This window comes from the organism of the source record quoted next, unplaced genomic scaffold (assembly GCF_019419815.1).
Source record: "Pyrus x bretschneideri cultivar Hongxiangsu unplaced genomic scaffold, Pyrus_bretschneideri_v1 Contig5, whole genome shotgun sequence".
NCBI classification, from domain to species: domain Eukaryota; kingdom Viridiplantae; phylum Streptophyta; class Magnoliopsida; order Rosales; family Rosaceae; genus Pyrus; species Pyrus x bretschneideri.
The window spans coordinates 7,805,648-8,033,877 of NW_025999787.1; the positions used below are offsets into that span (position 1 = coordinate 7,805,648).

Sequence of the window (228,230 nt, forward strand, 5' to 3'; positions counted from 1 at the left end):
CTTGAGTTGTTATATTACAACAACCTTGTACTCTTGCAAGTATTTTTAAGTGTTTTTATCCCTACTTTTGCAAGTGGTAAAAATCCTATCAAGATCTAAATTCGAATTGTCACATCCCGGCCCGGGTGGAACCACTTCCCGGGCCCGCTCCACCACCATAGCACGATATTGTTCGCTTTGGGCTTACCATTCCCTCACGGTTTTATTTTTGGGAACTCACGAGCAACTTCCCAGAGGGTCACCCATCCTGGGAGTGCTCTAGCCCTCTTCTCGCTTAACTTCGGAGTTCCTACGGAACCCGAAGCCAATGAGCTCCCAAAAGGCCTCGTGCTAGGTAAGGATGGGAATATACATTTAAGGATCACTTCCCTGGGCGATGTGGGATGTCACAATCCACCCCCCTTAGGGGCCCGACGTCCTCGTCGGCACATTTCCGGCCGGGGATAGGCTTTGATACCAAATTGTCACATCCCGGCCCGGGTGGAACCACTTCCCGGGCCCGCTCCACCACCGTAGCACGATATTGTCCGCTTTGGGCTTACCATTCCCTCACGGTTTTGTTTTTGGGAACTCACGAGCAACTTCCCAAAGGGTCACCCATCCTGGGAGTGCTCTAGCCCTCTTCTCGCTTAACTTCGGAGTTCCTACGGAACCCGAAGCCAGTGAGCTCCCAAAAGGCCTCGTGCTAGGTAAGGATAGGAATATACATTTAAGGATCACTTCCCTGGACGATGTGGGATGTCACACGAATCCCCCAACCCATTGATCAAATTACTCCTTATGACACGCCCACAAATTCAACGGAATTCTTAAAAGCGACTTGGGGCAAAATGGGTTTCATGACATCTTTCAAGGGGATCTCAGTTGTAAAAATTATTTACCACATTTGTATACAGCGCCTATCATACGATAATCCCCTTACATGTTAGTCAAGTGACCAATTAATCGTGAGGGGCGTTGTAGGCGCTGTATTGTATGCCAACTCGGGATAGGACCCTGGCAATTGTAACGAAACATAAATGTAGAAACAAGCACTCACACCATATACAAGAGACACTGCAACACAACACATAAAACCCTATATTGCCATGAAAATCTTGCTCCGTATGATATACAACCATCAATTCAAGCAGCATAGTTTTTAAACCTAAATCGGATACCATGCCGATTGCATTCATACAATAAGAAGAAACAGGACCAGGCGCCGAACCAGACAAAAGAAAACATTACAATAACCAAACTCAAACATGCTCAATCCTTTTTTATAAGCCATTTCTGATTGGGAAGTGTTATTAGCACTCCAAAAATCTCATTCTACACTCCTTACAAATGTATTTTTCTTTCTAAATATAAAAATTTTGCTGTCGAATGAGAAATTTGAAGTGCCAATAACAATTCCATTCCGATTTTGCAGTTCCGAGATATTATTCTAGTTTCAGTGCACAAGGGAGGATGCTACAGTGGATCATCATAACAAACTGATTTAAAAAAAAAAATACACTACCTTGTCTAACAAAAAATTGTACCGATGGACGATAGAACTGAGTAACTGAAAAAGAACATCCAAGTATAACAGATCAGGCTAAATTCCCTAAAATTGGAGGAAACCGTATCAAGCTGCTTGAACTTCAGCTGCTGGAGCACTTTCCGTAGGTTTAGTCATACTTGGAACAATTTCAGTCTTCGAGTTTGGAATGTACCTCCAACCACGCTTGTGGACTCCGCTTATTTTCTTGGGGGCATCTGCCGCTGGCAAGCCTGAAACAAATTCAATTATATTCATTTTCATGTAAGAGAGTAACTTAAAATCGACAAACCTAACACAGAAAATGCTCAAACATTATTTTAACAGTTCTTCATTAGTGTTACAACTACAAATCTGACTCAGAACTCTAAAGAATTAGTCATTACTAAACAAAAGTGACAAACAATTAGAGAATCGAGACTAACAAAAAGGAAGCCTTACATGATCCATGCAAGTGCACAGGTATTGCATATGTATATGTACGCGCATAGTGGAGGTGTAAAGAGTGTCAATGCCCCTAATATACTTCTCACTTGTAACTTATAACTGAAACTAGGATGCATGTTCACTGTCACAGATAAAAATACCATGACAAGGGGAGCGCTCAATAGAAAAACTCGATAATGCATTATTTCCCAACCATTCAGGATGTTTCACTTGCAAACGAACATGACGAGTATAATTCTTACCAGATATCACAAGTGGAATATACAAATGCAACCAAAATCATGAAAGCTGAACAAAAAAGTTACACGTTTTGGATCGCCGGAGTACATAACAACGATATCAAACAACTTTGAGAACGCAAATATCAATCAGATCAGGGTTCTATGACTTTTGGGCTATCGAAAACAATCACAATTATCTATCATTTATCATTTGTGCTAGCAATGTCATAAAATCCTTATACTGCCAATACAAATGAAACTCAAACAAGAAAAAATTCAAATTCAAGGAAATGTAAAGGTTAACTGACCTTCCTTATGAACGATTCCCCATGCCTTGCCATGTCTACCATCCTGAAAAATTAAAAACCGCATAAACCCTAAACCATTAAACCCCTAATAACAGTAACAATAAAAAGGGAAAGTGGATGAAATCCCCACAACTAATAACAGTAACAGTTCGAGGCGAAAGATCCCAACTTTGTAATCATTTTTCCACATTTTCCCAGTAGCCAAACAGAGCAAAACCCCCAACAAAATCTGGGAAAATTTGGTAGCAACCAATACCTTGTAAAGATTGATTTTTGTAATCTGGTAAGAGACGCCCACCCAGTGGGTCTTAGCCATTTGGTACCCCAATCCCCAGTTGGGCAGAAACTGGGCCACCTCGAACAGGTTCTTCTTCTTCTTCCGCTTGGGTTTCTTTGACGCCGAAGGCGAAGTGGCGCCGGCGGGTGGGTTTTGGGAAGCGGTGCTGAAGCTTCGAAGGAAGCTCGATGTAAGCCTCCAGAGGCTTCCGGTTCGATCCGTTAATGCTCTGCTTGCGAGACTGCTCGCCATTTTCCGGTTCGGCTTTCTCACTCTCTCCTTTCTCTCTGTAACGAGCTTCGTTTGTGTAAATTGTGTTTTTGCGGGGAGGCGGAACTCGTTTGAGAGGTTTGTGTTATTTACGGAATGACCTCGTGAGTTTTCTTGAATTGGTAAATGACCCCTGCTCCTTGAAATTATTACTTATGAGATTTTTATTTTTGAAGAAGATTGGTCCCTTCTCAGTCAATTCTGCCATTCTGGTACCACAGGAGGCATCATCATCATATTTGTGGTCCTCGGGTTAACTTGTACACCAAAGTAGAGCCGCTGATCCTAATAAATGCAATCATAGGAGTTCAAACTTGGGTTTCAGTTTCAAACTTTTTGTCTCTTTGCACTAAATCAACCCCTTGAGATCAAACATTTTAAGACACAATTGATCGCACCTTTGGCATTGCAGTAAATTCTTACTAAAGGAGTGTTTAGTGTAGACAATGTTCTATCTTACAGTAATCAGTCATGTGAGAAGATATAAAGTATACAAAATGTTGCTTTTTGCGTTTCAGTTTCAAACTTTTTGTCTCTTTGCACTAAATCAACCGCTTGAGATCAAACATTTTAAGATACAATTGATCGCACATTTGGCATTACAGGTAAATTCTTACACTAAAGGAGTGTTTAGTGTAGACAATGTTCTATCTTACAGTAATCAGTCATGTGAGAAGATATAAAGTATACAAAATGTTGCTTTTTGCAACAGTGGTAAAGTGACTAGCATATGAGGGGATACTTTGAAAAGGGTAAGAATTTTAGTTCCATTGAATTCAAATAAGTATTAAAATGCAATTTTTTAGGACAACAGTACTTGAGATATTAATAAATTCCGAAATTAATAAAATGCTAAAAAATCTTGTGCAACTCAAGTTTTGATATTTTGGAGATCAATGGCTCGTAAATGAGAAAAGGCCGTCGATATGCCTTGCGAGCTCAACGTAAAAGAGGGTAAATTCGAACTTTGAACCTCTTCTAACATCGGCAACTCAACTTATTCGACGATGCTCAACATAGAGAAAGGGAACCGAAAGTAGGGATAACCGGAAGTTCGATAACGCTACCGAGAACAGAAAGTAGATAGACAATAAAAAGATCAATGATAGAAAGCAAACGAATATTTCACTACTGCAAATACATAATGTCGAAAATAAGCAAAGTTACAGCACAAAGCAGCAACTGGAAGTTGATATTAAAACTTGTCCCTTGATCCCTCTCCCAACCGGAAATTCATTCATTCACATGCTACACAAACGCACTAAACTGGAAAGTCGATATTAAAAGAAGCGAGATACTGCTTTGACGATAGAATTACATTTCCTCCTCATACTCTTGCTGCTCATCCTCATACTCATCCTCATCGGCTGTTGCATCTTGGTACTGCTGGTACTCAGAAACCAGATCGTTCATGTTGCTCTCGGCTTCAGTGAACTCCATCTCGTCCATGCCTTCACCGGTGTACCAATGCAAGAAAGCCTTCCTCCTGAACATGGCAGTGAACTGCTCACTCACTCTCCTGAACATCTCCTGGATGGATGTAGAGTTCCCGATGAAGGTCGATGCCATCTTAAGCCCAGTTGGTGGGATGTCACAGACAGTTGACTTGACATTGTTGGGGATCCACTCAACAAAGTAGGAAGAGTTCTTGTTCTGCACATTCATCATCTGGTCATCAACTTCCTTCGTGCTCATCTTACCACGGAACATGGCTGATGCTGTTAGGTAACGTCCATGTCGGGGATCAGCAGCACACATCATGTTCTTGGAGTCCCACATTTGCTGAGTGAGCTCTGGAACAGTCAGGGCCCGGTACTGCTGAGAGCCACGTGAAGTAAGAGGAGCAAAGCCCACCATGAAAAAGTGGAGACGGGGGAAGGGGATCAGGTTAACAGCAAGCTTGCGCAGATCAGAGTTGAGCTGACCAGGGAACCTCAGGCAGCAAGTAACTCCAGACATTGTTGCAGAGATCAAATGATTCAAATCACCAACTGTAAGCATAAAAGAAGAAACAGAGACATCATCAGCAATCATAGTCCTATGAGGAAGCAGAAATCAATCAAGGAGCATAGTAGCTCAACTTAGTATATGTTTCATCGCAACCACACATAATCAACAAATCACGCCTTCAAACCCCAACAGTAAAAAATAAACAAGTACAGAAAAATCAATCATCCATTGCTCACCAAACCTCATTTCCCAAGAAATCAATTCATGCTTTTGGAAAGCAACAGTATAAAAGATAGTACAAGCAAAGAACATTCAATAATTCATTGCTAGCCAAAACGTTTTTCGACTTCCAAATCAAATGACACCTCATTTACTTTCACAGTAATTACCATAACTCACCACAAAACGTAACATCAGAACTAAACATAGACATTCAAACTTTCATTCATTGCCAAAACTTACTTTTCTAAAGAAATGAATGGCAACCAACTCAACAATCATAAGAAAAACACCGAACACTTCACATGACTGACAAACTCAAAAGCGAAACACGATGGACATTCAAATCACGTAATAATTAATCATCCAACAGAGAGTAATTAACATGGTCAAACAACTTGATATTTAGATTAAGAGTAAATCAAGATCTATAAACATACAAACACTTGCACAAAATTGATTCAACCAAACAACAAAGAAGATAGATCTGAGCAAACTTACAGCTGGGGGTGGTGAGCTTAAGTGTGCGGAAGCAAATATCATAGAGGGCCTCATTGTCCAGAACCATGCACTCATCAGCATTCTCCACAAGCTGATGAACCGAAAGAGTAGCATTGTAAGGCTCCACAACAGTATCTGAAACCTTGGGAGATGGGAACACAGAGAACGTCATCATCATCCGATCTGGGTACTCCTCCCTGATCTTCGAGATCAGAAGCGTTCCCATCCCAGATCCAGTACCACCTCCCAACGAATGGCACACCTGAAACCCTGCACCACCAAATCACAAGCCAATATTAGGGTTTAACCGATCCAGAAATGTAAACCCCCTAATCTCAGAATCTCACAAAATACAGTTAGGGTTTCGTCATTTCAGTAAACTAGGGTTTAATCGACACAGAAATGAAATACCCAATCTCAAAATCTCACAAATTACAATTAGGATTTCGTCCGAGTTCACACATACCTTGCAAGCAGTCGCAATTCTCCGCCTCCTTGCGAACCACATCGAGAACGGAATCGATCAACTCTGCACCCTCAGTGTAATGACCCTTGGCCCAGTTGTTCCCAGCACCCGATTGACCGAAAACAAAGTTGTCAGGGCGGAAGATCTGGCCGTAAGGCCCAGATCTGATGCTGTCCATGGTACCAGGCTCCAGATCCATGAGCACGGCGCGAGGAACATAGCGGCCACCGCTGGCCTCATTGTAGTAGACATTAACCCTCTCAAGCTGGAGCTCGGAGTCACCGTGGTAGCGTCCGGTGGAGTCGATGCCGTGCTCGGCGCACACCACCTCCCAGAACTTGGCCCCGATCTGGTTGCCGCATTGGCCTCCCTGGATGTGAAGGATCTCACGCATTTTCGGTTCTAGGGTTGAGTCGCTGAGATCTAGGGGGAGAAAGAACGAGAGAGAAAGATGAAGTTTTGGAGAGAGAAAGAGGGGGAACGGCGAGGATGAGGGGCAGCGAGGGAGTGAGAGGGCGGATATATAGAGGGAGTGAGCTGTAACCCTACAACGGCTCTTTACTAATTTATTTAATTATTTAATTTTCGGATTTTTCATTGGCTGTTTAAATCAACTGGGATAGGGAGAATCAACGGCTGGATTTGCGCCACCTAATTTGATGGGTGCAGAAACGGTTTTAAATTTTTAGAGCCTAAACGAAGATTTTGAATTTTAGAATTAGGGATACAGCTGGATACGGTGTGGCCCACTGGTTTATTTACGATTCCAGGATCCCTGAAATTTGAAAATGACGGAATTGCCCCTCTCCGATCTGGTGCCGGTTCGATGTCACGTGATGTGAGGCTGTACAGCCTCGAGCTCCGTGGGGTAAAAAGGTTATTCGTGATCTGGCATTGCTTGCGGTCGAATCCTGACCCCAATTTTTAAACCACTGATAAAAACCATTTTTGGCTTGGTAAAGATATTTTAAGCAACTAAGAAATATCAACTTATAAATTTAACATTACGATCTAATGATATTCTTTTTTATTTGTAAGTAAGATATTTTATGTTTTAAAGTCTTTCACATATGTCAAAATGTTTTGAGTTTGATTACTATGAAGAAGCTTTACTTTTACATCTGAAATATATCTGGATAGCGAGAAAAACTTATAAGGATTCAGCGTTACATGATGTATAAGGATTCAGCGTTACATGATGTTCTGGTCCAATAATACAATATCGCGTGAAGAGAAACTTACATATAAATTATAACATTATATTATTTAACCAAAAGGCCACAACAGCATACGCAAAGCAAACAGATTGGACCAAACTGTGCCCACCCATAATAATACACACTTTAAATATTTTCTCTCGTTATGTATAGAAGTAAATCGGAACATAACGTCTTTTATTTCGTCAGTTCTTTTTTTTCTTTAACAAGAAAACATATATAAAATATTATTAATCTTCAGCCGGTCTTAAAAGGACAACGAAAAGAAGTAAATAGAAGTGATATTCACTAAACGTCTCTCGTAAATATTAGCCTACCCAATCATTCGTTTACAACCATGCATACCCAAAATTGCAAAACATAACGCAGTTAAACAAAGGCCTCGAAAGGCATTAAGTTGGCAAGGTAAGGAGCCTCCATCGCCGAATAACCTTCCGATCTACAGCTTCGCGAGACCCACAGACACGCTTTGAGAATAAGGTAGCACTAGGAGAAACAATAAGCAAAGCAACCATCCTACATTGTCTCACTGTGCAATCATGCTATCAGTCCCTGCACCACACTGCAATCTTTATCAAACACTTTACTTCGTTAGCAATTTTCTCCGAAAAAACATCCAAGCGTTCGCCTTACTATGTTGTATTCTTTTTTCTTCGAACTGGAACCCTGCGTTATTCTTGTTCCTTCGTCAGCCTACATTATGGATTTTTGAACAAATACGCGTATTTCCGAGACTAGTATTAGTTCAAACGCGATTATATTCAAAACACACTAAAACAATCAAATTCAAATATTTCAGAACTTGGTTCATGTAAAAGGCTAAAACATCTATAGCAAGGAGAGTTTAAAAACAAGGATAAATTTCCTAAGCGACGAAAACTTCTCAGGTTGTGCATTAATATTTAAGTTGCTCAAGGGATGCTTTAGCACACGCCAGATATCACTAGATGCAATTTTATAAAGAATTTTCATGGCATGAATCATGTCCAGAGTTATCCATAGAAATTATGGTAATACTGTTGAACAAAACTAAGATTTGGTGTACTGCATTCACAATCGAAAGAACGCCACTTCTTCCCTTCCTAAACCACCAAAGAGAAATAATAAGGGAACTCTCTCAAAGATGGACTCTCTAACACCTCAGTGTTTAACGTCAATTTCCATGCCAATATTATTAAACATTATGCTAAAAATATGAGATGGCAGAGAGTCCATAGAGAGATCTACTTTTGAGAGTTCCCTTAGCATTTCTCACGACCAAAACTCTGATGGAAAACAAGAAAACCGGTTTTTTCCCTTCCTCGACCACCCGAACTTTTCTAAAGAAAATTACAGTAGTAGGTGATGGTGAAAGGATGTGTTTTGTGTGCGTGTGTGTGAGTGAGAGAGAGAGAGAGAGAGAGAGAGAGAGAGAGAGCGACTTACCAGCTGTTGAAATAGATAAAAATATTGCTACCAAAATATTTATAAAAAAAAAAAAAAAAAATAGAGTTCAACCGGCAAGGCTGCCTCAAAACATCAACATGAACCCGAATCTATGCACATGGAAATTTGATAGGAAGTGATTGCTATACTTGAAGCAGAGTGAGTAATTGCAAAATTCATTCAAAAGTCAGCATACAAACAAAATTGAATTTGTTGTTACAGAACGCATATGACAAAGCATTAAGGATGTGGTGTGCTTGGGGTGCTGCCCACCCATGTTGAGGGCGGCAAGGGCGATGGCCACAACCGCAACCACCATGGGCGGTGATAATATAAAAAATAAATAAATAAATAAATAAAACTAGCCATCAAACTGTCCTAGATAAATCATGATCCCTAACCATAAAAATCCAAGTAGACATCTTAAAATGTAAGCCCCATGGCCCCTTAAGGTTCGTATCTAATATATACCTAGTGGATGGAAGGTAATCAAGACTACATGTCTCCTAAGGTTTCCTAAGATTTATCCTAGCGCTTCAAAAGATGTAAATATACTCTTCGTAAAAATGTAGAAGCAGATGAATCCCGACATGTAAGCAGGTCATATAATCAACACTAAGAAGCTAATTTTGCCACAACTAAATAAAATCTGTACATTGAACACAACCTTACCACATCAAAAACAGATGACAGAGTAAACCTTTTTCCGCTAAACTTTCAGTCCATATGGAGTCTTCTTGCCAAAAAATGACGGGTCGAATTGAAAAGATCTAGAATAGAAAAAGAGAAATTCCACCAAAAAGAAAAATCAACAACAAATCGACCTTAGGAGCTAAAAATAACATGACAGTGTTAGAATAAAATCATCAAGTCCGTAGTAAAACAAATGGCAATAAAGATAAAAACCAAACTTATGAAATGGTTCAAGCCTTTCCCCGTATGTAAAACTAACAAGAGAAGATCTACAAGGCTTTCCAAGATTAAAAGGCTAGCCACCTTGGTTTAGGTATTCAGATTACCTTTTATTTGACTTGTTTAATCTTTATGTCTTATGTTGCTTTGTAGATGATAGTATTGCTTCTACTCCTAGTTGTTTTATTTTTTTATATATTTATAGTCAGATGATAGTTTTGCGTGTTTGTAAGTAACTTATGGAGGCCTAATTGAATAGTTATTGAAGTAATCAAGGCTAGGATGCTAAGGATGTAACCCTAGTATATATGTCATTACGAGACTTTTTATGCAGGTCTGTTATTCCAGAAAATTAGATACTGGACTCTTTCTTTTTAAGAATTTCATTGTTCTCTCTTGTTTTAATGTTGTTTCCTGCAGGATAAACAAACATACAGTAGCTTCCGCTTCTGTGCTACACCAATTAGCACAAGACCAATCAGATGACGACCGAGCTGCAGAATATACAGCTGAATTGTGGAGACTAAGTTGTTCAATTAGGTTCACAACATTCCAACCCATACAGCCAGTACACCTAATATTGGTCTCATTTGTTTAATTTATCAGTAAAACAAAATACCCTTCAAGTATATGTCAATTTGCAAGCCATCAAAACAGATAACAATATAATAGATGCTGCAGTCCAACAAGCAAAATCATGAAGCCGTCTCTGCTAGCTACTAAAAGCTACTAAAAAGGAAAAGTCTAGGATTTATGATTTCATGGTCTCTAAGCTACCTAATTCCTTAAACTCTCTCACTTTTTCTTAAGAGTCAGTGTGCAAAATTCTGTGTAATCTATATTAATATGTACTCCAGTGACTGCCTTCTATAAGCCTATACACCTCAAATATTTAGTTTTGAAGCCTACTGTGGTACTAGTGATTGACAATTATTTCTCACAAAGTTCATTCGTTTTGCAGAAATCCTCATCTTTTAGAACACACTACTTTAACACTTCCAACTAATTGGGTAAAATTCCGATGAAATGTTAGTTATAACTAATCTGCTTAATGTGGTCAGTCCAATCTCTACCAACTGAAGGCCAAGGATCAGGTTGATTACATAAAATTATCTCTGCCTAAAATAGAAATGATGAAGCAAGTCAGACAGCAGCAGTCTCCCTACATTTAAAAACAGATATTCTTGTCGACCGTAGTGACAAAATTGACGATAATGTAAAATTCACAAAGTTACATACAGCATAAAGGAAAATGCTTATAGCTTCAACATTCAAAGTAAATGTCCATGTTTAGCAATGATATATTTTATAACCATAAATACATATCTGAGAGCAGTAAAACTAAACTTAATACATTGCTGATCACCATAATTTTCTGGAAGCAGTTGAATAAACTTAATAAATAAGATTAAAAGAGTCAAGCATACATTCGAAAATGCTATAAACCAATGCCATCTCAATAGTACCAAATGCAAAAGGAAGTGATAGCAATATACCACTTTTGAACCGATAATGACAATGCCAACGAAAAACAATCCTAGTGAAAGTAGAAAACTTGAGAATCAAAAACAACAAACTTAACTGCCATTGAACTCCAGTTCCAAATACCATCTCCATTAACATGGCAGCAACCTGAAATGACAAAACTAGCATAAACCACCCCGAATCTAGAAAAAGAGGCATGGAAGGGTGCATCACCTATATTGCTAACGCAATAATACCAAATAAACAATTAGACCCCAAGTGAAATGCAACCAAAGAGATCCACATTGCAGCACACAATCATCCATCAATGCTTTTCTCCCCGGGCTTCAAAGCTGGATTTTTTGACTTATTTTCATCCTCTACCACGGACTGATCACCAGAGGTTCTACAAAATGAAGAAAAAAGAACAGAAGGAAGCATCAGACTTTTTAAGACAGTTTGAAAATAATGATAATGATTTTGGTCAATAGCCAATTAGTAACTATGTGCTCAGAGAACTTACAGTTTCTGCTTTTTGGCATTTTGCTTGATGGTTCGCACCATATCCATAGCCATCTTCTGGTGTTCCCTTGTTTGTGAATGCAAGTCCAAACCTTCAACTGTTTCACAATCAACTTTACATATCCGGCACCATCCCATACTAGCTGGTTTCCTTTTCCTTGAGTGATCAAAAGACTCTAGATCTCCCTGAAGATATCAACAGCATCAAAAATTGAACTAAAAATCAAATACAATAGAATATCAGAATGGAAGCTGTAGTAATATGAGAACAGAAGAGCATCACTTAACACACACAGATACTTGAAGTAATACTTAACTGTGTAAGCTCCATCAGTTGGAAATCTCTGAAGTGAAAAGCTGCTCCTAAATCCAGGCTCACCAAGACGTGGACGGCTTGTCCTCTTGCCTCGAAATGATTCAAAGTTCCCAGGCCCAGTCATGTCTCCAAACCGTGGATGACGATCACCAAAACCCATAGGTTCTCGCAAATGCAAATGATTATGCACATTCTGAGGACCCAAATGATCTCCCCTCCGAAGATGACCAGGGTGCCCATCAACAATTCGCATATTACCAGGACCCTCAAACTCACCCCGTCGAAAATGACCAGGAAAATTAGAAAGCCTACCCTCGTGGAATGAATTTCCATGTGGATCACCAAATCGATGAAAGTCTCTTCTATCAAAATCATCAGGGCCATAGCCTCTAAACCCATGAGATGGGATAGCAGGGTAATCTCTAACTGGGCTTCGGGGAGCCAAAACATCCACATGGCGTCGTCCAACAAAATCTGGATGACCGTGAGAAGGCTCCATTCTCCCACTATCTCCAGCAGCAGGATCTGTATTCAGACCCATATCATACTTGAGCCCATGAGGTCCCTTATCAAAGGGCCTTGATGAATAATTCCCAAATTTAGAAACAGGATCAGAATCCAGATACGAAGGCCTAGGGAATTGCTTGAGATCGTCTTCAAACGCTACCCGGTCAATTCCACGATAAGTTGGATCTACTGGGAAGGGATTCATTTGTTCGTCCGGAAAAGCCTTGAACCTTTCATCCCTCAACCCATGAACTGATGAGGAGTCAAGGCCTGGAGTTCCATTCATTCTCAACATATTTGGGGGGATACCAGATGGCTGTCCAATTGCTCCTTGATCAATCTGAAAGGCAGGCCGCTGGTAACTCCTATGACCTTCAGGGCCACATGGTGCCACCATTCCACTAAATGGAGGGCCTCCAACAGGTTCACCTTGCATCCTGGGAGCCCCTGTATGGGAAGGAGGTGGTACACCTTGAGGACCATACTGACCTCCCCTTCCAGAGGATGGTCCAAAACCCGGGTTGGGACCAGGTGGTTGCAAATGCTCAGATGGATGAAAAGGCTGTCCAGGTACATGTGCAGGTCCCTGAGGTCTTAAATGAGCCAAGGGGTGCCCAGGCCCCTGTGTATGATGCGGAGGTGCACCAGGCCTTTGGGAGAGTAGGGTAGGTCCATGATGTATTGGTCCAAGATGTGAAGGTTGTGTAGAGCCACCAGCTTGTACTTGAACGGTTGGAACTGAAGTAGATACAGCTTGAGAACCCCCGCCAGCTTGTACTTGTACATTGGAAGGCTGCAGAATGCCACTAGCATTCTTCTGCAACCTTCGACCCTGTTCTTCATGAAGTTGAGCTTCTTCCGATGGGATTTCTTGTGCGCCCTCAGCTACTTCACCCAATTTACCGTTACTTGAGTGCTCCATAGCACTATCCACACCCTCTTCCTTCAACATTGGGATATTTACAGAGTCTCCATTATCAAGTGCATGTAAATCTGGATCTGGCCCCGGCAAGCCCCTAGACTCTGGAATCTCCTTGAAAGATGTATCCCCCTGATTAGGTTTAACTTCACCAGTAGGTTTATGCTCATCATCAACGGACTTCATACCCATCTCAGATTTCACAGATTTAAATTCGGCATCATGTGCAACATTCTGACCTGATGACTCAGATTCTTTCTCCGCTTGCCTCTCAGACATAGTTGGTCTCGAGTTTGCTCCAGATTGCACTGGGTTGTTTGATCTGACCATATTATTCTGATTTGTAGATGGATGGTTTACAGAAGAATGTATTGGCCTCACCTGAACAGCAGTTTGTCCGTAAGGCTGAGGTTGTACTCCATGACTTGGCATCATAGGTCTTCCGACAAGATTAGACTGAGTATGTTGAATGCCCTGAGACAATGCAATGTTCTGCTGAGACTGTGTAGAGGCATGAATATGTTGAGGGAATGGATGAGATTGGCTCTGGGGACGTAACTGTGTAGATGGTTGCTGCTGTACATATGGCTGATGGTGGAAATACTGCTGAGGCATCGGTTGTTGAACTGCTTGCATAATAGGGCGCTGGTAGACTGAATTTCCAGGTTGCTGAGCATAAGAGGGAACTGGCTGCTGCTGTGCAGGATTGATATTTTGGACTTGACCGGCTGAAGGCAACAAAGCTGGCTGCTGCTGGTTTGGAATTGTTGTATGAGATGAAGGCGGACGCATGAGTGGGGGTTGTTGAGGGAACTGATTCTGCATTTGAACAGGAGTCTGCAACTGAGAGTGAGGCACACCTTGAGATTGCACGTACATATTGTGTTGCACTGGTTGGTGAAGGTGAGGTTGAGGATATGAGTTATTGCCAGACACAGGATGAGATGGTGGATGCTGTGCCTGAGGCTGGACAGCAACATTCATGGGCTGAGAAGGGTGAAGTTGGGGATGGTGTTGAACCTGTGCCTGTTGCTGAGTTTGTGACTGAGATTGGGGTTGAGAAAGGGGATGGTGCTGCGGTTGAAGATGGGCCTGGGTATGTTGCTGAATTTGGGGCTGCTGATACGGAAGCACTTGCACCTGTTGAGAATGAGGCTGTGACTGAGATGGAGCTTGGAAATATGGCTGTGTCTGCCCATGAGCTGCTGGGTAAGTCTGCACTGTCGGGTGGAGTTGCTGCTGTTGGTTGGCTTGTACGTGATTTTGCGTTTGAGCCACAACAGGAGCCTGGCCATTTGGAAGCTGAATTTGGGGTTGAGTTTGAGCTTGAGAAATTTGGGGCTGTAGCATAGGTTGAGTTTGGGGCTGTGGCAGAGGTTGAGTTTGGGGCTGTGGCGGAGGTTGAGTTTGGGGCTGAGGTTGCAAGTATGTCTGAGGTTGATTCTGGATGGTCCCATATGGTGGCTGAGCCTGCTGTTGTAGTGGAACTGCTGGCTGTTGATAGGGATAGTAGTTCTGATATTGCTGTTGATATGGGTCATATCCAGGGTACTGCTGGTAGTACTGTTGATATTGTTGCTGCTGCTGGTACCATTGATCAGCAGTCGGCACGGCCACTTGAGCTTGAGAACTTGAGTTTGCTTTCTGATTTGGATCAGATCCAGGTGCAGTGGCACTTATAGTTTGAGAAACCGGGGCCTGAGATGTAGTTGTTCCTGTTTGAATTGCAGCCTGGGTTTGATCAGCAGTAGCTGCTGATGTGCCAGAAGCTGAAGTGTGTAGAGCACCCTCTGCCTGCTGCGCTTGAGGCTGCACACCCTGTTATTGAAAGATAACCATAAAAACCAACTAAGTCTGATAGTCAAAGGATTGAAAATTAAAACAAAAAAACAAACGAAAATACTTACGGGACATGTTTGTGCATGTTCCTGCACGTGACGATGCACAATTTGGACTCCACACCGGTTGCATACTACAGGAGAATTGCCAAAGGCACATCCAGAACAATGAGGTGTGCACTCAGATAATGGTCCTTGCCATGTGCATCCGCTCCTGTGAAATAAGCAATGAACTAGTATTTTGCCAATGGTATCAGAGAGGGCCTTATTTGACTCCGTGAGTGGCTGCATTAATTAGTGTCAAGGTTTATCAATAAATAGACAGCAAGGAATAAAGGTTTTGCTACAACCAAGGTTGTATAAGGAAGGACCTTGGCATCTGCTTCTGTCACTAAGTAGCCGTCATATGGGCAAGCCTGGGTGGTGCTCACAACGTATGTCAAACATGGCTTGCAATACAGATGAGTACATTGCGACTGTAGTGCTTCATTTGGGTAAACAAGCAGACGACAAACCGGACAAAAGTACTCTCCGGCAAGAGACTGGATGTTCAATATGCACTCATTATCAAATCCCATGCTGCCCTATCAATTCAGCTTCAAGTCCTAGTGCATCAATGCTATCAACCCAAATGAGCAAAAAAATTGAGCCCTTGGTGAAGATAAAGAACCATTCATTTTTCCATCAGCATTACTTGGTTCAAAATTATAAAACAAATCATAATAAACTGACCAAACTCATTAAAGCAATTTGCCATTTTTACAAAACAGGGAACACAGCCAGTGATATGCAAGTGGATACATGAAAATCCAAAATGTACCCATCAGTCGATTAGCATTTGGTAATAACCAGAAAATCACATTAAAACAAAGACAACGAGAATCCCAAACCTTCCGATGCGAAGAACAAGGCAGGCTTATAATATAATCAAATCAAGTTTTTCGTTCGTTTTCAGATTCAGATGAGTGCGGTTTCAACTTTCCCAAGTCCAAACTGATTAAATACAACAATTATATCAAAAGATTTAAACTTTTCCTTCCCAAATTTCTATTCCCAAACTTTCTCAGCAGCCAAACATGTTAAAGTAAGAGAATTTCGGTACCTTGGAGATTCTCTACGGTCTGCCAATCCGATTCGCGACCCTAAAACCCTAGCCCAGCTTAAACCTGTAAAAAAATGGAAAAATTGAATAAATCTTAGGGCTTTCATGAACGAAATTGTTGCGCGTGACGAGTAAATCGAGTGTGAAAAAGTTACAGTTGGCGCGGATTGGTAGAGAAACGCAAAAAGTCTCTCGGCACAAGAGAGATGCTAATGGCGAACGGAAGACCGGCGCAAGAAGACCACGGTGCTTATAAAACAAGTGTGTAATTTTTTTTTTTTTCTGTCAAAAAACAAGTGTATGCTTGAGTACTTGTTTGAGGCCATGTTATATTCCTTTTATTTATATTTTTTCTTTTGTTCTCTAAATTTTTATTTTTATTTTATTTTGCTAAAATCAAATCTCAATTAATGAATTCATCCGAGTCAAATTTCGGCTATCGAACAAATTTCTATGAAATAACAAGGATATATCAGTCGATAAAAATAAAAAAACAACGATATGTTTAGTACTTTACTTGAATCTTAATTTTAAATTCAAAAATAATTTTCAAGTTTTAGGTTTTAAGAAGTTGTTTGATATAGTTATTTTCAAAAACTAAACTCAAGATTAACTAAAAAAATATAATATATTCTCTAAAAATATAAAAAGTGAGTTTTTAAACTTAAAATCACTCCTTTCTTTTTTCTCTCTCCTCCCCTCTCACTCCAAAACTATCTCTCTTTTCTTCTTTCTCTCTCCTCTTTTTTTTTTTTTTACCTTTTTCGTCTTTCCTCCAATCCGCTCTTTTCATTCTCTCGGTTATTTCTCTTACTCATCTTCCTCTCTATCTCGTTTGATCCTCTCTTATTTCTCTTTCATTCAATCAACCTTACTTTCTTTCCGCCTCTCTCTTCTTTCTCCCTCTCTTGCAACCATTTCTTTTTAGATCTCTCTGTTTAAAGTCGTAAGATTTAAAAATTTTAAATTGTAAACCAATTAAGTTTTTTAGTTTTAAAGAAAATTATTTTCAAGAAAAATTTTGAGAAATGATAAAAAACTTTCAAATAGGATACCAAACATGCCCGAAACTGATCAGTTAAGCAATTATGAGCTGAAATTAAATTATTTCAGCCAAAAGGCCTTATTTTTACATATATTTTATTACGAGAATGTGGCATGTGTAGCGCTTTTTTTTTTTTCTTTTCGATTGTTTTGACACACATCACTAGTGTAACAACGCCGAGAGTGTTGGAGATCAAGGTCGGGTCAGGAGGAGGATTCTCTCCTCTTCCCTTCTCTCCTATAGTTACGGTGAAATCACGGTAATATTTTATGTAATTTTTTTTATAGAGACAATAAAACAAAAAATAATGTGCAAGACGAGGTAGACAAAGGGAGTTGGAATAGGAGAGTAGAAAATTCTACTCTGTTGGGCCACGAAGGCAGAGGGAGTAATTGATGTTTAATTCGGGAAATGGCATGTTAAACATGTGGCAGGGGAGAATTTTTTTTAAATTTACTCTTCAGCTTCTTGGCTCTTCTATTTGGTCTGCTAGTTAAACATGCGAAGGATACTTCTTTCCGGGGTGCATTCATCAGTTATATTTCGACTACTGATAAGTCCCTCATCCCTTCGAATGCAGTGAAGCCTATATCTCAGAGGTTTTCGAGAGGATCTTCAGTATTCATGGTAACTGACGAACTGATCAGCCACAAAGCCTATATCTCCTGTCTTTGGCCTTTATGTTTTGAAAAAATTGAAGGTTCCCTCGAACGACATAAAGGAGGAAACTGTTCAGGTTGGCAAAAAGGAGGTGAGTTATCGTACTTTTTGTTGTCTTTCTGATTCTGGCCATCGGATGCGATCTAGTCTTGCCACTTTCACTGCACCTTTGTCCATTTCAATGGTGATGATTCTCGTGTTGTTCCTTATTGCAGGCTTTGCATCTTTTGGTGGCTTCTTTTCTTGGCGATTCTGCTCTAACCGATGCCTTCATCAGGCAGGCGCCAATTAGCAATAAAGTCTACAAAGATAGTTTTGTTATCTAGTGCTTCTTCTGTCTCCATTTCCTTATGTTAGTGATATGGATATCAATGCTAGTAGTAGCTTAATTAGAAATCATGGGTTCAATATCTAGAAGAGGTTGAACTTTCCTTGTATGTATAATACATATTTAATGAACGTTTGTTCGTTATTAACTTTCTATATCTAATGCAGGTTTCTTCTTCTTTTTTTTCAATTGTATTTTTCGTAATTCAGTAGACCTTGTCAGCTGTAGTCACAGTCAGCTATCAAATGCATCAATATCTCTTTACATACCCAATTTAACCAAAATTTGGTTGCCTTCGATGTCTCCTTTGGAGATTCTGTTAACACCTGATTAGCTGGAGGTTAAAGACATAATGCTATACTTAATTTTATAGTTTCGAATCTGCAGGTCCGATGAAACCATAAATTTCTTCCTAGTCAAGTAATGAATACTTCTTTTCAAAAGCTAAAGATGCTGGCCCTTTGTATGCACTCCCCCTCAAGTGATCCTCACTTTAATTACGGTCTTTCCAGAGTCGTGACCATTTTCTGCTTATAGTACTTTCAGCATACCCTTTTCTTAAGTCTGTTTTCATTACCCTCGTCCTTTCTTTGGCAATTTTGCCGAAAAAGGTTTGTACAATGACTTCCATGCTTTATTTTTTGTTCTAATGTAATTTGGAATTGAGCTGTTGCACTGTGTTTTATGCGTACTCTGCTTGATATTTAATATATTCATCTGAAAATTAATTGTTACTCATCTTTGTATTGTACATATTTCATCACACGTATCGGTAGTAATTCGAAAATTATATGCTGGAACGTACCTTAAGGGTGTAATTATTGAATGATTTATTCTGTAACCTTTAATCTTTCACCGTATGTAGCTTATTTGTTCCAGTTGCTTACTGCCATTGTACCAAGAAAGGTTAAAAAAGACGAGAGTATATATCCTTTCTTACAATCCATGGCTGATGAAACTGCAAGGAATATCATAAGCTTGAAGGCATTGGTGGACAAGGAGAGGAACAATGTTATCTTCATAGAGTCTGACAATGATTTTATCGACGTTCTATTTAGTTTCTTAACAATACCAATGGGAACAATTGTCAGAAATACCAGAAAGCATTCCGTACCAATGGAAATAGGTTGCATGAGCAATTTGTACGCCAGTGTTGAAAAAATTGATGTTCAGCATCTCCAAACTGAAGCATGTAGAAGGATGTTGCTATGTCCCCACAGTGGGGTTGAACATCATTGCGAAAATCTCAAACTGAAGATTGATGATGATGAGCCGACGGGGTACTTTCTGTGTGACAGTTGGCAATGCACCTTTGACAATAAGTTATTAAGTCACTACAAAGGTGTCCGTTGTCAGTGTGGAGCATACATGAATGTGAAGTGCAGACTTTCAGGTTCATCCACTTGTGAGAAAAATGGGGGCATCTTTGTCAACGAATTCGGTGGTCTCATAGTAACTGATGGTTTACATGTGATATCCCCATTATCTGTAGCAAGCAATCCCTTGTTTATGGAGCTCGGAGTCTTGAGTGAGAATAGTACTACCGAAGAACTGACTTTGAATGTAGGAGTTAATGAGGTAATTGAGCGTTGTTGGCACTTATTTTATTTTTGTTATACCTGTAGTTTTGTGTTTCTCACCTCATGTCTTTTTCTCCAGGTTCTGAATTTGATTAAGCGCTCATTCGTATCAAAGAAACCATTGACAGAAACTCTATTGGGTCACAATCCCAAACAAGAGTTATTAAGTAATGCAAATCTTAATCAACGAATACGTAGTGAATCTCTAATGCTTGGAGGAGAGATGATCCTGATTGAGGAAGAAGAAAAAAGGATTTCTGTTAAGTTAACAGTTAGCAGGTCAAGAAATATTGTTTGTTATGCAGAAGCAGAAGAGGATTTTGTCAATTTACTCTTCGGTTTCTTGACTGTTCCACTTGGATTTGTAGTCAAATACATGAGAGAAGCCTCTTCAAAGGGGTGCATTGATCAGCTGTACAAGAGCGTCCAAGATCTTGATGAGCAGTACTTGAAGTCAAATTACCACAAGGATATTCTGTTAGACAAACAAAGTTAGGTTGGAATCCTTGTGTAAAAATGCATGAAATAAACATGTTGGAATAATGGTAGGCTAGTCAATTTTCTTGTTCAAAGTTAGGCAAGTTAGGTTAGTCAAGTTAGGCAAGTTAGGCAAGTTAGGCAAAATTAGGTTTATGTTCTTTTTCTTTCCTATATATATGTTTCATCTTGTAATTGTTCAATCAAGCAAATATACATCAAATTCTACATGGTATACAGAGCAGGTTTATAACCCTAGCCCTAATTTTTTTTTTTTTTCGGCAGCTTTCTCTGCCGTTCCCATGGCTGTTCGTGGCCCGTCCCGTCCCTCCTCTGCTCGTCCTCCCCTCCACTGCACCTACTGCAATTTTGATTATCATACCCGAGACACCTGCCATAAACTTCATGGCTATCCCGTTGGCCATCCCCTCCATGGCCAACCGTGGCGACCACCGCGCCGTGCCACTGCTTCCAGTTCTTCCCGCAGCCATGCACCTTCCAGTCCTCCCCAGCAGCCACGGTTTTCTGCTTCCCGGCCCCATAATTTCACCCAGGCCCATCACGTGCAAGGCACCCAGGCCCCCGCCTCCTCTTCTACTCCAGCGACCCACCAAGTGCACGGGACCCAGCCCACTTTACATGACTTGCAGCTTGCCATGCCTGACCTCTCTGCCGAGCAGCACTCCCGTGTTCTAGCTGCTCTACGTGACACCACCACCTCTCCTCAGGCCAATGCCGTACTCACTACTGATTTTTCCCAGGGTTTGTTACCTGTCACCTCTCGTCATGGTCAATGGATTCTTGACAGTGGTGCTACGGATCATATTACTTCTTCCGCTTCATGTTTGGTTAATCGTTCTCCTTCACATTTGCCGCCTGTTTCTTTGCCTAGTGGTGCTTCCGCTCCCATTACTTTTACCGGCACTCTTCCTTTAAATTCCTCAGTTACTTTGAAGGATGTTTTATGTGTCCCTAATTTCCGAGTGGACCTTTTATCGGTTGGTAAACTTACAGATGGATTATCGTGTTCCATAACCTTCTTTCCTTCTTGGTGTGTTTTGCAGGACTTGGTTTCGAAGGCGATGATTGGTGTGGGTAAGCGACGTGGCGATCTGTATTACCTTGTGGCCCTTACCTCTTCTCTCCCCACCCGTCAACCTCTCTGCAACATCATTACCATCCCCTCCTCCCTCTGGCATAGGCGTCTAGGTCACCCCTCCTCCACTCGTTTGCAAGCTTTAGCATCTAGCTCTCTTAATTGCACTTTTGATTCTAGTCATATTTGTGATGTTTGTCCGTTGGCAAAACAAACTCGTCAACCTTTTCCTTTGAGTTCAATTTCATCAACTTCCCCTTTTGCTTTAATTCATTGTGATATTTGGGGCCCGAATCGTCAATCTTCTCTTTCTGGTGCTAATTATTTCTTATCCATTGTGGATGATTTTTCTCGCTTTACGTGGGTCTTCCTCATGAAACATAAATCCGACACTCAACAATTAATTAAGGATTTTTTTGCCTATGTCACTACCCAATTCCGCACTACCATCCAATGCATTCGTACTGACAATGGTGGTGAATTTTTATCTCTTCGTAGTTTTTTCTCTGATCATGGGGTGCTTTTACAAACTTCTTGTGTTTATACCCCCCAACAAAATGGCGTTGTTGAAAGAAAACATCGTCATCTTCTTGAAACCGCTCGCGCCCTTCGTTTTCAATCCCATCTTCCTATCAAGTTTTGGGGGGAATGTGTTCTTACCGCTACTTATCTCATCAATCGTCTCCCTACCCGTCTTCTCCATCATAAATCCCCATTTGAGGTTCTCTTTTCGAAAACCCCATCTTATGACCACTTCCGCGTCTTTGGTTGTCTGGCATATGCCACCTCTGTCACTCCCACCACCAAATTTTCCCCTCGGGCTCATCGTTGCATTTTTCTCGGTTATCCTCATGGACAAAAGGCTTATACCCTTTACGATCTCGACAATCACCGCATTTTCACTAGTCGAGACGTCATCTTTCACGAAAGTACTTTCCCTTATGCCGTTTCTCACCCTCCTATCCCATCCTCTTCGCCTACCCTACCCATCCCACCTCCTCTGGACTTTACATATAACCCACCCCTTCCTGCCCCGACGCCTCACCCTCCTCCACCTTCCTCCCCTTCCACGCCTCCCATAGATTCCCTTGCTGCCCCATTACCTGTTCCTCCCCATGCCCCTGCCCTCTCGGCATCCCCTCCTTCCCCCCCCACTACTTCCTTACCTCTCACCCTTTTACCCACGGACATCCCTACCCCCCCACTACCTACCAATCCTCCCCTTCCCCGCACCTCTTCCCGTGCCCATAAACCTCCATCCTATTTAAAAGACTACGTTTGCTCGCAGGTGATTCTGCCATCCCACCCATCTTCGACTTCGCAACCCGGTTCTACACAAGGTACGCGATATCCACTTTGTAATTTTCTCTCTTATCACCGTTACTCTCCCAGACATTTTTCTTACATTAACTCTGTCAGTCGGACTGTGGAGCCTTCCTCATTTGCCGAGGCTGCCACTGACCCCAATTGGCAACGTGCTATGACTGAGGAGCTTCAAGCTTTACATGCTAATGGTACTTGGACTTTAACTTCCTTGCCCCCTGGCAAAATTCCCATTGGTTGTAAGTGGGTGTACAAACTCAAGCACAAATCCGACGGCTCTATTGACCGCTACAAAGCTCGTTTGGTTGCTAAAGGCTTCACTCAGGCTGAAGGTATTGATTATCATGACACTTTTTCTCCTACTGCTAAGATGATTACGGTGCGTTGTCTTCTTGCTCTTGCTGCTAGTCAGTCTTGGTCTCTTCATCAGCTTGATGTTAATAATGCTTTCTTACATGGTGACTTACATGAAGAAATCTATATGTCTCCTCCTCCTGGTCTTCGGCGACAGGGGGAGAATCTTGTGTGTCGCCTTCACAAGTCACTTTATGGTCTTAAGCAGGCTTCTCGCCAATGGTTTGCCAAATTCACTAGTGCCATCATTTCTGCCGGTTTTCAACAATCCAAAGCTGACTATTCATTGTTCACTAAAAAGTCTGGTATTTCTTTCACAGCTTTGCTTATTTATGTGGATGATATTGTGATTACAGGCAATGATGCTAGTGCCATTAATTCTCTGAAGTCTTTTCTCCGTGATCATTTTCGGATAAAAGACCTTGGTGATTTAAAATATTTTTTGGGTATTGAGGTTTCTCGTTCCAAACAAGGGATTTATATTTCTCAACGCAAGTATGCATTAGAGATTCTCAAGGACTATGGTTTTTTGGGAGCACGACCCATTGCTTTTCCTATGGATGACACAAAATTATCTGATAAAGGAGAACTTCTCAAGGATCCTGAAAAGTATCGACGATTAGTAGGTCGGTTAATATATCTCACTATCACTCGGCCGGATATCACTTATTCTGTGCATGTTCTAAGCCGTTTTATGCACGAGCCAAGGATATCTCATATGGATGCTGCGCTTCGTATTGTTCGTTATTTGAAGGCTACTCCAGGTCAAGGTTTATTATTTCGTTCTGACAACCAGACCAAGTTAACTGCGTTTTGTGATTCTGATTGGGCAGGTTGCCCTATCACTCGCCGTTCGACTACTGGGTATTGTGTATTCTTGGGCGGTTCTTTGATTTCTTGGCGGACGAAACGACAGAAAACCGTTTCGCTCTCTTCAGCAGAGGCGGAATATAGGGCCATGGCAGGTGCTTGTTGCGAGATAGTTTGGCTTCGTTTTTTGTTGAAGGATTTGAACATTCCTTTGGATGGTCCTTCCATTTTATTTTGTGATAATCAAGCAGCGTTACATATAGCTGCCAATCCTGTTTTTCATGAACGAACTCGTCACATTGAGATGGATTGTCATTTTATACGAGATAAGATTGTAGATGGCACAATAGAGACCAAGCATGTGGGTACGGCACAACAGTTGGCAGACTTGTTTACCAAACCTCTTGGGAAAGAAAAGTTTTCGGGTATGTTACGCAAGTTGGGAGTTCTTGACATCCACTCTCCAACTTGAGGGGGAGTGTTAGACAAACAAAGTTAGGTTGGAATCCTTGTGTAAAAATGCATGAAATAAACATGTTGGAATAATGGTAGGCTAGTCAATTTTCTTGTTCAAAGTTAGGCAAGTTAGGTTAGTCAAGTTAGGCAAGTTAGGCAAGTTAGGCAAAATTAGGTTTATGTTCTTTTTCTTTCCTATATATATGTTTCATCTTGTAATTGTTCAATCAAGCAAATATACATCAAATTCTACATATTCTACTAAATCCCAAGCTTTATCCTGGTTTTTGCTACGAGAACTATCTTTTGGGAGTCGAGGATGGCTCAGTAGCCTCATATTATTATGCATTTTGGAATGAAGAGGGACATTTGCGGGATATATTAACAACAGATAAAAAACTAATCCCTTCCATTGCAGTGACGGTTCCACTCAAATTGCTGGACAGTAAAAATCCTCATGGGTATTTGAAAGGATCGACAGTGTTCATGATAACTGACAAGCTGATCATAAGGCCTATATCCCCTCTCTTTGGCTTTTCGGTTTTGAACGAGTTAACTGTACCCTTGACTGACATTAAGGAGGAAAGTGTTCTGGTTGGCAAGAAAGAGGTGAGTTAATGATTCAAATTTTGGCCATTACTTATTGACAAAGGTACCTTAATTCGTCAATTTTAATGGGTGTCGATTCTTATGTTGTTCCTTGTTACAGGCTTTGCATCTTTTGGTGGCTTCTTTTCTAGGCGAATCTGCTCTAACTGACGTCTTTCTTAGGCAGCCAAAGAACGATTAATCATATACAATGTGTATAATTAAACAGAGCTTGGTTATCTAATGCATGATGGTGATGCTTCTTCTGTTTCTATAAACTGGAACTGGATGGATAGTACAGCGTCTGCACTTCTTTATGTCGGTGTGCTATGTATATTAATGGCACCATACTAATACTAGTTGCTTAAAGATATTACTTAAGGATATTTTAGTGAAGGTTTGTTTGATTATTGACTCTCGGTATCTAATGCGGGTTTTATTTATTTATACGGATTGTATTATTCATTTGTTTGACCGATCTTATCAGTTTGTTGTTCAATTAGAAGGTCACTGTGATGCTCCATTCTGCAATTTCATCACTGCGAGATCAATGGTCCTTTTTTTAATTGAGCATCAGTGACGCGATCAACCTAATGGTGGTGAAAATGCAAGGACTTTTTGAATTTTCATCACTGTGAGCGTGAGATCGGTTAATTGAGAATCAGTGACCGCGTAGAAGTGTAATCCTTGTTTTATTCTGGACGGGTATTTTTTTTAACAGTAGAAGCCACGAACTTTTCTGGTCCACACTGATTAGAGGCACAGTCAGTGAAAATTTACGATGATGCTGAGTAATTTTTCGCTGGTACCATCACACTTTCACGTTTTATTATCAATTCACTCGTATTATAACATGTTGATTAATAACACAACATAGTAGTGTCACTATAAAACTTCCGTGAGGGCGAGGCAGACAAGTTCTCGCCTTTGATATCTTGTTTAGAGTTGCTATCAACACCTCGTTAGCTGGAATTGGAAGTAATTAATCTTATATTAAGTTTAGAGATGCTATTAACACTCGAGTAATTCTCTTTTTCAAAAGCAAAAGGCTAAAATGCTGGGCCATAACATGCACCTCTTGCCCCCAAACTTCAGTAATCGCCGCTTTACTGTCTCTCTACGCATTCTACGCTAATAATGTGTTTCCGCTTGTGTATTACTTTAAGCTGAGCTTGTTTTATAAGTATTTGTCTTCTCATTACCTTCACCCATTACTTCAGATTCACAGTTTTACACAAAAAGGTTGATATTTGAATTCCATGTTTTTAACTTTTAATTGTACTTGTAATGTTGATCTGTCTGGACTGATTCAATCTGCTTGATACGTATTATGTTAATACCAACCTGGAATTTAGTACAGTCTCTGTCATAACTGCTTCTAGAAATCGTATTATTTTTGTTCTACGTTCCAATTCATCACTTATCAGTTGTAGGAGGTGGAGTTTACAATTAATTGCTGCATTCAGGTTGTTTAGATATGAATCATGTTTGTTATCCGCGTAACCTCTGCCTACTTATGAAACTTAATACCGCAAATTTTTATTTCTCATTAGCTCCTGTCGTGTTCAGCAGGAAATAGCTTCTGCCACTTTACTTACTGAAATTCTTCAGAGAAGGGATTAAAAAAAAAAAAAGAAAAAAAAGCAACCTCTTAACAATTCATAGCTAGTCCAACCATGGAGAACAAGATAAACTTGAAGGCTTTGGTGGATAAGCGGAGCAACAAAGTTATCTTCATAGAGTCCGACCATGCTTTTGTCGATGTTCTCCTAAGTTTCTTGACAATCCCCTTGGGAACAATAATCAAGCTTGGTCGTGAGCATTCAGTACCAGTGGAAATCGGCTGCATTAACAATTTGTATTCAAGTGTGGAGGAAATTGACGCACGTGAGTTGCGGTCAGATGCATGTAGAGAAATGTTGTTACTTCCCCGCAACGCGGCTGAATCTCATTGCAAGAACCTTGTATTGCAAATTGATCACAATGCCAAGCCAACACAGTACTTTGTATGCTCTCGTTATTGCCTGGACACAGCCACAAGTAAGTTCTTTAGTTACTACCCAGGTCTCTTGTGTGTAGGGTGCATGGATACCAGGCATCGGGAGATTTCACTTTCGGTGGATGATGCAAGCGCCTTTGTAAAAGAGCGAGCCAGGCTTCTAATTACCGATGATTTACAACTGATCTCCCCTTTTTGCACATCAATCGTTTCTTTATTTACCAAGCTTGGAGTCACCAATAGGAATACTACGGAGGAGTTGAATTTGAATATTGGAGTTGATGAGGTTCTCAGTTGTTGATTTATGCGTACCTTAATTAACTTTTCGTTAAAATTACAATCGCAATTTCTGAAGCGATTTTTTTTCCCAGGTTATGAATTTGCTTATAAGCTCCTTGGTATCAAAGACGCCATTGACCGAAACTCTACTGAATCATAAACCTGTGGCCGAACTGAACCATGACAACAATTATCAAGTTGTACACATTGATCCGCAAACAGAAGGAGAGACGGTGCTGTTGGAAGAAGACAACATTTCTATTAAGCTTATAATTAGCAAATCTAAGAACATTGTTTGCTACGCAGAAGCCGGGGAGGATTTTGTTAATTTACTCTTCAGTTTTCTAACTCTGCCACTTGGGTTTGTAACAAAGCAGATAAAGGATGGGTCTCTGAAGGGATGCATTGATCAGTTGTACCGGAGTGTCCAAGATCTCGATGCACAATACTTGAAGTCAAATCATCACAAGGAAATGCTACTCAATCCGAAGCTTGTTCCTGGTTTTTGCTACAACAGTCTTTTAGGAATTGAGGAAGCCTCATATTATTATCTTGGCAGTGGGCTAACTACTGATAGTTCCCTTATCCATTCTAATAGGTCATCGGAGTCATTTAAAATCGAACCCACAGATCACAACTCCAGTGCTCAAGGATTTTTAAAAGGACCGGCGATTTTCACAGTAACTGACAATCTGGTCATAAGACCGATATCTACAATCTTTGAGCTGTCTGTTCTTGACGAATTGAATGTACCTTTCACTGACATTGAAGAAAGAGTTGTGCTTATGGGCAAGAAGTTGGTGAGTTATCAGTTATATTTTTCAATTACCTCTACCAACAGAATTCTGGGTTTTAATTAGCATGATCTTTTAAGCACTTTAGGCCATTTGGCAAAGACAGTTGATTTATTCTAATCAAAGTTTTAATGAATTTCGGAAACTAATTAAAAAGCTTGCTAAAGACTCCTGAAACATTCCTTATTTGTTTGCAGGCTCCGAGTCTTTTGGTAGCTTCTTTTGCTTCTGACTCTGCCCTAACGAATGCCTTCATTAGCGAGCCATATCAAGAATAACCAGAGCTTGGTTACATTTGATGAAGAGGATACGATGATTTTGTTTCAAAACAGGACCGTAATGTTTTCATGATTATGCAGACTTGAGATTGGTGTTTGCGTGTGTGTGTGCAAGTTCGAATGTACTAGTTTCATCTTAATACCATCAGTTGGTATTTAATCCACGTGTTATAACATGAAGTGAACACTAATTTTATACTTTGGAAAATAGTATTTAATCCAGGTAGTGGTTTCGGTGTTTAGGTCATACCCAAATTTTTTTCCACGTGGGGAGCGTGCAGATACTAGTTCTTGTCCATTTAGATTGTTGGTAATGCTGATGCTCGTCACTTTCAAACTGAAGCATGTAGAGAGATGTTGCTACATCCCTGCAATGGGGCCGAGTCTCATTGCAAGAATCTCAAGGTGATTTAAGTGCTCAAGGATCTTTAAATGGACCGATGATTTTCAACATAACTGATGGTCTTATCGTAAGGCCTATATCTCCTTTCTTTGGAATTTCTGTTTTGAACGAAATGAAGGTGCAAAATTATAAGGTTGGCAGGGAGGAGGTAACCTTGAGTCCTCAACATTTGGTTACACTTCCATTTAACTGCTCTTGCATCTTCCATGCTTTTTTTTTTAAAGCTTCAGTTTATATGTCTCGTCGTTTTAACTGTTGTCTCCTGTTTTGTTACTTGCTGCAGGCCTTACGTCTTTTGGTGACATCTCTTCGATTTGGTTCTGCTCTCACTCGTGTATTCCTTAGCCATCAACGAAAGAATGTCATTAAGTACCGGCAATCTGCAACTTGAACGGATGAGCCAATTCCAATTTCAAACACTAACGGGATAACACTTGGTAGTGAACAGATAAGGCCACAACTACATTTCAAATAATTACAAGCCTATGCACCATGGTGCGGGTTGTATCAGTCGAATTGCTCGGTTTGCTAATATGATGTGGCGATGCTTCTGTCGCTAGACTTGCTACAAACTTGAACCAAAGCCAATATGTTAATTGGTGCGTAGTATTAAGAATAGCTTGCTCATATGAAGTTGTCAAACACAAGCATTCCAAACCATGGATATATTTCAGTAGATCGGACCAGAATATGTGATTCCATTGCCGGCTTTCTATAGTGGCTTCTTTCGTTTGAGGCTCTGCTATAATTAAGCATCCAACCCTTACCTTCGTTAGGGATCGAGGATGCATTTGTTGCTTTGTTCCTTGGTTCTGGTTCTTTTCTTTTTATTTCCCTTGTTTCTGTTGTTTGGGTTATTATCTGTTGGGGTAATTGCAAGAACAACTTTAATAGCTCGGTACATTGATACCATGACTTTATATGTTAATGATATAATGTTATGTGTAAGTTTCTCATAGTATATTAGATGAATGTATATTAAAATATCAAGCAGAGCACTCGGACCGGATCAGTCCGAACAGATCAACAGTACAAGGACAATATACATTTCAGAAAGAAAAAAAAAAAATTATGGAAGTTCAAACCTTTTTGTGTGAACCAGAAATCAGGTTCAACTTAAAGTAATACACAAACATAAGAAGATTATGAGTCTAGAGGTGCATGTTATGAAAAGATTTTTCAGTGTGCTTAGAATATAGAGCGGAACATCGCATTTCGTTGTACAATTGGAGAGGCACTTCAAAAAAACATTCCTCCAATATATAAAAGCATGTAGTATTTCGTTTCATGTTCTAGGCACACTAAAAAAATCTATTCATGTTCGAGCACTTCCACTCCTTACAAATGTGTCATCCCAAAGCCTATTTTTAAGGCCAGTCCTCCCAAAAACCCCTTCCACCCCACCCAATAGGCTGGCCCAAAGTGGAGGCCAGCTTTGAGCCCAGCACATAATGGACTGAGCAAAAGATCGGCCTACATGACGCCAGGTTGACGTCAGCTGCGTGAAATCTTTTTTTTGCACCAGGCGCATGGAAAACACACGCGCGTGGGCGCGAGTTGCCGACAGTGTTTCAGAGGTGGGGCCCACTGTGTAGGTGGGACTCTGGCGTAGGGATAAGTGGTGCCTCTGTGTCCGTTGGATTTCCAACTGTAAAAAAAAATTGAAATTCAAAATAATGGCTATTGAATGGAGTCAATTATTATTCATTTAAGTGGATTAAATGGACTTTGGACCAGCTCATTTTTTTAAGGGTGAAGTTGCTCTTATAGGTCAACATTTTAGCTTTAGCTTTTTGGACAGAGATCCTCATCTTTTCCAAGACTATTGGATTAAATGATCTAAGCCTTTGAAATTTCATCTAATAATCCATCTGTTTTGATCTCTTAAAATATATAATAATTTTTTATCGGTAAATGAAATTTGAAAGGTCCAGATCACGCTGGAGAAGATCTCTTTCCTAGCTTTTCATTCAAGGGCATTACTTTCTTCGAAAATGATGGGGCCACACTCGCTTTACTTTCTCTCCACCAAACTCGATGATGTGTTTTTATTGATTTCATCCATTTACTTTGGCTCGCAAGTTCTACCCAGAAAGGTTTGATCTTCAAACTTCTTTTTTTTTTTTTTTTTTTATGGTCAAGTGTACTTGAGATGATGAGGACTTTAGGATTCTGATTTTGTTTCTTGGTAAATATTCAGATTTTGCATGTTGGAAGGTTGAAGGAGTTTTTGCATCTAATTAAGGTAATTAAAACCCTTTTATTTATTGTTTTATTTACTTTTTAACTTGTTGGATCATATGTTTCTTGGTAATCAAGCACAAAATGGTTCACTCTATTAGGAAAGTTGACACTTCAAAATTTTATATTACATAGAATGAAAAAAAGAAAATAACAACGTGATATTGCGGGCCATTTGGTTTGGTGTTGGGTTTTGATTTTCGTTTTTGTGCATGAGACACGAGGAAAGTATATGACTGAGTGTTGGGAAGAAAAAATGAAAATGAAATCTTGAAGGTGAAAATGAAATGATTTTCGTTCCGACACTTTTCCAGTGAATATCTCCACTATCGTTAACTAAAACTGAAATGGTTATCAAACGGACACAACTTCAAAAAAGATTACTGCAAATATTATGGAAAAATTTTTTATTGCTTTTTTTTTTTTTTAAGTTTCTTTTTGCCGCAAGATTTTCTCTTTCCTAGTAGTTGATTTGTATTTTGAAGCTTCTCTCATGTTTAAGGAGGGAAACAACTTCACATCAGCACGGACTACACAGGCTTTATTTCGGTTATCATTATCCTACAACAAATATTTGTGACAATTGCTTACTGAATTTGTTCAACAACAGGATAGCAAGCCAACCTTATACTTTCTTTCAATCATGGCTGAAAAAAAGCGTGCGAAGAATCGCAAAAATGTAAGCTTGAAGGCCTTGATAGACACGGGAAGCAACAAAATTATCTTCGTTGAGTCCAACAGTGATTTTATTGATGTTCTCTTCAGTTTCTTGACAATGCCAATGGGAAGGATTGTCAGGCTTGCCTGTGCATCTTCAGTACCGATGGAAATAGGTTGTATGAGAAATTTGTATCAGAGTATTAAGGAATTTGATGTGCATGACTTCCGGTCAAATGCATGTAGAGATATGTTGTTACTTCCCTGCAATGCTGCTGATTGTCAATGCAAGAACCTCAAGTTGAAAATTGACAATGGTAGGCCGACACGGTACTTTCTGTGCTATGACAAATGCTTCTTAAGCTATTATGGAGATATCCTCTGTCCTTCCTGTACTTGTCCCTTGACAAGGGAGATACATTTTCCGGTGGATAATACTCAAGCTGGAGGAGTCTTTGTGAAAGGGCGATCCAGGCTGATAATTACCGATGATTTACAGGTCATATCCCCAGTAAGTGCAGCAAGCATTTGTTTGTTTTCGAAGCTAGGGGTCACGGATTCTAAAACTACAGAGGAGTTGACTTTCAATATGGGAGTTCCGGAGGTATTTCTTTCTCGTGCCTTCAATTATTTTTTTTTCATCAACAACAATAGAAGTGGTGTTTAACTTGATTTATATTTTCCAGGTTTTGAATTTGCTTATGCTTTCGTTTGTATCAAAGACACCTTTGACTGAAACTCTTCTGAAGAACAAACCAATACCGGATTTGGGAGATGTACATTCCAGTCAAGGAACATCGATTGATTCTCAAATGCATGGCGACACAATCAATGAGGAAGAGAAAAACATTTCTCTTAAGCTTGTAGTTAGCAAGTCTAAAAAGATTGTTTGTTATGCAGAAGCACAAGAGGATTTTGTTAATCTACTCTGCAGTTTCTTGACTCTCCCACTTGGGTTTATATTAACAAAGATGCGGAATGTTTCGTGGAAAGGCTGTCTTGATCAATTGTACAAGAGTGTCCAAGATCTTGATGAGCAATACTTGAAGTCAAATTACCACAAGGAATTGTTGGTCAATCCAAAACTTGCACCCGGTTTTCGATGCGAGAACCCTCTGTTAGGAATCGAGGAGACCTCGTTTTATTATGCGGACAAGAAGTTAACTACTGACAAATCCTGTATTCCTGATAATAGTTCAGCGGAGTTGGTTAAAGTTGATGTTGTGGATCCCAAATCTCATGAAGATAAAGATAAAAGTGCTCAAGGATTTCTGAGAGGACCTGCTATCTTCACAGTGACTGACAATCTAGTTGTAAGACCGATATCTCCAATCCTTGAAATCTCTGTTCTTCAGGAATTGAAGGTACCTTTCACTGACATCGAGGATCATACCGTGCATGTGGGCAAGAGGGAGGTGAGTTGTCATTTATAATGGTTGGTTAACCTTACTGAAAGAATCAGTTGGTTTCAGATTTGCAAGTTCTTTTAACAATTTAGGCCATTGGTTTATCATAAAATCGAGAGCATACATTCAATTTAGAAAATGTCAACAGAATATCAGGTTGGTGAAATGATCCCTATTGAAAAATCGTAGATTTGACTCGAGACAGGTAAACTAGCTAGTACAGGCAGTTGATGTTCAGCCACTTATGTTATGCTTTATTAGTTTATGTGGAATCTCTGTTACCAGATTACATGTCCCTTGGGATTTCCTTAGTCAATCCATACGTTGACCTTCAAAGTTGAAGCCTTGGAGGTTGAAGACATCCCATTTTGTGGACATCAAAGATTAGTCATCTGTTTAAATTCTTTTAACGTTAGAGTTTGTTACTCTTTTTGCAGGCGTTGCTTCTTTTGGCGGCCTCATTTATCGGTGATTCTGCTCTTACCAATACCTTCATTTCAGAGCTTAGGGAGCCAAAGCAAGAACAATAAGGAGGGATTGGTTACACAAAGAAGAGCTTGCTTTTGTTGTTACTGCATAGGAATCCACAGTATTCCTGTTTGTCTGAGACTAATTTTTATTTACATATGGTAACATTTGGGTTTGAGATCTATTTGCGAAGGGCTTTTGGACCTGGTTGGCTTTAGGCCAGTTCCGGTTAGTTTCTGTCGAATAAGTATTGTGATAAAGATCGGTTGTATCTAGTCGAACTTCGTGATATTGTTTAGCTCTATACTTGTGGATCCTACTTTTATTAGAGAAATAATTTAAATGTGATCTACAAAATATGGTCTCCTTGCATCATCCTTGACAATTCCTGTACCTCGCATGGCATTGAACAAAATAGAGATTAAGGACTTCATCTTTTCCATCTTCCTCCACCACTTTCTTTCACACCCACCCCATCTCCTTCTCTGACAGCTACCACCGCCTCCACACCCACACACACCCCACCTATTGTGCTTATTTCCCTTCCCTCATCCCTCAGATTTCAACTCCTAAATATAATAGCACGGATACATTGTTGTTGTGATGTTCTGTGTCGACAATATAATGATATAAGTTAAGTGTAAGTTTTCCAGACTAAATTTGATGAATGTATATTAACATATCGAGCAGAATACTCAGATTGAATCTGTACAAACACATCAACAGAACAAGGGCAAATAAGAAAAAAAAAAACATGAAATTAAAGATCAAACCTTTTTGTGCCTGTTACGGGTCACCATTTTGGTCCATTTTAGCTTCAGCTTTTCAAAAAGGGCACCAGTCATTGAATGTCAATATATATTTTTAGGCTAAATTACATAAAATTACCTTAATTATGGATCAAACCACAATCTTATACCTCGTATTCTAAGCATTGCAATGTCATATCTCAACTTATGAATTCGTTGCAATGTCAGACTTCCGTTAACTTTTTTGTCAATTTAATTGTTAAATGATGACGTGGCAGGAGTAAGGCCCACTCCTTTGCCAACTGGAATAAAAAATTAATTAATTATAAATAAATTATGAATTCTTTCTGCCGGAGAGTTCTCACCAACAACAAAGCCTGCACACCCAGATTTCATTTCATCAAAATCATCCCCAAAAGTAAATAAAATCATACAAACTTTTAAATTAAGAGTTTTTTTTTTTAAATTAAGTTTAATTGTTAAATAAAAAAAGTAATAATTTATTATTAATTAATTAATTTTTTATTCTAATTGGCAAAGGAGAGGGCCCTGCTCTGGTCACGTTATCATTTAACAGCCAAATTGATAGAAAAGTTAACAGATGTCTGACATTGCAACGAATTCATAAGTTCATGTATCACTTTACAATGTTTAAAACACGAGGTATGAGATTGTGGTTCAACCCATAACTGAGATAGTTTTTTTGTAATTTACCATTTTTATTAACACGAGTGCTTTGTCACCTAAAACATCCTGCCTAAAAGTATCAATCTTATTCCTTAACTAGGAAGAAATTAGTGAGCTGGATTCCAACGCTTTGAAATTTAATATAAAATTGTATTACTTCTGCTTTAGAAGAGATTTTTTAGTGTATTGAAAACACGATTTAGTACACAAAATATCATAACAAGTGGTTGGAGCCTTAAACAAAAATTTTTAACTATAACACTTGGTGTATTAAACCATATTTTCGGCATACTAAAAAATTTCTCTGCTTTCAAGTAACATCTATTCTGGTGGAAAGAAAAATTGGTGAGGCCTCCCTAATTTTACTTTATTTTTTTTAATTAAACAATAATGTCAAACTCAATAGTGGAAAGAAAATGTTGTGAAACAAAGCGATCACTTTACATTTTAACACTTAACTCTCTCCGAACTATTCGCAAGATTTTTCGGATAAAATTAGGGTTTGCCAGTTTCAGATAATCTATTTGTGACAAGTGCTCACTGACCTGGTTCTCATATGGATGATATCATTTTTACATTGTGTTTTTGAAAAACTTGTTCGTTTGTGATAATAGATGAGTTTCCTTGCTATTTCTGTTATTATCTGCGCTTAAAATCATCTAAATTCCAAATGAAGGCAAATGTGATTTTGTTGAGAAGCCAAATGCGATATAATTGTAACGATTGATAGCATTTAATTTTCATTGCTGTGGAGTACATAACTTAGTACCAAAGTTTTCTTGTTTGGACGAGAAACTTTAACACAAGTGATATTCTACAATAATCTACACTAAAGAGAAGGGGAACCGGCGCCGTAGTGGGTTGAAGAGGAAAACCCTAACTACCAAGGCAATTCACCGCTTGCGGATGAGGAACTTCAGCTAAATTTCGTAGGAATGCTCTACAAAATTTTGATGCAGGGAATTCAAAATTGACTAGAGGCTATACTTTTGAGATAACTTTAAAATGACACCTTGAGTAGTAGCTTGGTTAAAATGACAACTTTAAGATGAACTTGAAAGTACATTGGTTAGTGTCTTTGTAATACATTTTTTATTGTTTGAGTTGTTCATTGCTAGAGTCCCAAAGTTTTATGTACTTCTTTTCTTGTAGTTGATAATTTGTATTTTGAAGCTCTTTCCTTGTTTAACCAGGTAAACAACTTACCCCATGGGCCCTAATCGGAACCGTTCACTTTGCAACAAATATACGTCCTGCGGCTCAAACAAAAGGCAAAGTCAAAGCCGAAATTGTTCTCTGCGACAATCCATGGCTAATACATCTTCGAACACTATAAGCTTGAAGGCCTTGGTGAACAATGTGATGAACAAAGTTATTTACATACAAGCTGTAATGATTTTGTTGATGTTCTCTTCAGTTTCTTGACAATTCCAGTGGGGACAATTATCAGGCTTTCCAATCGTCATTCTTTTCCATTGGGAATTGGTTGCTTGAAAAACTTATATGAAAGTTGAAACTTCCACTTTTAGGTAGCTTCTTTCATGGCGACTCTGCTATAATTAAGCATCATCCCTTACCATCGTTAGGGATCGAGGATGCATTTGTTGTTAAATTTAAACTTTGGACTTTGTTCCTTGGTTTTGGGTTTTTTCTTTTAATTTCCCCTGTTTCTGTTGTTTGGGTTATTTTCTGTTGAGGTAATGGCTATAACAACTTTAAAAACACGAGTACACAATTATCGCGGCGTTCTGTGTCAACGCTATAATAATATGTGTAGTTTCTCAGACTAAATTAAATCATATCAAGCAAAATACTCAGTCTGAATCAGTCCAAACAGATCAACAGTACAAGAATATACATTTTAAAAAGGGAAAAACATGAATTTAAAAATCTAACCTTTTTGTGTCTGTTATGGGCCACCATTTTAAAGAAAAAAAAACCCATGAGTCTAGAGGTGCATGTTATGGGCCACCATTTTAGCTATAGCTTTTTAAAAAGGGCACTAGTCATTCAATGTCTGCATATACTTTTTTTGGGGTATTATCAAATATCAACAGTTATTTCTATTTTTCCCATACTCTTCTTAATTTTTAGCAATTCAATTGAATAAATTGAAGAAATCAACAGATAAAAGTTAACAATAGTGTACTAGACATAAAAAGAAGTGTTTAAATAGACCTACTTTTTTTTTAATACGAGTGCTACGCCACATAATAAACAATCAAACTTGCGTTAACAAAAATCTAACTTAAAACATCTCCCTAAAAGTATCAATCTCAATCCTTAACTAGGAAGAAAATTGTGAGTGGGATTCCAACACTTTGAAATTTTAAATATAAAAGTTTCTTACTTCCATTCTTAAGTAACATCTCCTTGTCAAAAGCTAGGGAGAATATCTCAAAAGTGGGAGTCTATGAAGAGTCTGCTATCTTATATTTTATAATATTAACACATAAATTGATGTCGATCTCACTTCAAAAGTCTCCTTGATATTTCTCCTTTTTTTTAATTAAACAATATGTTAATGTGTTGTGTAGATACTAATTTAGTATTGTGACATCTCACATCGCCCAGGGGAGTGATCCTTAAATGTATATTCTCATCCCTACCTAGCACGAGGCCTTTTGGGAGCTCACTGGCTTCGGGTTCCGTAGGAACTCCGAAGTTAAGCGAGAAGGGGGCTAGAGCAATCCCATGATGGGTGATCCACTGGGAAGTTGCTCGTGACTTCCCAAAAACAAAACCGTGAGGGAATGGTAAGCCCAAAGCGGACAATATCGTGCTACGGTAGTGGAGCGGGCCCGAGAAGTGATCCGTCCCGGCCGGAGATGTGACAAGTAAGATGCTTTTCATTCGATTATTAATGGAAATCAAATATATTTTCTTAATGGGAATGGACGGGTTGAGTTTGGGTCGTATCATATTATCAATTCATTGACACAACACGATCCATTAAGATATCATGTATGTCACAAAAACAACACGAATATGACAAATACAACACGATTGCCAAGTCTAATTTTAGCCTTAGCTTTTCAAAAAGGGCACTTGTTATGCAATGTCAATATATTTTTTCTGTGTGGTGCAATCCACATATCCATTTTTACTTCTCACGCACTTCTCTTAATTTTAGGTCGTCGAATAAAATAAATTAAATAAGATCAATAGATAAAAACTAACAAAAATGTGTGCAAAGTAAAAATGAGTGTGTGAAAAGCACTACTTTTTTTTAATACGAGTGCTATGCCACATATTAAACAATCAAACTCGTCATTAACAAAAATCTAATCTAAAACATCCCACTTAAAAGTATCAATCTCAATCCTTAACTATGAAGAAACTAGGGAGTTGGATTCCAACGCTTTGAAATTTTAAATATAAAATTTTATTACTTTTAGGTAACATCTCCTTATGGAAAGTTAATGAGATTTTTTCAAAAGTATGACTATTTACAAATTTTGTGTCATCTTATATTTTATTTGCAAATTTTTATAAACTTGGCATGATAATTGACGTTAAGCTGTGAACTGATAGAGTTTATGAAGAGTCCCTTTATTATTTTTTTTTCTATAGGGTGCAGAATTTTAATTTGAGAGAGTCTATTTAGCACTTGGTTTTTAATTAACCAATAATGTCAAATCTACTGTAGCATTCCTGTTATGAAAGATAATATTGTGAAACAAAGCAATCACTTTAAGTTTCCAAAAAAAAAAACGAAGCATTTCCTCTCACTTGACTTTTTAGCACTATTTTGTCTCTCCAAACTCGATGATCTTCCTTGTGTGCTTTCGTATATTTCATCCATTACTTCGGCTAGCCAATTCAACCCAGAAAGGCTTGTTCTTCAAGTTTCATGTTTTTTTTTTAATTTCCTGGTACGGTTAAGTGTATTTGAGATGTTGAGTTAGGATTCTCATTAATGTTTGTGGGTAACATATTCAGATTTTGCATGTTGGAAGGTTGAAGGAGTTTTTGAACCAAGGTAATTAAGAACCTCTTATTTGTTGTCTTATTTACTTTTTAACATGTTGGATCCTATATTAGTACTACGTATACCATTTCTTGTGATCAATCCAAGCTTTTCTACGCAAAATGGTTCCCTTTATCAGGAAGGTTGACACTTAAAAGTTTATATTACATAAAATGAAAAAGAAAAAGAAAATAACGTCATGTTGCGGGCCCTTTGGTTTGGTTTTTAGGTCTTGATTTTCATTTTTGTGCTTGAGACACGAGGAAAATATATAGGGAAAGTGACGCGAGAGGGTTAGAAATAAGGAAGAAAAAATGAAAACAAAATCTTCAAAGTGAAAATGAAACGATTTTCATTTCAACTCTCCACCAGCATGGACTAGACAGGCTTTATTTCGGTTGTCATTATCCTACAACAAATATTTGTGACAAATGACAATTGCTTACTGAATTTGTTCAACAACAGGATAGCAATCCGACTTCATACTTTCTTTCAATCATGGCTGAAAAAAAGCCTGTGTTGAATGAGGATCTCAAAAATGTTATTACTTTGAAGGCCTTGGTGGACCGGGGAAGCAACAAAGTTATCTTCGTAGAGTCCGACGATTTTATTGATGTTCTCTTCAGTTTCTTGACAATGCCCATGGGAAGAATTGTCAGGCTTGCTGAAGATTCAGTACCAGTGAAAATAGGTTGTATGAGAAATTTGATTCAAAGTGTTGAGAAATTTGATGTGCATAACTTCCGATCAAATGCTTGTAGAGATATGTTGTCACTTCCCTGCAATTCTGCGGATCTTGAATGCAAGAACCTCAAGTTGAAAATTGACAATGATAGGCCAACACGGTACTTTCGGTGTGTTAGATGCTTTTTAAGCTATTATAAAAGTGGCAGCTGTCCTTCCTGTGGTTATTCCTTTTGTTTTGAGATTCCAGTGGATAATACTCAACTTGGAGGCGTCTTTGTGAAAGGGCGACCCAGGCTGATAATTACCGATGATTTACAGGTCATTTCCCCAGTAGGTGCAGCAAACATTTGTTTGTTTTCGAAGCTAGGGGTCACAGATTTTAAAACTACGGAGGAGTTGACTTTCAATATGGGAGTTCAGGAGGTATTTCTTCTTTCCTGTGGGGTGCGCCTTCAAAATTTTTTTTTTCATCGACAACAACAGAAGCGGTTTCTAACTAGATTGATGTCTTCTTTTTTTTCCAGGCTTTGAATTTGCTTATGCATTCGTTTGTATCAAAGACACCGTTGACTGAAATTCTTCTGAAAAATGAACCAATACCAAGTTTGGGAGACGTACATTCCAGTCAAGGAATATCGATTGATTCTCAAATGCATGGGGACACAATCAATGAGGAAGAGAAAAACATTTGTCTTAAGCTTGTAGTTAGCAAGTCTAAGAAGATTGTTTGTTATGCAGAGGCACAAGAGGATTTTGTTAATCTACTCTGCAGTTTCTTGACTCTCCCACTTGGGTTCATATTAGAAAAGATGCGGAATGTTTCATGGAAAGGCTGTCTCGATCAGTTGTACAAGAGTGTCGAAGATCTTGATCAGCAGTACTTGAAGTCAAATTTCCACAAGGAATTGTTGGTCAATCCAAAGCTTGCACCTGGTTTTCGATATGAGAACCCTCTGTTAGGAATCAAGGAGGCTTCGTTTTATTATGTTAAGTCTAAGTTAACTACTGATAAGTCCTGTATTCCTGATTATGCTTCAGCGGAGTCAGTTAAACTTAATGTTTTTTATCCCAAATCTCATGAAGATAGAGATAAAAGTGCTCAGGGATTTCTGAAAGGACCTGCTACCTTCACAGTGACTGACAATCTAGTTGTAAGACCGTTATCTCTAATCCTTGAAATGTCTGTTCTTCAAGAATTGAAGGTACCTTTCACCGACATCGAGAACCATATTGTGCATGTGGGCAAGAGGGAGGTGAGTTGTCATTTATAATGTTTGATGTTCATCCACTAATGTTATGCTCTATTAGTTTACGTTGAATCTTTGTTTACCAGATTTCATGTCCCTCTGAGATTTCCTTATGAATCGTAGGCAACACATATCACCTTGACTGATTCGTCATCTTATCCAACATCTCTAATCTGTCAGTAGACTTCCCTTGTTACGGTTGTTGATTTGCATCAGTCCACAATGTTATGTTATTGATTGCTGCTCTAACCAACAAGGGTAGTCAATTGTTGGAAAATGATACCATAAACCCAAACAAGTAATCGAATAATTACTTGAGTCAATCCGTATGTCCACCTTCAAAGTTGAAGGGTCCCATGTTGTGGACATGTAACATTAGTCATCTGTTTAAATTTCTTTTAACTTCAAAGTTTGTTACTTTTTGCAGGCGTTGCTTCTTTTAGTGGCCTCGTTTGTTGGTGATTCTGCTCTTACCAATACCTTCATTGAGAGCTTAGGGAGCCAAAGCAAGAACAATAAGGAAGGATTGGTCACACAAAGAAGAGCTTGCTTTTGTTGTTATTGCATAAAAACTCCACAGTATTCCTATTTGTGAGATTAATTTTTATTTACATGGTAACATTTGGGTTTGCGATAAAGTAAAAATTTTGAGATCTGGTTGCGAAGTGTTTGGACCTGGTTGGCTTTAGCCAGTTTCGGTTAGTTTCTGTCGAATTTGTATGGTTTGGTTTGGTAAAAGGCTGCCGAACTATTAGGATAAAAATCGGTTGTATCTAGCCAAACCTTGTGATATTGTTCAGCTCTGTCTTTATAGGGGGCGTTTGTTTGCCCTCACTAAGTTGGACTGGACTGGACTGGACTAGCTATTAGTCCAATAATGTGTTTGTTCCATGCTGGGACTAACATTAATGAGACTAAAGGGGACTAGCATGGACAAAACCCTTCACTAAGAGGTCTGAGCGAGACTCCCCAATAATCATGGGACTAGCTAAGACTATCCTCTCTTTCTCGTCCTCGTCATGCTCAACGACCACTCCCGACAGACTCCTCATCATCTCCGGTCACCTAGACCAATCATTAACTTTCCGACTCTCTTTCATATCCATTTCACAACCAACTTTCATATAAAATATACCAAATTGAAGCTGGGAGTGACAAGATTACAATTTTACCTGAATTGAGGCCAAAATGTGGTCGAATGTGGCCGGAAAATGGCCTGGAAGTCTCGGCCTGTTTGGGCTTCTTCAAATCCATGACATATTCGAGCATTCAAAGCTAAGATCTCGATCTAGGGATGGTGATGAATTTTTTGGCGGTGCTAACTTCATCCAATTTAACGAGGGTTGGCCGGAAAACACATCGGGAAACCTGCAACTCGTCGGGAAAATTGGAGCCGTGAGGTTCCATTCGAACAACGCATTGCTAGAGAGGGAGGGAGGACAGAGAAATAGAGATTGGAATCAATAAGGAGTTTGACCAGGAATGAGAAAGAGACATGAATTGAGAGGTCTAAGAGGAAAAAAGAGGGAGAGGGTGGGACGATGAGAGAAGAGGAAAAGAGTGGGACGGAAATGGTAGGAAAAGATGAAGAAAAAGATAAGATCATAATAAAATATTAATAATTTATATATTAAATAATATAATATTAGAATTTGTTATTATCCAGCTTCTTAGTCCAATACTGCACCAAACGCTTCACTAAGTTAGTCCAATTTAGTCTAGTCTAAGCCAGTCCAGCTTAGTCCTTGAAGCTAATCCAGTCCGAGATAGTCCGGCGCAACAAACGCCCCCATAGGGTGCGTTTGTTTGACTTTGTTAAGTCTCACTGGACTGGATTGGATTAAAAGCTAGTGAAGTCCCATGTTTGTTATTGGAAGGGACTAGTTTTAATGGGCTTAGTTCTCACTCGCTCCGACTACCGACCTCTCTAAATGGTCTTAGCTAGTCCTGGGATTGCTAAGACCACATCTCTCGCATCCTCGTCTTCTCTCTCGCGTCCTTCATCTCTGACTGACAACTCATATCACGTCCTCGTCATCTTCGGCTCCTCAATTTGCAAAGATGGCCAACTCGATCGTAAGCCACAGCAGCTGCAAAACAAAAACCAAATTGCAGCTGCAGGGAGCTCCGACTGTGGTGAAAACCTTAGAGGAAGATCCTATTCTGGCTGCAATCGATTTACCTTCAAGCTCGCCCGGGCCGACGACGATCTGCACGACCCAACCTCGAGAAGGTGAGATTTTTTACTAGTCAGTCTTGGTTCACGACCTAGACTCAAGTCAGGACCGGAATCAGAGTGTCGTTGTTGGATATACAAGGAACGTAGCTGCGATTTCGATTGAAATTGAAGTTGAAATTTTTATTGTTTGTGTTTTGGGAGCTTTATTGATTCAAATGGATGAGAAAGATGTGGTTGCAAGTAGTGAAATTTGGACGGAGAGCTTTATCAATTGAAATGAAGGAAAAGCTATGATTGGAATGTATGTAGTTTGGACGGAAAATAAAAAAAGCAGAGGGAAGAGAGGTTTTAGGAGTGTTCTAGAACAGGAAAAAGAAATAGAAAAAGAAAAAAGAAGAATTACTTTTATTATTTTTATTATCCTATTTCTTAGTTCGATACTGCATTAAACGTTCACTAAATTAGTTTGGCTTAGTTTAGTCCAAGCCAGTCGAGCTTAATTCCTGAAACTAATCAAGTTCGAGATAGTTCAGTGCAACAAATACATCCATATTGTATTGTAGATCGTACATTTATTAGAGAGGTAATTAGTGTATCGAGACGTTAACGCTTGTATACCAAGAATTGTTCGCTAAAGAATTTCTCCTATTGGAGATGCTGTCAGAGCTTTGAAAAGTCTTCAAGTCATCGTTGGGGTTTGCAATTTCCTCTTAAACGACTTCCTTTTCAAAATTCGACGTTTACGATGGTAAATATATTTATTTGGTTCACCTGATGCTTCGTCTTCCAACATGATTCAAATGATCTACAATAAATCAAGAGAACTTATTGAAATCACCTTTAAACTTTTCATCTGCCAAAGAAACCTATTGTTTTATAAATAGACTCCATTTTCGTTTAGCCAACATTCGTTATGTGTCAACGTTATAATAATGTGTAAGTTTCTTAGACTAAATTAAATCATATCAAGCGAGTACTCAGACTGAATCAGTTCAAACAGATCAACAGCACAATAATATACAATTCAGAAAGGGAAAAACCATGAAATTAAAGATCAAACCTTTTTGTACCTGTTATGGGCCACCATTTTAAAGAAAAAAAACCATCAGTCCAGAGGTGCATGTTACGGGCCATCATTTTAGCTACAGCTTTTCAAAAAGGGCACCAGTCATTCAATGTCAAGTATATTTTCTTTTGGGTATTATCCACACTTACTTTTATCTTTTACATACTCTTCCTAATATTTAGTAGTTGAACCGAATGAATTGAAGAAATCAACGAATGAATTGAAGAAATCAACGAATAAATAGCCCTACTTTTTTTTAATACGAGTAACATGCCAAATAATAAACAAACAAACTCGTGGTTAACAAAAATCTAACTTAAAACACGCCCCTAAAAGTATCAATCTCAATCCTTAACTAGGAAGAAATTTGTGAGTGCGATTCCAATGCTTTGAAATTTAAAATATAAAATTTTCTTACTTCCACTCTTAGGTAACATCTCCTTGTCAAAAGCTAGGGAGAATATCTCAAAAGTGGGAGTTTACGAAGAGTCTGCTATCTTATATTTTATAATATTAACACATAAATTGACGTCGTGAGATGGCAAAGAATCTACGAAGAGTCTCACTTTAAAAGTGTCATTGACATATCTCTGTTTTTTTTTTTTTTTTTTAATATTAACACATAATTTAGTGTGACGTTTTTCATTCGATTATTAATGAAAGTCAAATATATTTTCTTAATGGGAACGGATCGGGTGATATTGCTCATTAATTTTAACCGGTCGAGTTTGGGTCATATTATATTATCATTCATTTTAACGGATTTGACACAATATGATCCATTAAGATATCATGTATATCACGAAAACGACACGAACACGACAAATACGCCACAATTGCCAAGTCTAATTTTAGCTTTAGCTTTTCAAAAAGGGCACTTGTCATGCAATGTCAATATATTTTTTCTGTGTGGTGCAATCCACATACCCATTTTTACTTCTCACACAGTCCTCTTAATTTTTGGTCGTCGGATCAAATAAATTAAATAAGATCAATAGATAAAATCTAGCAAAAATGTGTGCGAGGTAAAATGTGTAAGATCCCACATCGTCCAGGGGAGTGATTCTTATATGTATATTCTCATCCCTACCTAGCACGAGGCCTATTGAGAGCTCACTGGCTTCAGGTTCCATGGGAATTTCGAAGTTAAGCGAGTAGCGCGCGAGAGCACTCCCATGATGGATGACCTACTGGGAAGTTCTTGTGTGAGTTCCTAGAAGCAAAACCGTGAGGCGTAGTCGAGCTAGCCCGGGATGTGACAAAATGAGTGTGTGAAGAGCACTACTTTTTTTTTAATATGAGCACTATGCCACATATTAAACAATCAAACTTGTCGTTAACAAAAATCTAACCTAAAACATCTCACTTAAAAGTAACAATCTCAATCCTTAACTAGGAAGAAACTAGTGAGTTGGATTCCAATGCTTTAAAATTTTAAATATAAATTTTTATTACTTTTAGGTAACATCTCCTTATGCAAAGTTTATGAGATTTTTTCAAAAGTGGGATTATTTATAAATTATGTGTCATCTCATATTTTATTTGCAAATTTTTATAAACTTGGCATAATAATTGACGTTAAGTTGTAAACTAATAGGGAGTCTATGGAAAATTCCATTTTTTATTTTATAAGATAAAGAATTCCAATTTAAGAGAGTCTATTTAGCATTGTTTTTTTAATTAACCAATAATTTCAAATCTACTGCAGCATTCCTGTTATGAAAAGATAATGTTGTGAAACAAAGCAATCACTTTACTTCCTCTCACTTTACTTTTTATCACTATATTGTCTCTCCAAATCGATGATCTTCCTTGTGTGCTTTCGTATATTTCATCCATTACTTCAGCCCAATTCAACCCAGAAAGGTTTGTTCTTCAAGTTTCATGTTTTTTTTTTTTTTTTTTTCCTGGTACGGTTAAGTGTACTTGAGATGTTGAGTTAGGACTCTCATTCATGTTTGTGGGTTACATATTCAGAATTTGCATTTTGGAGGTTGAAGGAGTTTTTGAACTAAGGTAATTAATAACCTCTTATTTGTTGTCTTATTTACTTTTTAACATGTTGGATCCTATATTACTAGTACTTATACCGTTTCTTGTGATCAATCCAAGCTTTTCTACTCAAAATTGTTCCCTTTATCAGGAAGGTTGATACTTCAAATTTCATATTACATAAAATGAAAAAGAAAATAACAACGTCATATTGCGGGCCCTTTGGTTTGGTTTTTAGGTCTTGATTTCCATTTTTGTGCTTGAGACACGAGGAAAATATATAGGGAAAGTGACGCGAGAGGGGAAGAAATAAGAAAGAATAGATGAAAACAAAATCTTCAAAATGAAAATGAAATGATTTTTGTTTCAACTCTCCCGAAATATATCCTCTCTATCACTAACTGAAACCAAAAACCAAAAATAACATGGTTATCAAACGGTCACAATTCTAAAAAAGATTATTGGAAATCTTCTGAGAAGGATTTATGATTTTTTTTTTTAAATTTTTTTTTTTCCAGAGAATTCAATAAGATGGTTATTTTTTTTCAATCTTTTAGTATCATATTTGTTATCTGCTAGAAGATTTTCAGATAAAAATACGGTCTGCCGGTTTTCGATAATCTGTTTCCTATAGCTTAAGCTATTTTTTCCGCAAGATTTTATCTCTTTCCCAGTAGTTGATTTGTATTTTGAAGCTTCTTTCGTGTTTGAGGAGGGAAATAAATTAACATCGGCACGGACTACACAGGCTTTATTTCGGTTGTCATTATCCTACAACAAATATTTGTGACAATTGCTTACCGAATTTGTTCAACAACAGGATAGCAAGCCGACTTTATGCTTTCTTTCAATCATGGCTGAAAAAAAGGCTGCGTTGAATGAGGATCTCGAAAATGTTATTACCTTGAAGGCCTTGGTGGACATGGGAAATAACAAAGTTATCTTCGTAGAGTCCGACGGTGATTTTATTGATGTTATCTTCAGTTTCTTGACAATGCCCATGGGAAGAATTGTCAGGCTTGCCTGTAAATCTTCAGTACCGGTGGAAATAGGTTGTATGAGAAATTTGTATCAGAGTACTGTGAAATTTAATAAGAATAAGTTCCGGTCAATGGAATGTATACTTATGTTGTTACTTCCCTGCAATGCTGCTGATTGTCAGTGCAAGAACCTCAAGTTGAAAATTGACAATGATCCGACACAGTACCTTTTGTGCGCTAATGATTGCTTCTTAAGTTATTATACACGTATCCGTTGTCCTTCCTGTGGATGTCTTTTTAGTCGGGGCACAGATCTTCCAGTGGATGATACTCAAGTTGGAGGCGTCTTTGTGAAAGGGCAACCCCGGCTGATAATTACCGATGATTTACAGGTCATATCCCCAGTAAGTGCATTAAGCATTTGTTTGTTTTCGAAGCTAGGGGTCACAGATTCTAAATTTACGGAGGAGTTGACGTTCAATATGGGAGTTCAGGAGGTATTTCTTTCTTGTGGGGTGTGCCTTCAATATTTTTTTTTTTTTATCAACAACAATATAAGTGGTTTCTAACTAGCTTGATGTTTTTTTTCCAGGCTTTGAATTTGCTTATGCATTCGTTTGCATCAAAGACACCGTTGACTGAAATTCTTCTGAAAAACGAACAAATACCAAGTTTGGGAGATGTACATTCCAGTCAAGGAATATCGATTCATTCTCAAATGCATGGCGACACAATCGATGAGGAAGAGAAAAACATTTCTCTTAAGCTTGTAGTTAGCAAGTCTAAAAAGATTGTTTGTTATGCAGAAGCACAAGAGGATTTTGTTAATCTACTCTTCAGTTTCTTGACTCTCCCACTTGGGTTCATATTAGAAAAGATGCAGAATGTTTCATGGAAGGGCTGTCTCGGTCAGTTGTACAAGAGTGTCGAAGATTTTGATGAGCAATACTTGAAGTCAAATTTCCACAAGGAATTGTTGGTTAATCCAATGCTTGCACCTGGTTTTCGATACGAGAAAACTCTGTTAGGAATCGAGGAGACGTCCTTTTATTATGTCGGCAGGAAGTTAACTACTGATAAGTCCTGTATTCCTGACAATACTCCAGCGGAGTCAGTTAAACTTAATGTTGTGGATCCCAAATCTCATGAAGATAGAGATGAAAGTGCTCAGGGATTTCTGAAAGGACCTGCTACCTTCACAGTGACTGACAATCTAGTTGTAAGACCGTTATCTCTAATCCTTGAAATGTCTGTTCTTCAAGAATTGAAGGTACCTTTCACCGACATCGAGGACCATATCGTGCATGTGGGCAAGAGGGAGGTGAGTTGTCATTTATAATGTTTGATGTTCATCCACTAATGTTATGCTTTATTAGTTTATGTGGAATCTTTGTTACCAGATTTCATGTCCCTCTGAGATTTCTTTATGAATAATCGGCAACACAGATCACCTTGACTGATTCGTCATCTTATCCAACATCTCTAATCTGTCAGTAGACTTCCCTTGTTACGGTTGTTGATTTGCATCAGTCCACAATGTTATGTTATTGATTGCTCTAACCAACAAGGGTAGTCAATTGTTGGAAAATGACACCATAATCCCAAACAAGTAATCGAATACTTACTTGAGTCAATCCGTATGTCCACCTTCAAAATTGAAGGCATCCCATTTTGTGGACATGTAACATTAGTCATCTGTTTAAATTTCTTTTAACTTCAAAGTTTGTTACTTTTTGCAGGCGTTGCTTCTTTTGGTGGCCTCGTTTGTAGGTGATTCTGCTCTTACCAATACCTTCATTAGAGGGCTTAGGGAGCCAAAGCAAGAACAATAAGGAAGGATTGGTCACACAAAGAAGAGCTTGCTTTTGTTGTTACTGCATAAGAACTCCACAGTATTCCTATTTGTGAGATTAATTTTTATTTACATGGTAACATTTGGGTTTGAGATTTTGAGATCTGGTTGCGAAGGGTGTTTGGACCTGGTTGGCTTTAGTCGGTTTGTTTCTGTCGAATTTGTATGGTTTTGTTTGGTAAAAGGCTGCCGAACTATTATGATAAAGATCAGTTGTATCTAGGCGAACCTTGTGATAATGTTCAGCTCTGTACTAATATTGTATGTATTGTAGATCCTACTTTTATTAGAGAGATAGTTAGTGTATCGGGACGTTGACGCTTGTGTACCAAGACTTGTTCTCAGTGTGCTGAAGAATTTCTCCTATTGGAGATGCTGTCAGAGCTTTGAAAAGTCTTCAAGTCATCGTTGGGGTTTGCAATTTCTACCCAAACGACTTCCTTTTCAAAATTCCACATTTACGATGGTAAATGTATTTATTTGGTTCACCTGATGCTTCGTCTTCCAACAGGATTCAAATGATCTACAATAAATCAAGAGAACTTAATGAAATCACCTATAAACTTTTCATCTGCCAAAGAAACCTATTGTTTTATAAATAGACTCCATTTTCGTTTAGCCAACATTCGTTGTAGGTCTTATCCTTAGAATCCATGGCTACTAATCCTACTATTTGCGTGAAGGCCTTGGTGGACAAGGGAAGTAACGAGGTTATTTTCGTAGAGTCTGGTAATGATTTGGTTGAGACTCTCTTCAGTTACCTGATAATCCCCATGAGAACAGTTATCGAGCTTGCTCGTATACGTTCAGATCCAGCGGTCATTGGCTGCATGAAAAACTTGTACGCAAGTGTTGAGAGTATTGGGGAAGAGGAAATTTTGGGTAACATATTTAAGGACTTGTACATTCATAATGTTAGGCCGCTGCGCTACTACGTGTTTTGATTCCGGACCATGCAAGTTCTTGAGTTATGAATCGGGTGTCAAGTGCCATCGTTATTTCCTCCATAATCAACCAATCATGTACCGGGAGAAGAGTCTTTCAGTGGGGGCTTCAATTGTTCACTACGACTTATGTTTACGCTACTGATTTTATCACTATTCGGTTAGAGTGTATATGAAGGGAAGAGGAGTGTCAAAATTGCTAGCTGTTTTTTGTGGTTGTTTCTGACTTGGTTTTTCTTTTCCAGATTTTGAACTTGCTTATGACCTCTTTAGTATCAAAAGCACCTTTGATTGAAACCCTTCTAAAGCATAAACAAGAACCAAAACTGAGCAGTAGCATTCCCAATCAAGCAATACCTATTGAATCTCAAATTTTATTTGGTGACACGAAGTGGTATGAACTAGGCAAGGTTTCTGTTAAGCTTGCCATCAGCAAATCAAAGATGACTCTGTGTTACGCAGAAGCAGGGGAAGATTTTGTTGATTTACTGTTCAGTTTCCTAACTCTGCCGCTTGCGTTTATAGTAAAAAACATGAAAGAGGGCTCCTTGAACGGTTGCATTGGTCGGTTGTACAAATCTATCCATGATTTTGATGTTCGGTACATGAACTCAATTTACCACAAGGAAATGCTGCTCTATCCCAAACTTGTTCCTGGTTTTTGCTTGGATGACAGTATTTTAGGAACTGAGGAGATCTCTTTTTCCTATGTGGATGACAAGTTGATTAATAATAGATCCCTTCTACGTTCTAATTGTTCATCACCGGAGTCATATAAACTCACAGTTGTTAATCCGAAACCCTATTTCAATCAGAATCGAAGTAGTGATCATGGATTTTTGAAGGGACCTGCAGTGTTTTTAGTAACTGACAATCTAGTTGTAAGGCCAAAATCTCGGATCTTTCTACTGCATGTTCTTAAATCTTCTAATGTGCCTCTGACAGTATCAAACTGTGCATGTTGGTACGAAGGAGGTGAGTTATCATATCGTTCATTCTACTAAAGCAATTATTGGTTTTAAAATGTCGGTTTAATCACTTAGGTTCAATCACGTCTTCTAAGAAACTCCTTTTAGCTTCATATATTGTTGAATGAATGGTTTTCCTGTTGTGTTTGGCTCATATACTTATGAGTTGTCCACAATTTTGATAGTGTAACTTTCTGAGTGCTACAGGGAAATGGCAGCAGCCACTTTGTGTTTGGCTTTCGGTTGTGGCATGGAAGTCTTGTTTCAAGAGAAGACATGGTGACTGCCACAAGCAAAGTTGGAAGCAAGCAAGTCTTGACTTTGTGTTGGCTTGCACGCAATTGTGCATGTTTTATTTTCTATGCATTAAATGGCAAATGGAGAAAAAGTTGTACTCTATAGGCTAGGTATAGGAAAGGGTGTTGCCGTTTGAGCTTAAGATTTTCTTGGTCTTGGTTGTTCGCATAATTGTCAGTGCATGACTATATGTAAGGGAAATAGTTATGCATTGAGTGAGCATCCGGAGGAGAACACAAAGGATGGAAAACAGAGAGTGAGAGTGAGAAACTCTTGAGGTGGAGTGAGGCTCTGGGGAAAATTCTGTGAGTGTACAAGGGATTGGGTTTTGGGTTATGTCGATTTAACTCAAACTGTATCTTGTACTAGGTATTCTCATAGTGAAGAGTAATATCACGCCGAGAACGTACGCAGGATTTTTGCTGAACCTCGTAATTCTCTCGGTATCTAAATTTCTTGTATTTTAAACTGTTCAACTGTGGGTTTATAGTTTGGTGAGATAATCTAAATTTGGTTTTGCACTGACCGGCCAAAGCACAACATTTTCATCTTGAAACATTCAACTCTAATCCTCTATTGACTGTCCTTAGCTGAACTGCATGCATATAATATCTGTGTGTCTATTAGTTCTTAAGTTTCAAGTCATTTGTTGATCGTCTCTTGAATTTGTTTCTTGTTGCAGGCTTTATCTCTTTTGGTAGCATCTTTTGTTGGTGAATCTACTCTATCCAATGTCTTCCTGAGGAATCGTGGGGAGCCGAAGCAAGAACATTGAGAAGGGATTTTGGTTATACGAATAAAAGTTTGATTTTGTTGTAGAATTAAGGTTGAATTTCCAACTAAAAGATGTCCTGTGATCTGTGAACCCATATGGTGATGGTCCTTTTGAGTTTTCTGTAGAAAACCCTAATGTTTTGAGTTTTCTGTTAAAAAAAAAACATCGTTTTCAATATCCTAAATTCAAATGCGTACGTGACTAGCGATCAAATGCATATAGAGACATATTGTTGCTTCCTGCAATGCCTTTGAATGTCATTACAAACCTCAAATTTAAAATTGACAATGATGAGCCGACACGGTACAATGAACAACAAGATGATCTTGAACAATTAAATGATAACGAAGATGTTGATATTCAGCCTCAAAGAACATGAAACAAGTCATGTTCATAAGGGGTGAGGGAATGAATGAGCTAGCCATAATAATAGGTAATTGAATCCTACCGCGCCACCGATAACTTCATAATTTCCCTATTATCTATCAATTAGCTAAATACACATGTCTGGGTTCAGCCAAATTGACTAGAGCACGATGCTCCCAAAAGTACCATTTCACGTAGTTTAAATGAATTCAGTGTGATTGTTTTATTTTCTGTCAAAATAGAAAGTATATGCATAAAAAAGTTGAAATCTATGTGGATGATATGATCGCCAAGTCACCTGAATAATCTTTTTTACCCTAATACAACACAAGTGACACAACAACCCTTTATACAGAATCATGCAAACAGATTTATGTGACTACTTTCAATTCCTTAAGAGAATCAACCAAGATTATTATTTACCGGTGCGTGTTTTGCCAAAATGGTTTACACGGTTACACTATATTATGTGGCTTTTACAGCAAGCAATGAAAAATGACTTGATTAAGTATTAAGAGTACTTGCATTCAGATTCTCTTTAAATCTCGCAGTTTGGAGGCAACGGACCGAGAAAATCATTCAAGAGAGGGAGAGAGAACCGAGCCCTTGATTTTGTGAGGTGTGCCAGTGTGATAGGCTAATGAGAACCGTAGGATTTCAAATGAATGACCAGAATTTCTTGGTCTGTAAACTCCAGACTGCGAGATCCAAAGAGGATCTTAATTCTGGGTTTATGTCCTAGTGTGATACCTTTATCTTCGAGATGGCCCTACGGGAATTTCAACGATCATTCGTCGTGCTAGTACATTTTTGGCATAATCTAGGGTTAGCTTTACAAGTTTGAAATGAAGTGGACTGGCTTCTGACGTGCCTTAGTGGGCGTGATGAATGATGCACGTATGAAACAGAAAGTTTGTACGTAGGTATATATCACGATCACCAGCAAAACATGGAAGTTTCCATGTTCTTTCCCACACGTGGATGTGAGGGTTTTCTTTGTGCACATTGACATATTATCTATCAATGTTATCGACGTATAAGCGATATTATATCGACACTCCCTTTTAATCAGGTGACCTGCTCAAAGAGAATCGTTCACAGGTAAAAACCAAACTCATTTTTGCGATATTAAAATTGAGTATTTTGTCGATTTTTCTCTTGAACTTGTACTCCGTATACCCCTTGGAACTTTTATTTGGATTAAGTTTTCTCTTGAACTATTATAAATGCATTTACCTCTACATCGTCTTTTTCCACATTTCATATAACTTAATCTTCATTAAAAATGTCATATATCAAGAAGGAAAAAAAAAAAACATATAACATTAAGAAAAGACAATAGAAAATAATATTTGGTGACAAGCTTGTGACTTTTATTGACGGAAAATTAGATGAAATATGGTAAATGATTTACCGTAAATATGAGGATAGAAGTGCAAAATTAGCCATTTGTAATATTTAAGAAAAGAAATTGACCAAAATAAAAGCTTATGAATCAAATTGGCAATAGAGTACAAATTCAAGTCGAAAATCGATGAAATACTCATCAAAATACACATTTTCTCTCCTATGCAGCGGGTCGTCTGTGCATGAATGGTCCATGGCCAGGTCCTCAATATAATGATGCCATAAGGACACTCCAATAACAACAATCTATCATACCATAACGACATCATAATAATATTCTAACAATTCAACGATATTGTAACGACACTGCCATACGCGTGACCTGTTGTTACAATGTCATTATGACGTCAAATTGTAGTTTTAATGTTGTTATAACGTCATTACATTTAACCTAGATCATGCACAACCCATGCGCACAAAATTCGTCCTCGTGAGAGAAAATCTGCATTAAAATATACCTACATGGTTAAAGTTGAAAGACTTGAATCAGAAAATCAACAGCCCTCATGCCCCGGAGAAGACCCGAGATCCAAGCCCATCAAAATCGATCCAGTCAAATACTTCACACGATCCACAACAATCCAATGATCCGTTGCACGGAGATTCCATGCACCCAAAAGGAACGCTCCCGCAACGTCAAATAAAAAATATTATAAAAAGTTGCTGAAAACTCCAAGCTAAAAATCTATATTTAAGCATCCGTGTCTTCCCTTCCCCGCTACCAGCACCTTCCTTCGCTTTGACTCCATTACAAAACTGCAGGTTTGCTCCCAAGCGCTCTCTCTCTCTCTCTCCCTCTCTCTCTCTCATCACTGAGAGCTCCATCAGTAAAAAATAGAACTGGGTTTGTTTTCAATTCTCTAATTTCGTTGAATTTTCGTCGCTAAAAGTTGATTTTTTTGTGTCTTTCTTCAACGGAAGGAGATGATCGAGCTGTAATCGGTTCTTTTGAGGAGAGAGCAGCAATGGAGATTTTGGGTATCGCCAATTCCAAGGTTACGGGAAAGTACAGAGGTTTGTGGGCTAAATTCGTAATTTTGATCCTTCTGTGTAGTAGCGGAGGAGCAGTCTCCGGTTCAGAGTATTTGATCGGTCTCGGGAGCTACGACATCACGGGGCCGGCCGCCGATGTCAACATGATGGGGTACGCGAACACGGAGCAGGTCGCTGCCGGAGTCCACTTCCGGTTGCGGGCTCGGACGTTCATTGTGGCGGAGCCGCAAGGGAACCGGGTGGCGTTTGTGAATCTCGATGCTTGCATGGCATCGCAACTTGTGAAATTGAAGGTGGTCGAGAGGTTGAAAGCAAGGTAAGCCATTTATATGACTAATTTTGGAGCTGAGCTGCAGCTGTTCAGAGTGTATTAAATTTTATAGTTAGAATTAATTTGATGGGTAATTTTATAATTCATGTTATTTGATATGTTGCTAATCTCTCATAAAATCTTTTGCAATTTGTTAATTGGTATCAAGTGTATGCAGTTTGTTTCGAGGGCGATTCATCTTTTTCGGGTATGTGATGGAAATGATACTGGGTTTTTGTTTGGCAGGTATGGGGATTTATACACCGAAAAGAATGTAGCTATTAGTGGAATTCACACCCACGCTGGCCCGGGTGGTTATCTTCAATATGTGGTGTATATTGTGACATCTCTTGGATTCGTGCGTCAGTCGTTTGATGTTCTTGTTGATGGAATTGAAAAAAGTATTACTCAAGCTCATGAAAATCTCGCGCCGGGATCAATTTTTGTTAATAAGGGTAAGTTGGAGAGTCCTGGTCATTTTTTCTGGTTCTTTTTTAAATCCTAGTGACTGAATTCTAATGTACGTTTTGGTTCCTTACAGGGGAAATTTTGGACGCTGGTGCAAATCGCAGTCCCAGTGCTTATCTCAGTAACCCTGAAGCAGAGCGCAGTAAATACAAGTATGATGTCGATAAAGATATGACTCTTCTAAAGTTTGTTGATGATCAATGGGGTCCAGTGGGCAGCTTTAATTGGTTTGCGACTCATGGAACTTCCATGAGCCGTAGTAACTCATTGATTAGTGGGGATAACAAGGGTGCTGCTGCACGATTTATGGAAGACTGGTTTGAAGAGAATGGTGCTAAAAGTGCATACTCTCATGAATTTGCTGCCGATGGAATCCCTCGAAGAGTCTCAAACTTATTTTTTGACCGTCATGACAATCGTGAGTTATTCCTCAGTTGCATTTAATTACCTCATATTAACATAAAATTGGTTTTTGGTTATTCTGAAATAGCCGAATTGAACTATACATGCCAACACCCTCTTTAATGTGTCATGATATTTGTTTGGGATGTTAATATTGATTTTCACGTGCGTGATTTTTAAGCTAACTGTTTTACATGCTGATGTTTGGTTGATGCTTCCTATACATATATGATGCACATGGTACTGAAAACTAAGCATGGTTGACTTGTCCAGTTGCCTGTGGATGTTTCCCTTTATAATTGAGGAGAACCAATGAACTGAAATTGTGTTATAAGAAGATTTTTCAAAACAAACCAAGTATGCAAGAGGAGTTGCTCTCAAAATCATAGATATCATTTGACGTGTTAATAGGATCCCTTCCCTTTCAACTTTCTACCTTAAATATTTTTTATCTGTGCTTGTTATAAACATATTTCACATAGTTTGAAGGAGACTTTGACGCATTTATATGTCATATGTTTGGTTTCACTGTACATTCAGAACTATGGTGAAACTTGCTACCAAAGGTGTAGAAGTAAGATTGTGTTGAGTCATCATATTACTTTGGTCATGAGAACAATAAGAAAGGGAGTAGAAATTGCTTATTTGTTTTTCTTTCTGATTCAGACCATGAGTTACTAGAGCTTGCTGCGTCCTTTCAGTCTCGTCCTGGTAAGCCAGCAACCAGGACCTTGAGTGTTGCAAGACGTGTCAGGGGTGCACTAAGGCAGGCGGACAAGCCTCAATTTGTTTCTGCATTTTGTCAATCGAACTGTGGTGATGTAAGCCCCAATGTTCTAGGCGCTTTCTGTACAGACACTGGGTTACCTTGTGAATTTAATCACAGTACCTGTGGTGGGAAGAATGAGTTGTGCTATGGCCGTGGACCAGGGTATTTCTTCCTCTGCGCACATATATCTTTAGTTACCGACATGCATACATATGGTTATGGTTTATGACGCCTGTGCGAATGCTAAATTGCATCTTGTACATGACATTACAGCTACCCAGATGAATTTGAAAGTACACGTATAATTGGTGAGAGGCAACTCAAAAAAGCTGTGGATCTTTTCAACAAGGCATCTGAGAAGTTGAAGGGGAAAGTTGACTATCGTCATACTTATGTAGACTTCTCCCAACTTGAAGTAACGCTTCCCAAAAAGGGAGGAGGTTCAGAGGTGGTAAAAACATGTCCTGCTGCAATGGGGTTTGGATTTGCTGCTGGAACCACTGATGGACCTGGGGCTTTTGATTTCACGCAAGGCGATGATAAGGTAACATGTAAATGCAATATTTCATATTTAGTGCATGTTCTATTCTCCCATTATAATTTCAAAGTAACTAATTTCCATGGTTATTATGTTATATCAGGGAAATCCATTCTGGAGGTTGGTGCGCAATGTACTTAAAAAGCCAGGCAAGGAACAAGTGGAATGTCAGAGTCCAAAGCCAATCTTGCTTGATACTGGTGAAATGAAGGAACCATATGACTGGGCGGTAGGTTGCAATTTCTGTGGACATACTTCTTTGGACAAAGATGTTGCATTATATGAAAACTCCGTAATGGTTGGATCGTATAGTATCTCATTAAAACCTCTTAGAACGCTCCGTAGCTGTGTAGTTCACCTGTTATATTAGATAGTTGAGGTCCGTATCTTATGCAAGATCATATCTGATTCATGTTATATTTAAGATAGGAAATAGCAGTTCCTGTTTTATCTGTTTGGATTATCTGCATAGCCAAGATAAATCCAAATTATCTTTAATGTATAGGCGCATTTGAGTTGTATTCTGTATGAGTTACAAAACTATGCTTGGTAGATATCTTCTGGATGATATTTGCCATGAGAGATTAATGATTTAACGCATTCAAATAACTCTTTCTCCCTGGTTTATGCAGCCTTCAATACTTCCAATTCAGATCATCCGAGTAGGACAGCTTGTCATTCTCAGTGTACCTGGAGGTAGTATCTTGTCCATCTTTTTATAAAACAAACACTAGGAATTAGTATTTAACGTTTTCAACTGAGGTTCATGCCTAAATACCTTCATTTTTTAATGTGTTGTCTGAGTTTTCTGCTTTAATAATTAAAACCAACCTATGAATACCCTATATTTCAGAAAATAGTAGAGGGGCTAAACAATGCTGTTGCAGTAATTTTCTAAGCACCACATTATGCATTCACTGTCCTCGTTCATTTATTCTTTCCTTGTTCATAAGTTAAAGTTGCTTCTGGACAAACTAAAGTTCCTCTCTTTCCTTCAACTGGTCAACTTTTTATATGGCTCCTAAAGTTTCTGATGGTTTTGTTTTAGAATTTACAACAATGGCCGGTAGGCGCCTCCGTGATGCTGTGAAGTCAGTACTGACTAGTGGTAATGGCGAAAATGTTCACGTTGTTATAGCTGGATTGACTAATACATATTCACAGTATATCACTACCTTTGAAGAGTATCAGGTGCAGAGATACGAGGTCAGTTCCTATTTTCTTGAAATGATGAATTGCTAATACATTCTAAAAAGAGTAACTGAGAAAATATCACGGATAGATTAAATAAAATGAGCAATGAACTCATACTCTAAACGTTTTTCTAGTAACCAGAATTCCGAAAACAATTTGATTTCACCTTTTTCTCGTTAACTTTGTTTTTTTATAACTTCTATTGTAGCGTTATGAATCAAAATTCATAAATTGCTGTATTTGTGTTGGGAATGTCGTACTGTAATATATGTTCACTATTTAACCTGTTGTGCTTCCCAGGGTGCCTCCACTCTGTATGGGCCACACACGCTCAGTGCCTACATTCAGGAGTTCAAGAAGCTTGCTACCGCTCTCACCAGTGGCAAATCCATTGCAGAAGGTCCACAACCCCCAGATCTCCTTGATAAACAAATAAGCTTACTTACACCAGTTGTGATGGATGCAACCCCTCGTGGTGTTAGTTTTGGGGACTGCAGCTCCGATGTTCCTCAAAACTCCACCTTCAAGAGAGGCCATGACATGGTGACAGTTACCTTCTGGTCTGCTTGTCCTCGGAATGACCTTATGACTGAAGGTACATTCGCCCTTGTGGAAATTCTCCATGGAGAAGATACTTGGGTTCCAGCTTATGACGACGATGATTTCTGCCTGCGGTTTAAGTGGTCAAGACCCGCCAAACTTAGTACCAGAAGTCAGGCAACCATAGAATGGAGAATTCCCCAGTCTGCGACTCCCGGTGTATACAGAATTAGACATTTTGGTGCCTCAAAGAGTTTAGTGGGATCCATTCGCCATTTTACAGGTTCATCTAGTGCCTTTGTGGTAGCATAAGATGACGTATATTATCTGTAACTTCATACGCGAATACTTGGTATTATTTTATGCTGATTATACGACCGAGTAGTTACCATGGACTCTTTATCTCTTGCGTGTACAGAGAGCATCTTGTATTCCTTCCTTTGTAGTTTGTACTATGTTGCTGTGTAATGACGACGTTGTTTGTGCAACATAAATTTTATACTACTTTCTTGCTGTTTGCTAAATCTGGAAATTTGGTATGCAAATGTGAAATGCCGTTTGAGAATCCAACAATTTTAATTCTCTTTGTGGGAACGTGTGGGATGCGGGATTCTCGCTGGATCTTCTTTGTAGGAATTTTAGGGATGCTTATATCATGGCAGTAAATTTTACAACGTACGAGTAATATTTGTGTTTAATTTTAAATAAAAAAATTTAAAATGATTTCTGATCGCACGATTACGATAAACGGTTAAGATGTGAAGATGCTTGAATCCAAATCCGGAACGTGTGGCCTTTCTATTCCTGTCTTCGGCGCAAAACAGAAATAAAACCAAAACGGCAAAGAAAGATGGATAAACGGCATGCTATTTGGATTTGAAGTCGAACAAGGCTATATAAACGCATTTAGCAGCTCATTTCTCCAAATTTTCAAATTCTAGCCGTTTGAGAGCTCTTCCTCTCTCTAGAGTCCTCACCTCCCTCATTTCTCTCCCATTTCTTCCAAGCAAACCCTAAAACCGCAGCTCCTCTCTCCACATTTTCTCAAACCCTAACCTCCGTCTCTGCAAACCAAACCTTAATCTTCCATCATCAACCCCATAAGACCTCGCAGCCATGGATTTGCTGCAACACCAGAAGGGTAGCAGCACCGATCTTGGTGCCGATGCACTCAGAGGTAAACTTCTCGCCCTCCCTTGTCGATTTATGCACTCAGGTTCACCGATTGAAATATACCATACAAGAAAAATCTTAAAATCCTAATGCTAATGTTGTTTCTTTTGCATGGACCTGAGATCCGTAAAAAAAAAAAAAAGCGACGATGGAACACTGGAAATCGCAGATCCATCATTTTTGAAAGGTACAAAACGTGAATCCCTGCACTGAGTAAAGTTTGATCTGTGTCTCTGTCTTGAATGTGCAATCTGTAGAGCCCTAAGAACCCCAAACTTGAATTCTTGAATAAATTGAATCTGTGAAGTTTGCATCTCATGTGCCATGTTTGTGTTTGCAAGCCCATGGTATATTCGGATCCAGCAGGCATCAAGGGCAAACGGGCCTGAGTTGTGAGGCTCAGCTCCACTGCATGGAAGGTATATAAATTTTCACTGTCCTTCACTGTAAATAACTCATCTGTAAATGTATGAATCTTGCTGGTGATTTTTTTTTTTTTTTTTTTTTAATTTTTTTAACTCTGAGGTTAATTTATGTGCTTGTTTCCAGTAAGAGAAAAATGGAAATGAACTCTTGGACCAAACTGGATTAAGCAATGTGGACCCTTCTGCACTCGGACCCGAACTTTAGAAAATGTATTAGGAATTTCGAAATGGTATGTAATTAATTCATGGGGTGGGAGTGAGTGGATCTGAGTGCAGAAGCTTCATCAGAATCGCCATGGTATGATCTCTGAAAACCCCGCTTGTTAACTGATGTCTGCTTTGACTGCTTAGAAACATGCTTAGGGTTATATCTGTTAGATGTGCATGATTAGGGATGGCCAGAAACTTAGTCATGCAATGATAGGTTAGGACCTCATATCTGCTCGTCTGCTTTGGATTTTCGCCTTTAATTTCTGCCATATGATAGTACTAGAACTGTTGTGGTTGATGTCAATGTAGAATTGCTGCTGGATGCAGGATCCAGCCTATATTATCCATCCGGGGCAATCTCGTTTGCCTTGCATGTTTTGAAATCAACCTGCATATTCACCAATTTTTGCATCAGAAGCATGTTTCACAAACCCTTTTCCAATCAAGATTTATTTTCTGCAAGCAAAATATGTAGGTTAAAAATTGTAACACAAAGATTTTGAGATCTACAAGTAAAACATGCAAGAGAAATTTAAAAAATAATAATAATAAAAAACAAAATGTTTTTGGATTTTTCAAATATTCACTTTTTTCGTTAAGAGTCACGGTCGAGGTGACAGGATCCAACCAAACAGACCCGAGGTCGGCGCAAACGGAAAGAGTTTGACATGGTCCTAGTTGAGGTGATTGAATACAATTAGACAGACCCAGTTCAACTAAATGAGGTCGGTATAACAATTGAACGGGATCGGTCCAACAATCGAACGGGGTTGACGCAAATGGAAAGAGTTTGACGTGGTCCTAATCAAGGTGATCGAATACAGCCAAACAAACACGGTCTAATTGAACAAGGTTGGTCTAACAATCGAATGGGGTTGGTCCAACGAATGATAGTCAAGGCGATTGGATGCAGCCAGACAGACTTGATCAAAATGAACGGGGTTATAACAACCGAACAGGACTGGTTTAACAACCACATAGGGTCGGTCCAACAATCGAACGTGGTTGGTTGTGGTTGGTTTAACAATTGAATGGGGTTCGTTTAACAACGTAACAAGGTCAGTCCAACAACCGAATAGGTTCGTTCCAACAATCGAACAGAGTCCAACCTACATAAACGGAAAGAGGTTAACCTGGTCCCAGTCGAGGCGATCGGACATAGCGAAGCAGACTTGATCTAACAATTGAACGAGGTGATCCAACAATCGAACAGGGTTAGTCCACAATCGAATGAAGTTGGTCTACATTGAACAAGGCTAGTCCAACAATTGAATGGAGTTGGCTTAACAACCGAACAGGGTTGGCTTAACAACTGAACAGGGCTTTAATTGCAAAAAGGCTACCCTTGCCCCAGCCAAGGCGATCTAATATAGCCAAACAAATCTAGTCTAACAATTGAAAGGGGGTCGGTTCAATAACCGAACAAGGTAGATCCAATAATTGAAGGAGGTTGGTCCAACAATCGAATTGGACCAAATGATTGAACGGGGCCTGTGCAAACCGAAAGAGGCTAACTTGGTCCCAGTTGAGGCGGTCGAATACAACCAAGCAGACTCGGGGTCGGCATAAGTAGAAAGAGTTAGATGTGGTCCCAGTTGAGGTGATTTGATACAGCTAGACAAATCTAGTTCAACTGAACGAGGTCGGTATAACAACTGAACGAGGTTGGTCCAACAATCGAACGGGGCTAGTCTAACAACTAAATGGGGATTGATCAAACGAAAACAGTTTAACGCGATCCTAGTCGAGGCGATCGGATATAGCCAGACAGACTAGGTCAAATTGAATGGGGTCGGTTTAACAACTGAACAGGGTTGGTTTAACAACCAAACTCAGTCGGTCAAACAATTGAATGTGGTTGGTCTAACAATCTAACGGGGTCGATTCATCAATTGAACAAGGTCGGTCCAACAACTGAACGAATCTGGTCCAACAATTGAACAGGGTCGGTTTAACAACCCAATGAGGTCGATCCAACAATCGAATGAGGTTCCAACAACCAAATAGAGCTGGTTCAACAATCGAATAGAATTAAACCTGCGCAAACAAAAAGAGCCTAACCTAGTCCCAATTGAGGCGATCGGACACAGTAAAGCAAACTTGATCTAACAATTGAACGGGGTCGGTCCAATAACCGAACAAGGTCGGTCCAATAATCGAACAGGGTCGGTCCACAATTGAACAAGGTTGATCCACAATTGAACAGGGCTGGTTTAACAATCGAAATGAGTTGGCTTGCTAAACGAACGAGGTTGGCCCAATAACTAAACGGGTCATGCACAAACATAAAGAGGTTGCTACGCTTGTCCTAACCAAGGTGATCGGATACAGCCAAACAAACCTAGTCCAACAATCGAACAAGGGTTGGTTCAACAATCGAACAAGGTCAGTCCATAATCAAATAGGGTTGGTCTAATAATCGAACGAGGTTGGTCTAACAACTGAACGGGGCCGGTCCAACAACCCAACGGGGTTAACTTAACAACCAAATGGGGTTGGCCCAACAACTGAACGGGGTCTGCGCAAACGCAAAGAGGCTACCCTTGTCCCAGCCAAAGCGATTAGATATAGCCAAATAGACCCGATCTAACAATCGAATGGGGGTCGATCCAACAACTAAACAAGGTCGGTCCAATAATCGAACGGGGTTAGTCCAACAACTGAACAGAGCCAGTTCAACAATCGTACCGGTTTGGCCCAACAATTAAATGAGGCCTGCACAAACCGAAATAGGCTAACTTGGTCCTAGCTGAGGCAATCGGATACAACCAAACAAACCCAGGGTCGGCGCAAATGAAAAAAGCTTGACGTGGTCCTAGTTGAAGCGATTGGATATAGCTAGACAGACCTAGTTCAACTGAACGAGGCCGATATAATAACTAAATGGGGTCGATCCAACAATCAAACGGGGTAGACGCAAACTGAAAGAGTTTGACGTGGTCCCAGTTAAGGCGATCGGATACTGCCAAACAAGCCCCGTCTAATTAAACGAGGTCGGTTTAACAATCGAACGAAGTTGGTCTAACAATTGAATGAGGGTTCATGCAAACGGAAAGAGTTTAACGCAATCTCAGCCAAGGTGATCGGACATAACCAGACATACTTAGTCAAACTGAACGGGGTCAGTCTGACAACCGAACAAGGCTAGTCTAACAATCAAACAGGGTTGGTCCAACAATCAAACGTGGTTGGTCCAATAGTCGAACATGACCGATCCGACAATCAAATGGAGTCGATCCAACAACTGAACAAGGTTGGTGAGACAATCGAACAGGGTTGGTCTAACAACCCAACAAGGTTGGTTTAATAACCCAACGAGGTCAGTCCAACAACCGAACAAGGTCGTTCTAACAACCTAATGAGGCTGGTCCAACAACCAAATAGAGTTCAACCTGCGTAAACGAAAAGAGGCTAACCTGGTCCCAATTAAGGCAATTGGACACAGCGAAGCAGACCCGATCTAACAATTGAACGGGGTCGATCCAACAACCGAATCTAACAACCAAACAGGGTTGGCTCAACAACTAAACGGAGCATGCGCAAACACAAAAAGGCTACCCTTGTCCCAGGCGAGGTGATCAGATACAACTAAACATTCCTGGTCTAACATTCGAACGGGGTAGGTCCACAATTGAACGTGGCTGGTTCAACAATTAAACAAGGTTGGACTAATCAGACTTGGTCTAACCCAACTAGCTCTAGCCAGCCTAATCGTGGTTCGACCCAGCCCAACAGGGTTCGGCCAAACCCAATCGGGTTTCAACCAAACCCAATGGTCTTCGGCCCAAACCCAACAACATCCGGCCCCAACGAAACCGAGTCCGGTCCAATGGAATTGGCTTTAGGGTTTTAGGGTTTCTTTCCACAATTTTTTTGAGTACAACCTACTTAAAAAAAATTGTTCAACGAGACGTTTGTTTGTAGAGTTTCCTTCCAAATAATGAGGAAGTTTGGAAGATATATTTTAGTTCTACTCGTTATGTGTGGAAAATCATATTGATTGATGTAGCAATATAAACTTTATTAAGAAAACCTCCTACATAACAATTGTTGAATTAGTCCAGTTTTCGTAACTTTCCAAAACAAAAATAAGTGTGGTTGGTTGTGAATCCTAGAACGTCGTTGTGCTTGATTTTTTCAAAATGGAGTTTTCCTATTTTATCAACTTTAATAAAATTTATTAATTTCGTATGTCTACTCTATTTTTAATTTGATTTAATCATGATATGTGTATACCATAAACTAGGGGTGGGTTCAAAAAACCGAAAACCGAAAAAAAAACCGAAAACCAAACCGAACCGAGGCCGAAAAAAACCGAACCGAAACTACCAAACCGAACCGAATTTGGTTGGTTCGGTTTCGGTTTTTGAGGTTTGGAAACCGAACCGAATTGAACCGAACCGAAAAAAAAAATCATATATAAATACTAAAAAATACATGTTGCCGTCTGGGTTTGAACCCTTTCCCTACAGGTTGGGTTGGTTGTTGCAAGCCAACTTGACTGTAGGCTTTGTGTTGTTATAATTGTACCAGTAATTTATTTATAGGTTTCTTATGTTTAATAAAATTTCTTAACTTTACAAACCCTAGCTGTCTCACTCCCATTTCATTTCAGATCTCAAACACCTCTCTGTTCCGTCTGCTGCTTCCTCTTTGCCTTTGCTTCCTCTCTTTCTCTCTCTCTCTCCCTCCCTCTCTCTCTCCTTCCTCTCTTCCTCCAAATCACTCCCTGTCCTCCTCGCGGATTCCTTCTTCCAAACCATGATTTTCCCTCGCCCTTTTCTAGATCCGACAAAAAGAGGAATTGAAAGAGCTTGCGACGATCATGGCTATATCGCTGCAACAAAGGTTGTGGTTTTATTTATTTGTCAGTTCATAAGTTTTTAATTGTATGGTTACCCATTTGAAATTTATGTAATTTAAGGTGAAAAAGTTTGTATTTTTCTCTAAATATGTTTTGGAATTTTCTAGATCTATTGTGGACTTGACTATGAATTTGAATGTGGGCACTGGGCACGCGTAAGTCCGATTATGGTATTTAGAAGAACCCAATTGCTTTTTTTTTTTTCAATTTGCATCGATCAGTTAATTTGTTGAGTTATTTCATGATTTTGTAAATTTTAAAGTTTTTGAATTTTGAATCCTGGCGATGTACATTTCCTTGAAGAATATATGTTTATGTATTTGCTTAACTTTTGAAAATTTGAATTCGTTCTGCTTGATCACAAGTAGTTGAATTACTTGAATATATTCAGGATTTTGAGGCTCTCAATTCTCTGATATATGAGAACTGAGAGGTTGATAGGTAGGTTCCTTCCATTTACATCATTTAAAAATAAAAATAAAAAACCGAAAAAAACCGAAACCGAACCGGAAAAAACCGAAACCGAAAAAAACCGAACCGAAAAAAAAATGAACCGAACCGAACCGAAATTTCGGTTTGGTTTCGGTTTTGGCAAAAAACCGAACCGTTTTGAACCGAACCCATCCCTACCATAAACTATTAAATATCTATTCCATAAATTATTAAAATACATTTAACATGTGATAATGGGTTAATTTTAGTTTACTGCCATCAAGTTTCTTAATTTTCAATATTTGGTACATCAAGGATTTTTTATCCCGAAGTGGCACTTGAAGTCAAAATTTTGAGACATGTATTCGTTAAGATTGTTGTTAAGTCAGCCATTAACTGGTGACATAGCACTCACGTGAACGATGACTGGGCGCTACGTATTAATATGGGCCCATTTGGATATTAAAAATTAAAAAAAAAATTGAAATTGAAAATTAAAAAAAAAAACTTATCTGTTAAAAGTTAAAATTTATAAAATTAAAAAAAATTAAAAATTAAGAAAAACTAAAACCCTAAGATTGTTTTGCATATTCCATGATCTGCTTTCCGAACCCCCAACCTTTAATTCCTCCCTATGGTCTCTCTCGCTCATTCCCTCCTCCACCCTCGTCCCAAAACTCTCCCAACCCCTAATTCCCTCTTCGACCCCTACCCAAAACCCACCCTCTCACTTCTCTCCAACACCAAATCAAATTCTTGTAACTCTCGCCCAGAATCTCCTCGGCGATGGCGGTGTGCAAAGATAACAAAGGGTTAATGGCGATCAACGAACACTTCGAGCGGGAGAATTGGGTCTGGTAACCAACAAACCTATATGACTCAATTTCAAATACCAAACATCAAAACCAACAAACTTTAAACCTTCAAGAGCTAGTAAACTTAGTCATGACTTTGGTCCCTTCCAAAACGGCGTGCTTGGCGAGCTTACCGGGAAGCATGAGCCTCACCACAGATTGGATTTCCTGGCAAGTGATCGTTGGCTTCTTGTTGTACCTCGCAAGCCTCAACGAATCTTGGGGGAGCTTGTTGAAGATGTCGTTGATGAAGCTATTCATGATTCTCATGGCCTTACTGGAGATCTTGATGTGGGACGTGTTTCAATTTCTTCTTAGATTGAGCGTTGCGATACTGGGCCAACGGTGGTGTCTTTGGCGATTTGGATATACAAATTTTAGGTGTGGTGGGTGAAAATAAATGGTTTGATTTCTGAGTGGGTTCTCGGTGTGGTGTGTTGGTGAAAATGGCGGTTTAGGGGAGTTTGGGAGTGGATTGTCGAGATGAGAAATGGGTGTGGTTGGGATATAGTTGGTCGGAGAAGATAGAGGGGTCAAGGTCGGTACTTCGGAGAAGATGGATGTGTGTGAGACATGGAAGAGGGAAGGGAGGAGATCGAATTCTTGCTCTGGGACGACAGTTTGGACCCAGATTTTTAAATTCTTTTAATTTTTAATTTTTTTTAATATCCACGTGGGCCCATATTGACATGTGTCGTCCAGTCATTATCTACATGGGTGCCACATCACCAGTTAATGGCTTACTTAACAGCACCACTCTAGGATGAACAAAACTTGATGGACCAAATGTTGAACCAAGAAACTTAAAAGTAATAAATTGAGATTCCCAAAATTAATTATTCATCACAATTTAGTAAAATATAAACCTATAAATAAAGGACGGTATTCATTACAGTTTAGTAAAAAGATAATAAAAAAATGATGATGTGGACAATTAGAGAATGGACTTAACCAAATAAAATGAACTAAAACTTAATAACGACTCGCAAAATTAGATCTATATCAAATTTAGTCTTTATTTTTCTTTTACTATGGTTGTTTTACACCTCCACTAATGAGGCAAGGAAAGGATTGCAATAGCAGAGGATTCTCGCAACGGATGTGCTTCTTCGTCAAAAAAGGGCTTCGCGCTTTCTGTTACAAATAGTCATTTGCGACGACCTTAAGAATTGTTTTTTTCTTTCTTGCTGCGGTTGGTGGAAATATTTTCTGGTGGTTTGGTATGTTTATGTCCTAAACAAAAGGAGGGAATAGTGTGGCTTGTACCAAACCAGTTTGCTCAATCACCGCAATTTTGTTTTGGGTAATGCTTGACTTCACTGAACCAACACTACTATTTGTCAGCTCCCAACTATTTGTCAGCTCCCACCACTCGTCCCTCGTCTGCTCGTCGAGTGCGTCTGTGGCCCTTGTTCGTCTCTAGTAATAGATTGAGTTTCTTCACCCTTCTCCCGCTTTTTGATTATGACAAGCCACTCAAGTCCCTCTGTCGAGATGAACTAACGAGCGTGAGGAAGATTGGATTAATTATTATTAACTGTAAAGCTTTCAAGGAGGAGCCAAAAGTTTATCTACACATTCATTTTTGTCCTTCACACACCTCTTTTAATTTTTGGTCATCCAATCAAATGAATTGAAAATCAATGGTAAAAAAATTAGCAAGGATGTGTGAGATGTAAAAATGAGTATGTGAACATCATTAACCCTTATTTTTTTACCCACGAATTGAATAAATGATGTCAAAAGTATAAGAATAAATTCATGCAAATAAAAAGTAAATGATAAATTAAAAGCATATAATAAATCACAACATTTTTCTTCTCATACAATTCTTATTATATTTTTTTCATGTAATCAAATAAATTAAATAAAAATAATAGACAAGATTAAACCAAATCAAACTAAACTGCATAAAGGAAGTAAAAAAAGGGGCCATAACTAAAATCATTACCACAATAATTATTAAAATTTAGCATCAAATCAGACCCAATTAAAATTGTTGTAATAAAGCATGAGAGAACCAGAAGCCACTTGAAATTAACACACGGAAACGCTGCGTTTTGCTACACTCTCCGCGGCTGACATCCAAGAGCCGGGGACCTGAAGGCTTGGAGAAGCCTCCGCCTTCGGACCTAAACCCTAAACCGGAACACAACGCACTCAAAATTTTAAAAAGAATATTCGGCACCAGTCACGAGCATCTCTCAGTCGTTGTTCTCACTGTGCGTGAAGCTCTGAATCAATTAGAGATCGCTCCGCCTCTCTCCGCCGAGCTTGAATCTGAAAACCGCCGGTGTTTTGGTCAGCGACCGAAATCAATAAGAAGAAGAAATGTCGGTGCAAGATTACTTGGATAACCACATGCTCTCTCGGAAAATCGAAGACGCCGTCAATGCCGCCGTTAGGGCTAAGGCCTCCGATCCCGTCCTCTTCATCGTAAATCTCTGCTTTCTCTCCCTCTCTCTCGTCTGTGATTCTGTTTGGTTACTCGGAAAATGAAAGTGCAGGAAAGTTTGTGGAAAGAGAAGGAAATTGTAGTTTCTTGATTAGTTTTGTCTGAGCTGTGAAATGATTTTGTTGTATGTCTTTGTTTTTGAATTGAATTACGCAGTCGAATCATATGAAGAAAGCGGTTCCTTCAGTGATAACAAAGGTCAAAGCTCGGCAGATCCTCGATAGCAGAGGAATTCCAACCGTCGAAGTCGACCTCCACACTAACAAAGGAACGTTTCGTGCTTCAGCTCCTAGCTCTGATGTTTCCGGAATGTAAGCTCTCTCTCTCTCTCTGTTGTTTGGCTGCCGAGAATTGTATTTGTATAGACCTTTCGTTTCATATTGAATTGCATATTTCTTCTTTGCGTGTGGAAATGCTTTGTATGATTCAGAAATTGATTTGTTATTGCATTTGTCAAGAGCATTGCTATTAAGTAACTGTGTATTATGCCTCTTGTATACAATTCTATTTCAGCTCGATCATGTTCAAAATTATAAATTCTGAGATTAATTATCAAGGAGGTGTTTGGTGAAACCAGGTATGAGGCTGTTGAACTGCGAGATGGGGACAAGGGATTATATCTTGGAAATAGTGTGACTAAAGCTGTTAAGAATGTCAATGAGAAAATATCTGAAGCATTGGTAGGCATGGATCCTACGCTTCAGTCGCAGATTGATCAGGCAATGATAGACCTCGATAAAACAGAAAAGAAGGTAATATTTTTCGTTTTTCAATGCAGCTTGATGTAAATGATCTGTTTGAGAATTTGTTACTACTATATATTGGTGCTTTCATGCTATGACTCTCCTTGTCCGGCTATAAAAAATTATAAATAATAGACATCGGTCATAATTTTATATTGTCTGCGTAAATTTAACTGCGAAGGATAACTCTATTAAGCATTTGTAATATTACTTTTTATTTATGATTCTGGATTAATGATTATTCTCAAATATACTTTCAGAGTGAACTTGGAGTAAATGCCATATTGGCCGTGTCAATCGCTGCTTGCAAAGCTGGAGCTGCTCAAAAGGAGGCATGACTGTTTCTCTGTTACTGCTTACTAAGTATTGGTATTGCTAAAATTTGTATACTTTTTTCTCGAAAATGTCTGAGTCAAGATTAATATCAGGTTCCACTGTACAAATATATTGCCGACCTTTCTGGAAAAGGCCACCTGACCCTGCCTGTCCCTGCTTTTACTGTTATTAGTGGAGGAAAGCATGCTGGGAATAATCTGGCCATTCAGGTATGCTCTGGTAAGCTTGAGTCTATAGATATGTACTTACCAAATCTTTTATTTTCGTTTTAATGTATGTAGGGAGAGGGGTTTCAATATTTAGACCATTTATTAATGTGGGTACGTATTGACATCATGAAAGTACGGCATTTTACCTTAAAATGAAGTTAAAATTTTAAATATTTGAAATTGGCTTGTGGGAAACTACAGTGGAGCTCACTGGTCAAACACTTCTACATGAATTTGAGTGTGTCAGTAACGACTGCTTAATGCTCTCCTTGGTTCTTCCTATAACATTGTTTATATGCCTGCTGAAGTTGCTTTATAGATTTCAATACAATTTTTTTTGGCATGGACGCTTCAAGCTTTTGTGTGGCATGTCCTTCTAATTAAACTTGACTTGAAATTTTTAGGAAATTATGATTCTCCCAATTGGAGCTAGCAAGTTTGAGGAGGCATTGCAAATGGGATCTGAAACCTATCATCACCTGAAGGTACTTTTCATCTCAACTGTTGACTTTGGAGATTACATTCTGTGTATTGCCTTTACTGATGTGAAAAAAATATTTTTCCATTTTACGAGACCTGATGAGTTGCTCATTCGTACACGCAATCACCTTATTTTATGTGGTAAAGAATATAGCCCATTTTGTGTATTAAACTGCAATGGACCTGAATGCAACTTTTTTCACTTTGCATTTTAGTAAGTATTCATTTGACCACGTGTTCTTTTGTCATCAAAGTCTTTGACCACGTTTGATAACCTATCAAGATCACATCTTAGGATAAAAAATTTCTTTACAAAAAATTGTTTCAATTAAAGCTTTATTTAGTGCCAAATTTTTCAACAAATATTCAGCTCGATTAATGACAATGAAAATTAGCTCTGAAAAGGAAAATTCATCTAAATATTAAGTGACTTGTGCCTGTCCAAATCTTAAATATCAGAGTATGGACTGATTTCAGCTTTCTCATGCCATTATGCTAATCCTTGTGGCTCTTCATAGCTGCTCTTAAGTGGCCAATCTATGATTATGCATGTAATTTATTTGGCTTAAATAATAAAGTCAATAGCTCAGCATCACATGTGTGTAAGAAATTGGAAAAGGACTTTTCTATGTACATGTGAACAAGGCGATGCCATTATGTCCCATTTTGTTTTGATAGTTTTGTCTCTCATTTTTATTGATAGCTATTATTGTTCACAAAAAGAGCAGGCTGTTATTACAGAAAAATATGGCGCACATGGATGTAATGTTGGTGAAGATGGTGGTTTTGCTCCCAACATCTCAAGGCAAGTATTTATTGTGTGATGTGTAGTGTTCTTTAAGTTCTTTGCCTCATTAATCCCCCTGAAAGAAGTCTTTGGAAGAGAACAATCATCTTAGATGCTCCTAAAATGCATAAACACATTGTTTTAGGTTTTTCTGAACTGTTTACTATGGTTGTTTTGTGCCTTATGAGAAACCTCTGAACTAATTAGATGATGTGCCAATTATTTTAATTATTTTCTATATCTCTTGGCAGCGTTAGAGAAGTCTTGGATCTTGTAAAAGAGGCGATCAGTAGAACAGGTTATAATGAGCGAATCAAACTAGCAATTGATTTTGCTGCTACTGACTTTTGCATAGGTGATGGATCTTTCTTGAGAATTGGTTGTATCTGTAACATGGCAGTTTGGGAAAATAATTGCATTTTACGTTATTTTGATGGAAATCCAAGGCTAAATTATCAATCATGTAGTAATGATTAAAATTTATCTTCTTTTTAGAAATAGAACATGAATGCATGTATACCTTAATGACAATATTTTCCTTTTGATTTTCCCCATGATACAGGTACAAAGTATGACCTGGATTACAAATCAGTGGATAAGGGACAAAATTTCAAGTCGGCTGATGATATGATCGAGATGTATAAAGAACTTTGTAGTGGTACATGAGTCTCTCCTTTTCTGTTTCTCAATGTATTTGATTTGCAATTTTGCACTGTGACTTACCTTTTCTGCCTTCCTTCCCTGTGTTTGGGATGTCAGAGTACCCAATTGTGTCAATTGAAGATCCGTTTGATAAAGAGGACTGGGAACACACTAAACGCTTTTCTAGTCTTGGAATTTGTCAGGTGTGTTTACTTTTCTTTTGTTGGCGGTGCTTTCATTCTTTGCCGAATTAGCCTTGACCAGAAAAGGGATTGATAGTTTTTGTTTTGTCCCTCCATAGTATACGGAAAACTATGTAGCAAGTAACTAGATAGATATGGGCCTTCAACTGTTTTTGTTTAACATCCTTGTGAATGTTGTCCCTCCATAGTATACGGAAAACTATGTAGCAAGTAACTAGATAGATATGGGCCTTCAACTGTTTTTGTTTAACATCCTTGTGAATGTTTAAGGCCGTAGTACACTGCAAATTCTATTAGATATTATCGTAAATATCTGACCTCGTCTTTCAGTAACTTATAAGAATAATTCGGTTGGTGGTCGCTGAGCAATTTAGAATCCTGCCTGTATAAATTAGTTAGTCTGTTATCGGATGCCTCAAGGTTTTCTCCTTTAGAAGACCTGAGATATGGTGAGATGTCTTAACTTAAAGGCTGTATGGTTTTTCAGGTAGTTGGAGATGACTTGATAACGTCAAGTCTAAAGCGTATTAAGAGAGCTATAGAGGAGTCCACCTGCAATGCTCTACTCGTAAAGGTATTTAGCTATATTTGGATGATATGTGATGTTTTTAATTTAGTTGTTTAGTCTGTTTTTGTTCTACGGTTTTGAGATACTTTGAATACTATATTACTGTTATGCTTTTTTTTTTTTTTGGATGAGAGATAAGATAGAGGCAACTGATAATTTTACAATTCAAAATCAGATAAACCAGATTGGAACAGTGACCGAGGCCATTGAAGTCATGAAGCTGGCGAAGGATGCCCACTGGGGAGTGGTCATGTCTCATAGATGTGGTGAAACTGAAGATTCCTTCATTGCCGACTTAGCTGTTGGTCTCTCAACTGGTCAGATCAAAGCTGGTGCTCCTTGCAGAGGCGAACGGCTGGCCAAGTACAACCAGGTAAACTTTTATACTCAGTTACCATGTCCACCATTCTTGTGTTACCAGCTGCTTAACAAGTTCTTGGTATCGGATATTATGGTGCAATTCTGCATGGAAAGTACTTCTTCTTTGCAGTTCCATATTTGATATTCCATCCCCATGCGGAGTTCCCTTTTTCATAGCTTATGTTATAGAGACAAGTAATTGCAATTGGAATCGTCCAAGGACAAGTGTTGGTGCAACAGAATTATGTCTGCATTACATATAACTCAAACGAATACATGATTTGAAACTGATGGGCGTCCGTAATAAATAAAGGAAGTTTTCTTTTTATGGTCTTCCATGCTTTTATTTTCTCAATTTCTCTTATGCGACCATATGTCCGTGTACAAATGAATACATGATTCGAAACTGATGGGCCAAATTTTCTTGCAGTTACTTCGAATTGAGGAAGAACTTGGGGATGATGCATTTTATGCTGGTGAAGATTGGAGGCAACCATCCTGATCATTTTTCTCAGGTTTCCCCACAGTTCTCTTTTTATATTCTTCATCTAATGTCCGGGGCTCGCCGATCCTTCTGCTTCATTGCTTTTGTTATCAGAGTGTTTTCTTTGTTTTCTTAATATGATGTGTAATTAAGTTTGTTTAAGGTGTTCCAGACATTGGCGGATTGCGTAACGAAATTTTCAGATACACATTGCAGAAAGGAAAAACACTTTTTGAGTAAATTTTCGGAACTTGTAGCTTGCCCTAAGGATTTTGGAAGATAAAAAAGAACTGGCTCCGACGCATGTCTTTGTACTTGCCTCGTCAAAATGCCTTTGTATGCGGTTGATATAAGACTACTATGAGGAGTTACTGATGTATTTGGGAAGGCCCAATAAATCGCTTTCAGACGCGCTTCAATCAAGTCTAGGCAAGTTTTTGCTTACTCCCACTAGGTAGAAGCGTTATCACTCCAGCTTGGCCTCCAAAGCCTGCCTAGGCGTGCCTCGGGGCATGTTTTTTGGAACACTGGAAAAATGTGAGCAGAACCCTAGCTCAAAATTACTCAAATGTCAGCCAGTCAACTTGAGACTTGTAAATGAATGCATTTAATAAAAACGGTTTTTTGTTCAAAAGTGCTTTCACCTTGATCTCATGTGACTAAGGTTAGGGGTGGGCATAAAAACCGCCAAACCGCAAAACCGCATCGAACCGTAAGAAAAAAACCAAAAAAAACCGTGTTGACCGGAAAAGTCAACTTTGAGTGAAAAACCGAACTGAACCGTTCAAATCGGTTCCGGTTCCGGTTTCGAATGACCAAGAACCGGCCGAACCGAACCAACCGAACCGTTTTATTAATAATCAATAAATAAATTATATATACACACTCATGTCATGGTATAATAGATTGAAAAATAGGTTAAAAAATTGTGTACAGGAGCTGCTGCTTCTTGCTTGCTCTCTGAAGTCTGAAAACCTGCAATTTGCTTCATCATTTTTTTGTTTGTTGACTGATTGACCAGTGCATATGTATTTTAGTTGTCTCTTTTTGTTGACTTGGTGCCACTAATAAAGACATTTGCATTAAAAAAGACGTGTTGTATGCAACTTTATGTAATCAATTTTAGAAGATGTATTTGAATGCATAATGATTTGGTGTTCAAATAATTTATTATTAGGAACCGTAAACCGGCAAGAACCGAATCGGAACCTGTGTAGATCGAACCGTAATGTTCTAGTAATAAATTTAAGTGAAACCGCACCGAATCGAACCGTTAATATATTTCGGTTTCGGTTCCAATTTAAGGGTGGAACCGCACCGAACCGCACCGTGCCCACCCCTAACTAAGGTGAAATGAATCAAAATTAAGAATGTCATTGACAAAACAACCCTCGTAGGGTCGGGTGAAATAAAATAACAGAAAATGCACAACATTAATTGATTTGCAATTGCCTGTTATCAAAAATTAATGGGAGTTTTAACGAAAAGCTCACAGTACTGTTCACTTTAACAAAAAATCACATTTTTACACTAAAAAGTCAATCATGGTACTATTTATTTTACCCTTTATTTTATCCTTATCATTAAAACTCAAAGTTTTCAAACATTTTTCATTAGTTTTCCTAAAATCAATTGTACTCCACATTTTTAACATGAAATAAATCTTGCAAGCAGTAGTTTTCACTCACGTGGACGAATAACAACCATTGATTAATCTGCAATTTGCATTATCATGCTAACATTCCTCGTACTATAATTAGGCCTAGCAAACGAGCTGTGTTTATCATGTCATATCTGTTATCTTAATGTGTTTTATACAGGTTACCCAATAATGACCCAATTCGTTAATAAATCGTGTCATTTCGTATCGAGTTAACGGGTCATGCAAAAGTTGTCATGCTAAGTTTAGATCTGGCAAACGATATTTTATCAGGTTATCAACGGAGTGATCCGAGAACAACCCAACTCATTAATGGGTGACATGATAACAATCTGATTCGTTAACAGGTTGATCCGAAACCTGTTATTGTTGTATTGTTTTGAGTTGGGTTACCGGGTCGTGCAAAAAATTGATATGCCTAATGATGTGAATTTAAACTAACCTAATAAATAGATTAATTCAACCCAAATTTACTCGCAAGTGCACGAATTAGTTGTAGTAGAAATATGTAAATATGAGATCGAATCCACCGGAGTTGATTTAACAATTTAATCCTATAACTATTACTTAACAAATTGTAGATTGGGTTTGTATCGAAGAGTAATTAAAATTAACAATGATTAAATAGAAATATGATTGAGAACAAATGTAAGAAAACACTAAGGCTTTGATTCCACCACTAATTGTCATACCTTAGTATCCAATTGTCAACTCATGAATTATCAAATTAATGAAAACAACTTCCGTACATATATTTGTGGTCAAGTACACTTGCTAATAATTTCCCAAAGAGATGTGAATTTTACCATGGTCAGGCTTAAACTCAACTATTTCTACAGTCTTTATATCCATGGTCCGGTATACACAAACATGTAGAAATCCAATTAAGCGTAGTGAGAAACAAATTAACCACTTATCAACTTGGTCACGTCAAACAAATAGCTAATTTTCTAGGAAGCCGCACAAACCAATATTCGTCTACGGTCGGATCAAAATATAAGTTCATGATTCTCATTCACAAAGCATTGATAAAATCCAATTCATGGTCAGAAATAAATTCATATGCAAATAATTTCAATATCAAAATCCTAGGCTATGGTTCAAAATTGTAATTCCACTAGTGAATGAAAACTAATCATCAATCTGAAATTCACAAAATAAACAATCAAATAACTAAAATAATCATAATTAGGGCTTCCTCTAGCCTTAACTTAAGACTTTAGAACCCCATGAACAAATAATTCATAGTAGTTCTAAGAAGGAAATTTTGCATAAAATAAAACTAGAGAAAAAGAACCAAATTGTCGCCGCTCTGTCGCTGCTCTCTCTGTTTCACGCCGGAAGACCAAGAATACCCAATCTTTGCTGCTGCTTTGTCCTTTTATAGGTTGCACACCGTGAGAATTCATAAGAATCTTTGCTAAACTCCCAACTGGAATAGGAAAGCAAAAACATCTTCCAACACGTCAAAACTATTTCCTTTTCCGTCTCACTTTAATCCTCCTATTTTCTTTTGACTAAGACTCCAGACGTGGCATGAAGAAATTGCATCAACTCTCACCGCTTAATAAAATAATAATTGATTAAATGGATGAAGCCGACGTGATTAGGAAGACTAAAACATATAGAACGTGTTAAGGCCATGTTAAATTCCACTTTTATCAATAAGCATCCTAATCCTTAAAAATTACAAAATTAAAGTAATTTATTCAAAATAGTCTGAATGAGGAACTAACAAACATAAATAATAGGGTAACAATTGTAATAAATACATGTCTATCACCAAATTGCAATTATTTCAAAGATAACATCCCACTCATTTACACAAAATTATAATCCAAAACAAAAATTAAAACATTGGAACAACGTAAATTAAGAAACAAAAGAAACCTCCGAATTTAAAGCTCGAAATCTACGTTCCAGATTTCTTTCCATCTCCTTCCCCAGATCCATTACATGATCTCCTCCATCACTCCAACCCACCATCCCCCATTTCCAATCAAATCTTTGTCTCTCCGACATCCTTCAACAATTCAAAAACAACCTCAACAAATCCATGCACTCCACCTTCCCCTTCACAAAATTTAACAAATCCGAAACCCCGAAAACATGTCGATGTTCGTCACGGTCGGATTAATAACGGCATGGTACTCGTCGAACATCGGAGTTTTGTTGTTGAACAAGTTTCTCCTGAGCAATTACGGGTTCAAGTACCCGATTTTCTTGACCCTTTGCCACATGCTCGCGTGCTCCCTCCTCAGCTACGTAGCCATTTCGTGGATGAAGGTCGTTCCCATGCAGAGCATCAAGTCACGCGTCCAGTTCTTCAAGATATCGTCCCTCGGTCTCATCTTCTGCTTGTCTGTCGTTGGCGGGAACATCTCGCTCCGGTACCTCGCCGTGTCGTTTAACCAGGCCATCGGCGCCACCACGCCGTTCTTCACGGCTGTGTTTGCGTATATTATGACTCTCAAGAAGGAGGGCTGGGTCACGTATGTTACTCTTATTCCGGTTGTCACCGGCGTTATCATTGCCAGCGGGGTAAGACCGTAATATCAAGCTCTTTATTTTTTAGGCATTTGTCGATTTTTCCATCGAACTTGTAAAGTGCTGCTAATTTCTCCTCCTAAAACTTTTATATTTGACAATTTCTCCCCTGAACTTAATTTTGGCCATTATCGTCTGACCTTTTATATTCTTTGATAATTAATTTTTAATTTTTGTTTTTGGGATTGGGCATTGGTTTCACTCTTCTAAATATTTGGTTTACCTGATTTGAAATGTAAAACATATTTTACCAAACCTTAATTTGATCTTGGCTATTTTCAACTGTTCGTATCATCGTACACAATTTTTTTCTTACCACAATCATAAAGTACATTTTCGTAGCATTTTTGCAGCACCATAAACTTCTGAAAATGCATGCAAGGTATTCTGGTCGAAAGAACTTTGTACTAGCTAAAATTTTTAAGGGTTTCTCATTGTATGCTCTTTATCAATGTCAAAAACATTAAGAGAAGGATTTGATCAATATAACTTTTCATGTTATTTTCTTTGGAGGAAATATGAGAGAAGTTATTCATATTCTTCTTCTTTTTTTAATTGAATGAAGGGAGAACCAAGTTTTCATCTGTTTGGATTTATAATGTGTATTGGTGCTACAGCAGCAAGGGCACTCAAGTCAGTGCTTCAAGGGATACTCCTCTCTTCTGAAGGGTAACCCTCTCCATAAATATTTAACATCTAATTACCAACTAATTAAACAAAATTATGAGTTAATTAAGTGAGATTGTAATTCCAGTTTAATTTCCCAGGGAAAAGCTTAATTCCATGAACCTGCTCATGTACATGGCTCCTGTAGCTGTGGCAATCCTTCTCCCTGCAGCTCTTTTGATGGAAGAGGACGTAGTTGGAATAACAATTGCACTTGCAAGAGATGACGTGTCAATTGTCTGGTACCTGGTGTTCAACTCTGCTCTTGCATATTTTGTCAATTTGACCAACTTCGTGGTAACCAAACACACCAGTGCCTTAACTCTCCAGGTAATTAAATATTTTTTTGAACATATTGAGATGATGTCGACACAGTCGAACTATCTTATACGGTAATAGTGTTATCTGAGAACATTGCTACAATTATGAGTTCTACCCATGGAAACAATCTCTTTGCAAAACAAGATTGCATACGATAGACGTTCTCTTCCCTGATCCTCACAAGGCACGGAGCCTTGTTGGCTTGGGTTGCCCTATAATCTAGTATATTGTTATGTTCCTTCCAAACCCTTTCTCCATGTGAATTTATCCAAACAAGCCTTAACGTGGGACAAATGCAAACTCATTTGCCAATAAATCAATATGATCATCTAGGTGTAGCGACGCTTAATTTCCTCTATGTTAAAAAAATGTTTGAATACAATTACCATCCTGTCTCTTTCAGGTGTTGGGAAATGCAAAAGGAGCGGTTGCAGTGGTGGTTTCAATTTTGATATTCAGAAATCCGGTATCAGTGACCGGAATGCTCGGTTACGGTCTCACAGTAACAGGAGTCATCCTCTACGGCGAAGCCAAGAAACGAGGGAGGTAGATTAAGTATTTTTATGGGTATATATATATATGTGAGCAGATTTCCTGAGCTGCACTCTCCATTTTTTGTGCAAAGGAGAGGAACAAGGGGCTTTTGTCTGCCCAAATCAGAGAGGACAGCTCAAGCAACAACGTGGTCTGTCATTTGCCTTGTAACCTTGCGCCCCGATGTGCTTAGCTCAAAATTTTTCTGTTCGATTTAGGGAGTTCGAATTTTGTGTATTATTGTTTGATTTCGCTGATAATGAAAGATAACGTGATGATTTCGCTACACATAACCCAGAAATCAATCAAGAACCCATGAAGAGAAAAGAAATGGGAGAATGAAAGATAACATTGTCTTCAATCGAAAACCTACAACATCTTTACCTAATGGATTCAAAAACTCCTAAACTACAGATTTGCTAACTCATTGTCACAGAGAAAGCGAGAAAAAACCCGTATTACAAATCCTCTGCCTGGATTTTTAAACAGAGCAGTTTACATCAGCAAAAGAGTATGCTGATGATGATGTGGCATAACACTCAAGCTTCAGGCTTTGTTTCGTCTTCGTCATCTTCTATCTTGGGAGCCAAGTAGAACCTAATGTAGCCCATCTCTGCAATCTTGTACTCAACCACAACTGGAAGTTCAGAAGACAAGCTGATTGTGACCGTGTTCGACAATGTGGTAGCCTTTGTGAACGAGTTCATGTACCTCAGAGCAAATGTCAACGACACTGGCTCGCTCATATTTATGACAGTTGCTTCATCAGGCTGCAATTCCCGAAAATCAGCAAAATAAAGTTAGGCATCGGATTGCAGTAGCTAAAAACCTTACAGACAATGTTTTCACAAGGACAGTATACCTTGTCGACGGTAGTGTTCTGCCGACAGACAATGTTAGCAGTGCCAATATCCCCTCTTGTAGAGAACTTCACTCCTTCCTTGGTCACAGATATCACAACTGCAAACAACATCAAACCATTACTCACATATCCACAAGACAAATACACGAAATTTGGATAAAGCGGAATCATGTAAAGGGATAAAGAGTAAAAAGTACCAGTATCACCAATGCCACTGAGGTCTTTACATATTCTAGCAAACTCAGCAGAGGGCATTGTCACAATAGACTGGTATTCTGCCTCCGGAATTCCAAGGTGCTCGCTATCAATATCCATCAGCTTCATCTCAAAATCAGAAATTTTATCTTGTGCTGTGATCAGTCACCCATAGAAAACACCGAAAATCAAAACAACAAACAAATACACCAACTACAACACTAACATTGAAGCATGGTAATAAACTATCACATAACCAAAACCTTGTTTCCAAAACTTCCACTTAACATATACAACTATCGGATACAATATCTCCCTATAATTTTAATCACTGTCAGTACAACTTTCGTCACTTAGAATTCAATTTCTCACAATATCAGCATTTCTACATATTTCCATACAGAATAAGAGCCACTGCAGGATCATATAAATGAATCTCTACGGTAGAACCTCAATGCGGTACAAAGTAATCAACATCGGCAAACACAGAATTATCAGATAAAACCCCATTTCTGCTTAAATTCTACTAACAAATTTGCAGGTCATAACCAAATAAGAGAAAAATGACTATCAAATCCAGTATCAATTTCAAATTCATAAAAATAAATTTAAAAGATTGTTTCTTTTTGCTTTCCTACAATTTCTTGCATGCAAGAGAAGCAATTACAAAAAGCAATAATAAAGAAAGAAAATTAATGGCCAGTAATCAAAATTAATAGCAAAAAAGAAACCCAAATTAACGAAATCCCAAATGAATCAAATTGTTTAGGGAAAAAAAACCTTAATATAAAAAAAAAAGGGGGGGGGGGGGGGCGGGGGGGGGGGGGGGGGAGGAAAGAAAGAACATACTGGGGCTTTCGAACATGAAGGTGACGGTATCGCTGCCGTCGTCAGCCTTGATGGTGATGATGTCATCATTTCCGGCGCACCTGAGCATCTTGGACATGTTGCCGAGGTTCATGCCCATGGAGATGTTGCGGTCGCAGCGGTAGTGCTCGAAGCCCTCGGATCTGAGGAGGAGGGCGACGAGTGCCACGTGGCTGGAGTCCATGGCCTGGAGGGAGAAGCCGGAGGAGGAGCAGTCGAAGTTGGCGTCGTTCACCAGGTCCTTGATGGACTCCAGCACCTTCTTCAGCAGCGAGCCCTGGACCAGTCGGAGCTCCAACATCGTTTCCGGGTCGTCGGAGGCGTGCGGGTTGTTCGATTTGGAGATATTGAGGGGGAGATTTGGAGGGTTTGAGCGAGGGAGTGGGGGTTAGGGTTTATATAGTGGGGGAAATGGGAAGCGTACTTGGGAATTTTGGGGTTTGATTGGCGGGATTTGGTGGGTTCGTGTTCCCGCGCAGGACTTTGACGGGGAGGGATTGGCTGCAGTGAGGGTACGGAGTAATTATTCCTGCACCTTCAGTTGTTTGGACTTATTTCTGATCCAGAAACTGAATTAAATTAAAGGCCCATGACCGGGTGGCCCATGAAGAAAAAACTAACACCACCAAAGCCTTTTTTTTTAAGGAAAACTAATGAAAAAAACTTTAAAACTTTGAGTTTTAATGATAACGACAAAATAAATGGTAAAGTGAAAAGTATCATGTTTGACTTTTTAGTATAAAAATGTAATTTTTCGTTAAAGTAAACAGTAGTATGGGCTTTTCGTTAAAATTTCCTTTTTTTATGGCTTTTTTTTTAATGTACAAGTGATAACGGAGGAAGGAAGAATCAAATGCAGGACCTCAAGATGGGTTAAATCAAATACTCTTAACCGCTTGATTGGCATGCCTCTCATCTAAGTTAAAGAAAAACAACATTAATTTCTACAATTGGGTTTGTCACTCAGTTATACACTAACAGTATGTTAAAGTTGATGGCAGTGAAACAAATTAGACCGTGTAAGTTAAAGTATCTTTGTAATATGTCTTTATAATTTTTCTAGTAAATTTTTAACCAAAGTTTGTTCACAACTCTTGTTTGAAGTGATGTCATGGTAGCACAAAGTATAAAGAAGTCAAACATAAGCTGAAATTTTATATGGTGAATGGATTATGTTTTATCTCATTTGCCGCCTCTTTTACTCACAATATATTGCAAGATTTTCTCGTTATAATTTGTAACAATTAATTTTCTTTTGCATACCAATTAATTTTCTTCTATCTTTAGAGTTAAATATCTATGATTCAATTGAAACCTCTTTTTGGGAATATTTGGTGTCAAACTTTTTGCATTTAGTATTGACACCAAACCCTTCTCCCACCACATTTTATTTGGTTGATGAACTTCAATCAATCCCTTTTAGACAGAAAATAACATATCATAGTGAATTATTTTCTCTTTTAATTGCATTTTATCATCTAACTAAACGTCGAAAAATCAACAAATACGCATTTTTAAATAAAATGCTAAGAGTGAAATTCTTGTAAAATGTAAGTTAAGCAAATAAAGCTAAAAATAGAAGCCATATTTCCTTTCACTCCTCAAATCACAAGTGTTCATCATCGAGCTTAGCAACACGAGGATAAGTCATGTCGTTGAGAAAATAATTGTCACATGTTGTTTAGATTCAATTAAACACGCACTGAGATGATTAGTAGAGTCCCCATCCACACTAATTGAGTTGCAAATAATGCGATTTTTTATTGAATAATAAGCGTTGTGAGTTTTCTAACAGACAATGTTTTCACAAGCGATAACGGAGGAAGGAAGAATCAAATGCAAGACCTCAAGGTGGGTTAAATCAAATACTCTTAAACACTTGATTGGCATGCCTCTCGTCTAAGTTAAAGAAAAACAACACTAATTTCTACGCTTGGGTTTGTCACTCAGTTATACACTTACAATACTGTTAAAGTTGATGACACTTGAACAAATTAGACCGTGCAAGTTAAAGTAGCTTCGTAATTCTAGTGAATTTTTAGCCAAAGTTTGTTCACAACTCTTGTTTGAAGTAATGGCATGGTAGCACAAAGTATAAAGAAGTCAAACATAAGCTGAAATTTTATATGGTGAATGGATTATGCTCAATCTCATTTGTTGCCTCTTTTATCTCACGATACATCACAATATTTTCTCGTTAGAATTTGTAACAATTAATTTTCTTTTCCATACTAATTAATTTTCTTTTATGTTTAGAGTTAACATCTATGATTCAATTGAAACCTCTTTTTGGGAATATTTGGTGTCAAACTTTTTGCATTTAGTATTGACACCGAACCCTTCTCCCACCACATTTTTTTTCTGTTGATGAACTTCAATCAATCCCTTTTAGACAGAAAATAACATATCATAGTGAATTATTTTCTCTTTTAAATGCATTTTATCATCAAACTAAACGTCGAAAAATCAACAAATACTCCTTTTTAAATAAAATGCTAAGAGTGAAAATCTTGTAAAATGTAAGTTAAGCAAATAAAGCTAAAAATAGAAGTCATATTTCCTTTCACTCCTCAAATCACAAGTGTTCGTCATCGAGCTTAGCAGCACAAGGATAAGTTATGTTGCTGAGAAAATCATCGTCACATGTTGTTTAGATCCAATTAAACACGCATTGAGATGATTAGTAGAGTTTTCATCCACACTAGTTGAATTACAGATAACATGATTTGTTATACGAGTTGAGAGGCTGTAACTTTCAAAATCACAATGCCAACAAATCAAATTAAGCAGCAAATCCCAATTTAACTAATACAAGTCCACCTAACCTAACCCCCCAAAACTAAAACAATTAAAAACGACGACGACGTCGACGTCGACAACCGACAAGAAATGGCAAAGTTGTGATAAAAAGGCGATTGCGATTGCAAATGCTTCCTTCTTCTTGATCTTTTTCCATGTACCTTTCCTTCGTAACTAATCATTAACCACCTTCTTTATATAACCTTAATCCCCCCATTCCCTCTGAATTTCCCTCCCCATTTCCCCAAATTCCTTGCTTTTGAAGCTTTCGTTTTGCGCCTTCCAATGGCAGATCTCAGCCCCAGGTCTGAGATCTCCTTCTTGCAAACTTTCATCTGCAGTGCTTTCGCCGCCTGCTTCGCTGAGGTAATCGATGATACTTCACCTGTTTGTGTTCATGCTCTAAATTTCAGCGTAAATGATAGTTTTTTACTGCTTAGTTGTGAAATTTAGTTTACTGGGTCGGTGGATTTGATCATAATTTAGCTTTAATTTCTGTGTTTTTAGCTTAATTAGTGTAATTTCTTGCTTGGGTTTTGTGAGTTTCTGATTGAGTTCAGTGCTGAATTTTGATCTCCTGTTTGTGGGAATGAATGTGGATATATGAAGTTGAAATTTGAAGGTAGCTGCTGCTCTTTTGTGCTTGACAGTTGGTCCTGGTATGATGGTTCAGAGATTTGCATAATGTGGCTTAATGTGAACAAACTGATAGGTTAGGATCGAAAATTGGAGCAAATTAGGTTAAATGGCGAATGCTAGGCTAAAGTCGAGACGGTTTAATTATTTTATCTTGGTGTTGAACAATTTGAGCACTTGAATTATGATTTGACGGTCTTACAACTACAAGGTCTCAACTTCATGTGTGTGTTTGTGTGCGTGTGCATAAAAATCGAAGCTTGGTGTATAATGGTGTATGCATGAATATTCTGCAGTTCTGTACCATTCCTTTAGACACTGCTAAAGTCAGGCTTCAGCTCCAAAAGAAAGCAGTCGCGGGGGATGATGCTGGTGCACCAAAATATAGGGGCCTATTGGGTACTATGGCTACAATCGCTAGGGAAGAAGGTTTAGCAGCACTTTGGAATGGCATAATTCCAGGATTACAACGCCAATGTATTTACGGAGGCTTGAGAATTGGATTATATGATCCTGTGAGTTCTAAATACGTTTTCTTTCATAAATAAAATTATGAATTACCTATTTAATGCTTTCTTTGTGACACATTCTGCATATCTATAAACTGAATGTTGAACAGGTCAAAATTTTCCTTGTTGGCAGTGCTATTGTTGGAGATATTCCTCTATTCCACAAAATACTTGCAGCTCTATTCACTGGTAAGTGTACTTGGCAACTATATTGCGAGACTAGATTTATGCAACTTGTGCTGTTCGCTAACATATTTTATCATCTGAAGGCGCCGAAACTATTGCCATTATCTTCCCTGCCCTTTGATCTAAAAAAGTAAATTTAACAGCATACTCTTTTGTTAACTTCTATGTTGACAGGTGCTCTGGCAATCATAGTGGCTAATCCAACTGACCTTGTGAAGGTTCGACTTCAATCTGAAGGAAAGTTGCCAGCTGGAGTTCCTAGGCGATATGCTGGAGCCTTAGATGCTTATTCCACTATAGTAAGACAGGTTAGCTTTTTTTCAAAGTAGAGCAGTGTTTTTCTTTGTTCTGCGTTCCTAAATATTGTTTGCAGACCAGCTTAGTTGTTGAATATTTGTTAACACTTAGGAAGGATTAGGGGCCCTATGGACTGGGCTGGTGCCAAATGTAGCACGGAATGCTATTGTAAATGCTGCCGAACTGGCCAGTTATGATCAAGTGAAGGAGGTAATCTCATAACATTCCTTCTCGGAAGTGCAGTTATCTTTCTAATTTGAAAGTTAATATAATCTGCTATAACTAGGATAATTATCCCAGTGATTCCTGATTCTTCATACTTATGCAGACAATTTTGAAAATTCCAGGGTCCACGGACAATATTTTAACTCATATCCTAGCTGGTCTGGGTGCCGGTTTCTTTGCAGTTTCGATTGGCTCTCCTGTTGACATGGTATGCACTCTGTAACCTTTTAGTTGTGGCATTAAGTTCCGTGGTTTTCTAGGTTGCATGCTTGCAACATATGGAAACTACAACAGATCTGTAAACATTAAACAAAATTTAAAGAAAAGTGATCATATGATAACCATATGCCTTCTCGGTGCGCTATATTCCAACCTAAGAAAGTAAAACAGAAATGATAAGTGCTTGCTATATTTGTTCACCAATTTTAATCATCATTGAATGCTGGTTTTGTGATGGTAGCACCGACCTGCATTGCATATTATTCGTTTCAGGCTGTAACAACGGTGTGCCAGTGAAAGATTGTGATGACATTTTCTAATTGTACAAAACAATTTTATTTAGTTTTTGAGTGGATGAGTTAGTAAGGGAAATGTTGGCTTGGATGCCTTCCTTGTTATGTTCTAGGTGAAATCCAGAATGATGGGAGATTCAACTTACAAAAACACCTTGGATTGCTTCGTCAAAACATTGAAGTATGAGGTATGCTTTTTAATCAGTTTAATCTGTGCGTGCACTCTGATTCTGTAAGCCATTCGCCTTCGAAGTTTTTGAATGCTAAAAGGCCAATATCTACATGGGTTTTTGTGACTCCATTGTTTTGCAACTCATGACATACTGCAGGGATTTTTGGCCTTCTATAAAGGGTTCCTCCCAAACTTCGTTCGGCTAGGATCATGGAATGTGCTTATGTTTCTAATGCTAGAGCAAGTAAGATTTGCATTAATGTGGGATTTTCAATTGCACAGGCAGTTCATGTTTAACTCCATTAACCTGCTTGTAAATCGTAACGATTCCTTTTCGCTTTGTATGTTTTCCATGGCAGGCGAAAAATGTTTTTCGGGTATAAATACGCTCTTCGGATTTCAGTCACCACAAAGCACGAAGACGCAGCTTTTGCTTTGGAGTGGCATTTAAAGATTCAATTTTTTTCCCCCAAATTTCTTCTGCTTTTCCATTTTAGGCATAAAATCCTTATATCTTTGTATCGTTGGAGAGAGTTTGAAAGGGAATCATATCTTTGTACCCTTCTTTGGGAAGCTACTTCCCTACAACTATACTAGACAACTATATAAATATTGTTATTTATATTTGCATTGCCATTTGAATTAATATACAACGACAATAATAAAGCATTATCCTACTAAGTGAGGTCGGCTATATGAATTTTAGAACGTTATTGCGCTCAGTTTTGCGTCAAGTCTTCTATTAGCTCCAAGTATTCCATGTCTTTTCTTAAAATATCTTTTCAAGTTTTTTTCCACCCTTTGAGCCTTTGTCTTATAATCGCATCTATAGATCTTCGGTTCATATGTCAAAACCATCGTAACCGAATTTCTTAAAGAAAGTTGATGTTCCACCATAAAACCAATTGGTAATATAGAGAGTAACCTAGCCACTTATACGTCCATGCAAGATTCCTCCTCTCATTAATGTGGGACTCATTCTCAACATTTCTCTCATCTTTTCTCTAATTGTAGCTGCTTCCACTTTATCTCGGATATCTTATTCTTAATTATTTTTCTTGTGGCATCAGCTAAGTGGGGCTTGGCTTGCCACTGGACTTCGCTAAATGGCACTACAATCCACTTAAAACTCGCCACGTGGCAAGTCTTAAATAGATTCTTTTATCATTCTTTTATATTTAAAATTTTTATAATTATTTTTTTAACTAATTAATATATTATATATATTAATGTTATGTTTCCTTTTTTATTTCTTTCCCCCTATTTATTTTCTTCCCAAATCCCCCCACCCCACACTTTGTTTTGCCGTAGGTCTTAGGACTCCCCCCACCCACTCCAAGTTTATCATAGAAAGCAACCATAAGTTTCTTTTCTTTCTTTATACAATAGTTGCTGTGCACACTCCAAATTATCGAGTCAATTTTTTCATATTTGTTATCTTTCACTGTTTTGATCGTAGTAACTTTCTATTTTCAAGAAAGTACTTCTCTACCAAATATAATTAAGAACTATAGATAATACTATTTGAAATAAAACTTTGATCAAAACATTAGCTATCAAAAAACTTGATATCCCAGGTGAATGTAAAAGTTATTTTGACTAATTGTCAAGCAACCAGACTATATAAATAAAAAGAAAAAAAAATCCCACATTGTCTCTTCAATTCATCCATCTTCAATCCATGAGCTTTATGTTTCCAGCATCTGCGCATTTTTCTAAGAATTCTTGAAGTTGAAGAGCTAAAGTTGTGTTATCGAAGATGTCTACTGCCAAGTACACAACCGATGATGTGTTCAAAAGAAACTTACATATTCTTAGTTGCTTTCCATGATAAAATTGGAGTGGGTGTAGAATTTTTTTTTTTTAAAAGAGAAAGAAAGAAACGAAACTGGGAAAGAAAGAAAGGGGAGAGAGTACTAAAACCTAAAACCTACTGCAAAACAAAGTTGTCCCGGGGGGGGGGGATTTGGGAAGAAAAAAAACAGGGGGAAAGAAATAAAAAAGGAAACATAACATTAATATATATAATATAATATATTAATTAGTTAAAAAAATAATTATAAAATTTTTAAATATAAAAGAATAATAAAAGATTATATTTAAGACTTGCCACATGACGAGTTTTGAGTGGATTGTAGTGCCACTCAACGAAATCCAGTGACAAGCCAAGCCCCACACAAGTTTTTCTCGCTAAAAGTAGAGGTGCTGTTGATTGAACTGCCTAAAACGTTTATATGTTAATTATTGCAGTCGTTTGAGTCAGCTTCACAATATCTCTGGTAATCTGAACTGACCATTTTAGGCTACTATTGAGAAATCATCTTTACAATAATTCGCCAAAATCAAAAGATGCTTAGGTATCTAAATATGACATGATAAATAGAGTAACATATTGACTGTTGCCAATTGTCGATAAACAATAAAATAGTCACAACAATGATCAAGGGGGCTAAACCATTTCTAATTTAATGAGAGATTTATTGTTTAAATTAAACAGTGCAATAACGTTTACACTCTCAAAACTAAGAAATTTTAGTGTGCCCGAAATACTGGCGGTGCGCCCAATGTTCCATATTCTAAAAAATTATCCTCAAAAGTATAGGAGGCCTACAAGTCTAGTAACATTATTCAGACTACTCACTAGCAAACCCACCGCATAAACCCCTCTAATTCCTATTTACCAGATAAACCCGGGCCTTAATAACCGACCCATTCCCAAGCTTAAACCCGGGAAAAACCGGAAACCCGACAATCTGACCCATCGGAACTCGCCCGCCCGCAAACCTCACAACACTCTCCATATAACCCGGCTGAAACTCCGCTCCTCGACTCGCCTCGAACTGACTCGGCGGCGGGTCAAGCGAAAAAGCCAGCAAGTGCAGCAGCCACACCGCCTTCGCCAGCCCCAAAAACTCCCCGTAAAACTCGCTCCTCGGGTGCCCCCCTTCTACGACATGTCGTCGCTGCTCCAAGTGCCCAAACAACGACTCCTCCATCTTCGGATGGACGACGGCCAGGTACTTGGCGGAGCAGAACTTCCCGAACTGACACGTGGGCAGAATCCCGAGCAGCTCGGTGGGGTCCATGGCCTTGAAGTCGCGGTACCGGGCGAAACAGTCGCGGCGGTGCTGGTCCGGGTTGAGCAGCGACGAGAGGCTGCCGTCCATGTAGAACGTCTCGTGATCGAATCCCTGGAAGAGCTTCCGCGAAATGTAGGACTGCAGCGCGTACTTGGCGTCGCCGTTCTGGGTACCGATGGTCGAAGACGTCGTGTTGGTCCCGACGGTGGTCGCGGTGGCGGCTTCAATTGACCGGACTGCGGCGGCGATGTCCCAGTGGGCTGCGCGCATTAGGGAGAGGAGGAGCGACGTGAAAGACTTGGATGCCTCTCTCACCTGGCTCATCGTCGCCTCGAACAGCTCCGGCGCTGGAGCCGCTGCAACTGTAATTAGAAGCCATTAAGGGGTAGAATTGTCATTACGTAGTGTAAGACAAAGTTGGGAGAGAGACTTTATTGTTTACCTTCAGTCAGACCTATGGAACCGACTTTTCTTCTGGACACGGACCTGCCCTTCTTCGAGTGGGACACGTTAGCGACGCCGTTTAGCTTCTCCTTGAGGTTCTGGATCTCGACCTCTCTGCACTTCACCTCTCTCTTCAGCTCGTCCACTGCCGCTTCGTACGGCGCCACCACCTCTCTCAACGTACTCCCCGCCATCACTCGCTCTCCCCCGCCGGTAAAATGCCTTCTTCGAAACCTCTCTCTCATCACCCCGATTTTTCTCAGCTCACCGACCACGGCAGCGTCAGCCACCCTGAGCTTCTCCGGGTCCCACGGGATGTGGGCCTCCTGGAGGCTGACGTACGCCTTCTTTATCGCCCCAACGGCGTCGAAAACCTCCCGCATTGCCATCTCCATCTCCACAACCTCCTTATTCGTCTTCGTCGACCCCCGATCCTCCCCAGCCTTAAACCCTAAACCACCACCGTCGATCACTTCATTGTCTTCGTCTTCCTCATCTCCATCGTCCTCGTCATGCTCATCGCCGGTCTCGTGCTCGTACAATTCGTCGTCCTCGTCGCCGGTGTGTCGATGCACGGGGGAATCGCAGGAATCGTGGCGCCCGGCGGCGAGTGGGTGGAGCAAGCAAGAAGCCGCCATTCGTTGAATTAGATCCGAGAAATTCGAAACCTTTCCCGCCATTTTCTCCCCTTTCTTCTTTGCCTCGAGTACTTCTCCGCCTCTGAGAAAAACAAGGTAGATCAGATTCGCAGACCAGTGGCTTTGATCTTTGAGTGAGGGGTGGGTGCGCAGGATAAGAAAATTTACCGTTTAAGATAACATATTAAATTAATTGATGAATTATTAAAATAAAATAAATGAAAATTCTGAGTGAGACTGACCTCGGAGCTCAAGAGACAATCGTGTTTGCTGAAGCTTCCCAAATAGCAACGGATTACCGTGGTACGGAACGGTGAACGGGTTGACCCGGCTGCCGTTGACGGCAGCGACCTTCTTCTTTCTGAGTGAGCGGAAAATTAACGGGGTTAGTTGGTGTTACGGCCTCAAAGGTGGAAGGCTATCTGGAGTTATGGGCACAGTAGTGAGTGGACTGTGGAGGACGGGGAGGGATCAGGATCCTCTCCTGATCTAAGGATGAGGATCCTCATGATTAAGGAATGTGAACCGTTGGATGAAAATCTAACGGTTATAATTATTATAACTTTAAAAGATCCTCCTGTTTGTAGTCGTTGGATTTTCATCCAACGGTCTACACTCCTTGATCATAAGAATCCTCATTCTTAGATCAGGAGAGGATCCTGATCCTACGGGGAGGGCATGTGCATGTGAAGAAAGAGAGTGTAAAGGCTGATATGTCTGCTTATCCTACACGTGTACGTCCAGGATTTGGAGTTACAGTTGACAATGGAAAGATTCACTGTCTAATTTTAGGCATATTTTTAGCTACATTTTTTCAAACTCGATTTTAATCCCTATTTTCTCTTAGTAATTCAAAAGTTTTCGTTTTACTTTGAAACTCAAAGTTTGTTTCATTTTAGCCTTAAAATTTGATTTTGATCTCATTTTATCCTTTGAAACTTGAAAGTCATTTCTATAAAACTCAAAACTCACTTCGTATTTTCTTAGATTTGTTAATTTCTTATATGAGTTTGATTTGGGTACGCCAGGCTAATCAATTTCTTTTATTATTGGATGTTAATGCATAATGAAGATTTATAATCAAATTTTATTGCAGATGTGGCATAGTTTTATTGGGTGTTAGATCCCACATATGTTTTAGGAGGTGACCTATAAGTTTCAGAAAGAAGAGAAAGTCCACAAGTCAAAATAGAACGAATTTTAAGTTTCAGAAAGTAAAGTAATGCCTTTTAAGTTATAGATGGTAAAATGAGATCAAAATTGAGTTTCAAAAGACGTAATTAAAAATAAAACATAATTTTATAAAGAGATGACTGACATCGAGTCATGGTTAGTCCAAAAATGGGAAATATAAATTAAAGTTTGAAAATGAAAAGAAAGATAAACAAGGTAAAAAATAAATGAGAATTTGTAGAATGCGAAAAAAGAGTTTCCAAAATTTTATGCAAGATCATGGACTTCAGCAAAAGATTTGCTCACTGCTAAGATCAAGAATAGCTGTCGAACAAGAATAGTAATTTAAATTAAACTCTTCTAACAATACACAAAGAAATTTGTTTTCATACACAATTTTATCGTCTTGAATAGAGAGGCAACAATAAGCGTGTGCGGACACTGAAAAAAAATGTCGGTCATATCAATCATGTTCGGCAAAACACTCGCTTCATGCTAAGAACCACTACCAATACATTAATCGTTGAATGAGTTTAATTTTATAATTTTGTTAACTGGTAAATTATACATATGTGGTGATGATGTTCACTGTCGACTAATCATGATGGTTGACGATAATTCTATTGAATGAGACTAATGTGCACCCTAAAACAGCTCAAAATGTAACCAAGAAATTGTAACTTATGAAATATGAGGCCTTAATTTCATGGGAGGGATTTCTATTTTTTTTTTATTTTAAATGAGGAGTAGTTGTGAGGCTCACACCACATCAAACTTTAACGATCTGAATCATTTATTTTTCTAGTTGTACCTCATAAACCATCATTGCAAAATATTAGCCAAACCGAAAATATTTGAGGCATTTAATTAAGCTCAAAAAATTTGACGAACACTTTGTTCTAAGAAAAACTTTAAATTTTTTTTATTTAATTGAATTTTTGCAAGGATGATCTATGAATTGAAACTTACAAAATAGACATTCAGATCGTTGAAGTTCGATATGGAGTGGATCTCATAACTAACCCCATTTTTTAAATAAAATAGGAATCTCTTCTCTTAAAGGGTCTGATACGATATATATATATATATATATATATGTATGTATGTATGTATGTATGTATGTATGTATGTATGTAGGTTACCTTGCTTCATTGGTGCAACAAGTAAACATATGAAGGAACATGATGATGATGGTTTCAATCCCAGAGAGAACTGACAGCTCAAGTATTTAGTTCTAAGTTGGAAGATGGATAAATAGATGAGATATATTGATGAACGAGTGCAAGTGCGTTGGTATTTATAGACTTCCGACTCAGAAATTAAAAAATTTAATCATGAGAATATAATATTATGATGTGGAGCCATGAGCATATGTTAGTTGTCGGTCTAGGGGTTTATAGCGTATAGGTTTATTTTTTATTTTTTTTTGGGGGACATTTCTTCTTTTTGCCCATGTTCATTTCATTTTATTTTGTCCAGCAACAATGATTTTCAATCGAAAAGTCAAATTTAATGTGGCATGACATGAATTAGCAGCTTTTATTCTTGTTGTTAAAATTGACAGTAGCTTGAATTTTTTTAATTGATTATTAAATGTATTTTATTAATCTTAATTTTGTTTTTTGTTTTAAAAACATTTATTTTAATAGTTTAATGTAATAATTTAATTTAACATATCAAGTAGACAGTAAACTTTAAAAGATGTCAAAGTGGAGAAAAAACTCCTCCTGTTTGGATTGGACCATCGCTCATGGACGATACTGTTGGAGTATTTTGAACTGGCTTTGTTACCTCTGGTGTTATAAGTTAGCTTTGGGTTGTATACCCCATTTCTACCATGTTATGCATGTGATAGTATAAAAGTTGGAACCAACATCAATAATAGATCATAGGCACTTTGACTTGATTCTCAAAGATCACTGTGCATGAAATATGTACGAAGAGGATGACATGGATCTTGTGGATGGCAATAAAGTTTTTTACTCTCAATAGATGAAAGTGTTATAGTAATAAAAGGGTTTGTTTAGAATGGAACGTATATATTGTGAGAACAGGAACAATCCTTATATAGTTGCCAGAACATCTTTCGATCAAGCCTATTATTAAATGAGAGATACTCATAATAACAATTATAAATTTTATACCTTGATATGTTTTACCAAATAAGAATTATGTAATTGGTTGATCAAAGTTAAAACCGTATCGTTTTAGTCATATTACGACTATAAGACCACTCAAATCAAGTGACGTAATTGACGAAGTTATTGGTGGATTTGAGTTATAAGTTGTAATATGTACCCCGGCAAAGTGGTATGTGATTTTAGAGACTTGATGGTATGATCGATTTTAGGAATGAGGGTCCTCTCTAGATCCTCTTTGTGAGTATTCCGGGAATCTTCAAATCATGTCCATTCATCGTATATCGTGCGGTCAGTTTTCGTCATGTATTGTTCATGTTTAATTTTAAATAAAAATATTTAAATAATTTATGACCGCACGATGTATTATAAACGGACACGATTTGAGGATCCCCAGGATCCTCATTCTCACAAAGAGGATCCGGAGAGGATCCTCACAAGGATTTTACTTATAAGTTGTAATCTCATTGCTACAGTGCCCCGCACATGCATTATATTTGTTATGAGACCCTTTTTTTTCCTCTTGGGTTGGAAGTACTAGAGGGAATTGGATCCTCTCCTGAGCTCAGAATGAGGATCCTCATGAGCAGACCATCCTGACCATTCAAACTTGATCCAACAGCTACAATTATTATAACTTTTAGAAGGGCCCCATGTTTGAAGCCATTGGATCAAATTTCAACGATTCAGATGGACTGCCTAGGAGGATCCCCATCATGAGCTCAGGAGAGGATCCAGTTCTGTACTAGAATATTTCAACAAATCGAAAAGCAAAGATCAAATAAGAATTAAAGTACAAACAAAACAGACAGAAGAATGCTCCAAATTGATTTTTGACGGTTGCCGACTAATGCAACAAATCCAAAAAATGTCATGAAAATCGAACCAAACTGGACCCAGACTAGATTGGTCTGGTTCCAGTTTGATTCGATTTGCACCAAGTTGTGGGCCTGAGCCCATTTAACATTTTTTTGGGCTTTTAACCCATACTAAAATCATCACCATATTTATTTCTTGCAAGATGAGTATGCCCAAGCCTACGGCGAAGCTATAGAGGTGCAAGGAGGTGCGGCCGTACCTTCCCTTGTTAAAAAGCATGTCAAGGAGCATTGATCAGCCCCTTTGATCTCGTCGGAAAACTTGTAACTCCGTGAGAAGTCCCTGCTACTGCGCATCGTAGGTTGCCGCACTTTCCTTTTTTTTGTTTGAAAATACTCAATGCCAAAGAAAGGAGGAATAGAGAGCTACATTTTGCAGCTTCTGGAAATAGAGCTTCTGTTTTGGGTTCTAACGAACAAGAAGAAAGACTTTCTCTCTCCCCCATCTCACCCCACATGCCTTTTCAAAATTCACCCAATTTGTTTTGGTTTTTAAACTATTGTCCAATCAATTTGCGTCACCTAGCTTGCTAGTTAGATGTGCTGATTTATATTGGATTCGTTTTGTTTTTTAATTGTTCTCCAATGTTTTTTAAGCCACGTGTTTGACACCGTTATTTCTCTTAAAATTCACTATAAACCCTTACGAGCTTCAAAAAATATTCCGTAAAGTGTTACAAACTCATAATTATTTGAATTTGTTTCTTTTACAACCAAATTCAACAAAGTAATACATAAAATTTATTAATATTTTTAGATGTTATATGCTATATTATATAATAAATGGGCACTTATTTATATAATATGTAATAAATTTATTTAAATCCGTCTAGATTCTCGCCTGAGCGTTAGGCCATGTTGCCGCCCAACTAGCATTTAGCGTCTTTTAGAACTTTGCTCATTATACAATTATGTAACGGAATGATACAACAAGAAACAATGCTTAAATACTCATTTAAATAATGATGTTAGTTCAAATCCTTCTTCAAATATTTGGGGTAGTTCAAATCCTCTTTCAAATATTTCGGTTATCCAAATCCTCCTTCGAATATTCTAGGTAGTTCACATAATCTTCTTGCAAACTTGGATGTCCATATTTTTTTGGGACCTTTTACCCTTTTATAGTTCGCCCCTCCCCCGACAATTTCTGATTTTGCCACTTGCCCAAACTGAACAACGTGAAACACATTATAAGTTAGGTAGAAACCAAACACATTTCTTCTTTTTTCTCTTTCCCAACTAACTTTATGTGGGCTTATAGTTTCAATTATAAAGTAGTTTACTCTCAGATTCACAGTAGGAGTTCAAATCTCTCATTTCTCACTAATTTTAGTACATATGTAACAAATGTCGTTGAGTTGTAAGGATTCTTGCTTTCACCTTGGCAATATAAAGACAATCTAAATGATTCGCATTACCATTGCACCATAAAACTTGTTCAAATTTGCATAAAAATTGTGAGCGTATAAGCTCTCTAGCCCACCCCAAATGTTTATGTAAATAAAATTAAAGACAATAGAACATCAAATAATCAAAATCTAGAAGAGATAGTCCAATATCTTAGTTGATAGAACGTTGGTTTATACTCATGCATTCCGAGTTCGAAACTCCTACTCTAAAGTATTATACTAGTTTTAAATCCTCTTACATCTCCTTGACAATAATAAAATTTTTATAAAAATCTAGGAAAAAAAAAGAACCCAACTTGAAAGGCTAAATAATCAAAAAGAACTCTAACATTTGCATAACACATCACTTTGATCCCTAAGATTGAAAATCAATAGAAATGGTGTCACATCCCGGCCCGAGCCCCCAACACATCCCGAGCTCGACTCCACTGGAGCACGATATTGTCCGCTTTGGGCCCCTACCATGCCCTCATGGTTTTGTTTATGAGAACTCACATGAAAACTTCCCAGTGGGTCACCCATCCTGGGATTGCTCTTGCGCGAACTCGCTTAACTTCAGAGTTCCAATGGAACTCGAAGCCAGTGAGCTCCTAAAAAACCTCGTGCTAGGTAGAGATGATAATATACATATAAGGCTTACATGATCCACTCCTCTGGGCAATGTGGGATGTTACAAATTGTCCCTGAGATTGTCCACCATCCATCATTTTGGTCATTCCGTTAAAAACTATTTGGACAATTAGGTTAAGAAACGATTGAGTTAAGAAGCTTTGAAAATTGCCCAAAAAGTTTTTAACGGAATGACTAAAATGATGGATGATGGATGATGGACAATCTCAGGGATCATTTTGGTTGATTTTCAATCTTATGAACTAAAGTGATTTTTTATGCAAATCTCAAATACTATTTTGGTTATTCAGCCCAACTTGAAATTGCCAGCAAACGATGCCAGGTAAGCAAAGGACAAATGGATAAGATCACAGAGATATTTTCTCTCAAAAAAGTTGAATACTTATGGATCCCAAACCTTCCCACCACAATTTCATAAAGTCAACATATGGTTAGGTAAGCAAAAGTCTCTCTCTCTCTCTCTCTCTCTCTTGTATAAAACCCAATTAACAGAGAGAGTTTGTAGGAAAATACAGAAGAGATTAGAGAAGAGGAAGAAGAAGAAAATGGAGTGCTGTGGGAGGCCAAACAGGAGTGATGCTCATTTGTCGAGAGAGGAAGAGGCAGAGATCGAGTCGAAGACGAGAGAGTACTTCGACGGAGTGACTCCCAAGCGTCACTCCAAACCTCAACGCAGTGAGTATTCGTCAAAGTATGTGGATGATTTGAAAAATGAAGACCAAATTCCTGAACTCGTTGAGTTCCATCGTCTCGAAAACGATTCGCAGGTTAGTTCTATGATGGTTTTGATCCATGTAGTTTTTGCACTTGACTTTTGCAGTTTAAAAATAAGGAGAAATAATGAAAATGATTTGAAAATTTTGAGTAGTATAAAAGTGTGGGTTTTTTTTTTTTGTGTTAAAATAAAGATTTTCACTAAAGTTCTCTTAAAAATAAAAATAAAATGCGTTTGCCGGGAGTCGAACCCGGGTCTATTGCTTGGAAGGCAATTATCCTAACCGTTGGACTACAAACGCTTGCTTGTTTCATTTCCTCGTATTATTTGTTTATTTTTTTGAGCAGAAAATAGTGGTGAATGGGAGTGAGGTTGGTGAGGAGTTTGTGGAGACAGACTACTACAAGGACCTGAACGACATTGACAAGCAACACCACACCACAGGAACTGGGTTCATCAAAGTCCAAAACAAAGGTAACAACAGTTACAATTTAGCACCGGATTCCGACACCGACGTCCACGCTTCTTGCCAGTGCAACCCAGCAACTAATGACTGGATCCCAGACGCTTCTGCTGGCAATGCTGTAGGTTAAACTTAACCACCGCTCGTTTTTTACTAGGGAACTGTTACTGGCGCTTCAAAAATGGCATTAAATGCTACTGTCTTTTGATTCAGGGATTTGCTAATGTTTTTAAAATTTGGTTATTTGATTTGATTTGCTTTTGTTCCAGGTGGGTTTTGATTCAGGGAAGCCAAGGAGGAGTGAAAGTTAGGATTAAACGAGAAGTAATTACATTGCAGATTTTTGTCTGCATATCATTGTTTCTCTGCAATTTGAGAATTTCAATGTATGAGTTTTGGGTTCGAAATTCCTCCTCTCTAAATTAATGTAATAACTTCGAACTCTCTCATGCCCTTATTTATAATAAATTTTAAAAAATAAAAATAAATATGTTGCTTCTAGGAAGGAAGTTCAATCTTTATTATTCCACTTGAGCAAACTATATCTGCTGCATAAATTACATGTTAGCTGCCAACTAGCCTTCGGTTGTATTTGTCTTGGAGAGGATGGAAGTCTCAGGTTCGATTTACATGAATGGTGAGAACGATAAATGACCAAAACTAATCTGAAGATTACAGCTTTCGATGCTATTGACTTCTCTTCTTCGGTGAAAAATTTAGCTCGAGCGAAAAAAGAAAAGGTCACTTGTTAGCTTTTTGTTTCAGAACTAAAATTGCACATTGAAATCCTGCTGTAGTTCTACATCTAAAATTGTTAGCAGAACGAATCAATTACGGTACAATAAACAAATTCTATGACCGAAGATTGAGGAACTTTGCGGAAATTAAGCGTATGGTAATATACAGCTAACGGGTATGAATGCGGTATGCTTCTCCAGATCCTCCCACTCAGTACTTACAGGGATGAACTGGAGTGGTATACCTTCAGGTTGCGACGCAGTTAGACTCCGGTGACATATAAGCTAGCGGCAAATACAATGTCACGCTTTATCGCATTTGATGCTGTTTCCATTTTCTTGTACAGAGCAGAATTGCCCATAATAGATGCAGCATTTTTGAACTCACGGCACGTCTCATCAAGTCTGACAATGGTTCGAACTATCATGCCTTCGGGAACATCTGTAAGTTCGCAAATGTCTGCAAACGGAGTGCCCTGCGATAACAAGGGCATGTAAGACCAACCACTCTAAAAATCATACGAGGAGTTGATGAAATTCTCTCAGATAAATACCTTTGCCCACTCATAAACGACTTCAACAAGACCAAACTTGAGATTCTCTCGAGCATACTCCTCTGGATTTATTTGAACATTGAAGTGGGCTTGAAGCTGGCCAAGTCTTATTGCTGTATCGTACAACCTGAAATGAATAATTATATAAAATGAGTTTACTCAGGAACGGGAATAATACAGAACACAATTTCGATGGAAATTAAGGTATATGCAGCATGATGTAATCGAAGTTTTGATTATCAGTACACAAGCCAGAACTTCATAAGCATCTCATATCTGATAACAAGTCTCTGCTTAAAGACACCGAGAAGTAAGAATTCTATGTAACAAATCCGGCAAGATCTGGTGGTCGATCGCAGCCTCTAAATGTAAGCATAAAGTATACTACCAAAAGCTATGCATATATTACGTATTAAACACGATATTTAAGCATGGAACTTGGCACAGAAGAAAATTTGCATGCAGATGATGGGAGTGAATGACCTCTGTTTGGCCTGAGACAGTTTTGGAGTAAGAGAAGGTTCTGAAGTATTCCTCTGCTGAAACACAAAGGCAGACATCAACGCCACCGCTTCTTCTGGTTCCAGGTCATCCAGTTGGTTTTCAAACAAACACTCTGTGGATATCAACTCCTCCCCAGAATTCATTTCGCATGCTACACGGCCTTTTATTTGAACCACAAGATCAGCATCTATACATCCAATTTCCTTCAGAACATCTATCTGAAAACAGTGAAAATACAAAATTAAACTACGAAGATGAATCACAAGTGTTAAGACAATTAGCACAAGCCACAGCAACTAAGAAAAAAATATGTGGATCGTAGAAAAGTACCCGGCCTTGAAAGTCTGGCATTTGTTGAAGTGCTTCATCTGACATTTGAAACTTAAGAGCATCGACTTCCTCACTGTGTCTCTTTATCTCTCTTGCCAACTTAATGTGCTCGTCCAACTTTATACACCCATGGCACTTGTTCATTGCCATCTTTTGCAATAAGTTAATCCACTTATGGTATGTTCCGACAAGATTTACATCTCTCAAATTCAGATCTGAACCAGAGTCACCACCATGCAAGTCAGCTTTAAGGGCGAGTTAAGCTCTAAAAATTCTCAATTTATCCCAAGTGTTAGGCACGTTTTAAGAGCACATGCCAAATATTATATAAGCAGGCTAGTAGGCTTTCTCAAATTGAATTTTGAACCAAACAGAAACAATTGAACAGAAAAGAGAAAGCAAAGGGGACAAATGAATATCAAACCAAGGAGTGCATAGTCGGGAATTCAGATTTCCAATGACATAAAACCAAAAAGGCATGCATCACAATTCTATAGTTACATTAAAGTGTATATTTATCTGGGATGAATGCAACTTTGTAATGATACAACTGCATTTACTTGATCTTATTTCTTATTTAAAATCGACAAATACGTGTGAGGATAAGCCCACCCCCTCCCCTTAGTGTAGATAATATTGATTGTTCAAAAAAAAAAAAAAAATGACAAATATGTACCTTTATATGGATCCAAGGCTGAAGGGTACGTCTTTCCATCGGATTTTGTGTCCAACAGCTGTTGAACTGTCTTGGAGTAAGCAGCATTGCTATTGTCTTCAAGAAGCCCAACTTGGTCAATTTTTATCTTGCAATTGCATATGCATAGAAAATCTTTGCTGTCAACTTCTTTAACCTCAAAGCTCACCCCAGCAGCAGAACCCTGGTGTGGTAATTTTATCTTGATGACACCCGATGCTTTCCGAGGTGTGACACCAGAACGATACTCTTCATCAAGAGCACGTTTAGATTTTGGTACCACGAAATAACCTTGTGGAAAATTTATGTTTTTACTGTCTTGCAAGTTACCACTACCCAGTGGAGTCTGGGGCAATAATTCAGGTTTCAGCACCAAAACGATGTACTGTTTATTATTAGCACTAGGTGCTTTCACGACGACTCCAAGCAAGTGGTCCTGTGCCTGTTGGTAAAGCATGATACAGTATTAGCATACCAATCACTATCTAACAAAGAACCAGATAGAAATAAAGAAATATCAATGGCAAATCAGAAGAGTTTACTAATGCAGTTTAATATGAGAAAGAGAAACAGCAGAATAGATGCAATCAACCATATGATCTGGGAAAATGATATGAACAAACATGATCCCCTTTGACTTCAGTTTCAAAGGCGAAGGAAGGGAGAGTGAGATATCACAGAGCAATATCTCAGATTATCAATTGACCTTCGAGGTTTAATACATGCCATTTTCTATTATCAATCATTTCCAGAGTAAAAATAATAAGTTCTGAAACTCGATTACCAATTTTTTTTTTAGGTTTAAGGTATGGTAACTCAAACTCCCTAGAATCTATGTTGATCTTCCCTCCAGGATGTAGGATCATGTCTCCCAACTTTTGCAAAAGAGTGGTCCAGTGAAGACTCCAGCTTTGGGGTGTTTAAGGGAGTTAAATTGGGTTGTTTATTTAAGTCACAGCTAAATTATACTCAGAGATAGAAAATAATTAAGTCCAAATCTTATTCTAATTACAAATATTTCATTCTTCTAAAACACATTTCCAACCAACTCACCACCAGAAGACAGCACTCTTTCTTCTTTTAAATTATTTTTTGATAGATATACATCAGATGTCAGCATAATATCAGTAACCACAAATCACTTTAAGAATCACCAAAAGTCATGCATGAAAAGAATCATATCTAGTAACATATTGCATGCACTACTCAGAAGAGTAATACTACAATTTGATCCTGAGGGAGGACAAGCAGAATTTATGAAAGAAAAAAAAAGAAAAAAAAAAGAGGTTTAGGTTATGACCGTAATAGATGTGTAACTATGTAAGGAATAGATATGTAAGGAACTCACTGAGTGTGATCCCATGACTACCACTCTCCCAGTTGTAAGAAATTGTTTGGCAATAGAAGACTGCATAACGGCCTCCGATATTTCCTTGCTATACTTCGCAGCTTCTGAGTACATGTCATAATACTCCTCAATAGCTGATTCACATTTTATACATCTACATGCAAAATAACCAAGTGACACTCACATAAAGGTTTGTACGTGATGAAAGGCAAAAAAAAAAAAAACAAGAAGAAATGAACTGCAGCATCTATGTTGCTCATATTGCATAGATGAAGCTTTGACAATTAGTATCATAGAGATGCCCACCTTACACATTTACTAGACTGATTAATAAGGACAACCCATTGACCATTGTTTTAAAAAAGAATCATTTTTTCATATTGTTAAATGATATGCCATTACAAGTCCACAAATTAGATTAATATGCTTACTAATAGCAGAAAATGTGGTCATTATGAGATAATGACATATAAGCCTAAGCTGAAATCACCAAGATTTATACATAACCATTTTTACATATCACTTGTCTAGCAGTCTTTTAATCTTTTAAAGCTTACATGCATGGGAATGAACTGCACCCACATTTAGTATGCTACCACTGAATTGAGTAAAACAAGCATAAATATCATGTAAGGCGTAGCATATGACGTCACATACAAAACCTGTACATGCCCATGTAAAGATTATACAAATAAGTAACAATGACTCTGCCATAAACATACTCAATAGTTTTTGTAGGCTGAGCAAGCTTTCGCATCAGAAGTTGCTGCTGTTCTGGTAGTTTCTTCTGAGCATGGAACTCAGCAAAACTTCTTTTCAGCATGTCCTCCACCTGCAGTGATAGTCCCAACCAATAGTAGTAAAATGGAGTCACTAAAAGATATGGAAACCAGACTTGTATCTTCAAAAACACAGAATTAATTAGAAGGGACAATCCATATGAGGTGATAGAATACTGTGAGACTCAGGTTAACATGCAGAAGCCATTCCTTTACCCAATCGACCAAAGATGGTGCTACTTTAAGTGCAGCCTGAGCTAAAACCTTACGGACTTATGATATGAAAAGAAGACTTGTATTCTCCATAAACAAAGAATTAACTGAAAGGGACAATCATTATAACTTTACGAAAAATAAGCTTTTGCTGATAAAATACTGTGAGAATGAGGTTAAATCCAGAAGCTATTCCTTCACCCAGTGGGGCCACAATGGGCGTTACTTTAAACGCAGCCTGAGACACACCTACCAGGTTTTCTTTCCCCTCCTAGTGAGCCTCAATGAAATATTAGTGATTCTGGGCCACTCTATTTATAAGAGGCACATATTTGTTTACCCCCATAAAGTTGCATAAGTTATGGGAAGCATGTCTCTATATTTATGCAAAGCTAGATGCACCAAGATGCAGGCTTTATCTTTAGCACCTAGAACTTGGAATGTTACTTCAATTTTGGTAAAATACTGATCTGCAATCCTTTTCCTTCCCTTTTTGTATGAATTAAGTAACCAGGTACCTTCAGTTCCTCAACACGAAGGAGATGCAGGATCATGATATAGGTAAGCCGAAACTGAGATTCAAGCCTGGTTGCACTTCCAACTATGACATGCTTCAAATCACTCTCTTCTAGGATTTCATCACGGCACATTACAATAACTGTACCAATTTTATCAAGTCCTCTTCTGCCCGCACGGCCTGCCATTTGAGTGTATTCTCCTGGAAGTAATTGTCTAAATTCCTTGCCATCAAATTTCCTTAACGTATCAAAAACAACCTGCAAAACACCTTGAAGAATGTTAGAATGCAACCAACAAAAAGCAAACAGGTATAGAACTCAAGATATTCTATTGGCAAATCAGAAATGTTTGTTAAAATTGAAGTTTCATCAATACAGATAAACCAGAACTAGTACAGGACATGAAGTGGCTCTGCAGAAAATTAAAATACATTTAGGTGTCAGAGACTATGTTCTTTCTTGTTTTAATGAAGTAATGATTAAGACTACAGAACTCAATTATGAAGTCAAAACCATCAAGCGAATGGTGGAATTGAATTAAAGACTCTTCTACATGACCACGTTATAAGATGTAAAAAATAGAAAATCTTACGGAAGTAGCCTCAAATTATGAAAATAATTAGTTCAGTCAACAAATTTGTAAACTATTGTGCCAACAGGACTATTTGTAAACTTGTACAACTATTTCATTGAAGGTTTATAAGATTGATTGATGTTAATCAATTCAAAATTAAAAAGTAGAAAATCAATTCAACAAAGGAAGTCAGATATAAAGAATATGCAGTGAAAGGAAAAAATAACATAAATTAAATTATTTTTTTATATGTGTAGCAGAATTATACTTCCCATTTTGAGAAAACCACATAAACACAACTCACCGTTCTAGCTGGTGCATTAACCCCCATTGCAAATGTCTCTGTTGAGAACAAAACCTACAACAACAGAGATAAAGCACTAAAACACTACAGATAAAATATGACCCTGACAACTCAATCAAATGGGAAAACAATGGTGAAACCTGAACTCAAATGGTCCTTATTAACACACATACAAACTATTTGCAATATTTTTGTTAACCTCTAAAGATCATCAAAGGTAACTGGTGTATCATTTTGAAAATCGAAATACGAATGCCACGACACAGAAGTAAAATACCTTGATCACTCCACGACAAAAAAGCATTTCCACTACTTCCTTAACAATTGGAAGTAGTCCAGCATGATGGACGCCAATTCCTCTATGGAGAAGGCTTTGAACTTTGATAACCTGTATATCAAACATATTATTTCCAAGTCTCAAGGTTTTCTGGTTAAGTATAAAGAAATAATTAGCGTGCAACTGAACCTGTGGTAAAGTCCTGTCAGATCCCTTTAGGCGCGAAAATGCTTTGTCACAGAAAACACGAATCTCACTTTTCTCAGAACTACTTGTAAGGTCAGTCCCATACATACTATCAGCTGACTTATCACAGCGATTCTTTGAGAAACAAAATACAACCACCTAGGCACACATTGACACCAATATTACATAATTATTAATTACTATAAGAGAAGGTAAATTATTATTTACTATAAGAGAAGGTAACTCTAAGTTCCTAACACAGGCATTAACAAGAATAATGCAACAACTCTCTGGTTCCTACATATTGAGTAGAAATTCCAATCTTGCCATGGAGGGAATCAACGTTTTTTGCCCTGTTAAATAAGAAACTGATGCAGAAAACACATTTCGTGGTGCCTTCCTCTTATTTATCTAAAACTACTCTATTTCAGTAGAAAAAACTATTTCTTATTTTTATATTTTGACATTTCCACATATTTTGTTCCATATAAAGAAAAAAAACACTACACAATCCTCACAGGTGGTGGTTGTATTCTTTCCATGATTGACTAGAATCAAATGAATTTAAAGCAACGGACGTGTGGCACAGGGGTTATATTCAAACATACAGGTAACAGCGACATCTTTGAGAGCTTGTTAATAAGTGACAACCACAAAGAAGCATCTGATCTTCTTAAACCCCAACTGTTCATGCCATTTCCATTGTTTTGATTTGCTCCTCCAGTTCGGGAGAAATTCCCTGAATTTTGGGAACCAGATTGCTTCTTCTGTTTTCCGCCCCAGTTTGAACTTTGTTTTTGAGATCGAGTCCCATCGTGAGAAGCGGAAGCTGGTGCCTGTGATCCACTACCACCAGTAGTGGCACTCATATTCTTTTTCTTAAATGCATCTTTTGCAGCTTTGAACCCCTGGGGAATGAAGATTTCGCTTTCACATATTTTGTAAAGTTCTCCGGAGTAAAATAGACAGTGCTCCAATGGGACTGGTCTTTTTGTAGTCCTGATATCACAATTATATTCTCCAATGTGAAAATAGTGTAAATAAGTTCACAACAATGTAATTCAAACTTCCTTTAAGCCACATCCTTATAAAAATAAGAATGAGCAATGACAAAAAGAGACAGAGAGTTTTAAATAATATGAACTGTCACAAGAAAACCAAGATGACATAACTATAAAATAAATCCATATGCCACAAAGATTCATGCTTACCCAGTAACACGGATTTGCTTTTGCTTTGTCCGTCCGATCCAGTCAGCAAACTCAACTTTGTTTGGTACCTACAAATTCATAACTAATTTGTAATGCAATGCATCTTGTGCCGCAAACAAAAATAATAATACAGAGGCAGGGGAAAGCACGACCAGAGAATTTCAAGTTTTGTGGATTCTTCTCTTCAGTCAATGAGTTGGAATTTTGATTTCAGAAGAAATTTGAATGAGTTGGCGATAGCAAAGGCAGCTGGGTTGTTAGAGAAGGTGGAAAATGTTTGTTTGATGATAATAGGTGGAAACTAGATGGGTCACGATTGTTCACTTGCAAATCCTATAGCTCTTTCAGTCTTTCTTGTGCAACATATCCACCCTATTCTCGGATTTGAAAAACAAAATCTCCTCCAAAAGTCAAAAGTTCTTGCATGGTTAATCATGTCTTTCACCATTGCTCTTACTTGATACAGCTGGGTTGACATTGTTCACGGAAGTTAGAGCTAGTTGGGTTATGCCAAAGGATTGTTTCGAGCTTCTAAGCACCAAGTTCAAGGCTTTAGGAAAGGGGAAGAAAGCTAAAGCTTTGTGGGGCAGTTTGGTGTTGGCAGATTTTTGGAACATTTGGTTGGAGCGTGATGGAAGAATTTTTGAGGATTACAAGGGAGTGGGAGTTGAGGAATTATGGGTAGAGTAAGATACTGGGCATCAGTTTCGAATGAGTTCAGGGGTTATCTTTCTTATATGGTGATGGTCCTGATGGATATGTTAGCAGCAGTAAAATGAATTTGGTTCAGCCTTAGTTACTTGTAAGGTAGTCATACTTGAGAGGCCTTAGCTAGCTTGGCAAGTTGGTGGATTTCTTATCCACTTGTTGTAATTCCTTATTGTTTTAATAAAATTCTCTTGTTTCTACTAAAAAAAAATTATTTTGTCAAAAAAAAAAAATAAAAATAGTGGTCAACAAACCTAAATCCTCATACCTTTCTTTTTATAGATAATCATACTTCATATTTTCATATTTGTTTCATGTGGACATTGGCAATGGTATCAGCAAAAAGTAAATACCGTAGCTGAAAGGAGAACAATATTGATGTGTCTTGGAAGCATTATAATAACTTCTTCCCAAACAACACCTCTTTCAACATCATTGACATAGTGCACTTCATCAAAGATAACCTATATCCACAAACATGCAGGAAGAGTAACAAAAATTTATTAATAACTTACTTGTAAAAAAACTGGGGAAAACAAAATACAATATTAACCAAGAAAATAGTGGGAAATTAATGTTCAAAAGAATATCACAAAAAAATGAGCCTTTTACCCATTCAATATCACGTATTATGTCAGCACCACGATAAAGCATTGACCTTAATATTTCGGTGGTCATAATAAGACAAGAAGCCTCTGGCCTCAAGCTAACATCACCAGTGAGAAGTCCAACATCAAATTTTCCACACAAATCTCTGTATTTTTGATTGCTAATGGTTTTGATGGGAGCAGTATACACAGCTCTGGTGCAATGCTGCACAAAATTAACATAAGGGTCAGAATTGACGAAAAATTAAATATATATGATTAGAAGTAACAGCGAGCTCAAGGATTCAAGCTGTACTTTTGATGCTAAAGCAAATGCATATTCTGCAACAACTGTCTTTCCAGCTGATGTGTGAGCAGCCACAAATACTGAGTCCCCCTTTTCAAGATAATAAATAGCCTGTAAACATCACAATGCAGAGGAAAGTTTATTTAGGATATAAAAAACAGAATTCTCAAAGCAATCCTAAAGATAACAAATGTTAAATAATTTGTAATCTATAATAGTGAGAGAAAAGGAGGAAAGTCAAATAAATTACATTAAGAATTTCTAAGTGTCATTTTTTTTGTCCATGAATCCTGCAATTTACTGTCACATGAAAAGTCTAATGACTGTTTCAACAAGACAAGTTGGATAATAAATTAAGTAGCTACACAACTAATAAACTTTTAACCTTCTCAAGAGCGCTAAAAGTATAACTCACTCAACAACAACATATATCTAGCCCTATTCTCTGCATGACAACAATGTACAACACACTTAACCATGTTGACTTCGTTATGTAGTCAATACAAACAATGTCTGTGGGACATCAGCAACATCCCACTCTTGAAAATGACTGAGAGTGTACTATGTATGTGCATAAATCAACTACTGATCTTAATTTTTTTCATCATACAATTAAATTATATTAGTTAAAGGGATACAAACCCAACTCCAAGCCAAGGAAAACCAAGCTTAGTAACTAAAAAGAAATCAATCTTCTAATGGAAACATAGTAGAAGAGAGTTTAGATTGACCGATACCTCCTTCTGGAATTTGTCCAATTCAAAAGGAAAATCAAGTGCTTTGTCGGGAACAAGATCACCAAAGTTCTCTGCAATATATTCAGTACCTCCACTAATAGCCCAAGCCTGCCAATGGTGAACTAGTTAAAAAATAAAAATACAGCAGTGAGCAAAATTCAGTTAAAAGCACGAAACATGACATGTGCAAATGTTAGAAAGTTTCTGTAAACAGCTACTTCACAAATAAATACCTTCTTCGGATTTTGTTCATCATCTTCACCAAGTCCATTAGATCTTGACTTTGATTCTCCTGCCGCAACCGACAAAATCTCATCCAACAAAGACAATTCAGGCTCAGAAGTATCGATGGCAACATCAACCTCCTTTGCTTCATCCTCTGACTTAACAGATTCTGATCCTGATAATTGACCTTTGTGGATGGCATCCAGATTAGCCCAAAAATAGTGAAAGCAAAACACTTAAGACTCTGAGAGACTGCTCACAGAAATTTTGTCCTTTGTTCAAAGTTACTACAGTGAATAGTTGACAACAATATGGGCTCTCATCCCTATTACACATTCATTCATCCAACATGATTCATAAACCTAGTTAATGTTTGATAGGCAGGGGGCAAAAGAGTTAACTTTTCACTTTATGAATTATTATAGATGCATGGTTTATTAACCCTGCAACTATTAGAAGCTGAAGTCCAATGTGGATACATGACCTTGGAATGTATCATAGTTCGGCATAAATCTACCTTCTATGCTTAGTCAAGAACAAACATCAAAGCAATCTCAACCTAATAGAGCCAACTTATCTGCCGCTGATTTGAAAGCAGACATATTCTAAATCAGACCTATGACTGCCCCAATTTTATAAGCCTAAGCATCAAGGCCCAGTGAATTAAGTTACAGCTCTTAATCCATAAAACTATAAAAACTATAAACAAATTGTATCCAGTTAGCAGTTTATACATACCATCTCCTTCAAATTCAACAACATCCTCTTCCCAAGCCTTCTTGAACAGGTCATCAAACTGTACAGACAACCCACTCTGCAAAGACTAGCAACACATACAAATAAAAACAAATCATTTGTCAACTTAAGATAAGAGACAATTATTATACATACAGGATAGAGGTATAAAAACTATAGGAAGAACCACTGAGTTTTTAAACTATGACTCAGTAGAGAGAGAGAGAGAGAGAGAGAGAGAAGCAAAACTGACCGGTTTTTCATCTGACGCGCTCTCCAGGGAACTTTGATCCTTATATACATTCCACGAGCATGGATAGGCCTTCCAAAAAAGCTATTCCATCAATATTATGTTTTGACCAATATATACTTTTACAACTTTCAATCTAGATGACAATTAAATTAACCTTCAGATCACCAAGGTCCATTCCTTGCTTAAAGCTTGGAGGTACAGCCTGAGGAGAGCCACCAACAAGAAGTTCGCGTACCCATTCGCCATTAGAAGCACCATCAGGAAGAACTCTTTCTAGAGATTGGGAATCATCCAAGCCTCCCGGACGAAAAGGGCGGTTGTTGATGCTTCCCCGTACAAAATCCTTAGCTGGTCCAGCCAAACGTGGCAATGAACCAGACTCTTGAGCTCCTAATATAAGTTCTGAGACATCCACCTAAACCAATATAAAAGCAAACTCTGGGACACACTTAGAAACACAATGTTAACAAATGCAGCACTAAAATACGCAAAAATCCCTAAAGAACAAAAACTACTGGTGATCTATATGCTAATAGCATCTAGAACAATAAAAGAATCATATCACCTCATTGTGTTTTTGACTTCACATGCTAAGCTAATCAACATGTGTGGGCAAACACAAACACTGAGTGAACCACATACCTCCACAGATTTAGGTTCCCATTGACATTCGGCCGACCCACTCTTCTGGCGCCGAAACGGCAATTCCCACGTGGGAACCACAACGCAGCGCGGCAGTGATGGCTCCAAGGGTACATTTGCCTTATCAAACCAGTCGAAATCCCACTGCCTCCCAACTTTTTCAGGTGCAAATACTTCGTCGTCCAATCTTGGCGATAGATACTTCTCCTCTATATACTCTTTTATTGATTCGGGCGTCTCCCTAGGAAATGCAGGCGGCTGATACACACATAACAATGCAAACATTAATACTTGAATTACGAGTCACATTCATGTTGAGCAATTTCGAAACCAATCTCGTTTGCTTGCCAATGAAGCATTCAAGCTTTCAAATTTACACTCCCTACACAACAATTCAGCTCCCAAATGCACTTAAACTAAAAAACCAACACAGCAATTCGACACTTGACATAATGGAAGACAATTAAGAAGAAAAAGGGAGTGACTTTGCGAAGCCAAACCCTAGAATCCAAATTAATAAAATTTGCAGCGGAATTGCATAGTGGAAAGAGAGAACTGACCAGAATGAAATCAGGGAGAGACTTGACGGGGTCGGAGCTCTCGACGGTGGAGAGGGGCTCGAGCCGGAGGTGGCCACTGTGGCCGGAGAACCCGACCCGGAACGAGAGCCCGTTCGCGGCTTCTACGGGATCCATTTTTCGGGCTCCAGGATTGGAGCGTTTCAGGGGTTCAGAAACCTTTCGAACACCCTTGGTTTTTTATTCCGATTCCGAGTGTTTGATTTTCGCGGGTTTTGTTTGATGGGTTGTGGAAAGAAGTGCCGTCGTTGTCACTGCTTCACTGCCCTTGCTATCAACTCGGATTACCAGTCGGGGAATCCCAGTTATTAATCCAGAGGTTTTAATTTTTTTTTTTAGTTTTTATTATAATTTAATTTGATTTCGTTGTGCGTTGTTTTTAATTACGCAATTTATAAGTGGGAAATTTTATATTTGATTCTCGTTAAAATAATTTGAATCATATTATTACTAACTCATTGTATGAATATATTTTTTTAGAAAATGAGAAAAAGAGTTTAATTTTTATTTATTTATTTTTTAATATTGGAGGTATTTTATTATTTTAACATTACCGTGAGGCTTCAATAAAAAATAATAAAATTTGGATATGTGAAATTATATTATTGTTCATCATTTTTTTGTGTAATAGAAGATAAAGTTGTCATTTCACCATCTTTTAGTTGGCAAACAAAAAGACCTCCGTTACAAATGCCACCGTGGCATCCCGATATGTACCGAACTATCTCACGATATTGAACTCAGCTCACGTACCGTTTTAACGAGCGAACATTTCAACTCTTGGGACATACCAACACGGCCTTCATGTTTTTGGTTTTTCTAATAGTGTCACATGATTAGTTCAAAATATTATAACTTTATGGTCATCGATTTATATAAGATAAATATATTCTTTCTAATTTTTGATAAGTTTGTACATATCTACATGCAGTGGCGAAGCCACGTGAGGGTGAGGAGTGGCGGCCGCCATTCCCCTCGTCGGAAAACAAGTCTAGGAGCGGTAGTTTCGCCCCTTTGGTCCCGTCAAAAGTGCATGTTAGTGCGATGGTTCCGTCTGTGTTCATCTAAATCTGGGTTTGTTGCTGGTGTGCAGCTCCGCTGCGTTTGGTTTTATATATTCTTTCAAAAGCCAGGCCAAACGACACCGTTTAGTCCTAGTTAAAAATTTTCCTTTAATGCAACGACGTTGTTTAGGTATAGAATTGAAAAATAAAATTAATCAGATGGCAGCAGAACAGATCTCATTAGCCCCCTCATTCCCCTGCTACTAGACATTAAGGCTTCAACTTCAAGCTTTTAAGCCATCCAAGCCGCAAGCAGCCAGCCTCCAGCCGCCGTTCTTGGCCCCCCTTTTCTCTTAGATGAAGTTTTTAATTTCCAAATTTATGTTAGCCTTAACCCTAATTGCTTATTTAATTTGAAATTTTGTTTATTTGACATAGAATCATAGAGTAATTAATCAATATGGTTATTAATTATTGAATATGAATATGAAATCTCATAATTATTGATGAATAAACTTGTTATTTAAAGTAAAAATTGAATTCTTGATTATTTTCATTGATATTGATTAATTGAATTGAATTTTGTTTAATGAATAATTTATATGATATTGGTATTGATTAAGAATCAAAGACTTTTTTTTGCCATAGTATACAATTACGTAATAAAATGATACTATATGAAACAATGCTTAAACCCTCCTCCAAATATTCAAAGTGGTCATCCTTCAAATATTTCAGGTAGTCATCTTCGACTATTCCGGGTAGTTCCCAACAAAGTGACGACACTGAGTTGAGTTGGATGAAATATTGGCTAATCTTTTTTAACCTTGCACTCTTTAAGTTTGCCCCAACCTGCCACTTAGTCCTATGGTCTAGTGGTATTTCTCCTTACTTGTAAGTGAGAGGACTTAGGTTTGATTCTCGCTAAAGTCAAATTTGAACCACATTATTGCTAGCCCATTGTCAGGCTTAGCCTATTTTTCTACCATCTTAGTGTAGATAATATCGTTTGTTCGAAAAATAAAATAAAATTTCGCCCCTCCCTCCGACAATTCCTGGCTTCGCCACTGTCTACATGGAAGGAACACTGCCACTTTAACGAGAAATTTTGAGGTTCGGCATTTGAATCACATGTCCTTGGAGACTCAGAGACACAAAACACCACGCCCTTTGATTTTTAGGCTCACCACATCCCCAATCTACTCCCCTCCTCGTCGATCTCCTACCTACTCATCGGAGGAGCTATGGCCGGTCGCCCCCATTCATCTGACCGAAGCAGTAGCAGGGCGTACTCTCCGCCCTACCGTACAAGGAGGTCATACTCTCCTGAGTGCAGTCGGGGTAGATCTTACTCTCCATCTCGCTCCCCCTACAGCAGGTCGCCAGTGAGACGGGAGGAGCTCAAGGAGGAGCTACACACACTCCCAGGCGTGGGAGGAGTTACAGGAGGCAGTGTCTGGTGTCTATCAATTCATGTTAATCTCATTCAACTGCAAGATGCCAAGCACTCGTTTGGTGTCTATGATTGGATTTTATTTAATAACTTACCGAATTGTGAATGGAAAAATGGATGTTTCTTTTAAATTTTGTTATTGTACAAGTTTGAAGAATCTAGCGAGTTACAAAATCCAACTCAATAACGAGCTTCAAGAGTTGTCCAAACTCTTATCTCAACTACCTCACATGCTACGGTCTTGGCCCGCTCTTTGTGAAAGAGTTGAGTAAACTCCTCGGTTTATGTAGTATATTTTTGGATCATATAAATCAAAGGCCAACTGAGGTACAAAAACAAATGTGTGCAGAATAATTCTTGAAGGAAGCATATAATTGAACAAAAAAGTGAAGAAATAAAATGGAACATATAACAGCGGTTGCTACTTCTGTTGGCTTCTTTTATTCTTTACCTTAAGCTTTTCGTGGCATAGTCATGACACTCAAATAAGCATCAGAACCAGCACCGTGAAGGGATCTATGGTACGCGGCACTCCTCTATGTTCCAGATTTCCTTGGCGTACTGAGCAATTGTCCGGTCGCTGCTGAACTTGCCAGACCCTGCAGTGCTTAGTATGGACATCTTCAGCCACCTTTTCCTATCCCTGCAGGTGAAAAATGGCACCTCGTGTCAAAGGTGGAAGTAGTTATATTGTGGCGATGGACTCAAGTATTTCAAGCAGCGAGATTCATGACAACAGTCAACACAAGGTAAATGTTGCGGATTTTCTTTTTCTAGTCGGAGTAGATACTTGCAATTCAAGAAATCTATATCGTAAAGGTTAGAAGGTTTGACATCTTACTTGTAAGCTTCATCTACTTTTGCCTGAGCATCCATATACTGTGCGAAGTCATGGCCAACAAGAAAATAATCACCACGACCATAACCAGTGTTCCCCTCCAGAGAGTCAAGAAGTGGATTGTAATCGTAGCTCCCAAATGCTCCACTCCTAACAAACTGCTTGGCTTCTTCAAACCGCGGATCGGGTTTGAACTGCGTGATTTACAAGACGAGAAAAAGGTCAGATAAGAAAGACTTGTGCTCGTTCACCAGTATGCACAAAAGATAAATTTATGTAAGAAATTCACATCATTGATTAGTTTAAGGAACCCCTTTCTGGGAGATCTAATAACTATCATATTGGATACCTTGATTAGATAATTAACAGTCATCGAACTATTTGGTATCCATAAACTTAGAAACTTATTATAACTAGTTTTTTTATCGAAATCCTGATAGCCTGTTGCTCCAACTTAGAACTAATATTGCTCAGGCCTTGGCAAGTTCTCCCGAAAAAGCTTCATGATTCATTAGCATTTTGTAACGACGATAAGAAGCCATCTACCATTAAGAACATTGAGTGCAGAGCTTTCATACTACTTGCATTGATCTAAGTGACACATATAATAAAGAGAAAATGAAGCCTCATACCAGGCCGTTCTCTCTGTCCTTGCGCAGCTTAGGGACTTCATCAGCTGTTGCACCAAAGAGAAAAAAGTTGTCCTCCCCAATTTCCTCACGGATTTCCACATTAGCCCCATCCAGTGTGCCGATTATGAGGCAACCGTTCAGAGCAAATTTCATGTTGCTTGTGCCACTTGCCTCCATGCCTGCAGTACTGATATGTTGTGACAGCTCACTTCCTGGGATAAGTATCTCGGCGACAGATACATTGTAGTTTGGAACAAATACAACCTGAACATTAATGGTTATTAGGCCAGAATCAACCAATTGAAGCAAGCACGCTTGAAATATATTAACTAACCTTCAAGTAACTATTGACATCAGGATCATTGTTGACCACAGCACCGACATCGTCTACCAGCTTGACTATTCTTTTTGCATTTGTGTATGTTGCAAATGCTTTTCCTCCAATCATGATAGTGCGTGGAGTTGTCTTCTTCCGATCTTCAGGGCTCATCTCCTGCCACAGTTCAGTTCCAAGCAAGTTCTCAAAATCATGCATAAACTTGTAAAAACGATATATAACCTTAAAAAAGAAATCCGTTGAACACTAATTGCAAATTATAATTTTAAGGCTCGAGAATAACAACCAAAAGCAGAAAGAAATTGATTGAAAATTTATTATTTATTTGATGTACTTAGCGGGTGCAACACCATTACGAACAAATTGACAGAGATGTACACAGAAATCCAAGTTCAAAGAGCATGAAGATTCATATAATGGGTAGTATCACTAAGCAATGTTGATTGTTTCATATAACTAAATAGTTAAGTAACAAGGAGAAGCCTTTTATACCTTTAACTTCTTGTACCGATAAACTGCACCCAGAATATTCAGCAACTGTCTCTTATATTCATGGATACGCTTCACTTGTATGTCAAATAGAGTGTTTGGATCAATCTTGACACCTGCCACATGCTCTATGTACTGTGCCAAACGCTTCTTATTGGCCATCTTGGCAGACGCCCATTCTTCTTGTAATTTTGAATCATCAGCAAACTGTTGGAGTAAACATACTGACTTTTAATATTTCAACTGCAGGAACGATCTGACAAGGACAAACAATTCCATATATATGTGAGATGCATACCTTTCGAAGACCTACAAGTAGGTCCAGGTTGGTAACCCATTCATCCGTTTTTAACCATTTGGTGATTATATTACTGAGCCCAGGACTGCAAAACCGAAGCCACCGGCGAGGAGTAATCCCATTGGTTTTGTTTTGGAACTTTGTTGGCCATATGGAGACATAATCTACAAACAACTCATTTTTTAAAATATCACTGTGCAATTGGGCAACACCATTAACCTACAATGACACGGAAAACAATGAGATTCTCGAAGTGAACACTCAACAGCTCAAAGTGGAAATAAGGGGTTCTTATATTGTGGGACGGAAAAAGAAAAGGAAAGCAGAACATATATATATATATATATTCTCAAGCCTCATTAAATTTTACTAATAAGATAGGACTCGGATATAAAATAGAATAGTCAAAATATGCACTTATGCAGATTGCCATTGGGTGTCCTCCTGGGAAGAACTTGCTCGTTCAAAGCTTGAGTTCAAGTCTCACCAACGTACATGGTGGACTGTACCTTACAGTCTTAGACTCTGTATTCACTATTGCATACAATCTCTTCCTAACCCCTTTTTCTTTGGGGAAAACGGAATAAGTTGCCTTTCATAATAGTTTATCGAAGGAAGCTGGAAGATTTCTAATAACCATATCAGGTTACCATATGTTTACGTTGAAGACAGCTCAAAATAAGCTATAGGAGATGCTTGTAAATTTCCCCAAATAGATGTCTTACCGTATGTGCAGACACAACACATAAATTTGCCATTCGCACTACAGGCTTTTGGGGATTGTTATCCAAGACGCACAAGCTGGGAATTTTGCTCTCAAGATCACTTCGTGTAGCATGTACCATAGCAATGAACTGCCAGGATGCAATAATGTACATTAGAAGATAACAACTTTAGCATAAACAGAACAAATAAAAAAGGTGAGAAATATTACTCTTTTGTCAATTTCTTCTATTATTTGCATATGGCGAGGGAGAAGCTTCCACATTACGGCTTGTGACCATTTCTCAAGTGCTTCAGGAAGGACTGTATGATTAGTATAAGCGACCGTCCTGGTTCAATTATTATGTGTTAGTACTTTATAGCTCCTTGTGCAAAAAGCATTACAAACAAGCTGAGTAGCCATTGAAGAAAGAAGAATGTATGCCAACTTCAGGAAGAAATCCTAAAAACAACAAGAAATATAATTCACCTTGTTGTCACTTCCCATGCCTCATCCCACCCAAGACCTTCCTCATCCAATAGCAGTCGCATCAGTTCTGGAATTGCCAGCGTAGGATGAGTATCGTTCATTTGGACAGCAACCTTTTTTGGGAACTCTGACCATTGCAATGTGTCTGTCCCCTGTTTCCTCTCCTTGAATCTAAAAATAATGTCCTGTAATTTCAAGATTATAAGATTGAGGATCAAAACATCTTAAAAGGACTGAGATGACAAATTAGCAACTGAAAATGCCTCTTTACGATAAGATTGGATATGTATTTTTGCATATTGAAGATAAAAATCTGAAATGCTAAACCCAAGCATCACTTTGAGGGGACATGTCAATGTGAAAACATTTTTCTAAAGGTGTGAGATTCTTTTGACCTTCTCTAATGACATGTGGAAATTAAATGGTCATCTGAAACAGCAAATGAAAGAAATAAAATAATGGTGATGCTTACGCCAACAAAACAATGAAGGATAAGACGATAATTAACCAACCTGAAGCGATGCACTGCAGAGGAAGAATTGTTGCTTCAGCCTTAAAAGTTTCCCCTCCTCTGTGGCATCTCCAGGATATAGAACAGCACAAATCTGCAAAAAGCACATATCACAATGTGGTTCAAGAAAACATTTAAAACATGAAGACGTAGTGACACACATTATTGAAAGGGAGAACAGTAGTTATAGAAAAAGACTTAGCTTAGTATTATGTGTGTACACACACACACACACACACACACACACACACACAGAGTAATACAAATACACATATGTAGATATAGTAAACTTAAAAGGCTTTTGATTGAATGTCTATTGAAGATTTGAAATACTGGCAAGTGGTTCCAAGACTAACTTGCCATTAGGATATAAATAACCAACCTGTTGAGCTCGAGAATGAAGCTGTGCAGCAGATTCATACTGTCCATCATTAAACTGAAATAGGTTAAAATCCTCAGCAGATGCTTTGACTTCCCATAGACGGAGACTAATAGTGTTCTTGGTTTTGTATCCTGGAATTGGCACATCATAAGCCAGAGCTTGCAAAACCTCTCCCTCAACCCACTTTCGGCTATAATACAATCACAAGAATAATTGCTGAGTTAGTGTACTTATATTTCAAGCAACCAACCAAGTTGTACGTGAATTTATGACATTGATGATTGATAAATAGTTTTTTTTTTTTTGTTTTAGAAAAGTGTAATAATCAATTCTGTTATCAGTATTGACACTTACGATCCATCAGGATTGACATGAACACGACCAAAAAATCTGACAGGGTACACAACATCATGCCTGACAACTTCCCAAGGACTAAATTTCTGCACAAATTCCATCAAAAAACATATCAGTAAGAACTCATGAAAAACATAAAATTTTACAGAACTTGAGGTGATACAGAACCTCTAGCCAATCCTCAGCAGTTTCTTCCTGGCCATCCTTGGCAATCCGTTGCTTGAACAGCCCGTACCTGTACCTCAAACCATACCCCCACGCAGGCAAATTCAATGTTGCCATGGAGTCTAGAAAGCACGAAGCAAGCCTTCCCAGCCCACCATTTCCGAGTGCTGCATCTTTCTCCTACAAAGATTCATTTCTACCAATCATCCATCAACAGATTATACGTCGACTTCATATAACGAAAACCAATTAAGAATCCATTTCAAATGATTAACAACCTCCTGAGGCAACAATTATAATTCATTTCAACAGCACTAAAAGTACACGCACAAATTCTAATTATGTGAAAGAACAAAAACTCAATCTTTACAATATAATTGAACAAAAATTGTATCTTTCGGAGATTACCTGCTCTGTTATTTCCTCCAGCTGATGCCCCAACTTGTTCAAAGCCTCAGCATAAGCACTCTGAACATTCAAATTCCCAATCGCATTGGTCAAGGCTCGTCCTTGAAGATACTCCATGGACAAGTAGTAAGTCTGCTTGGGATTCTCCTTGTGGAAATGCAGGTACGTCTCGTTCCATTGCTACAAAAAAAGAAAACCAAACAAAATTTAAAAAATGGAAATCGACCAAGATTGAACCCGGAGGCTGGAGAAACGGCGGTACAGTACTTGGATCAGGCGATCGCGGACGCTGTCGGCGGTGGCGTAGTAGGCTTGCTCCGGCTCGAACTTGAACGGCGAGAAGTGGGGGCTGAATTTGGCGTGGTAATTGATGTTGGAAGCAATCTGCGACGGCTCTTCTGCTAAAGGGTTTGCGGTTGCCGGAATCTTGGACGAAATGGCGGAGTCCTGTGATGGTTTTCCCGTTCGATTTCGCAGTAGGCGCCATGGCTGAGCTTCCAGCGGCTTCTCAATCCTCAATAGTATCTGAAAAATCAAAGCAAAATTACCAAATTAGTGTCGAACTCACACTGTAAACAGAAACCCAGAAGAGGAAGAGAGAAAAGATTACATCTTTGAAGTGGGTTTTTGGTTTTTGGGAGTGTGAGGTTCTTAAGAGTGATGAAATGATCAGCTGAAAATTATTAGCATAAAGGAATTTAAAAGAGAATCTGAGTGTAGGGGAGCAGATATTTTCGTATAAAGGCCAAAAGTGTAGAGAGAGAGAGAGTGTGTGTGTGTGTGTGTTTTGTAGGTAAACTAAAAATATCAGAGAGGGAGAGAGGAGAGAGAGAGGAGGAAGGAGAAGGAGGAGAAGAAGAAGAAGACTGTAGGAGGGAGGTCCTAAATTTTCATATATTTTGCTTTCTTTTTCGTGATTTGTTTTGGTGGAGTGAAGTGAACGTGAACGTGAACGGTCACATGAAAATGGAGCCAAAAGTGGGCGGGTGTGTGTGTGGCAGTGAGTGAGAGGTGCACAATCACATGACAAGCTTTGCTTCAATTGGAGATCAGATTTTGATGGTTTCTTTTGCCTTTCCTATGCTTAGTTAGGGACGCCACGTGGCTTCGTTTGATCCAAGGTGCCTTGGATCACGTGTGCATTATAAGAACTCTTCCATGAGGTTAGGGACAAAGCTCAACAAAGTTAAGCTATGCTAATAACAATCGCTCACGCGCACGTATTTGATGTAATATGAGATTTTTTGCATATTAATGAGCAAAGCAACGTCTTTTGCATTTATAAGCTTATTTGGAAATATTTTTAAAATGAAAGAGTTTTTGAAAAAAAAAAATTTGGATTCCAAAAATACTTGAAGTGTTTCTTGCAAGAAGCACATAAAAATGGTGCTTCTTGTCTGAAGCACTTCAAGTGTCTTTCCATGTTTACTTGCATTTTTACTAAGGATTGATTTAAAAAATATTTTCATCAAAAACAGTTTCAGCTATTTTAAATGCACTTCCAAATGAGTTTATGTATGAAAAGTAATGCACATTATTTTTTTATATTTAAATAAAAGGTTGCTATTGACTTTCTTAATTGCAAGATGACAAAGAGAGTCAAGAAGATAAAATGAGATAATAGTACAGTTTCACTATTTTATTATGTCACTGTTATGGTTTTACTACGATGGAATAATGATATGATGTAACCGAAAAAAAATAATGATGTGGTACAATATAACACTGTTGTATGTGAAGTGCTTTTTCCAAAAGTCCGCCATCGGTTTTGGAAGCATAAAAAGTGATTTTCCGTGATTAACGTGTTTATTTTTATTGATGACATATTATATAGTTTACAAATTTAACTTAAAAAGTTAATTTATCTTGCATTAGTTGCTAGTTAGACGTCAACTTTGGTTCGTAATAAAATCCGATTGCCATTGAAATTTAATATTTGAATATTGGGTTATATACAAAAAGACGTTTCTTTTTTACATAGATGTACTAACTAAACACTTGGATAGAAGAAGAAAACAATTTTCTGTAAATAATTTCACTCAAAATTCTTATAAGTTAGGCAGAGATAAATTTCTGCCAATCATCATCTTGAATCCCAAACGATGTCTGCCGAGTCATCTTTGCATCTCTGACGGGATAATTCGCAGAAAAAGGAACATCAGAGGAAGAAGGGAGGGATTTTTCTCGAAAGTCCTTTCGAATTTCCCATAACACTTCAGCACATTTTTTCATGGAGGGTCTTGAATTTCTTAGAGGTGCAAGGCATTCCTGAGCTAGCAGGAGGACTTTCTCCAAAACCATCGTTGATGCCGGGCTTCTCCGTAGCCTTGGATCCATGACAAGTATCGCGTCTCCTCGTTTCAACATTTGGATTGCCTGCAGATGTACACATGGTTAGGCTAATGTTTCATTTGATGAATGTTTGTCTATAACACATGGGAACAGGACATCTGAAGAGGAGGATGAAATGATCTACCGCAACTGTAGCGGTTTCATTTGATGAATGTTTCGCATGTAAATGCAATGAGGAATAAGGTGGATGTTACAAGAGCTAGACTCATGTGGTTTGCCTTTATGCTCTATAGAAATATGTCATGAGTGACAGATTGTCTAAAGTTTAACAGAAACATGTGATGAATGTCGGAACTACAATAAATCGGGGAGATTTAGAGTAAAACAAAACTTGAGCAATGACTAATTAATCATGTTAGGTGGAACTCTGGGCAGATTTTACCGCGAAGCAACATATAGAAACAGACATCCCAACAAATTTCCAGTTTTGTGTCGGTTTAGTAATGTCAAGATGCTTAAAATGAGGGGTTATTATACAAAATGATGTTTGAGATTTGCATGATCAATAGAAATGGTCCATGAGATTCAAAATCAATAGAAATGGTCTTGAGATTGTCCACCATCCATGATTTTGGTCATTCCGTCATCCATGATTTTGGTCATTCCGTCATCCATGATTTTGGTCATTCCGTTAAAAATGATTTTGAGCAATGTTCAAAACTTTGCAACTCAATCGTTTCTTAACCAAATTTGACCCATAATATATCAAAATGAAGATAGGAAAGTGTAGAAGATGGCGGAAAAATAGCCTGAAAGGTTACTGGTCCGCAGGAAAACTGAAAAACTTGCCGGAAACTGGGTAACTTTAAACGTTCATAACTTCTTTAATACTCAACCAAATCGAGTGATTCAAAACGAAAAAAATACTTCTTGACAAGACGAAGAGAATGATACCTTTTTCGAAGGCTAACTCGCTGTGGTTTGGTCGGACAAAGGCTTGAAAGTGGCCAAACCACGGCGAGTTAGCAGTAAAGAAAGATACCATTCTCTTCGTCTTGTCAAGAAGTATTATTTTCATTTTGAATCACTCGATTTGGTTGAGTATTGAAGAAGTTTTGAACATTTAAAGTTTACCTAGTTTCCGTCGAGTTTTCCAGTTTTCCCTCGGACCAGTCACCTTTCAGGTTATTTTCCGGCCATCTCGAGCAATCATTGGGCTTCCAAATATGTATAATCTTGTTCTGCACTTTCTTATCTTTATTTTGATATATTACGGATTGAATTTGGTTAAGAATCGATTGAGTTATGAAGCTTTGAAAATTGCCCAAAGAGTTTTTAACGGAAGGACCAAAATCATGGATGGTGGACACTTAAAAACCATTTCTATTGATTTTGAATATCAGGGATCATTTCTATTAATCATGCAAATCTCAGGAACCATTTTGTATAATAACCCTAAAATGAATATACTCTTACCCATCTTGTTGTAATTCTTTCATTGGTTGGCTTCTTTGGTTCGATGGGTCGTCTTCCTGTCATAAGTTCTACAAGCACGACACCAAAGGAGTAAACATCGCTCTTTACGGTGAGTTGATAAGTTTTGAGGTACTCGGGGTCCAAGTATCCTGCCGTTCCTTTGATTTGAGTTGAAATGTGAGTTGCATTTGGGTCTGCAGACGATCGTGCAAACCCAAAGTCCGCCACTTTAGCCCGAAGTTTCTCTGTGATGAGGATGTTTAAAGATTTTACGTCTCTGTGGATTATCGGAGGATCTGTCAAATACATGAGACGATTCAGGTTGTCAAATGCCTTAACAATAATAGCCTAATCAAATTAAATGGGAAGCAAGATGAAAACATCTTTATCGGTCGAGTAATTTGGATTGAAAATGATGTACACACCTGTATACATGTGAAGATAGGTGATTGCATGAGCCACATCAATAGCAATGTCCAAACGTTCTCCGGTTTCAAGTTCATTTCCATTTGTACCTTCATGAAAAGAGGACTATTTTTATATACATTTCTGGATTAGTAGTATGTTATTTCTGATGGATTTGGATCCTCTCCTGAGCTAATGGAGAGGATCTTCCTGACCAATCATCATGGGCCGTTGGATTTTTATCCAACGGCTACAATCATTATAACTTTAAAGAGACCCCTGTTTGTAGCCGTTCCACGATGATTGGTCATGAGGATCCTCTCCATTAGCTTAGGAGAGGATCCAAATCCATTTCTGATGATATTCGGATTACCTAATTATCACAGAAAAGAAGAAAAATACAGAGCTTCCATGGCGGGAAAAGTGTTCCGAGCTTCATGTAAAACACAACCAGACAACTAAAAAGCTAATTTTTTCAACTGAAGGAAAAAGGAAACAGGACACTGCCAATGATCCTTCACTAGTCATGGTAAGGCGAACCAGATCGAATACTCTCTTCTTTTCATAGCAGAATCATATCTTTACCATAAATTTTCCATCACTTTTCATTCTAGTTCGATTTATCTAACTCTTTTTGTTACTTAAAGTTAACATTTGTTTATGCTCTCCGACTTCTACTGACTAACCCTATTGAGTTTCATAACTAAGTTTTCATAAGACTTACCATCCAAATGCTCGCGAAGCGTTCCATTTGCAACATATTCAACCACAATAATCCGCTCATCTCCATGCTCCAGATATCCATATAACCTTACCAAATTCAGATGCTCGATCGTTGACAAGGTACGTATTTCATTCTTAAACGCCGTTTCTAAGATCTTGTCAGATGCAGCCTGCACAAATTTTAAGTCGTTATGCAAGCTAATAGAAAATGAGATTAACTATTGTCGGAACAATGCTTTACCAATTAAAAGGATTCCGCTTGTTTCTCAATGTAAAAGGTACTACAATCAATTACGAGGCATAAATTTCTATACCTTCCGAGCACGCTTTACAGCAACAAGAGATCCATCTGCAAGCCTTCCCTTGTACACCGTTCCAAATGCACCCTCACCAATCTTATTTGCTGGAGAGAATTTTTCGGTTGCTTTGAGAATCTCTTCGTAAGAGAAGTTCGTCGTCTCAATTAATCCACTGGAAAAACTGACGGACTGAGAGATCTTTAACTTTGACGAGCTCTTACTCCTAGTATCACTCCCTGACGAACGATCAGTTGAAGCTGCAGCGCATAGGACAATATTAACAAAACTAACTTCTCAATCTTTGATTTTTGAAAGCACTGTTCGTTTGGCAAGTGCTTTTAAATGACTGAAGAAAATGTTTTGGGTTGTAAAAGCACTTGAAGTGTTTCCTGCTAAAAACACCTGCTATGTACTTCTTGCTGGAAGCACTTCGAGTGCTTTTTCAAAATTAACTTGTCAAACGAATCCAGTATCTACCAAGTTGAAAATTTCTATGCATCTGCATATGGTATTTACCAAGCTGCAAAACACATGATTATAAGTCCATTTGGAAATGCTTCAATGGAAAGCACTTATACTCAAAGGCGCTTTTATTCAAATTACATCCAAAATTTTCAATAAAAATCCAATTGTATCCGAAAACGCTTTTAGCTCTTCCAAAAGCACTTCTGAACATGTTTATTATAGATCTGCGCAGAACCAATATGGAAGTAAAAACTTACACGAAATCCCCCGGATTCGAGAATCATTTCTTCTTGTTTCAATCAAAGCAGCAGCCTTTGAGGCGGCCTTTCGCTGTCCGAAAAGAGCTGTGAAAATCCCGGCAACTTTCTTCATGGCAACCTTGATATGCCTCAGGACAGGAAGACTTTTGTGCTCAGCTTTGTTCTTGTTACCATCTTCATACCGGAAACTGGCGATTTGCTTTCTCTGATTTGCCTGCGGAGTATGAGGACTTGGTGTTCTCTTCATTGCCAGAAGATATGGAGTTTTTGGCCGTCTGATGCAATTTTGATCAACATTTGGCTTTGTTGTTTACAAGTAGCTTTCTTGTATTATGATTCTACCTATAAAATTTTATTTAATAATATAATTGAATGTTTACTAAAGTCTTAAATTTTGGATTTTCCCACTAATGTTATGTTTTGTAAGACTAATTCAAGTGACTTTGTGGATTAGTCGCCATCCCAAGTTTTGATGGAGGACAAATCAGCAACAGCATTTTCAGTTAAATATTTTAAAAGGGATCCGTTGGTAGCTTTATTACGACAATTCACTCTCGTAGAGGTCAGGAAGACTCATACAGGAAGCCTCATTTTGACCACTATCGTGTAATTCACCAGCGTCAAAAGTCTAACTCGAGACGTGTCTGGAATTTGCTCCTAATCAAATGTTATGATTTGGTCAGTAGAAGAATTGGATGTGTTAACCCTAAAAAAGAAGAAGAATAGTATTTGGTCAAAATTGGAGGATATTGTAATAGGCTGCAGATTATAGTGGCAACCCAAGTTGCAGGGCGGGTCACATCACCTGAATTGATTGAAAGCTTTTGCCTTGTTGCATGATTGCATCCCCCTTTCGATCCAGAGAAGTTATATCCGCACTTCCTTTTTCTCCTCTCATGTACTGTCTTTTCTTTTTCTAACCCGTAGAATTAAATAAATTAAAAAAGAATTAAAAGACATAAATAAATGAACGAGTGCAAAAAGGAGAAAATGGGATTCACGTAAATCAATTTTCTTTTGCTCAAATCATCATTTTCAGCATGTGCTTGTGACCTTTCAACTTTTTACTTAATATCAAAAAGACAAAGACTGATATTGACATACATTTGGATGAAATACTTCCGTTAGTCGTTCATGCTTGGATGAATAATATGAACCGCAATCAATCAACGAGGAAACAAGGACAAAGAATCTGGCATCGTACCTCTGGAACGTATTTACACATATCTTTCACAAAATTTGGTAATCAGAATTCCCATATGCACCTGAAACAAACCATGACGCACGAGGAAGAGGAACACTACTAGAAAATCCACTTTACACACTTTGGATTCATACAATGAACAAAAAGGTTATTTATCTGTACAACGGATGTCTTCGAACGATCTGTACCATTCGTCGAGTCTGACTTCCAACGTTCTGTCCAATTCCATGACTGCTCCGTTAGTTACAGTTGAAAACGCATCATCATCGTCATCATCAATCGATGCTTTCATCAGCAGCCTTTAAATATCATTCATGAACTGTCAAGCAAAAGTCAATGCACAATCCAATTTCATTAGGGATATAAAACTGCCAACATGTTAGGAATTTAAAACCATGTAAATGCTTAAACTGTATAACAAAGCAACAAATTGGTTATTATGTCAAATCTCCACAATACCAAATGGAAGTTTAAAAGCGGGGCAGGGGGTTGGAAGGAAAATCAAATTTGAAGAATCGATAACGATGATACTTACCAGGTTCATCGAAATTTACTCTCTCTCCAGTAGAAAAGACGACGTAGAAAAGGGCAGCAAGAATATATAAGAGCGATGTAAGCAATAGAAATCCTTGGAAAGAACCCACGAGTTCAACAAAGAAACCAGCTCCAACTGTTCCCAAAATGGCAGCAAATGTTCCAGCAGTATTTGAAATTCCTAACACAATAAATAACGGGATAACATCAAATTTTACCATATTAACAAGTTATTTCACAACGCCTTGGAAGCATTAATATACTGAAAATTTATTCTAATTTTACATACCATGTAAAACACCGGAGTACTGGATCTCCTGGTTAAAGAAAAAAAATATTAATTAAGTCACACCAAACAAATAAAGAATTAATTCTAGGTACCAACTACCATCAAATAGTTGACTTTAATAACATTCTCTAATGCCAACCTGGAGATTCACAAGAAAACCAGAGTGACTAAAAGATTTCAGCCCGACTGCTAACGTAAGCCAAGCAGATGCAACTGCTGGACTTTTTGCTGTAATTAAACCCACAAGAGCTATCCCAGGACCAACGAAACCGATTGACTGCAGAGAAGGAACAATATTCACATTCAATAAGCAATTAGAAATTCAATTCATACTCGTACCATTTCGTATCAATATGTCTGACCACAAACCACCAATATATCCCATGACTGCCATGACACTCCATGGAACAGCACTAAACCAAGCTGCCTGTCTGAGGTCAACATGGTACACCTGAAGTAGATCGAGAGTCATACATAAGCTACACAACACTCACGATAGGAAGCGAAAATGAAATTATAGCTAAACATGTTGAATCCGAGTTTTGTCAGCCGAGATCTTTTGCAAGCTATGAGAAATTACGTTAATATAGAATGAATAACCAACAGGCTTTTAATAAGCCTTACACAATAACTGAATGAAAACATGCAGCCCACGTTGAACATAAACCTAAACGTGGTAGAAGACTAAGTCTGAAAAAGAAACTGATCCCTAGATTCTAGGGCTTATTTCGCCATGCAGTTGAAACTGCTTACATACTTAACCCTAAACTTACGTAGTGGATAGAACCACTACTTCTAACATCCTCCCTTAAACTGACTGCTAAGCAATCAGTTTACATTTGATTCCAAACACACCCCCATAGACTCTCGCAACTTCAGGAAGGCTTCAGTCTTCAATGGCTTGGTTAGTATGTCTGCTATTTGCTCCTGAGTGTTGCAATAAACCAGTTGCACAATTTCATCCTTAGTCAGCTCACGAAGGAAATGGAACCGTACATCTATGTGCTTGCTTCGACCATGCAGCACAGGATTCTTGGAGAGCTTTATTGCTGAACTGTTATCACAGAAAATCGTTGTAGAGCCTTGCTGGTCTTGACCTAAGTCTTTCATTATCCTTCTTAACCAGGTTGCCTGACAAGCAGATGAAGCTGCTGCAATGAATTCAGCTTCAGTTGTTGATAGTGTAACCACCGGTTGCTTCTTGGAAGACCAACACACAGCTCCTGAACCTAACATGAACAAGTATCCTGATGTACTCTTTCTATCGTCCAAGTCACCTGCATAATCACTGTCTGTATAGCCTCTGAGCTCAGCGTGTTCTCCCTTTCTGTAAAAAACTCCAAGGCCGATCGTGCCTCTTACATATCTCAAAACCCTTTTTGCTGCTGCCAAGTGCATTTCTGTTGGACCTTCCATAAATCTACTAATTAAACTTACCACAAACATAATGTCAGGCCGAGTAGCTGTGAGATACATGAGACTCCCTACAATTTGTTTGTAGTAAGTGCTGTCGACCCTCTCACCTGTCAGATCCTTTGTTAGCTTGGTTCCTGGAACAATAGGATTATGCACTGGATTGCAATTCCCCATATTAAACCTCTCCAACACTTCCTGAGCATATTTCTTTTGACAGATGAATATTCCATCTGGTTTTTGCAATACTTCAATTCCAAGGAAGTATCTCATCTTACCAAGATCAGTCATTTCAAACTCATTCATCATCGACTGCTTAAACTTACTGAACATGCTTTCATCATTGCCAGTATAAATGAGATCATCAACATAAAGACAAACAATGAGAATGTTACCTCCTTCTCCTGCTTTGATGAACAAAGTGTGTTCATGAGGACACTTCACAAACCTTTCCTTCAAGAAATAAGCTTCTATACGACTATACCAAGCACGAGGGGCTTGTTTAAGTCCATATAAAGCTTTCCTTAGTTTGTAAACTTTATGCTCCTTACCTTTCTGCACATATCCAGGTGGTTGTTCCACGAATACTTCTTCGTTGATTTCCCCATGTAAGAAAGCACTTTTTACGTCCATTTGATGAATTGTCCATTCCCTTTGAGCAGCAAGTGCAATCACAATTCGAATGGTATCTAACCTGGCCACAGGAGCAAAGACTTCAGCATAATCAATCCCATATTCTTGAGCATATCCCTTTGCCACCAACCGAGCTTTGTACTTGTCCACCTCTCCATTCTCATTTAGTTTAGTTTTGTAAACCCATTTAACTCCAATTATCTTCCCCCCTTGAGGTAGATCTGTCAATTCCCAAGTGTTGTTCTTTTCAATGGCTGCTACCTCAACATCCATAGCTTTCCTCCATTTGACATTTCGCACAGCTTCATTGTAATGCACTGGATCACTACTCGCAAGAAAAGCCAAATGCACCGTGGCTTCCTCTTCTTCAGATAAACCCTCTCCTGTCACATAATCTCGCATCCATACAGGCGGATTTCTTGGTCTCCTTTCTTCTGAACTGGATGAATTTGTTTCTGGAACTTCATCTGATCCACTATTGTTGCTTGTATCATTGCCATCTCCATCGAATCCATCTTCAGCTCCTCCCTCACTGTCAACATCATTAGCTTCACTTGTTGTGTCTTCATCATCATCCCATTCCAAATCTGCTATGACAGCTTCATGATGATGCTCATCCCAAACCCAGCTACTGTTCTCGTCAAATCTAACATCACGACTAATTATGATCTTTTGTGAGACTGGTTCAAATAGCCGATAGGCTTTGGACCCTTCGCTAACCCCAAGTAGCACACACTTCATACTCTTATCATCCAGCTTGGTTCTCTTGTTGTCTGGAATGTGCACATATGAAATGCACCCAAAAACCCTGAAATAACTTACAGATGGTATCGTACCACTCCATGCCTCCTCTGGTGTTTTGTTTTTCACTGCAAGTGTGGGACTTCTATTGAGCACATGAACTGTCCAGTTTGCTGCTTCAGGCCAGAATGTCTTTGGCATCTTCTTCTCGGTGAGTAGGCTTCGAACCATGTTCATGATGGTTCGATTCTTACGTTCAGCTACTCCGTTTTGCTGCGGAGTGTAGGCTGCAGTTAACTGTCGTTGAATCCCCTTCTCAACACAAAACTCAACAAACTCATGAGATGTAAACTCCCCTCCCCGATCTGTGCGCAGACTTTTAATGCTTGCATCAGTCTCATTCTCAACAAGACTTTTGAAGGCTTTAAAGAATCGAAAAGCTTCTGACTTCTCTACCAGGAAATAGACCCAAGTTTTGCGAGTAAAATCATCAATAAAAGTCAGTAGATACCTCTTCTTACTGTTGGATGCAGGCGTTATTGGTCCACATATGTCTGCATGAATGAGTTGTAGACTTTGAGAAGCCCTCCAGGTACTCCTTTTTGGAAAGGGATCTCTCGGCTGCTTGCCTACCATGCAATTCTCACACACTCTTGAAAAATCCTTTATCTGAGGCAGTCCACTCACCATCTGCTTCTGTTGAAGAGTCTTTAATCCACCAAGACTTAGGTGTCCATAACGACAGTGCCACAGCTGAACTGGATCATCTGTGAGAGCATTGAAGCATGCTTGGACACTGATTTGATGTTGAGCAACAATAATAAACATGCGATTTGCAGCCATAACAGTCTCCATGATCAGTCCTCTCTCAGGGTGAAAGATCTTGCATCTTCCATGTTTAATGAGAATAGCAAGACCTTTCTCCTGAAGCTGACCAATGCTTAGAAGATTGTTCTTCAAAGCAGGCACATAGAAAACCCCTGTGATCACCTGAGTTATCCCACTCACTTGTAGTCTAATGTTTCCTTTCCCCAAAACTGTCATACTAGTATTGTTCCCTAGTTTCACACTTTCTCTAAAACTTTCATCAAAGTCGAGAAATAGCTCCCTCTTACCACACATATGGTTGCTGCACCCCGAGTCGAGAAACCAAATATCTTCTTTGACATCTGGAGCATCTACATATGCCATTAGCAACATTTCTTCACTAGCCTCAGCATAATTGACCTTTGCCTCCTTGTCTTTCATAGGACACTCAAACTGAAAGTGCCCTAATTCATGACAATTATAGCACTCAATTGTTGACTTGTTGAAAGTTTGTCGACCTCTCCCTCTGCCTCTTCCGCGAAAGGTTCCTCGACCACGTCCTCTTCCTCCAGAGTTTTCTTCATAGACCACCTTCAATGCTTGCTCCTCCATAACATGTCCGATCATCCGCTGTTCATGTACCAACAAACTGCTTTGCAGTTCATCAATTGAGAGAAGATCTAAATCTTTAGATTCCTCAATTGAACAAACCACATAATCATACTTAGGAGTCATCGATCTCAGAATCTTCTCAATAACTTCTACATCTGTCAATTTGTCACCATTGATTCTTCTCTTGTTGGCTATGGTCAGAGTTCGACCAAAGAACTCATTCACAGTCTCTCCTGTCCTCATGTGAAGCATCTCAAATTCCTTTCGAAGTGCCTGCAACTGTGCTCGCTTGACACGAGCAGTTCCTTGATACTTTTGCTTCAACGAATCCCAGATCTCCTTAGCCGTATCCTTGTTCAAGATTGTTTCCAGAACAGCTCGATCAATTGCTTGAAACAAATAATTCTTAGCCTTTAGATCTTTCAACTTTTGATCCTCAAGCACCTTCCTTTGTCCTTCCACGATTGAGGCTCCTTCTGCTGCTGCAGTGATTCCATGCTCTACAATACTCCAATACTCCTTTGAACGTAGAAAATTTTCCATAAGCATCACCCAATGGTCATAATGCCCATCCAGTTTCGGAATGGATGCTTGCACAAAACCACTTCCTTCTCCTGCCATATTCTCGTATAACTTTACTCAAAAGTTACTCTCTCTCAAGTTTTAATCAGAAACCCCAGGTTGGGGCTCTGATACCAAATGTTGAATCCGAGTTTTGTCAGCCGAGATCTTTTGCAAGCTATGAGAAATTACGTTAATATAGAATGAATAACCAACAGGCTTTTAATAAGCCTTACACAATAACTGAATGAAAACATGCAGCCCACGTTGAACATAAACCTAAACGTGGTAGAAGACTAAGTCTGAAAAAGAAACTGATCCCTAGATTCTAGGGCTTATTTCGCCATGCAGTTGAAACTGCTTACATACTTAACCCTAAACTTACGTAGTGGATAGAACCACTACTTCTAACAAAACATTAGGCCTTACAGAGTTGAAGTAAATGGGCATCCAGGAAAGAAATATGAAAAAACCCTGCGAAATGAAATAAAAATAATCAGTCTGGGCTGACATATACAATTTCCATACAAGGATACAAAGTAAATATGAATTCACAAAAAGCTATCCATAGGGATTTTGCCCATTAGATCTTGTTATATTCAACGCATGTAAACGAGATTAACAATATGATTCTCAGAGTAGAATAACCTGGCATGAGATGTATATGCATTACCCAACTGTGCATGGCATTTGCAACTATTATGGACCAGGTTGGCATTTTAGAGAGCAAGCGCCTGAAAGGAGGGATCACTTTGGCTGTCTTAGGTTTATTCTCCACCAAAAAGGACTTCTGCCGCTTGTTTGATATGTAATCCAATTCATATTTTGATATTTGAGGATTTCGGTCAGGAGTACTTGATGTTGCAGATAACCACACCAAAACCCAAAGAAATCCAGATAAACCAAATATCACGAATGGTCCAAATATACCACCTTGTGACATGAGGATTGGAGAAAGCATGAGTCCTACTGCACTTCCAAGCTGAAATCCGGCCATTGCAAGTCCAACAGCCCTGGCTCGTTCTGTTTGAGCAAACCACCTGAAACACAAAGTTCATACCTTGGTCAACATTTTAGCTCCACCAACAATTTAACCAAAAAACACCAGTAAGAACATCATTAAATTGGCTTTAATGTGATTGGTAAATCCAAAAAGGAAGTTTGGAGACCGCCATCACCTCGCTACCATGTTGTTCATGCATGGAAGAGCCACTCCTTCTGCAATTCCAAGGAGAGCACGCATCGCAAGGAGGGCCCATAGAGAATTTTCCGCAGCCCACGGTGTAAGAAAGGTTGCTAAAGACCACAAAGCCACTCCCCAGGCCATGACTACCTTACCACCATAATAGTCCACAAGAGTCCCTCCAGCTATGGGAGAAACAAGGTACCCCCAAAGGAAAGATGACTGCCAAATGTTTTTTCAAATGAGTATTTCAGATTCCTTACTATCAACAAAAACAATTTCTAGAGCGATTTTGTTGAAAACCCATGAGTTCAACTGTTTTAGCTTAAAAAATAATAATAAAGAAATCATTTCCGCACATCCGTTCCGTCCTTTTGCACACCATGTTTATTACGTCCCTTGATTCTCAATTGATTTATTCAATCCGAAGGCAAAAATAAACATGGGTGTGCAAGGAGAGAAAATGCACTTGCGGAAATCACTTTCCATAGTAATAATGAGAAATTGAGTCCATAGATTGAACATTCACGAGCTCGTTATGTTTTTGGAATCAATAGTCAGCCCAGACAAGTACTTGAAATGCTTCATGCAAGAAGCACACCAGTATGACACTTGGTGCTTTTGCATGAAGCACTTTTAAGTGCTTTTAAAAACAATTCCAAACAAGCCACACATCTAAATTGCTTCTTCATAAGAGATCTATTTATAGGACTTGCTAAAATATTTAAAAAAAAAAAAAAAAAAAACACTTTTCATCATAAACACCAATTATTTGGATCAAGTTCAACTCTTTGGTGTTTGGGAGCATTCCCTCAGCCGAAGGCATTACAAATTTCAAAACTTTATGTGGTCATAAACTTCATAAATTCAAAGAAAATTACTTAAACCGAAATTAAAATACAAAAATTAAGAAAGAAAAGAGAGATGAGGAGAGAAAACTACCTGAACAATACCAGCAAACGATCGGCTCCAGCCATTAGAAAGCGATAACGGCACAATCACCACCGACATCACAACACGGTCGGCATTACAGAGAGCCAGAGCCAAAGCAAGCATAGCCACAACTTTGACCCGCTCCGATGTGATAAACTCGGCGAAACTCGGCGCCTGAACTTCGTTCTCCACCGAAAACGAGCCGAACTGAGCGTCGTTGGAAGAAACCCTAAATCGGTGGGGGAGAACGAGGCGGAGCTCGGCTGAGTCATGCCGCAGTCGAATTCTCTGCAGTGAGCTCGCCGACGAAACGTCTCGGAATCGGGTGTTTCGGTTCTGCGAGTCGACGAAACGCGGAGGGAGCTGGAATTTCGGCGATTCGGGTTTCGGAACGTTTCGGTCTCGGGAGAGAGTGAGATAAGAAGTTCGGATTGCAGTTGCAGAGGCCATGGTGGAAGCGCGCAGTGGCGGAGAAAGTCACAGTCGCCACTGAGAGTGACGACGGAAATCGGGTTTCGGGTATTTTATAACATGTTCAAATAAGTTATTTTATTTATTTTAAAATAATTAAATTTTGTTTTGCAAAAGTAAGCCCGTTTAATGATTCGGCCCCACACGGCCCTGGTCTTTATGGGCTAGGACCGCGATTCATTTATCAAGTGGGCAAACTCAAAAACAGCCATAACCAACACGTACCAACTTTCAATGAGCCAGATCGAACCGGCCCGTTGGACACCTCAGACTCAAATTATAAAAAATAAAAGACTTCCGCTCCCACTTTCTCTCTCTCCCTTTGACTTAGAGCGAGAAGCAAGTGACCATTTATTATAACGGTGAAAAGGAATTGACTATTTGCATTTAGTGTTTAATTTAACATCTAATGTGAAAGAAAAATAGATTATTTTTTAATCTTTTCCTCCTAATCTATCAAATCGGAATATTTGTGTCGTTAAAATTTGATCCAACGGTTAAAATTATTATAACTTTTAAAATGAACTCCTATTTGTACTTGTCTAATCAAATTTTAACTATACGAATCCCTTAATTTTGTGGATTAGGAGGGAGGAAATGATCCCTTTCCTATAAATCTAATATAAAAAACCCGGCAGTTATTGCAAAGTGGCGGAGATGGCAAAGCCGCCGTCGTTAAGACTGAGGCCGTGGTTGTCGTTTTCATAGCTTTTCCCACCGTTTCTGAGCAACCAATCACAGCTTTTACTGATAACATTAGTGTTTTTCTGGGCTCAGTCATCATGTACTTTCTCTTACTAAACCCTAATGTTTTGAATTCCATCTATGAGAAGTGTAAAACAAGGAATATATTTTCTTTGATTTTGTTCCATTTTATCTATGAAGGTGAGTTTATATTTGTTTTTCCACTATTGATTGATGCCTCATACATGAAGGTATTAAAAAATTTATGTATTTCTCCAAGAAAAGTATTTTCCACACACCAGTTTTCTCCGTCTGCACGCCATGTTTCTCGTGAACATTGCAAGAGATGAAAATGAGTATGCGGAAATTATTTCTCTTTCTCCGCTTGAGATGGTGTGTAACTAAAACAGAGATGAATGATAGTTTTCCATCATGTGTTTGGGTATAAAAGCCTCTTTTAACCAGTTTTTGCAATTAATTAGGTCATTTTTTGATAACAAGGGATTAGGGGTACGAATGGGTTCGGTATCAAAGCATCAAGCAATGGTTAAAGATAGGATCGGCGCATTACCAGATGCAGTCCTCTGTCACATCCTTTCGTTCCTACGAACAAAATATGCTGTGGGGAGTGAGGACCACCGTTTTGTCTCGAAGATGGAAGAACGTATGGACTTCTGTTACCTCCTTAGACTTCAACGACGAAGATTTTAATACTACAGAGAATGGTTGCTATGGCTCTGATCTCAAGCAATTGAAGTTGGTTCTTTGTGATTGCTACTATGCCAAATTGCTAGCCGAGGGTCTTAAGAGATCAGCTAATCTCAAAGATCTTTTCTTAGAAGTAAGATGTATTCATACGTTACGTAATATGGAACCAATATACAATTCTTGCGATAATTCTCATTCGTTCATTCTTTAAATTATGGTTCAGAGCGTGAAGTGTTATCATAAATGTTCAGAGCCTCAATGGAATCCACCAGGATTTGTGCCTATTTGTTTGTTGTCACACGTCACGACCATCGCCATACGAGGATTCAAGCAGCGGAGATTGAGATGGAACTTGCAACGTATTTGCTAAAGAACGGTAGAGTTTTAGATAAGATGATAATTGATACAAGTTATTTGCAGATGACAGAAGAGTTATGCGAGAAATTTGCAATGTTTCAGAGGGGTTCCGTGGCCTGTGAAGTTGAATTTATCAAGATGTAATTTACGCTTACAAGGATCCTGCTATCACACTTGTAAAACGATCCCTTTCGTTGGGAAAAGGCTTTACTTACATCAATCTTTGCCGCAGAGAGATCAAGATAACGTTTATATTGTCGAAAATGCACGTACATGTTTGTACGTTTTGTTCAATATCAAAGGCATATCAACAATATATTCTGTTCCGTGGCTGAACAAATGCTAAAACATGTACTTAAGCGCGTAAATGAAATCATTTCCGTCTTGTACACTATAGAAACAAACCAACGTTCAATTAGGATCCAACCTGTGGCCTCGGGAGTTCCCTTTATATGTTCTGAATGTGGGAAGGACTCCTTAGAGTTTGGGAACGAGACCAGCATTTGAACGAAACAATGAATGTCGACCTTCAGCTATTATCTCTCCCGTTGATTTATTTCTGAAAGTTACCATCGTTCCACAGTAACCGCCTGTTCGTCCCAAAACCCTTGAAGTTATCTCTAGCTCGTCCTGCAATTTGACATCAAAAAAGTTAGAGGTCTCTTCGGGACATCCGATGACAAAGAATCGATTGATACAACGATCATGTGTGCGTTAACAAACTAGCTGTTGACCTCATGCTACTTCGATCTCTTTTTAATGTCGGAAGATGTACAAAGTTCGAATTTCCTCCCCGTTGATTAAAGGTATTGGAAGATACCAATTACCAAGCGAAATCGGAGCACATTTTTATCAAGAAGACATGAGGATCGGAGTGGAAAGATTTGGCTTACATGAAGCTTGGCAGTCGACACATAAGAGACCGATATGTCGACAGAAACATTCATAGGGAGACCCGGAATATAAGCTACGGAGGCACCAACTATATCAACGAGATTTGCAATTGCACCATTTGCCAATTTTCCATCTCTATCCTGCAAACAAATTATTAAGAACATGCAATTGCGCCATTTGCCAAATTTCGGAAATGCTTCTCAAGAGCATAAATCTGGTGCTTCTTCCAAATAGCACTTAACCCAAAATCAATTTTACCAAAAACATTTTCAGTCATTTTAAAAGAATACGCTCACAATAGTTTTCTTAGAATTGCTAAAAGCACATATGAGCGTAAGTGTTTTCACGAAATGTTCTCTTAGTCTAATGATCAAGAATTGTACCGTCACTTGGCGTTACATTCGATTTAAAGAGTGTACATGAAAATTATGAAATGAATGGTGTTTTTGCTAAACTAAATAAAAAAGATCCAAGTTAATTAATTTCAACAATTTAAGTATTAAATAACAAAATCTAAACATATAGATTAATTAGATGACTCACGACAAGGCGGGGAGGGACCTTGAAAGAACAGAGGACGACACCGGGTTCGACTCGCTCGACTAGGATACCTCTCAGAGCGAAGGCTTCGTAGAAGCTGGACTTTCCGATTTGGAGAGCTGGGATGGCGACTCGCGACACGGTCTCTGACTCGTCCGAGTTCAGCTCCAGACGCTTCTTCGCCTTCTCCATCTTGACCTCCCTTTCCCCAAGTCTATAACCTTCATTCGATTGGATCGGAAACCAACTCAGTGCGACTTGACCGTCAGCATGAAAGAGCAACGAGGTGGAAAAGGTTCCAATCACTAGATCTGAAAGAGACCGCGATTGAGACCGAGAATCTCTTTCCCAATCAGGTGATTTAAAAACTGTCCACTTGCTTTGTTGTATTACTGGGCTTTTTCTAAGGCCGCAAAACTATTCGTAATGGCCCATGGGCTCTCGTTTACAATTACACGATGTTATTAATTCAGATGCAATAATTTGAATGAACACAATGAAATGATTGATATTTAAAGGATGTGTGGTATAGTATTAATAATTGAATACACCCAAGTCAGTGGGGTTAGCTTAATGGTGAGGGTGGGTAGGGAGATGGGTAGCACAGGGTAGTGACAGTGGCGGATTTAGGATTTTAATCTTAGGTGGTTCCAGTGTTAAAGATTCAAGTTTTTTTAGATACAAACAGAGCGCGAAAGCTTCAAAAAAAAAATCCGTTTATTCACTAAAGCTGTTTGTTTAACACTTGTTGAGTGATATCGAGATGATTTATCGAGTGTTGTCCATACAATGTGTCTACATATATCTAGTAGGTATTACATCAAACACTTAATAAGTCTAAAGAGGTCAGCACAAAACATTCATAAAGCCCTCAGAAGACCTTTACATGCATATTTTTTGAACTGCAGGTGGTCTTAGGACCACCTAATCCCAGTGGTTATCCACCTCTTCATAGGAGTAGCTAGCTAGGTTCCGGGTATGAAACCATCCAATGTAACCAATAAACAAACAAATACAATTGTTATAAACATAAAGAAATTTAAAATATTACATGACAGTGCGTGCAATAGTTACACCGTACATTTACTCATAAATCACAATAAGGCCGAAAACTAATGCAATGGGAAGTATATATTGCCAAGAATCAGAATCTTTATTTACTTTTCTTTTAATAAACATATAACTAGGAAATAATTAAAAATATGACCTTGCGTGCAGAAGAAAATGTTTTTAATCGTTTTAAATTAAGCATTTTTCTTTTGAATATCTAATCCAGTACTTGAAGATGGAAACTAAAATAAAAAGAGGAAGCAACACATAAATAATGGAAGTTATTTATGCCCATCATTTTTCGTAAGGAGAATCAGGAGACAGAAAAAAAAAATAGAAAACTAGATTTTAATCCCTAAATAAGATGAAGTTTAAAAAAATGTCTTATATAAGATTAAAAATTAATTTTAGTCCCTAGACTCTATTTAATGCCAACATATGTATTCAATGTTTCTTTTTTTATTTGTAATTTTATGAATTTAAATTTTATGAAAATATTATAAATTTTAATTCTCATTATGGTAGGCATCTTATGTAAGAAAATATTTTCGTAGAGATTTTTCGGTACACTTATGTTTTTGTATATTTACTTATCTGCCACTAATTCATAAAAATATATTTAGGTACGAAAATTTCAATACAATGGGTTAGTATAATATATTTAGGTACGGACATTTCGGTACACTAGTTTAGTATAATATATTTAGGTACCGACGTTTCGATACACTAGTTTAGTATCATATAGTTAGGTACGGAATTTTGGTGCACTTATGTTTTTACATATTTTCTTATCTGTCACTAATTCACTATAATATATTTAGGTACCGGCATTTTGGTACACTGATTTAGTAGAATATATTATGATATGGATGTTTAGGTACACTAATTGGAGAAAGTTAAATAAAATTGTATAATAATAAATTTAAAATTTAATGTAATAACATTAAATAAGTTATCTATTAAACATAAAAACTTTGACAAAAAAAATTCTATTAAATATAAAAATAAAAATATAATATGAATTTGAATTAAGTGCACATTAAGGGTCTAGAATCAATAATCAATTTAACACCATATTTTTTTTTTTTAATTTTTAATCTTCTTGAAGGATTAAAATTCAAAAATCCCAAAAAATTTTCAGGTGCTCCGGGAGAAAAGCACCAATTTGGGTATTGGTCTTCGTCCTTTTAAGATTATGATCCTTACTACAAAAAAGGAAAAGAATAATTACAAGGGAAAACAACCATACATGAGGATTTCCCTCCATGTACAGCTCTGGAAATGACTCAGAGTTAGCTAGCAGCAGAACGAAACAATGAATGTCGACCTTCAGCAATCATCTCCCCATTTGCCTTGTTTCTCATAAGTACTGATACTCCAGAATAACGACCTCGTTGTCCTAAACTTTTTGAGGTGATCTCTAACGCATCCTGCAATTTGAGACCAAGAGCAATCAGCTGCTACATGTCCCTTCAAGAAATGCGATGAAACCAGAACGAAACAGGAATAAGATGTTACAGCCAAATATACACAAACGCGAATCATATATCACGCGCATTTACATGGTGAGCGAGGAAATTCTCACCACTAGAAACCCAAGAAACTAGCCAAAAAAGAGCAATCAGATTGTTTCGAACTGGTAACCATTCCCCTTTGACAAGCAATACTCAACAAGGGACAACGAACCGATATCAAACTCACATTCATTCTTTAAATTATGGTTCAGAGCGGTGAGTGTTATCTTGAATGTTCAGAGCATCAATGGAATCCACCAGGATTTGTACCTATTTGTTTGCTGCCGCACCTCAAGACCATCACCATACAAAGATTCAAGGGGCGGGAAGTTGAGATGGAACTTGCAAAGTATTTGCTAAAGAACGGTAGAGTTTTAGACAAGATGGTAACTGATACAAGTTTGCAGACGAAAGAAGAGTTATGGAAGAAATTTGCAATGTTTCAGAGGGGTTCCGTGACCTGTGAAGTTGAATGTATCAAGATGTAATTTCAGGTTTTACAAGGATCCTGTTATCACACCTACAAAACGATCCTTTTCGTTGGCTAGAAGCACGCGAACGGAACAACAAAAGTCGACCTTCGGCAATAATCTCCCCTCCTGTTGTTTTGTTTCTCAAAACTACATATATGAATGTGTAAAGGACCCCTCAGAGTTTGGGAACGGGACCAGCATTTGAACGAAACAATGAATGTCGACCTTCAGCTATTATCTCTCCCGTTGATTTATTTCTGAATGTTACTATTGTTCCACAGTAACCTCCTGTTCGTCCTAAAACCCTCGAAGTTATCTCTAGTTCGTCCTGCAATTTGACATCAAAATGTTAGAGGTATCTTCGGGACATCCGATGATTAAGATTGAAACAATATAACGATCATTTGCATTTGTGCATGTTAACCAACTAGCTCTTAATCTCATGCTACTTCGAACTCTTTTTAATGTTGGAACTCGAAAGAGGTTCAAGTTTGAATCTCATATCCTGTTAATAAAAAAAAAGAACAAAATATTGACACGAACATGAGCATCGATCATATGCTATATCTATGCATGGGAAAGGATACCAAAATTAAAGAAAGTTGGGGTTCAACCATAAAATCAATTGACAATATGAGGAGTGACCCAATCTCTTATAAGCCCTTGCAAGTAAGGTTTCTTCTTTCACCGATTTGTGCGACTCTTTTACCTTCATATCCTCACACGACCCCTCACATGTGGCGAATTCAAGCCAAATACGTGAACAACACGAATTGGGTGACGTGGAGCACTTGTGGCCGTTAGGCTTCACAGGTGAGTCAATCTACCATGAAGAAAGTTCGGTTTCACCATAAAACAAATTGACAATATAGGTAAGGGCCAACCTCTTATAAACCCTACAAGGTTTATCCTTTTACCGATATGAGACTCTTTCACCTCTGGATCCTCACAAAAAGAACAAACTTTTGAAATAAAATGAAAGTTAGAAAGATTTGAAGTGACTTTTGGACTACTTATATATAAAGATCAAGAAGAAATGAGGATTGGAGTGGGAAAGATTTGCTTACATGAACCTTGGCAGTTGAGACATAAGAGACGGATATGTCGACAGAAACATTCATAGGGAGGCCCGGAATAAAAGCTAAGGAACCACCAACTATATCAACGAGGTTTGCAATTGCACCATTTGCCAAATTTCCATCTCTATCCTGCAAACAAAATAATTAAGAAAAACATTCAAAATCTCTCACATGAAACTAAATCTTTTTAATTTCTTGCTAAAAACTAAAAAAATGAACTAATTTTTCCAATAAATATTCCCAGTCCCACAAATTGTGTTGAAATCTCCAACAAAAATTAAAGTTGCTTGAGTAGAGAGGTTATACTAATTAAGTGCTTTCAAATAAGCTCACAATAGTTATTCTAGAATGGCTAAAAGCACTTATGAGCATATGTGTTTTCAGGAAACATTTTCAAACAAGCGCGTAAGCGATCAGCAAGACGGAAGGTACCACCCCCATCCAAAGCACAGAGTCCTTCTGAACTCCTTTTAGGATCATGGCTCGTTCATTCACTTGCTCATGAACTTGCAGCTTGACCGACAAAGGAGGGAAGCTATCTACGAAGTGATAGGTGCATTATTTATCATATTTTCATATTAATTATCCCTAAGTTTTGTTAAGGAATTGATTATAAAAGAGCCTTATTACTTTCCTTTTCTTAGTTTCAGCCAATCTGTGCACTTAGGACGTTTTTGGTGTGATAATTCGACTTTCCGGAGGAGTTTTGATGCAAGGCTAATTGGAGAAGGAAGCTAAGAGGCTGAAGATCGTTGTATCCGAATTTCATAATTTTCCATGGAGCCATTCATTCCAGTTTCACAAATGAATCCCGCAGAAGTTGTATTCCCGTCAGAATTGTGCAGCTGTAGGAGAATGAAGATTTGAAGGCTTTCCCGATTTTTCCTAGTGACTTGCGATATATGCCTGGAAAGATAAGAGATAAAGCTACATTTCCCATATTTTTACAGAATTTTCCAGAAGATAAATCGACCCAAAAACTGGCGTGCAAGACAGATGACGTGTTTCCCAAGTCAAGAAGGATTCTTTCCTAGTTTGTGTCATTAATTGTTTAGGAGTTTGTTTTATTTTAGGAGAGTTTCTCCCAAACCTTTTAGGATTTTTCTAGTATAAATAAATGCCCTAACCTTTCTCTAAGATATCCATCCATCCATCCATCCCCAACCCCCGCATCCCTCATATCACCCACATCATACTACCATTCACCATCTCTGCAATTTGTGAAGAAGAGCTTAGGGACGTGTTTTGCTATGGATTCCGAGTTCTATCTTTCTTTTATTTTTATTTCTATGTGTAACTAAGTTATTTTCTAATGTTTATGATGAAACCATGACATGCATATTTGCGAAATACTTTGTTAATTATTATCCGATTATATGCCATGTTATATTCTTAATCTTTGTGGGTAATTTATTCTAGATTCGGGTTTTTAATAACTGATCACCTTTAGGAATTTTTCATCTAGATAGTTAGATAAATCTATGAGGATGACCAATATAAATTAAGTTTATTGAAACTAAGATTAAGAAGAGTAGACAAACTAGTGAGGATGACCTATATCAAGCTAGTCCTACTTGGTTGACATGATTCTTCTACACTTAATGGGTTTTTATGTGTTTAATTGTACGCCTAACCAATAGAATATAATTATTATGTAGAGATACAAGAGTTGATGCCTGACCACGGATTAATTCATACCTTAGAAAGAACAACCTTTAACATTGGCATGGTAATTGGATAGTAATCGGCTCTTCCAAGTAAATAGGATTGTTATTGGTGGATTCATAACCTTAGGTTTTCTTGTGTCGTGTGTTTATTTTAATTAATTGTCTTTTCTTTTTCTTGTTAATTATAGTTTTAATCAATTATTCAATTCAATATATCATTTGTTTGTTTAATTAAGTCTAGCGTGATTAATCGGTTAAATTGGTGTTAAAGCAATCCCAGTGGGATCGACCTCGTATTTGTATATATTACTACAATTGATTTGTGTGCTTACGAGTTTAATTTGGTTTAAATTAATCTATCATTTAGGTTAGTTTAAATATACATCACAAAGCTTTGCCCCTTGCTTTACAGAGACTGTTATGAACTGACTAAATGACTAGATTGTCCAGGAACGCAAGCTAAGCTAATAAATAGTATTAGCTTTTCCCCTTCTTTGGGAAGTATTATTAGCATTCCAAAAATCACATTCTACACTCCTCACAAGTGCATTTTTCTTTCTAAATATAGAAATTTTGGAGTGTAGAATGAGAAATTTGGAGTACCAATAACAATTCCATTTTCTTTTTGTATTTAATTTCAAAAGAATTGGGTTAAAAAGACTATTTCATGGATACACTTTCACACTGGCAACACTTTTGGGTAGCCGGGCCCTCTCGGCTGTATGAATAAAGATGGGCTGCCCAGGAAGTGTATGTTTTATTTGTTATTGGGCACCAATTTTAGTCGACCCGGAAAAAAGTAGCAAAGGGAGTTTCCACAACATCTAGTGGATCAACATCAAAGCGGATTGAATCATAAACAATTGCCCCAGTGCAAATGCGAAACCAGGATCTTTCAGAAAATGAATTCCTATTCGAACAGTGCATAACCGCATATTAGAGACCCCTTTTATTTGGGAAAATGGCATTTGTTTAGGTGATGAGGTTATCTCTAAATGTGCATAATTATCACTAATATCCAAAGCGAAAGTTTAATTAAGGTTTTCAATGTACTCAGACTAAAAAAACAAAATGTTAAAATGTTTCGTGAAACAATCCACATATGAAATTTCCTAAATTACTAAAAACCTTAAAGAATCTACTTGTTTAATCGACAAATTATTGAAATGTTCTCTTAGTCGCCTAATGATCAAGAAATGTGCGGTCACTTACCGTTACATTCTTTAAAGAGTGTTATATGAAAATTGTGAAATGAATGTGTTTTTTTTTCTAAACTAAATAAAAGAAGATCCAGTTAATTAATTTCAACAATTTAAGCATTAAATAACAAAAGCTAAACATACAGATTAATTAGATGACTCACGATAAGGCGGGGAGGGACCTTGAAAGAACAGATGACGACACCGGGTTCGACTCGCTCGACTCGGATACCTCTCAGAGCGAAGGCATCGTAGAAGCTGGACTTTCCGATTTGGAGAGCTGGGATGGCGACTCGCGACACGGTCTCTGACTCGTCCGAGTTCAGCTCCAGACGCTTCTTCGCCTTCTCCATCTTGACCTCCCTTTCCCCAAATCTATAACCTTCATTCCATTGGATCGGAAACCAACTCAGTGCGACTTGACCGTTGACATGTAAAGAGCAACTAGGTGAATTAAAAACTGTCAACTTGCTTTGTTGTATTAGTGGGCTTTTTCTATGGCCACAAAACTACTTGTAATGGCCCATCGGCTCTCGTTTACGACTACACAAACATATAATATTATTAATCCAGACCTGATAATTTGGATGAAGCACAATGAAATGATTAATATTTAAAGTATGTATGGTATAGTATTAATAATTGTATACATCCAAGCCCAATGACGAAGCCAGGAATTTACAGCAATGAGGTCAAAAAATAACTTTTAAGAATTGATCATACTTTCATTTAAAAATAGATTTCAAACTCAAATCCCAAATCCCATATACACCAATAACTCTCACTCAAACAAATAACAAGTAGATATGAAAATACATAACAAAAATTCTCTAGTACTAATACGAGTGATTGCTCAAAGGAGAGCAAAAAATGAAGCAATATGCTGTTGACTTCTCTAAATAGTGCCCCATGTTTTTCTCACTCTCTGCATCTGCTTCTCTCTCAAAATGGTAAACCCGACTGCACTCTTTTTCAAATGGAATAGCCGAATGCTCACCCTGGTGTGGCTCTCATCTCTCTCCTCTACTCACAAATTGGAGCTGTCAATAGACAGCTCTTCTCTCTTCTGCTGCTGCTCAAAACCAAAGGGCATTACAAATGCCTTAATATATATTGGATGCTGCCAAAACAAAAGGCACTGCCTCTTCTCCCATTATAAAACCAAAGTCACCAGCCTTTCTTTTTCTTTATTCTTCAAAAAACCAAAGCAATGCCTCTTCCCATTTTTTCTCTTCTTTGCACCAAAAGAAAATTAGTGGCCTAACAAACTTATTGGGGTCAATGAATCCCATTGCACCCACCTTGGCTCCGCTAGTGCCCAAGTCAATGGGGTTAGTTTAATGATGAGGGTGGGTAGGGAGATGGGTAGTACTCCTATCGTTGGAATAGTGTCAGATTCATGATTCGGATCTTGGGTGGTCTCAGTATTAAAGATTCAAGTTTTTTGTAGATACAAACAGAGTGTGAAGCTCGCAAATTTTTTTTTCCCTTTATTCACTACAACATTTCGTTTAACACTTGTTGAGTGATATCGAGATGATTTATTGAGTGTTGTCCATGCAATCTATCTAGATATATCTAGTAGGTATTTCATCAAACACTTAATAGGTATAAAGGGACCAATACAAAACATTCATAGGATCCTTAGAAGACCTTCACATGTATATTTTTTTGAACTGGGTGGTCCGGGGACCATCTAGGTCCTAGTGTGCATCCGCCTCTGCATAGGATAGGAGTAAGCTACCTAGGTTCAAGGTATGAAACATCCAATGTAACCAATAAATAAATAAATAAATACCAGAGTAATAACATATATAAATTTATAATATTACGTGACCGTGCAATAATTACACCATATATTTACTCAAAAATCACAATAAAATGTAATAGGGAAGTATATATTGCCAAGAATCTGAGTCTTTATTTTACTTTTCTTTTAATAAACATATAACTAGGAAATAATTGGACACATGACCTTAGGTGCAGAAGAAAATGCTTTTAATCGCTTTAAATTATAAGCATTTTTATTTTCAATCTCTAATCCAGTACTTGAAGATAGAAAATAAAATAAAAAGAGGAAGCAACTCATAAATAAGCGAAGTTATTTATGTCCATCATTTTTCATAAGGAGAATCAAGAGACACAGAAACAAAGATTCGGGTGCTCCGGGAGAAAAGCACCAATTTGGGTATTGGCCTACGTCCTTTTAAGATTATGATCTCTACTACATAAAAAGGAAAAGAATAATTACAAGGGAAAACAACCATAAATGGAGATTTCCCTTCATGTACAGCTCTGGTAATGACTCAGAGTTTGCTAGCAGCAGAACGAAACAATGAATGTCGACCTTCAGCAATCATCTCCCCAGTTGCTTTGTTTCTCATAAGTACCGATACTCCGGAATAACGACCTCGTTGTCCTAAACTTTTTGAGGTGATCTCTAACTCATCCTGCAATTTGAGATCAAGAGCAATCAGCTGCTACAGGTCCCTTCAAGAAATGCGATGAAACCAGAACGAAACAGGAATAAGATGTTACAGCCAAATATACACGAACGCGAATCATATATCACGCGCACGTGACCAGGCGAGCGAGGAAAATCTCGCCACTAGAAACCCAAGAAAATGGCCAAATAAGAGCAATCGGATTGTTTCGAACTGGTAACCATTCCCCTTTGACAAGTAGTACTCAACAAGGGAGAACGTCCGATATCAAACTCACATTCATGAGTGTTAAAACCTGCTACCAACTCCAGAAAAGTTTAAGCATTCGCAATATTGATTACATAGTCTATGAGATTGACATGTAAATGTATAGCGAATTCAGAGACTGCTAAATCTGAACGAAAAACGGAGATTTTATATGAGCGGAAAGTTTGCTTACACCAAGCTTCGCCTTTGACAGATACGAGATGGAAACGTCCACCGAAACGTTCATGGGGAGACCCCTAAAATGAACAGAAGCACCAACTAGATCAACAAGGTTTGCAATTGCACCATTAGCCAGATTTCCAGCTCTATCCTGCGAACACAAGAAACACAATTCCAAAACCCGCGTTAAACTCGTGTTTTTAATTAACATAACCACTACTAATTCTACGCTAAATTCATCTAAACTACAGGGAGGGGGATTCGAACTCGCGTGCAGATGGAAGACCACACTGTTCTAGCTAAATTGATTGAATTCTTCTAAGCTACGGGAGGGGGATTTGAACTTGTGTGCAGATGGAAGATCAAACTGCTCTAGTCAAATTGACTAAATCCAGATCTGCTGGTGGTTAGAAGACTTACAGTGAGGCGGGGAGGGACCTTGAGAGTACAGACAACGAGTCCGGGTTCGACTCGGTCGACTCGGATGCCTGTGATGGCGAAATGATTGTATATGCACTCCCCTGTTTTGGGTTCCGGAAGGACGAGTCGCGAGAAGGCCTCTAACTCGTCCTCCGTCAACTCCACAGACTTCTTCGCATTCTCCATTTTGTTGGCGGCGTTCCCCACTTTTCTATCCGCTTTGGCTGAACCGTTAAAACGTCAAGAGAGTGGGATTGGGTCCCACTTACCTTTATGAATTAAATGTTTAGACGATGTTAGTAAGATCAATTTTTTAGATTATATTTTGTAAACTGCATATTGTGATGGTTGAATTTTTTTTATTAAGATTAATAGCATATGGGCACATACAAAGTGTGTGAGAAATTTTTTTTTTTTTAAATGGAATGAGAGAGGAAAAGAGTGATAGAGAGTGTGAGAGTGGGAAGGTTTTTTATATATATATATATATATTTTTTATTTTTTTAATTAGAGATATGTTATGATTACATATAGGTGATGATTTGAAAAAACAAACAGTAAAATTTGGTTGTGTGAAATTACATTTCTACCCTATATTTCGTATTCATGTTCTGTTTTAATTAAAGGGTTAAACTGGTAATTTCATAGAGTTTTGGTTAACAACGAGTGTTTTATTAATTAGTAGAGATTAATAAAGAGACTGTCCCCTTAGCATTTTCCTAATTGTTTTGATTCTTAAGCGTCAATGCTTAAATACAGAGCCTACTAAGTAGTTCGACTTTTTAAACAATTTTTATTATTTCTTACAATCAACTATTCAATTTATTATAGTCATCTTCACCGTTTATTTCTTAGACTACAATCTTCATCGAAAGTTTTCATAATTTGATCTCCTGAATGCATCCATAAATGTTTTTTTTGGACAAAAGTAAAATTCAGTACTAGCAGCACTCAATAGGACCTATTCAAACTCGTCGGCAATAGGTTTGATCGCGGATGGTGTTGCAGGCTTGCAGCTGGCATCCTCCTTCCCTATGTTGAGTTTTGTTCATTTTTCTCGTTTATGTAATGGGGTTGGCCACCGTCTTGCAAAGTTTGCTTTGTCTAGTAGCAATAATTTGGTTTGGATTGAGGAGTCTTCTCCTCCAAAACATATGTAGTTCTTCATGGGTTGATACAATGCTTTCCTTTCAAAAAAAAAAAAAAAAAAAAAAAAAAATCAGAGCAAGCTTACAGTAAGAAAGGCCTAGTTACAAATAAAGCACAAGACTAAAAGTTGGACCCCCAAAGCAGTAAAAACCCAACCCAAAGGTTGAGCACAAACCCACAGAAAGCAGAAACCCTTGCAGCTCTGTTGCCACCATCGCCGCCGTTGATTGTCGCCCCTCACGAGCACCAGAGATCACACCAGCAAGAACCCCATAATTAAGGAAGAAAAAGGCCACATCATCCTCCAAGGACCACCACAACAACCTCGGCCATGAAACCAAGTAAGCACGCAGGAAGACATACCCCACGAGCAACATCGTCGACAAGAACACCGGGAAGGACCGACAAGGGTCAACAAAGGTGGTGGTGCGAACTCCCGAGCCAAAACTCTATACACCCTCTCATAAACCCGTGACAAATCGCAGTGAACACTGGCGGTAACTAAATGGAATTGGGTATGGGCAAAGAAACGATGGAGCCAAATGACCAAGATGATGGAGAGGAAAGGCTTGAGAAGGATGTCGGACACGAATGATTGGGGAACAGGGCTCAAAGTGGTGAGATAAGGCAAGGAGAAAAAAAGGAGGAGATCGTTATGGACAGGCAAACATGAAGAGCAAGGAAAAGATGAAAACAAAGGAAAAGCATGGAACTGCCACCAACTCTAGCCACAACTAGAGCCAGCTGCGACGTGGATCGACAAAGTCAAAGACCACTCACACAACCGCGAGAAAGACTCTCACAGGAGGAGTGAAAAAAAATTAAAAGGACTTGGGCTTACATGCGATGCATACAAAAACATAGTTGCATTATAACTCACAGAAGTGTTTGATATGAAAATTTGATTCATAGAAAGAAGCCTTTTCCTACCAGGCACTGTGGAGTGAAATTTACTACCTGCTAGTCTACACATTTGAATCTTACATAAGAATTCCGAGAAAAAAAAAAAAAAAAGTTGAAGAAGCATCAAGTCAATCGATCTTAATCGTCCTATTATGAGGAAAGACAGACTTCGACGGAAAATGCAACACCGGCAACCAGAGTGAAGATTCGGGTTATGTTTGATTGTGTACAAACAAATCAGCAAAAGAGATGAAGTGAAAAACAAGTAACAATAGCAGTTGAAAACAGTTCACTAAATCTGAGGCCAGAATCTGGACCATGTATGTTAAACATAATTCTCAATCCTTATTCAATGACAAACAATTATTTCCCAGAAGCGAAACTACGAAAAGATTCAACCTATGCCCCCAAAGAGCTCCCTTCATTCCACCTATATACATAGTGTAGTGAAAAAGGACTCAGAGTTTGCTAGTATGTATAGCAAACAATGAATGCCGACCTTCAGCAATAACGTCACCAGTTGCTTTGTTTCTCACAAGTATCGATGTTCCACAATAACGATCTCGTTGTCCTAACACCCTTGACGTGATCTCTAACTCATCCTACAATTTGAGATCAAGAGCAATCAGATGCCATAAAAGTCCCTTAAAGAAATGCACTGAAATCAGAACGGTACAGGTATAAGATGTTAGAGCTAAATATACACAAACGTGAATCATATATCGCACGCACATGACATGGCGAGCAATGAAAATCCCACCATTAGAAACACAAATGACTAGCCAAATACGAGCAATCAGATTCTTTCCAATTCCTAATCATTTCCCTTTGACAAGCAATACTCAACAAGGGACAACAACCGCTATCAGACTCACATTACAATAGCCAAATTCTGCTAATCAAAATGCCAACGGAACTTTTCAGCACAAAAGTTTAAGCATTCGCAATATTGACTGTCTAGTCTATTAGATTGAACACGTACATGTATGCCCAATTCAGAGGTTGCTAAATCCGAAAGAAAACAGAGATTTTATATGAGTGGAAAGTTTGCTTACACCAAGCTTCGCCTTTGACATGAACGAGATGGAAATGTCCACCGAAACGTTCACGGGGAGACCCCTAACATGAACAGCAGCACCAACTTGATCAACAAGATTTGCAATTGCACCATTAGCCAAATTTCCAGCTCTATCCTGCAAACAGAAGAAACACAATTCCAAAACCGCGCACAAGTGTTAAACTCCTTGTTTGCAATTAACATAACCACTACTAATTCAACACTAAATTCATCTAAGCTACGGGCGGGAGATTTGAACTCGCGTGCAAATGGGAGACCACACTCCACACTCCTCTAGCCAAATTGACTAAATCCAGATCTGCTGGTGATTAGAAGACTCACAGTGAGGCGGGGAGGAACCTTGAGAGTACAGACAACGAGTCCGGGTTCGACTCGGTCGACTCGGATGCCTCTGGTGGCGAAATGATTGTATATGCATACCCCTGGTTGGGGTTCCGGAAGGACGAGTCGCGACAAGGCTTCTGACTCGTCCTGCGTCAACTCCACAGACTTCTTCGCATTCTCCATGTTGTTGGCTGCAAACTTTAAGCCAAATCAATTTAGGATCACGCCTCAAATTAGCTAAATTAGTTAAATAAGCTAAAATTTAAGTTAAATTAGCTAAATTTCAGGTTAAATAAGCTAAAATTCAAGTCAAATTAGCTTAGTTTCAAGTAAAATCAGCTAAATTTTGAGTTAAATTAGCCTAATTTGATGCTCCTAATAATCCCAATTAGTAGCAGAAGTTCATTTCGATAAAATTACGGAAATTTTGACTTGTGATTAAAAGAGTGAGGGGCTCTGTAGCTTACGCTGAGGAGAGAGGGACCTTGAAAAATCAGACAACGAGTCCGGATTCGACTCGGTCGACTCGGATGCCGCGAAGAGCGTAAGGCTCGTAGAAGCTCGGCCCGGCGCCGGCGCCTCTGACTCGTCGTGGGTCAGTTCCAAGGATTTGTTCGCCTTCTCCATGCTGACTTTTTGCACCACCTTGACTCGGATCCATCTTTGCAGAAGTTGAGCGGGCCGGGTTCGGATGGGCTTATATTCATTTTCAAAGGTGGTTTATTTTTAAACCCACATAGGCTTATGAGTGTGACGAGGGGCGCCGGATCCTTTTTTGGGGATCTTAAGGATTTTGCAATCATGTTCGTTCGTCCTAGATCGTACGGTCAGAAATCATTTAAAATTTAAAATTCGAATATAAATATTACCTAACGAAAATTGACTGGACAATGTATGATGAACGGACAAAATTGTTGGATCCTTAGGATCCCTATGAATCCTGACGAGGGAAGCTTCTACAATGAGGGGTTTTTAGGGCATTTTAATCAAATGATTGAAATATCTGTGTGAGTTCCGGCCCCTAAAAAGTTAGGCTGGCGTAGTAAAACCAACAGCTGGTCCCTATTTAAAAAAAAAAAAAAATTAGATGGTCTATAATACACAAACGAAAAAAATGACGTAAACAATGATATAACAATCGAATCTTTACAACATTATATTGACGGATTGATGCTAAATACAAACGTCGTATCAATAATAACTACCAAATATTAATGATATATCAACGGTATGTATTATGTCCGAATGCGCATTTCTTGCTAGGGTTTGAGTGGCGAATGGTGAGACGAAGTGGTTGCCTTCACCAGCTGCACATTGCATGCATGCAGATAGAAATGTACCCTTAAGGCTAGCCATTGTGCATACGCTCTGCAGTCAGTCACAATCAAAATGCTTATCCAATAATATATATAAAGCAAAAGGCATCAGAACACATTTTTCTCATTAGTAACAATCATTGTTACGCCAATAGCAGCAACCAAATAGCTACTAATCTTGGTAATCGTTGCTCGCTTTTCATGTAATGGCAAAGAGAGACTTAACCACGTAAAAATGGAAGAGAGGAAAGTCTAGCATGAAAGATAAGAGCCAGTCAGAATAGCCCAAAGACGACTGCCTAGCTACAAACCACAATATAAATACATAAACATATATATATATATATATGTGATGTTTGATTAGGCAAGTCATCCTTGGCTACCAAACATGGCTCTTCACCTTCATACAAGACTTCTCTTCCTCTGAATTCTGCTGCACAGCTAGCTATATTCTCCACAGTTGAACTATGCATCTATTTATAGCCATTGAAAAGTGAGTAAATAGATTCAGACTGTCACCAAATTGTAGTTCCCACGTCGGAGGCTGCTTGAATACTCAAACTATTTCAGTGCACAAGATGTCAAGATATATGGAATATATTCATTCCCCCAATTAGAGAGGGCACCAAATTATATCCACATTGGTCGTTGGTGGTCAAGCAACTTGCACTGAATCTGTTCTCTGTTGTCGTTTGACATTTCAGTACTTTTAACACGAATGCTTTTTAGCCAAAATTGTCGATAAAATTAGCGTAATTTCTCAATTTAGTCTTTGAAATTGAAAATTGCTAGAAGTGGTTCCTGAGTTTAACCACCGTAAAACATTTTGGTCTTTCTAGGAAAAATTTGTAATATCCTCATTAAGTAGAGGGGTTGGCTTGACAAAAATACCATTTAAAAGGTTGTCACATCGTCGTCCACATGACAATTAATGAAGATATTGACAGATTTTTCACAAAATGACCAAAATAATTTACGATAAACATCAGAGATCAATTCTATTGATTTTCATTGTCAGAAATTGAAATGAGAAATTACGTCAATCTCATAGACTATTTTAACTAAAAAACCTTAACAAGAATTATAATTTTTTTTTTAAAAGAAGTCACATTGTCACAAGTACCAAATCAACCAAGTAAATAATAAATATGAGGATGATATTTGTAAATTTCTCATTGGCATTCTCATAGCTGCAACATGGCTTTGAAAACGAAATAATTTTGACCTTGATTGATCACTCAAAACATCTGTGGTGTGTGATCCGAAATGGTCTTAGAAGATTAATGGTGAATACGACTTATGGGTTGACTTTATGAGGTGACATGGCTCCTGACTACTAGACTTCAGTCATGTTCTCCTAGTCCCAGTGGTGCAAGAAAGATTCTTGGGTGAGGAATCTTGGAGGCTAAGGTCGTTATGGGGTAGTGGCGGATCTCAAAATTAGAAGTGATGAGTTATGAGGGGTTTGTATCTAAGGTCTGTACAATCACGTAGTTCGGATGCTGGACCTAAGACTTTCTGGTGGCACAGGAAAATTCTTCTCCAACTGTGCAGAAAAATAAGTAGTAGTTTAAAGTTATTTTAAAAGAAGCTGCTCCAAGATATATATGTATATGTGTGCGCGTGTGAAGTTGTGAACTATATAATGTATAGAAGGAGCTCGAGCATGCTTTTTAGGGCCTCAAGAAGGAATTCGAGCATGCTTGAAGTGGCCTAGGGTGATTATATCTAAAGAAATATCATTAGATATTCATAAACTCTTTAGGCTGGTCTACCGTCATATCATCGATATTATTCCTAACTTAACTACATATTACTATGTGTTAAGTTTTATTACGAAGGACATAAGTGATATTAGGAGTAAAAATTCTTATATATTAAGAGAATTGTTATTGACACTTCGAAAATCTTATTCTACACTCCAACCTTTCTATATTTGAAAAGAAAAATACATTTGTGAGGAGTGTAGAATAAGATTTTGGAGTGCCAATAACACTTCCCATAATTGTATATTGTTTTGTTACATGAATAATGTGAAATCCTATCTCCAACACACCTCCTCGCGAGTGACCCATACGGGGTCACAAGGGAAACTAATTCCCACAACAGAAATTGGTCAAGTCATTATATAGAGGTAACGCAACTTTTCGAGAGGTCAGTCATTCATTTAGGAACTAGAGCCAATGCAGCTTTTCAAGAGATCGATCATTCATTCAGGGACTAAAGTCAACATAACTTTTCGAGGGCTCAGTCATTCAATATCCTTAAACTAGAGCTAGCCCAACTTTTCAAAAACCCAACATAAGGAGGCACATTCAAGCCTAGTAAATCGGGTCAAGAATGTGTCAAAAGAATAGTCTGCTCTAATATCATGATAAACTTTTTAGACCCAGCATGATCCACCATTAATATCAATATTGTTCCAACTTAATCACTTATTACTAGGTGTTGGGTTTTTGTTACAAAATACCTTGGTGATGTTAGAGTGGAAACTCTCAAATATCAATTGTATATTATCTTGTCATATGACTAATATGAGATTCTATTCTCCGACAGATGGGTTTTTGTTACAAAATACCTTGGTAATGTTAGAGTAGAAACTCTCAAATATCAATTGTATATTATCTTGTCATATGACTAATATGAGATTCTATTCTCCGAAAGATACAAGTAACTCTTTTTTTGAAAGATGAAATGTGAAAAGACAAACATTGAGCAAGTATTTCGAGAATGCATATATTAATAAATCAAAGATTCTAAGGCTCCCATTTCCCTAGATCAATTTTGTATTCTTAAACAATACATCGGTTTGGGAATGCTACATTATTTGTTGATTTCCATGTGAATGGTGGTGTCCTTAGTGCAGTTGACCTACAAATTTTGTGCACGTCCGAATGGAAGTGGTTGGTTTCTGCTTCTGTTTCCGTTTGCAAACCCAAAATCCAAGAAAAGTGTGGGACTAGTGTCTTGGGCTTTCCGTGGCCCGAAAAGCTGTTGGTTTCCTTCTCCTTCACTCTAATATTTGCTTGCTCAGCCTTCTTCTGTTGCAAGCAAAGTACTCTGGATTCTTGAACAAGTTTCAAGTGAGGTACTCATGAACGGAAAGAGATCTTTTGGATTTCTTCGATTAAGGTCACCGAATTAAATGATCTGAACTCTTGAAATTTGATCTAACGGCTAAAAATAAGGGCTCATTTTAAAAATTATAATAACTTTAGCCGGTGGCCCGGATCTCTTTCCCTCATGAACTAGCTAATCCTTTTACTTCTAAACAAATTCATTTGTTATATACCAAATAATTTGATAATTATTGTTTGATTTAATCCAAAAAAAGAAAAAAGAAAAAAAGGAAGTTGATATTACATAAAAGGAAAACACTGTTTGCACTCTTGTTTATGCTTCTACACTTCTCTCTTTGTTTTTATATGTTGCTTATTCAATTCAAACAACTAGAACAAAAACGACAAGCATTGTAACTACCTGAATGTTTTTAGAAAGACAAAAATTCAATCCAAATCTCCCATGCGAACTCTCAGGATCAACTAATACTGGCCGTTGATATAAGATCGTCCGACTAGAATTGGATTTTAAGAGTTTAGGTTTTATGACCATGATTAAGAGTTGTTTGATCATCTTTGCATAGGATTCTTTTCTCTGTGAAAATTGGATTATGCATCTCCATGCTAACTGCTTAGAAAAAATAAAATAAAATAAAGAGCTTCATGGATACCATAAAATCCCAAAAAGGGGTTTGTCCGGGGTTTCCATTTTTTGCAATTTCCCATTCCCTTCTCAACCTCACCGCCTCTCACTGACACCCCACTCCCTTCTTCTGCCATGCACGCTCTCTCAACCGCCGCCGCCGCCCTCCTCCTCCAGTCCTAGGAAAAGCCATGAAGGCGCAAACTCACCGCCTCTCCACCTGTCACCGCCACCCTACCAAACCCATAACCGGTTTCTGCGCCCCATGCCTCACCGAACGCCTCGCCGGCCTCGACTCCGCCGCCGCTCACCAAGAACCCTCGACCCAGAACCCCCATTCGGGGTCTGAGCTCCGGAGAAGCAAGTCGTGTTCCGGAACGAGACCCGAATCGTCGTCGGCCAGCGCCCCGGATCCGACCCGGCGCAAGTCGTGCAATGCCAGGGCCCGGAACACTCTGTCCGAGCTCTTTAACATCGACGACGACCGCAAAGGAGTGCCGAGAAAGTTCCATGTCGAATTGAGAGATGGGGATAAGGACGATGGTGGAGACGAAGCTAGGGTTTTGGATTTGGATACGGGTGCAGATTCGGAGTTCAAGACGATGAAAGAGTTGATAGATCTCGAGTGGGAGAAGAAGAAGGGCGAGGGTAGGGATTCGAAGGAAATTGCAGGGACATTTTGGGGAACGACGTCGGTTTTGAGCAAAAAGGTGAAGCAATGGCGGCGGAAGCACAAGACGAAGAAGGCTGAGAGCGAGGGTTTCGTGGCGGAGAAGAGGAGGGAGACCCAGTCCGAAGTGGGAGAGTACGCATTGGGGAGAAAATCGTGCGATACGGATCCCGATCCGGGTCGGATGTCATTGGACGAGCCTCGGGCTTCTTGGGACGGGTATTTGGGTCCGAGAGCCCCTCACCCGAGGCTGACCCCGATGGTTTCGGTTGTGGAAGAGAGCTGGGAGAGGAGTCCAGGCGGCTCAGCTCAGACCAAAGACTATTACAATTCGCAGCGGCGGCGGAGCTTCGAACGGCCGTGTTTCGATCGGTCCGCAACGGCGGAGGTTGATGAGCTGAAGTTGGGCTCAAATGCTAGAGTCTCCCCTGCCACTTCAGAGTTGTTCTATGGGGCCAAGCTGCTGATTACAGAGAAAGAATTGATGAGTTCGATGGGTTCGAATTCGAAGTTGAAATCTGCTGAAGATGATGAGCGTGTGGAGGAGGGCAGCGGCGTTGGGATTGTCTCTGGACATGTTTGCAAAAATGCGGCTTCGGAATCAACCAATGGGGTTGATGTTGATCATCAAAAGTCGAATAGGAGGCAAAAGAAGTGGAGCTTTTGGGGTTTGATGCAGAGGAGAAGCGAGAAGAAATGCGCAGACGAAGAATCCGCGGATTCTTGGCAGAAGCTGAGGAGGGTGGCCAACGGAGAAGAAGCCAACGCCTCCAAGCTGATTCGAAGTTACAGTGTCAGCTGCCGGAACCAGTGCAGAATGGTTGGCTTGTTAAGCAATGTGAATGGTGTTGGTGCGGAAACTAAAAGCAATGAAGTGAAGACTCTGCAGAGGAACAAGAGTGCTCGGTATTCGCCGAGCAATCTCGATCACGGGTTGCTGCGGTTCTACTTGACGCCGTTGAGGAGCTATCGGAGGAGTGAATCGGGAAAGAGCAGGCCAGGCAACAACTCACAATATCTGTCCAAGAATGTCTTGTAGATGTCTTTGTTATGTAGTAAAGCCAAATATAAGTGGATTTTCTTGTTTTCTGAGGAACGCAAACACTTCCCCTAACGGTTTTTTCCTGACAATGCCAAAATTGCCAATAAGGCAATAATCTGAATTTGAGGAATTTGTAATAATACAATTTAGTTTGTTTATCTTTGAAATCATTGGTTCACTTTAGTTTGTAGCTTTTGTTGAATTATTATTAAATGAAACGAATTACGAGATCTGATTAAAGAACAAGAGGCGAATGTGGGTTAAGTTTGTTGGCTAGGGTAGTGTATCCGCCACTTATTTCTTTGCAACGCGCTTATGCAAAGCAGGGTTTTGTTAAAAGCATAGTGAGAATTCCATAAAAATATCCAAGGTCTTGTGCATTATCTCACAGCAATTCTTGAGCAAGTACTCACAAAGTGCTTTTATCCAAAAGCAATGCAAAGGCTAATCACTTTTACACACAAACGCATAAACTATCACATAACCATGCAAATTTTTACACATTTCACTCAGCGTCAACGACGTAACCCTTCTCTTGAAGCTCGGAGACGACCTCATTCTTCATCCGCACCCACAGCTTCTGAGCTTCCTGCTCCAGCTTCTTCTTCTGCAGCTCTTTCTGATAATTAAACGCATCTTTGTCCGTCTCGACAAACCCTTTCGGGCCAATTGTCGTGCCAATCATTCCCCCCTTGGCAACAAACTCTTCCATGGCTTCTTCATCCCCAGGGTACGGGAATTCACGACGCTCGTACAGGTGCGCTAGCTCTCTCTCTTCCTTGGGCCTAGGCTTGAGCGTCCACCACCCAAGTGGCGATTTCTCGTTGTAGAGCCAGGCCACGCCGAAGAGAGTGTATGTGCATACCAACGCCTTGCCTATTTGCTTCCAGAAGTAGTAGTCTTCTTTGCCCAATCCCACTTTTTTCAAGTACTTCTCGGCATTAAACGATTTGGCCAATTGGTATCCTGAAACAATCGCATTCAAAAAGGAGGAAAAGGTTTGGGCGTTTAACTGAGGCATTTCGTCAAACATTTGGAGGGTTGTAAGAGAACCCAAACAGATATACAGATCGTTGAAATGCAACAAATTAGGTATTACCTGCTTTAGCATCCTGATAGCGTTTGAGAACCATTTTTGCGATCGGATATTTGTGAGGACAAATCTTTCAGTCTTCTGCAATCTTGCTCTGAAAGGAATCAAAACTAAATTTTTAGGGTCTTCAAATGGCTATTGTCGGCATTGATTTAGGGTAAAGAGAAGAATTGGGGTATATAGTTATGACAACTGAGCCAAGCAAGAAACCCAAAAACAAAAAAGACCATACAATGCCTATATTCCCATCAATTTTTATCTAATACACATCTAAAAGGGTAAACCGTCGTTTGATCCCTTAAACTATTATCTAGGAATGAATTAGTGACATGCTAGTATTTGAAGGCAAAGTGGATGATATTTTATCGAATTTTACAGTGAGGGGTTAATTTTAATTTTTTTTCGATCAATGAGGGATTAACTGACTAAGTTCAAATAGTTCAAACAATCAAATTACAATTTACTCCATCTTAAACACACACTTTCATAAAAAGTGTTACATTAAAATGGACGGAGGAGATGAAATCTTTAATTTAAGTTGCAACGGGTCAATAATGCAATGCTTAATTCGTGATTTATTCCTTATTCCTGACTTTTCCGATTGAGAGTTTTTCAGATTTTAAATAAGTAAATATGACACAAATGTTTGGAGAAAATGTTTATCTTATCAACCGAAAATTCTAAAATACGTTTAAATATTGAATACTTCGCCACTTAAAAACAGTAGATCTAGTCCTAACAATTGTCAAAGAAAATTGATAACCCTAGGAGAATTGTGGCCTCGCCCACTTATTAGAAATTTAGAAGTAACTCTTTTGTTGCTTCTTGTGGGGAATTCAGATGAGGTCGTCCACTCACAGTTAGCCCTTGCAAGGAAGGACTCGAACAAATATTAAGTAGCAGTAGTAGTGTTGTACAAGTAGGGTTAGCCTTGGCGCAACAGAAAGGTTGCTCATTTGTGGCAAAAAGTCCTGTATTAGAGTCGTAAAAACAATTTTTTTGCAAAACAAGAGTAATATTATGTAAGATAGACAGTTCCGCTTCAACCCCCGCAAAGCGGGGCACCTTTTGGCTTGGGGTCGCCCTAGTGGTGTTGTACAAGGCAAACACAAGACAAACTATATACAAGTAATTGAAAGGCAAAGTAAAACCTAAAAATCACCACAGTACAGAAACAACGCGGAGTCCCCGACGGTCATTTTGCGATCAACGCAGATAAGATACTCACTTATTATCTTTATCATTCTGATGGTATAGCTTCTTTTGGTGATATTCTTTTGGTAATCAACGCAGGGTGCCGACGGTCTTCTTATACGTGTACCACTTGGAAATGAAGAGGTATACTACTAGGTTAAGAACACTCAGCATTGCTAATAGCCAGAAGAAATAATCAAGGTGTCCGTAGTTCAAATTGTCCGGTATCCATCCAGGGTTGCCGTCCTTTGTAGTCGTTTTTGTAACGATGGAGACAAGAATAGAGTTGAAGTAGTTTCCTAGTGCAACGGTGGAGAGAGACAGAGCAGAACACAAGCTCCTCATGGCGTCTGGGGCTTGATCATAGAAAAACTCCAGCTGTCCTATGCATGTGAAAACTTCTGCAGCTCCTATGAGGAAATACTGAGGTACCTGCCAAAAGACTGACATGGGCATGTGCTCGTATTCGTAATAGTTGTTCTGTCGAACACTTCGGAGTCTGATGAGTTCCAAAACTGTAGCACAGACCATGGAGAATATGGAGATGAAGAGGCCAATGCCCATCCTCTGGAGTGTAGTTAGGCCATTCTTGTGACCAGTGTGTTTTCTAGCTGCTGGGACAATGATTCGATCGTATATTGGGACCCAAAAAATGACACTTAGGGTGTCAAAGACGATAAGAGATGCTGCTGGGATTTTGAAGCTAGAGTGGCCAACACGAACATCCATGAGGGTGCCTTGCAACACAAAGAAGTTGCTCATCTGATTGCAGGCTGCAGCAAAGATGATACCAGCGGCCCATATGGGAAGCAGCCTTATGATTGATTTTAGCTCCTCGACTTGAGTAACTGTAGTGAGTCTCCATGGGCTTTTCGAGTCCTTTATATTGTCATCTTGTACCTCCACCGCTGCTTTGTCAAAGAACCTGAGCAGTAAAATTTCAGGTCAACAGAACAGCAACAACAACGGAAGTAAAACTACGAAACCACCATTCGCTCTAATGCTAGAGAAAAAGAATTCTCAATCTTATAGTTTGATTACTGAACTGAAGTGAGCCTTAATCCCATCTTAGCAATATAACTTTAGAAGTAAAGAAGATTTTTGGGTTTAAAAACTAACCTGAATTCATTTGTGTGATCAAGCTTGCGGCTTCCTTGGATGGAAGATTCTGCATCTGCAGTCTCATACAAAAGGGACTTGTCTTCCGGTACTTTCACCTTGTATTTTCTCACGGACGCCACAACCACCTGAATTATGCGTGTCACAGGACTACCTCCAGGCTTCTGATTCCTATACAACCGAGTCCCCGAAAAGAAACTCAGCACAGCAATTGCCATTGCCACTGCTGGAACACCAAAACCCCATCCCCAACCCACGTTGTCTTGTATCCACACCAGCACAGAACTAGCAATCAAAGCACCAACATTGATGGAAAAATAAAACCAATTGAAGAAAGAAGCCTTGTGCTTCTTTTCAACCTCATCGTCGTCGTCAAACTGGTCTGCACCGTAGGACGAGACACACGGCTTAATCCCTCCTGTCCCCAATGCTATTAGGTAAAGCGCTATGAAAGTTGCTGCAGTTTGTCCACCATTTGCATGGCAATCATCTTTGCTAACACAGGTTGGTTTCATGCCCGGGACCGATGCTGACATTGTCAAAAGTGTCATCCCCTATGCAAACAATTACAGAATCCATAAGTTTCTATTGAGTGAGAAGATAAAAACCAAACAAATCAAATTCCAACAACACCCAGCAGGGTCATGTATTAGAAAAATTAAGGCAAAGTATGATTGTTGACCTGCAGTAAGCTATGTTATGAATTAAAGGGACATTTGCAAATCAGTTGGGATAAGCAAATAGAACCCCCCGTCTGATAACCATTTCGTTTGTAGTATTTAGGTTTTCGTTTTCACTTTTTATCTCTCATTTGGCCTATATATTTTCCTTATATCTCTAACGAAAAACTAAGAACTAAAAAAAAATGATTATCATTCAGAGTGTTTAGTGCAGTGGCAGAAAACAATGATGCTTATGCACCCTGGTGTGGTTCAATCCCACGAATTCCCTCCCCCCTAACAACTAACAATTTAACCTACTAACGATATTGTTTGTAAAAAAAAAAAAAAAATACGAAATGGTTATCATACTGGCTAGCGACTTTCCAAATTGAAATAAACTAGTAAGAATTTGAAGGCAAAAGAACTTACAATGAAATAAATGATTGAGAAAGAGGCAATAGTCTTGTATCTTCCCAAATAGGCATCAGCCAGAAAAGCTCCAAGTAATGGAGTAAGGTAGCAAGTTCCACTCCAATTCGAGTTATTTTTCGCAGCAACGGCACTCGTCTGGTTCAATTGGGTCTTGAAATAAATCACCCGATTTGAGCTCATTCCATAGTATGCCAACCTCTCACAGCATTCATTCCCTACTCACAAATCAAACCCAAAAACATTAATTAATTAAAAAATAAAATTAGCTTCATTAAAATCAAAACAAAAATAAAAATCCAATCTTTGATTCAACTTCCCGGACCAAAATTCATTGCATGCATGTTGGAAATCTTCAAAAAGTACCTAGAATAAAAGGGCAGGCTTTCCAGGTTCCGGTTGCATTTCTCTTCGCTGGTTTTCCACGGAAATCCACCGTGCCATCTTTTGTGTACACATCTTTTTCTTCTGGTGGTGCTGCTTTGGCGAGCATATCATCTTCTGCCATGGCTTCTGGACTCTGTTTTGCTCTTGTCCTTTTGGGGTGTACCCAAAATTTACAAAAACCCAAGCTGCAAACCCAGCAACTGGATTAAGCAAAAGGGTTAATCTTTTTCACCAATTTTTGTCCAAATTTCAACAGAAAATTACATGCCAGAGGCAGAGTGCAGGCTGGCAGAGATGCAGATGGAATGGAATATGGAACTTTTTAAATGTAATTATCTGTTATTCGGCAAGAGAAAGCGAACCAGAATACTGATGAGTGTGGTGCTCAATTACGTAGGCTCCCATCGCGAAAAAGATTTGGCGAATGGCTGGTTTATTTGCATTGACTTGTCTCCAGAGGATAATGAACATGTTTTACAGTATGTGGATGCATGTGGTTGGGGAAGTGTAAAATATTATTATTTCTTGCAATTGCCATGGGGTTAGGGTGGAGCCAACAAGATTCTTTTGGTGTGGATCTTAAAGATTTGTGAAACATGTTCATTCATCGTACATCGTGATAAATTTTATCAAGTACTGTTTTTGTTTAATTTTAAATAAAAATATTTAAAATAATTTCTAACCGCACGATATACGATAAACGAATATGATTTACGAATCTCTGAATCCTCACAAAGAAAATCCGACGAGGATCCGGCTTCCAGGGTGGAGATTCCAAGTTTTCGATTGCCGTTTGAAATTGGAAATACAGTGTGTGAATATGCATACTTGACAACCGTATGAGCTTATTATACTGAAATTGTGAATCAATAACGTGACACGTTCTACGTCACAAGAATTTTTTTAATAATTATTAATTTAACTTTTACTTAAATTGAGGTACAAATTTGATAGTAACAAATATGGTGCACAAATTCAGTATGCCTAAATTTGTTAGAGTAGAATTCTTTTAGCTTCAAATTCTCCTTTTTTCCATTCTCCTCATGTTTGAACAATTACTATTAAACAATGTTTAATATCTTATGTTGACTTGTTTATAAAAAAAAAAAGAAAAAGAAGAAAGCGAGAGAGAAAGAGACTGAAAGAAAAGAGATTTGGAGGGGATAAAAAAATCTTATTGTTTTTTTTTTGTAAAGAGTAAATGAAGTTTCCTTAATCAATCAAACATGTTCCCATGAATACGTAGAAAACACGTATCTAGTCATGGTTGATTAATGACTTCTCAAAATAGAATATATTCCAAATACATATGTCATGGTTTCTTACTTGACATGAAACAAATATTTAAATTTAATATTTTTTGATACTTTTTCATAAGCCAAGAGGCAAATCTTGTGCCACTTCAACTGGTCGTATGAAACTAGCACGCATCTTAGCTCCGATCTCTTTTCCATAGAATTATAACAATTTGTCCCACTCCTCAAAAGCCCATATGAATGGAGTTTCGAACGGCCAAAGACTGTTACAATTCGCAGCGGCGGCGGAGCTTCGAACGGCCGAGTTTCGATCGGTCCGCAACGGCGGAGGTTGATGAGCTGAAGTTGGGATCAAATGCTAGAGTCTCCCCTGCCACTTCAGAGTTGTTCTATGGGGCCAAGCTGCTGATTACAGAGAAAGAATTGATGAGTTCGATGGGTTCGAATTCGAAGTTGAAATCTGCTGAAGATGATGAGCGTGCGGAGGAGAGCAGCGGCGTTGGGATTGTCTCTGGACATGTTTGCAAAAATGCGGCTTCGGAATCAACCAATGGGGTTGATGTTGATCGTCAAAAGTCGAATAGGAGGCACAAGAAGTGGAGCTTTTGGGGTTTGATGCAGAGGAGAAGCGAGAAGAAATGCGTAGACGAAGAATCCGCAGATTCTTGGCAGAAGCTGAGGAGGGTGGCCAACGGAGAAGAAGCCAACGCCTCCGTGAGTCAGAAGCTGATTCGAAGTTACAGTGTCAGCTGCCGGAACCAGTGCAAAATGGTTGGCTTGTTAAGCAATGTGAATGGTGTTGGTGCGGAAACTAAAAGCAATGAAGTGAAGACTCTGCAGAGGAACAAGAGTGCTCGGTATTCGCCGAGCAATCTCGATCACGGGTTGCTGCGGTTCTACTTGACGCCGTTGAGGAGCTATCGGAGGAGTGAATCGGGAAAGAGCAGGCCAGGCAACAACTCACAATATCTGTCCAAGAATGTCTTGAAGATGTTGTCTTGTAGATGTCTTTGTTATGTAGTAAAGCCAAATATAAGTGGATTTTCTTGTTTTCTGAGGAACGCAAACACTTCCCCTAAAGGTTTTTTCCTGACAATGCCAAAATTGCCAATAAGGCAATAATCTGAATTTGAGGAGTTTGTAATAATACAATTTAGTTTGTTTATCTTTGAAATCATTGGTTCACTTTAGTTTGTAGCTTTTGTTGAATTATTATTAAATGAAACGAATTACGAGATCCGATTAAAGAACAGGAGGCGAATGTGGGTTAGGTCTGTTGGCTAGGGTGGTGTATTTGCCACTTATTTCTTTGCAACGCGCTTATGCAAAGTAGGGTTTTGTTAAAAGCATAGTGAGAATTCCATAAAAATATCCAAGGTCTTGTGCATTATCTCACAGCAATTCTTGAGCAAGTACTCACAAGGTGCTTTTATCCAAAAGCAATGCAAAGGCTTATCACTTTTACACACAAACGCATAAACTATCACATAACCATGCAAATTTTTACACATTTCACTCAGCGTCAACGACGTAACCCTTCTCTTGAAGCTCGGAGACGACCTCATTCTTCATCCGCACCCACAGCTTCTGAGCTTCCTGCTCCAGCTTCTTATTCTGCAGCTCTTTCTGATAATTAAACGCATCTTTGTCCGTCTCGACAAACCCTTTCGGGCCAATTGTCGTGCCGATCATTCCCCCCTTGGCAATAAACTCTTCCATGGCTTCTTCATCCCCAGGGTACGGGAACTCACGACGCTCGTACAGGTGCGCTAGCTCTCTCTCTTCCTTGGGCCTAGGCTTGAGCGTCCACCACCCGAGTGGCGATTTCTCGTTGTAGAGCCAGGCCACGCCGAAGAGAGTGTACGTGCATACCAATGCCTTGCCTATTTGCTTCCAGAAGTAGTAGTCTTCTTTGCCCAATCCCACTCTTTTCAAGTACTTCTCGGCATTGAACGATTTGGCCAATTGGTATCCTGAAACGATCGCATTCAAAAAGGAGGAAAAGGTTTGGGCGTTTAACTGAGGCATTTCGTCAAACACTTGGAGGGTTGTAAGAGAACCCAAACAGATATACCAAATTAGGTATTACCTGCTTTAGCATCCTGATAGCGTTTGAGAACCATTTTTGCGATCGGATATTTATGAGGAAAAATCTTTCAGTCTTCTGCAATCTTGCTCTGAAAGGAATCAAAACTAAATTTTTAGGGTCTTCAAATGGCTATTGTGGGCATTGACTTAGGGTAAAGAGAAGAATTGGGGTATATAGTTATGACAACTGAGCCAAGCAAGAAACCCAAAAACCAAAAAGACCATACAAGGCCTATCTTCCCATCAATTTTTATCTAATACACATCTTAAGGGGTAAACCGTCGTTTGATCCCTTAAATTATTACCTACGAGTAAATCACATGCTGATGATATACTAGTATTTGAAGGCAAAGTGGATGATATTTTATCGAATCTTACAGTGAGGGTCAATTTTAATTTGTTGTTCATTTGTGGCTAAAAGGTCTTATATTAGAATCGTAAAAACAATTTTTTTGTAAAACAAGAGTAAGACTATATAAGATAGATAGTTCCGCTTCAACCCTTGCAAAGCGGGGCGCCTTTTGGCTTGGGTCGCCCTAGTAGTGTTGTACAGGGCAAATAGAATGGGCGCAAACACAATGATTGACTTTTAATTAACTTGTAGTCTCTCCAACAGACTTGCATACACAAGACAAACTATATACAAGTAATTGTAAGGGCAAAGTAAAACCTAAAAATCACCAGAGTACAGAAACAACGCGGAGTCCCGGATGGTCTTTTTAAGATCAACGCAGAGTAAGATACTCACTTATCATCTTTATCATTCTTATGGTATAGCTTCTTTTGGCAATCAACGCAGAGTCCCGACGGTCTTCTTGTACATGTACCACTTGGAAATGAAGAGGTACACTACTAGGTTAAGAACACTCAGCATTGCCAATAGCCAGAAGAAATAATCAAGGTGTCCGTAGTTCAAATTGTCCGGTATCCATCCAGGGTTGCCGTCCTTTGTAGTCGTTTTTGTAACGATAGAGACAAGAATAGAGTTGAAGTAGCTTCCTACTGCAACGGTGGAGAGTGAGAGAGAAGAACACAAGCTCCTCATGGCGTCTGGGGCTTGATCATAGAAAAACTCCAGCTGTCCTATGAATGTGAAAACTTCTGCAGATCCTATGAGGAAATACTGAGGTACCTGCCAAAAGACTGACATGGGCATGTGCTCGTATTCGTAATAGTTGTTCTGTCGAACACTTCGGAGTCTGATGAGTTCCAAAACTGCAGCACAGACCATGGAGAATATGGAGATGAAGAGGCCAATGCCCATCCGCTGTAGTGTAGTTAGGCCATTCTTGTGACCGGTGTATTTTCTAGCTGTTGGGACAATGATTCGATCGTATATTGGGACCCAAAAAATGACACTTAGGGTGTCAAAGACGGAAAGAGATGCTGCTGGGATTTCGAAGCTAGAGTGGCCAACATGAACATCCATGAGGGTGCCTTGCAACACAAAGAAGTTGCTCATCTGATTGTAGGCTGCAGCAAAGATGATACCAGTGGCCCATATGGGAAGCAGCCTTATGATTGATTTTAGCTCCTCAACTTGAGTAACTGTAGCAAGTCTCCATGGGCTTTTCGAGTCCTTTATATTGTTATCTTGTACCTCCACCGCTGCTTTGTCAAAGAACCTGAGCAGTAAAATTTCAGGTCAACAGAACAGCAACAACAACAGAAGTAAAACTACGAAACCACCATTCGCTCTAATGCTAGAGAAAAAGAATTCTCAATCTTATAGTTTGATTACTGAATTGAAGTGAGCCTTAATCCCATCTTAGCAATATAACTTTAGAAGTAAAGAAGATTTTTGGGTTTAAAAACTAACCTGAATTCATTTGTGTGATCAAGCTTGCGGCTTCCTTGGATGGAAGATTCTGCATCTGCAGTCTCATACAAAAGGGACTTGTCTTCCGGTACTTTCACCTTGTATTTTCTCACGGACGCCACAACCACCTGATATATGCGTGTCACAGGACTACCTCCAGGCTTCTGATTCCTATACAACCGAGTCCCCGAAATGAAACTCAGCACAGCAATTGCCATTGCCACTGCTGGAACACCAAAACCCCATCCCCAACCCACGTTGTCTTGTATCCACACCAGCACAGAACTAGCAATCAAAGCACCAACATTGATGGAAAAATAAAACCAATTGAAGAAAGAAGCCTTGTGCTTCTTTTCAACCTCATCATCGTCGTCAAACTGGTCTGCACCGTAGGACGAGACACATGGCTTAATCCCTCCTGTCCCCAATGCTATTAGGTAAAGCGCTATGAAAGTTGCTGCAGTTTGTCCACCATTTGCATGGCAATCATCTTTGCTAACACAGGTTGGTTTCATGCCCGCGACCGATGCTGACATTGTCAAAAGTGTCATCCCCTATGCAAATTACAGAATCCATAAGTTTCTATTGAGTGAGAAGATAAAAACCAAACAAATCAAATTCCAACAACAACCAGCAGGGTCATATATTACAAAAATTAAAGCAAGGTATGATTGTTGGCCTGCAGTAAGCTATTTTATGAATTAAAGGGACATTTGCAAATCAGTTGGGATAAGCAAATAGAACCCCCGTCTGATAACCATTTCGTTTGTAGTATTTAGGTTTTCGTTTTCACTTTTTATCTCTCGTGTGACCCATATATTTTCCTTATATCTCTAACGAAAAACTAAGAACTCAAAACAAAATGATTATCATTCAACAGTGTTTTAGTGCAGTAGCGGAAAGTAATGATGTTTATGCACCCTGGTGTGGTTCGATCCCACCGATCCCCCTCCCCCCTAAAAATTAACAATTTAACCCACTAACGCTATCGTTTGTAAAAAAAAAAAAAAAAAAAAAAAAAACGAAATGGTTATCAATCTGGCTAGTGAATTTCCCAAATTGAGATAAACTAGTAAGAATTTGAAGGCAAAAGAACTTACAATGACATAAATCCGTGAGAAATAGGCAATAGTCTTGTATCTTCCCAAATAGGCATCAGCCAGAAAAGCTCCAAGCAATGGAGTAAGGTAGCAAGTTCCACTCCAAGTCGAGTTACTTGTCGCAGCAACAGCACTCGTCTGGTTCAATTGAGTCTTGAAATAAATCACCAGATTTGAGCTCATTCCATAATATGCCAACCTCTCACAGCATTCATTCCCTACTCACAAATCAAACCCAAAAACATTAATTAATTAGAAAACCAAAGAAAATTAGCATCATTAAAATAAAAATAAAAACCCAATCTTTGATTCAACTTCCCGGACCAAAATTCATTGCATGCATGTTGGAAATCTTCAAAAAGTACCTAGAATAAAAGGGCAGGCTTTCCAGGTTCCGGTTGCATTTCTCTTCGCTGGGTTTCCACGGAAATCCACTGTGCCATCTTTTGTGTACACATCTTTTTCTTCTGGTGATGCTGCTTTGGCGAGCATATCATCTTCTGCCACGGCTTCTGGACTCTGTTTTGCTCTTGCCCTTTCGGGGTGTACCCAAAATTTACAAAAAACCAAGCTGCAAACCCAGCAACTGGATTAAGCGAAAGGGTTAATCTTTTTCACCAATTTTTGCCCAAATTTCAACAGAAAATTACAAACCAGAGGCAGAGTGCAGGCTGGCAGAGATGCAGATGGAATATGGAACTTTTTAAATGTAATTATCTGTTATTCGGCAAGAGAAAGCGAACCAGAATACTGATGAGTGTGGTGCTCAATTATGTAGGCTCCCATTGCGAAAAAGATTTGGCAAATGGCCGGTTTATTTGCATTGACTTGTCTCCAGAGGATAATGAGCAAAGTCATCGGTGTGGGTCTTACGGCATGTGGATGCATGGGACCCGGCTTCTCTGCTCCCATACACTCCCATCCCCTTTTATCTGCTTTTTTATTTTGTATTATCACGATTCAATTACGTCAATATTTTATATTGATTTTTTTTTTTATAGAAATAATAAGATAAAAAGTAATAGTGATATAAAATCTTGACATGACTTAACCGTGACCGCACAAATAAAAAAAATAAAAATAAAAGAATGTATGGAAACTGTGAGGCAAAGAAACCAGGTCTGGGTGCATGTGGCCGGGGAAGTGTAAAATATTATTATTTCTTGCAATTGCCGTGGGGATCCGGATTCTAGGGTGAAGATTCCAAGTTTTCGATTGCCGTTTGAAATCCGAAATACAATGTGTGACTATGCATACTTGATAGTCGTATGAGCTTATTATACTGAAATCGTGAATCAATAACGTGACACGTTCTACGTCACATGAATTTTTTTTAATAATTATTAATTTAACTTTTAGTTAAATTGAGGTAAAAATTTGATCGTAACAAATATGGTGCACAAATTCAGTATGCCTAAATTTGTTAGAGTAGAATTCTTTTAGCTTCAAATTCTTTGTTTTTCTATTCTCCTCATGTTTGAACGATTACTATTAAACAACGTTTAATATCTTATGTTGACTTGTTTATAGAAAAAAGAAAAAGAAGAAAGCGAGAGAGAAAGAGACTGAAAGAAAAGAGATTTGGAGGGGATAAAAAAATCTTATTGTTTTTTTGTAAAGAGTAAATGAAGTTTCCTTAATCAATCAAACATGTTCCCATGAATACATAGCAAACACATATCTAGTCATGATTGATTAATGACTTCTCAAAATAGAATATATTCCAAATACATATGTCATGGTTTCTTACTTGGACATGATACAAATATTTAAATTTAATATTTTTAGATACTTTTTCATAAGCCAAGAGGCAAATCTTGTGCCACTTCAACTGGTCGTATGAAACTACCACGATCTTAGCTCCGAAGTCTTTTCCATAGAATTATAACAATTTGTCCCACTTCTCAAAAGCCCATAGGAATGGAGTTGATGCTCCCACATTCATAGCTAGACCTGACAATTTTTGACACGATTTGTTAGCCTGATACGACATGATATGAAATTAACAAATTTTCGGATTGACACGATAACGAATCGCGTTCTTATCGAGTAACATGATAAGCACTTGATAAGATAACGGGTTGATTCAAATATACAGATGAGTAAGCCGTTACACGATAAAAAAAATATCAATTGAAAAACTTTATACTACTAAAAAATTTATAATTGACAGCTGTAGGATTTGATTCTGGTATAAATCCTCGATGGTAAAGTATGCATTTTAATATTGTGCCCCCTGATTCCGTTAGACAAGAGGAGAGTGGAGGAATGAAGCATTGAAGTCAATGTAAACTCTTCCTTCTTGTTCTTCATGGCTATAAACAGTTTTAATATTATTTATTTTATGGAAGCATAGTTTCTCACTCACAAAATATATGGTTCTCTCTAACGACGTTGTGTTCACAAATATAGTAGTTAACAATATACAGGAAGAAACGGTCACATGAGAGATTTTTCAATGTGTGTAACAAACGAAACAGTACGTGACATGTTATTTAAGAATAGTGAAAAGTTTTTTCTTAATATTCTTTAATTTATATAATTACATGTGGTATACAATTTCATATACGAACATATTGAAGCATCTCTTCGCCATTGAAGACATTTCAAATGAAAAATCTTACTTTAAAGCCGATTTTTCAACCTAAAAAAATTGATGGGTTATAATTTTAGGGTTTGGATCTCATCCGGATATAAGTTATGAGGATTCTAGGAATTCTCACATTTTAGTCATTTATCGTGTATTATGCAGTTAGAAATTATTGATTTTTTATTTAAAATTAAACACAAAAAACACCTGATAAAAACTAATTGCATAATATATGATGAACGATTAAGATGTTGGAATCTTTAAAACCTAATATTCCCAACAAATGAATCTGGACAAGATCTTCTTTCATAATTTTATATAAAACCAAGTATACGCAAAAAAAATTGCAGACGTAATCTAGATTCTAAGATATCAACATTCAACCGAGGAAAAATAATAAAGTAGTGTAACAAATAATTAGATTAATATCGTACTCTAAGTCAAGTGTGAACAAAAATAAATGGCCAACTTTTGTACGTTGAAATTTAGTCCAAGATGACATAATACAGATAGGTCAGAGAGGCCAAAAGTGTTCAATTGTACAGGAGATTGCGTAGTTGATGGTTTTGCATTATTCCTAGTTTCAAGAATATTATTTGAAAATATCATTCAGTACTATGATTTGATAATATTTTTTTTTCATTTGGAAGTAAAAAATATTAAATTTGAATTTCATAGATGATGAATTCGATATTAAATTAAGTTGCTCATGTGTGACTTAGCCGAACTCCACCTCTTAGCCTAACTCCTCATCTTCTTAGTGTAAAAAATATCGATGTACTAAAAAAAGAAGACATTATTTGAAAATAAATATGCAAAGTTCTAAAAGACTTTAAACACTAGTCGGGTAGCGGGCTGGAGCTTAACGCTTAGACAGATTTAAGAAGGTTTATTATATATTGTATAAGTAAGTGTCTATTTATACGTTAAAAAACACATATTTGTATTTTGATACAATAATTGCAAAATAAAAGGACATATTGATTGTCAAGTATTAGAACATATTGAAAACATGAGAAATAAACATATAATGAGTGTTCGTCCAAGTATTAATAAGTCTCTTACATTTTACTAACAAAATAAAATGTAAAATGATATTATCGATTTTTTGTCTAAGTGAAAGTTGCAACTTAGACGGGTTTAGACGGGCGCTTAAACGGGCTAGCCGGATGCCTAAGAAGGTCTAGGTGTAATTTCTTAATTTTCAGAAGTCTAAAAACTACTCGAAACGATAACCAGCCGATTAACCCACCTAGGTAGCTCTAGAGAAAAATTTTAGGATAGTGTATATATAAGTAAACAAAGAGACAAGTAAACAAAGAGACGTGTCTTAGTACAGGATTATTTTGGAAGGGCATGGCTTGACTCATTCCCGCCCTTCTCTTTCAGCGCCAGCTTGCAGACTCTTCAATTTGCCCACCTTCAATTATTTCATAGAAAAGGTGGAAGATTTTGGTTAAGTTTCACAATTGATTAATTATAATAATTTGACATTAAACTCATTATTTATAGATATCGAAATTAAAATCTCTTACCTTATAGGTAGAGATAATATCATTAAACGGTAATTTTACTGGAAAATCAACGCAACTTTAAATTAATGATCTATACACCCTATCAATCAAAATTTTAGCCAAAAATGATTTTTGAGATTGACATAACTTCTCACTTTAGTCGTTGATATTTGAAATCAATAGAAGTGATCCATGAGTTTGTCCATTGTAAATCATCTTGGTCCTTATATGAAAAATCTTTGTTAAATAAAAACCAAAATGATAATACTTTCAATTTAATAATTAATGGGTCAAAATGTATGAAGTTAGACAAACTCAATAACAATTCTATCGATTTAAATCTTGAAAACCAAAATGAGAAGTTAGGCCAATTTCAAAAACTATTTTAGCTAAAAAGATTTTAGCCCTATTAGTCTAATAGTAATTATCTTCCCACTATATATTAAAAGAAGTTTCAAGTTTGCATCCCAACCCCTCCGACAAAAGGATAAAAAAGTTTCATTAAGCCGGCCAAAACATACGGTGTCAATTTTTTGTGATAACATTTGGGTAGGAGTTATGCCGGCTGCCCTTCAATGACCGCCGTACATGAGCCATGGAAAGTAAAGCTACTACACCTCCACCGCCGGTAATGGAGGTGGGGAATCAACGGGTGCACTCCAAGACTGATTTTTCTTCTTCATGATATAACATATGTATTTATTTATTAATACTCTATTTTAATTATTTCATAACGCAATAATGTTGTTCACCCGTATTATAACATATAAATTAATAACACTATGTAACCACCACGGGATGGTCAGCAGTTGTGGACAAATTTCAGGCCGATATCTCCCACTATATGTCCTAAGTTTGATTTAGGGTGGTTAGTGATTGTGGACGAATTTCAAGCCAATATTCCACATTGTACTTCCTCAGTTTGATTCTTGATACTGGTGATCACCACATGGTTGTCAGGGAAAAGATGAAATGCATAGTCTTCTCAACTTCCAAAAAGATAAATTGGAGTAATAATTCTACTAGCTCGTCCTTTTTTTTTTTTTTGAAAAAAAAAAATACTAATAATAACATCAAGTGTGATATTTTATACTCATAAATTTCTCTGGGTCAACCCCAAGGTTTTGAAGCCAACTCGTCTTTCTTGGTTCGAGTTGTGGACAACCTGGAATTTGGACGTGTTAAAATCTAGTGTTTTGCTGACATTTGACCGCGTCCTAAGGAATGGTAGTCTGCAAATTTACCTAAAAATGGCATGCCCAAAAAAATCCCTAGCTAATTTGTGAATCTCTGTTCTAAAATGATAAAACTTTGTGAATCACTAAAAGTTGTCAATGCAGTATCCCTTCTTAATAAACACAAAAAAATGATCCCTCCAAATTTACGTCACTTCCTCAATACCTTCTATTGCGCAATCCTTTTCAAATTTTCTGTAACAACATTTGCGTAGGAGTTGTTATTAAGTATACAAGTTAGCAATACAGTTAGTAAGTTGGTTAGAGTAGTTAGGCTCTCCCTTATAAAAACAGTTGTGTAACCTTCATTCCATCAATCAATACAAAAGCATATTTCTCTCTCTAAATCTATCTCTCTGTAAAACTCTCTGTGTTGATCTTTCTTCTCTTCAGCTTTCTTCTTGATTTTCTTTCAATTTCCAAACATTACAATGTAGCTAATATGGTATCAGAGCCACTAGGCTCACGCCATTGATGCTGATGGTTCCATTTCCTATTAGTTTTCATCTGTATATAGCTTAATTTCTTTCCAAATTTTCATTAGATTTTCGGTGCTTCTGTGATTGTTCTTGGGTTCTTTCTCCGTTTCTTGCTTCGAATGCCAGAAATACTTTCGTTCCGGGTTTTCTTGAATCTGATTCTTAGCATGGGCTGAATCCTCAGAGAACAAGATGTTGAGGGTGTTCCGAAATCCGAAAATTTGTCACCAGATACAAATCGGACAGAGTCTTGGTGTGCTTGTTGTCCAACGAAACCCGGAATAGTCTCAGCAAGTGCTACTCTTACATCCTCGAAATCAAAATTCTTTTCCCCTGCGGTTTCTCCTACACTGGAAGCCGGTGTATTCGCAGGAGTTGGTGGTACCGACTCGCTGGATTCGGTGTTTTCCTTAGAATCTTCTGCTGCTTCGCTGGGATCTGGGCTTTCAGAATTTGGTGCTGCTTCCCCAGAATCTTGTGCTTCTTGCGGAGAACTTGGTGTTGTTTGTTCATCGGAATCGGAAACTTGCCCAGACATTGTTGCCCGTTGTTCACCGGAATCTGACATTTTCCCAGAAAATTTTCTTTCCCAAAACTCTATCGACTGAAAGGGTTGATTACGCAATGCAAGAAGCATTAATCTCACAGAGACTTCTCTCCGTCTTTCACCACCATCTTCGCTTATTTCTTCGTATTTTCGGGTTCCAGAACGATAGAGATTTCTGGTTCTCTCTCTCTCTTAATTTCTTGAAAGATTTGATGGGTGAATGGGGATGCAGAGCTCACGGACCTCTCGCCATCCATGGTTCATATATAAAATTTCAATTTTGATATGTGCTATGTTCTCTGATATGAAAGAATGTTTAGACCTATGTGCAGCCCAAGTGTTTGACGAAATGCCAAGCTCAAAATTTTCGAGAAGTTCTTTCTCTGCTTCACTGATAGTCTGCAAGGTTATTGGGTTTGATCTTTCTGCAACTCTTGATATATTTGGAAAAATGCGCGTGAATTCTTGCATTCTGGTATGTACAATTTTGTGGTTGTTCCGATTATGGTTTGTGTCAAAATTCAGAAATGTAATGTCTAAGAAGTTTGTTCATCAGCTAACTGAGGAGTGGTGCAATATTTTCCTTATTACAGCCTATAATTGTAGACATCGAAATTTCGGTGAAACAAATGTTCACCAACGTATTAAAGTTTTGACGTGTCAGGGCATACATGGCATACGCCACGTGTCGTACAAATTGTACACATGGCATGTGACTCAACAAAATAGGAAGAAATACCCTTGGATGATTAAACAAGTTTTTCTTCTCAATTTGGGCAATGACAAGGTAAGCACATTTCAATCCATTACGGATCAAAGCAAGTTTTTCTCATTTGGGCAATGACAAAGCAAGCACATTTCAAGTTTAAAATTGTATTAAGTGGGAAATTAGGCCATAAATAAGACCACTTTAATTTCAATATTGCATTAAGTGGAAAGTTAGGCCATTTGTTAGACCACTTCAATTTCAATATTGTATTAAGTGGGAAATTAGGCCATAAAGAAGACCACTTCAATTTCAATATTGCATTAAGTGGAAAATTAGGCCATTTGTTAGACCACTTCAATTTCAATATTGCATTAAGTGGGAAAATTAGGTAATAGTGCTTGGGTGGGAAAATTTTGTGGTGGTGATTCACTCTCAAAGCCTATAAATAGGCTTCTCCATCAAGAGAAATAGAACACACCAAAACCTTGAAGCCTTAAAGTTCTAAAGCTCTCAAGAAAATCCCGAAGGATCAAGAAAGCACTCTTCGTTCTTCGTCAAATCCTCCTTCAAGATCAAGCCCCAACGGCCCTTGAAGAACTTCCACCAACTCAAGATCAAGCCCCGACGGCCCTTGAAGAAAGTGTTCATCATTCATCATCCGTTCATCCTAAGATCAAGCCCCAACGGCCCTTTGGATCAACAACATCAACAAATCCACACATCCAACCGTTCTTCAAGATTAAGCCCAAAAGCCCTTGAAGATCCTGTTGGAAATGTGCTCTAAAACCAATCATATGATGATACTTTACGGACATTTCAAACTAATGTAGTTTAAATGTAAAGGGCAAACATTATTGTTTGAGCCGTCTCATATAAATGTTATATGCTTAAACGATAAGTCCAAGGAATATGTGATTGGAAGAATGCGATCTAAAGAAGTTAGATTCATGAGACCATTCTTTCGTTGACACATCCTAAACGTTCCTGATCATAGGATTGTCAATTGGGCATTGACAGTCCGTTAAGATCAGTACGTGCTATGTCTTCTCTCAGGGAGAGTGACTAGTCTCGAGTCATTGGTGTGTGTGACATCAAGACAAGTACGTAGGTGCTCAATAGAGAATGAGTTCACTGAACACGATCAACGAAGAGTTCTCATATTCATGTCACATGAGAACTCATGGTTGGGATAATGCAAATTAGTCTTTTGACCTGAGGCATCACAGTTGTCTTGTGGTTAGGTCCTTAATCTTTGATTATGTCAAAGTCACTCCATCATGAGGGTGTCCATGGCATCGTTGGGGTTAAGCCACTTAGCCATGGAGGCAAGTGAATGCGCAACAAGGGATCTCTAACCTTCAAACTGTTTGAGGGAGAATACTCTATGATATGATTTTGAATCTTTGGCCAAAGTATGAATGAGATTTAGGAATGTGTTCCAAATCACATTCAAGGTAATCATATAAGCACAAGACTCACATTGGATAGTAGACATGAATAAACTATCAAACCAAACAATGTGGTCAAGAGTATTGTATTAGAGAAAGACCGTATTGCATTTGTAATCCTAAAACTGAATAGGTTCTCCACCTCTTCTGATTAGCTTGGGTAACCATGACATGCTGCTAGGCGTCAACCATGGTTTGTGGAAGCCCTAAAAGTGTATTATCACTAACGGGAGAATTGAAAGTAAGTTTCAATTCACAATCGATTAGAAAGAGTTTTAATCGCCCACTGCCTCGCTAAAAGGAACCTAATGGATCGTTCACCGAGTAAGGTAGAGTTTGAAGAAACAACGGAGATGAGTAAGAATAATTAAATGGTTTAATTATTTATCTAAGGCTAGGATTAATTAATATGTTAATTAATCAAACGAATAAGTTCGTTAAAAGACCTCGGGTTAGTTTTGGGCCGCAAGGCCCAATGGGATTTGAATGTCAAGCCCATTAACTCAAGTTGTATGACAACTTGAATAAATAAAGGGCTTGAAAGCCCAATAAACCCTATAGGCTTGCCATGTTAGAAGAATAGGGCTTTTGGTCCATTAGGTCACTTATTTGAAGGGACTATATAAAGGACTTTATAGCCTAAAATTTACATATGGTAATTTTTGGGGAAATGATGAGAACACAAGCTCTCATTTCTCTCTAAAATTTAGGCCACCTTGGAGGGATCATCTAGCAATCAAACTCCTCCAAGGTCACTCATTTCTTCTTCATTATGCCTTGGTGATGAATCATTAGAGGTTCTCAATTTTGGGAACTTGGAGAAACCTTTTCATCCATCCAAATCCATGGATCTAAGATGCAAGGAATGAAGGCCCTCTCTTTGGGTGATTAGCCTTTGCTTATGCAAAGAGGAATCTACAAAGGTATTGATTTCTCAACTCACTTTGTTTTGAGTTGAGTCTTGGTTCACCTATCTACTAGGCTTTGAATTTCATGGGTAAATGTTTTGTTTTAAGTGCATACAAGCATGATTCCGCCTTTAATTGTTAATTGCATGCTATTGATGTTGCTTAAATGAACATGTTTTTCACAAATCTTCCTTCAGATCCGCTCATCCATCAACCTTCAAGATCAAGCCCAAAAGCCCTTGAAGAAATCCACACAACCATTATTCAAGATCAAGCCCCGACAGTCCTTGAAGAAAGTGTTCATCATTCATCATCCGTTCATCCTAAGATCAAGCCCCAACGGCCCTTTGGATCAACAACCTCAACAAACCCATACACCCATTCTTCAAGATCAAGCCCAAAAGCCCTTGAAGATCCGCTCATCTATCAACCTTCAAGATCAAGCCCCGAAGGCCCTTGAAGAAACTTCCATCAACCTTCAAGATCAAAGCCACGAAGGCCCTTGAAGAAACTTACAACTGTTCATCCAAGATCAAGCCTCGACGACCCTTGGATCAACAAATCTACATCTTACGGAGATAGAATCAGAGGATCAAATTACAAAGAGATCGTAACCCCAAAATCATTAAACACAAAAAATATTATTTTGTGCATGTATTCTTGTCTCTTGTTTCAGGAATCATTCGTGTTCACAATAATGTCGAGTCTAACCAACTCAATTGTTAGCATGAATCTACAGTAAGTCCGGTTATACGATGAAGTTTGATGAAGTTGTAAACGGTAAATCCCACGAAGGGTAATTCCGTGATGTAAGTAGGTAAATCCCACGAAGGGTAATCCTACATAGATGTTGATTTTCTGTTGTTGAAATTGTGAAGGCCGATGCCACTGTTAAGAGTAGTTGTATTTTGGTAAAATCCACAAAGGGCGATCCCGTGGTGCTATAGTTAAGGCCGATGCCACACTATAGTTTGTTATTTTTCTGTTTAAAGGCCGAAGCCAATGTTAAATGAAGTTGTTGACGGTAAATCCCACGAAGGGTAATCCCGCAAGAAGTTGTTATAACCGGCCTGAGGGTGTGTTACAATTTTATAAGAAGCTGTTCATCCACGAGTTTGTTGGCACTGTCATAAACAAGAGGTTTTGGTGGTTGGGTTTGGAAAGCGTGTACTAAGAATTGATACTACTAAAGTTGTGAAGGGTGAACCCCCTTCTGCTGATGAGCCTCTCAAAATGTCCTGTTGAAAAGCTGATTGATGGAGTCAAGTTTGTCGGTAAACATGATGGAGAAGTGACTTTTCGATAAGGAATTTGGTGTGTCAAAAGAGTTACTCATGAGACTTTGGTGTGGGATTGCAAGATTGCAGATGGTTCAACATTGTGTTCAGTGATTGTAGATGTTCTTCCAATCTCAAACTGGGTTTCCCCAGTTGAGATTGAGGGGGAGTATTAAGTATACAAGTTAGCAATACAGTTAGTAAGTTGGTAAGAGTAGTTAGGCTCTCCCTTATAAAAACAGTTGTGTAACCTTCATTCCATCAATCAATACAAAAGCATATTTCTCTCTCTAAATCTATCTCTCTGTAAAACTCTCTGTGTTGATCTTTCTTCTCTTCAGCTTTCTTCTTGATTTTCTTTCAATTTCCAAACATTACAATGTAGCTAATAGTTGTGGCAGCTACCCCATCAATCACCGGCATTTATATATATTCCATGGAACGTAAACCAACTGCACCTCCGCGGCGAGTAATGGTGGTGGCCGATCCAACCCGGGAATCAGTGGGTGCACTCCAATATGCGCTTTCTCATGCAGTACTCGAACACGATGAATTGATCCTTTTCTTTGTTGAGAACCAAAATACATGGAGGAATGCATTTATGACGTTACTCAAAATACCTAGCATCGCCTCTGTGGCTTTTGCTACCATGTCCTTCGAAGGAACCGTAGGGGAGGACGTGGATTTTCTTAAGGAAATGAAGAAAGTTTGCGAATGCGTACAACCAAAACTACGTGTCCGTGTAGAGAGGTTGGCAATGGAGGAAGTCAGAGACAAAGCACACACCATTCTACATCAAAGCGACGTTCTTGGGGTCGATACCATAGTTGTAGGGCAACGAAGGAAAATTTCAATGGATATTTTAGGGTGAGTTTTCTTTATCGACATTTCTTTTTTGGGGTAAAGAGTTACGAATTAAAATCGAATAAGTTGTAGGTTTAATTCCTTCCAATGTAATTGTTGGCTAAATATTTTTGTTTTTGTATGCGTGTGGAACAGATCACATACGTGGCCTGGAGGGCGAGGGGTGAAAGGCGATAGACACGGCGGACTACTAGATCGAAAATAGCAAGCGGACTTGTGTTGCAGTACAGAAAAAGGGGTTAGACGGAGGCTACCTTCTCAACTCAAGAACCCACAAAAATTTCTGGCTTCTGGCTTAACCTCGCTCGCTTGATCAAATCACCACCTTAACCTGGCAGGGATCGTGGTTAGTAATTCATCATGTTTAATTTCTCTCGGTAAAGGAGTGAATTCCATACGTACAAAAGGAGATTGCACATATTTGGAAATGCTGCTGGCTCTGAGAAACCCTTGGACATATTTGACAATGCTAGGTCACAGCAATTACAAACTGTACAAAGTAATCTCCTCATTGGTTTGCAACACACATTTCAGAGTTCTTTCTGCTTGCATGAATCTTTCTACTGGTTACCCTCCACTTCATGAACATTATAAATTGTCATATATTAGGGCATGATCTATGCCATTTGTAGATAACAACTAAGTTGTCTGGTCGGCTGGGTACGTATATCTATTATTTCTACAACATATATTACGTGACCAACATCTGCTACTTTAATAGATTGTGTGTTGCAACAACTCATGAGTGTAACAAAATCTAAAAAAATAGAAACCCATACAAATTGTGGTACCAATTTCTAAGGTCGAAGGTCATTATTGACTCAGCATACGTATCATAAAAGGAAAATTCGACCTGGGCTGGTCTAAAAAATGTTAGGTTTTAAAGGTTTCGATACAAACCCTGGCCTTCAGCAACTGGGTTGGTCCATTTGTTCCTTTTTATGATCCGGGTCAGTCCATAATATTTTGAAAAAGGGTTTTATCACAAATGGTCCTTATAATTTACCTTTACTATCAAGATGGTCCTTGAAATTGAAAATCAATCAATGTAGTCCCTTAAAATAGATGTCGCAAATCAACATGGTCTATTAAAATTTCCGTTAAGTGCTGATGTGGCACCTAAATGGGTCTCACAAGATTTACGGGTTTTTATCACAAATGATCTTTGAAATTGACTCACACCATCAAGATGGTCCCTGAAATTGACCCACACCATCAAGATGGTCCTTAAAATTAAAATCGATGAATGTAGTCCTTGAAAATAGGTGTTGCAAATCAATATGATCATTCGGCCACAATTCTGTAAAAATAAAATAAAATAAAATAAAAAATTATGTGCTAATGCGGGTTTAATAATTAATTTAAAAAGTTGTCTAAATACCATTTTGCACATGAGAATTTTTCTTTCTTATAGTAGGACCTACTCTGAAGAGATCCATTCCATAAATTCTCAAGGGCACAAGGCAAAACCAAAGCCTAAGATGGGGTTTGGAAAAAGTTTTCAACCAACAATAAACGCATTTCGGTTATAACCTCATTATCTCACAGCAGACCTCGCCTTTCTTTGAGTCACTAGACCACCAGGGAAGCGCCGAACAAGAGCTTTCCAAGATTATGATTGTGAGGATGTTGATCACTTAAATGTTAATGGTGATGTCCCAGAAGTCGTTGCCAATCAGCCAAGCCGTCACCAAAGGTGATATCGATCCATGTTCAATTCGATGAAGGGTGTCAAAGTGTGTAAAGATGGGTGTATTGAGATTTTTTTTAGAGAGTAGACAGAGATAGAGGAATGTGGATTGGGATCAAAGGTGATTGCAAGACTGAGTTTTTGGTTTGACAACTTTTTATTAACTATTGAATTATTAAACCTATTTGTAATTTTTTTAATTTAACTAGACTTGTGTGATTCATTTATGTGTCACATTAGCACATTACAAAATTGTGATGGAAGGACTACAGTAATTTGGGGCACTTACTTGCAAGGCTACATTGTTTAATTTTCAATTTCAGGGACCCTTTTGATGTCACAAGTCAATTTCAGGGACCATTTTGATGTCTTAGGGTCAGTTTCAAGGATCATTTGTGAGGAAAAAAGGACTTATGGCACCCATTTATGTGCCACATCAGCACTTAGCGAATTTTTTAACAGAATTCGTGACTCATTCATAAAAACTGTTACATTAAAATGGATGGAGGAGATGAAAACTTTAATTTAAGTTGTAACGGGTCAATAATGCAATGCTTAATTCGTGAATCATTCCTTATTCCTGACTTTTCCGATTGAGAGTTTTTTCAGATTTTAAATAAGTAAATGTGACACAAATGTTTGAAGAAAATGTTTATCTTATCAACCGAAAATTCTAAAATACATTTAAATATTGAATACTTCGCCACTTAAAAACAGTAGATCTAGTCCAAACAATTGTCAAAGAAAATTGATAACCCTAGGAGAATTGTGGCCTCGCCCACTTATTAGAAATTTAGAAGTAACTCTTTTGTTGCTTCTTGTGGGGCATTCAGATGAGGTCGTCCACTCACAGTTGGCCCTTGCAAGGAAGGACTCGAACAAATATTAAGTAGCAGTTGTAGTGTTGTACAAGTAGGGTTAGCCTTGGCGCAACAGAAAAGTTGCTCATTTGTGGCAAAAAGGTCATGTATTAGAGTCGTAAAAACAATTTTTTTGCAAAACAAGAGTAAGACTATGTAAGATAGACAGTTCCACTTCAACCCTCGCAAAGCAGGGCGCCTTTTGGCTTGGGGTCGCCGTAGTGGTGTTGTACAAGGCAAACACAAGACAAACTATATACAAGTAATTGAAAGCCAAAGTAAAACCTAAAAATCACCACAGTACAGAAACAACGCGGAGTCCCCGACGGTCATTTTGCGATCAACGCAGAGTAAGATACTCACTTATTATCTTTATCATTCTTACGGTATAGCTTCTTTTGGTGATATTCTTTTGGTAATCAACGCAGGGTCCCGACGGTCTTCTTATACGTGTACCACTCGGAAATGAAGAGGTATACTACTAGGTTAAGAACACTCAGCATTGCTAATAGCAAGAAGAAATAATCAAGGTGTCCGTAGTTCAAATTGTCCGGTATCCATCCAGGGTTGCCGTCCTTTGTAGTCGTTTTTGTAACGATGGAGACAAGAATAGAGTTGAAGTAGTTTCCTAGTGCAACGGTGGAGAGTGAGAGAGCAGAACACAAGCTCCTCATGGCGTCTGGGGCTTGATCATAGAAAAACTCCAGCTGTCCTATGCATGTGAAAACTTCTGCAGCTCCTATGAGGAAATACTGAGGTACCTGCCAAAAAACTGACATGGGCATGTGCTCGTATTCGTAATAGTTGTTCTGTCGAACACTTCGGAGTCTGATGAGTTCCAAAACTGTAGCACAGACCATGGAGAATATGGAGATGAAGAGGCCAATGCCCATCCTCTGGAGTGTAGTTAGGCCATTCTTGTGACCAGTGTGTTTTCTAGCTGCTGGGACAATGATTCGATCGTATATTGGGACCCAAAAAATGACACTTAGGGTGTCAAAGACGATAAGAGATGCTGCTGGGATTTTGAAGCTAGAATGGCCAACACGAACATCCATGAGGGTGCCTTGCAACACAAAGAAGTTGCTCATCTGATTGCAGGCTGCAGCAAAGATGATACCAGCGGCCCATATAGGAAGCAGCCTTATGATTGATTTTAGCTCCTCGACTTGAGTAACTGTAGTGAGTCTCCATGGGCTTTTCGAGTCCTTTATATTGTCATCTTGTACCTCCACCGCTGCTTTGTCAAAGAACCTGAGCAGTAAAATTTCAGGTCAACAGAACAGCAACAACAACGGAAGTAAAACTACGAAACCACCATTCGCTCTAATGCTAGAGAAAAAGAATTCTCAATCTTATAGTTTGATTACTGAACTGAAGTGAGCCTTAATCCCATCTTAGCAATATAACTTTAGAAGTAAAGAAGATTTTTGGGTTTAAAAACTAACCTGAATTCATTTGTGTGATCAAGCTTGCGGCTTCCTTGGATGGAAGATTCTGCATCTGCAGTCTCATACAAAAGGGACTTGTCTTCCGGTACTTTCACCTTGTATTTTCTCACGGACGCCACAACCACCTGAATTATGCGTGTCACAGGACTACCTCCAGGCTTCTGATTCCTATACAACCGAGTCCCCGAAAAGAAACTCAGCACAGCAATTGCCATTGCCACTGCTGGAACACCAAAACCCCATCCCCAACCCACGTTGTCTTGTATCCACACCAGCACAGAACTAGCAATCAAAGCACCAACATTGATGGAAAAATAAAACCAATTGAAGAAAGAAGCCTTGTGCTTCTTTTCAACCTCATCGTCGTCGTCAAACTGGTCTGCACCGTAGGACGAGACACACGGCTTAATCCCTCCTGTCCCCAATGCTATTAGGTAAAGCGCTATGAAAGTTGCTGCAGTTTGTCCACCATTTGCATGGCAATCATCTTTGCTAACACAGGTTGGTTTCATGCCCGGGACCGATGCTGACATTGTCAAAAGTGTCATCCCCTATGCAAACAATTACAGAATCCATAAGTTTCTATTGAGTGAGAAGATAAAAACCAAACAAATCAAATTCCAACAACACCCAGCAGGGTCATGTATTAGAAAAATTAAGGCAAAGTATGATTGTTGGCCTGCAGTAAGCTATGTTATGAATTAAAGGGACATTTGCAAATCAGTTGGGATAAGCAAATAGAACCCCCCGTCTGATAACCATTTCGTTTGTAGTATTTAGGTTTTCGTTTTCACTTTTTATCTCTCATTTGGCCTATATATTTTCCTTATATCTCTAACGAAAAACTAAGAACTAAAAAAAAATGATTATCACTCACAGTGTTTAGTGCAGTGGCAGAAAACAATGATGCTTATGCACCCTGGTGTCGCTCAATCCCACGAATCCCCTCCCCCTAACAACTAACAATTTAACCCACTAACGATATTGTTTGTAAAAAAAAAAAAAAAAAAACGAAATGGTTATCATACTGGCTAGTGACTTTCCAAATTGAAATAAACTAGTAAGAATTTGAAGGCAAAAGAACTTACAATGAAATAAATGATTGAGAAAGAGGCAATAGTCTTGTATCTTCCCAAATAGGCATCAGCCAGAAAAGCTCCAAGCAATGGAGTAAGGTAGCAAGTTCCACTCCAATTCGAGTTATTTTTCGCAGCAACAGCACTCGTCTGGTTCAATTGGGTCTTGAAATAAATCACCCGATTTGAGCTCATTCCATAGTATGCCAACCTCTCACAGCATTCATTCCCTACTCACAAATCAAACCCAAAAACATTAATTAATTAAAAAACCAAATAAAATTAGCTTCATTAAAATAAAAACAAAAATAAAAATCCAATCTTTGATTCAACTTCCCGGACCAAAATTCATTGCATGCATGTTGGAAATCTTCAAAAAGTACCTAGAATAAAAGGGCAGGCTTTCCAGGTTCCGGTTGCATTTCTCTTCGCTGGGTTTCCACGGAAATCCACCGTGCCATCATTTGTGTACACATCTTTTTCTTCCGGTGGTGCTGCTTTGGCGAGCATATCATCTTCTGCCATGGCTTCTGGACTCTGTTTTGCTCTTGTCCTTTTGGGGTGTACCCAAAATTTACAAAAACCCAAGCTGCAAACCCAGCAACTGGATTAAGCAAAAGGGTTAATCTTTTTCACCAATTTTTGTCCAAATTTCAACACAAAATTACATACCAGAGGCAGAGTGCAGGCTGGCAGAGATGCAGATGGAATGGAATATGGAACTTTTTAAATGTAATTATCTGTTATTCGGCAAGAGAAAGCGAACCAGAATACTGATGAGTGTGGTGCTCAATTACGTAGGCTCCCATCGCGAAAAAGATTTGGCAAATGGCCGGTTTATTTGCATTGACTTGTCTCCAGAGGATAATGAACATGTTTTACAGTATGTGGATGCATGTGGCCGGGGAAGTGTAAAATATTATTATTTCTTGCAATTGCCATGGGGTTAGGGTGGAGCCAACAGGATTCTTTTGGTGTGGATCTTAAAGATTTGTGATACATGTTCATTCATCGTACATCGTGATCAATTTTGTCAAGTACTGTTTTTCTTTAATTTTAAATAAAAATATTTAAAATAATTTCTAACCGCACGATATACCATAAACGAACATAATTTACGAGTCTTCAAATCCTCACAAAGAAAATCCGACGAGTATCCGGATTCCAAGGTGGAGATTCCAAGTTTTCGATTGCCGTTTGAAATTGGAAATACAGTGTGTGAATATGCATACCTGACAACTGTATGAGCTTATTATAATGAAATCGTGAATTAATAACGTGACACGTTCTACGTCACGGGAATTTTTTTAATAATTATTAATTTAACTTTTACTTAAATTGAGGTGCAAATTTGACCGTAACAAATGTGGTGCACAAATTCAGTATGCCTAAATTTGTTAGAGTAGAATTCTTTCAGCTTCAAATTCTCCTTTTTTCTACTTTCCTCATGTTTGAACGATTACTATTAAACAACGTTTAATATCTTATGTTGACTTGTTTATAGAAAAAAGAAAAAAAAGAAAGCGAGAGAGAAAGAGACTGAAAGAAAAGAGATTTGGAGGGGATAAAAAAATCTTATTGTTTTTTCTGTAAAGAGTAAAATGAAGTTTCCTTAATCATCAAACATGATCCCATGAATACGTAGAAAACACGTATCTAGTCATGGTTGATTAATGACTTCTCAAAATAGAATATATTCCAAATACATATGTCATGGTTTCTTACTTGGACATGATACAAATATTTAAATTTAATATTTTTAGATACTTTTTCATAAGCCAAGAGGCAAATCTTGTGCCACTTCAACTGGTCGTATAAACTAGCACGCATCTTAGCTCCGAAGTCTTTTCCATAGAATTATAACAATTTGTCCCACTCCTCAAAAGCCCATAGGAATGGAGTTTCGAACGGCCAAAGACTGTTACAATTCGCAGCGGCGGCGGAGCTTCGAACGGCCGAGTTTCGATCGGTCCGCAACGGCGGAGGTTGATGAGCTGAAGTTGGGATCAAATGCTAGAGTCTCCCCTGCCACTTCAGAGTTGTTCTATGGGGCCAAGCTGCTGATCACAGAGAAAGAATTGATGAGTTCGATGGGTTCGAATTCGAAGTTGAAATCTGCTGAAGATGATGAGCGTGCGGAGGAGAGCAGCGGCGTTGAGATTGTCTCTGGACATGTTTGCAAAAATGCGGCTTCGGAATCAACCAATGGGGTTGATGTTGATCGTCAAAAGTCGAATAGGAGGCACAAGAAGTGGAGCTTTTGGGGTTTGATGCAGAGGAGAAGCGAGAAGAAATGCGTAGACGAAGGATCCGCGGATTCTTGGCAGAAGCTGAGGAGGGTGGCCAACGGAGAAGAAGCCAACGCCTCCGTGAGTCAGAAGCTGATTCGAAGTTACAGTGTCAGCTGCCGGAACCAGTGCAAAATGGTTGGCTTGTTAAGCAATGTGAATGGTGTTGGTGCGGAAACTAAAAGCAATGAAGTGAAGACTCTGCAGAGGAACAAGAGTGCTCGGTATTCGCCGAGCAATCTCGATCACGGGTTGCTGCGGTTCTACTTGACGCCGTTGAGGAGCTATCGGAGGAGTGAATCGGGAAAGAGCAGGCCAGGCAACAACTCACAATATCTGTCCAAGAATGTCTTGTAGATGTCTTTGTTATGTAGTAAAGCCAAATTTTAGTGGATTTTCTTGTTTTCTGAGGAACACAAACACTTCCCCTAACGGTTTTTTCCTGACAATGCCAAAATTGCCAATAAGGCAATAATCTGAATTTGAGGAGTTTGTAATAATACAATTTAGTTTGTTTATCTTTGAAATCATTGGTACACTTTAGTTTGTAGCTTTTGTTGAATTATTATTAAATGAAACGAATTACGAGATCCGATTAAAGAACGGGAGGCGAATGCGGGTTAGGTCTGTTGGCTAGGGTAGTGTATCTGCAACTTATTTCTTTGCAACGCGCTTATGCAAAGTAGGGTTTTGTTAAAAGCATAGTGAGAATTCCATAAAAATATCCAAGGTCTTGTGCATTTATCTCACAGCAATTCTTGAGCAAGTACTCACAAAGTGCTTTTATCCAAAAGCAATGCAAAGGCTAATCACTTTTACACACAAACGCATAAACTATCACATAACCATGCAAATTTTTACACATTTCACTCAGCGTCAACGACGTAACCCTTCTCTTGAAGCTCGGAGACGACCTCATTCTTCATCCGCACCCACAGCTTCTGAGCTTCCTGCTCCAGCTTCTTCTTCTGCAGCTCTTTCTGATAATTAAACGCATCTTTGTCCGTCTCGACAAACCCTTTCGGGCCAATTGTCGTGCCGATCATTCCCCCCTTGGCAATAAACTCTTCCATGGCTTCTTCATCCCCAGGGTACGGGAACTCACGACGCTCGTACAGGTGCGCTAGCTCTCTCTCTTCCTTGGGCCTAGGCTTGAGCGTCCACCACCCAAGTGGCGATTTCTCGTTGTAGAGCCAGGCCACGCCGAAGAGAGTGTACGTGCATACCAATGCCTTGCCTATTTGCTTCCAGAAGTAGTAGTCTTCTTTGCCCAATCCCACTCTTTTCAAGTACTTCTCGGCATTGAACGATTTGGCCAATTGGTATCCTGAAACGTTTCACTGAGGCATTTCGTCAAACACTTGGAGGGTTGTAAGAGAACCCAGACAGATTTATAGACCGTTGAAATGCAACACATTAGGTATTACCTGCTTTAGCATCTTGATAGCGTTTGAGAACCATTTTTGCGATCGGATATTTGTGAGGACAAATCTTTCAGTCTTCTGCAATCTTGCTCTGAAAGGAATCAAAACTAAATTTTTAGGGTCTTCAAATGGCTATTGTCGGCATTGACTTAGGGTAAAGAGAAGAAATGGGGTATATAGTTATGACAACTGAGCCAAGCAAGAAACCCAAAATCGAAAAAGACCATACAAGGCCTATCTTCCCATCAATTTTTATCTAATACACATCTTAAGGGGTAAACCGTCGTTTGATCCCTTAAATTATTACCTACGAGTAAATCACATGCTGGTGATATACTAGTATTTGACGGCAAAGTGGATGATATTTTATCGAATCTTATAGTGAGGGTCAATTTTAATTTGTTGTTCATTTGTGGCTAAAAGGTCTTATATTAGAATCGTAAAAACAATTTTTTTGTAAAACAAGAGTAAGACTATATAAGATAGATAGTTCCGCTTCAACCCTCGCAAAGCGGGGCGCCTTTTGGCTTGGGTCGCCCTAGTAGTGTTGTACAAGGCAAATAGAATGGGCGCAAACACAATGATTGACTTTTAATTAACTTGTAGTCTCTCCAACAGACTTGCATACACAAGACAAACTATATACAAGTAATTGAAGGGCAAAGTAAAACCTAAAAATCACCAGAGTACAGAAACAACGCGGAGTCCCGGATGGTCTTTTTGCGATCAACGCAGAGTAAGATACTCACTTATCATCTTTATCATTCTTATGGTATAGCTTCTTTTGGCAATCAACGCAGAGTCCCGACGGTCTTCTTGTACGTGTACCACTTGGAAATGAAGAGGTATACTACTAGGTTAAGAACACTCAGCATTGCCAATAGCCAGAAGAAATAATCAAGGTGTCCGTAGTTCAAATTGTCCGGTATCCATCCAGGGTTGCCGTCCTTTGTAGTCGTTTTTGTAACGATGGAGACAAGAATAGAGTTGAAGTAGTTTCCTAGTGCAACGGTGGAGAGTGAGAGAGCAGAACACAAGCTCCTCATGGCGTCTGGGGCTTGATCATAGAAAAACTCCAGCTGTCCTATGAATGTGAAAACTTCTGCAGATCCTATGAGGAAATACTGAGGTACCTGCCAAAAGACCGACATGGGCATGTGCTCGTATTCGTAATAGTTGTTCTGTCGAACACTTCGGAGTCTGATGAGTTCCAAAACTGCAGCACAGACCATGGAGAATATGGAGATGAAGAGGCCAATGCCCATCCTCTGTAGTGTAGTTAGGCCATTCTTGTGACCGGTGTATTTTCTAGCTGCTGGGACAATGATTCGATCGTATATTGGGACCCAAAATATGACACTTAAGGGGTCAAAGACGGAAAGAGATGCTGCTGGGATTTCGAAGCTAGAGTGGCCAACACGAACATCCATGAGGGTGCCTTGCAACACAAAGAAGTTGCTCATCTGATTGTAGGCTGCAGCAAAGATGATACCAGTGGCCCATATGGGAAGCAGCCTTATGACTGATTTTAGCTCCTCGACTTGAGTAACTGTAGTGAGTCTCCATGGGCTTTTCGAGTCCTTTATATTGTTATCTTGTACCTCCACCGCTGCTTTGTCAAAGAACCTGAGCAGTAAAATTTCAGGTCAACAGAACAGCAACAACAACGGAAGTAAAACTACGAAACCACCATTCGCTCTAATGCTAGAGAAAAAGAATTCTCGATCTTATAGTTTGATTACTGAACTGAAGTGAGCCTTAATCCCATCTTAGCAATATAACTTTAGAAGTAAAGAAGATTTTTGGGTTTAAAAACTAACCTGAATTCATTTGTGTGATCAAGCTTGCGGCTTCCTTGGATTGAAGATTCTGCATCTGCAGTCTCATACAAAAGGGACTTGTCTTCCGGTACTTTCACCTTGTATTTTCTCACGGACGCCACAACCACCTGAATTATGCGTGTCACAGGACTACCTCCAGGCTTCTGATTCCTATACAACCGAGTCCCCGAAAAGAAACTCAGCACAGCAATTGCCATTGCCGCTGCTGGAACACCAAAACCCCATCCCCAACCCACGTTGTCTTGTATCCACACCAGCACAGAACTAGCAATCAAAGCACCAACATTGATGGAAAAATAAAACCAATTGAAGAAAGAAGCCTTGTGCTTCTTTTCAACCTCATCATCGTCGTCAAACTGGTCTGCACCATAGGACGAGACACACGGCTTAATCCCTCCTGTCCCCAATGCTATTAGGTAAAGCGCTATGAAAGTTGCTGCAGTTTGTCCACCATTTGCATGGCAATCATCTTTGCTAACACAGGTTGGTTTCATGCCCGGTACCGATGCTGACATTGTCAAAAGTGTCATCCCCTATGCAAATTACAGAATCCATAAGTTTCTATTGAGTGAGAAGATAAAAACCAAACAAATCAAATTCCAACAACAACCAGCAGGGTCATATATTACAAAAATTAAGGCAAGGTATGATTGTTGGCCTGCAGTAAGCTATTTTATGAATTAAAGGGACATTTGCAAATCAGTTGGGATAAGCAAATAGAACCCCCCGTCTGATAACCATTTCGTTTGTAGTATTTAGGTTTTCGTTTTCACTTTTTATCTCTCGTGTGACCCATATATTTTCCTTATATCTCTAACGAAAAACTAAGAACTCAAAACAAAATGATTATCATTCAACAGTGTTTTAGTGCAGTAGCGGAAAATAATGATGTTTATGCACCCTGGTGTGGTTCGATCCCACAGATCCTCCTCCCCCCTAAAAACTAACAATTTAACCCACTAATGCTATCGTTTGTTAAAAAAAAAAAAAAAAAAAAAAAAAAACGAAATGGTTATCAAACTGGCTAGGGACTTTCCCAAATTGAGATAAACTAGTAAGAATTTGAAGGCAAAAGAACTTACAATGACATAAATGATTGAGAAAGAGGCAATAGTCTTGTATCTTCCCAAATAGGCATCAGCCAGAAAAGCTCCAAGCAATGGAGTAAGGTAGCAAGTTCCACTCCAATTCGAGTTATTTTTCGCAGCAACAGCATTCGTCTGGTTCAATTGAGTCTTGAAATAAATCACCAGATTTGAGCTCATTCCATAATATGCCAACCTCTCACAGCATTCATTCCCTACTCACAAATCAAACCCAAAAACATTAATTAATTAGAAAACCAAAGAAAATTAGCATCATTAAAATAAAAATAAAAACCCAATCTTTGATTCAACTTCCCGGACCAAAATTCATTGCATGCATGTTGGAAATCTTCAAAAAGTACCTAGAATAAAAGGGCAGGCTTTCCAGGTTCCGGTTGCATTTCTCTTCGCTGGGTTTCCACGGAAATCCACTGTGCCATCTTTTGTGTACACATCTTTTTCTTCTGGTGGTGCTGCTTTGGCGAGCATATCATCTTCTGCCATGGCTTCTGGACTCTGTTTTGCTCTTGCCCTTTCGGGGTGTACCCAAAATTTACAAAAAACCAAGCTGCAAACCCAGCAACTGGATTAAAGCGAAAGGGTTAATCTTTTTCACCAATTTTTGCCCAAATTTCAACAGAAAATTACAAACCAGAGGCAGAGTGCAGGCTGGCAGAGATGCAGATGGAATATGGAACTTTTTAAATGTAATTATCTGTTATTCGGCAAGAGAAAGCGAACCAGAATACTGATGAGTGTGGTGCTCAATTATGTCGGCTCCCATTGCGAAAAAGATTTGGCAAATGGCCGGTTTATTTGCATTGACTTGTCTCCAGAGGATAATGAGCAAAGTCATCGGTGTGGGTCTTACGGTATGTGGATGCATGGGACCCGGCTTCTCTGCTCCCAAACACTCCCATCCCCTTTTATCTTCTTTTCTATTTTGTGTTGTCACGATTAAATTACGTTAATATTTTATATTAATTTTTTTTATAGAGATAATAAGATAAAAAATAATAATGATATAAAATGTTGACATAACTTAACTGTGACCGCACAAATAAAAAAAAATAAAAATTTATGGAAACTGTGAGGCAAAGAAACCAGGTCTGGGTGCATGTGGCCGGGGAAGTGTAAAATATTATTATTTCTTGCAATTGCTGTGGGGATCCAGATTCTCGCGTGAAGATTCCAAGGTTTCGATCCCGGTTTGAAATCGGAAATACAGTGTGTGAATATGCATACTTGATAGCCGTATGAGCTTATTATACTGAAATCGTGAATCAATAACGTGACACGTTCTACGTCACATTAATTTTTTTTAATAATTATTAATTTAACTTTTACTTAAATTGGGGTACAAATTTGATCCTAACAAATCTGGTGCACAAATTCAATATGCCTAAATTTGTTAGAGTAGAATTCTTTTAGCTTCAAATTCTCCTTTTCTCCACTCTCCTCATGTTTAAATGATTACAATTAAACCACGTTTAATATCTTATGTTGACTTGTTTATAAAACAAAAAGAAATAGAAGAAAGCGAGAGAGAAAGAGACGGAAAGAAAAGAGATTTGGAGGGGATAAAAAAATCTTATTGTTTTTTTGTAAAGAGTAAATGAAGTTTCCTTAATCAATCAAACATGTTCCCATGAATACATAGCAAACACATATCTAGTCATGATTGATTAATGACTTCTCAAAATAGAATATATTCCAAATACATATGTCATGGTTTCTTACTTGGACATGATACAAATATTTAAATTTAATATTTTTAGATACTTTTTCATAAGCCAAGAGGCAAATCTTGTGCCACTTCAAATGGTCGTATGAAACTACCACGCATCTTAGATCCAAAGTCTTTTCCATAGAATTATAACAATTTGTCCCACTCCTCAAAAGCCCATAGGAATGGAGTTGATGCTCCCACATTCATAGCTAGACCTGACAATTTTTGACACGACTTGTTAGCCTGATACGACATGATATGAAATTAACAAGTTTTTGGATTGACACGATAACGAATCGCGTTCTTATCGAGTAACCTGATAAATACTTAATAAGATAACGGGTTGATCCAGGTATACAGATGAGTAAACCGTTACACGATAAAAAAAATATCAATTGAAAAATTTTATACTACTAAAAAATTTATAATTGACAGCTGTAGGATTTGATTCTGGTATAAATCCTCGATGGTAAAGTATGCATTTTAATATCGTGCCCCCTGATTCCGTTAGACAAGAGGAGAGTGGAGGAATGAAGCATTGAAGTCAATGTAAACTCTTCCTTCTTGTTCTTCATGGCTATAAACAGTTTAATATTATTTATTTTATGGAAGCATAGTTTCTCACTCACAAAATATATGGTTCTCTCTGACGACGTTGTGTTCACAAATATAGTAGTTAACAATATATGGGAAGAAACGGTCACATGAGAGATTTTTCAATGTGTGTAACAAACGAAACAGTACGTGACATGTTATTTAAGAATAGTGAAAAGTTTTTTCTTAATATTCTTTAATTTATATAATTACATGTGGTGTACAATTTCATATATGAACATATTGAAGCATCTCTTCGCCATTGAAGACATTTCAAATGAAAAATCTTACTTTAAAGCTGATCTTTCAACCTAAAAAAATTGATGGGTTATAATTTTAGGGTTTGGATCTCATCCGGATATAAGTTATGGAGATTCTAGGAATTCTTACATTTTAGTCATTTATCGTGTATTGTGCTGTTAGAAATTATTAACTTTTTTATTTAAAATTAAACACAAAAAAATACATGATAAAAACTAACTGCATAATATGTTATGAACGATTAAAATGTTGGAATCCCTAAGATTCCCAACAAATGAATCTGGAGAAGATCTTCTTTCATAATTTTATATAAAACCAAGTATACACAAAAAAAATTGCAGACGTAATCTAGATTCTAAGATATCAACATTGAACCGAGGAAAAATAATAAAATAGTGTAACAAATAATTAGATTAATATCGTACTCCAAGTCAAGTGTGAACAAAAATAAATGGCCAACTTTTGTACGTTGAAATTTAGTCCAAGATGACATAATACAGATAGGTCAGAGAGGCCAAAAGTGTTTTCAATTGTACAAGAGATTGCGTAGTTGATGGTTTTGCATTATTCCTAGTTTCAAGAATATTATTTGAAAATATTATTCAGTACTATGATTTGATAATATTTTTTTTCATTTAGAAGTAAGAAATATTAAATTTGAATCTCATAGATGATGAATTCGTTATCAAATTAAGTTGCTCATGTGTAACTTAGCCGAACTCCACCTCTTAGCCTAACTCCTCATCTCCTTAGTGTAAAAATATCGATGTACTAAAAAAAGAAGACATTATTTGAAAATAAATATGCAAAGTTCTAAAAGACTTTAAACACTAGTCGGGTAGCAGGCTGGAGCTTAGCGCTTAGACGGATTTAAGAAGGTTTATTATATATTGTATAAGTAAGTGTCTATTTATACGTTAAAAAACACATATTTGTACTTTGATACAATAATTGCAAAATAAAAGGACATATTGATTGTCAAGTATTAGAACATATTGAACACATGGGAAATAAGCATATAATGAGTGTTCGTCCAAGTATTAATAAGTCTCTTACATTTTACTAACAAAATAAAATGCAAAATGATATTATCGGTTTTTTGTCTAAGTGAAAGTTGCAACCTAGGCGAGTTTAGACGGACGCTTAAACGGGCTAGCCGGATGCCTAAGAAGATTTAGGTGTACTTTCTTAATTTTCAAAAGTCTAAAAACTACTCGAAACGATAACCAGCCGATTAACCCACCTAGGTAGCTCTAGACGAAAATTTTAGGATAGTGTATACATAAGTAAACAAAGAGACAAGTAAACAAAGAGACGTGTCTTGGTGCAGGATTATTTTGGAAGGGCATAGCTTGACTCATTCCCACCCTTCTCTTTCAGCGCCAGCTTGCAGACTCTTCAATTAGCCCACCTTCAATTATTTTATAGAAAAGGTGGAAGATTTTGGTTAAGTTTCACAATTGATTAATTATAATAATTTGACATTAAATTCATTATTTATAGATATCAAAATTAAAATCTCTTACCTTATAGGTAGAGATAATATCATTAAACGGTAATTTTATTGGAAAATCAACGCAACTTTAAATTAATGATCTATACACCTTATCAAACAAAATTTTAGCCAAAAATGATTTTTGAGATTGACATAACTTCTCACTTTGGTCCTTGATATTTGAAATCGATAGAAGTGATCCATGGGTTTGTCCATCGTAAATCATTTTGGTCCTTATATGAAAAATCTTTGTTAAATAAAAATCAAAATGATAATACTTTCAATTTAATAATTAATGGGTCAAAATGTATGAAGTTAGACAAACTCAATAAACATTTCTATCGATTTAAATCTCGAAAACCAAAATGAGAAGTTATGCCAATTTCAAAAACTATTTTCGCTAAAAAGATTTTAGCCCTATCAGTCTAATAGTAATTATCTTCCCACCATATATTAAAAGAAGTTTCAAGTTTGCATCCCAACCCCTCCGACAAAAGGATAAAAAAGTTTCATTAAGCCGGCCAAAACATATGGTGTCAATTTTTTGTGATAACATTTGGGTAGGAGTTGTGCCGGCTGCCCTTCAATGACCGCCGCACATGAGCCATGGAAAGTAAAGCTACTACACCTCCACCGCCGGTAATGGAGGTGGGGAATCAACGGGTGCACTCCAATATTGATTTTTCTTCTTCATGATATAACATATGTATTTATTTATTAATACTCTATTTTAATTATTTCCTAACGTAATAATGTTGTCCACCCATATTATAACATATAAATTAATAACATCTATGTAACCACCACGGGACGGTCAGCAGTTGTGGACAAATTTCAGGCCGATATCTCCCACTATATGTCCTAAGTTTGATTTAGGGTGGTTAGTGATTGTGGACGAATTTCAAGCCAATATTCCACATTGTACTTCCTCAGTTTGATTCATGATACTGGTGATCACCAAATAGTTGTCAGGGAAAAGATGAAATGCATAGTCTTCCCAACTTCTAAAAAGATAGATTGGAGTAATAATTCTACTAGCTCGTCCTTTCTTTTTTTTTTTTTTGAAAAAAAAAAGTTACTAATAATAACATCAAGTGTGATGTATTATACTCATAAATTTCTCTGGGTCAACCCCAAGGTTTTGAAGCCAACTCGTCTTTCTTGGTTCGACTTGTGGACAACCTGGAATTTGGACATGTTAAAATCTAGTGTTTTGCTGACATTTGACCGCGTCCTAAGGAATAGTAGTCTGCAAATTTACCTAAAAATGGCATGCCCAAAAAAATCCCTAGCTAATTTGTGAATCTCTGTTCTAAAATGATAAAACTTTGTGAATCACTAAAAGTTGTCAATGCAGTATCCCTTCTTAATAAACACAAAATAATGATCCCTCCAAATTTACGTCACTTCCTCAATACCTTCTATTGCGCAATCCTTTTCGAATTTTCTGTAACAACATTTGGGTAGGAGTTGTGGTAGCTACCCCGTCAATCACCGGCATTTATATATATTCCATGGAACGTAAACCAACAGCACCTCCTCGGCGAGTAATGGTGGTGGCCGATCCAACCCGGGAATCAGCGGGTGCACTCCAATATGCGCTTTCTCATGCAAGTACTCGAACACGATGAATTGATCCTTTTCTTTGTTGAGAACCAAAATACATGGAGGAATGCATTTATGACGTTACTCAAAATACCTAGCATCGCCTCTGTGGCTTTTGCTACCATGTCCTTCGAAGGAACCGTAGGGGAGGACGTGGATTTTCTTAAGGAAATGAAGAAAGTTTGCGAATGCGTACAACCAAAACTACGTGTGCGTGTAGAGAGGTTGGCAATGGAGGAAGGCAGAGACAAAGCACACACCATTCTACATCAAAGCGATGTTCTTGGGGTTGATACCATAGTTGTAGGGCAACGAAGGAAAATCTCAATGGATATTTTAGGGTGAGTTTTCTTTATCGACATTTGTTTTTTGGGGTAAGGAGTTACGAAAAGACGAATTAAAATCGAATAAGTTGCAGGTTTAATTCCTTCCAATGTAATTGTTGGCTAAATACTTTTGTTTTTGTATACGTGTGGAACAGATCACATACGTGGCCTGGAGGGCGAGGGGTGAAGGCGATAGACACAGCGGACTACTTGATCGAAAATAGCAAGCGGACTTGTGTTGCAGTACAGAAAAAGGGGTTAGACGGAGGCTACCTTCTCAACTCAAGAAGCCACAAAAATTTCTGGCTTCTGGCCTAACCTCGCTCGCTTGATCAAATCACCACCTTAACCTGGCCGGGATCGTGGTTAGTAATTCATCATGTTTAATTTCTCTCGGTAAAGGAGTGAATTCCATATGTACAAAAGGAGATTGCACATATTTGGAAATGCTGCTGGCTCTGAGAAACCCTTGGATATATTTGACAATGCTAGGTCACAGCAATTACAAACTGTACAAAGTAATCTCCTCATTGGTTTGAAACACACATTTCAGAGTTCTTTCTGCATGTATGAATCTTTCTACTGGTTCCCCTCCACTTCATGAACATTATAAATTGTCATATATTAGGGCATGATCTATGCCATTTGTAGATAACAACTAAGTTGTCCGGTCGGCTGGGTACGTATATCTATCATTTCTACAACATACATCACGTGACCAACATCTGCTACTTTAATAGATCGTGCATTGCAACAACTCATGAGCGTAACAAAATCTAAAAAAATAGAAACCCATACAAATTGTGGTACCAATTTCTAAGGTCGAAGGTCATTATTGACTCAGCATACGTACCATAAAAGGAAAATTCGACCTGGGCTGGTCTAAAAAATGTTAGGTTTTAAAGGTTTCGATACAAACCCTAGCCTTCAGCAACTAGGTTGGTCCATTTGTTCCTTTTTATGATCCGGGTCGGTCCATAATATTTAAAAAAAGGGTTTTATCACAAATGGTCCTTAGAATTTACCTTTACTATCAAGATGGTCCTTAAAATTGAAAATCAATCAATGTAATCCCTCAAAATAGATGTCGCAAATCAACATGGTCTGTTAAAATTTCCATTAAGTGCTGATGTGGCACCTAAATGGGTCTCACAAGATTTACGGGTTTTTATCACAAATGATCTCTGAAATTAACTCACACCATCAAGATGGTCCCTGAAATTGACCCACAGCACCATCAAGATGGTCCCTAAAATTAAAATCGATGAATGTAGTCCTTGAAAATAGGTGTTGCAAATCAATATGATCTTTCGGCCACAATTTTGTAAAAAAAATAATAATAAAATAAAAAATTAAGTGCTAATGTGGGTTTAATTAATTAAAAAAGTTGTCTAAATACCATTTTGCACATGAGAATTTTTCTTTCTTATAGTAGGACCTACTCCGAAGAGAGATCCCTTCCATAAATTCTCAAAGGCACAAGGCAAAACCAAAGCCTAAGATAGGGTTTAGAAATAGTTTTCAACCAACAATAAACGCACTTCGGTTATAACCTCATTATCTCACAGCATACCTTACCTTTCTTTGAGTCACTAGACCACCAGGGAAGCGCCGAACAAGCTTTCCAAGATTATGATTGTGAGGATGTTGATCACTTAAATGTTAATGGTGATGCCTCAGAAGTCGTTGCCAATCAGCCAAGCCGTCACCAAAGGTGATATTGATCCATGTTCAATTCGGTGAAGGGTGTCAAAGTGTGTAAATATGGGTGTATTGAGATTTTTTTTAGAGAGTAGACAGAGGTAGAGGAATGTGGATTGGGATCCAAGGTGATTGCAGGACTGAGTTTTTGGTTTGACAACTTTTTATTAACTATTGAATTATTAAACCTATTTGTAATTTTTTAATTTAATTAGACTTGTGTGATCCATTTATGTGTCACATCAGCACATTACAAAATTGTGATGGAATGACTACATTAATTTGGGGCACTTACTTGCAAGGCTACATTGTTTAATTTTCAATTTCAGGGACCCTTTTGATGTCACAAGTCAATTTCAGGGACCATTTTGATGTCTCGGGGTCAATTTCAAGGATCATTTGTGAGGAAAAAAGGACTTATGGGACCTATTTATGTGCCACATCAACACTTACCGAATTTTTTAATAGAATTGTGATGGAAGGATCGCATTGATTTGCAACACTTATGTTCAGGGACTACATTGATTGATTTTCAATTTCAAGAATCACCTTGATGGTGAGGGTCAATTTCAGGAATAATTTGTGATAAAAACCTTTAAAAAATGATAACGATCATTAGTTGTTTAGCCAACTAGCACAAAGATTTGGTTGTTATTTCACAAGGATAGTTGAACTGTGGAAGACGACTGTATGCATCTTTTAGAACATTTAATTCCATATTCTATTTCTTCTTCTTAAGATGAGGATCCTCTCTGGATTTTTTTGTGAAAATCTGGAAGGTCAATTTATTATGTCTGTTCATAGTATATCGTGCAATCGGTTTTCATTAGGTACTGTTTATATAAACAAACATAATTGATTGATCTTCCGGATACCCACAAAGAGGATCCGGCTAGATCCTAATCCGATCTTCTCAACCAATCAAAACGGGCTTTCACATACTTTAACGAAATTTATATCCAGGTAAGTAGGAATATTTAAACGGCCGATCCAAATAGGTGGGCTGTAAGGGAAGAACAGATAATGGGGACAACACAAAGATAATTATACCACCTAGGACAGGAGAAACTCTTATGCTTTGATGGCAGAAGAATTAGGGTTTTTTTTGGTGTGTGTGTGTGTGTGTGTGTGTGTGTGTGTGTGAGGAAAGATTAACATATATTTTAGGGTTTTGATTTCCATTATCGATATTGGTCATCAGATGGCATAACAAAGTAATAATGAAATGGCAGATAATTGTTAGCATGGCCTTATCACTTACATCAGCTAAAGTGTAACCCAGTTAACAAATCATTTTAGCTATCCATTTTTTAAGTTGTTTCAATTTTCTTTTTGGGTTATTTTTAAGTTCTTTAATCAGCTATTTTTTAGCTTGGATGGTGCTTGGTTCTTTATGTGAAAAGTCATTTCTCCTTTATGACATCATTTTATATTACAATTTTCATAATCCGAACCATCTATTCTTTTACCATCATCTAAAGATTCATAGAAAACTTCATTTAATTTGGAAACTATATATGTCGAACAAATAGACAACTATGTTAACATGCAATTAATATCTTCTTGACAAACCATCAACTTATTAACCAGTTCAGACTATCACATTTATTCAGTAGTTTGGTAAAATAATGTTAGATTGTCACGTAAGGAGAAATAACAGTGTTCTTCTACGATAGAATAGTGTTCCTTTTTTACTCTTTTCTTTTTGGTCAAAATACAGCTAGTGTGTTGAAAAACCATTTTGTAAAAATGAGAAATGACAAGGATTCATTAAATTTTTTCTTTTCCTTATAATGTTTAGTAGAGAGAGAATTCATAGATAGGGCGTGGAGTCAACAAATTGTCTGATTAATTTCATGTGTCAAATTAACTCAGCTGATCATGCAAAGGTTAGTTGAGCTGTTACTCAAACAGAGAAAACTTAAGCTTTCAGGAAACAGATTTGTCTGATCGATCGATTTTGCAGTCCAATGAAAACTATTGCTCAACTACAGGATACTCGTTTCTGTTAACATCCCTTTTTATATATATGTTTCTATCGTTTACCCACCACATTCAACTTTCACGTTCACACTTTCTTCCCCGATGATCAAATGCATGGACTATCATCCATTAACCATATATTAATTAAGTATTCTCATAAAGACAGCAATCCTAATTGATTAATCTGTTTGAATACATCATTCAGAAATATAAAAAGCCATTAAAGCCATCAATTTGTTAATTTAAAAAGACTTAGTATGCTAAGGGGCAAGGAGGATACCAAACAGCTCCTAAGAATTCAAAAACCATTTTTTATTTATCAATTGTCTTTTGCTCATGAGATCTGTACGCATACGTCCTTCAACAAAAAGGAGACTAAATACAGCTAGACGAAAAATGGCATGAGCTCAAACCTGTTGGAGCATGTCTCATATTGGGAACCTGATGAAGTTAAACCCTTTTATATTGAATGGTTGCACTACTAATTGCATTGAGGCCTTCTTGTGTAAAATCCAACACTTACAAGTTTGCCTAGACCAAAAAAAATATGGTTTGCACAACAATTGAACCCGAGTTGGGACACCAAGACAGGGTCCCCATAATCTAAATAAAAGGGGCTACCATTGCGGAGTTGTCTTTATATGTGACTCACTAAAGAGTGGATTCACATGAGAGGATGAGTGACCCACTAAAGAGCAATCTCACTTGAGGGGGCGTGTTAAGCATGTCCCCATACTAGATATTCTGGGCTAAATTGAACCTTGCATCGATACCCTTTTGTATAAAACCCCAATTTTTAAGTTTACAAATGTGATTAAGTTAAAAACTATATTGATGATGATTAATTAGTAATTAGCCACTGGACCGTTTTGAAACTTTGATGAAACATACTTTGATTTCTTTCGCATTTGATTTATGTGAAACTTTTTCTCCAAGAATGGAGACTAGCATGCTGGGATACAAATTAATTTAGTATAGAAATTTTGAAGTTCTCCTTAGATCGTGAACATATGTGATCTATATTAATTTTTATGGAAGTTTTTTCTTTTATGTTTTGGTACCAACTTAATTACTGTAACTGTATATCTAATATATAGATCTCATTTTGTAAATTAGTCAATAACAATATAAAATTAAGTGTTATAAAGCGAAAATATCATGAAGATAGAAGAAATCAAGTGGATAATCTCTGTTGATTTTGATTGTGGCTTGCTCTATGTCATTTCCTTGACCTTTGAGATATTCCCATGGTTGGAGAAGCAAATCCATCCACTTTTTGGTTTGTTAGCTGGGGTTTGGGTGTACTTTACCCAATACGAGTTCACCAAACCGACCATTTCAAAAAATTGACATCGTGGGGAGAGAGAGAGAGAGAGAGAGAGAGAGAGCTCCATCAACTTACATGGCTTCAAATAAAGCTAGTGTTTTAGTTGACATGTATAAGATATAACTACTTTGTGTAATACAAAAGATATAATTTATTTCAGGAAGTTTCTTGGCCTTCAGCTGGCTATACGTATACGTACATTCTGATATATTTATACGTCTAGAGAGCTTCATGCTTAAGTATTCATTCATCTACACCTACCAAACTATACGCAAAAACGACATGGCAACAGAGACTAACATTTTCTCTCTTTATAAGTACGGCTTCGTCGTATAACTTTTAGTTGTGAGAGAGAGAACTAAAGATCAAGAGCAATAATTAAAGTCTGTTAGAGAGAGAGAGAGAGAGAGAGAGAGAGAGAGAGAGAGAGAGAGAGAGAAGTAAAGCTCCAGAGAAAATGGCAATGGTGCCGTGGATTCGAGTCGTACTTCTGGTGGCGTGTTTGTGTTTTCCGGTATCCGTGGAATGCATGGTTCGACATTACAAGTTTAATGTAAGTACACAGTTTCAGTTCATATATACCCTTTAAGTGTTTTGCATCCTGCAGCTAGGGTTCAGTAGTTGCCACCCCATGCTAGCCATACGATTAATAGTTTTCGACAGTTTGGTGTCTAGAGTTGGGGAAGGGGAGTGCTGGCAATTGTCCAACGGGGCCGATCAAGATGGTAAAATTACAACTGTAAAAGAACACAAACTATTTAACGTGGTTCACCCAAAATCAAACTACGTCTAGAGAGTGTTTGTTGATTTGTACACAGCTAAAATTAACCATGCAGTGCTAGTACTTTTGGTTACTGGGACTTTGCAAGACATTGAACAACATTGCCAAATTTGCAGCGCAGTGTGCATGCATATAGTATATTTGGTTGTTTGGCTGTTATTTTCTCATTCAAATGATTAGGGGAGACAATTAATTTATATTAATTGGTGTCTTTCTTGTAAGTTTAACATGATTAATTGCTAATAAATGATTGTATGTGTTGATCACAAATTCAGAAGAATAATGCTAGGGACTATCCATTTAAATCATATTTTGTAAACTATGTGATATGGTTGTTGATGATTGAATTATTATTTAAATGTTGATTAAAGTGCTTATTTTCTATCAGTGACATATCACAAGATTTGCAAATTTAATCTAAAAAGTTGATCTGCCTAGCATTACTCAAATGCAGTATAATATTTTATATGCATATATAGAGGGTGTAATAATCCACATATAAGGTACATGCAAAAATAAAATTAATAGTGACTTCTATTAGGAGCAACAAGGTTGACCTCTCTTAATTCATCTATGCTTATGGCATGCTCTTGTCACCCTCTTAACTTTTTGCTAAATTAATCCTAGCTTAATGAATTGATTATATATTGAGGTGACCAGCCAACTTACAAAATGGAAGAACTCTAATTTGTGACAATGCATGGTTAATCATTTTTCTCTTTCTTGTTCCGTTGTTCGTGACACACACACACACACACACACATAAATATATTGTGCAATTGTCTCTCACAAAATAGTGTGGGACTTACAAACTTGTAGGTCTGACTCTTATGAAGGAAAAATAATATAAGTCCGGATAATCTTTAAGGGAATAAATCTTTATTTATTTTTTAAATTAGAGATTAGTTACAGGATCCACATTACATTGAACTTCAGTAATTCGAATCTTCTATATTTCAAATTACACATCATAGATCATCATTGCAAAATATTAGTTAAATAGAAAATATTTGATGCATCTAATTAAGTTCAAAAAAATTGACAAACACTACGTTATAAGAAACATAGAAATTCCATCATGATTATTAAATGGGCAGATGATTTCGAATTGAATTGAATTTTTGTTAGGATAATCAATGAATACTTACAAAATAGAAGGTTCGGAATGTTGAAGTTTGATATGGAGTGAGTTCCACAACTAATCTCTTTTTTTTTTTTTTTTTTAAATGAGGATCTCTTCTCTTAAATGACCTGTATAAGTCCGTGCTATATAGATTAAAAAACATCAAACAATTTTTAAAAATGTGACAGATAAATAAAAATGGCTAATGTTTTTGTTTAACGTAGTATGTGATATAAACAAGATTAATCAAAACCCCAAGATTTAATCAGAAAATCCAAACTCTGTTCGCCAATTGCCACGCAACACTTTATGAAACAGCAAAGTAGGCGGTGCAGTTGAGAAAAAGCCACCAAACTTGCGGGAGCGTGATCCTACAGTTTTACTAACGACTTCCACTATGAACTGCTACATGTCGTTTGTGTAGGTGGTGCAGAAGAATATCTCAAGATTGTGTTCAAGCAAGCCCATTGTCACTGTCAATGGAAGGTATCCTGGTCCCACCATTTATGCTAGGGAAGATGATACAGTGCTAATCAAGGTGGTCAACCATGTCAAATACAATGTTAGCATCCACTGGTAATGTTTCAAATTTGTCCCCGTCAAAACTTATGGAGATGCGATCAGTAATATGATTAATAAGTACATGATTATGTCGTAATAATGTTTTCGGTTTTTATCAAAAGGCATGGGATTCGACAACTCCGAACGGGCTGGGCCGATGGGCCAGCATACATAACCCAGTGTCCAATTCAACCGGACCAGCAATATGTATACAACTTCACCATCACTGGGCAAAGGGGCACACTTTGGTGGCATGCGCACATTCTGTGGCTCAGGGCCACTGTCCATGGTGCCTTGGTCATCTTACCCAAGCTTGGTGTCCCATACCCATTTCCTGCTCCCCAAAAGGAATTGGTTGTGATTTTAGGTGAGCCCAAGACCACTGCCCTCATATTTTCTATATTCAATTTCCGATGTTCTAATCCTACTCCTCTACTATTGCTTGTATCAAAAGAAATTTATTTTAAAAGAGTATTTTTTTGCTTAATTTAACTTGCAGGTGAATGGTGGAAATCAGATACGGAAGCTGTCATCAATGAGGCTTTGAGATCTGGCTTAGCCCCAAATGTCTCTGATGCTCACACAATCAATGGTCACCCAGGGCCACTCTCAACTTGTCAACCACAAGGTAAATATTAGTGCGGCTCATTAACTGATGACATGATGTGACGATTGATGCGTATTTATTATATAGATTCTAAGTTATATGTGATGTATATACAGGAGGGTTAAAATTACCGGTAAGACCTGGGAAGACATACATGCTAAGAATCATCAATGCTGCACTGAATGAAGAGCTCTTCTTTAAGATTGCTAACCACAAATTAACGGTAGTCGAAGTTGATGCTGTGTACACAAAACCCTTCAAAACTGACACCATTCTCATAGCCCCGGGGCAAACAACAAATGTTCTTGTAACAACAAACCTTGGCTCAGGCAAGTTCTTGGTTGCAGCCTCACCATTCATGGACAATCCGACCATCGTTGTGGACAACAAGACCGCCACCGCTACTTTGCACTATATAGGCACCCTTCAAAGCACGAAGACCATTCTCACAGCCCCACCTCCTCAAAATGCCACAATTGTGGCAACAAACTTTACAAACTCCCTCAAAAGTCTAAACTCAATCCGATTTCCAGCTAGGGTTCCGTTGAAGGTTGACCACTCCCTTTTGTTCACTGTTAGTTTAGGGCTTCACACTTGCGCTTCATGTACCAATGGTAACAGGGTGGTGGCAGATATCAACAATGTCACATTTGTGATGCCTAAAATTGCACTTCTTCAAGCACATTTCTTCAACATAAGTGGAGTTTTTACTGATGATTTTCCCGGAAACCCTCTGAATCCTTATAATTACACCGGGACACAGTCCGACGAATTTGCAGACCAGGAAGGGGACTAGGCTTTATAGACTTGCTTACAACTCCACAGTGCAACTTGTGTTGCAAGGCACTGGGATGATTGCCCCTGAAACCCATCCGGTGCATCTTCATGGGTTTAATTTCTTTGAGGTTGGGAGGGGACTGGGAAATTTCAACCCAAAGAAGGATCCAAAAAAATTCAACCTCGTTGATCCTGTTGAGAGGAACACAATTGGAGTGCCATCAAATGGATGGACTGCTATCAGATTCAAGGCTGATAATCCAGGTATAAACCCACATCTCCTCCTTAATTATGTGTTTAGTTTGTGCTAGAAACAAACATGCAAGAGATGCAAGAGGTTCATAGTTTAAGTGGCTAAAAGCATGTATCCTTCTTAGGTCCAATTCCCCATTTCGATATCGTAAAAGCACATATAAATTATAATTAACGTTAAAAATTAAGGAATGAAAAAAGCTCATGGAGGTAAGTAGTTAATGAGTGAAATAAGCATGATTAGAAGGCAATATTTAGAAAGAAGAAAAACATATATGCATATAGTACTCAGATAATATCAGTCGTATAAATTGACAGTCTAATAACGTAACATGTATGACTCTTATACAGTATAAGATTTTCAATAAAACCATATTTACATATGCAGGGATTTGGTTTATGCATTGCCATCTTGAAGTGCACACAACATGGGGGCTGAAGATGGCATTTGTGGTGGACAATGGCAAAGGCCCAAATGAATCTGTTCTTCCACCTCCAAGTGACCTTCCCAAGTGCTAGTTAATTGCATCTCATAAATATTTCCACCACAAATTGTTGCCAATTCAATTCTCAATACTCAAAGCAATATCAAATAACAAGCAAAGAGGGCCAAAGTTATGAACAAATCATGTCACAGACTCACAGCTGAGATGGAAAGAATTCTTTTGAGCAAGCTAAAGGAAGCTGCTACTGCATGTTGAATAAAATGAACTTATACTTGTTTTAAGACTAAGTTTTTTTTAATAAAAATTTTGTTCTGTTGAGTCTGTGGCATTCTAAGATTCGTACAGCCGACCCTACTTAGTGGAATAAGGCTTGGTTGTTGTTGTTGTTGTTTTTTATTTTGTTCTATTGAGTGTCTTTGTGAATGTTCATATGTTGGTAATGGAAACAATGAAGGATTTTTGTTATGAGTTTTGATGTTGTCCGTCTTATGTCTATGTGTGAATTTCATTTATCATAAGGCAAATTTTTCGTGTAATCAGAGATGTAACACTTTCTCTCAATTTCTTTTGTCATGTGATATGATAAAGGCAAGCGATGAAAGAGAGATATAGATAAAATAATATATGACGACTGCATAACAAAAGCTCTCATACTAAAGTGTTTGTGAATTGTGATACGCCCATTAAAATCCATTCTTACTCGAAAGAAAAAGGGGGAAAAAAAACTCTCTTAAAAATGCATATTTAAATTACACATTTAAACAAAAGCCAGTAGATCCGATTAAGTAAATCATCTAATGGCTATTATTCAGATATGTAATTCTTGGCCCAAATCGTCGCTCACAAAAAAGCCCAGCATGTAAGGACATCAATAAGTTCTTGTATGGGCTTCACTGGCATATGGCTAACATTGAAAGCATTTCACAAAATGGTTGTGATTTCAGGCAAAAGAAATTAAAAAAAAAAAAATGTTATATTCTAAAAGATGCAACCACTTAGTATTACACTTTATTGGTATTTCTCATCATTTATAAGTGGAAAATATTCTATTCGATTCTTATCAAAAACAAATTTAAACTTCATTATTATAACTAATTTATTATAAAATTTAACTGATCCTTCACCTCTTTAATGTAGATATAATCGCTCACGAAGTTGATGCAGACGCAAACTGGAGGAGTTGCCTCCTCAAATCTCAATAATAATATGTCTGACTTTTTGACTTTACGGAAAGGGGGGAGCACTTTGAAAAGGAAATCTTTTCCTTAATGGTAAAAAATTGGTGATGGTGGTGGTGGTGGTGGTGGTGCCCCTACTCAATACAATTATAGGGATGCAATTTTCATTTATTTTTCATGCACATGCAATTTTCCATCATTTTCAAGTTCCCCAACGACTCTTCTTATCCAATTAGGAGGGCTCCAAATTTCCCGGGTGTTAAGGGCAAATTAGAAATAGTTGAATTTTGGTAAATCTAAATAGTTTAATTTTTGTCACTTAATACTACAGTTTAGTAGTATTTATCTTCATTTGTAAATGAGAGGTTTTAGGTTCGATTTTCCTCAAAGGCGAATTTGAACCACATTATTGCTAACTCATTGTGAGTTTAAGCTTACCCCCTCCTCCTTAGTATAGATAATATCATTTGTTCAAAAAAAAAAAAAAGTTTAATTTCTTTTTTTCCATTCAATCTACTTGACTTATATCAAAACTCTAATTCAATTGAAATTTGATCTAATGATGTATTTTTATATTAAGATAGAATTAGAGTGATTTTTTTTCGATATAATGACAAACGATACTATTTTTATAAAAAATCAAAGGAGCATGTTGAATGCCCTACATTTTTTTTTTTTTTTTTGAAAACTAAAAGTATCTCATTATCAGGGCTGAAGCCAAGAAAAATATAGAAAGCCAACCGCGGATGTTGAGATAAAAAAAAATCCACCAGAAAAATTAAATTGGGTTTCACTCCACCATTGATGCCTAAAGCCCAAACATCAAGTAGCTTAAGTCCAAATATGGATTAAAGCCCTTTTCTGATAAAATAAATAAGTAAGTGGATAAAAAAAGGGAGCAGTTGCTCCACGTTGGAAAGAAAACTGAAATGGGAGTTTTCTCTTCCTATCTCTAAAAACTGCAACAGATAGTGGAGGTGGTTCCAATTCCACTACCCACACCCACTTTTGTTCATCCAAACCATCAAGAAAAAGTCTATAAAAGACCTGTCTCTGTCAAGGAAAGGGGGATGACAAAAATCAACACAACAAAAAATAAAGGGGACGGGAAAAGATAGCAAAGGAGGAAAGTGACAAGAAAACGCTGCATGAATTGAGAAGCATACGGAGAAGAAATCGACAAAAAAAAGAAGAAGACAAGCAGCAAAAGAAAGCGAAAAGGAACAGTAACAAGAAGCCAAAGAAAGAAAAGAGAAAGCTTAAAAAGATAGTACATTATCACAATGGTTTCTTGATTTTTTTTTTATTGGGAAGTTCCTGTTGTCTTTTGCAGAAAATAAATAAATAAATAAATAATAAATAAAAAAGAGGCTTCCTCTTCTTCTTGTTTGACCGACACAAAGAAGGTGGTGATGGAAACATGCAACACCAATTCACACTGACCCCCTAAACCTGTCCTTGGGCTTGCTCATTCTTCTTCTCCAACAATGGAGACATTTGTCGTCTTCTCCATCCTTGTTGCTGTCAACTCTTCCAGCCACGGAGTGCTCCTTCTTCTTCTCCACCATTAGAGACATTTGTCGTCTTCTCCGCCGAGAGCAGCAAAGAAACCATCGTCTCTGCCACCAACAGCGGCCATGCTGTGACTTCTATGCCCAACAACTTTGTCTGTGCCACTGCCGTCAATCTCATGAATTTCTTCAAGGTAGTTTAAACCACCCCGTGAAGTTCCAATCAAATCTAAGTGCTCCGTGCCCCTGCTGTCAATCCCATGAATTTCTTCGGGGTGGTCTAAACCACCTCGTGAAGTTCCAATCAAATCTAAGTGCTCCGTGCTGCTACCGTCAATCCCATGAATTTCTTCGGGGTGGTCTAAACCGCCCCGTGAAGTTCCAATCAAATCTAAGTACCGTCGTAGCATTGCTGTTAGAAGTTTCTGTCCGCCGTAACGAGGCCATTGAAGACCCGGTCCCTATAGAAAGGTTACCAGGAAGAAGATTGTCGAGTCGTCGTCTGAGTAGCCCAATAGTGCAGGCCTTGTCCCGTAAAAAGCAACCAGGAACAACCTCAAAATTTTGTGCACCAAGTCGTAGAAGATGGTTCTCTACAAACAACAAGGCAATGGTGCAGAAATGGTGTTTCCATCGTTTCGTTGCTCCCACAAACATGCATGAACCTGCAGCGGATGAAGACAAAAAAAGAAACTCATCCCCGCTGTCCGTACTCGCACATGCAGCAGCCCCTCAACTGATGCTCTCCAAGGGGCCTCTCAGAAATCACACCGATAAATAACTCAGTTCTTCCAGCAATCTCTCGGAGTGGTTCAAAGCATGAAACAACAACTCTCGCCTGACAAGGAAGGAAGCTACAACAAGCAATGATCCTGGACAAGGTCACAGCGAGCGATGGATTTGCAAAAAAAAAATCTTGTCGCAGCCGTCGTCTTGGAGTTAAGAAGAGAAGTTGCTAACGACAAAAGGAAGGGGAAGCAAAGTCCTATTTGAACTTGGAAATCTTAATTCATAAAATAAAAAATAAAAATAAAAATAAAGAAAATAAAGCTTGCTGACAACTTCCCTTAGGAAAGGCACTCATGTGAAACCCATTTTAAATGGGATCCTAACCCTTCTCAAACTTTATTGGGTAAGGCACAGTTTTAACTAGGCCTCACAAAATTGGAAATTGGGCCAAAATAATAAATGAGCAGGAGTCCAATAGCGTGATAGAGGCACATCATGTGTGAAGAGATGCCGACATCGAATCCGTGGAGGATGTAAATCACTTCAAATATGGTAGATGTGAACCATCTCAAAGCACAGAACTCAAGGGACTTACAGTATGTCAAATTTAATAGATCAAATTTCTGAAGTGGCTAATAGCACGAAGCCGTATCAAATATCAAATGGCACGAAGCTATATCAAATACCAAATGGCACAAAGCCGCTGCTACATGGCACAAAGCCGCTACAAATGGCACAAAGCCACTTCAAATGGCACGAAGCTGTATCGAATATTAAATGGCACGAAGCCGCAACAAGACTTAAATGGCACAAAGCCGCGACAAGACTCAAATGGCACAAAGCCCATCAAATTTCAAATGGCACAAAGCCACATCAAGTCTCAAATGGCAAGAAGCTGCATTATGTTCCAATGGCTTAAAGTCCTTACTCGCACAAGCTAAAACTGCACAAGGCATCAAACACTCCAATAGCTCAAAGTCCTCGACTGCACCAGCTTAAACTGCACAAGGCATCAAACCCCAACAAATACATAAGGAACTACGAGTGACTTGACCCCTCAACGAGGGTACGTAGGCAATCTAAGGCTCGACCTAGGTGCAGTCGCAAAATCAAACAAACACCCAAATCCCCAAGTTACGATTTATTCATATTGGAATCAAAGGGTTTTCCTTTTTAACAAAGGATTGTAATTAATAGACGCATAGTCTGGAATGGGTCGAGCTCAAATTAATAAAACCCTCTACGAAAATGAACGAGGGTGAAATTGTGACGAGTGAATTATTTGTTTACATATTGTGTACAACTTTTGCTCAACAGCGGGCTAACAACAAATGAAGTAAGAAAAAGGGAATAAGGAGATAGAGAAAGACGCGGTAAACCCCCACATCAATCCCTTACAACCTCCAAAAATATAAAAGTTAACTTGGAGGGCATGGAAGCCTGTCCTTGTTTAGGATTTTCACAAACAGAGATGGGGTCTCTCGACCTAGACGAAGTCGCACATCTTTACGCCAAAATGTGATGCTACATAATTCGCCGTATCATTTTCCGCTTGGAACCCAATACCATTTGCACGCATGAAAAGAATTATTCTTTCTCTGACGTTGAACATTTTATAGCTTTTAATTCAACAACTGTGGTTTATGAATTATGATATTTGAGCTCAAGGTTTTCTCTGTTAAAATCTAGTTGTGATACAATTAGGTTAAATGCTCATTGAAAAACAACTTAGAATTTTAGATACATTTTTTCATTTGAAGGGGGAACCTAACATCTTTAAATATTAATGTATTATTGTTTTTAAATTGGATAACATTTTAACCAGTGAAAAACAAGTCTCCAATTGTTTTTTGTGTTGTTTCCTGCTCCCCACGCCTTGGCTGCATGCGCACATGAGCAGCCATATGCGTGTACGCGGAGAACCCAACTTGTGAAAATGATATACAAAGACAAAGGCTGAATATATAAATAAAACCTTAATGGTCAGAAACAGGTGAGAAACAGTTGTCACTTTTATAATAAGGAGTTTTTGACTAGAGTGAAGTCGTAACAAGATAACCGTAATGGAAGGTGTGGCTGGATCACATCATTTTCAGGGAAAGCTAATGGTGCATGTGGCGGCGTCTCGTGAGTTGCAGTATGTTGTAGATCTACTGCTTGCAACATTACCTCGTTATCCACGTTAAAAACCTACAGAGCATCTTCAAAGAAGGTACCAAAATGTACACATCAGTTATAATAGTAAAAAAAGAAAGATCACACTAATATTCTCCAACTGAAGTGTCAAATTCTATGTAGTGATGACATGGATTGACAGCAAAAGAAGTTGCTGTCAAATTTGACAATAGCTTCAAATGTTTTTTTTATTAATTATTAAATGTATTTTATTAATTTTTAATTAGTTTAATCATTTATTGTAATTAATGTTAAGTTGACCGATATAATTATCCTACTTTTTTTCTTCTTTTCAATCAAGGAAGGTGAATAGATTACTGATTAAAGTTTAAATGTCCTTTATTAAATTTTAATTAGTTTAATAATTTATTTTATAAAATAATAATTTAATTTGGCATATCGGTTAGAGAATAAAACTTTAAAAGATGTCAAAGTGCCACATAAGCTCTCAAAATTTAAATTTTATGTTCAAAATTTGATATCTCCTTTGAAGATGGTTTAAGGAGATCAATTCTATCTTGAATGATCGTCTATGTGTTATCGACTTATTAGTTTGGTTCTTTATATTTTAAACTCATCAAAGTTGTTCTTACCATCAAATTCCATTAAAAATATTGTTAGCATGTTGACATGTAATGTATGTGGGTCTCACAAAGCCAATGATATTGTACCATGTGGGATTAATTAAAAATTATTTTGATATTTTACTCCATAAAAGACTTAAAATAAAAGAAAAATAAGACTAATTTAATTAAGAATTTGAAAAAAAAAAATTTGAATTTGAGGTCGACACCGACGGTGAGGTAAAGGTGGTAGGGATGGTTCGTTTTGTTGGAGATGACACATTTGGCTTTTCTTTTTTTTACATTAATTAATTATTTTTTCTGTCTTATTTTATTATTTTTCGTCAATTTGTGTGGCACAATATTATTGGCTTTGTGGACCCATGAGCATAAGAAGTCCGCCAATCAACGGAATTGGATGGTGGGGATGACATTAATGAGTAAGTCAACAGATAAAAGAATCAATTTCATGAGTTTTTAACATAAATGACTAAACTAATGACTTCATAATAAATAACGGACCATTGGAAAAATCCTTGTAATAACCTCATCCTTTTAGCGCAGCACACTAAGCAGGTAAATTACTTTCCTTTAAAGTTTTCGTTTCAGCATTTTCTTCCACCAAGATACCCTCCTAATTTTGAAGACATTGTCAATTAGCAAATATCGTCTATTGGTTCAACAAATTATATGTAAGAAATTCCAAGAAAATAAATGAGACGTTAGTGAATTTGGCTTAATTACCGGTGTGTCTCTAAAAGTGTTTTTCATTCCTACTTTTCCTCCTCAAATTTATTTTGCTTCAGCTTGCCTTTTAAAACATGTAAATGTGTCTCACTTTACCCTCTATGGTTATTTTCGTTCATGTTGTTGATGTGACACCCACATGACATAAAAACACAAGACATTTTTGCTAAGAGAAAAATAAGAGATAATAAGTCCAACCCAATTTGTTTGAAATCCAAAATACTAACCTCCATCAATACAAACACATGGCAAATGACCATTTACCACAGTGGTGGAAATGTGTTAAACCATTGCATGACTTCGTGGGTTTAAACTCCGTTAGTGGCTAATCTAATATCTAATATAACAAAATCTATCGTTTGACAAAAAAATCGATACGAACACATGATTACACCAGTGTTATTAATACTCATTTTCCCTTCTCACTTATCCTTGTTAATTTTTGTCCATTAATCTTTTTCAATTAATTGAATGTGACAACCAAAATTAAAAAAAATATATAAAAATAAAAATAGATGTGTGAATATCACAATCTTGAAAGAAATCGTAGCACCCTCACACAAAGTACAGTTATGTTATGGGATGACAAGTGGGAGGAGAGATTTTTCAGTGTGACCGACACACAAGGTGGTACATCATGTGTCACTAACAAATAGTGAGATTTGTGTATTAAAAAGTTAATAACTTAAAAAATAAAATTTTCCATCACTTATATAAAAGCACTTGATGTACCACATGTGTTCCCGTCACAATGAAAAATTTCTCCAAGTGGGAGATGGGGACCTTGGCTCATAAATGGAGTAGGATTCTCTCCCATTTTTTTTTTCCTTCCCTTCCCTCCCCTCCTATTTAAATGGTTATGATTAAGTCACGTCAACATCTTATATTAATTTTTTTATAAAAAGATAAAGACGAAATATAAAATATGAGAGGAAATGATGGAAATGAAGGCAAAAAAGAACGAGAGAATCGTTGTCTCTCATAAATAGACACATTGTCCTATTGCATAAAAGGGCGAGATTCGAGGTGCTCTTAAGGACGATGGTGACCCCTACACTAGTCAACAGTACAACATGTTTTCCACCAATAAGAAACATGGTGGATGGTGCATATGGCTACAAAGGCAACTCCATCCTTGGGCTTCTCTAATTATGCAAAGTAAGCCCAAACCCGAATTTTAATTACGGCCCAAATAATTAGACACTAGTAACAAATATTTTTATATTTTTATTAAAAAAAACACAAATATTTTTATATAATAATTTTTTTAGTGATATTATATATTGAGATTAAGATTAGGTGCTAAACAGATTAGATGCTAATGAATAGAGCTAGCTAGCTTTGTCCAATTTTGTTGGGGAAAGAAGCATTTAGCGAGGTACAGTCCTTAGGTCACCTCTAATGGAGGGTACATGGCATAATTTAGCCTTTTTTGCACTTAAATTCATCTCCGATGAAGGGCTGTACGAAATCTTATAAAAAAAACGATTAATCCAAATTTTATCGGGATTGCCATATTTGGCCCTCAAAGTAGGAAATGACCAAAACTGTTGATGAGGCTTAGCGCGTGAAAAGTTGTCTGGGACAACTGGGTTGATGCGATTCGGTGATGGGTGTTGCACATTCTATCATGCATCCACAACTTTTTGTACTCAAGATCAAGCATCTGAGTACATCTAATGGTCCAGGAAAAAAGGCAGGCTGACGTCAACTAGCCATTATATTTTTTAAAGGCTAATTGGTTCTAGCTCAACAAAAATCTCAGTAATTAGTTCTCAATCTTACACGTGCCATATTTAAAATATTTGTCGATATACATATTATTATTTTTTTAAATTGTTCCATAAAATATATTTAGATAAGTGTAAATAATAATATATATATATTTTTTTACAACAATCGATATTATCTACACTAAGAGGGAAAGGGCGAACTTAACCTCACATTGGGATAACAATAATGGTTCAAATTCGGTTTTGACGAGAATCGAACCTAAGACCTCTTACTTACAAGTGAAGAGAAATAACATTAACTGTCACATCCCAGCCCGGGGGGCACTACTTCCCGGGCCCGATCCACCACCGTAGCACGATATTGTCCGCTTTGGGCCCCGACCACGCCCTCACGGTTTTGTTTTTGGGAACTCACACGAGAACTTCCCGATGGGTCACCCATCCTGGGAATGCTCTCGTGCGCTACTCGCTTAACTTCGGAGTTCCCACGGAACCCGAAGCCAGTGAGCTCCCAAAAGGCCTCGTGCTAGGTAGGGATGGGAATATACATATAAGGATCACTCCCCTGGGCGATGTGGGATGTCACAATCCACCCCCCTTAGGGGCCCGATGTCCTCGTCGGCACACACGTGACCAGGGTTAAGCTCTGATACCAAATTGTCACATCCCGACCCGGGGGGCACCACTTCCCGGGCCCGATCCACCACCGTAGCACGATATTGTTCGCTTTGGGCCCCGACCACGCCCTCACGGTTTTGTTTTTGGGAACTCACACGAGAACTTCCCGATGGGTCACCCATCCTGGGAATGCTCTCGTGCGCTACTCGCTTAACTTCGGAGTTCCCACGGAACCCGAAGCCAGTGAGCTCCCAAAAGGCCTCGTGCTAGGTAGGGATAGGAATATACATATAAGGATCACTCCCCTAGGCGATGTGGGATGTCACATTAACTCATAGTACTAAGTGACAGTGCAAATAGTAGTTTAATTGATATAAACAATACATAATAGTTGAAGTGTGGGTGATGAACCATAGTATTTTAATATGCTAAAAAGTAATAGAATATTGAGAAGAACAAAATATAGCCCTTGCACCGTTGAGATGAAAAATTATAGCACATCACTTCTCCCTTAATACTATTTTTTTGATGTGCTATATTTAAAACGGGTGGCTAATTATAAGAACACATTGGAGATTGCCTTAATAATAGCCCACATAAAATAAAAGGGAGTGATTATGATTAGCGTTTCCAAGCCAAGGGGCATACTTTCATAAGAAATGTTAAGAAGATTTTTTCAAAAGTAGAACTCTTTGTCACCTCATAATTTTGACATAATATTTTATGTCTTGGCATGAGAATTAGCGTTAAACTGCAAAGTGGTAGAGAGTCTTTGAAGAGTTCTATTTTGAGAAAGTCTCCTTAGCACTTCTCTACTTTCATGAGAAGCGACATACTTTCATTCATTTCAAAGGCAAGGGGCTCGCTAAGTAGCGGGGCAAAATAGTTTGGTAAAAACATGTTTAAGTTTGATGATAAGTTTTTACTTCTTAAACACATGTCACCTTTTAATTACATTGCTACGCGGACGCACATTATAGTGGTGAATGTTAACAGATGATTAGTGCGAAATTTACTTTAAGACTCATCTATTAATGATTAGTTACAATTTACACACCATAGACAACTTAAATGATTATTTGCACAGTTGTTGACAAGTGTTAGTTATTGGTTGATCATTATTTGTGGATTAGGATCCTCTCCTAATCTAAGGATGAGGATCCTCCTGACCAAGGAGTGTGGACCGTTGGATGAAAATTCAACGGCTACAAACAGGGGGGTCCCTTTAAAGTTATAATAATTATAACCGTTTGATTTTCGTCAAACGGCCCACATTCCTTGGTCAGGAGGATCCTCATCCTTAGATTAGGAGAGGATCCTGATCCATTATTTGTCACCTATGAATAATCAGTCATATATTTGTAATCAAGAAATATGGTCCGAAGAATCTCGATAGTAGTTCCATTAACAATCCTTTGTGGGATTGAATTTTTTTTTATAGTGGGAATGCCATAAAGCACAAACTTCTGACACCAATCATTTACGAGTGAGTATTACACCAAGAATTAATTGACAAGTGGATGAGTTTTCTAGTTGGCTATTTCTTTTGGGGGAACCGTTTATCATACATTGTGCGGTCAGAAATCATTTTGAATTTTTTTATTTAAAATTAAACACAAATAGTACCTAACGAAAATTGACCGCACAATATACGATGAACATCCATAATGTAAGGATCCCTAGAATCCCCACAAAGGATTCGGAGAAGATCCTCATCCTGCTAACAATGGCCTAAAATAAAAACTAATAATATTTCATGTTCGAAAGTCTAGATGTTGAGATGTGAATAGTCGAAAAGTACAATTTGAAAAACATCTTATGCTGTCAAACGATATGCATGAAAACATAATTGATCTTTATAACATCACATTTCTAGTAAGATTAACCACATATATTATAATTTAATGATATTTTTTTACTTATAAGTGAGAAGTTTTAAGTTATACTTTGTTGGGGAATTTTTAGGTCGAGGTGGACTTGGGTTTTAAGAACGTCCTCTTGTCTCCCTTTGTGCGGATTCACAACAAGTCCCAAGATATCTCAAAAGAGATAGCTTGTCCTAAAAAATACCCCGATAACATCAACGGCTCGAAGATAGCGTGAAAGATCAAGATAATGACTTGCTCAAGTGAAGAGTAGTGTGGAAGCTAGAAGATTATTAGTTTACATGAAAGAGAAGGGATTTGCATGGTTTCATGGCATTCTTTGCTAGATAATCTGGACTTTCCTAGAGTGATAGTAAGGTTCCTAATGACTGGGATGTTTGATGCAAAGATATGGAAATTACTAAGGTTGCATGGATGATGATGCTTAGGGCTTGGAGTATACTTTTGGGCTAAGTGGAACTTTCTAGGCTTCTTCCTGGGTGGTTCTCTCTCACTACGTTTTCTCTATTTGCTCCTCTCTGTTAATCTAAATCCCCTCTTAATGGCTTATCTCCCTCCTTATGTAAGTGAAGGCTTATTCTCTAGGTTTCAAGGGAATATTCCTTTGTTGCTTAGTCTTCCCCTCCTTTCTCCCTAGCTATCCTATTATTCCCCTTTTGGTGTAAACTAGATGCACTGTTGATACTTGTAGATTGTTTCTTCCTGAGGCACGGCTTTCCTATGGCGCTAAATCTGGTAGCGCGCTTGATGGCTTTTGCCCGTTGGCTGTTTGTGCAGGCTGAGAAGGGAAAGTCAACATTAAATGCCTATTTTGCTGGGCTTAACATGCATTTAATGCAAGAATTTAGTTTAATCCTAACTAAGGGGGTTGGCTTGCTAGGGAAATGGATAAACTAGGCTAGTTCTCTCTCAATGATGCCTGCGTGAAATACAAAGGATATGGGCTTAGATCTTTGGGCTCCCAAGCAGCCTAAAGTCTTCCATGACCCCGATTCCATGTAGGTCGGATAACCTTCTGTAACTAAGGGGGTTGGCTTGCTAGGGAAATGGATAAACTAGGCTAGTTTTCTCTCAATGATGTCTGCGTGAAATACAAAGGATATGGGCTTAGATCTTTGGGCTCCCAAGCAGCCTAAAGTCTTCCATGACCCCGATTCCATGTAGGTCGGATAACCTTCTGTAACATCCACACTACAATTCACTTGGCAAGCCCTGAATATGTGACTTGAGCTTAGCATGATTTGTGGCTAAGGAAGCATGGTGTGATGAATAAGCGTGAACATGACGTGGCATGATATGTTTGTAAATATATTCCTTATCGATCATGTGCCTTGGCGTGTGTTTGGACTTGAATGTAAGCTTTACATAACAATTGGACATTAAGACTTTTTTGGATTGATTTGTGACATTATTGAGCCCCAACATAATCTCATAAATAACGAGGTTAAACGATTTATTTCTCATATTTTTTTATTAATATAAAAAAATATAGATACATCAACGGTCCAGAATTATCTAGATAATGCTCTCGTCTCCCTCTCGAGAGGGAGAGAGGAGAGCAGTGGAGCAGTTGATTACATATGAAGGGGACCGCCTAATTGAATTGGTTGTATTCCAGAGCAACCGCAAAGAACCAACTGCATACATAACGCGTGTTAACACGCTCCAACAGTTTATTCGTGTTTCCTCGCGAATACCGAGGTCAAAGATCAATACATGAGAGTGAAATATACGTGCGTACGAGAGAGTAGATATCTCATCAATTTTTCTACACAATTCCACTAGCCAACATTTTGAGAGGCGAAGGAAAGAATAATGAGCCTGAGAGGACGGTGGTTGGCATATACCAAGGAAATCAGCTACAGTCGGGTCCACGATGTGTAATCCTACGTGGCTCCACATCATTGGCACGTCATACCAGTAAGCTCCATGTCATGGGACCATCGTCGGAGTGGAGCTTCTGCTCCGCCAATGGAATTGGTACACGTGTGGGAATGGCTCCTCATGCCTGACGCAGCTCCTTGAGAACATAACCTTCGCAATCATATAGGAGGCTGGCTAATCAGAGCCCTGTAAAAAACCACATGAGGGTCCCACCTCCCTCAAGTTGCAACAGTAAAACGAATTTGGCAAGGATTTCTTATTTAGAAAACTTCATTTTAATCATTGGTAAAAATGATTTTTAAATTATGAATAAGATGAAAATCTAATTTTAGTTCCTAGATATATTAATAACCTCATTTATTAATTATATTTTGATTTTTAATTATTTCTCTTTTTCTTCCTATTTTTAATGCATTAATTCTATTTTATTATAATTATAATTTTCATTTCATTTATAATAATATATTTTGTTGTAAATATTTAGATAAATTAATTTTTGTTATATAATATATTTCGATGTATTTTGTCTTCTTCACTTACGTACATTAAATTTATTATAATACATTTCGGTGCATACATCTAGGTACACACATTTCAGTACATACATTTCGGTACACACATTTAGGTACATTAATTCAATATAATATATTTCGGTGCATACATTTCGGTACACACATTTAGGTATATTAATTTAATATAATACATTTCGGTGCATATATTTCAGTATATACATTTCGGTACTAACATTTAAATACATTACTTCAATATAATATATTTCGGTACTAACATTTAGGTACATTAATTGAGTCTTTCAAGTTTGAAGAATGTTAAATAAAATTAATAAATAAAAAAAAAACTCTTTTTTGATCAAAAAATTAATTAAAATTTGTATATTAATAAATTTAAATATTTAATGGGAGACATTAAATAAAATGCACAATAAATATTTCGAATTAAGGACACATTAAGGGATTATAATCAATATGTAATCTAACATTAGCTTTATTTTAAATTTCAATCTTCTTAAAGGATTAAAGTTAAAAAAATCCCTTTCTTATTTCACCAATAAAGGAAAAATACAAAATAATACTAATAAAAAAAATAGTTTGATCTAAGTTTAAAATTTTTAGTGTTATTAGATTTAATCTAGTGTCATATTTTTTTACTTTAATTAAATTTCTTAATTTAGGCCCTTTTACTCATATTTTTAATTTGAAATATTTAATATGAAGATCTAACCACTTTACTGAAAAATGGTTAAAGGAAAATTTGTATATCAACATATATGATGCTTACATCATAGGTTGATTAAATACGTTCAACCTATAATGGAGGTAGAATAGACGAAACTGAATAAAACTTACTCTACCTATCATTCATGAAAATAGTTTACAAAAATTTCATCTTCATACAATTATAAATCCATACTAATATATATGTTCATATCATATTATCGTAATTAACTTGTGATGGAAGTAGAAGAAAAAAGTTGAGAAATAGTTAACATAATTAACTTGTGATGAAGGTAAAAGAAAGAATTGAGATATAGACCTGGAGCAGGAAGAATGAGATACAATATTTAATTCTAAAATTAAGTAAAAGATAATCCTATAAATAAGAGGAGAAGAGATAACATTTATAACAATTTAATAAGAGAATTGTTATTGGCATTTCAAAAATCTCATTTTGCATTCCAAACTTTCTATAATTAGAAAAGAAAATATGTGAATGAGATTTTTGGAATGTTAATAATAGTTCCTTTTAATTAAAAAGATAATAAAAATAAGGTGACGTCAGTAATTAGTGAATGAACTAACCTAACAAAGTGGACTAAACTTAGTAAGAACTTATATAAAGTTTACTCTAATAAAAAAAATCATGTTGTTTAGTTTGATTTTAAACAAACGATTGGATTTAGATTGGATTTTCTTGTTGAGACCCAATATATGAGGAAGTTTTTTTGTAGGCTTTCAAATTAGAGTTAATTTTTTACACTATGCGCATGGTTAGTATGGCATCGGATAAGACCAAAATACAAAAGTCTTATGTTTTTTTAGGACCTACCTCCAACCCTTGTACGCCAGCGTGACATTTCAAATCAATAATGTAGTTTAATTTGATTTTAATTTCTATGGATGCGATAGTTGTGACATCCCGTCCCGGGATTATTAACACGTACGTGTGGAATTACAATTTTGCCCCTAGTGTGTTTTCGTCACTTAGTGGGGTTGTTTTGTGTGTTGTGGCATGTGTTGGGCCACACACACACCTGCACACTCTCTGCCCTTCCCTTTCCCTCTGTCTCTCTCCCTCCCGTGTCTCTCTTTCTCTCCCCCGAGCTCCCACTACCCCTGTAAACGTACGGACATAAACCAAGGACCTTTAAACCGTAGCAGATCGAGGAAACCAAGAGTGCAGTTGTGATCGTGAGGTCGAGGGGAGCACGAATATACCACTTGCAGGTAAAAACTTCGACGTTTTCACGTCGATATCGCGATGTCCGTTTTGAACACTGTTCATGCAACATTAATTTACTTAGTTTTTGGACATTTGAAGCTTGTAGGTGGGTTGGTGAAGTCCTAAGGAGCGTCGGAGTAGCTCGTTGGACGAAGTTGGACGTCGGGAAGGCCTGGTTCGAAGTTGGCCGGTTTTTGAGTTTGGGGACAGGTATGATTGCGTAACTTTTAGCCTTTAAAAGTGGTCCAACGTGATTCTACTAGTTTAGGGCTTTCTTTTGGTCCAAGAATCATAGAAAATGGTTGAGAAACGAAGGAGATTAGTGAGTTTGAAGTTTTCCAGTTTTCCGGCCAGTTTTCCGGTGACCGGAGTCCGGCGAAGGTCGGCCGGAGAAGAAAGGAGAATATTCCGTTAAGTTTAACGGAATATTCCTAACGGCAGGGGTTAAGTTTAACGGAATATTCCGTCAGGTTAACGGAATATTCCTGACGGCGTCTGTTGACACCGTCAGTGTGCTTGGCACGTGACCGCGCGTGGGGGCGCGTGGGTCCGTGCCTGTTCTGGCGCGTGGGGGCGCGTGCGGGGTCCAAAAATTATTTTAAAAATATGGTTGTGATCCTGAGGTTGTGTAGAGCACGTTGGTATATTCATTTGTCCATTTTGAGCAATGTATGAGAAGTTATTACGAGAAACGGGTTATGTGCTTTAAAGTTAACGTTTTTATAGTTGTTTCGCATCTAGGTGACACGTACCCAGAGGACGAGCGTGCACATGCGAGACAGGGGGGCTACGACCCTTCTACATACCAGTGAGTGGGCTTTTGTTTTCCGTATATACCTATATACATTTATATTCCCAGAAATTGATTTAAAAAGGGTTATTTGCCTTATGCCATGTACTTTATTAATTATCGTTTATGCATCGTTGCATGCATTATTTGTGGCATACATATACATATGCATATGTCATATATATTTGTGTGTGGGTGCTGTGGAGGCATAGGTAAGTGCCAGGTAAGCGTTAATTAACGATTGCATTACATAGTGTTTAGAGATGCTTAGAGAGCTCATAACCTGCACCCCCGGTGTTAGTGCTCCCGCCCAGAGTAGGGCACAGTCCTTCACGTGTTGTTCACCTCCTGCACCATACGCTCAGCTTGGATCCAAGTTAGGTGCATAGGCCTGTCGTACAGACCACAGTAGGTGGTTCCGACTCGTAGGTGACCCGCGATTATTCGCACAGCCTTCACGTGATCGTAGCACTAGAGCGTATATACATGTTACACCCAGGCCTGTCGTACAGACCCCTTTAGGTGGTTCCGACTCGTGGGTAGGTTTATTTGTGAGATTGATATTTGAGCTCTATATACAGCCGTACAGGTCACGTTAGGTGACTCCGGCTGCCAGAGGATTGGGTGATTGATACGACTCACACCTGAGCACTCGCATATCATTAGGAGATTTTGACATAGCATATATTGAGCATGATTGGCATACCCTTGAGCATGTTGGGCATATCTATACATACGTACATATGTTATTTTTCTGGGAAGTATACAGGTTTTACGGCGAGGGGTTAGATTGTGTTTTGCTAAATGGTTTTCAAAGAGCTTTGTTTTGCCCACTCACGCTTTTGTTTTGCGCCCCTCCAGGTTCTAGTTGATTAGCCGTTGCGGTGGTTTCCCTTGCGAGCTTTTCGGCGTTCTGACAGACACTCCACATGTAGGGTCGCCTTCGGCTTACTACTGTGTTGTTTTATTTGGACTGCTATAGACTTGCTCTGAATTTGTATCGCACTAACTAGCACTTATTCTAGTACTAGAATGCTAGTTTTTAATTATTCGTACTTTTATATTACTACTCTATTAGCTTCCGCACGTGCACATGGCTACGTCGCCTTTGTGTGACGGCCAGCACGCTCCTATCTCGGTCGGGGTGTGTCAATAGTAGCTTACATGGGAGTGAAGGAAAGTCTCTCTTCATAGCTTTGTAAGAGGTATTCAACGGATGAAGAATATCTTGTATACAAAGCTTATCAAGAGAGCATGCAAAAGGGTAGGCAAACATGGTTTTCCTAGCCAGATAGGCAAAAACTTGCACAAAGTGAATAAGCAAAGGAGTTAGCAAATTATATCACTCCCCCAAAGAAGCAACATGCTACATTTCATGTAATACAATTTTGCTAACTTGATTTGCATATTCTCATAGAGATGCGTTAAACAATCGGAACAGATGTATCATTTGACTGTTCACATAAAAGCATTATCTATATTTTGGTGGTCCCACCAATTTTACATATTCCACCCTTATTATTAGACCTGACATTCGTGTCGTGTATTTTATATTCGTGTCATACCCGATAGCTTAATGAGTTGTGTCGTGTAACATCCGTTAAAATAAACGGGTAATATGACCCAACCCGTTAATATTATCAAGTAATATGACCCGACTGGTTACTTGTTAAGAAAAATATATTTAAATCAATAAATAATGAAAATGAAAAACATAATTTGATCCAAAAAAATGTAAAACATAATACTAAATTAGTATGTACATACACATTGTTACATAAATATTAATTCAAAACATAAAAATAAAAAAAAAACATTTGTCATTCAAGTTTACATACTCCAAAATAAGAGTTTAATGAAAAAACATTAGTGCATGCTATAATATACAAATGTTCAAAGATATGCAAAATGAAGAGAGTTGTGTTTCAAGGTTGAGGAACCTTGCACGTTTTTGATAATAAAACCCTTCAATTTTCATCAATCACCAAGGGAAATGGTATTGGAAATTTGGTTTGATATATTGGCTTCAAGCGTTATGTTGACGATGTATTCACTAAGGTTTTCCATAATCCATAAACTATAGATCTAAATTTAACTATTGATTGTCGCTTATATTTACGTTCCATTCTTCTCACCAATTTTTTTTTTTTTTTTTCAGATTTCTTTTTTGAAAACATGATCTCTTAGAGAATGTAGGAAGATGAGCGGTTTAGATCGTTGATATTACGTTCAAAGTGTTACCATTAGTGAAAATATAGCTCGAAGTTTATAAAGTCTCTAGAAACTATATAACATCAACTTATATTTTTAGTTAACCGTAAATATCGAAATGTCATATTAACGATTCGAACCGTTCATTTTTCTACATCCACTAAAAGATCACTTTTCAAGAAAGAAAATCTAAAAAAAATGAAATTTGGTGAGTAGAATAAAGTCTAAATAACAATGGACAGTTCAATTTAAATCTAAGGTTTATGAATTATGGTGTCAGATTTCGGAGTTGACCCCTTCACACAAGTTGTAAAACTTGTCATTATGAGTGATTGTATTTTTTTTTTTTTTTTAACATTTTCACACTTCTACAATAATAATTATTAATTTTGCACTCAAATAAAAAACACTATTCATGAGATTTAGATGGTTTTAAAAATCTAAACGACCATGTAACCATCGCCTAAGCGTAGAAGATACAACCATGTAACCATCGCCTAAGTGTAGAAGATGCAATCATGAGCCTTTATACATGCTTTCACATTTTTCAGACTTATACATTAATGATTATGAATTTTATTTATATGAACTTCCTTAAAAAATACTATTCATGAAGGTTTGTATGGTTTTAAAAATTCAAACGACGATGTACCCATCCTCAAAGCGTAGAGGATGCGATAAAATAAAAATAAAACTTAAAATTTTAAAATTTATATAGAAATACAATAATAATTAATCAACAATATATACATATCTATTATATCTATTGTATTTTATAGTAGTTTAAAAAATTAAAATCATCAAAATAACCTTTTTCTTATCGTGTTGAAATATGTTACTCGCGTGTCACTCTCGTGTAAACCTGTTAAAGACCCGTTATTAACAGGTTCTTATCGTGTGACTTGATTAGTTATCGTGTAATAAACTACCAGAT

The 228,230-nt window shown here is 38.1% G+C and overlaps 37 protein-coding genes, 2 long non-coding RNA genes, 1 other non-coding gene and 1 pseudogene across 55 annotated transcripts; 20 read left to right on the forward strand and 21 right to left on the reverse strand.

The window, feature by feature from the left end:
- Nucleotides 1–1,057: 1,057 nt before the first annotated feature.
- On the reverse strand, nucleotides 1,058–3,163 carry LOC103963252. The gene is made up of 3 exons (XM_009376047.2): nucleotides 2,758–3,163; nucleotides 2,502–2,544; nucleotides 1,058–1,758 (listed from the first exon to the last, which is right to left on the reverse strand). The coding sequence occupies exons 1-3, from the start codon at nucleotides 3,028–3,030 to the stop codon at nucleotides 1,613–1,615; spliced, it is 462 nt and encodes a 153-aa protein (XP_009374322.1). The 5' UTR covers nucleotides 3,031–3,163; the 3' UTR covers nucleotides 1,058–1,612.
- Nucleotides 3,164–4,154: 991 nt separating this feature from the next.
- Nucleotides 4,155–6,636, reverse strand: LOC103963250 (tubulin beta chain). Its single transcript, XM_009376045.3, has 3 exons — nucleotides 6,185–6,636; nucleotides 5,719–5,988; nucleotides 4,155–5,039 (listed from the first exon to the last, which is right to left on the reverse strand). Exons 1-3 carry the CDS (start codon nucleotides 6,576–6,578, stop codon nucleotides 4,363–4,365), a joined length of 1,341 nt encoding a protein of 446 aa, XP_009374320.1. The 5' UTR covers nucleotides 6,579–6,636; the 3' UTR covers nucleotides 4,155–4,362.
- A 4,487-nt stretch (nucleotides 6,637–11,123) lies between these two features.
- LOC103963249 (chromatin modification-related protein eaf-1) lies at nucleotides 11,124–16,721 on the reverse strand. The gene is made up of 7 exons (XM_009376044.3): nucleotides 16,562–16,721; nucleotides 16,407–16,470; nucleotides 15,676–15,923; nucleotides 15,374–15,589; nucleotides 12,042–15,284; nucleotides 11,726–11,910; nucleotides 11,124–11,608 (listed from the first exon to the last, which is right to left on the reverse strand). The coding sequence occupies exons 3-7, from the start codon at nucleotides 15,880–15,882 to the stop codon at nucleotides 11,521–11,523; spliced, it is 3,939 nt and encodes a 1,312-aa protein (XP_009374319.2). The 5' UTR covers nucleotides 15,883–15,923; nucleotides 16,407–16,470; nucleotides 16,562–16,721; the 3' UTR covers nucleotides 11,124–11,520.
- A 2,227-nt stretch (nucleotides 16,722–18,948) lies between these two features.
- On the forward strand, nucleotides 18,949–25,573 carry LOC103963248. Its single transcript, XM_048569329.1, has 5 exons — nucleotides 18,949–19,050; nucleotides 19,305–20,017; nucleotides 20,099–20,510; nucleotides 24,768–25,144; nucleotides 25,245–25,573. Exons 2-5 carry the CDS (start codon nucleotides 19,385–19,387, stop codon nucleotides 25,323–25,325), a joined length of 1,503 nt encoding a protein of 500 aa, XP_048425286.1. The 5' UTR covers nucleotides 18,949–19,050; nucleotides 19,305–19,384; the 3' UTR covers nucleotides 25,326–25,573.
- Nucleotides 25,574–26,799: 1,226 nt separating this feature from the next.
- Nucleotides 26,800–27,423, forward strand: LOC125470369. The gene has a single exon (XM_048569330.1). It carries the CDS (start codon nucleotides 26,800–26,802, stop codon nucleotides 27,421–27,423), a length of 624 nt encoding a protein of 207 aa, XP_048425287.1.
- On the forward strand, nucleotides 27,399–29,010 carry LOC103963246. The gene is made up of 2 exons (XM_048568828.1): nucleotides 27,399–28,201; nucleotides 28,393–29,010. The coding sequence occupies exons 1-2, from the start codon at nucleotides 27,497–27,499 to the stop codon at nucleotides 28,471–28,473; spliced, it is 786 nt and encodes a 261-aa protein (XP_048424785.1). The 5' UTR covers nucleotides 27,399–27,496; the 3' UTR covers nucleotides 28,474–29,010.
- Nucleotides 29,011–30,861: 1,851 nt separating this feature from the next.
- On the forward strand, nucleotides 30,862–33,999 carry LOC103963244. Of its 2 annotated transcripts, XM_009376036.3 has the most exons (5): nucleotides 30,862–30,972; nucleotides 31,077–31,121; nucleotides 31,728–32,378; nucleotides 32,461–33,189; nucleotides 33,618–33,999. In XM_009376036.3, the coding sequence occupies exons 1-5, from the start codon at nucleotides 30,871–30,873 to the stop codon at nucleotides 33,708–33,710; spliced, it is 1,620 nt and encodes a 539-aa protein (XP_009374311.2). In that variant the 5' UTR covers nucleotides 30,862–30,870; the 3' UTR covers nucleotides 33,711–33,999. The 2 variants fall into 2 exon arrangements, with proteins under 2 accessions (XP_009374311.2, XP_048424885.1); XM_048568928.1 differs by lacking the exon at nucleotides 30,862–30,972 and having other exon boundaries at nucleotides 31,071–31,121; nucleotides 31,620–32,378.
- Nucleotides 34,000–39,329: 5,330 nt separating this feature from the next.
- Nucleotides 39,330–41,641, forward strand: LOC103963245. The gene is made up of 3 exons (XM_009376037.3): nucleotides 39,330–40,164; nucleotides 40,266–40,994; nucleotides 41,416–41,641. The coding sequence occupies exons 1-3, from the start codon at nucleotides 39,553–39,555 to the stop codon at nucleotides 41,581–41,583; spliced, it is 1,509 nt and encodes a 502-aa protein (XP_009374312.2). The 5' UTR covers nucleotides 39,330–39,552; the 3' UTR covers nucleotides 41,584–41,641.
- Nucleotides 41,642–45,966: 4,325 nt separating this feature from the next.
- On the forward strand, nucleotides 45,967–49,545 carry LOC103963283. 3 transcript variants are annotated; one of them, XM_009376080.3, is made up of 5 exons: nucleotides 45,967–46,099; nucleotides 46,211–46,249; nucleotides 47,046–47,702; nucleotides 47,798–48,526; nucleotides 48,945–49,545. In XM_009376080.3, exons 3-5 carry the CDS (start codon nucleotides 47,079–47,081, stop codon nucleotides 49,035–49,037), a joined length of 1,446 nt encoding a protein of 481 aa, XP_009374355.2. In that variant the 5' UTR covers nucleotides 45,967–46,099; nucleotides 46,211–46,249; nucleotides 47,046–47,078; the 3' UTR covers nucleotides 49,038–49,545. The 3 variants fall into 3 exon arrangements, with proteins under 3 accessions (XP_009374355.2, XP_048425030.1, XP_048425031.1); XM_048569073.1 differs by having other exon boundaries at nucleotides 46,211–47,702; XM_048569074.1 differs by having other exon boundaries at nucleotides 46,211–47,609.
- A 573-nt stretch (nucleotides 49,546–50,118) lies between these two features.
- LOC125470257 lies at nucleotides 50,119–52,270 on the forward strand. 3 transcript variants are annotated; one of them, XR_007252534.1, is made up of 3 exons: nucleotides 50,119–50,976; nucleotides 51,177–51,709; nucleotides 51,949–52,270. XR_007252534.1 is itself a non-coding variant. In XM_048569075.1 (2 exons), exons 1-2 carry the CDS (start codon nucleotides 50,262–50,264, stop codon nucleotides 51,374–51,376), a joined length of 915 nt encoding a protein of 304 aa, XP_048425032.1. In that variant the 5' UTR covers nucleotides 50,119–50,261; the 3' UTR covers nucleotides 51,377–52,270. The 3 variants fall into 3 exon arrangements, 1 of the variants encoding a protein (XP_048425032.1); XR_007252535.1 differs by having other exon boundaries at nucleotides 51,177–51,697; XM_048569075.1 differs by having other exon boundaries at nucleotides 51,177–52,270.
- A 2,149-nt stretch (nucleotides 52,271–54,419) lies between these two features.
- Nucleotides 54,420–59,552, forward strand: LOC103963243 (neutral ceramidase 1). Of its 3 annotated transcripts, none has more exons than XM_009376035.2 (10): nucleotides 54,420–54,576; nucleotides 54,736–55,123; nucleotides 55,364–55,572; nucleotides 55,659–56,003; nucleotides 56,654–56,918; nucleotides 57,030–57,300; nucleotides 57,398–57,523; nucleotides 57,927–57,990; nucleotides 58,343–58,500; nucleotides 58,789–59,552. In XM_009376035.2, exons 2-10 carry the CDS (start codon nucleotides 54,780–54,782, stop codon nucleotides 59,338–59,340), a joined length of 2,334 nt encoding a protein of 777 aa, XP_009374310.2. In that variant the 5' UTR covers nucleotides 54,420–54,576; nucleotides 54,736–54,779; the 3' UTR covers nucleotides 59,341–59,552. The 3 variants fall into 3 exon arrangements, with proteins under 3 accessions (XP_009374310.2, XP_018506926.2, XP_048425029.1); XM_018651410.2 differs by having other exon boundaries at nucleotides 54,438–54,576; nucleotides 54,739–55,123; XM_048569072.1 differs by lacking the exon at nucleotides 54,420–54,576 and having other exon boundaries at nucleotides 54,621–55,123.
- Nucleotides 59,553–59,974: 422 nt separating this feature from the next.
- On the forward strand, nucleotides 59,975–60,923 carry LOC103963242. Of its 2 annotated transcripts, XR_007252648.1 has the most exons (4): nucleotides 59,975–60,205; nucleotides 60,324–60,388; nucleotides 60,543–60,620; nucleotides 60,751–60,923. It is a non-coding gene; the product is annotated as an uncharacterized LOC103963242 (long non-coding RNA). The 2 variants fall into 2 exon arrangements; XR_007252647.1 differs by having other exon boundaries at nucleotides 59,975–60,388.
- An 8-nt stretch (nucleotides 60,924–60,931) lies between these two features.
- Nucleotides 60,932–66,253, forward strand: LOC125470338. The gene is made up of 2 exons (XR_007252649.1): nucleotides 60,932–65,684; nucleotides 65,808–66,253. It is a non-coding gene; the product is annotated as an uncharacterized LOC125470338 (long non-coding RNA).
- Nucleotides 66,254–69,185: 2,932 nt separating this feature from the next.
- On the forward strand, nucleotides 69,186–74,582 carry LOC103963241 (cytosolic enolase 3). Of its 3 annotated transcripts, none has more exons than XM_009376033.3 (14): nucleotides 69,186–69,422; nucleotides 69,598–69,752; nucleotides 70,019–70,193; nucleotides 70,445–70,516; nucleotides 70,613–70,729; nucleotides 71,134–71,214; nucleotides 71,938–72,014; nucleotides 72,248–72,351; nucleotides 72,559–72,654; nucleotides 72,756–72,841; nucleotides 73,329–73,415; nucleotides 73,585–73,782; nucleotides 74,200–74,284; nucleotides 74,417–74,582. In XM_009376033.3, the coding sequence occupies exons 1-13, from the start codon at nucleotides 69,318–69,320 to the stop codon at nucleotides 74,269–74,271; spliced, it is 1,425 nt and encodes a 474-aa protein (XP_009374308.2). In that variant the 5' UTR covers nucleotides 69,186–69,317; the 3' UTR covers nucleotides 74,272–74,284; nucleotides 74,417–74,582. The 3 variants fall into 3 exon arrangements, with proteins under 3 accessions (XP_009374308.2, XP_009374306.2, XP_009374305.2); XM_009376031.3 differs by having other exon boundaries at nucleotides 74,426–74,582; XM_009376030.3 differs by having other exon boundaries at nucleotides 74,200–74,582.
- A 3,148-nt stretch (nucleotides 74,583–77,730) lies between these two features.
- LOC103963239 (probable sugar phosphate/phosphate translocator At3g11320) lies at nucleotides 77,731–80,267 on the forward strand. The gene is made up of 4 exons (XM_009376028.3): nucleotides 77,731–78,454; nucleotides 79,026–79,129; nucleotides 79,228–79,456; nucleotides 79,851–80,267. The coding sequence occupies exons 1-4, from the start codon at nucleotides 78,023–78,025 to the stop codon at nucleotides 79,995–79,997; spliced, it is 912 nt and encodes a 303-aa protein (XP_009374303.2). The 5' UTR covers nucleotides 77,731–78,022; the 3' UTR covers nucleotides 79,998–80,267.
- Nucleotides 80,268–80,312: 45 nt separating this feature from the next.
- Nucleotides 80,313–82,291, reverse strand: LOC103963240 (proliferating cell nuclear antigen). Its single transcript, XM_009376029.3, has 4 exons — nucleotides 81,888–82,291; nucleotides 81,041–81,193; nucleotides 80,844–80,941; nucleotides 80,313–80,751 (listed from the first exon to the last, which is right to left on the reverse strand). Exons 1-4 carry the CDS (start codon nucleotides 82,204–82,206, stop codon nucleotides 80,521–80,523), a joined length of 801 nt encoding a protein of 266 aa, XP_009374304.1. The 5' UTR covers nucleotides 82,207–82,291; the 3' UTR covers nucleotides 80,313–80,520.
- Nucleotides 82,292–84,816: 2,525 nt separating this feature from the next.
- LOC103963238 (mitochondrial uncoupling protein 2) lies at nucleotides 84,817–87,863 on the forward strand. Its single transcript, XM_009376027.3, has 9 exons — nucleotides 84,817–85,070; nucleotides 85,637–85,855; nucleotides 85,960–86,038; nucleotides 86,210–86,343; nucleotides 86,444–86,542; nucleotides 86,661–86,765; nucleotides 87,183–87,257; nucleotides 87,399–87,485; nucleotides 87,601–87,863. The coding sequence occupies exons 1-9, from the start codon at nucleotides 84,990–84,992 to the stop codon at nucleotides 87,622–87,624; spliced, it is 903 nt and encodes a 300-aa protein (XP_009374302.1). The 5' UTR covers nucleotides 84,817–84,989; the 3' UTR covers nucleotides 87,625–87,863.
- Nucleotides 87,864–89,678: 1,815 nt separating this feature from the next.
- LOC103963237 (protein GRAVITROPIC IN THE LIGHT 1) lies at nucleotides 89,679–91,822 on the reverse strand. Its single transcript, XM_009376026.3, has 3 exons — nucleotides 91,646–91,822; nucleotides 90,764–91,485; nucleotides 89,679–90,683 (listed from the first exon to the last, which is right to left on the reverse strand). Exons 2-3 carry the CDS (start codon nucleotides 91,443–91,445, stop codon nucleotides 89,908–89,910), a joined length of 1,458 nt encoding a protein of 485 aa, XP_009374301.2. The 5' UTR covers nucleotides 91,446–91,485; nucleotides 91,646–91,822; the 3' UTR covers nucleotides 89,679–89,907.
- A 6,240-nt stretch (nucleotides 91,823–98,062) lies between these two features.
- Nucleotides 98,063–99,310, forward strand: LOC103963236. Its single transcript, XM_009376025.2, has 3 exons — nucleotides 98,063–98,398; nucleotides 98,694–98,930; nucleotides 99,079–99,310. The coding sequence occupies exons 1-3, from the start codon at nucleotides 98,177–98,179 to the stop codon at nucleotides 99,118–99,120; spliced, it is 501 nt and encodes a 166-aa protein (XP_009374300.1). The 5' UTR covers nucleotides 98,063–98,176; the 3' UTR covers nucleotides 99,121–99,310.
- Nucleotides 98,576–98,647, reverse strand: TRNAG-UCC. Its single transcript has one exon. It is a non-coding gene; the product is annotated as a tRNA-Gly (tRNA).
- Nucleotides 99,311–99,539: 229 nt separating the features above from the next.
- Nucleotides 99,540–111,994, reverse strand: LOC103963235 (DExH-box ATP-dependent RNA helicase DExH11). 2 transcript variants are annotated; one of them, XM_009376023.3, is made up of 23 exons: nucleotides 111,793–111,994; nucleotides 111,233–111,490; nucleotides 110,745–111,005; nucleotides 110,591–110,659; nucleotides 110,341–110,416; nucleotides 109,611–109,789; nucleotides 109,378–109,485; nucleotides 108,650–108,751; nucleotides 108,359–108,559; nucleotides 108,100–108,210; nucleotides 107,039–107,106; nucleotides 106,436–106,826; nucleotides 105,831–105,986; nucleotides 105,642–105,752; nucleotides 105,365–105,418; nucleotides 104,487–104,744; nucleotides 103,699–103,808; nucleotides 102,977–103,130; nucleotides 101,611–102,070; nucleotides 100,935–101,149; nucleotides 100,584–100,822; nucleotides 100,101–100,227; nucleotides 99,540–100,022 (listed from the first exon to the last, which is right to left on the reverse strand). In XM_009376023.3, the coding sequence occupies exons 1-23, from the start codon at nucleotides 111,925–111,927 to the stop codon at nucleotides 99,810–99,812; spliced, it is 4,056 nt and encodes a 1,351-aa protein (XP_009374298.2). In that variant the 5' UTR covers nucleotides 111,928–111,994; the 3' UTR covers nucleotides 99,540–99,809. The 2 variants fall into 2 exon arrangements, with proteins under 2 accessions (XP_009374298.2, XP_009374297.2); XM_009376022.3 differs by having other exon boundaries at nucleotides 110,341–110,425.
- A 2,554-nt stretch (nucleotides 111,995–114,548) lies between these two features.
- On the reverse strand, nucleotides 114,549–120,375 carry LOC103963234 (alpha-glucan phosphorylase, H isozyme). Its single transcript, XM_048569399.1, is given in 16 exon segments — nucleotides 114,549–114,910; nucleotides 115,109–115,299; nucleotides 115,738–116,001; nucleotides 116,072–116,230; nucleotides 116,567–116,770; nucleotides 116,862–117,080; nucleotides 117,587–117,715; nucleotides 117,796–117,913; nucleotides 118,054–118,238; nucleotides 118,566–118,658; nucleotides 118,947–119,136; nucleotides 119,301–119,386; nucleotides 119,469–119,645; nucleotides 119,874–120,053; nucleotides 120,141–120,320; nucleotides 120,322–120,375. Coding segments are annotated over 16 exon segments (2,541 nt in total). The 5' UTR covers nucleotides 120,361–120,375; the 3' UTR covers nucleotides 114,549–114,783.
- Nucleotides 120,376–121,776: 1,401 nt separating this feature from the next.
- LOC103963232 (calmodulin-binding receptor-like cytoplasmic kinase 2) lies at nucleotides 121,777–126,126 on the reverse strand. Its single transcript, XM_009376020.3, has 6 exons — nucleotides 125,791–126,126; nucleotides 125,084–125,325; nucleotides 124,771–124,939; nucleotides 124,067–124,156; nucleotides 123,642–123,937; nucleotides 121,777–122,249 (listed from the first exon to the last, which is right to left on the reverse strand). The coding sequence occupies exons 1-6, from the start codon at nucleotides 126,038–126,040 to the stop codon at nucleotides 121,929–121,931; spliced, it is 1,368 nt and encodes a 455-aa protein (XP_009374295.2). The 5' UTR covers nucleotides 126,041–126,126; the 3' UTR covers nucleotides 121,777–121,928.
- A 6,667-nt stretch (nucleotides 126,127–132,793) lies between these two features.
- Nucleotides 132,794–135,211, reverse strand: LOC103963281 (probable anion transporter 4, chloroplastic). Its single transcript, XM_048569599.1, has 4 exons — nucleotides 134,713–135,211; nucleotides 133,766–133,992; nucleotides 133,236–133,627; nucleotides 132,794–133,061 (listed from the first exon to the last, which is right to left on the reverse strand). Exons 1-4 carry the CDS (start codon nucleotides 135,151–135,153, stop codon nucleotides 133,006–133,008), a joined length of 1,116 nt encoding a protein of 371 aa, XP_048425556.1. The 5' UTR covers nucleotides 135,154–135,211; the 3' UTR covers nucleotides 132,794–133,005.
- Nucleotides 135,212–137,153: 1,942 nt separating this feature from the next.
- Nucleotides 137,154–138,706, reverse strand: LOC103963228 (acyl-coenzyme A thioesterase 13). 2 transcript variants are annotated; one of them, XM_009376013.3, is made up of 3 exons: nucleotides 138,379–138,706; nucleotides 137,817–137,957; nucleotides 137,154–137,553 (listed from the first exon to the last, which is right to left on the reverse strand). In XM_009376013.3, the coding sequence occupies exons 1-3, from the start codon at nucleotides 138,547–138,549 to the stop codon at nucleotides 137,401–137,403; spliced, it is 465 nt and encodes a 154-aa protein (XP_009374288.1). In that variant the 5' UTR covers nucleotides 138,550–138,706; the 3' UTR covers nucleotides 137,154–137,400. The 2 variants fall into 2 exon arrangements, with proteins under 2 accessions (XP_009374288.1, XP_009374287.1); XM_009376012.3 differs by having other exon boundaries at nucleotides 138,361–138,705.
- Nucleotides 138,707–141,251: 2,545 nt separating this feature from the next.
- LOC103963229 (acyl-coenzyme A thioesterase 13) lies at nucleotides 141,252–145,793 on the reverse strand. Of its 3 annotated transcripts, none has more exons than XM_009376015.3 (3): nucleotides 145,522–145,793; nucleotides 142,462–142,602; nucleotides 141,252–141,722 (listed from the first exon to the last, which is right to left on the reverse strand). In XM_009376015.3, exons 1-3 carry the CDS (start codon nucleotides 145,690–145,692, stop codon nucleotides 141,570–141,572), a joined length of 465 nt encoding a protein of 154 aa, XP_009374290.1. In that variant the 5' UTR covers nucleotides 145,693–145,793; the 3' UTR covers nucleotides 141,252–141,569. The 3 variants fall into 3 exon arrangements, with proteins under 3 accessions (XP_009374290.1, XP_048424842.1, XP_009374289.1); XM_048568885.1 differs by having other exon boundaries at nucleotides 142,468–142,602; nucleotides 145,504–145,790; XM_009376014.3 differs by having other exon boundaries at nucleotides 145,504–145,785.
- A 1,638-nt stretch (nucleotides 145,794–147,431) lies between these two features.
- LOC103963230 (acyl-coenzyme A thioesterase 13-like) lies at nucleotides 147,432–148,830 on the reverse strand. The gene is made up of 3 exons (XM_009376016.3): nucleotides 148,630–148,830; nucleotides 148,223–148,360; nucleotides 147,432–147,789 (listed from the first exon to the last, which is right to left on the reverse strand). Exons 1-3 carry the CDS (start codon nucleotides 148,813–148,815, stop codon nucleotides 147,646–147,648), a joined length of 468 nt encoding a protein of 155 aa, XP_009374291.1. The 5' UTR covers nucleotides 148,816–148,830; the 3' UTR covers nucleotides 147,432–147,645.
- Nucleotides 148,831–150,953: 2,123 nt separating this feature from the next.
- On the reverse strand, nucleotides 150,954–152,743 carry LOC103963231. The gene is made up of 4 exons (XM_009376017.2): nucleotides 152,551–152,743; nucleotides 152,081–152,274; nucleotides 151,737–151,874; nucleotides 150,954–151,283 (listed from the first exon to the last, which is right to left on the reverse strand). Exons 1-4 carry the CDS (start codon nucleotides 152,708–152,710, stop codon nucleotides 151,140–151,142), a joined length of 636 nt encoding a protein of 211 aa, XP_009374292.1. The 5' UTR covers nucleotides 152,711–152,743; the 3' UTR covers nucleotides 150,954–151,139.
- A 4,549-nt stretch (nucleotides 152,744–157,292) lies between these two features.
- Nucleotides 157,293–158,810, forward strand: LOC103963278 (protein OCTOPUS-like). The gene has a single exon (XM_009376076.2). The coding sequence runs from the start codon at nucleotides 157,293–157,295 to the stop codon at nucleotides 158,808–158,810; it is 1,518 nt and encodes a 505-aa protein (XP_009374351.2).
- Nucleotides 158,811–159,175: 365 nt separating this feature from the next.
- LOC103963227 lies at nucleotides 159,176–160,184 on the reverse strand. Its single transcript, XM_009376010.3, has 2 exons — nucleotides 159,913–160,184; nucleotides 159,176–159,779 (listed from the first exon to the last, which is right to left on the reverse strand). The coding sequence occupies exons 1-2, from the start codon at nucleotides 159,944–159,946 to the stop codon at nucleotides 159,319–159,321; spliced, it is 495 nt and encodes a 164-aa protein (XP_009374285.2). The 5' UTR covers nucleotides 159,947–160,184; the 3' UTR covers nucleotides 159,176–159,318.
- Nucleotides 160,185–160,882: 698 nt separating this feature from the next.
- LOC125470273 (protein NRT1/ PTR FAMILY 8.2-like) lies at nucleotides 160,883–170,735 on the reverse strand. Its single transcript, XM_048569114.1, has 5 exons — nucleotides 170,615–170,735; nucleotides 163,677–163,897; nucleotides 163,311–163,528; nucleotides 162,220–162,773; nucleotides 160,883–162,025 (listed from the first exon to the last, which is right to left on the reverse strand). The coding sequence occupies exons 2-5, from the start codon at nucleotides 163,816–163,818 to the stop codon at nucleotides 161,191–161,193; spliced, it is 1,749 nt and encodes a 582-aa protein (XP_048425071.1). The 5' UTR covers nucleotides 163,819–163,897; nucleotides 170,615–170,735; the 3' UTR covers nucleotides 160,883–161,190.
- On the forward strand, nucleotides 165,194–166,075 carry LOC125470370 (protein OCTOPUS-like). The gene has a single exon (XM_048569331.1). The coding sequence runs from the start codon at nucleotides 165,194–165,196 to the stop codon at nucleotides 166,073–166,075; it is 882 nt and encodes a 293-aa protein (XP_048425288.1).
- Nucleotides 166,323–167,275, reverse strand: LOC103963224. Its single transcript, XM_009376006.3, has 2 exons — nucleotides 167,043–167,275; nucleotides 166,323–166,926 (listed from the first exon to the last, which is right to left on the reverse strand). The coding sequence occupies exons 1-2, from the start codon at nucleotides 167,074–167,076 to the stop codon at nucleotides 166,466–166,468; spliced, it is 495 nt and encodes a 164-aa protein (XP_009374281.2). The 5' UTR covers nucleotides 167,077–167,275; the 3' UTR covers nucleotides 166,323–166,465.
- Nucleotides 167,832–187,426, reverse strand: LOC103963222 (protein NRT1/ PTR FAMILY 8.2). Of its 2 annotated transcripts, none has more exons than XM_048569116.1 (5): nucleotides 187,281–187,426; nucleotides 170,326–170,531; nucleotides 169,961–170,178; nucleotides 168,861–169,414; nucleotides 167,832–168,666 (listed from the first exon to the last, which is right to left on the reverse strand). In XM_048569116.1, exons 2-5 carry the CDS (start codon nucleotides 170,450–170,452, stop codon nucleotides 167,832–167,834), a joined length of 1,734 nt encoding a protein of 577 aa, XP_048425073.1. In that variant the 5' UTR covers nucleotides 170,453–170,531; nucleotides 187,281–187,426. The 2 variants fall into 2 exon arrangements, with proteins under 2 accessions (XP_048425073.1, XP_009374279.2); XM_009376004.3 differs by lacking the exon at nucleotides 187,281–187,426 and adding an exon at nucleotides 170,615–170,756.
- Nucleotides 181,066–181,830, forward strand: LOC125470275. The gene is given in 3 exon segments (XM_048569118.1): nucleotides 181,066–181,534; nucleotides 181,667–181,703; nucleotides 181,705–181,830. Coding segments are annotated over 3 exon segments (594 nt in total). The 5' UTR covers nucleotides 181,066–181,103.
- On the reverse strand, nucleotides 184,170–194,010 carry LOC103963225 (protein NRT1/ PTR FAMILY 8.2). Its single transcript, XM_009376007.3, has 5 exons — nucleotides 193,899–194,010; nucleotides 186,992–187,212; nucleotides 186,621–186,838; nucleotides 185,530–186,083; nucleotides 184,170–185,335 (listed from the first exon to the last, which is right to left on the reverse strand). The coding sequence occupies exons 2-5, from the start codon at nucleotides 187,131–187,133 to the stop codon at nucleotides 184,501–184,503; spliced, it is 1,749 nt and encodes a 582-aa protein (XP_009374282.2). The 5' UTR covers nucleotides 187,134–187,212; nucleotides 193,899–194,010; the 3' UTR covers nucleotides 184,170–184,500.
- Nucleotides 188,444–189,423, forward strand: LOC103963277 (protein OCTOPUS-like). Its single transcript, XM_009376075.3, has one exon. The coding sequence runs from the start codon at nucleotides 188,504–188,506 to the stop codon at nucleotides 189,251–189,253; it is 750 nt and encodes a 249-aa protein (XP_009374350.2). The 5' UTR covers nucleotides 188,444–188,503; the 3' UTR covers nucleotides 189,254–189,423.
- LOC125470276 lies at nucleotides 189,619–190,589 on the reverse strand. Its single transcript, XM_048569119.1, has 2 exons — nucleotides 190,324–190,589; nucleotides 189,619–190,223 (listed from the first exon to the last, which is right to left on the reverse strand). Exons 1-2 carry the CDS (start codon nucleotides 190,355–190,357, stop codon nucleotides 189,763–189,765), a joined length of 495 nt encoding a protein of 164 aa, XP_048425076.1. The 5' UTR covers nucleotides 190,358–190,589; the 3' UTR covers nucleotides 189,619–189,762.
- LOC125470274 (protein NRT1/ PTR FAMILY 8.2-like) lies at nucleotides 190,887–194,037 on the reverse strand. The gene is made up of 5 exons (XM_048569115.1): nucleotides 193,899–194,037; nucleotides 193,609–193,814; nucleotides 193,244–193,461; nucleotides 192,141–192,694; nucleotides 190,887–191,946 (listed from the first exon to the last, which is right to left on the reverse strand). Exons 2-5 carry the CDS (start codon nucleotides 193,748–193,750, stop codon nucleotides 191,112–191,114), a joined length of 1,749 nt encoding a protein of 582 aa, XP_048425072.1. The 5' UTR covers nucleotides 193,751–193,814; nucleotides 193,899–194,037; the 3' UTR covers nucleotides 190,887–191,111.
- Nucleotides 194,038–198,649: 4,612 nt separating this feature from the next.
- On the forward strand, nucleotides 198,650–199,825 carry LOC108868379 (annotated as a pseudogene).
- Nucleotides 199,826–204,635: 4,810 nt separating this feature from the next.
- On the forward strand, nucleotides 204,636–209,282 carry LOC103963223 (laccase-4). The gene is given in 7 exon segments (XM_009376005.3): nucleotides 204,636–204,820; nucleotides 206,596–206,747; nucleotides 206,855–207,099; nucleotides 207,232–207,360; nucleotides 207,456–208,101; nucleotides 208,103–208,380; nucleotides 208,757–209,282. Coding segments are annotated over 7 exon segments (1,677 nt in total). The 5' UTR covers nucleotides 204,636–204,724; the 3' UTR covers nucleotides 208,888–209,282.
- Nucleotides 209,283–228,230: the final 18,948 nt, after the last annotated feature.

Bases quoted from the DNA above. Each gene is read 5' to 3' on its own strand.
- LOC125470274 (XM_048569115.1), bottom strand. From the start codon at position 193,750: ATGGCAGAAGATGATATGCTCGCCAAAGCAGCACCACCAGAAGAAAAA. The intron at 192,695-193,243 runs GTAAGTTCTTTT...TAATTTGCATAG, and splicing joins TCTCAATCATTTATGTCATT to GGGATGACACTTTTGACAAT. The intron at 191,947-192,140 runs GTTAGTTTTTAA...TTTACTGCTCAG, and splicing joins GATCACACAAATGAATTCAG to GTTCTTTGACAAAGCAGCGG.
- LOC125470257 (XM_048569075.1), top strand. From the start codon at position 50,262: ATGACCTCTTTAGTATCAAAAGCACCTTTGATTGAAACCCTTCTAAAG. The intron at 50,977-51,176 runs GTGAGTTATCAT...TGAGTGCTACAG, and splicing joins TGCATGTTGGTACGAAGGAG to GGAAATGGCAGCAGCCACTT.
- LOC103963235 (XM_009376022.3), bottom strand. From the start codon at position 111,927: ATGGATCCCGTAGAAGCCGCGAACGGGCTCTCGTTCCGGGTCGGGTTC. The intron at 109,486-109,610 runs GTATTTATTTGT...CACCATTGGCAG, and splicing joins ATGAACAAAATCCGAAGAAG to GCTTGGGCTATTAGTGGAGG. The intron at 104,745-105,364 runs GTGAGTTGTGTT...GGTGTTTTGCAG, and splicing joins TTAATGCACCAGCTAGAACG to GTTGTTTTTGATACGTTAAG.
- LOC103963224 (XM_009376006.3), bottom strand. From the start codon at position 167,076: ATGGTTCTCAAACGCTATCAGGATGCTAAAGCAG. The intron at 166,927-167,042 runs GTAATACCTAAT...CGATCGTTTCAG, and splicing joins CTATCAGGATGCTAAAGCAG to GATACCAATTGGCCAAATCG.
- LOC103963245 (XM_009376037.3), top strand. From the start codon at position 39,553: ATGGCTGAAAAAAAGCCTGTGTTGAATGAGGATCTCAAAAATGTTATT. The intron at 40,165-40,265 runs GTATTTCTTCTT...TTTTTTTTCCAG, and splicing joins TCAATATGGGAGTTCAGGAG to GCTTTGAATTTGCTTATGCA. The intron at 40,995-41,415 runs GTGAGTTGTCAT...TACTTTTTGCAG, and splicing joins TGCATGTGGGCAAGAGGGAG to GCGTTGCTTCTTTTAGTGGC.
- LOC103963241 (XM_009376030.3), top strand. From the start codon at position 69,318: ATGTCGGTGCAAGATTACTTGGATAACCACATGCTCTCTCGGAAAATC. The intron at 72,015-72,247 runs GCAAGTATTTAT...ATCTCTTGGCAG, and splicing joins TTTGCTCCCAACATCTCAAG to CGTTAGAGAAGTCTTGGATC. The intron at 73,783-74,199 runs GTAAACTTTTAT...ATTTTCTTGCAG, and splicing joins GGCTGGCCAAGTACAACCAG to TTACTTCGAATTGAGGAAGA.
- LOC103963240 (XM_009376029.3), bottom strand. From the start codon at position 82,206: ATGTTGGAGCTCCGACTGGTCCAGGGCTCGCTGCTGAAGAAGGTGCTG. The intron at 81,194-81,887 runs GTATGTTCTTTC...GACTGATCACAG, and splicing joins CTTCATGTTCGAAAGCCCCA to CACAAGATAAAATTTCTGAT. The intron at 80,752-80,843 runs GTATACTGTCCT...CGGGAATTGCAG, and splicing joins AGAACACTACCGTCGACAAG to CCTGATGAAGCAACTGTCAT.
- LOC103963227 (XM_009376010.3), bottom strand. From the start codon at position 159,946: ATGGTTCTCAAACGCTATCAGGATGCTAAAGCAG. The intron at 159,780-159,912 runs GTAATACCTAAT...CGATTGTTTCAG, and splicing joins CTATCAGGATGCTAAAGCAG to GATACCAATTGGCCAAATCG.
- LOC103963237 (XM_009376026.3), bottom strand. From the start codon at position 91,445: ATGGCGGGAAAGGTTTCGAATTTCTCGGATCTAATTCAACGAATGGCG. The intron at 90,684-90,763 runs GTAAACAATAAA...TTCTAATTACAG, and splicing joins TTCCATAGGTCTGACTGAAG to TTGCAGCGGCTCCAGCGCCG.
- LOC125470276 (XM_048569119.1), bottom strand. From the start codon at position 190,357: ATGGTTCTCAAACGCTATCAAGATGCTAAAGCAG. The intron at 190,224-190,323 runs GTAATACCTAAT...GAAACGTTTCAG, and splicing joins CTATCAAGATGCTAAAGCAG to GATACCAATTGGCCAAATCG.
- LOC125470370 (XM_048569331.1), top strand. From the start codon at position 165,194: ATGGAGTTTCGAACGGCCAAAGACTGTTACAATTCGCAGCGGCGGCGG.
- LOC103963231 (XM_009376017.2), bottom strand. From the start codon at position 152,710: ATGGAGAAGGCGAACAAATCCTTGGAACTGACCCACGACGAGTCAGAG. The intron at 152,275-152,550 runs GTAAGCTACAGA...TAAAGTTTGCAG, and splicing joins AAGGTCCCTCTCTCCTCAGC to CCAACAACATGGAGAATGCG. The intron at 151,875-152,080 runs GTGAGTCTTCTA...TTCTGTTTGCAG, and splicing joins AGGTTCCTCCCCGCCTCACT to GATAGAGCTGGAAATTTGGC.
- LOC125470369 (XM_048569330.1), top strand. From the start codon at position 26,800: ATGGAGAACAAGATAAACTTGAAGGCTTTGGTGGATAAGCGGAGCAAC.
- LOC103963243 (XM_009376035.2), top strand. From the start codon at position 54,780: ATGGAGATTTTGGGTATCGCCAATTCCAAGGTTACGGGAAAGTACAGA. The intron at 55,573-55,658 runs GTAAGTTGGAGA...GGTTCCTTACAG, and splicing joins ATCAATTTTTGTTAATAAGG to GGGAAATTTTGGACGCTGGT. The intron at 57,524-57,926 runs GTAGGTTGCAAT...TGGTTTATGCAG, and splicing joins AGGAACCATATGACTGGGCG to CCTTCAATACTTCCAATTCA.
- LOC103963232 (XM_009376020.3), bottom strand. From the start codon at position 126,040: ATGAAGAGAACACCAAGTCCTCATACTCCGCAGGCAAATCAGAGAAAG. The intron at 124,157-124,770 runs GTAAGTCTTATG...CTTTTCATGAAG, and splicing joins GCTTCGCGAGCATTTGGATG to GTACAAATGGAAATGAACTT. The intron at 123,938-124,066 runs GTGTGTACATCA...TGTATTTGACAG, and splicing joins CTATCTTCACATGTATACAG to ATCCTCCGATAATCCACAGA.
- LOC103963281 (XM_048569599.1), bottom strand. From the start codon at position 135,153: ATGGCCTCTGCAACTGCAATCCGAACTTCTTATCTCACTCTCTCCCGA. The intron at 133,993-134,712 runs GTAGTTTTCTCT...AACATTTGGCAG, and splicing joins CGTTTGCTGGTATTGTTCAG to TCATCTTTCCTTTGGGGGTA. The intron at 133,628-133,765 runs GTGATGGCGGTC...TTTGTGTTTCAG, and splicing joins ATGAACAACATGGTAGCGAG to GTGGTTTGCTCAAACAGAAC.
- LOC103963230 (XM_009376016.3), bottom strand. From the start codon at position 148,815: ATGGAGAATGCGAAGAAGTCTGTGGAGTTGACGGAGGACGAGTTAGAG. The intron at 148,361-148,629 runs GTAAGTCTTCTA...TTGTGTTCGCAG, and splicing joins AGGTCCCTCCCCGCCTCACT to GATAGAGCTGGAAATCTGGC. The intron at 147,790-148,222 runs GTAAGCAAACTT...CTCAAATTGCAG, and splicing joins TGTCAAAGGCGAAGCTTGGT to GATGAGTTAGAGATCACCTC.
- LOC103963277 (XM_009376075.3), top strand. From the start codon at position 188,504: ATGGAGTTTCGAACGGCCAAAGACTGTTACAATTCGCAGCGGCGGCGG.
- LOC125470273 (XM_048569114.1), bottom strand. From the start codon at position 163,818: ATGGCAGAAGATGATATGCTCGCCAAAGCAGCACCACCAGAAGAAAAA. The intron at 163,529-163,676 runs GTACTTTTTGAA...ATTTGTGAGTAG, and splicing joins AGCCTGCCCTTTTATTCTAG to GGAATGAATGCTGTGAGAGG. The intron at 162,026-162,219 runs GTTAGTTTTTAA...TTTACTGCTCAG, and splicing joins GATCACACAAATGAATTCAG to GTTCTTTGACAAAGCAGCGG.
- LOC103963244 (XM_009376036.3), top strand. From the start codon at position 30,871: ATGATGGGGCCACACTCGCTTTACTTTCTCTCCACCAAACTCGATGAT. The intron at 30,973-31,076 runs GTTTGATCTTCA...GTAAATATTCAG, and splicing joins CGCAAGTTCTACCCAGAAAG to ATTTTGCATGTTGGAAGGTT. The intron at 32,379-32,460 runs GTATTTCTTTCT...TATATTTTCCAG, and splicing joins TCAATATGGGAGTTCCGGAG to GTTTTGAATTTGCTTATGCT.
- LOC103963238 (XM_009376027.3), top strand. From the start codon at position 84,990: ATGGCAGATCTCAGCCCCAGGTCTGAGATCTCCTTCTTGCAAACTTTC. The intron at 85,071-85,636 runs GTAATCGATGAT...AATATTCTGCAG, and splicing joins TCGCCGCCTGCTTCGCTGAG to TTCTGTACCATTCCTTTAGA. The intron at 85,856-85,959 runs GTGAGTTCTAAA...AATGTTGAACAG, and splicing joins GAATTGGATTATATGATCCT to GTCAAAATTTTCCTTGTTGG.
- LOC103963225 (XM_009376007.3), bottom strand. From the start codon at position 187,133: ATGGCAGAAGATGATATGCTCGCCAAAGCAGCACCACCGGAAGAAAAA. The intron at 186,084-186,620 runs GTAAGTTCTTTT...TTGTTTGCATAG, and splicing joins TCTCAATCATTTATTTCATT to GGGATGACACTTTTGACAAT. The intron at 185,336-185,529 runs GTTAGTTTTTAA...TTTACTGCTCAG, and splicing joins GATCACACAAATGAATTCAG to GTTCTTTGACAAAGCAGCGG.
- LOC103963229 (XM_009376014.3), bottom strand. From the start codon at position 145,692: ATGGAGAAGGCGAAGAAGCGTCTGGAGCTGAACTCGGACGAGTCAGAG. The intron at 142,603-145,503 runs GTGAGTCATCTA...TTTTGTTTGCAG, and splicing joins AGGTCCCTCCCCGCCTTATC to GATAGAGATGGAAATTTGGC. The intron at 141,723-142,461 runs GTAAGCAAATCT...GTCAAATTGCAG, and splicing joins TCTCAACTGCCAAGGTTCAT to GACGAACTAGAGATAACTTC.
- LOC103963248 (XM_048569329.1), top strand. From the start codon at position 19,385: ATGGCTGATGAAACTGCAAGGAATATCATAAGCTTGAAGGCATTGGTG. The intron at 20,018-20,098 runs GTAATTGAGCGT...CTTTTTCTCCAG, and splicing joins TGAATGTAGGAGTTAATGAG to GTTCTGAATTTGATTAAGCG. The intron at 25,145-25,244 runs GTGAGTTAATGA...TCCTTGTTACAG, and splicing joins TTCTGGTTGGCAAGAAAGAG to GCTTTGCATCTTTTGGTGGC.
- LOC103963283 (XM_048569073.1), top strand. From the start codon at position 47,079: ATGGCTGAAAAAAAGGCTGCGTTGAATGAGGATCTCGAAAATGTTATT. The intron at 47,703-47,797 runs GTATTTCTTTCT...TTTTTTTTCCAG, and splicing joins TCAATATGGGAGTTCAGGAG to GCTTTGAATTTGCTTATGCA. The intron at 48,527-48,944 runs GTGAGTTGTCAT...TACTTTTTGCAG, and splicing joins TGCATGTGGGCAAGAGGGAG to GCGTTGCTTCTTTTGGTGGC.
- LOC103963250 (XM_009376045.3), bottom strand. From the start codon at position 6,578: ATGCGTGAGATCCTTCACATCCAGGGAGGCCAATGCGGCAACCAGATC. The intron at 5,989-6,184 runs GTATGTGTGAAC...TTGGTGGTGCAG, and splicing joins GAATTGCGACTGCTTGCAAG to GGTTTCAGGTGTGCCATTCG. The intron at 5,040-5,718 runs GTAAGTTTGCTC...TTATGCTTACAG, and splicing joins TAAGCTCACCACCCCCAGCT to TTGGTGATTTGAATCATTTG.
- LOC103963222 (XM_048569116.1), bottom strand. From the start codon at position 170,452: ATGCTCGCCAAAGCAGCATCACCAGAAGAAAAAGATGTGTACACAAAA. The intron at 170,179-170,325 runs GTACTTTTTGAA...ATTTGTGAGTAG, and splicing joins AGCCTGCCCTTTTATTCTAG to GGAATGAATGCTGTGAGAGG. The intron at 169,415-169,960 runs GTAAGTTCTTTT...TAATTTGCATAG, and splicing joins TCTCACGGATTTATGTCATT to GGGATGACACTTTTGACAAT.
- LOC103963228 (XM_009376012.3), bottom strand. From the start codon at position 138,549: ATGGAGAAGGCGAAGAAGCGTCTGGAGCTGAACTCGGACGAGTCAGAG. The intron at 137,958-138,360 runs GTGAGTCATCTA...ATTTGTTTGCAG, and splicing joins AGGTCCCTCCCCGCCTTGTC to GATAGAGATGGAAAATTGGC. The intron at 137,554-137,816 runs GTAAGCCAAATC...GTCAAATTGCAG, and splicing joins TGTCGACTGCCAAGCTTCAT to GACGAGCTAGAGATAACTTC.
- LOC103963246 (XM_048568828.1), top strand. From the start codon at position 27,497: ATGAATTTGCTTATAAGCTCCTTGGTATCAAAGACGCCATTGACCGAA. The intron at 28,202-28,392 runs GTGAGTTATCAG...ATTTGTTTGCAG, and splicing joins TGCTTATGGGCAAGAAGTTG to GCTCCGAGTCTTTTGGTAGC.
- LOC103963239 (XM_009376028.3), top strand. From the start codon at position 78,023: ATGTCGATGTTCGTCACGGTCGGATTAATAACGGCATGGTACTCGTCG. The intron at 78,455-79,025 runs GTAAGACCGTAA...AATTGAATGAAG, and splicing joins GCGTTATCATTGCCAGCGGG to GGAGAACCAAGTTTTCATCT. The intron at 79,457-79,850 runs GTAATTAAATAT...TGTCTCTTTCAG, and splicing joins CCAGTGCCTTAACTCTCCAG to GTGTTGGGAAATGCAAAAGG.
- LOC103963236 (XM_009376025.2), top strand. From the start codon at position 98,177: ATGGAGTGCTGTGGGAGGCCAAACAGGAGTGATGCTCATTTGTCGAGA. The intron at 98,399-98,693 runs GTTAGTTCTATG...TTTTTTGAGCAG, and splicing joins GTCTCGAAAACGATTCGCAG to AAAATAGTGGTGAATGGGAG. The intron at 98,931-99,078 runs GTAGGTTAAACT...CTTTTGTTCCAG, and splicing joins ACGCTTCTGCTGGCAATGCT to GTGGGTTTTGATTCAGGGAA.
- LOC103963252 (XM_009376047.2), bottom strand. From the start codon at position 3,030: ATGGCGAGCAGTCTCGCAAGCAGAGCATTAACGGATCGAACCGGAAGC. The intron at 2,545-2,757 runs GTATTGGTTGCT...TTAATTTTTCAG, and splicing joins CAAAAATCAATCTTTACAAG to GATGGTAGACATGGCAAGGC. The intron at 1,759-2,501 runs GTCAGTTAACCT...AATTTGTTTCAG, and splicing joins GGGAATCGTTCATAAGGAAG to GCTTGCCAGCGGCAGATGCC.
- LOC103963249 (XM_009376044.3), bottom strand. From the start codon at position 15,882: ATGGGATTTGATAATGAGTGCATATTGAACATCCAGTCTCTTGCCGGA. The intron at 15,590-15,675 runs GTCCTTCCTTAT...TAATTAATGCAG, and splicing joins TGACAGAAGCAGATGCCAAG to CCACTCACGGAGTCAAATAA. The intron at 11,911-12,041 runs GTTAAGTATTAC...TGATATCTTCAG, and splicing joins CAACTGATGGAGCTTACACA to GGAGATCTAGAGTCTTTTGA.
- LOC103963278 (XM_009376076.2), top strand. From the start codon at position 157,293: ATGAAGGCGCAAACTCACCGCCTCTCCACCTGTCACCGCCACCCTACC.